This window comes from Melopsittacus undulatus, chromosome 1 (assembly GCF_012275295.1).
Source record: "Melopsittacus undulatus isolate bMelUnd1 chromosome 1, bMelUnd1.mat.Z, whole genome shotgun sequence".
Taxonomy (NCBI): domain Eukaryota; kingdom Metazoa; phylum Chordata; class Aves; order Psittaciformes; family Psittaculidae; genus Melopsittacus; species Melopsittacus undulatus.
In genome coordinates this window covers 34,085,948-34,364,406 of record NC_047527.1, presented here as the reverse complement: position 1 = coordinate 34,364,406, position 278,459 = coordinate 34,085,948, and the positions used below count along the sequence as shown (strand labels likewise).

Sequence of the window (278,459 nt, the reverse complement as noted above, 5' to 3'; positions counted from 1 at the left end):
GTAATCTTGACAAGGCCTGGTCTTACCACTTGCATGTAAGGAGGGGATGAGAGCTCTCACTAGGGTTTCTGAATGACAGCATTCTTGTGACACATCTGGAGCAGACAGCCCAAGAGGGGAGCTGTCAGATGCAACACAACAGTGTCATGTGCTGGAGATAACTTCTGAAGGTCCAACAGTCTGTCGTTCTGCCAGGAAAGCCCACACAGCTTATACACATTGCATGTACCAAGAGTTACAGTTTCCTGGGTTCATGCTGTTGTTATACAGCCATATAAAAACATTCGGTCTGTTGGTGAGAAAAAAACCCATGATCATTTGGCAGAGCTAGTAAGTTGTTCTCTATTTTTTTACTTTCTTAGGAGCAGGAGGCATAATAAAACTGCAGTGTCTTTCCATCTGTCAGTCCTTCAGCTTCTAATGATGTCTGAACTTCTTGGACAATTGTCCTCATAGACTGAGAGAGGTAAAGGACTCAAAGTTTTTATGTTGCTGCAGTTTGCACAGGAACAGCAGTGTGGCTAGAAGTAAAACATCCCAGCCAATGCTAATGCAGAGGAAAAATAGCGCCCAGCAACTCCTAACCAGGCAGAGCATGGACTCGGTGCAGCAGCAGTGTGGGAGTAGTGGAAGTAGAAAACCCATGTCTACTTTTACCTCCATTTGAAAGCAAACTTAATGGTATTTATAAAACTTTACTGTCTTTAGAGACACTGTCGTTTTTGCCTTTGACTAATGCAATTTATATATTTTCATTGTTTTCTTGCATTTTGCTTTCTTTATCCTGACATTCAGCACCTGAAATCTACTTTACTGTGTTTTACCTCCTAGTGCAATAAGCCTCTATTAAATTTACCAGAATCATGAAAGTTAAGTTTGCCCAGAATATCTCAACTCCATTTTTCTTACTATTTTGAGGCTGGTTAATGCCTATGTAACATTACTTTTCCTCAGATGGCTCAATGATTTTGAGTCAGGCAAAGCAAACATCATAAAAACCCAGTACCCTGCCCACAGTTTACTGGACTGCACAGGGTCTCAGTTGCAGTTTATTGCCATGAAATGTGTGTCAATAGAGAGCTTCTGTGACTCCCTCTTCTGTACACCATGATTTCTCTTTAAGGCTGTGTAGTGCCCACTTGAGGGCCCTGACAAAGCTTAAAGGAAAATTTCTTTGCACCTGATACACTATGGTCAGAATCTACATACAGGGGTGTAGCTGAAAGCAAAATGGTTCACTGATAACAGACAGTTATACTAATAATGTATTATTATAAATATATATTTATATGTACAATAATTTGTCACATCTTGTTATATTTTATTGTAACATTATATTTTGTTATGCTATATCTACTATATATTTAATTATACTATAAAATATTCAGGAAAAAAACATGCAAGAAAAAATAGAGTAAAATTCAAGTAGCTTTCTTCAGAGCTGAAGAATATTGCAACTTTAGCAATTATAGGATGAACTCTTCAAAGCAAATTAGGCAAAATCAATGAAACTTAAGTCCTTGCTTTTTTCCTTGTTTTTACCATTTTCTGCGTATGTACCAATAAAGATGTAAAATTGACAGTTTATCATGACATAATAGCCATGACAGCTAATAAATTATTTCACAGGTTAAAAAAAAATATAAGAGGCTCTGGTGTAGTGGTTTGTGGGAGCCAGGAAAGTGCTAATTCCAATCACAAAGAGCCATTGACCAATGTCTGCGGTCAGATCACTTGACCTTCTTGTTCTTCAGTCATCCTAGCAGGAAAGTGTATTAAATGCATTGCCCCTGGAAAATGACAGTGTGCGTTCATGCATTAATGTGTGTTTTACCGCATATAGGATATTGTACTTCTCCTTCCCCTTCAGTTTGTAGTTTCTGGTTTCCTAAAGTGTTATGCAGAATCCTGTGCAAGTGATGTTTTACATTTCCTAAACCTTTTACATACTTGAAGTCTGAGAAATTAGATAGTATTAGCTTTCCTCTCTTGAATTTCTAAAGACATTTCAGTCTCTTCTTTTATCTAAATCATTTTATGGCCCATTAACTGAATAGATAACGTTTCTTAGTGAAGTCTGAAGAGTCACTTAACATTTTCATAGTGACACAGAGTATTTTCAGCTGGTAGGATGAAAATTTTTACAGTTATAACAACCAACAAGTGAGCAAGCCTTTGGTATCCACTCTTCTTGATAAATGTAAATCTTTCCACTAAAATTTAAGCAGAAAAAATATATTTTTTTTGTTAAAATGGCATGAACTCTAATGAAAATTCTGAAAGGACAAGGAAGGCATGAATTACTGATTTTAATAAGACATAATAAAATCCCCCAAAGGCCTAGCTGCTAGCTCCCATGAAACTCAAAGAAAGTTTTCATATGTTTTCATATGCTAAGTAGTAAAAAATATGTTTTCAAGCAAAAATGTAGCTATAATGTACAGTTCAACTCAAAATCAGTTTTGTAAACCAGTTTAATCTCTGCTAAGGGGCTTTGTTAATCATCCAGTTGAAAGTGCTTCCCAAGGAATCACTGCCATTAGTGGTCTGTTGGCACAAACAGCCTTAATGCCTTATGTTAGGTAGGCTCATACTAAATCAAACAGATAAGTCAAATTTCTTATAATTATTGGTAGTATTCTAAACTTGTGCAGTATTCAAACCAGTCAACCTAAGTTATGTTGAGTCTACCGAGACATTATGTTGCACTACATGCCAAGACACACCAACCATAAAAGACCTTAAGTAACAAGTTACAGAAGGGCGATTCAGGTTATTGTAGCAAACAGCTACCTGAGCATGACATAGGACAGGTTCTTGATAAAAAATGCTCAATAGCCACCTGATTTTATGTATGATTTAATACCCAGTTGATAAAGAAACTCATCATCTGACACAAAGTAAGTTAGTGCCTACGACAGTCCTTTTGAAGATGAGATTTCAGCAATGTAATCATTGAGAGAACTGAAAAACTGGATATGTCTTAGCTTTTTTTGTAAGACTATCAAATGGTGCAGTTTTCTTTCTAAGAATTGCCTGAGCATCTTAACAACCACTGGGCAACAAATAACAAAGACTTCAGGTATAATATAACTTAATATAATATAAGAAGAAGTAACAATAGTATCACAGAGACTACACAAAGTGCTGCCTGAGTGGAAAGGCATAGCTTTCTGAACAAAGGCTCTGGCCAAATGGCAAACAGATATATACTTCCCAGGGGGGAACATAAAAAGTCAAAGAAAGGACTGTTACAGTGGGAGGTGGAGGGTAAAAAAAGAGCACTCACAAACTCCTGCACCCATTATACAAGCAGTAGAAAATGTGATGTATTTTCCCTTACATTGCATGATTTGGGGTAAAACTAAGATTCAGGTAGTAGAAGGAATCACAAAAGCAGCCAAAGTAGAAGTCTTTACAGGTGTGTGCATATTTCCACCTCTTTCTGCTCATTGGCTCTTTATTCTAATCCTATTTCTTTTACTCCCCCAAGCTACTCTAAGTAACAATGCTGTGGTATCACAGCTAACTATGCTGTCTCATGACTTCCTTTTCCTCTTTCTACACTTATCTCATCCATTTGCATTGAAAGGTCACTGAGACAAGGGACACTCAAATACTGTGTTTTCTTAGCACCTCTAGGCCAACTCTGGTTCCTGAACTGATTTATAAGGCCCTAATCCACTCACTGTAATAACCCACAGAGTATCTTGACCAATAGCACTTTTAAAATAGGTTATAGCCACTCACTGCTGAATTTGAGACCAAAATAACACAATATATCAACTTTTGGTGACATTTATAAGAATACTTGTAATGTATCTTCTAAATGCCAGAATAAAATAGGCTCTGATAATTTCTTATGTGTATGTCTTGATAGAATCCAAATCCTTTTTTACAGTGGGCACAGAGAACTGAAGCTCTTGCAGGGAAATATAGAATCATATAATACTTAGGGTTGGAAAGGACCTTAAGATCATCTAGTTCCAACTCCCCTGCCATGGGCAAGGACACCTCACACTAAACCATGTCACCCAAGGCTTCCTTCAGCCTGGCCTTGAACACTACCAGGGATGGAGCATTTACAACTTCCCTGGGCAACCCATTCCAGTGCCTCACCACCCTTATAGTAAAGAGTTTCTTCCTTAGATCCAATCTAAACTTCCCCTGTTTAAGGTTTAACTCATTGCCCCTTGTCCTGTCACTACAATCCCTAATGAAGAGTCTCTCATCAGCATCCCTGTAGGCCCCCTTCAGATACTGAAAGGCTGCTATGAGGTCTCCATGCAGCCTTCTCTTCTCCAGGCTGAACAGCCCCAACTTTCCCAGCCTGTCTTCATACGGGAGGTGCTCCAGTCCCCTGATCATCCTCGTGGCCCTCCTCTGGACTTGTTCTAACAGTTCCAGTTCCATGTCCTTTTTATATTAAGGACACCAGAACTGCACACAATACTCCAAGTGAGGTCTCACAAGAGCAGAGTAGAGGGGCAGGATCACCTCCTTTGACCTGCTGGTCACGCTGCTTTTGATGCAGCCCAGGATACAGTTGGCTTTCTGGGCTGTGAGCACACACTGAAGACAGCTCATGTTCATTTTCTCATCAACCAACACCCCCAAGTCCTTCTCTGCAGGCCTGCTCTGAATCTCTTCTCTGCCCAACCTGTAGCTGTGCCTGGGATTGCTCTGACACAGGTGTAGGACCTTGCACTTGTCATGGTTTAACTTCATGAGGTTGGCATCAGCCCCCCTCACAAGCGTGTCAAGGTCCCTCTGGATGGCATTCCTTCCCTCCAGCGTATCAACTGAACCACACAGCTTGGTGTCATCGGCAAACTTGCTGAGGGCGCACTCAATCCCACTGTCCATGTCACCAACAAAAACTGGTACCAACACTGATCCCTGAGGGACACCACTCGTTACTGGTCCCCAGGCAGACATTGAGCCATTGACCACAACTCTTTGCATGTGGCCATCCAGCCAGTTCTTTATCCACCGACCTGTTGTGAAATGAAACTCCTCTCTGTTTTCCTCAGGCATGTTAGTAATGTGTCCATGTGTCCTTTCTCAAACATTAAACAGATTGATGATTCGTTGGTAGTGGGGTCAAGGCTTGCAACTGAAAAGCTATGAGCTTCTGCTCTGGGTAGAGCTACTGTAAGTAAGTAAATTAAAATAGACACGAACAGCAGATAAAATAGATGAGAGAGACTCAATTCAGATTGATGGTTAAAGAAGAAAACACATCCCATTAAGACTGTGAAATAAAATGTAGGGGCTCAAATACACCTTATTTTCTAAGGATAAATCTATGTTGCAGTCAGAATTGTGACTACAGCATGCATGGAGCTTTACCTTTAAACTAGCCAATACAGATGTTGATATCCATGGAGTCCAGTAAGAGCCATCAAATACCCAGAACACTGAGTGAACACCACTCATTCATTACACAGTGGCCTAAGGTAAACACAACAGTGAGTTCTCCATTCATTTGTTACACCAGACATCAATGTTAACTCAGTTATCTATAGCCAAGAGATTTAACAAACTTTGATAATTAGAAGATCATCATTAGAGATTTTTCAGGTTATTCCATACTGCAACTTCTGCCCCTGAAGGCAGAAGACGACAGTGGAGAAGGAATGGATGGGGAGAGCATTGCATAATTCATATGAAAATTAATGCAATCATACTACCATGTTCTCTGGGGCAAAAGGTCTTGGGAAGTTCCTAATTCTCATTTTTTCACCCCTCTTGCCTTCATGCAATTTGCTTCCCGTGATGAAGTTAGAGCCCACCATGCTGTGCTCATGCAACTATGTGGGGCAGTGCTGCAAACAAAATCACCATGAGTAAGAATTCCAAAATCACACAAGAAAGGAACTTCCCAAACTGGCTTTGCTAGCAGAGAAAGCAGAGTACCTCTACTGTATCATAACTTCTACTAGCAGAATTGTTGCATTTGTATAAATGGGACTTAAAATAGATCAGCTTTTCTGTTACTGTGGGAGCCAAGGTATGAAATCTTCATCCCAAAGTTAGACCACTGCTGTAGATGAACTTCTATAGTCTTATTTGTGCTTATCTTAACCAAACTAGCAAGCTCAGGCTTGCCTGTCTTATTTTCTCCAATCTGTGAATGTTTACAGAAACATCAGTGTATTAGGAGAAATCAATGGAGACTTTGTGAAATGTTGTGTATTAGTACAGAGGCAGAATTCTCTACTAGGATTTTGCATCTTTTGGTTCATCAGAAAAATGTTAAATAAACAAGACCTCTGTACACACTCACACCCTTTACACATACATTCTTGTTATTTTTAATTGCATTTCTGTATTGTTAGACCATATCTTCTAACTCCTAAAAGCTAGACTTGCATAAGCCTGTGTAACCAAAAATTTGTCTCACTGATATTTATATAGCTTTGATAATAAAGATTTTTTTAAGGCATGTAAATAAGTATATTGTGTAAAGCTAGGCCATACACCAGCTTTATGATGAAATCACTTGTGTTGTGTCCTTATCTGAATTTCCATATTTACTTAACAAAAGGTTTCCCTGGGGTTTTTCAGTCCATATTTACATAGATCCATCAAAGATGGCATAGTTAGACCCAGGATGTAGCTGAAACCAGACAATAGCACAGCATGGTTAAGGTATTGGGCTGCAGCTAGAGTGTTTTGTTAGGAAGATCTGATAAGTGCTTAGACTTTTTGCTAAAATAAAGACCCTAACAACAGTGGGAATTCAACAAGGTAATCACACTTAATGCAGACTGTTTAGAGCAATTAGAGGTGATTGGCAGTGTCTTAAAGCCCTTAAACAGAAACAACATATAAAAAGAGCTGACCTCAATTGGATTTCAGCGTCGTTGCCTATTTCAGACTAATGCATTATATCAACTGGTTTAATGCACATAAGAGTATTTTTTTATTGCTGTTGTGGCTGTAAAGCATTGTTACTGAGACTTAGTCTGTTATAGAAATATTAAAATGCGACACGCAGCCCTATCAGTAGACAGTGTAAATAAAGAGTTCACACTTGCCAAGGGATAAATCTCTCTTCCATGTAGTCCATGAGGTGTTTGTTTATCAGTGGATCAGGAATGCCGCGGGGAAGGCAGGGAGACAGTGACAGATGATCCAGTAGTAGAATGGACTGCAGAGTGTGTTTTTAACACAAAAGCAAAGTTTGTGCAGGCTTATTTTCGAGCAACTCTGAATTTGTGCCTATAAATAACACACAGAGAGATATTTAAACTACAATGGATGCAATACTCTGATTTAAATCAATGCAGGCCAGCCGAAGTCACTGAAATACAGATGCCTTTTCCTTTCCCAAGGATTAAGCTCATAGCTCTAAGTGGAACTAGCTAATGTAATGAGTCACCAGGGCAGTTACACACACTTTAGGAGCCTGGGCAGGGTACATTTCTTAGAGAGTGTCCTTTGGGCCCAAATTAGCTGAGGCATAATAACCACTGACCTTCCAAAATGCTGAGCAGTAGTCTGTCCTGGGTAAAAGAGCTTTTTGAAATTATGAAATTGTGCTTATCCAGTTAGAGATAGGGTATGGCCAGAAAGACAAACCATCTACATAGAACAGTTTAAATTATGGCGGTCCAGGTCAAAATTGCCATGCTCCCAGATGCAAGGCTAGAGTAGCTGTGTGCTCCTATGTCATTGCAGTGCAGAACTTGGGTGGTTTAAAAGTTAAAAACCTGCATTTAGGAAGCAATAAATAATGAAATCATGCTGTCCTGGTGACTTTTGAATCTCCAATACTACCCAAATTTTGTATGCATTTTTTATATTTCAATTTCAACCTGTTTATATTTTTTATTTAATTTTTTGAGGTTTTTTTTTATTTTTATATATTAATATTTAGGTTTAGGTTTATATTCTTCATAGCTACACAATGCTTTTGTGTTGGTATAAAGATGTCTTGCGTTGGTCTGACTTCGTTCTCAAAAGATCTGTGTTAGTATGTTACCACCATTGTAGCAGTATATCTCTTAACTATGGGAGTTGGAGCAGTTGTGAAGAGATGTAGGAAGGGAACCAGTCGACCATGACAGTCACCCCAGCCAGTGTTTCTTGGGCTCTAGGGGGAGGGGGAAATGCTGAAATGCACAGCTGGATACACTCCTTTGGCAGCAGAATTTACACAAAGTAGCTAATGTATATCTACAGGTTCAAAATAATGACCAAAGGGAATAATAATCCTCTGCCAGTTGGAATTCACAGTGGGATGAATATATGTCAAGAAGCTTTCTCTGGATAAAATCTACATGCTGTGTAACATGTAGAGGAAGTCCAGTTGAGTGGGTCAGACCAGAAGTTTATCTGTTGGCAGCTGAACAGAGGCAATTCCCACCCTTGTGTAGATGGGATTATGCTTGCTACACAAGCAACTTCACTCTAAATTTCATTTGCATCTTTAAAGCATTAACTAGAGGCAGAGGTTTATAGCTACTTAAAATGTTAGTTAATTAAAAAAAGTTAAATTAACGTCCTTTCCTTGCCACAGGGAGCAAACAGCCAGAGGATAATGTGTTTTATTAACTCTCATAATGTCAGTGTTGACCGCATCCAAATATTGGATCCATTATTTGTCAGTCCCCAAAGAACCACCTTGAAAACCAAATGGGTCAAGGATTAATTGGTTGGTGCAAGGTTCTCTCTGCCAGTCATGGTTTTGCTACTGTGCCATTTATTTGTGTATTTGCAAGATAGGAGAATCAATGTGCTTCAAGACTAGGCTGTTTTTACACAGCACCTACCAGCATATCACCCTTCTTTTTACTGGCTTCTGTACAGTCAGGGGGGTTGGAACTAGATGATCTTAAGGTCCTTTCCAGTCCTAACTATTCTATGATTCTATGATTACTGCAACCTTTCAGCAGTTGGGAAATGCTGTTACAAAAAGCACTGGTCTCCACTGGGAACCACTGAGGAATTTTGTAACAAAAGTTTTGGATTTTTCTTTTTTGTTTTTGAGGTTTGTTTTTTTTTAGTCTCATGCTAATTCGTAGAGATGGAGACATTACCTGAGAATGTACACCCCTCCAGGAAATTCCTACCAGGAAAGGACTCTCTAGCACAGGAATTTGGAGAGACATCTCCACCCCAGACTAAGGAATTAGGATTAGGACACTTGGCTGGGATGTTGAAGACCTATTCTTCCTCTGCCCCAGTTTTGCAGTAGCCCTGGGCTACTCCTAGAGGAAGAGAATTTTCCTCAATCTCCTCCAAGAGCTTTCACCACAGATAAATACACCATTGCTTTCTGGGTGACAAAGCTGCGTTATTTTGTAATACAGACAAATTTATCAAACATCTGTTTGCTATTCCTATAGCTCCTAGGAAGAATTTTCACAAATTTTCTCCTGTCTGCAACGTCAATGACATTTTTCTGTCTTATGTTTATGGGGGAGACAGAAAGAATAATAAATCGACAAAAAAAGGAGGAAACATTTCTGCTCCATCAATTGCTTCTTTGTGGAGGACTCATGAAGCATCAGTATTAGCACAAAGGATGCAAAGCACAGTCAGGAATGAAGAAGCAAAATTGCTGTGTTTAGTTGCAGGTAGCCAATAGTTCACATGCATTAAGTGATCAAGTCACAGCTTCACATCTCTCCCACCCTTGTTAGCCTCTTTTTTGAGGGGAAGGGAATTGGATTATGATTTCTTTATTCTTTTAAAAATACTTGTTTCCACCTCATTGAGGAATAGAAGGCTTGGGAAGAAACATCACGTAGCAATTTTCCAGACAGGAGATTTTGGGGGATTTTATCCAGCTTTTATTGCAAACAGCCCTGAGCTGGAAATTAAAGTGGCAAATCCCCGTGAAGATCCCATTGGTTTGGTGTCAGACATATTTTCTGACCTATAAAGAGCAGGTAACCCCTTCAAATTCTAAAAACACCATAGGTTTAGAGGAAGTAGATAAAAGCAATTGCTTCCACTGTGCAGTTCTGTCAGATGTGAGTAAATTTTCAGGGATTTGCCTAATTCCTCACATTAGGCCCAATCGTCCTGTTGTATACATGTTGACTCATCTTTAATTCTTACCATGTGCTTCACTAGCCAGCTCTGCAGCCAGGGCATTCAGTCTCAAGGAGGGACTCTCAGGTTTCTGAAATTAAACAGAAATGCAGTTTTTCCTACCCCTTAAACTGTCTGTAAAATGCATTATAGTTTTATTTTAGCTCCTTTTCAAGGGAAAGTTGAGAAGCAGAACAGGTTGAAGGTGAAAAAAAAATCATATGGTATTTTTCGATTACAAGCTCACTTACAAGTCAGCATTTCCTAGCTCTTTAACAGAAAATTGTAAATATGATGTTGAAGCAGTTCAACATTTTAGATATGAAGAACTGAAATGCTCAGTTTCAGAATACATCATTATACTAAAAATGAGAAGTGAAATGTGAGTGCAAAAATATTTTTTAAGCTATGCACAAAATCCTTCTGAATAAACTAAATAGGAGAAGCACTATAGATTATAGCACTTTGCACTGTGTTCCAACAAAGTTTAAGTCTCATCTGCAAAACTCTAGCAACAGATATAAATACAGGTTTTCAATAAATACATTTTAATTGTACATCTTCCCATGTTACTAAGAGCTGAACAATGTGATTATAAAATTACTGAAGTATCTTAAGTGCAAACCTTTTAGGAGCTCATTTCCAGATGTCTTTTTGCTATTTCCATAACTATAGTTTAACACTGGCAATGTGAATGAAACATGCTTTGTGCCAGATTTGAAATCCAGTTTATTTAGTTTATACAGCTGATAAAGAAAATCCCCAACAGCAATGGTGAACTGTGACCCAGCAATGATCAGCACAAGCGTTCATGTTTCCACATCACTGAAAGGTAGGTGATATGCCAAGCCAGTATAATATCCCCTTTTTGTCCATTCATTCCAATTCTTTCTCAATGGTATGCTGCTCCCTTAGCTGATCTAATGCAGCTGCTCATGGGCACATCCTCTGCAACACACTGGAAAATTTACTCTAGCAAATTAAAAATGCTTTAAAAAAATAATCAAAAAAGTGGACTCAAACCAGCACCACGACTTATATCAGCAACAGAACACTATAAAAAGCAAGACAAAGGTGTTTTACGCAGCCAGTGTAACAAACTTTGATCTTGCTTATTCTTAAAAGGCTCAGCAAAGCTTCTACTTAATACAGCGAGCCAGCCTCTCCTTAAAATAGTTGATGTTACTGGATATTAACACTCACAGCAATCTGCAACTTGGAAAGCTGCATGTACTTTAGATGAGCCAAATCCTCCAGGGTGGCCTTGTTTTGTTAAAATGGATAGAGAAGCAGGTTAAAGGATCTGAAGATAAATAATAAATGAGTGACAGCTCAAGACCACAATTAGGGCAAGTTAATAAGCATCAATTTCAAAGGATAAGGAATTCATCTGTAGAAGTAACCACCACATGATAAATGCCCTACTACAGCCTTAATGGATAAACTCACTTGGTATTACAGTTGATTACAAAACAGAAAAAAGATTCTACATAGTAAAAGCATAAGTAAAAGTCAGATGACTAGCATAACCTTTCATAAAGTCATGCAGCAGTGTTTATTTACCTTCTTCACTGTATACTGTTCCAGTACACCCAGAGAATGCTACAAGCAATTACAAGGCACATCTGCAAATAGTTTCTCCCTTCCTTTTTCCCTTGTACTGCCTCAGCAATAGCATTATAGTCACGAACCTCTGGGAAAAAACATAGCAGAACATGTGTCTGTCCTCCTGTCACACAACCCGAATCTTCAAGAAGGGATCTTTCAGGCATAACTAGCTTTGGTCTGTGTACCACTGTCGTCCCATTCTCAACTGAGAGGTGAAACCCTTCTGTGGCAATTTAAAATTTGCTAATTAATAACAAATATACTAAATTCTGTTCCAGCTAGACTGGTAGGTCTTCTCAAGGCAGCTGGAGAAATCTGTAAGAAAAACAACATTTCCAAAGCAAAAATGGTGAGTTAAATTAGATCTTTTAGCTTGTTTCTTTCCTTCTTTCCCTTCCCCTCTTCTATTCTTACTGTTTATTTGATCAAAATACACTGAATGACAAAATATCCTTCTGATACGTCTGGCTCCTGCTGAGCATACTACCTTATCTGTCTCTTAATCCCATCTTTTACAAAACTGAATGCTGTGACAAATCACAGCATTTCATACCTTTTTAAGTTCCTCATCTCTAAATGACTTACTGTTATTCTACCTTTGTTAAAGGATGCAAGTCTTAGAGAAAAGATAAAGTATTCCATGAGATCAAAATTATGAGAAATTGTGACTGGTAAGAAACAGAACTTTAATACATTATTATAAAACAATGACAACAAAATGTCAGAAGAGACTTTCAGAAATTAAGATGTATATCACACAATTAGTCAGGACTGACTTTATGCCTACAGCAGTGCTTTAGAACACTTCAACCAAATGCAGGTTTTCATCATGCTGACTCCAAAAATGCTAATTCCATGGTCCTACCATAACCATGGTTTATTGAAACTCAGCAGAATTATCCTTCAAACTTACTCTCTGGGCCTAGCAGGTATTTTTTTTATACATGAAGCATTAGAGTTGGGAAGAATGGCCCATAAGGTACAACACAGCATATATGGGAACTTAACAGCTCAACCATCTTTTTTTAATGATGGAACATAACACTGCTTAAGTAACACAGATATTCTTCTACCTATCAGGTAGCCAGGAAGAGAGTTGGTCTCTAGCCATGAAGGTATCTTTGCCTGAAACATTTAGAATAAAGAGAATAAATAAGAGACTATATCATTGTTCTCTTAAGGAAAAGTAATGCTAGGAGTGATACGTACATGCAATCAGGCACTTTAACAGAATGATACCCTCCAGTTATCAAGAACTTAAGAGGCAAACATTTTTCTTATTAAAAATAATTACTTCATGAAACTGCAAGATCTATATCAGCCCCGGAGTATAATATTAACACTAATGCTGATACTAATAACAACAACAACTACTATCCAAGAGGTCACTCTACCAGCCACTGTTATTGCAGTCATAGTTTGTGTTGCTGAAGCAATGAAAAAGGTAGTGGATGAGGTAATACACCTCTTTCTGAGTGAAAATAGTCTTGTTAAGGACCTGGCACAATGCTGTTTATCTACTGGCACCTCCAGAGAAATACTAGGTGGTATCAGCTCAGGTAACCAACATATCTGAGCTGGGTGATTAAATGGATTATAGCCTCATTTCACAAACATTTACCCAACACTCAGAGACTGTTAGCAGCCCAGTGATTCTAAAATATAAATTAATACTGGAAATAATAGATCTATTTTCTTACATATTTAAATGGAAAAGTCTTTACAATGCAATAAATAATTACAGCATTTGCAACTGCTCTTTTAAAATTTGGTACAATCTCTCAAGTATCACTTAAATGACAGTTTGTGCTGGGAACTGAAAGGAAGAAGCAGATATCATCACTAAACTAAGCATGAATAGAGAAAAAAAAACATGAACCCCATGCTATGAGCACTGGATATTTCCAAAGCAACAGAGATAGTGGTAACTGGTTATAAGTTTGAAAGGCTCTCAGACAGAGAGTGAATGGCAGTGAATGATTGACATGGTCCGTTAAAAGCCTGCTTGATGTCAGACAAACAAGTCTGCTTTACACTGTTGTTATAGGTTTCCCATTTTCCCAGCTCACAACACTGCCCTGTCTGCCTGAGATAGAAGACTGTGGTAATCACTGGTGATTACCGTGGTAAACTCAGCGTTAATGATATACAATGGTGTCAGCCCTTATGCTCGTTTATCACCTACCTGTAGACCTGCACACTCCCAACAATAGTGATTATGTTAATGATTGATACATTTACTTTGTGTCCTTTCAGATCAATCTAAAAGGCAAACACCTATTGGTCATCTTTATTATAAATCTGGCTGACAAAAATCTTGTTCATGCTATTAAAGCTTATATTTCCTCATTTTTATTTTTTTATCCGAATCTTTGAAAATTGGTTTTGCATTAGGCCATATAGCCTACCTACCAGGAAGAATTAATGTATGTATGGGCAGTACTTCCTCTATATACTAGTAGCAGCCTGAAATTCAAGATTCTTTCACTCAGTCTCCATCCAGTTTGTACACTATTGAAATTCTCATTAAATCAGTTAGAGTTTTGCCTCAACGAGGACATGACAGTTCCTGCAAGGATTATTTAGCCCCACTTGGAAGGTCATTTGGATGATCATTGTGTACATAAGAGTTACTCACCAATGGGTGAAATAACTAGATAGATCAGGGACCATTAATAATGTTTTGTTCTGGATTACTGCTGCCTAGAATATGACCCATGGTACCATCAGGTGACACCTGGTCACAGATAGTGACCCATGAAAAATGAGCTGGTAGTACATGTCAAGTACTTAGGGATCAGACATCCAAGCAGGAGAGTGGCAATGGTAGTAAACCCATCAGGGTCCAGCTGAGTGAACAGTAAGCATGAACTCCCAAAGTGCTCACTTCATGAGGCCAGGAGGGCCCTGGCACACTGCAAATGAATTGCTCTACTTGCAAGTATAACTTTCATTTTCCATATTGGTGGAAACCTGTGCTGTTAATGAAGCTCTTATTTATGGCTGATGAAACTGCTTCTTTGCTGCTGTGGAGACATTCTACCCCTTTGTCATATGCAACCTGGTAAAGTAAAGCCAGATACATAAACCATGGGATTACCTCCCTGTAGCATATGTGACCTGAAGTAGATTCTTCTGTTTCTGTTAAAATTAATATTATTAGGTTTAAAAAGTAGTGACAAGAAGAACCCTTCCAGCAGGGTACAATTACACTCCTTGACATGGGTTTTTTGGAGGGATGACAGCAGTAAAAGTTGTTTCAAAAACAACTTGATAAACTCACAGCAAAAATGTTACTCCAGGGATTGTGTCAGCAAAAGGAGTGGAATGCAAACACAGCTCATGAAATTCCTAAAATGCAGGTGGCAGGAAACTTAAGAGTATATGAGGAGTAGTTGTTTTCTATACTTGTCTTCTTTTTGTATTTTCACTAAAAATGGAGCAATAACCACTCAGAGAAATAATTTCTTTAACCTCAGACCTGAACAAGTACTTATATTCTTATATCACCTCCCAAGAAAGACAAAAATGGTCTTATGTCCTCTTTCTGCTTATGTGTAAAGGAGATTTAAAATATTTCTGGACATTACATTTTTTTTGAACTTTGAGATCTTATAAAAATATAGACTTTTTTCTTTCCTTTCCCCCTTTAACTTTCAAGGGTATCAGGGATGATTTATGAAAGATGTAGCATTTCACAGGAAAAAGATATTAATATATTTCCTACATTTCCTCCAAAATGTTAGCCAGTAGACTTGATGTATTTATTATGTTTTTTTTTTCCAAATAACAGAGCTGATGTATTTTCTATGGACTTTCTCCAAACTGTTATCCTGAAGAGATACCTGTTAGCAAACATAAGCAAATATATGTAAAGATGTCTTCATATTTAGTCTTATTTTTCAGTATCTAGCTCTTTGAAGACACTACTACTCTCTGGTTCATGCTGTGGTTTTCCTGGACAATTAAGATCTGCAATGTAGATGAGTGTACATGTGAGGGACAGAAAGGGAAATTTTAAGGACAGTAACTTTATAGACAGACAGTAAAGACCATTGTGTTTTCCTATTTGATTTGCATAACATTTTATTCTTAATTCAGTGTTTGTGGCTTAATAGGCTCATTTTCACCTTACAAGTATTATTTAAACATATTTATTTAATCCCCTACTACAGAACTAGGTAAGGTCTGATTATGCTTATCTCCAAAACTGAAAAAAAAAAAAAATAGACAAAAAAAGCCCCAGGAAAACTATCTCAATCCCATATTCAGGCCCTGGCTATAGCTATTCTATGGATATATGTGTATACAGACTATATATATATATATATATATATATATATATGTATATATAAATTCATACAAACACACACACATATATGTATGATCAGAATTTAATTTCTCACACTGTACTATTCCAAAAATATATTTAAATATATATGGTTGATGTATGATTATTGATGTATGGTTAACCCGTACTTATTTTCTAGCTAATTAATCTTTCTTATTTTTTGTTGTTATAAATGTTTTACTACATTGTTTGGGTTGTTCAGGGTTTTTTTTGCTAGACACTTGGGAAATCAAAATCCCCTCAGGTAAAGGCACTGCATGAGAATATCAGGTCAAGAAAATTCAAATGCTTCACCTCCTCTTTTACTGCACTTAATTCGTCAGTGTCAGTTCCTTCAAATACTTACCTGAATTTTCCTCCAAAAGATTATTTTTTTTTTATAATAAAAAGATTAAAATGTGAGGATTTTAGTTTTGAAATGAATCAAGCATAAACTGCAGACATTTTTCTCCTCAATTTACCAATAAAACAATACATAGTTGGACACCAGATATTAGTAAGCTTCTACTTCAGTTCACTGCAAATAGTTGCCATCAAATGTTAGATCCATCAGCGACTACAAATGTGGAAGACACATATTACATGATATTTTTAGGCCATTAGTGGTTATTTCTTGTATGCTCTGCTGAAAAAACTCGCCTGTGTATTTGTTAATCTGACAGCAGTGAGCTACAAAATATAACCAGAAAGGCTATAAAACCTGCTTATTAATGAAACCATTTTTTTTGTGTTACTGAGATTAGTTTCAGCAAAGCAGTTGAGTAAATAAAGTTTGACATTAGGCTTTTTACAATAGACACTCAGTAGGCCACAAAACAATGCTTTCACATTAATCAATTTTGCCTTAACAAACATATTTGGTTTTTAAATTGGGTTTGTAAACCGCGTTGCTTCATTCCATATCCTTAGGATAACAGCCCAAGGCAGTAAGAGAATGTGCTGTAGGCCCTGATGTTGCAAAAAACCCCAACCTCTCCGAGTAAACATAGATTTCTTGGCAATTAGACTTGGTGGACTGAATTCCTCTCTGACATGATTTACAAATTTATCCAACTTAATTTGCTGATAGGAAGCTGAGCACTGTACCTTGGTCATTTGGTCTGATTTATATCAGAAAAGTGTACAAAAGAAAATGGAGCTTCTCTATCTTGCTCTTGGTCCTCTCCCAGATTCCTGTTACTATATAACATGCATCCTTTTCCTTTAATTACTTTCTTCACGGCTTGAGAGTTTTGATGACTTGATTAAGCCTTGCAGTGCAGTTCCAGTCCCTACCCATCTGATTAATTAGCCCAAACCTTATTAACTTCCTAATTCCAATCAATAATGCACTGATGCTGAACTGTGCAAGGACAAACTAAGGATAGCAATTTTATCTGAAGACACAGAGCCACGTGTGCTTTGTTCTTTTACCTGCAATTCTTCACAGCTGCCAAATTAGAACTACTCAAGAATATAAGCAAGAATATATCTGTACAGAAATGCATCTTGTCACACCTGTCCCACATTAACCACATCTGCAATAAAACTTATAGTGACAGATGCATATTGGTGGCACCTATGTGCTGAGATGCCTTTTCCGTATGTCTAACTGTTGCTGATGAGGAATGGCACCCAGTGTGTAGGAGTTGTAGTAGTCTTCTGTCGAAAATGCTGATGGCACCAGGAAGGCATGACAGACCCCTGTGCTCCTCTACACACCCTCCCTTAGCATATCTGGAGGCAGGGAGAACCAGATGGTGTATTTTACTTCATTTTAATGATGCCCAGTGGAGATATTTCAATACTGAGGGGTTATTTCGGCAACTGCCAGCACAGCTAACACAGCACCCAGCTAAGTAAATCAAATTTAACAGTAGGTGGCTAAAATGGGGCTGGGAGGTGGTGGCACTTCTTTTGTGGCCCTCAGCTCCTCTATGCTGTCACTGCACTGGTGATAGAGGCCTAAACACTACCCAAGTCTTGGCAAAAGGAAATCAGCTGGGTTTTTTTGCTTCCCAGCATGAATGTGCTGTCAGAGAATTCAGCACAGCTGGAGCAGCTGTGAAATGGGTCAGGCAATACTGTTTTTCAGACTGCCACTTTCCCAGTCAATGACTGACCATTGCCAATATTTCATATGTTTTCATCAAAAGCATTTGTTAGACCTAAACCCTGGTTGGTTTTGTTTGTTTTAATTTTCCCACAGCAGCGTTTACAGTGAACATGGCATTCAGAGGTCTCCAAAATTCAGCAGATTACATATTAAAGTAGCGGTACCTGTTGTTATGAAAAGCATTGCTCTTCATTCAGTTCACTTCAGTTAGTCTAGCTTTCTTCAGCTACAAGGAGGGGAGAATAAAAAGAATTCTTTACATTTTTTTCCACATGTAATACATAGTCCTGGCAATAGCCAAGACAATAATACAGCTTACAGCACACCTCTCAGCAATGTAAACCAGACATGGTTTGCATCCTTGGAATTTAGGATAAGAGTTGGTGCCTAAGCCTAGTGCTTGCTGCTAACTATCCACCGTTTACTGTCCAAATGGAAACACACAACTTCCAGACTAAAAGCATCTGAATAGAAGACCCTGAAAGCACTGCATTGTGCTCAGAATGTCTGCAAGAGGAGAGCTGCACAGGTAGGATAGCCAGTGGCAGAAGACCAGGGATTCTAATTAAATGCTATTGTTATTTTCACTGGGTTTTCATTTTATGATCACAAGAACAGCTTTTTTTCTTCTCATTAAGGTCTGCCTTTTCAAACAATCTATAATACCAAGTACCTCCATTATGCTTTCCACAGGCCACTAACAAACCACAACTCTGTACAATACAATGTCTTGGAGGTAGTGGGGATCAAAGACTCTTAATAGTGCTATGGTGAGGATCAATTGTTCAGCTGTATAGTGCAGGAGTGTCTCCTGAGCCTTTCAGTGCCTGCTTTGCTTGCGTTGGTGTACAGTATCACTGATGGGGGGTTACACTGCTTTCTTAGGGAACCTTCCATTAGAGAGGCTGCTTCCAGGCAAATCCCATGGTGGAGTGTTTGGAAAACAAAGCATGGGAAGAAGTGGGCTTTTATCACATTGGGTCATGTGATTGATAAGGAATCAGACACTTTTCCTGGTACTCAGTAGAAACTCTACAAAAGTATTTTCTTTCCTGAAGTATTACTGTTTCTCTGAAATTTTAAATATAAATACCTGGCATCTCCCTCCCAGGGTAAGTTTCCTAATACAGAATTTAAGAAAAATTCCAAAAATTCCTTTGTGTCTCTGCATTTGCTAGAAGTTTTACATTAGCAACTGGTATTTGGATATCAATGGCTTCAAGCTACCTCCTAGAGCTTTCTAAAGGTGTGAAATGTCTGTGCTGAGATTTAGACAGTAGGCAGAGTTAGGCCAGGGTAATAATTGTGTAGGGCTTATCTTGAAACAAAGCTGTAGATGAAGTTTCAGCCCCATGAAAAGTGTATCTATGCTGCAGGCAGATCTGGTTTTGAGCAACTCCTATTTGTACCTATGTATTCTCACCCTTGTCAGTTTTGAGTCCAGCATCATGCTAGAGGTGTGAAGTAAAATTTCATCTTTACTGATGATGGTCTTTTACTGAACAAGCAGAATGTGGGCTTTTTTTCTTGCATTAACACAGCCCTCCAAAGCCATCCCACAGATCCTTGGCTCCTAACCTCCCTTGGAATATTAGGAGAAATGAAGCTGTAGCTGAGTGACAGCAATGGATGTGTGAGACACAGGACTGCTCACTGGTTAGTATTTTGAGTCACATTGCCCTGGAAGGAATTTATGAGAAGCTTATCACAATCTTTGTGGCTAAGCACCAGGAGATAGGAGGAAGCATCCATATAAAAGGCCATTCAGCCTCACTGTGCCTCAGCTTCCCATCTACAAGCTGGAAAGGATGTACTGATAAACCTGTGCTGACTATGAACTCCAAGAAGGATGTGAGCAGCATAACTTGGCTTCGCTGGCATAGCTAGACATAGCTTCACATAGCTAGAGAAGATATGAGGAAATTATATTGTTTCAGAGTTAAGGTGCAAGTGGAATTCCAGGTTATCCAGATTGCGAACACTTTCTCTGTCCTGCTAAGGTTCACAAACAAGTGTCCCCAAGCAAGAAGAATTTAAGCCAGTTTTGCTACTGACACCTGAGCTTTGTAGGGGAGTATCATGCCCTGCTACTGCCAGCACAGGACCCTGAGGGTGTACCAAGAAGCACTGTATGACCTGGCTGTTCTCCTAAGGACTGCGCAGCGCAAAGAGGTGTGCTTCACTGATTGAGATGAGCATTTAAGCAGCTTATAATAATCCTTTCATTCATTAAACCACAGTTCTGGCCTCCGAAACATGCTGTTCACCTTGTCCCTTCCTTCTTTCTCTCCTCCTGCCATTTTTTCTGTTTCCTCCCCACCCTCCATCACTCCCTTGACTCTGATAAGATGCCTAAAAAACCCAGCTTCATTTTCACAGATATTCAGGTAGCAACTGATGCCTTCTACCTGTCCTTTTTCGTCCATTGCCTGTTCTTCCCCCTTTCCCACTACCCCCCACTCCACCCAGAAACATGTAACCCAGATAACCATCACAGGACATAGACAGCAATCCTACCAGCAGACAGCACTGAAAGAGCAACCAGCTCCCACTGCCAAGAACTCACATATGCCGTAAAGAGTTGTGGAGCTGAGCACAAGTGGCTACAGCATGAAGAGAGGACAACAGGCATACAGAGACTGCCATTCCTTTTCCAGGGTCACTTGGTGAGAGCCTGTTTCTTCATCTCCTTCCCTCTGTGCAGACACCAATTTGCAGGGCTGCCCTCTTCGTCCTGATACTGCCACTGAGGTGGTGGTCACCACTTCAGACATTGGGCCATACTGCTTCCTGTGGGAGCCATGTCCTCAGGAAGCCATGCCCTCAAGGACTATATGGTGAGGTTCTTTCCAATCACTGACTGGGAATATGCTCCTTACACCATGAATGTCATTATCTGATCTGGTATGCATTTCTCTGTGATGTGACCAGACCTGCCAGCATCAAGTGATCATAGAAAGGTTGTTATGTTAGGTCCTGTGAAAGATTTCTGTAGCTCTTCAGGAAAACTTGATATTACTCTATTACATTTGTTTTTTCAATACTATTCTAAAAACCTGTGTATCCCATTCCAACCCATGTTATCCTGTTTCAACAATAGCTGCTGAAATTCCTTCACCATGTTCCTCAGGACTGCAACAACAGGCTAGTTAAAACCTGCCTGGACCTCTAATACTAAAGGTCCTCCTCAAATTATACATTCTCTTACCAGGTGGTTAGTTACCTGACAAAGCATTCATAGCTTAAACAGGGTGAACTTGCTTATCAAGTATGGTAGCTCCATCACATGTTAAAATCTCTTTAATTCCTCAGGTGTGTCGGGGTGGGAGGGGAGGAAAGCTAGCACAACTAAATCCAGAAAAGTAGGAAAACAGCTTGTTATATATAAAAGAAATAGGAAAAAAAAATCCTCAAACCTTTTCTGCTCATTTTCCCTGTATTCCTTCCTTCAAGTCTGTGGAAATGTTGTTCTGAAGTACTTATAGGGGATGAGAATTAACTAAAAAATTGCTACAAGAGGGAAAGATCTGGTGAGTGTGGATGTTATTACCCTACAAACAAGTGACATATTTCAGGTTAGGACCCATCTCACTCAGCATTTATTTTAACAAGTGGATTTCAGTGTATAAAGGACAGTGTTCCTGATATCCCAGGGGCCTGAGCTATAGCTTTCATTCTAGGACATTAATGGAAGATTCCTAACCAGGCTGAGTTTACTAAAGCAAATACAGCTCAAGGTCACACTTCTCAGGATGAGATACGTTCAATAGAATCACTGAAAAGGGCACATATGTTCCATGCAGATGTACTTACAGATGTCAATCATATACATTCTTACTTTTTGAAACCTGAAGTGTAATGAGAGTATATTTATGTTAAAAGGCACTAAAAAAATCAAGAAATCAATTTCTGGTAAGAAGCTTTCATATAGGGAAGAGCAAATGTTCTTTCCAGCTCTTTGGGTCCCTTTTATTTCTTTCTTTTTTTTTTTTCTTTCACTTGGAGACATTGTGGAGAAGTACAGCAGGAGCTTTCTAACAGTTTATTGATGAGAAACAGCCAAGGACATCTGTGGTCTTGAAAACCCACCACCAAAGATAATAAAAACCAACCTGAAAACCATGAAGTGAATTTTAGAAGAGACCACAAAAAACTTGAGTTCACCCCTCCTAGGATCTCCCTTGTGAATTCTTCAGAAAGTTGCTCCTTATTTTCTGCTGGGATTTCCTGTATCAGTAAGAAACTTGGGGTTTCTGATGCCCTGGGGTGCAGAAGAATTCAGCATGTTCCTTAAAGTAAAACATGCCATGAGTGGAGGAAGCAAAGGTAAGTGCTGTGCCTGGACCACTATATGTTTTCATAAAAAGAGTAAATATTTTCAGATATGGAAATTCTGGTCTCTCATTTCAGTGCTGATCTGTGAAATTCCCAAGACAAACTTCACAGACATTGGGTAAGTCCGGTCTGGAGAGCCAGTTCTAGGATTTACCCTTCATAGTTGTGCTTTTCTCCAAAAAAAAAGCCTGCACAGTCCAATCAGTGATGGACAGAGAGAGAGTTTTCTTGACTCACTGGTAGAAAAAAATCAGAAACTGAAATGATCAATCAAAATGATGAGGATTAAGAGAGGTCAGAATGGCAGCCGAACCTCTGGTTACCGGCCAGAGAATAATGGACTTTGATCACCAACACTAGCAAAACAGTGTCAAAAAATATGATTAAAATTGTATGTGTATACAGTCATACACACACACCGCCCCTCCAATCTTGTAACTGCAGACTCTATAATGGTGTCACAACAGCTTGCAAAGGCACTGGTATCACAGTTCTATTAAACTCCCTTTGTTTTCTACTTCATTAGAAATATAAAATTGCTGAAAGTTAATATGTTGTCATTATCTTTAATTAATTAACATGTATCAAAATATTCATTAAAACTATTCATGTGCCTATTTAATGAATAAAATTCTGTGTACTGCAAAATATGACGTGTGATGTCCATTTTGCTGCAGGTTTCACTTCAGACTTCAGTCATGTGGTTTGTTATGCTGTTTCTGCAAGTTCAGGTTTTTAAATCAGGTAAAAAAAAAAAAAGGTATTTTTTTCAGCCCTGGTGAACTTCGAACCTGGAAATATATAACATTCCCACTGTAGTTTATACATTTTTACTGTCCCTACCACAACATGCCTTTCTAAACACACACATACACGTTTACACACTAGAGAATTAAGAATCAAAATGGTCAGGAACAAAGAAGAAAATTTTAGAGCTTAGCTGTTAGTGTGACAAGTATTTAATACAGGAATAAAGCAATGACATAATGAAGTGTTCCTCTTTTAAGGAATGTTATCTATGTACCTTACACCACTGCTCTCAGGTGGCAGAGGAGTACTGACAAGGTTGCTGTCTCCCATTGTGCCATCCCTGGGTATCATACATAAAATAAGGCTAAAACTTTGATGGTTCATTGGAATTAGAAAAGTTTGTTTAATCCCTTTGGATTCTTACAGCACATCCACAGTGATACTCTCTGAGCATCCTCTAATACACACTAGCACACTCAAAACACTCAAGATGAAAACCTTTCTTACCTTGGACTGAGCCAAGGAAGACACTTTAAACAGTGGTTACAAATGTGTTCATCTGCTGCTTACAACACTGAGATTTAGAATAGCTGTCTTGTTCCTTTATTGTTCTCCTCCCCCACCCCACCCCCTGCCATGTGCTACAAGGAGCTATGTATTGTAGAGCACATAAAGCAAAAGAGGGCCCCAAGCAGCCTATAGAAATGACAATTGCTGCAGCTCCCTTCCGACCCATGTGCTGAGGCTCTTTCCCTTGGAGAATGTGCCATAATTGGAAGAGAGAAAGCTGTCTGTGGGAAGTACATGTTTATATCTCACTTCTGTACAATACTTTTTTTAGGCCCATTAACATGCATTTGAGCTATACTTTTGGCATCAGTCTCTACAGTACAAGGAAAATAATTTAGCTGATCTATGGCTCTTTTTTTCCCATTTGGAAAAATAAGTATTGCTATCTTCATCTGTCTTTACAAAAGTCTCTAAGGACAAAAAGTGTTAATTGTTATTCACATTGATACATTAAAATGCACCTATTGTAGCTTTCCCAGGTTTCTGATGGTGTCCATCAGCCCTGCTCCCACTTTTGGTGCTTTGAGATGACAATCTTTCAGCAGAGGAATGACTGAGTAACAGATTACCAACATAGCACCAACATCTCCCTCTGTTGCAGGTTTCTGCCTTGTCTTGGCTGCTGTAACAGGGCTTTAGAGAAGGTGGCAGTCAGAAGTCAGTAAGAAAGAGGTTTGGAAGAGACCAACCTACACAAGAGCCTGCCCTGCACAGCTGGGAGCCAGAGGTGCTGCCAAGACCAGCCTAGTCTCATCAGAAATTCCAGGACTGGGGTCATTGTGCTGCAAAGAAGCCACTGTAGTGAAATCAATAGGGACGTTTAAAAATACCTTTACATGTCAATTCTGGTGTTAGAACAGAGCAGGTCAAAGAGGGTTGACCCTCATAGCAGGTTAAACTCCAGAGGGTGGAGATAATCTCACAGCAGGAAGGGAGGAAAGTGCTGTGCTTGCCTGAGCCAAGATACTTTCACACCCCCCATTGCCAGCTTTAGGCTACAGAGCCGGCCATTATCAGAGTCATTGTCACTATTATCTTAAAATCTGCTGCCTCACATTCAGTCATCTATCAGGATAAGACCCAAGACCCTATTAGTGCAGGCCCCCAGAAGGAGGGGAGGAAACTCGTTCATAGACAACATTCCTGCTGTTACATCAGCTTTGTTAATTCTGATGTGACATTTAATTGTAAATCAGACTTTACACCCTTTCCCATCAGTCAGTCAGGTAAGTCTCTTACCAGAGTTTGTTTGGTTTTTATTGTCACACACACTGATCTGCCAGGCACAAACACCTGGGAAGCTGAGCATTAAGCCTGTCCTGCATGAAAACTGTATGCCCAAAAGGCACAACCGCCAATGTGTCCTGGATGGGTCTGTGATATCTGTCTTCCTGCTCTGAAGCTGCATTTCAGGAAGCCAGCACCTTCACAATAAACTATGAATCATGTGGAATCATGTGAAAGAATGTCACTCCCTACCCAAATGATGCTTCCAAAGAACAGGATGCCTAAAGAATAGAGAAATCCTTTACCTGGAGAAGTGTCCATTGCAAATGGACATTAGAGATTTGAAAACAGTGTTCAGAACAGTCTGTGTACCTTACTGATATAAAAGGCATTTTAGAAAAGCAGTAAGTGTTCATTCCTCACCTCAACAAGTCAAGCCCCACTGGGAATCAAATTCCACAGGATTTTTGCCCTGCTCTAGACAGATGGTCACAGAAGACAGGTTGTCATTTTCAACTTTAAGTTAATTGAATATTTTTCCAGCAACTGCATAAAATACAAAAAGAAGTAATAAATAGAATTTGCCCTCTGCCACCTATTCTTTTTGAGAAAGGAAATATTTGATCTTGATAGAATCTTTGAGTTAATATATAGCAAAAGGAATGTCTCGGTGGTCAAATATACCCCAAAGGACAAGAACATTCGGAGACTTACAAATTGTTTGAATCCTTATTCAAGACTCATACTAAAAACCTGTGACAGTCAAAAACCCACCTGCATCATCACTGGGTATAAAAACCAGTTAGCTTCTTGATGTATTGCTATCCAAGTGAATAGAAACAGGTGGATGCTCTCAATTGCCCTATAGCTGTTTAGAAAAAAAAAATATCTCTAAATCAGATGCAGGATTAAGTAAAATAATCTAAATTTATGAAAATTAGTGTGAAAAGCATGGTCTTTAAGGTGATGAATAGTACTAAAAGAAGTCTTTACCCCTCTGAAGTCAACTGAGCTCACTGTCTCAAGTTTTGACAGCTTAAAATGTCATGTTTAGGAAGGGAAAGATGGATTGAATTTTAAAAATCTTTGTCCTTTTTTTTTTTTCCAGCCATACATTAATCCACTGAACCGTGTAATTCTTTAGTTTTCTTTCATTCCACACTCTGCATGTGATGACAAAAAGAAGGCAGGGAAGAGGTTGACACTGAAGTAAAGTAAGTTTAATGCTGTCCCCTAGCAGGTGCTAAGGTGGGCAGGGAGCTTCTGGCCACCGGCCTCTCATCAGAATAGTTAAAATAGCAGGGTAAAAGCTCTTTCTTACAGCCCTCCGGGGACTGGTATGTATGCAGCAACATATAATGCCACTGAATCCCACTGAGATGCTGCTGAGAAAAGCCCAAAAAGCATGAGAGACTAACAACAACATCATGTTAGACTGTGCATGCAGTAGGGTTGAGGAGAGGCAGAGTAATCGGCCTGGTCTCATCAGTGGCCATGCTGACCCCACCATGGGGCCACCCAGCCATGGTGGGACTCGACCAGGCTGTAACTATGGCACCTCAGATTAGATTCCAACAGGTTAAATTCCTGACAAGTTTCTAATGACTGTAAAAACTCCTCTCTGGCCTTGGGTGTTATAACTATTTATGAGGTTGACCTTTAATTACTCTCACATATAGAAATCTTTGATAATATGTCTTTGAGAGCTTGACAAATACGGGCTACACAGCACAAATCAATACCAATAGAGTAACACTACAAAACAGAGCAGCTTCCACAAAAGTAGATGCTAAAATATATTACCAGCTTCAGAGGACTTACCCTTTCAGCTGAGCACTGTCAACTCTGTCATATTACAGAAGGGTCTAGGGAATGTAAAAAAACCCACGTAAATGCAAGTGATGCCAAACAACAGCGCACCATGAATACATGAAATGGTATAAACCTCTATACCACTGGGGCCCAAGGGAACCATGGCTGTCATCAGTAGTAGAACAAGAAGTGTGGCTGCCATCTGCCATTGCTGTAAAGTCTTCTGCTCATCCTTCATTCTGATGGGGCTAGGAAATAAAATGGTGGCATTGAGTACCTAGTTTGAAAGTCATGACTTCTGGAAAAGAAGCTTTAGCAAATTCATTATCCTTTGCAACATTAATACCATCCACATTAATGAATTATGAAACTGAGAGTGAGTGAATAGTTATTGGTTCTATATTCAGTTTACTGGAATATTTACTATTGCTTGGTTTTTCGAAAGGACATTTTTAATAGACATTACACATTTGCATGGGCTTACCTCCATATACACAAAAAACGTATAAGTGCATATACATACACACAAACACAAAAAAAAAGTCAGTGAGATTCTGTTAAGAATGGAGAATACTCTTGGAAAATACCTACACAGTGCAGAGTACAACCATATGGTTATACAAACCAGAAGCAAATAGGAATCTTATAATCCAGAATACCTAATTTTTATTTTAACCCACCTAAGTATTAATAAGTAAGTTTAATACCTTGTGTCATATGCATTATGGAAATAGGTGGGGATTTTTCGTATGGCAATGATTAAATGCACAAACCTGCATAAACACAATATGCATCATCTTTAGCCATCACTCTACCTTATATACAACTGCCATTTGTTCCAACCTAGTGAAATTCTGTTGCAAGGAGGGTGAGTTCCAAAGAGATTGTTTGGGGGAAAAAAGAAAAAAAAAAGTGAAGATATAATTTAAAGGATTTTCTAATAATTTTGATTTCCTTATTGCTGCTAGAAAAATAAGTGATCTATCTACCAGACAAACAGAATCAAAGAAAAGTGTCATGGACCTTTGATCTTTGGATCCTGGGGAATGTTTTAAATTGTACCAGTCACTTTAGGTTACCTTATCTTCTGAATTTCCCCCCAGTTAAATTATTTTCTCTAATTCAGAAGAACAACTCTCCCTTAGCCCTCCCATAGAACCTTTTATCATAACATGCTGGCCAAAATAGCTCCCATGAGACAGAATCAAAGCCATAAAAGAAGAACATTTTTCTCATGCCAGGCTCTACTGCTCATGCCTTACAGTTACAAAAGCAAGAGCAAACTAAACCAAGTTAGACAGGTCATCTGACTGGATCTGGCCAGTTACTCCAAAAGCAACATACTTTTGAATATTATACAATTAAAAAACACCCCAACATACAGAAACAAGCTATGTTAACATGGTGATAACAGTGTCACAATGGGATGGAAACACAGAAGTAGTTGAAAAGCCCTAAATCCAGGCACCTTCCCCACACAGAGTTAAGCTCGAAGTGCTTTTCTCTGAGGCTGCCTCCCTGTCTGCAGACCTGGCACCTGAGCTCTCTCCCGGACAGAAAGAAACTCAAAAAAATAAACTACCTGAAGGCTCCCTCCTCATCCCTCCTTTCTCAGCCCTCCAAAATATCAGGCTGAGTGCACCCTTGGGAAGGAGTTGGGGGAGGAGGACAGGTAAAGAACCCAGATGCCTGGGAAAACAACCAGATGTCTCTCTTTTTCGGGCACTTTCCTTTTGCTGACATGCTTGTTTATGGTGAATTTTGTTTTGTGTGCACTAGAGTAACTGTGCATGGGGTCTCTCTAGCTCTGGAACTAAGGCTTAGAAGAGGCATGTGTTAAATAGAAGTCTATTGTGATAGAAAGAGAAGTATAGTAATATCCATACAAAGTTTCACACTGCTCTTGACCAAAGGTTGATCAATGTCAGAAGAAAAATTCATTCTGACTAGCAAAGGTTTGGATCAGCCTTGTTGTACTGTGAAGCAAAGACACCCAGCAGAGGCCTCTCTCAGCTCCCCTGCCTTCAGAGCCAATGTATGAAGTCTTATTTTACTGCCAGCATGGGGAAGGAAGGAAGCCTTAGAGAAGGCAGTTCTACACACACCAGGAAATGAAGATCCAAGCACTGTTGCTTTCCAGGGCAGAACTGTCTCTCTTTCATCACTGCACATGGTTTATGGAGGGGAAGGTACCCAACCCCATTTAGTGTCCTTCAGCACTGCTATCTCCAGCACTCCTATCTCCAGCACCCACTGTTCCTGTCTTACCCATCTCCAGTAGTATCAAGAACATGATGCTGCCAGCCTGCATTCCCATTTGCTGATGGGTACATCAGTGGGAAACTGCCACATATCAGGCAGGGGGAGGTTCAAGAAAGTGAATGGATTCCTCTTTGGTTATTTCCTTGGGGTTTTCACATCCCCGTAAAAAAAAGAAAGAAAAAAAATCCACTTTTCATTAAAAGAGTCATTTCAGTCTGTTGGTGAAACTGATACCACAGAAATACATATTCCCGTGTGCTGCCTTCCTGATCCATAATGGCTCTTGCATTAGGGATGTGGGGTGGGGGAGCTGCTGTCCATTTACTTGAGCAAAGATTGTTATTGAATGAAACCTTTAATGGGGTGTTTATGCTCCCATTCAGCTAAGAGCTCTACTTGTGGCAGAGTAGTGTTTCCCTCCACCTTGACAGCTATTAGAGAATCGATACAGGTAATCCCTTGGCTGGCTGTCAGCACCCTCCAGCTGTGGGACTACCCTGGCTACTGCCATGGGCTCACTTGTGGGAAAGCAAAACTCTGGAGAACATCCTGCCACCAAATCCCCACCACTGGCATGCAAGGCCAAGAGGGAATGCTACCGATTTTGCCTGGATTAAGAAAAGGATGGACATAACCATTTCTCCCTAAGAAGAAGGGGCTCCACAGATTGATTTCACTTCAGGGATTACCTGTGAATTGCATTTTTGGCCAGTAGAACCCAAGAATTCATCCTTTTCCCCTTCCTTGATAGACAAAGGACATTTTCTCTGCTACTGCATTTCTGTTAGTGACCAAGGTGTCTCCTACTGGCATTCTCACACTAAGGCATCCAGTAGTGCTCTCTACTAAATTGCTGGGCTAACCAGAAATCAGTCCTGTGAATTTAAGCCTTGTTTGTCATTGCTGCAATGCAGCTAAGCAGTGATCTCCAGAACAATCCCTACAGCAAGAGCTGCTGCAGAATGAGAGACTGGGGATGGAGATGGAGTAGAGTTGCTGGGGTTCTGCTGTAGAACAGGCAGAGATGCTGTGATACTCTCTTCTGCTGCTCCCACATACCCCCCAGCTGCCAACACCCCACCCCTTGGTGGGACTGGCTTTTCAGAAAAAGAGTCATTCACTGGTGGACATTAAGCCTTTTTAAAACTTGAGTTAAACATCATAAAAACACATCCAGATCCTGGTCTCACTGAAGATCTGGATGTATTTTACATGAGGTCAGAAAAGAAGGAAAGCAGAGAGCAAAAACCACATACCCTGATACCCTTCATGTGCCCAAGGCCCTTTCACTATGTGCGTTAGGGAAAGCCAGAAGGGAGAAGGTGTGATGGGATATGTGCGTGAGGAAAGAAAGGGAAATTAATGTGAATGTGTCCATAGGGGTGAAACAAACAGCAGAGCTTGCTGCAGAGGCATGTAGGAGACTGGGGACCCTGAGAAATGGCTTTCTGAAAGAAGGGACAGCCAGTCATGGCTTCCCTGGTGAATGATCTCTCTTGTTTAATGGACAGTTGGGCACTAATCAATAGCTGTGTTTGTGGCATTATCTTCAACTCACTAAGCTCCTTGCTTTCCCCTTCCCTCAGTGGTTAACCACCTCCCTCTTTCTCAAATCCCCCGGGAGTGCAGCAGGAACAGGGGCTGGAGTGGCAGAGGGCTGGAGACCAGGTGTTTGAAGAGCAGGGAGATGCAGGAGATGCAGAGAGATGCCAGAGGCAGCAGATGTCAGTGGCCAGGCCTTTTGTTCCCTCCAACTCCCAGCCTGAGCTCTGGGACCACCCTTTTGTTTTTGTCTTGCCATTGTCATTCACCAAGGAGGGGGCTTTTCAGGAGTTAGCTTCACAGAGGCTCATCTCTCTCCCCAGCACTGAAATCAAACATCGACTGCCCTCATCCTCTGGTTTCTATTTAGATCACTTTTCACTTCACATTTAAAAAACCCTGACACAGTTAATGAAAAGCATTTAAAAGTCAGCTATTGTCTTACAGGACTTATTTCTCCTAGCTGACTTGACTTGCTGCTCCCCTCGGCAGCACCTTTTTTAATCCTAGTTAGGGGAAAGAAGAGCCAGGGTGCACAGCCATGTAGTTTCTATAATCCTTTGCCTTGGGAAATTCAGTGAGAATTGAGCCCTCAACCAGGGAAGCCAAGCTACAACAGTTTAAGCTAAACTGAGTGAGTAATATGGGTACCTATTGCACTTAGTTTGTTACTACAGTCAGTGTCATGGAAAATAAACGGCCCATAGCTGATGATACTAAGAAATGCAAAACGTGGCTCTAGTACAGCATGCGGAAAGCTGCAGGGATAGCCTGCTTTCTGCATCCTCAGCTCAGAAATGACCAGCAGGACCATTACTATCATGGTGTCTGCTCAGGGGGAACCTACAGCTGGGGCTTCCCAGCAAAAGGACTGTGCCCTTACAGTTGACTTGGTCACGAGTATTCTCCCTTTAGTGGAACTTGCAGTGCTGGCTCCTTAATCCACATAGCTTGCTGTGCTGTGCAGTCATCCTGGGAACATGACTGATGGAAAAGTGCAGTGTGCACGCACACCCCCTCCCTCTCCTCTCTTTTCTGTTTGTGAGTAAATACCCGAAACCCTGCTCCTGGCTGAGCCGCTCATTCATGAGGCTGCTGTCAGCAGGGCCACAGAAGTGCAAGCAAATGTGCAAATCCCCAGAAGAAAACTTCAGTTTATGTGCACACCTCAGGGCTCGTGCATGCCACAGGAGCATTCCTTAATCTAAATCTAAACTCTCCCAAACCCTGCCCAGCAAGGGCAGCAATATGTTTTCACTGACAAACGATGCCTTTTCCTCGCAGGAGCTAGAATCTGCTGCAGGCTGGCAGGAGAGCTCAGTCTGCCCTCCCTCCTTCTCCCTGCTGCTAAGTTTCTCCCCACCCCGCTGTGAAGTGTGCTGCTGGCCAAGTACCACCCCCAGGGCCCCCCCAGCACAGCTGGGACTCGCTATTCACAAGGGAGAGGACGGTGCTATAGGGTAGTTAAATGCTACAGGGTAGTTAAATGCCTTTTTTAGTGCTCAATACGGATCCATCATCTTCCTTGCAAGTGGGAGTGAACTCAATCCAGAGCTGAATGGCTTCAGCTTCCATGAACTATTGGGACACTTAAGGCCCAATCCATCAAGACACTGGGTGCCTTTGACTTCTAATGCAGTCAGCTGCTACACAGCGGGACAAGGGCTAGAATTCCCACTAAGAGACAGTTTGACTCTGTAATGACTTACAAATGACGCATAAAACACCCTTCATCTGTTTGCTACTACCTCAAATACACAACTGCAATACATCTGGCAGGAAGCAACCTGTAGCCCACTGATGTATGCTGTAGCTTCCAATAATTTATTTTCAATTTTTGCATAAATGTAATTGTAATAATCTTACTTAGCATCAAAATTTATATATACAGGTTTAATGTGCAAGATAACCAGTACCTTCAATCACACATATAAGCGAAACCACATAATCTTTTTTTACAGACAACTCATCAAATACTGAAGAAGGGTATTAATATTCTAGTACAAGATTTTCAGTTCTTCAAGCAGAAGTAAATGCACTGCTGAAGATACACCTCTTAAATAACCCTTATTCGCAAGAAACAAGGAAATTACCTGCTTGGGAAGCTAACACTGCATTTGATAGCACCTTGAAGCCATTCCTTGTCCTCAACATTTTACTTACAAGTAAGTAGTTCTGGAAATATTTTAATATTTTTACTATTAAAATAATGAGGACAGAGAAACTTCAGGTACGATAAAAACTGCATAAAACTGAGTGCAAATCAATATATTTATAGACACATTATCTACACAGTACAATTAAATGTGCAGGTAACTTTTTTTCCTAGTTCTATGCTGTATTCAGAGGTTGTTAAGGTTGGCACAAAATAAATTTTCCCTCTTATGTGCAAAGTCCTTGTTAATCCTAGCAGATATTGAAAGGATATTGAAAGGGAATCTCATTTTAGTACCATCAGTAACATCAAACTACTTGTGTTAATCAACCAGCTCCAGAGCAAGGGCTTCCATTATCCCTTCTGGATGACACAAAAAGTCCCACTGACACTGGGAGCTCCTCATGAATGTGCAGCCCCCTGCCAATCATGCTGGCCACTCAGTGATAAAATAGACTTCGGCACTAATTACAGCATTCTCTATACTCAGTGATGCTTCCAGCTTTTTGCTAAGCCTCCATCAAGTTGATATTTCACATTGCCAGGGAATGCCATTTTGTTAAAGATTTTTAACAAAGGCACACCTGGGCCCAGAATGCAGCACATCTATGAGGCCACTTGACTGCTTGTGACCCACCTGAGCACTCACTGGTGGTTGGGATTATCTTCACATTTGGTCCTCTCGGCTGTGAGAAGGCAAAGCCAACCTGCACTGTCTCTGCTAACTGCCAGTTACTCATCACACCCTGCTCCTTTCCCTCAAGGCCAATCAGCATCCTCTATAAGAGATGGTCTCAGTGCCCTGGAGCTCCCAGTGTCCAGGCAGCTGAATGAAGGAATTAAATACCCCTAATGTTGGTGCAGTAGTAAGTATCTTTGAAGCAGTTCACATTTAAATAGAGCAACATTAAAAGACTTGAAGGTTAAGGTGAAGTGGACCCCATACTTGGTCATGCATCCTAACAAAACAAAGAGGTTAAATTGGCTTTGGGAAATGCACTTGTTAAAATCATCCCTCACACAAATTTTGGTATGCACTGCACCAGGCAGTCCACAGACGTGGTACATTAGAGACATGGAAACACTCTTCACAGTGGTATTTGTGCACAAAAGGTTCATGGTAGGTGAAATTCCTCCTATCTGTGTTTCTCTGTTGAGAAAACTAGTGTATGGGAGGAGAAAAGGGGAAAGGTGGGGTAACACTTCTTGGACTCTACCCCAGTCCAGAATGGCATCAGTGTACCCACGGTGAGAAACTATGCCCAGGGTCCAGAGGACTGGATGTACCCAAAGAGTCACTGTGAGGGTAAATGTCACCTCCTGCAATGTGCACAAAACTATCAACAAACACATGCACATAGACAGATACACACATAAGCTGGCCCAAGACATGTCCACAGGGTTCTTGACTAATAAGCATCATGCATCTTCAGGTGGACTTGGTAATGATCCTGCTCCAGGAAGTGCTCACCGCACACAGGACAAGTGCACTCCTTGCTGTGCATGCGCCTCACATGGCTGTCGTGGGCTGCATGTGAGGCAAAGACTTTGCCGCAGTACTTGCACTTGAAGGGCTTCTCCCCTGAGTGCTGGCGGATGTGAGTGCGCAGGATGCTGGATGCCGTGAACGCCTGAAAAGGTAAGGAGTTGAAAGTAATCCATTTTCACATATGTATTTCCCAGGTTCAGCTAATCCAGGCCCATCATAAGTGCTGTACTCTGAAACTAAGTCCTCAAATAACATTCTCAGATAACTTAAGGGAAAAAAACCCAACCTCACAGCAACAAGGAACCAGAAGCCAACAGCTATCGATCGCTATATAAATGTGGCTGAGTCCATGGAATTAGATGAATCTCAAAGAAAGATTTCTAACCAGACACACCAGTAAGTATCTTCTACATGACAAGCGGTAAGAAGTCAATACTGTCCTAATTAGCTTTGCAGCTCCTTTATGTTTGGGGAACATAATGCAGCTTTTCCTTTCAGTTTTTATTTTCAAAGTCAGATCCGTATTCACGTACTCCAGGACCTGGGGATTCAGGTGCCAGAATTCATTCATGCAATTCAGCATCCATCTTTTGAGGCTTCATTTTCCCCACTCCATCATACTCTGCTCTTCCTTCACTCAGACCTTCCAGCCTGCTTCCCCACACACACCTGAGGAGCAAAGCGTGCACAACCACACTCTGTTCCCCTTGTAAAGGCTTGTTCTCTATTTGGGGAGAAAACCCTCTCACCAAGACTGGAGCAGGAATGCTGCAAAGTTTTGAATGCTTCCCCCTTTTTTTCCCCCCAAGAGAGACACTTTCAAGCCCTTCACTATTTGCAGACCACACAAAATAAATCCTCTTTAGTACCATTATAACGCTGAACCATAACAAGTTTTCACAGCGTAGAGCAATACATGTCAGATACCGTTTCACTAAAAACCTTAGAGCTCAAAAAGATCTGTGATTCCTGTATAAAAGTCCCTGGAGGTGTATATTGAGAGGGCCAAAGTGTGCTTAAGGGCCAGAATGGTGATATTTGCCTCAGACTTCTGCTTTAATCGTGATGTCACCCAAATAATGAGTCCAGGAAAGCAAAGTGGTGCTGGAGTACAGCCACTGTTAGAGGTAAAAGAGGCAAAGAGAAATCATGACTGCATAGGAGGCACAGATAAGGATACTTTAAAATAGTGTCTGGCTTCCCAGTCACAGAAATGATGGCTATGTTCCAGGATAGCTGCAGCATCCTGCAGCTGTAGGGCTAAAGGTTTAACCTGATCCAATCTGCAGCAACAGTCCTACCAAAATGGCTGTGTGCTGGTCAAGGGTCCCATGTGTCTTAAGGGATCTGTTCAGAGAGCAATCTGTAAAGCTTTGCCACCTCTCCCTGTGATTAGAAGATTAAAAGATGACATTTCATCTTAAACTCTGCCTACAAGTGCTTAGAGTGTCTGGGAGAGAAAGAAATGCAATAGCCAAAAGGATCCAGCCAGTCATTAACAAACCTTCTCTTTCTCCAAAATCAGGAGGACCTTGCTACATAATAACAATTCTTCTGCATTGCATGGAGGCTCCTATAGCACCTGAAACCCTATCAGTTTTCACCCAGCAGCAGCATGCATGTTCATCCACCTTCTGTCTGCTGGGAAAGCTGTCACTTCTCTCACTGGAAGAGCACATCTGAATCATCCCTGCCATGAGCATCACAGCTAGGCACATTTTTGACCAGTGCTGTATGACTTTACTCATGTTCTTTTTTAGATGAAACCTCCATGTCCAGTTGCACATCAATGGCCCTGTTACTTCAAGCATGCGGAGAGTTGTATCATGTAGGTTCAGCTTATGGGCCAAATCTATTCACTGCACTCCAGGAACAATGCCAGTCATATAAAAAAATACCTATCTGATGAAAAAGGGGAATATTGTATCTATCTGTATGCCTTGGATGGCAATTGAAATGCTCTCAAGCTTTCCTATATCCTTTCCCACAGCAATTCTCTCAGCTAGAATGAAACACATATTCCACAACAGAAGGAGACCAGAACCTGTTTCTTCAGTTTGAGCCAGCCCTGTCACTTCAACTCACAACTGTGCCCAGAATATAGTCAACTTATCTGGTTATTGATTTAAATAGAAGACATTTTCTTGAAAGAAAATAAAAAATAAGCAGAAAAAAAATGTAAAAAATTAAATTGAGCATGGAAAGAGTCACCTCCCTGCAGGTCCAGTGTGATGTTAAGCATGGCAGAGGACAGAGGGATGTAGCAGAGCACAGATGGGGCTTTGCCTTACCTTGTTGCAGTACACACATTTGTAGGGGCGCTCCCCAGAGTGAACCCTCATGTGTTTGCTCAGGCTGGATGACTGAGAAAAGCACTTTCCACACTCTGAGCACTGGGAAAGAAAAAATAAGGTTAAAAGGAAACACAAAACAGACAGGTATATAGAGTATGTATTTTCCTATGTATTTTTATATATATTTATCTATATACATATATCCATGTATTTGTATATATACACACATTAGTAATTTAAGAAGTAACAATTTCAGTCAGAATTTTTATCTGGTTTTAAGAACTTTTTTATTTAAAAAAAAAGAAAAATCATGAAAAATGTCAAAGATTTTTTGTGTTGTTAAAATGGTTTCATTTCAAATCATGCTTCAGAACACAAACAATACTGACTTTCAGTAATCAAAATTGAACATTTCTGTAAAATCACTTTCTTCAGAATGTAAATCAAACTCCAGCTGTTACTTTTAATTTTAAACTAAAAATATTAAAATAAACTTATAAATCTTAAAATTAAAAATAAATCTTAAAACAATAACCATTTATTTTCAGAAATGGGGAGTCAGTCACACACTTAAGCCTACAGCTTGAACTGTCAGAAGTGCCTCTTGACAGGAGTGACACAAGTAGCATCCTCAAGCTGCTGCCAGGCAGCCAGCAGGACAAAACCAATTCACAAGAGTCACTTGAGAGACTTGCACTGATTCAGTGCAATTTATAAGAGCCCCAAACCAATTTCTCCCTAGAATAATTTGAAATAAATTATCTTTCAGAAGTTCAAAATAAACTAAGCTAAGACTGATCTTGAAAGAAGGTGTTTATTTTCTACTGACACATTTTCCATCTTTGCTTTTTGAGTTGATCGGTCTCATATAAATGTGATATATTCAGAGTAAGTTTTATCTTACTGCTGTTCTAAAGTATTTCTTTCATATGTATTTCAAAACAAATACTCTATGAAATTAAATTAATAAGAATTAGATGGTATTCAATGCCTCATATTTAATAGAACATATTTCACCTGTAACTAAATCAATCTGATGTTCTGACATTGCAATATTGTTGGTTTAATTGAAAAAGTTTTCCTTGAAAATTTTACATTATTGCAGGATTATCTATAAAGATAGGTATTTTGAGGATTTTTTCCAGGCCCAATATAAGTGTGCCATTTCAAGCATTGGAACTTTATGTTCCCAAGCCTTCAGGAAGTCTGGTTTTCCACCCTCAGTGAACATAGAGAAAACTGATACTATAGAGAGGTGTTTGGTGCAGATGAGGAAAGTATCCCAGCAATTATTTGTTTCCATCAATTGAAAATCTGCTCCATTGACTGCAAACCTTTTAGCTCCTGTTTTGTTTAACAGACACAGATGTCTGTCGGTTCTCAGACTGAAGGGAGGGAATGAGGGGTAAGAAACATTACCTCCTCAGATCCAGGACAAGTGGAGTACCTTCAAACACAAGTTAGCACCACACTGTGCCAGAAAAGTAGCAAAATCCACAGGCTCAGAAGAAATTGTTTCTTTTCAAGGTCTCGCTGAGACTGTGGGGTTTATTTTTTCAACGTAAATCCATTACATTTCTTTAACTAAGCTCTGCTTCACAAGACAAACTCCTCCTGTACAGGCAAAGTCCTGTACAGGCAAAGTGGTCCTTCCAGAGAACTGCCAGGGCAACTGGAGGGAGAACACCATCAGCATCCTACCTCAGCCAAAAAAGACTCCCTAATTAGCCCCCCCCCCGAAGAGCCAGTACCTGCGGAGTGATCCAGGGGCAGGCTCACCTTGTGAGGTCGGTGTTTTTCATGAACGTGGAGAACATGGATCCTCAGCCTGTCTCTTTTTTCAAAGGATCTGTTGCAGAGGTTACAAGGAAATTTGCGGTCCCCCTTGTCCACACAGCGGGTGTACTTGAGGTGCTTGTCCCGGTAGTACTTGTAGGCAAAAACCTTGCCACAGCGGTCGCACTTAAAGCTTTCCCCGGCTTCTGTAGGGGAGAGGGGAAAAGGCCACCTCTCTGTTAACATCGCAGCACCAGAGGCTCCTTTCAAACCTATTACATTTCCAGAGCTGGTACCGAGTTGGGAATTATAAGTCTCAACTAAAATTCCCAACTTATTGGGAGAACATTAAGGGTAAATGGATTCTGGTAAAATCATTAACAAAATGGTTAATCCATCGGTTCTCACTGCTTCACTTGCCTATTACCTTTCTAACGGGGGGGGGGGGGGGGGGTGGGGGGGGTGGGGAGTAAACTGCAGCCTGGTAAAATCACTGGGTTTAGTTACCGACTACAGCAAGGACAGGGGTTCATCCTTGGTTCTCCCTAAACAGGGAGAGAATGTGAAAAACCATCTCAAAGTCGCATGCAAAAGCATCTCCCCATACAGAAACACTGCTAGGTATCTCATACTAACATTGTCCGTAAATATTAGGTCCTGTCCCCAAAAGAAAAATAAACTTACACGGGTTTTCTAGATAGTTTTAAAAATGCTGTCAGACAAACCCAAATTTATTTGTTTTTCTTTTGTATTTAACACTGTTCTTAACCACTGAATTTGGAACATCATTGACAGGATATTTTTCAAACGCTTATGCATCCTTTTCTGCCTTTAACAAAAGCAACCTTGGCTTAAGCCTTAAAATGAAACGAACGATTTACCCGAACCAGGCACCTGAAGACAACATTGCCAAATTCCCGTGCCAATCTGGTTCTCTGTCTCACTGTGGCACCTCTCCCGCTACAGCCTGCCCTGCGCTGGCATACACCCGTTTTCCCTGTACATAAGCTTTACTTATAAGAAGGGTATTTATTTTCTGCACATTATAAGCAGAGGTATTCCGGGAATAAGAGTGTTTGACATGTGATCTACAAGCCATACCGGCATTATTGGATCTCAACGACTTCTGCTTGCCACATTTACTGAGCATTAATTTCACGAAAAACATAATAAAAGCAGGCATGTGCGATCGTAAGATAAAACAGGACCAAAACCGAAATGCAGCTCAAAAGTTCCTCTCGTCTCAAAACGCGTGCCCCCTCCCCTTATGCGGAGCCGAGGGGAGCCCAGCTCCGCATCACCAGATGTTTTACAGCCGTCGAACGAACAACTTCAGCTCCCCCAGAAAAAGCGAACGAGGAGACTCGCACCGAGTTGGCAGAAGCCCTCAGTGCGGTCCCAGGTGCCGAGGGAAGCTGCTTCTCCGGGATACTGGGGCTGCAGGGAAGGGAAGGGACAGGCAGGGCCGGACACCCTGCCGCTGGCTCACTGCAACAACTGGGGGGGTTCGAAGTAAAACATAGATAGAAAAAGGTGGTGCCCGAACTTCTTTACCTCCCTTCATGCAAGCCTAACCCCGGCCAGACTCAGGACCATGGACATGAGGGGCTGGTAGGCTCACCTTCGGAGTCCTCCGGGTGCTTCTTCCCCTCCTCCCCGTCTTTCAGGCTGATCGGGATGCCCAGGAACTGCACGTAGCAATCTCCGTACCACACCAGCAGCTCCTGCTGCGGCAAGATTTCCTTGCAGCTCTCGTAGAATATTTGCCCCTCGCACTGGATAGCTGTCAAGTTCTGCTCCTCGGGGTACCTGGCACAGTTCACCAGAGACATCCAGTTGCCAGAGGAGCCTTTTCCGTCTATGAAGTGGCTCAGGCGATCGCATTCAAAGATCTGGAGAGCAGGGAGAGCCCGATCAAGTCGGACCGATCCTTTCTTCCCGCACATGTCCCGCTCGCACCGATCCACCCCCCTCCCCGGGCCGAACCCCTCTCGCAGGCTAAGGGAGTGGGGCGGCCGAGCCCAGCGGTGCCTCCACTACCTCCCACATCAGCGAGTTGTCGTCGTAAATCTTGATCTCGCTGATGCTGACCACTTTGCCTTGGAAAGGGCCGAAGCGGACTCCTTTGGGGATAGGGTCCGTGCAGAAGACTCCGACCTGGGACAAGTCCCCGTATTCCACCTGCAGCACCGAGAGGCCTGCGGGGAATAGGGAGCGCTGAGCGCGGCATGGCCGCGGCTGGGCGCAGAGCGGGGCGCTGGCAGCGCCGGGCCCCTACCTTCGGGCAGCTGCAGGGAGTCCCTGTAGAGCGGCGGGGCATAGGAGGACTGCGCAGCACCTGCAGAGAAGGAGTGAGCAGCACCTGCAGAAGAAGGACCCCTTCTTCAGCCAGCAGTGCAGGTGCAGCGGGGCAGGGGGAGCGGGTCCTGCTGGGCCCGACGGCAGCCGAATCACTCCCGGTTTTTCCCTGCCTGGGCTCGTAATACAAGAAAACTACGGGGAGAAGGAAGCTCGGTGATGCCCGGTGGGCATGGCTTCCGCAGGACAACCCGGACCCCACTTTGGGGACTGTCCCCAGACCCCACCGTACACCCGGCTGCAAGGAACGACCTTCCGCCCCGGTGCTCCTTGGTGCCCCTCCTGCCGGAGGCAGCCCCTTGCGCACAAGCCGGAGACCCCCTTACCCGTGCTAACGGAGGGCAGCCGGGGCCCCGAGATGGCGTGGATGCTCCCGGCCAGCTGATTGCTCCGGAACACCCCGTACAGCACCGCGTTGAGCTCCTCCTCGGTGAAGTGGTACCTGTGGCTCTCTCCCTCCGGCGCTCCGGCCTCCGGGCTGTGGGCAGCTATGTGCGGGGGGTTCAAGTAGAGAGGTGGCGGCGAGCCAGGGGCCCATGCCACGGCGAGAGAGTCTTCCCTGGGAGAGATGGGGTCCTCCGGCTTGGCGTAGTGGGGCAAAGGGAGGCCGGGAAAGGGCTCAGCGGGCAGGGGGGGCGGCTGGCTCAGGAAAGTGGGGGCCGTGCTGAAGCTGTACTGGGGCAGAGGCGGGGAGGTGGGGAGCATCTCGCCCAGGGATTTTAGGGGCTGGAAGAAGCCGGGGGCCGCTTCGAAGTACTGGGCGGGAGGGTGGAAAGAGGGGTAGTAGGCAGTCCCGAGCGCGTCTCTGCAGTCTCCGGGGACGGACTCGCCGGCCAGGTACAGAGCCATGTCGGGGAGGGCTGGGAAGTGAAGAAGAGAGGGAGCGAGCTGTCGGGAAGCGGAGGAGCAGACACCCGGGGGTGTCTAGGGGTCCCGCTGCGAGGTGGGATAGAGGCGCTAGAGCCTGCGCTCTCTACTGTCCGCCGCCCGGCGCCGTCGGGGCCAGCGGGCGGCCGCCGACTGCCCCCGCGGCTATATCCGCCGGGGATGGGAGGGAGGATAAGGGGGGGGCAGGCGGGGACGGCCCGCCCCGGGGGTCGCGCAGCCCTGGGAGTGGGCGAGGGGGCTGCCCCGACAGGAGGCCCCCACTTCTGGGCGGAGTCGCGGCTTTTGCCGGGGCTGCCTGGCCTCCCTCTTCATGTCGAGGCCAGCGGTGTCGGAGGGACTGGGGGGGATACTCAACCTCCTGGACCCCCCTCCCCTGCTGCCGGCTCTGCCCCCTGCCTCTCCAGGCCCAACCACTGGGGCCGGCCGAAGCGCCGGTGGCTCTGCTGCTCCCCACAGCAGAAGGCCGGATTGCCGGAGACGGATAAGCATCTACTGGCGTGGGTCAGCACCATGGCCGGAGGCCGTCGTGCTCTTCAGCCGGACCCACGGCTCCCGCTCAATGTCTCGGGGGTTCCAGGCGTAGGGTTTGGATACAGAGAATCAAAACTCATCTCCAAAATTCCAGTGACACAGCAGCACACTCTCAGCCACTGTAGGTTTCACAGGCATTGCTGAGGTGATTTTAGTTTACCCTGGGGCTGCCTGTTGAGTGCCTGACAGGACATTGAGCTGTTGCTGGGGTTTCCCTGGCTGCACGACCAGGCCTATGCCAGGACATACTCAGAATGGGACCAGAGGAAGACATCTGGCCCTTGCCCCCTGCAGGGGTGGGGGGTGATCCCCTTCTGCAGGGTTTCATCCTAGGTTTTGTGGTGTTTCTCCTTCTAATCTCCCCTTCCTCCCACATGGCTACATGCTACAATTGCTGTAACAAGGGGACCTGAAAGGGGCTGCAGGATTCCAGGGGCCCAGGTGTGCACCTTGTCATTGGAGGATGTAATTCCTGCTGGTGCAGGAAGATGGAGAAACCTTCAGTCCAGGGCAAAACCCCATGGAGGGTGGATTATTGCAGAGCTCCTGCCTGGGTGACACTGAACATGCAGGCACGGAGAAAAGGGGCAGGATGGGTTGTGCTGCAGTGTAGAGTGCTTGTGGACTTGCACCCATGGGTCCCTCTTGGAGCAAAGCAATGTAGGACTTCCTGGGGCACAGCACAGCACAAGACAGACTGCACCAGACACAGCTGGAAAGGGGAACAAACAGCCAGACCCAACTCCTGGAGGTTTATATGCCATTTGAGTGGTTATGGTTTAACCTTAGCCAGCAGCTGAGCCCACACAACCACTCACTCATTGCCCGTGCATTGAGATGAGGGAGAAAATTGAAGAGTAAAAGTGAGATTGAGATAAACACCATTTAATAGGTAAAGCAAAAGCTGTGTGTGCAAGCAAAGAAAGAATTCACTCACCGCTTTCCATCAAGGCATGTGTTCAGCCATCTCCAGGAAAGCAGGACTCCATCACATGTAATGGTTACTTGGGAAGACAAAAGCCATCACTCTGAATGTTCCCCTTATTCTTCCCCCAGTTTTATAAACGTCCCCCCTTTTACTTCTTCCCTCGGCTTTACATGCTTTGCACAACATCATCTGTCATGGAATATCCTTGTAGCCAGCTGGGGTCAGCTGTCCCAGCTGTGTCCCCTCCCAACTCCTTGTGCACCCCAAGCCTACTCACTGGTGGGGTGGTGTGAGGAGCAGAAAAGGCCTCGACTCTGTGCAAGCACTGAATTATCAACACTGTTTTCAGCACAAATGCAAACCCTAGCCCCAGACCAGTTACCTAACTCTACCTCAGCCAAAAGCAGCACAGGTGTGCTATAAAGATTCATTCACGTAGCTCCATGTGATCCTCTGTAAGACATTGCCTTCATCCCAAAGAAGGGGTGTATTAGGAGTCACTCGAAGTACCCTCAGACAAGAGACTGTGGCTCCAGACACAGTCACCGACTGCACTTACCAGAGGTGAAGCTTTCCCGCAGTCCTTATTTCTTATTTGGCCTGAGTGAAGTGCTCTGAAACAAAGTTTGAGAAAGAGTCTCTGGCTGCCCTCATGGCATGAGGGTGTTCAGAGCACAGGACCTCAAGCACTGTAATTCCTCCTACCAAAAGCTTTGACTTGGAACATCCCCTTATTTTTTTTTAATCAGGACACAAACACTGAGGCAGCAACACAAACACTACTGAGGGGGATACAGAACTCATTCAGTCTCTCCTAGCTCCAAAGACCCCTTCTACAGTCAGCCTAGGACAGCTGTGTCCCCAAACTTTTGTACATTTGTGTACTTTGCATTAACTGTACTGATCTAATTCTCCTACCTACAGACTCCATCCTAGCCCCAGACAAAAGTACAGACTACACCAGGAACAGCCAATACACACACAAGGCTCGGTGAGAAGGTAGGAATACAGCCTTCTGAAACTTGCTTGAGGTAGTGTTTTGGCTTCATTTTTTGTTACCTGTTTAAATTTTTCACTTTCTCTGTGTTGTTCCAAACCTGTTACTTGCAAGACAGAATTGATGCTCTATTGGTTTAGTAAACAGTTTCAGTAAGGCAGTTTGGTATGGCTTTAGTGGTGCAGCATCAGTAGCATAAAAGTAGTACCAGCATTAACCAGATTTACAGGAATAAGCCTTTGAGCTCTGATTGCACAGCAAAGTTTGAATTACCCTTAGAAATTAAGTTTTGACAGATAATCTGGAATCCTTTGGCTACCCCATGTCCAGATAGCACAGCACAAGATGAGGAAAAGCAGCTTGTGAAGGAAACATGCTTGTGCTGATTCAAAAAAATCACTCCACAGTACATACTGTAAAGTAAAGCACAAACTGTTACTGGTGCTGGGAGCACATGGGGGTTCAAACCTCTGTACACAGGTCCAAAGAACAGTAAATCTTAGGGGTTCTTTTATATCTACTTTTTATCTTGATATAATTTTATCTAAAGCCTACATTCGTACAATTTGGTAAGTTACATAACTTGTGATTTTCTTATCCTATTGTGCACTTGGTTATGGCTAAAATGATAGTCTATCGATTCATATGAATCAGGGTTCTTACAGCTGTTGACCTTTTAGTTTAGTGTTATTGATTAACTGCAAATACCTGTGAGATACATGCTTGGTTCTTCATTCAAATTATTATTATATTTTGCCATTAAGGATATCCCTGCTTATAAGCAGATGCAAGCAGATGAAAGGCTGCCTATGTACCTGAGTTCTAACTTATTGTATATCGTGCCCTAGCAGGAGGGCAGCTCCTTACTTGCAGATGGGTTTCTATTAAGCATGTGTAGCAATGTTCTTAATGCTGAGTCGGACTCACACTAAATAGCAAAGTTATGTCAACTAAGGCCTAATGACGGTCTTCATTGGAGATTCAGAAGAGATTAAGCCAAACAAATACAAAGTGAGATTTTTTAATTCTCCTCATGAGTTAAGTTGAAGACATTACCAAAAATTAAAACACTCTTTTTTGTAGAAGCCTGATGACACATAGTCCAGGATAAGAGAAGGGCTTCAGGCACTGTTGTCACTGTACTACAGATAATCTTTAGAGGCTTTCATCCCCTAAGAGGTTAAAGGCATTTATTGCACTAAAAAGTCTCATCCTCTGGGAGAGATGTGGGATGGGATGAGCAGAACAGCTGTGCAGAGCCACCCCCAGCAGACAGGCCAGCTCCAGCCACCGGGATGCTCCTGCTTTTTCTTGTGAATGACTGGGAATTCATCTGCCAAAACAAGCCAGGGGCTGGTTTTGCTGCATGTGACAGGGGAGCAGCTCTAGAAAAATAAAATCAGCTCAGAGGTGCTAGCCCTCATGTGTTTTCAGCCTGGCCAGGAAGATCCTGCCTCTTCTGCCTGTGGATAAAAGGGGCAAGTGGAAATGCAGATTCACTTTGAGGAGAAATCTGGCTCACACACACTCTACTTGATCTATTTGTCCCCCCTCCCTGGGAGTCTCTCAGACTTCTGGTTTGAGATTCTGTTTTTCTTTTGTGGCCTCCTCACACCAATCAGGAAATGCATCCCACTAAAATCAGAGCACATTAGGTCCTTTCCGCGGCATGTCTGTGTCACGTGCATTGGCCCCTGTCAACAAAGCTTGATCCAGAAAGGCAGCACTTTTCTTTCATTCAGTAATCTCGGGGTTCATCATTAACTCATCATATTTAGAATGATGCCAGGACTTTTAGCTAAAACTATTGTAAAGAATTTTAATTTCTTTCCAACATGAATAAATTATAAAGGGATAATTGTGCCTAAAGGTAATGTTCCAATAGGAAACATTTTTCATCTTAGTACAAAGACGCTTTCTCTACTTGTTTCTGACCTCACATTGGGAAGAAACCTCTTCCTTCCTTGCTTTCCTTAACGTGGAAGTATTTTCCTCCTGTCCAAGGATCACCATAATTTTGCCAAAGTCAAAAGAATTGTAGGATAAAGAATCACAGCATCATAGAATCATTAGGGTTGGAAGTGACTTTAAGATCATCAAGTTCCAACCCCCCTGCCATGGGCAGGGGACACCTCACACTAAAGCATGCCAACCCAAGGCTCTGTTCAATCTGGCCTTGAACACTGCCAGGGATGGAGCATTCACAACTTCCCAGTGCCTCATCACCTTTATGGGAAAGAACTTCTTCCTTATATCCAATCTAAACTTCCCCTGGTTAAGTTTTCACCTGTTACCCCTTGTCCTATCACTACAGTCCCTAATGAAGAGTCCTTCACCAGCATCCTTATAGGCCCCCTTCAGATACTGGAAGGCTGCTATGAGGTCTCCACGCAGCCTTCTCTTCTCCAGGCTGAACAGCCCCAACTTTCTCAGCTTGTCTTCATATGGGAGGTGCTCCAGTCCCCTGATCATCCTCGTGACCCTCCTCTGGACTTGTTCTAACAGTTCCATGTCCTTCTTATGTTGAGGGCACCAGAACTGCACACAATACTCCAAGTGAGGTCGCACAAGAGCAGAGTAGAGGGGGCAGGATCACCTCCTTCGACCTGCTGGTCATGCTCCTCTTGATGCAGCCCAGGATACAGTTGGCTTTCTGGGCTGTGAGTGCACACTGAAGTCAGCTCATGTTCATTTTCTCATCAACCAACACCCCCAAGTCCTTCTCCACAGGGCTGCACTGAATCTCTTCTCTGCTCAACCTGTAGCTGTGCCTGGGATTGCTCTGACACAGGTATAGGACCTTGCACTTGGCATGGTTAAGCCTTGTTTTGGTAGCAATAGTGAACAGTGAAAGGTTAACAGTAGTTGGAGGTCTTCAAAATAACTCTGTCTTCTAAAATTTGTAATATGAATAGCTTTTCTCCCTCATCCATTTCCCAGAGAGAGCAGAAGATCGTTCTGATAAACAAGCATTCTTGTAGCAGCTTTTAATTTCTTTTTTTTTTAAATTGACCAATCAAACATTCCCAACTATTTTAAATTAACCATTTGGCATAGCAAGGGGAACCAGCCCTTAACTCCACTCAGTCCTTCTTCACACCACCTGATGTTTGCCTCTGTTGAAACCGTCAAGAGAGACACCCATTTCGTCCTACAATATAAAAAAGTACTCTTAATAAACTGTTAACCTATGTGACAAACACTATATATTTAGCTCTATAAGACAAAAGGACTTGAGAGTAACAACTAGTTGGAATATATAAAAGGCCTCAACACAGAAATCCCGTTGGCTTTTTAAACCCTGCCTATTCATTTACCCTCTAGTGCTTTAGTAGTAAATCTTAGACCCTTCTAGGAATAAAAGAAGACACAACAGAAACACGTTGAAATCTCTAAAGCCATGTAAAACCCGAAGGCATTAAAATTTATTAAATGATGCAATAACAACAGAATTCTTTATTTACAATAGCATTATTTAACATCAAATAAGCAAATAGCATCAGCAAAGCAATATTAACTTGCATAAATGTATTTAAAATTTCTCTGAATATATCTACCTTTGCATAAACTGCTCACACTAGAAATACAAACATCAATGCAGGTGAACAAAGTGATGTTCAGAGTCAACTCCGTTTTGAAAATAAATCACAACCTGAAACACTGTAAGCTTTCTCCTGAAGAACCATAGTTTATATATTGCTTAATTTTACCCTTGTATAATCTTTTCATATACACACATCTCAGATGCAACTTCATGATGAACTGTACAAATAAAACCCACAAATGACATAAAGGGAAAAAAAATTAAATGACAGTAAATGTTTGAAGAAATGTGTCCATCATCTCTATTGAACAACATAAAGATTAAGTGATGATGCACTTATTCCAAAATTGTACACAATTCACTATACAAATATAATACATCAGACAGCTATGTAGGAATATACAAGACTTAAAAACAGATCTAAGGCATTATGCTAGATTTTAGCATTTTGAGGTTCTTGCACATAGCTTTTACCTGTAGTAAGAAACTGAAAAGATTTTGTTTTAGTCTACAAAGAAACACCAGGGAGAAAATTCTAATTAAAATCAAAGCCACTACAGTAAATTTTCTTTTGTGCAGAGAATGCTTTTGCTCTTAGGCAGCATACTACCATACAAATACTAGAAAACTTTTAAATTCACACCAACAATTAATGGCTTAAGTTGCATTTCAAAACTGATTGTGTATCTTTGGGTTCTGCAAGTGGAGCTGTGCCACCCATTTCATCTGTTAAGCCCATATGAATTCCGCTTTTAAACAAAGATTAAAAAATGTATTGTATAAACTGCAAAAACATTGCTTTTAATTAATACAGGCCCAAAAGGATACCGGTGTGGGACAATATTTTAAGATTGAGTACAAATTAATTCATTGTAGCAAAACAGCTCACTTCACTTTTTAAACTTACCACATTACATGAACAGTTAAACAGGTCATATGACCGTGTATATATGCTTATTTTTCACATTATGCGCCTTTCACATTTAGTAATGTAAGTAGAACACTGATTAATTGTTCTGTTAAACAAAATCCAAGTACTTTCTCCGACAAGTTTACTGTATACAGGATGAAAAATACTGATAATGAAGGGACTTGATTTGGCTTTTTTGTTTCTATAGTGATCAATATGATCAGAAGATTCCTTCACTCACTTTTCTCTTTCATTAGTTAGAAGATGACTAAAGTCACGATGAACCCAAACGGAGCCAAAGTGATAGGTACAATCTCCTTTCTTTCAAAATGGCAATGGATGATGAAGTATCATAATTACTACAGATGATAAGGGTTTGCAGGTCTGTTGTGAAATGGGACAAATTCTAACTATTTTGTCCACTGTGAAAAAGAATAATCTATCTGCAGAGGTTACAGTTAAGAACTGAAACAGAATGGAGTAAACCAAAATTATTTTAAAACTCATTTATACTTTGTGGTGCATAAAGTTAATTCCTTCAAATTTATAAATTTCTTATATAAATATTTTTCTGTCAGATATGTAATGCAAGTTGAACACAGATGTCATTGTAGCAATGAGGCTATGGAGCTCAGAACTGACAGTTATTTTGGGTTCCCATCAGCAGGTAAAAGGATGGCTCAGCTGACTAAATATTCTGCTGAGGTTTGGTAACAGAATGGTGGCAGCTGAAAAATGTTGTTTCTCCAGAGCGGTGGCACTGCCTTCCTTAGGGACAAACCCAACTGTACATTTCCTGGGCTTTCACCAAAAGCCTTCTGCAGAAGCAGCCTATTTCAAACCACTTTTATCGTGTTTTCCTCAGCCTTAATAAGAGGAGAGCTGCTATTTAATTTGAACTACCATCTCAAAACCACAACAAATTAAATGGCAACAGAACAAACCTTTCAGTTCCCAAAGGCATGGCTGAGGAGATATTATAAAATGCACTGCATTTTACCTGACATCAAAAAAACTGAGTTCAGGTTAGAAAGTCTGTAGAGTAGGGGTCAGTGGAAAAAAAAAAACAGACGTCAAAAACATCAATTTCTTAATATTTCAAGTCCTCAGAAACTGATATTGGTTTAGTAAAAGATTATTCCAACCACAGTGGGCAAGAAAAAAACCCACCCCCTAACAGTGGCCTGCTTAGTAACAGTTAAGTTTTACTAAGATTTGTTACGAAAGGATATAAACATACAAAAATCAAGAATTGGTTCCTACAGTGGCTGCATATAATATAGGTTAGTTAAATGACATTATGAGCAGAATCACAAGGTTTAGAAAATGAGAAGTCTCAAGCCTACAAATTAGGTCTAATCAAGGCATTGTGATCCTTTACAAAACACTTTTCCAGGAGACACACACGGCTAAGAAGATATCTAATTTAATACTGAAGTACCTCATTTGGAATCAACTTCACAACATGTATATCTCACAAAAATTATACAAGTAAAACACTTAAGTTTTCAACTTAAATTATTGCTTGTTTACATATAAACTGGATTTTATGTACCTTACAAAACATCCTCGTAGTCCACACTGCTTTAAAATAATCAGAAACACACGATAGTGGTGAAGTCTGTAGTGATATATGCTATAGGTATTACAGGAATTGAATTGTTATTTTCCCAGTTAAGGGAATGGGAACCAGAAATTATCATGCTTTAAAGCAGGTATCTTGAGCTCTTTGATATTATGCACCAATTCTGCCACTACCATAATCAGGACATGCATTACCATTGAACTTTGCTGTTCAGCATCCAGTAACTGGCTGTCCAGATTGCTGGAAACACACCTTGGGAAATAAAGGAATAACCTGTTCTTTTACTCTATTAGGAAGAAAAGGAAGATGAGAGAGGTCAGCAGAGTCAGGTAAAAAAAAATAAATCAGGATTTGCTGATTGTTAGGAATTTAATTAAATAAGAAAGTAACCAACTTGTATTTTTGGATTCATGACTTGCATTATAAACATTACCATAAAACCCAACCGAAACGCCCCTTATAAACAGCCCTCTCACAGGGTAATTTTCATCTGTTTTACAACTTTAACCCCATTCAAAATTGGTCTGTATAGTTTTCTGCATCGGTTCATCTTCTCTGACTTGTCAGTGGAACCTGCTCATTGGAGATCTCTGTATGTACCAGACGTTGCCTCTACACCTGCCTCCATGCCTCCTCTCCTCCCCAAAATGCAGGCCTTAGTCTAAAACACCAGTTTTCAGATGGAACTGAATCCTTTGCACCAGACTGAGTAAGCCAGGGAAAACAAAGCAAAAAAACCCCAAGGTCTAGAACTAAACAGAAACAGAACAAGAGCATGGTTGGTTTTCCTTAAATACATACATTTAAATACATTCAATCTGACATGGTTTATGAAAATTGCCTGTCAACATTTACTTCGCAGGAGAGATCTAAGTTGCACTAAGGTGAATGCAGTGAACAGACTGAGCAACTGTCTGTACGCTAGCTTCAGACTGTCAAAGAGGCTGCTCTTCGGCAACAACCGCCCCGGCTCCCCTTGGGAAGGTAGGGCTGAGTCCTGTTGGCAGCAGGCAGCTGCCACTGGCGCTGGCAGCCCAGTTGGGTCATGACAAACAGATGCAGCTCTTCAAACCGGTAAGGATTTGGGGCCGTAAGCCCAGTCAGCTGAAGAAAGGAGCAACCAAACCACCCTCAGGGTCAGCAATATTTCTACAAAAAAAAAAAAAAAGAGAAATTGGAGAAAGACAAATTAATTTTTCCTTCTGGGATAGTGAAGCTGGATAGGTCAATGAGAGCTGGACGCTGGATTGCAGCAGCCACCATCAACCATACATTGGTGTATTACTTTAAGCCTGAAATTTCATTGGAATTTATAAAGCTAGATCATTCTTTCTGTACACTGTTACAACCGACCTACAATTTTATTCCACTGGTATCAGTGTGAGGTTAATTTTGCTGCATCCTTAGGTCCTTAATTCATTCCAATTGTCATAGATAACACCTTGGGCTCATCTACTTTTGGAGACTCCAGCTAAAGCCACAGCAATATGGTTTAGGATTAATCTCAATCTTTGAGTATATGCAAAAGTGCTCTGTGTTACTGCTGTATCACCCTTATGGGAAACAACTACCTTGGTTCACTTTCACCTCCAAGAATCATAATAAAAAATGGAATAAAGAAGTAAGAAAAGCTGCAGCTCCTGATCCCTAGAGATGTTCTTTACATCATACTTAATTATGTATACATACCCTACTACCTACCTACTAGTAGTGTCTTCACAGACAGTACAAACTATTTTCAGACAAGTTGATTATCTTGTACTTTCTTATTTAAAAACAACCCCTCAGGATGTGGTTTTCACAGTTGTTTTAAGACTGTCTCTTCCAGTGACTACAATCTGTGTCTCTTTGCCTTCCTCCCCTTGCGAAGTCTTGCTCTCATGGGGTGCTGTGGTCAGTCAGGTCAGAGAGCCAATCCAGCCAAACCTCATTTTTTTCCTCCCCTGGGGCTGCTTTCCCCTGGTAATCTGTGGCTTCAGCAGTGTAGCAGCTCTTTGCTCTCAGCCTCCTGCTGTGCATGAGGAAGGCCCCATTTGCTCTGGGACAGCACAACACTAGGCATCTTTCTCACTATTCCACAACAGTAGCTACTTGGCTGCCTTCTGGAAGCTGTCTACATCACACTTCCTTCTGCAGCCACACAAGGCCCAGGAATCTATCTTTATTGATAAAAAAATTCAGTGTCAGGAACCATGCCATGATTCAGGAAAGCAAGGTCTTATATGTTGTATATCAGCTGCTCCCAACCCAGCTGGTACAGGTGGAGGTTTTGGGGGCAGCCACAAGCATGGTCCAGAGGCCAACCCAGTGAATCCTGCTCCTGCTCCCTCTTGCTTCATCACAGCACAGAGACACCATGCTTGCATCCTTCATGCCCTGACTCATATGGACATATGGCTCCTCTTCCTAACACATTGAGAAGCAGTTCAAGGACCCTGCTAGTGTTTTCTGATCATAAAGTGTAGAACAGAAGTGAAAGTCCAAAGATGTCCTTATTTTCAGAGTGAACCCTTAGCAAACAGTATCTCTATAGAGAGGCTAAATAAATGCTTCTATCAATGACCTGAACCCATTTTTAGTCAGTTATAACCAAAGCAAACAGGACTTTAAAGAATGTGTCAAATGATTATTTAGAGGATGATAACAAATATGGGAAAAATTGCTCAGAATAACTTCCATGACTCATGTATGCATCGTCAGAGCAGAAAAAGGATCTGAAAACCCCAAAGATCATTGACTGTAAGATTACTGCTATAATGTATGAAGTGGGATGCCCCATAAAAGCCTCAGCTAATAAACAGTACTCTTCAGATATTTACTTTTAAACAGGAGCAGGATCAAAATTGTCTTTTGACATGTGAAATTAGTTAATATAAATTTGTTCAAACGATGGCAAAATCATACATTAAACTGTTCTAGTTGCAATTATTTTTAGCTCTATAAGTGAAGGGCACTTTGTGCTTTGAAAGAGACAGAAAATCCTCTGTCTTCTGCTTACTTTTAAAACAGCTTCTGTTAAACATTGGTATCATCCTTGTAAGCCTTAAGCTGTAGAAGTTTTACCCTTAACATGTTAAACAAAGTGAAACAGTACTAAGTAAACAAAACTTAAATGTAGAGATCTCACATCCATAGTTGTACTGGTTTCAACAACAGCATGTTATTTCCAGGTTACTCAACTCTGAAGAGAACCAATCCCTTTCAGTGATACAGTTGTTGAGATCAACTTTATAAAACACTGAAAAAACCCTCAAACTTGTCATAGAATCACAGAATAGTTAGGGTTGGAAAAGACCTTAAGATCATCTAGATCCAACACCCCTGCCATGAGCAGGGACACCTCACACTAAAACCTGTCACCCAAGACTCTGCCCAACCTGGCCTTGAACACTACCAGGGATGGAGCATTCACAGCTTCCCTGGGCAACCCATTACAGTGCCTCACCACCCGTACAGTAAAGAACTTCTTTCTTGTATCCAATCTAAACTTCCCCTGTTTAAGTTTGCACCTATTACCATTTGTCCTATCACTACAGTCCCTAATGAATAGTCCCTCACCAGCATCCTCATAGGCCCCTTTCAAATACTGGAAGGCTGCTATGAGGTCTCCATGCAGCCTTCTCTTCTGCAGGCTGAACAGCCCCAACTTTCTCAGCCTGTCTTCATACGGGAGGTGCTCCAGTCCCCTTATCATCCTTGTGGCCCTCCTCTGGACTTGTTCCAACAGTTCCATGTCCTTTTTATGTTGAGGACACCAGAACTGCACACAATACTCCAAGTGAGGTCTCACAAGATCAGAGTAGAGGGGCAGGATCACCTCCTTCGACCTGCTGGTCACGCTGCTTTTGATGCAGCCCAGGATACAGTTGGCTTTCTGGGCTGCGATGTCAGATGAGCCTTTCAGTGTCTACATTTTCCTTGAGTCAGTGCTATGTTAGTAGAATAAGAGTAAAATCAGAGTGCAGTCCAGTGTGTCCTTACAAAATAATTAAAGGGGTTTGAAGATATTACTTTTCTCTAGGTGAGACAAAACTCACCAGTGGCTATCATGCATGGCCACTGTCTATCTTGCAGTCATGGCAGTGACTCCACTATTTCAATATCAAACCTCACAGATTCCCTGTCCAAAGTCCTGCTGCTCATTTGCTTTCACCTGCTTCCTGTTCCCTGGTTTCTCCTCACCCTCTCTCATACCTCTTCGGTCATATCCACTCTCTTTTCCTTCTCTCTTCAACCAGTCTTTAAAATCTACCTCTTCCTTATTCTTCTCTAGTCTCCCTCAACAGCCTTATGTCCTTTCTTTCCTCAGTGGTACCTGGTATTTTCTTTTCCAACAGCCCAGCATCCCTTAGCATATGAAATTTAACTGGTTAGGGAATGCACTAAGTAGGAAGATAAAGCCTTGGTATTTGACAGCTCCTGGTAAAGCAGAACAAACATACTGCATCTTCTTATTCATCATCAAAGTGACCATGCAAAGGTTGCAGAAGAGACACACATATCATAAAATGGTTTGGATTGGAAGGATACTTAAAGACCATTTAGTTCCAATCTCCCTGAAATGGGCAGGGACACCTTTCACTTGACCAGCTTGCTCCAAGCCCCATCCAGCTTGGCCTTGAACACTGCCAGGGATGGGGCAGCCACAGCTTCTGGGCAACCTGTGCCAGTGTCTCACCACCCTCACAGTGAAGAATTTCTTCATAACATCTAATCCTGCCTTCTTTTAGTTTACCCCTTTTTCTATCACTACATTGTCTTTGTAAAAAGATTCTCCACTCACTGAGACAAGCACTTGTATTCTAATGTGAACCATGAAGGTGTAAAAAGAACTACCTCCACAAAGTTTTAAACACACAGGTGTGCAAAAGTAAAGAGGGGTACAATAAAATAAATGTATGGTTATTTTTTTCCTCTGTACTTCTGCATTCATTTTCTTGACTAAGCAGGAAAAATGTATCATTAATCTTGATACATTTTCAGTAAAATTTTCTTAATTTTCCTTGATATTACTTTTTTCTTTTCTGTAACAGTAGAAAACTTTAAATTTCACTATGGAATTCAGTGTTATGAAGAGAATTTGTTTAGCTCCATCTTTCCAATTTCAACACCACATACAAGGAGCCAACAGGAAACAGCGATGCAAGGGGCGGACAGAGGGCAGCTTACAAAACGTGTGTTCCTGTAGGCACAACGGGGCACAGCTGCCCGGTCTGATTACCGCAAAGACCTCGGGAAAGCGCCTGCCTGAATCCTTCTCACCATGAAACCGGGAAGGAGAGAGAGAGGCTGCGGCCGCTAGATGGCGCTTCGCCCCTGCCGCTCACGCACCCCTCCCGGTAGCTGCTCTGTAAAAAGCGGATGAAACTGTACCATGTTCCCTGGAAGCGCTCAAAAACCGCGTACAAGAGCTCTCAGTGATATGGTTTAGTGGTGGACTTAGAAGTCCTGGGGTAATGGTTGGACTTGATGATCTTACAGGTCTTTTCCAACCTCGTTGATTCTATGGTTCTATACATAAGTCTGCTGAACGGGACTGTTAATTCAGTAATGTGATGTATTCTGTATTACTAGCTTCAGCAGTGCTAGTGGGATCTGAGCAAGGAACTTAATATAGATGTCACCAAAAGCAGAATTAAGAAAATTAATAGCAACAAACTTAATTACTATTAGCCTGGGTACTTGTAAAGTAACTAAACTTTGTAAGTAAAAAGATATTGTATCCATTCTGGATCACAGCGTATTCACTGTTCTGTTGTCTCTGTATGCCTCTGTATGCAATTTCTTACCCGTGCTGCATCTCCGTCCTGCTTTATCATATCCATTCCAGGCAGCTGGTTTGGAAAAAGATTGCCTCCCCTCATAGCAGGATCATTAACCTATTGATAACAAGATATTAAAGGGGAATGAATTAAAAAGTACATTGGGAAGAGGGCTGAGAATGAAAAAGCAGCATTATAAACCACTTTGCTACTTGCATATACACCAGCATTTACTTTTGAGATGATGTTCAATCAGGGAAGTGCCTATACAGCTGAGTACCCTTTTTACGCAGCATGCGTTTGACTCATGTTATTCTGCTTCACAGACAACAAAGATTTCATTCCTGATACTATGACCCTTGTGCACATTTTACAAAGCAGGCTCCATAAATTAGGTCAGTATTATCAGAAGAGGACATGTCTACTGTGAAAGTCCTGAAGGCAGAAACACTTCACTACTTTCCTAACTTCAACACATACAGCTTTTCTGCTTGCAAACCACGACACAGTCTTTTCAAACCCTGATGAGATAACATGCAAGCTGAATTGCACCAACTATTGACTTAGTTTTAATGACACTTATTTTTCTGCTTGTAAGCAATGGGAGAAAGATAGCATTAAATGGGAAAACGTGCAGCAGCATGCTTTCCTAAAAGTATGATCTCAACAATTTTCTGAATGCAGCCACAGGAAAGTATTGAAGCTGTGTATTTCTGCACAACCAAAGGCTCTGTCATGCTTAGTTATGTGGAAAGTGTGATTTGCCAAATTTACAGCATTGCTTTCTTAATCAAAGGATTAATCTCACCATGTAGGAACTGGTACAAAATACAAAACACAGCCCTGCAGCAAGGTTCTGAAATACTAGAGAATCCAGCTTTCCTTAGCAGTTATACAGGGAAAGAAACCTCTTCCTAGGGAGTCTTTGTTGGCTCGGTTCTCTCTGTTACTTCTCTCAGACTAGATGGATACTAATAGCAAAGATGTGCCCCTCCAGATTTTGTTGGAAGAAAAAAAGGTGTTTTCTGTGTCACCTGCGCTTTATGAGACTTATGTTGTAAATAAGAGGAGATTCTGCCACTGCACTACCTTGCTTCAGCTACAACAACCTGCTGCAGCAAGGTGGGGAGATAGTCTTGAATTTATCACACCGAAGTCTTCTCCTTTCAGGTCTTCCTGACTGTTGTTTCTATTGATATTCACCAATTTTGCAAAATGTCATAAAGCTAAACACAATCGCATGCAGCCACCTAAAGACCTGGTTTCAAACACTGCCAGAGACAAGACTGCAGTCCAATAGGAAAGGTTCAAAAGTTCAGATATTTTTGCCATGGGAACTTTCAACTCTGAAAAAATTGATCAAATTCTGCAAGACTGAGTGATGCTTTCTGCTTCTTAATAAAAATGGGCAGATTTTTAAACCTAAATGTGAAAATTCAAATCAGAAAGGAAGAGAACCACACTAATTTGCTCAGAAAGAAAGCAAGCAGACAGCTTTGCAGCTTTATTACATGCATTTGACTAAGCAACAGAATCCATGTTTGGAAAGTGTTTTCTGCTATTATTCAGCATTCATCAGAATGCACAGGCACAAATACCTTTTCTATTTGCTCAGTAGGCAAAGGAAGATAAAAATAAAAAGCATAAATAAAGACTGCATACTGAGTCATCAGCAGTTTTGGAACAAAAAGATGACTGCATGATTTGCATTGTGGCAGTTAGGACAGGTATGGGTAAAGAAGATGGTTCCAGGATGCGTGCCACAAAAACAGCAAAGGCATCAGTGACGTTCCTATCACAGGATCTCTTTACCAGTAACAATGCAATAATCCTGACTGGCATGGTATCAGATGCAAAAAAAAAAAATCTACTGTTTTGTTATATTCCATTTACCTCAGAACTCCTCGAAACAAAACACCCCACATTCACACATCAACTGTTCTGACTGCAATATCAATGCAATTAGAAAAGTATGGAAAAAAAAACCAGAGAAATTGAAGGGGTTTTATAATTTTCTGAAGACAAGTCAAGTGGTGTTATCAGATATGAAATCTGACTAAAACAAGACAGTAGTTGTTTTCCAATTCCTGTGCAATTAACATATCAATACACTTTCCCGATAATAAAGTAAAAGTATATACAAGGTGTCTAATAAGAAAAGTTTGTTGCCACACCAGGGGTCCTCTCATCCATGCTGAATAAAATCAAATTTCAAGCTAACTCTTTGTAGATGCCTGGGAAGTACTACTCTGTGCAAAATAATAAACATCTGCTTGGAGTGGACATCTAGATAGGGGTTTATTTCACACACTGAAAAGCCTCTTGCATGGGTTTCAACCTTTTTCTTGGATAGTTCAGTAAACAACACAGATCCATGACGCAAAATAAACAACAGGAACAAACATGGCAACAGTCCCTTTTGCGAACAAGAAAATGAGGATAAGGAGACAGTAAGTTGTGTGAATGGTGTAACACCAGGAAGGTTTAAACTTCCTCAATGCCTGGGGAAGCTGTTTTGGAAAGAGGGGACCTGCTGACCTGACAGGGTTCCTGGTAACAGCTTCCTAGAAGACACACTAGTAAGAGCAGCCTGAAGAACTTTTGTACCATTATAGGGAAGAAGATGATGATGAGACAAGGTCTGATCCCTGTAGCACATAAAAGAGTCTGTTAGCATCATAAATAGCAAGTCAATTTTGGGCATAACCTTAATTTTTCACTTAGTGATGCTGGGAACTGAGGTAGTAAACAAGGTATGTTGGAGATACACAAGTATGAGCAGATAAACAAAAACAGTATTTCTGAACTCTGGGTATATCTGTGTGATGCAGTATAGTGTCACAAAGAGATGGAAGACAAAGACAAACCAACTTGTTTGGTACTAAAAGTGATATACCTGTTTCTTACTAGGTAAATAAACCCAGGCATAGCTCTTTACTAACAGGTAATACATATGGCTTCCAAAACCATCCAATAACACGTGAAGTGTTGAATTGTTTTCAAAAGCTAGTACACATTTTTTGTGTACCATTGTTATTTACTGGTTAGAAAGAGATGAGCATGTGAAGTTAAAATTATGTATTATGGAACAAAAATTGGCATTGAATAAGTAGGTAAAAGTGTAGGTGACTGTGTAAAAAAACCCTAGAGAATGAATGAAATGGGAACAGTCAGCAGAATTAAAGAAAATGTAGTAATTTTTAAAATCATGTTACAAGAAAAAGTGTGGCAAGCCTAAGTTAATTGCTAAATAAATGTGCCAAATTGCAAAACACTGTGCCCTGAAAACATAAAAATATTATAGATTTTAATATTTAGATATACATTCTTTTTACTCAGCTCTCTCAGAAAGGAGAATGTAAAGCAGCACAGCAAACATTCCTAAGGACTAAAAAGTATTGTCTTGTGGCCCAGAAATGGCCCCTCAGCTGTCAGTTGGCCACCTCTGACCTAGATGGAGCATGAAACATTTGCTTGCAGGGTTTGCAGATGATGCAGTGCTGTGGTGGTAAATCAGGAAGAGAACAGGTTACTGATACAGAAAGAGCCAGGGCACTTTGATTAAACAGACTCAATCTAGAGAAATTCAATTTGATGTAGACAAAAGGAAGGCAATACATTTGGAAACAAAGAATGCAGGTTTCATCTATGTTGAATGTGCTGAGGATTTAGGGATCATTATAAGAGTTTCAGTATGTGCTCCCCAGTGCAACTTTGTTACCAACAGACCCAAGGCATCCCATGTATTGAAGTAGAAATCACAAGCAGAACTTGACTGTGCACAGCACTCAAATCACTGTCTCTGGTTACTCTGTTCATACTCCTAGAAGAGGTTACAGGAGTGGAGTTTAAAGTAGATCTACAAAAGGGACGGACAGCCTGAAAAACACATGTTGAGATGGATGTAGAACCTCAGCCTATTCACTTGCTGGAAGTCAGATAAACGCTGTCTTGAAACAAGATCTTGTACCTAACAGGAAGGAAAAGCAGTGTGACAGCTGTGCCAGTGGAAACAGTAGTCTGCATGGACATCTTTGAAATAAAACCAGATCTCTTTCTATAATGTATGTTTCTCCATTTGGGTTCATGGGAAAAATTATGTAGCATGGGCATGCTGAGAAGTCAGACTGGGCTGTTACCTTCAAATCCCCACTCTTTTCTTATTTTGGTTTTACTACTGTTTTACTACATTAAATGTGTGCAATAGTATGCACTTGAGAATAATAATAATAATAAAGTCAGCTATAATTGGGCTTAGCAACTGGGAATATCGGAGAAGGTGACAGATCTGGGAGTATCAAAATTACTTCAGGTCACCAGTATGTGGCAGCTGTAAAAGACAAATGTGATCTGGGGCTATATCTGTCTAGAGTATTCCAAGAGAAATGGGGAAGAACTAGTGTTACACACATGGCTCTCTGCACTTAGGAAATACTGATTCAAACTGCAACAGGTGCAGAAAAGGAAAGGGAATCTGAAGTCTACAAGAAGAAACTGAAACACTGTGGCTTCTTTAACTTACAAGAAAAACTTCAAGAAACCCAAAACAAAACAATCCAACAATCTCAAACCACAACAAAATCATTTTGATTAAATGGCTCTTTTTAAAATACAAGAAAAGAACTATTTAAGCTAAAGGACAATATTGGAAAAGCAAATACTCTTATCTAATTTGGGCTAGAAAAAGGAAACACATTAACAAGCTAATAATATAATCATCTTTAAACTGGAATGTTATGGTCTCAGAAAAAAGGTTTACAGTATTGTCCACCACAGCAGCAGAGGCTGTCTGAAGACACAAGAGGTACTTTCCTACCAACATTTCTAAGAAAAGTCCATAATTTCAAGCCTGTGTTTCGAACAAATGGAAATTCAGCTCTGAAACAAACATGAACCTGTTAATTAAGAGGACTTGTTTGTCATACACTCGTTAATGCACTGTGTGAGTTTAATTGCAGGTCAACAAATGGAAATGCTATTTTCCTTATTTCCTATACCCTAAGCAGCAATCTCAAACAAAACAGAGTATGTAAATCTCTCAGCAGAAAAGAACAGGTTACTTACCTATTGATTCAACAACCTATTCTACATGCACCACACTACAAAAAGTGTGGATCTTGTTCTCCTGCCAGTGTGATAGTTCTTGAAGTTGACTGCCTATTGTCTGGTACTACACACACAGCGGCTATAGAAACATCTTTCACACACTGGAAGCATCATTCACTCTTACCTCTGGGAAACAGCTGCCTGCCATTCTGTCCTAGCCTATTCTGCTGAGAAAATTAGCGAGGCCACTGGTGACCTACAGCTGTACTATGGAAACTTACCTACTGAGGATAGGAGCTAGATCAACACACACTTTCCATGGAAGTCCAGGAGCAACTACACGTGCTATCTACAGTGGTATTAGGTCAAAATAGGAGATTTAGATGTAAAAGTGCTCTCTATCTCATTGGTCACATTGGTTATCTGAGTGCAGAGCTAAAACCAAAGCTTTTTTATCAGCATCATTTCTCAAGAAAGCTAGTATAAGAAATGTAATGGCTTACAGCAGTTACAGCCCAACACAGCAGACCTGAAAAACTATCAAAGTCAAAGCAAATCCTCTGTCTGTCATCTCACATCCTTAAATTCTCACCTGCTCAGGACCCATGGAGGACAACCCTGATGTAGGCACAGAGGTCGCTGAGGTCATGCTGATCTGCCCTGTCATCTGGTTCATGTTGTTCATACCACTTGTGTTGGTTGCCATGGATACACTGATGTTCATGTTATTGTTGTACATGCTGGTGCTTGCTTGCTGCCCAAAATGTGGTGGGGACTGTTGTGAAAACATGCTACAGCAAGGAATGGAAAAAGCAGTGTGTCAGACTTAGAATGCTGAAGCTACTAAGAAACTATTTTCTTTTTAATATATCTTGAGCTAGAACTGATATGTACTGTCATTTATTCCAACTTCAAAGGAAAAATTAGATTTTAGCTACATTAATGTCTACTAGATTTTCAAAATTTAAGGTTCCATGTCTGTGCACAAAAATGCATGCCCTTGTGTGTGAAACTATGGCAGAGTACAAATCTGTTATGCACGTGCAATAACAGCCAATTAGCTGTCTAAATGGGCTGTGTATATATTCTAAATATGTTTGGGAAAGTAATTTTTTGAGAGAAAGGGAACACCTTTTGATCCCCTCAGGGTCACACAGCACAGGACTGTTGAGCTGAAATTGGACCTGGCCTGATAACTGTCTTTTTGCAAAAGAGGTGTTTGCACATACAAATATCAGATTTGTACACACAATTATGGGAAGTGGGCTCACAAATAGAGACATGCAATTGTGCATAAATCTATTTACAATATCTTAGCATCAGGTTTTGAAAATGTGACACTGTAAGAAACAACATAAAGTCTAAGTTAATTACCCTCTGTGTTACTTTAAGGCCATTTCAGAACAACTTAAGGAGGAGTAACTGTGGAAGAACTCATCCCAGGTTTTATTCAAAGTCAAGTGCTTTCTGGATAGTATCATCCTTGTTGTTATGTCAGAAGTCATATGAGAGATTGTTACATTTCCTAAAACAATCTTCACTGTTTATATATCAGTCTTTTCTACTCTTTGAGCATAATTCAACAGTCAGTGAAGGAATTATTACTGACAATCTATCAGCTTAGAGGATCTGTGTTAGACTGAAATATTGTGGAAGGGATGTGTGTCAGATGGCATGCAATAACCACCTCTGTATCAATGTCTGACTTTTACTTCCCTGTGAAGCACTTCTTCCACAGCTCAGGAAATCTTTCAGGGTTAACACTCAGCCTTGCACTTGGGTAGTCCATTAGGTTATTGCTGTGCACTGTGAGACTTGGTGGAGTGCAGTGGCATTCTGGGCACAGGACCAAACTTGGAGAATCCCACCATTCTCTTCCTTCCAATTCCATCTCTTTTCAGGCCACCTAACCCCATTTTCAAGTTGTTATCTGGATGGCTGAAACAGTACACTACAGATCATTGTGAATACTCAGTGGCTTGTGTAAACGCATCTGACATGTCTCCACAGTAAAGCTGCAGTTCAGCAAGCCAGCCTTTAGTCTTACCGAGCTGCCCTGCTGCCACTTCAGCAGAAGCCATGACTGTGGGAGCTATGTCTCCTGCAGATGCTTCAGGAAGACAATGAGGAAGAGGTATGGACAAGGATGATGATAAGAGATAAAACAGTTGCTTTAAGGGGAACTTCATTTGGATCAGCCTCATCACTGAAGCACTGGTACTTTGGGTTTATTAAATCTATATCAACCAGCAGGAAAAATATTTGTTGCTGGGCTAGGAGAGTAAGAGCAGCCTGAGAACTTCAGGATGACAAAAGCACTATGCTAGAGACCACTGTGTGCACCTCAGTGTCAAGCGATAGAGGTTGTACACCAACCTGATAACTCCTCCTGTCTTCCACTGAAAAGTGCAGATCATTGCCATCTGGAACCTTGTTGCTGCCTACTGATAGTGTTCAACATCCAACCCATTTAATGTGGAGAGTCTGATTATTAAAGCTATACCAACTGGGGCATGGGCCTCAACTGAAAAGGTGATTGCATCTGTCAGGCATGCTATGATGCTCTCAGAGAATGACAGTTATATGCTGACCCCCCCAGTATGTGCAAGCACTAATGGACTGAACCTGGTTGCACTCCAGCACTTAAAGTGGGAGGTGATAATCCAATCACCCCAATTCCGGAGCAGTAGGGAATGTATAGGCTCTGGCTCGGCTGATCCAGCCATGTGGAAAGCAGTGTGGGAGCATAACATGAAAGTCATTTGCAGAAGAATTGCATCCACACAAATGTTAGGGACTAGAGTTCACTGTGCAGCAGAGGTGCTTCGCAAGGACACAGTGTTTTACCAGTTATCACAGACAAAGCAATGCACTGTGTGGATGCAAGTCTTTAGGTATGCACTTACTCTGCCTTGTATGAAGACAGAATTTAAACCAATTCAACAAGCCAAATTGAAAAGAAATCTCTTTTAGGATAGCCAGTTAAAACTGAACAACCAACCAAGCAAACAATTACATAAAACATAGGTTTGAACTAGATGTACCTGCTTCCACCCATATTCCCTTGTGCCCACCCGTTCATCTCCGTAGAGGACTGATAGGCAGGATTAGCCTGAGACTGCTGAATCATGGGGCTTTGAGTATGAGCCAGTCTTGGGGACATCAGTGGACTCTGAGGAGTGGTGGCCCCTGTGAAGCCTGGATCGGGCTGCTGACTAATACCTGAAAAAATACAATGAAAAATTTAGCCATTGTCTGTTCAAAGTTAAAACAAGCCAAGAGCTCATACCTGCAGACATGTCTTTACACAGTCCTACTTATGTCATCTGGAACCTATAACCTTGTGTCTTAATCTGGCAATTAGATTACAAGCAAGACATAATCAACTAATACTGTATGTATAACCTTAAAACCATAATTTTGCATAAGTATGTTGGAGACCCATGTGCTCTAATCAATCCCACAAGTGGTCTGTCACCTCTACAGACCAAAAGAAAAATGCTGGCGCCTTTTTTCAGTTTAGTCTGTTTTAAGTTCATCACAAACAGCATACTCAAGAGAAACAAGTCGCTCTTAATGCTGGAGTAAGAATCAGGTGGTATGAAGGCTATCCTTATTTTCACTGTCTGTGTGACTTAACTTCCCTGTATCTCTGTCTTTATCATAAAATGATAACATAATTCATTTTCATAAAGTAACTACAAATACATGGAGGGAAAAATTATCATGATTTAGAAACTGGTGTAAAGGATACAAGATCAGTAAGAGTAGATAGAAAATTTAGAACTGGATGGACATGATTTGCTATAACAGCAGAACCTGCACATAACTTTTATTTAACTGTAATACTGCTTATACAACACTTATAAATAAAGACGCTGTATAACAGTAACTGTGTGGAGGTAAGTGCCACATGCATCCGCAGAACAAAGTGGTGTGCAGCTTTGTAAAACGTACAAACAAAATGGCATTTACTACTGTATTATACACAGGTATAGGGACATGAAAAAGAATGCTTTATCTGAAATAGAATTTTTAATATTGAAATTCAGTAGTTGTTAATTTTACATTATAATGTACATGAAGAATTATATTTCTTGGGGAAGAATCTGATATTTAAGCAATATCTCATTACAAAAATTAAAAAGATTAGGTACAGCTTTGCTTCTGGTCACTTTATGCTTCCATCCAACAACTGGTATCTTTATCCTCATTTGCACTTTTGTCATATAAACTGGCTTAATTCAGTCTAAATTCAGAGTCCCCCAAACACATACACGTGTGTTGATGTGTGCATACACACTTTTATCTGCATATAACTAAAACCGAACACACGCATCACACTTCTGCCATTGCTCAAAAAAGAGTGGTGCTTGGAGAATATGTGGTACTAGAGCTAGGAGAAGTGGAAAGGCACTATACTGCACCCCAAGGGGTCCAACCCTCCATGTTTCCCATCATTCCCAAGGAACCAGACAAGAGGATGTGTGATGGTAGCTTGGACCCAGAGCTAGGTAGGACATGGAGGAGCGAGGACTGCTGACATGCCCTTTGGGGGTGGAACCAGTACCGTAGTTTGGAGGAAACGGAAACTGCTGTGTGTTTGCCTGCGGGATCCGTGGATTGCTCATGGTTGCTGGTATGCCACCGGTGGCCACCATGCTGGGTGTCATGCTCAAGCCCTGCCCTCGCATCATCAGTGTCCGCTGCTGCTGCACCTGCTGCTGCTGCATCTGCCGCTGCCGCAGGTGCTGGCTCAGGATCTCCCGCTGCCTCTGCGCCAGCATCTGCGCGTTGATAGGGCCCTAGAGGGAGAACCATCAACAGCTATCAATAACCCCTCCTAAGGCCAGCTGACCAGTGGAGGCATCTCCACTAGAGCAATCTGGAAGATTCCAGCTCTTTACCCCCACCACACAAGTAACAATAATATAGAATGGGAGAAAATAATCCTATTAATACTTCTCCTGGGAAAGACTTCCAACAGTGCAAGAGTCAAGAAGTGAAAAAATACCAGTGTTTAATGTTGCAGTGATTTGTAATTGCAAATTTAATAGCTCGTTTAAAAAACCCACATCTTTAGGAAATGAGAAGCTTGGTTAAAAATGCAGTTATATCTCTAGTAAATAACTAGCCATGCCATGTAAATATAGGAAAGATTCTTGGAAATAAAAGAGTAAAATACTTCTTATCATACAGACTGCATTATTTGTATTAAAGCTTTAGAACTGGTTGTCATGGATTTAGTACATAGCATTATTACTGTATTTAACTGGGGTGAGAAAGAAGAAAACAAAATAATTCTTTTAAAGTACTGTTTCTTTTACCTGTGTTGGCACTCCAGGTCTCAAAGACAGATTCATATTGGAGACACTGCTGATCTGATTTATCAGTGGCTGCCGATTCTAAAGGAAGAAAACAACCCAACACCAAATCCCCAAAGTTTTTAGAAGGAAAACCAAAAAAGGGAAATTTTATATACAGAAGTATATGCATTTATTTTCCCATCAGCTGGTTTAAGTACTTAGTTTCACATATTTAAGCTAGGTGTAGTTTTCCTGCTCAAATCATATTATTATTCATAGAATCCTGTTTCTTAAGGAGATAATACACTATACAAGTAACAACATGGGCACTAAGCTGTTTACCAAACATGTTACCTTTACAGTTCCCATTCCTTTTGAGTTTGGACTGGACTGTTGAGGTTTACTCTGAATTAGACCCTATCCTGATGTTTGAAGGTAGAAATGATCTTTCTTCCTCTACTAGAAAAGCACTGATATCTTATTTACAGCACTATAAACCTATTTATATAAAAATGAAATAAGAAACAACAACTTAAAATGATCCCCAAAAGTAGATCAAGGCCAAGTGAAAAAGAAAAGATGTAGGTAACAGGTAGCAATAAAAGCATTTAGATTGCTGGAAGAGCCAAGATATAACAAACAGAAAGAGTTGTATAACAAAAAGCATAACTGTAGCCTTGCTCAAACAATTAGTGAGACTAGGTTTAACTACTAGGCACATTTTTTGCACAGTATTATAGAAAAAATAATAGAAAGATGCAAAAAAAGATCAAAAAAGAGAATGTGCAAGGTACCACCTCAGCAAAACTCATGATGGCTAATGTTCAGAAGTGGAATTAGGCTGTCACTAAAGAGGATACACACTTAAGACCTGGTCTATGTGTAGCAAGCTGACAGCAGGTGCCACTCAGGAGAGGCACCTGTGCTGGTGTGGAACCAGGCATGGTAGGGGCTTTACCTGCTGTGCCTGGAGCCTGTGCTGCAGCTGGAGGCGCAGCTGGTTTGGCTGGTTCTGCACGATGCTGGCGGGCCGCAGGCCGGGCCGAGGCTGCATACGCAGGGCTGCATACCCCGGGCGCTGCCCCATGGCGTGGAAGCTCGGGTCCTGCATGGGTGCATAGCTGCCCTGTGCCATTTGCGCCTGCGCCGCATACTGCTGGGAGAACACTGGAGCCTTCTGCTCCATCAGCATGCTCGACTCCTGGCTGGAGAAGGTCTCAGGGTCAACAGCTTGGCTCTGCAGAAATACATGAACAATAGAAACAGTTGGTAGGATATGGCTTTTCACTAGATTTTTTGAGACTAATATAGCCCCCCTGCAAAATCAACCTTTTAGGATGTGAATGTTTTGAAGCAGAAAATTACATAAATTATCTTTACCTAAATATAAAACTTAAAAATAAATAGCATTGTATTTTTGAGTGCCAAAATGTATTCATGTGGACAAATTCCTTCTCTCCTTTTATTTTTCCTTTATTTTTTTTAACAAAGACTCATAATCTTTGTCATGTTCTTAACATAGCCTTTGTATCATTCTGCTAACAAATGAAAACCTGGAATGAGAAACGCTATATCAAAATCTGTAAATGAAATGATGGCAGCATATTCTGTCACTGATTCTGAGATAAATTCAAAGACGTTACAAATGAACAAGTAAATTTTTATCAGTATCTTTAAACAAAATAATGGCTTCAAATAAAGATGCCTGAAACTATTACAGAAGCTAATCTGAACAGAATGCCTAATTCTTTCAGGGTACTTTAGCACAAACTGATTATCCATTAACATAAAAAGGCTAACATAATTCTAAACTCCATTCTAGATAATCCCCTAATATTTGCTCTAGCCAGAATAATTTCATAGCTTATTCCATGCTGACCTTGGAAATCAAGTTACTCTAAATTTCAGCACTCTTATGAAAGAAAGACTATAAGCTCCTACAAAATGTTTTATGGCTATTTTAAAAAACATGTTCTAAAATGTGACAGTTCTCTTATTTGCAAAATTCTTTAACTGTTTCCACTGAGATTCTAATTAAATAGAAATATATTTACATCTTAGTTTGAAATAAAGCAGTATTCATATTTTTTTGTGGTGATGTTTCAAAAGCTATGTAATATTGCATGAAAGTTTCACACTGCAATTGAAGTTCACCAATGAATTGTATCTCCATCTTAACACCTCTCTGAGTTCTGTGTTGTACCAAATAGGCTTGGAGATAGCTCTCTCATGTTTAAGGCAGGACTTCATTGGTCCTATTTCATATCTAAAATGCAGAACTAGTTCAGAAGTTACGCTCAGGGTGCTGATGAGTGCTGGGAAATGAAATGGGTATTCTAAGCTCTGAGAATATTAAATCATTATCATGTACAGCTGGTTTTGGAAACAAAATTTTGATGCCAGAAACATCAAAACCCAACTTTTCCCTAAAATCTTTTTTACTACACTTTTTTTTGCACCATTGAGAACTGAAATGGACAAGAACAGGGTGGAAGCCAACAAAAATAGCTATAAGGAGAAATGAAAGGATGAAAAAGAATAGAACAATTTCATGCTGGGAAGTTTAGGAAGCATGTTCGTTATTAAAAAGAAATTCAGTGTTAAGTGTTTAAGCTTCATCCCTTAACATATATTAATTAACTAAGGGAAAAAACTGTGGGTGAAATGACATGTTACAGGCTTGCTCATCGAAAAGCTGGTTGCCCCCATTGCACACAGGTCTTGATCTCGCTTCTCTGCTCCTAGGTCTTCATATTCCTTGTTTTTCACCTTTCCTATACCTTGTTGCTGACTGCAGTCTTGCCTTTCTCCCACACGGCTGTTCCTCTGACCACCATATAAGTAGAAACCTGTTAGGTTTTTTGGTTTTGGTCAGGTTAGTTGCATGAAGCCTAGTGGCTCAGCACAAGTCAGGAGGAAAGCTAGGTGAGAGTGGCAGGGGAAAGACTAAACCTGGGGCTGAAGGAAGCTTTTCAGGTTACATATGCCATTAGACGGAGTCCCACCAAAATATGTAACTCCATACTAGCCTGCAAGAAGAGTTTTTTATTCCCCTTCTTCAACACACGTTATACCTCCACCTTGACAACAACATATTGTTTAAACACAACAACCTAACACATGCAATGCAATGCCCAATATACCTGGCTGACTAGTTCTGGTATTCCTAGAGCCCTGTCGATTTCTTCTAAACCATCAAAATTCCTTAATGCCATGTAAAGCTGATCCAGGAGAGCACCCTCATCACTTGGTGACTCTGATGAAGGATGATTACACAAGAGATCATCTGGTGAGCTGCCAAATGGTTGCCTGTGAAAACATGAACACAGCATTGGTAAACAGCTGCTGAAACTCATGAAATAGTATCAGCGGATTAGTACTCAAACTGAACTAACAAGTGCAGACAGAAATTGTTTTAATCTCTGCCAATTTTGTTTAGCAAATTGTTCTGGATGAAAGTTATGTTACCCAAAGAAATTACTAAATTCCATGGTTAATGCCTGTCAAGATCCTACAAGCATGGTGTATCCAACAAGTAAGCAAGCACACCAAAGGTACAGTCAAGTGGCTTTTTTATATTACAGGGTCAGCAGAGGAACAAAGTCAGTATATAGTCACTGAACATCGAAGATTAAGGAATTTTTAACTAATTGTAACTTTAAATTTCAGATGTCACAAGTAGAAAAATTAATTTCCCCAACACTTTTCTTAACTGGTTTTCTAGCAGACTAAGCAGGGCAAAGAGATCACAGAAAGATCCCAAGGACTGAGCTTACAAAAACCAAACATCTGGAAGAGCTAGCCAGAAGCATGAGGGAGCAGGGAGAAAAGGACATTCCCCTTTTTGTTTGCAGCAAAACACTGCATCAGCTCAACCAATCTTATGGAATTGCACACTTGGGTACCAGTTTATGCACTTGGATATGTGCCTCAGAAGGGTGTCAGCAAGAATTTGGATACTGTCTGGCAAAGTATGTTGGCTCTATAAATCCTGCTTACCTCACCCCTGAATTTGTATGCAATGCACACTCTCACTTACAAAGGCAGAACAGAGGTTTATCCTGAACCTAAAGGACAAAACTTACCGAGAAGAAAACTAAATCTGAAACACCTTATCTGCAGCCAAGTGACATGTTTTTGCTTTGCAGTTCACATGAGCTCTACTTCATGCACAAGACTACAGGAGAAAATATAAATAGCAAAGCATTTTGCAAGCAAGAGCAGCTACTATATGCATATCATGGAAGAATCTCATCCCAGATAATTACTGAGAGACAACAAAAGCTGTTACACATGAAGGGAGGAAACAGCACTATATGTGAACCCTTTTTACATGTCTATTTGGAAAAACAAAGAAACATGTTTGTGTATTTAGTTTCCATAATGAGATATATGGTTGCCATGGAAGTCTAATCTCTATGCCAAAGCTAAGCAGAAGGAAAAAGCTGCATCGTCAGGCTATATGCTTAAAAAAACCAAAGGATGGCAGGGAACAAAACAAAAACATGTTATTTTTAATTAGATCCTGGACTGTAAAAAATAAAAATAAGGATATATATGATGCACCTTTAAAACATCACAAAGTATGAATCAATCTCATGTATCTATCAGGTTCTATAAATCTCACAGATGGATTTATAAATCAGTAAATCACAGGATCACAGAAAAGTAAACCAGTAAAAGGGAAGAACAACAAAAAAAAAACCTTCGAATAAAATTGTTTTCAAACTTTAAAGATGTCTTATATGATGGGATCTATGATCTGGAAAAATCATTGATGAGGCTAGCCAAAAAAACTTCCTCGAATCGTATACGGACATGAGTACATGTAATAAGAAAAGTTTAAAATGTTTGCCAAATTTCTGTATGTTACATAATGACAATTGCTTTGGTTTTTTCCTCTATTTACAATTGCTTTGGTTTCTTCCTCTATTTCTTTTGTATAGACAATGATAATGTCTAATATTTCTCTAAAAGAATTATTTTTACTCATGATTTAATTTTATCAAACTTAATACTCATAACTATAATAAGATTATAAAAATATAAATCCCAGAGATTACTAAAACTGGAAATGGCAGCACTGATCAATTTGTCGTCTCTGGGTGTAAATGATCAAAATATGGTTACTTTCAGATGCAACACAATGGGAATTCTTTTCACCACCTTCAGCTACAAGGAAATACTGAGAAATGCAAAGTGACAAATGCAGAGATATGCATTTGGAAGAATTGTTTGCCTATTATTTGATGATCAAATATGGCCCTGTATTTCATTTTATGGTGTAACTTTTTAAGTGGATAATTAAGTTATGCAAACAGTGCTTTTGTCATATGGACATCCTAACTAGGGGAGAATTAGCACCAGGAAACATCTTGAAAAGCATGAAAAGTAGCAGAGAAAATGACACACAAACTTACAGATAGTAGTTTTGGACATCCTTTCATAATGAAAAATAAGCAAATTTAGTCACAAGATTAACCTTTCTTCAAACACTTTTTTTCCAGCTGCTTCCTTTTAATTTTCTTTTCAATGCTCGCCCCATTTACTACTGAAAAATATCCAAACTTCACTGTGATAGAACTTCCAACTCTTCCATCACATTACATGGCAAAGAGAGCATTTATATATAAGTATTACCAGAACATGTATACATTTCCTGAGCATAATGCAGGCCTGTATTTAATGCCTGCAGGCATTAAAATGGTATGTAGAATTTTGTTTCCCTGAGATGTATAAATTATAGGCCTGGGAAATCTTTCCATGTTTTAATGTGACACTAAGACTCACCTGTTCTGATTACCAAAAGTTGCCTGATCTATAGGCAAGATGCTGTCTGGCCATGGTGCAGTCTGATTTGGAGGTGCCTGTTGTTGGCTATACTGAGGTCCTCCTATATTCATCTCTAATTCGGATGGCCCTAATCAAGGAAAAATAACCATATAAGAATCTACTTTCATGCTAATGCTTTCCATTAAATTATCTATGTTACAGTAAAAGCAAACAAAACCACCAAGACATCAGTAACATCACTATTAAAAGCATTACAAATTTTTGTGAAAAACTGCTCTTAAAATTTGAGAAAATAGCATGAGAGAGCTGAAAGTGGTTGAAAACCATAAAATAGCAGATACAACACCATAGATGCAAAAATTAGTAAGATAAGCAGGAAAAAAAGACAGCATATAAAGTCAGTATCATAATGTACTTGCTTTATGATATCCTCTTTCTTTGGCCACACCACTGTGGAGCTACAGAGTAGCAGAAATTGTTCATATCAATACATGTATTAAAAGTCAGTGTTACATACCTTCCTCCCCACTTCCACAGGAAACTTTTACTGTGGAGTACAGTTCGCATCAAATCTATAATCGAATGATTTTAGTTTGATTTTTCTTTTTTCTGTTTTCTGCTTCTGACAATCCAGCCCATGCCAAAAAAAACCAACTACAACTTACCCATATTCATGACCTGAGATGGAAGCATCTGTCTTGGGCCAGGCTGGTTGCTGGGTCTCAAGGGGATGCTGGCCGTGGGGTTGCGGATCATGCCTGCTTGCACTGGCCTGTTCATGGCATTAGCTGTGGGTGCACAGGTCACCCTCACAGCAGGAGCCTGGCTTCCCCAATCTCCAGATGTCATGGCAGGTCGAGGGGCATTGCCACTGATCATTCCTGCACAAAAGACAAACAAACTTGGGTGCCAGCACATGGTTCAGAACACCGTAGCATAGTACTGTAGCATTACCACTGCCTGATGAGCTGCATCTTTAGCAACAAAAATGTAGCAGTTTCACTCAAAGCACATTATACTACCACTGCCCGTCCAGATGTGCAACACTATAGAATGATGCCTTATGCTGCTTAGTCAAGGGATGCTGCTTAGTCAAGGGACTGGAGATTATTATACATTTTACAAGAGGAAGATCCTTTTATCATTTCCGAAACGCTGTTCAGAGTAAGTGTTCCCACATGCAGTCTGCAACAGGTGCTGAGGGTGTGTGGATAGGCCTAACTTCCTTCCTCAGGAAATGAATCACGTTTGCTGATGTGTCTGTCAATGCTTTACTTTCCAAGCGCTAAGTGAGAATGAAGAATTGAGTAACAACATGTTATCGCTACACACACTTACAAATTAGGAGGATTGAATTTAAAGTCGCATTCTGCAAACATCTTTTGGTGAGTCCTTTCATTCAGGACCTATAGGCTTCTTAGTTTTAAGGCTCACCCAGAGAATCTTGAACCAATATACAATGCAGGGAAATTACTCACAGGAACTTTCCGATAGATGCTAAAGTTCATTACCGTTATTTTAGGGGAAGTCCTCCTACATCTACTGTAAACAGCTGATATGCTTTATTTACACTTGGAATATATAGAGTACTATACTCTGACAGTAGCCAAAAAAACCCAACCAAACCCTAACACAAAAAAAACCAAAACTATGAATGCAAGTCAAAAAGACTTACATTCATAGTATTTAAACATTTCAATTTTATAGAGTCAAGACAGCAGATAAAACACTGATTTCAGATTGGACTACTGATCTCCTCAGTTGCATTTTGCAACATCCTTAAATGAATACTAAAAACCACACAACAATTATTACTTATCAGTTCAATTATTTGGTGACAAATAAGGAGAAAAAACTCTCTGAAGAGGGTAATTGTTTCAGCTGCTATACAAAATTTGCTTTAGTGTTACATCCTCAGGTTGTTCTATTTGTGTACATACTCTATCAGATGAAATATGTGGTGTGCTACAGCAAATGGCAGGAACACAGATAATACTCTAACTTGTATACATAAGATGAATAACATCCTCTAATATGTATACAAAACATGAAAGTAATAGGTCAATTGAAAGACGACAAATTGACCTCTAAACTGCTTAAATAAGGTATTTCAGTGTCTGCCAGCATGTCTTTTTTAAGACTGATGCAAGCTAAACATAAAATGTTCACAGTGAACAGCCATCTGAAAGGACTTAAAACACCCATTTATTCACTCATCTCTTTGCAGTTGCTGCACACTTGGACAGACTCAGATTATGCAGTAGCTGAAGTAAGTCAATCAGTCAGACTTCTTTTGTGAAATCCCCTGTGGTATCTCTGTACAATATTAGGGTAACATGAAGAAATCAATGCACCACAGATAAGGCATACTCCATGACAAGTGGTAATACCACTGCAACATCTGATGGTTCCCAAAAAGTTTATGTTTCAAAAAATGATGAAAATATTAACATTTCTTTAATTTAAAATGAGAACTAAGGCTAATAAAGGATAACTCAGGACAAAACCAAGGCCTGTAGAGATACACATCATAAGAGCAACTGTATTGCACATCATTTTGTTTTCAAAGAACTACCTCTAGAGACAAGTGGTTCTTTTATTTGCTTTTCTGAGGCAGAAAGATTGGATTTTTAGTTACGTAAGCCGCAGATGAATCTGGAACATTGATGGGAACCAACTATAATTGCCAATACTCTGTTTCATCTAGAAGATTTCAGGTAGGTGGAAAGCAGTGCATAAAGAGCAGGACCAAAAATATGCAGAAACAGAAATTCAAAATAATATGCCAGTACATAACAGCCCATAATTTTTCCCCAGACTTTTTGGAAAGTACTTAGAATAACCTGCACATGTAATAACCCCAATTTATAACATTATATAACCCCAATATATAACATTAAGTTAAGCATGCTATATTCTGTTACTCAAGTATATTTGAAAAAAAATGGAAAGTCATCTTACCTGTGCTGCTGTTGCCTAAAGTTCCTTGATTCCCTATCATTCCTTCATTCCTGCCCATCAGTCCTGGCTGAGGTATCACTGAATAGGGGCTGCTCGTTCTTATGGGTGGGAAAGTTCCTGCACCTGTTGGGTTCTGCAGTGTGATGTCAAGTGGTAAGTTTTGGTTTGGTAATAACCTGCCCAGTTGCCCTGCTCGTGGGTTATTAAAAGCTAGACAGGAGGAGCAAAGAAAAAAAGCAAAGTTACAAGAATGGAAACTTGCTAAAGAAAAAAAGAACCCAAACATACTTGAAGCTCCTAGGTTGAGCTATTTAGTGCTGGATGATTTACCCACTCTATATCTGTCTGAGAAACATCCCTTGACATTTTTATGTAAATTTCAAAATGGAACATTCTGACACTAAAACAGATATAATATAGATTCTTAAAACTTTAAATGGTGCAATTTAACTGATGGAAGAGCCACTACAGCAAAATATACCATTATATGATATGCATACTATAGTACTAGTTAATCTTCTACCTAGTAGGACTGTACCTGCATGCAGATGTCATCCTGCAGCAGGTTGTTAGGAAATATCTCTATTTTGAAGTTTTCCAGCATAAGCTATACCCCTGAAGAAGTTATCAAATTTAAGGACAGACTGAGTCTATGTTGGATGCTGTAACCCTATTTCTATATCTCCCTCTCTTTTTTTTTTAATATATTTTTTAAAAAATAAATACTTCCATGATTCAGCAATCACAAGTAAGTGGTATGGAATTAGAGCTGTGCCACCATAATATTCTGGTAAACAGAACCATACATGATGGGTACTGTCACCTTTATATAGCTATTTTCTTATCTTGAAGTGTTTCATGCTCTTAAAATCAGCCTCCACAAATAAAACTGCACAGTGCCTCAGAACAGTGAGCTTCAGACTGTGAGTGGCAAGCATCTCTCTCTGCAATGTTCCAATGTATGAAAGCATCCCCTATGTGCACAATTAGTTCTCAAACATGAATCAAACCCTGACCTTGTACCTATGATTCCATTTCCAAATCGTACCAACAAGATACATAAAAGTAAATTAAGAACTTTTGTGAAATTATTATTTGCAATACTTCGGATAGCTTTGCCTAGGAGAGTGTCTGATATAATAGCATCCTTTTCATATGCACCACATTACAAAGAAGTTAAAAGAAATTCTGTCTTATTTTAGATCAAAGTTCCGATACTTTCAAAACTGATAACTTAGATGAGGTTTACTAAGCTTGTTAAAAAGTACAGAAACAACTTGTAACAAACATCTCTGACTTTTCTTCTTATTTTATAAAACCAGACTACAAGAACTCACTGTATTTATTTATTTATTTTTAATGTAAGTTCTCTGCCTGGAGAATTTGCTTATATGTATGTATAGGAAATATATCTCATCACATACACCTAACCATAAAATTAAGATTTTGTCTTGGATGTCTGTTGAAACAAGCAAAAAAAATAAACCTTAGGAGACAAAAAATTACTTTCCCAAGCTGAAGGGCATAATAAAGTCTAAGGATTGAACCAAAACTGAGCTTCAGTGACAGTTTCAGAACAATTTGTCCCAGAAGCTTAAAAAAAAATCACATAGATGGGTAAATTATCATATGGGTATCTTTTTGCCAGTACCCACTGATACTACAAAAAGGAAAGCTGGAAATGCAGCACAAAAACAAACATCAACACAACTGATGAGATGTGTTGGGCTTCTTTTGGTCAGGATGGGACACGTGAAAATACTTCTATATATTAACAGGTAAAAATATTTTAAGCATTTTTCATGTAAAACCTATAAAATGAAATCTGGTTATTTCTTCAGAAAAAAAAATAAACTCCCTAAACCTTTTTTGGAATTACGTCTGATGTGACATTCATTTTACATCGCTTTTTTGTGAGCATGTGAAAAGCCGCTCACGATTTCTGTATGCTCTTCTACTGAAAACAAGGCAGAACTTCCCAAGGGGCATTAGGCACAGACACAAGACTAAGCTTTGGGAAAAAAGTTTTAGTGTTTTAATTTACATGGGCAATGGGATACTGCTTTTACAGAACTGCTGCTAACCACACCAAGACAACTCTCATTTATGATCATACTGTTACTGTACTGCCAGTAGCTTTGAAAGCATGTTTAAAGCTGGCTTAACTCTGGAAAGCCAAAAGGCTACAGTGGAAGAAACCAGCAGATACTTCTTTAGAAAGAATATGCCAAAGATTTCAAATGTACAGATTTCCTTCTGACCTATGTGCTGCTGCTGCTAGAGCCCCCATACTCACAAAAATTAGTACATTAAATCACAGCATCTCTCTCTGAGCAACACTGATAACAAATGATAATTTAAGGATCTGTAGTGGTTTAAATATGAATTTAAAACACTGATATTTGTTATTAATAGTAATACTAATATTTATTTAAACATTGCTAAATAATAATTTGAGTTCATTTGAAAGTGGCATGGTGTTATTTTAATATCAACAGAATTGTTAAACATATTATCTAAACCTTATGTTTTATTAGAAAAACACCAGCATACATTTAAGAAAGTAAATACCTGCTGTCATCCTAGTCAACAGGAGAAAAAAAATGAAGCAGTGGCTTTTTATGCTTCAGCGTTCATAGCTGATAAGACTACTGTTTTGCTTGCTTTCCATTATTCTATGGTGGCAGACAAATATGTCAATGCTGATTTGTAAGTTAATTCATAAAGTTAACGAACACTGTCAGTCTGAAGTGACTCAAAGGCCACATTTTCAAATTAAACTTGGGCATTCCTGTTAATCATATGCTTTTCCATTAATCTTGTGGGGTTAGATGACTCGCCTTCACACTTAGAAAGGCCTCTCTTCTCCCTTTTACTGAAAGAGCTGCTGGAAATGAGAGATCTCTAAATGCACATGTTCTCCATGCCAATGTCCTCGCAACAGCAGCACCACCTATAACCACAGCAGGGGACATTTCATTTAGTTTGAGGGTACCCCTTAATATTCCTCAGAGGGCTCGTAGGGTGCTGCTGTGTCAATTAGACATAAACCTCCCCGTGTGTTACGAAATGGGATGACCGCAGATGGCGCTATGCCATCACGCAAGACCAGACCAGGACAAGGAGCTGCCCCACTTCCTGCCCAGGCAACCCATGGGCATCCCGAACGCTGCTCTGGGGGTTCACAAGCTTGGTGACACATGCGAGGAAGCTGGACTCACTGCTCTGTGAAATCCTCATTGCTGGTTTCTGAGTGGCCACAGCCGCACCGGGGCTGCTGTCACTGGTGAGCTGCATGAGGTCATTGATGATGGCTTGCTTGTCGACTGAGCCTGCTGGAGCGCCTGGGCGGCTGTCTGGGAAAAGCTGCGGTAACTGGCTGTTCTGCAGGTCATCCAGAATCTCCTCCAAGTTATCCAGTTCACTGCCTTGCTGCAATTAAAAAAACACAGACCCATAGTACATGTCACCGCTCGCCTGCTGCTGGTGTCCTGCTTGTGCTGAGCCAGGCAGCCCCCAACCATTACAACTGCACTGGCTTCGGAGGCTTCCTGAAAGAAGCCTGATGGTGAGGCAGCTCATATAGTTGTTGAAAAGGGACTGTGTAGGCTCCCCAGGGCGCATCTGCCTTGCATTAGGGAAGTGCAGTGTGGCACTGGCACCCCTTTCCTGACACCCTAGCATCAGGTTATACAAATCCATATGATCTGTATCCTTTGGGCAAAGGGGAGATGACCCTATGCACTCTGTGATCAGTGCAGACAGCAGGGCTAAGCTGGTCAGGACAGAGATCCAACAGTGATGAAATGGGGGTTTATGTAGGTATAGCCAATATTCCTTTCAGCACCGTTGTATTTCTAGTCTCTTTATGACTTGATTAAAAGCATATGATGTAAAAGTTGCTCCATGGCTAAAACAATTCTCCATACACATTTTCTTTGTTATATTCAAAGCCTTAACACTGAATAACTCTATATAAGTTAACTGGCAAGAAATAGACATTTAAATTAAATTCTATAAATGACAACCTGTCAACTAGTAACTAGATTTAGGAATTTATTTTGCTTATGACTTCCAAATCATTGAAAAGAACTTCTCTATTGTAAGAAAAAAGAAATAAAGAGAAATCTAGTTATATTCATTTCAGTAGAAGACTATCATGAAGTAAAGATAAGGAGACAATTAAGTTCATCCTACACTAAACACTGACCTGAATGTTTTCCTTAAAAATGTGGATTTTCACATCCTTTTCTTTTTTTGTCAGATTGTTTTTCTATAAGCCCTCAGAACCTTTTTCTGACTGAAATCTGGAAATTTCACAAATATATTCTCCAATCCTAAATCTTTAATGGGATAAAACTCTTTTGGGTAATAATTACCAACAGGGAGTGTCCAGTCTTAGTTACCACCAGGTTACACAGGAAACATTTCATGACAGTATTTATAGTAAAAACTCCACTCAAAATCAATGTCTGCATTAGGAAATGTGCAATGATGTAAGAGAGGCAGAGAATGAGCAGGCAGTCATAAAGGATGGGAAACTGAGGACACCACAAACATGCACACAACTGAAATACAATTCTTCCTGTGTTTTTCTGTCCTTGTTACTTATTTGAGAGCAAATTACATCACAGATCACAGGATAACGTAGAGATACCTGAGATGGCTTTAACCTACCTACTGAGGCTCTCTCAGACTTGCTAGGAAGCACTGCACGTTAGTCTGTACTAAACTCCTGCTGCCACAGGTAACCTGCTCCTGGAGACACCCAGTTATTTTATTCAAAGGTAGCCAAAATGCCTCAAGGTTACATCTCTACATACCTTTTTTGGATGACTGACTGCAGACAAACACACTATTACTCTTTACTCCTTCCATATCACCTAGTCTTAAAGATCAGAACACACAGTGCAAAAGAGGAAGGAGTTTACTCTGTTAAAAGGCAGCATGTGGCCTATCTGGAGGCTGGTGTTATTGGCAAAATGGTAGAAAATCACAGAATCAGAGGGCTGGAAGAAATTTAAAGCCTCGAGGCAAAAATCAGTGTATGCCATTGCCTACAGAAGTTCATATAGCTGCTTGTTAAAGACATCCAGTTACAGAAAATCCACAGCTTCCCCAGGGGATTGCTTTCAGCCCTCTGCCATCCCCATTATTCAAGTGGTTTTTTTTCATTTATGTCAATGCAAAAACTCCCTCATTGAAATTTAGGCCCTTCCTCCCAGTTGCATTTTGAATTTGGAGAACAAATTGTGTTCCCCTTTCTTTTTCTAACCATTTCTGTATTTAAAATACATGCCTTTTTGGGTTTTAAGCTGAAGTTAATAAGCAGTCTCAACTTCTTGAAATCTCTTCAGCATATAACCTGTTTTCTAAACCTCTCATTACTCTTGTTGCTCCTGTGGACTGTCTTCAGTTGACCCACACTTCTGCTGAAGTGCTGTGTCCATAACAGGACTTAAGATAAAGGCTTACAACTGCTAAGTGGAATATTTACACATAGTACACTCGGATGATGTAATTGCAGTACACCGTGATTTTTTTTAATTACATGACATTACTGACTCTCACTCATCTTGTGCTCACTATGATCCCTAGACACAGCTCTGAAAAAGTCCTATCCATTTGGAGACATTCAAGTATTGCATGCAGCTTTACAGAGCATACGCTCTATTCTCCCATCAGGTCATTCAGGTTGACTAGAATACTGAGCAGCTGTAGATCACAGAATTATAGAATAGTTTGGGTTGGAAGGGACCTTCAAAGACTATCTAGTCCAAACCCTCTGAAATGGGCAGACACATCTTCAACTAGATCAGGTTGCCAAGAACTACATCCAGCCTGCAGTAGGTCCTGCAGCACCTCCATTATGACAATGAATCCTTCAATAACTATCCTTCAATAACTATGACGATTTCCAAAGTTTCCTAACTGCTCACAACAGTTTAATCTTAACCAACATTTCTAACCTGCTTACAAGAATGCCATGTGTAAGAGGGTCATAGAGCAAGAGGGCTAAAGAGACTTACTCAAAACAAGACACATGGCATACGCTGCTTCTCTTACTACAAAAATTCTGCTACCCTCTTGCAAAAGGAAAATGGTTGGTCCAACATTACCTGCTCTTGACAAATCTCCCTGCTGACTTGCTGCCTTCAGGCACTTACATGCAGTTGGATGAACACAGCACACCAACAGAAAAGGTAGAACCATCAAATGTGATTATAAGAAGCCTAAATTATTGTGTGGACAGGTGATAAGCAGATTCAAGAAAGACACTCTGAGAGACAGTAATGAGCAATTTTTATAGGAGCCACATTTTCAGCACTGGGAGATCTGGTACAGGAACACTGCAGAAGCCAGGAGTGGAGACTGATGTAGAGTATCAAAAATTATAGACTGATGATTCTGTACTGTTTGGGGGAATTAAGACGTGATTAAACATACTTGAGACAACAGCAGACAGAAGCATTATATGTTGCAGGGTTATTTTTGTTTGGTTTGCTGCAGGACTTTGTGTCTTTTATTCCCCCCACCCCCTTTTTTTTTAACATTCTGGTTACTGCAATTCTTTGTTTAAACATTAGATGCAAAAAAAAAAAAAACCCAACCAAAACACAAACCCAAAATAAAACCAGAGAAGAATATATTGATCCAAATGTGTCAGAAGACTGCACTCCCTAAGATGCTTTTAATTCTCCTCAGGAAGTGGCAAAGAAAGGCCAAATACAACAGATGTATTATAACACAGTACATAACCTTCCCTCTTTTTGCTTAACATAATCAATATCAAGTATTTCTTCTTTATTATATGATGACTGTTCTCAAGTGCTGCAAAGCTCAAAGATGGATTTAAAATTAACACCAAGCTATGATGTTAGCCTAAGTCTTTCCAGACTCACCCCAAAATGGCACCATATGCAGAAACTAGCATTAAAATATTTACTTGGTTACTTTAATGGCGTATTTCTTTTCTTTATATTCTGTATTTATTTTGTTAATGGTCTAAATTGAACTTTTTGTAAACAGAAGGCACACCTTAACCTCCCTGTAAAACAATTATTTGCCATGGATTATAAAAATAAAATATGCCTGATAAAGTGCCAGTCATCACAAGAAAGTTCTCATGCACATATTTTCACTATCTCTGAGCAATGCAATTACAACAATCTCCACAGAACTTGGACACCAAGTGCCAGAAAACATAAGACAAATTATGCTTAGTAATATTTTTGCATTTGAAAAGTACCTACTTTCAAAGTACTTATTTGTCATGTAGAGTAAGGCAGATTAAAGTGTTAATTGCTTACAGAGTTTTTTCAGCGCTACTGAAAACCAGTTACACCCCAACATGAGGTTTGGTTTACAAAAGTTGCTATGTTAAAGTCTAGCTTCTATGGATTGTAAAGGACTGGATAAGATCCTAAACTCTCTGGAGATCTCTTCCAACACAGGCAATGCCCATGGCTTGCACTAAAACCCTGTGTTCCAAACTTCATACATGTATACATTTCCCTTAAAACTATGTGTAACAGCAGCACCTGGGACTTCTTCCTTACAACAGGATGTCTTCTGGTGGGGGCAAAACTTGAAACTATACTTAGCCTTATATAAACTCCAAGTTTATTACTTACCTCTCTAATATGGCCAAAGCATTTGACCATAAAACATAATCAAATCCCTGCTCCAAACTGTCAATAAATTAAAGGATTATAAGGAGAAGAACGTAAATCAGAGGGGGCATTCATAAAGTCTTTTTGTCCCTGGTAACTGCAATGAACAAGAAATTGGCTAGAAATCGGCTAGAAATCCTGTAATATTATCAGGCTAATCTACTATTAACTTTTGGAAACAGAATTCTAATTGGAAGAGATTTAGAAAATTGAATCCCCATTTTAAGTTTTTGATAGAATTTCAAGAAGAAACTTATGGCCTTCATGAATTTAATAGAGTTTGAACATCAGGAAATAGGTTTTTGGAAGATGAGTGGTGCGTGTAAAGAGAGTATGTTAGTATAGGGAAGATACTGGTTTCCACATAAAGCAAGAGGATACCAGAATTGATAAAGTGTGTGAGGAATACTCAAACAATTTCTGAGCTTTAAGATGAGAAGATACAGGCTTAAGAGGACTTCTGGAGAAGCACTAGTAGAGATTGTGGCATTGCAAAGCCCCTGTCAAACAGGCTGTCTATATTGTCCACTGGTTGAAAAAGAGGAGAGCACACTTAGAAGGATTTTATTTCACACTATGCCAAGTGCTTTCATAGAAAATAATCTACTTCATATTTCTACATCTTGGTTTCTTCATCTGTAATATGAATATAATATTCCTTACCCAATTTTACAGAAGAAGAGTTTTGCAGTGCAAAACAATGACTAAACAAAATATTTCTTTAGCAAGGTAATACCTGACACTGTTCAGTGCATGATATTTCTCTGACATCCTCCTACACTTTCACTCTCCTTCCCCTGAGCTGTTAGCTGGTCCTTGTCATATTTGGCTATCTGCTGACTACTACATGGGCAGCTCCCAACCAGCATCATCAGGAGGTGGCTGCAGCCAGAAGCACAATAGGGGTTTTTGAGGGGCAGCAGAAGCAGCAGTGCACAGGAAAGAGAGAGACCTGGACAGGCTGGAGAGTTGGGCAGGGAGAAACTTGATGAAATTCAACAAGAGCAAGTGTAGAGTCTTGCATCTGGGGAAGAACAACCCCATGTACCAGTACAGGCTGGGGGTTGACCTGCTGGAAAGGAGTGAAGGGGAAAGGGACCTGGGGGTCCTGGTGAACAGGAGGATGACCATGAGCCAGCAATGTGCCCTTGTGGCCAAGAAGGCAAATGGCATCCTAGGGTGCATTAGAAAGGGTATGGTTAGTAGGGCAGGAGAGGTTCTCCTCCCCCTCTACTCTGCCTTGGTGAGGCCGCATCTGGAATATTGCATCCAGTTCTGGGCCCCTCAGTTCAAGAAGGACACGGAATTGCTTGAAAGAGTCCAGCGCAGAGCCACAAAGATGATTAAGGGAGTGGAACACCTCCCTTATGAGGAGAGGCTGAGGGAGCTGGGTCTCTTTAGCTTGGAGAAGAGGAGACTGAGGGGTGACCTCATCAGTGTTTACAAATATGTAAAGGATGGGTGTCAGGCTGATGGAGCTAGGCTTTTTTCAGTGATATCCAGTGGTAGGACAAGGGACAATGGGTGTAAACTGGAGCATAGGAGGTTCCACGTTAACATCAGGAAGAACTTCTTTATTGTAAAAGTGACAGAGCACTGGAACAGGTTGCCCAGGGAGGTTGTGGAGTCTCCTACGTTGGAGATATTCAAGGCCCGCCTGGACAAGTTCCTGTGTGATGTACTCTAAGTTACCCTGCTCTTGCAGGGGGGTTGGACTAGGTGATCTTTCGAGGTTCCTTCCAACCCTTGGGGTTCTGTGATTCTGTGAAAGGAAGATGCAGGATGAATTCCCACCATGCAGCCCTGCAGTAGTTGGTGGGCTGGCAGGGAGAGTGGGAGAAGGCAAGCCTTACTGATGAGGGAACACCTTACAAAACAGATCTGTAGCAAATCAGGACTCATGCTCCCACTGTCTTCCCTTTTAATAGTGGAGAATAATATGAGCACTTGTGGTGCTTGATAGCAACAGTCCTACTACTGTTGGTGCTATAGGAAGATCTCCACTGAGCCTCCCGAGCAGATCTCTCTTTCATCCTCTCCCCCACAGCTGCCTTAACAGGAATAGCAATCAGCCCAACAAAGCTTGATAACTATCGTCCCACCAAGGAAGGGAAAAAGGTATGGTGGTGCTGGAAATATTCTCTGCCATTTGAGAAAGGCTTCCTGTCAGTTGCTGCTCTCTGCAGAAGTATATGTTTAAACACACTACCTAGAAGAAGGCTATTTTTAGTACAGTGGCGCACTTCAAAGCATTTCCTGCTCAGAAAGTCAGACCAAAAGTAAAAGGACAAAACGTAATGGCTCTGCCACCTCCCAACACCCTGATCCCCCTTTGCAGAGGCCATCCCACTGCCACTCCACTGCAGTTTCCAGAGAAACTGCACACTTCAGTGACTAATTACTTAAAAATACAACATTCCTCAGGGAAAAGAAGTTTTAAATAAACCTGCAAAATAGGTAACAAGCACATGGCTAATTTTTACATACGGAAGAAGGAGGGGGGAAGGACGCAGGAGGATGGAAGAATTTAGCACAAGAATCTGTGTTCTAGTCTCGTACTAAATAGTTCCAGCTTTGATCTAAATTTAGGCAATGAGCACTTCCTGTGGGAGACCATCTTCCAAAGCTGAAGAGTTTTTGATGCTAAATATTTTTACTGATTTTATAATTGAGGTAAAGTGGTTATTTGTTTAAAGGCCTGGCCTTCAGCTAGATAAATGCTTACATTATTTTATATTCCCCACCATTTCCTCTCTTACTCCACGCTGGACTTCTGTTTACTCAGCTCCAGGTTTCACTGCATTTTAAGTAGGTTTTAAAACTATTTACACCAACAGGAGCAACAAAAGTGCTTCTGTCATTATCCAGCAGCCTTCTGTTACAGCTGTGGGGCTGTCTTCTCCTTAACTCAGTGCTGAGGAAGCCTAAGCACTTCAGCCCTTACCACTTCATCATAACTCCTACACTACTTTGTGGTTTTCTGAACAGCCTCAACTCCTGGACCTTCCCGCATCTCTCGTTTCCTCTTTCCTGGGAGATAATCTCCTCCTTCAAATTGTAAGAAAAGGCAATACATCCACAGTCCATACTCCAACCCACTCAAATCCCTCCCCTGACCTCAGAAACATGAAGCCTAAAAATAAAAAGTGAATAGACTATTCACTTTACAACGTTCATAATACCGGGGGCCTGCTTTTTTAATGCTTGAGGTTGGCAATGCTTGGAGACACTGAAGTCTTTCTTTAAAGTTAGTCTTATAGTTACATGTTTACACTTAGGGTGAGACACAACTTGCCTATCTTTAGTCATGAAAAAGTAAGGCAGCTAGTTTAAACTAGGACCTAGGCTACAGCTAGTCAATGGGAACACCTTCCTCTCCCTATTTTAGACACACATGAGGATAAGAAAAAAACAACCCTGAAGTATTTTTCTATTTTTCCATCAATGATAAAAGGAGTTCTTAGGACTCCCTTGGACTAGAGAACTAACTTGTAGAAGGGACAAAACCTCTTTGCAAATGGGTCCACAAGCTAAGTGACTGTTTATTCCACAGAGATCATGACAGAGGAAATTTCAATTCTTTTAGAAATTTAACTCTTGGGTAATAAACCATCTGAAGGCCATAATTTTGGTCTACTTAGATGGACATAATTGTTTTGGCAATTACCAAAACTGAAGACTGAAAGACCCCTGCCTTCAACCCAGTATTGACTTCTATGCGTGTAGGATCTGAACTAGGAACTGAAATCTATTAGATATTTTTATAATAGCTTACTCTTGCCAGTTTAGCTGTGGATTTCTCGATAGCTGTGTTTTCCTAGCCTAACAACCCGTGAGTCCTCCCTCTACAGGCACTATTAAATAGCAGCTGCATTCAGAACTAAACTAACATCCACAGTTGAGGATAAATCCCTGTAGAAATTAGTGTAATTTGGCTCGGTTTCCCCCTAAAGCATGGGAAGGATTGAAAACCACAATTGCTCCTACATAATGGCAATAGCTGTCAAATTCTGTTGAAACAGAAGTAGTGAAGTAACCTTAGAAGACGCCTGGATAACTGAGATTTTAACAATGCTGCATCCACAGTGTAGTGGCATGTTTGGCTTCTATGTTTTGTGGTTGTAACCACTGTTGAAAGAACTGTCTACTGGTTAGAGACTGCTGAAAGGGCAAAGAAAAAAAAATCCAGTGCTGTGACTAGGGCTAAGGAAATGTTATTCATCCCTCCTCAGTCTCAAAATACAAAATAGAAAATATAAGAAACGATGTATTTACACATACACAGTAATAGACACTCAACAGATTCACAGAAATAAACAAGTTTAAACCCAGTCCACACATTAAAAATACACAATATTTTAAAAGTGAAGGATATGCCTGTGAATGAGGGAGTCACGAACATTTGTAGTGTAAGATCTGATTATGATTTACAAACTAAGGCTTCATGCACAAGACACTGTCTAGGGATTAATGACCAGCTGGGAGAGTTGATAGTGTAGGACAAAGCTAAGGATCATTAACTCCAGCTAGTTATAAACTCCCTTAGAAAAGAAAATGCCTTAAACTAAAATTGATATTGTAATTACCCATTTTATAAATAAAATAAACAGTAACATTGCAGTAGCAAATTGCTTTTGCTGCGTCCCTTTTTCTTGCAAAGATCTGAAAACTGGAGCATTCTGAGTGATGTGAACCTGCTTTTAGAAAGTAAATTTTGTATGAAAGCCAGTGAAAGAACACTTTTTAGCATAGGTCCTGACAACATACAGCTTATTAGTAAGCTGGGCAGCAGAGCAACGAGAAGTCACACAGAACACAAAGAAATTCTGAATGTAAAATTCCATGTAAATAACCTTGCACAGGGAGAAATGATCTCTGCACTTAACAATTAATCATCCATGGGAACTTGAGGTTGAATATAAAATGCTTTTAGGTAAAAAGAAAAAAATAACAACAAACCCCCCTAATTGGCACAAAACCTATGAGAATTTATTTGCCTTAATTTTAATTTGCAGATCAAGCACAGCGCAAAGATCAGTAACACAAAGCTGGTATCGATTCTTTGAAACAACTCCCTTCCTTGAGCATGGACCTGACTTATATTGGAGAAGTGTAGTTGTTATGCTAGGCTAGGTCAGGAGCCCATCTAGCCCACAGCAATACAACAACAGCCTATAGGAAAAGCTGTCAGTAAGAGAGCATTAATCAAAGTATTTTCTCCTCTGACTACCATCTGGGAAAGGTTCCCCAGTGTTCAGTCTCTGTGTAATCCATCTCCTTCCAGGAAGGTTCTGTTCTTCTAGACAGAGTGATTATCACAACTTAGTAACACCAACTGGGAAACTGAGTGAAGACTGGATTTCAAAAGACAGGTAACAGCCTACTGGAGTGTCAAGAAATTACTCTCACAGGATGTCAGATGGCAGGAATGCAGGTTTAGAACATCTCACTCACACGTAATATAAAGATTTGCTTACCTGTTCATTAGGCTCAAAGCTTATCTCTTCCTTTTCCGTTCTCATAGGTATTAACTTTGTGCTACCGGAAGTGTCTGTCTTACTGTCCAACCGCTCCAGTTTTGGGGGTATGTCTGGTAAACCAATATCTTTAGTATCATCTTTATCTAGCAAGTAGCGAAGTAGTGCATTATTATTCTTCTTAGGACTCGCTGGCTCCTGTTTAACAGTCAGCTCTGAACCAGGAGCTGTGCTACTGGACTCCTGGCTCAGTTCTTTGCCTGTGGCCTCTGCTGTGAGCTTGGCCAAATCTACAGGAGAGCTACTGTCCTGCAATAGTCTGTGCAAAATTTTATGCTTCTCCTTGAGTGAGGTTCCATGTGCCGAACTAGACCCAGGCAACCCTCCCGTGGAGTCCTTGCTAACATCTCCCATGGTACTGGACAAAGGTGAAGGCTCCATCTGATCCGATTTGGTGGTCAGCAATTGCAAGAGCTTTGTCTGGCTTTTTCCATCATGCAGTTTATTCTGTCCATCAGGTCTCTCGCCACTGGCAACCGGTGGCATGTTGCTATCGCTATTATCTTTCTGTTCTCCTGAATGGCAGCTGCTCTCTGTTTGTCCAGTTGTACCTTCTGATTGCTCCCCATATAGTCCAAAGCAGTCTTTAGAGTCCAGGCTTCCCATCTTGCTTAGCTGGGGAGGATTCATATTCACAGGGGAATTTTGTAAATTTCCCATTTTTAGGTCAGGTGAAGCCAACGACGATCCCAGAGAAACGCCATGGCCCTCGCTGAGGGCCTGAAGTGCGTTCAGGGAACTGTTGGTGTAGTTATGGCTATTTCCTGTGCTGCTGCAGACTCCCACGGGTGAATGTAAGCTCCCTGCAGGGGAGAACTGACTGGGTGGGATGCGAGGACTTCCTGCCACTCCAGGGCTCACACGATGCCTTGGGGAAAGCATAGAGTTTGGCTGCCCTGGGTTCATGCCAGGGCTACTTTGTGAGGGGCTATTCATTTTTAGTGCATAGTTACTACCCTGAGGAGTGGATGCTTGTATGCTCGACACATGGTTCATTCCTCCTGAACCACCAAACCTGCCTGCTGGCATGCCCATTTGTTCCTTCGGGCCATTTATGGCAAAATTTATATTGCTACTGATGGTCATATCCTGACCTGGGTTCCCACTGCACATGGCCTGATGGGCAGGGCTGCTGGAGCTAATTGGGTTCAATATCTTCCCCATTCCTTGTCCAGTCAAATCCTGATTCATTCCACAGACATTCTGCTCTCTATGTGGCAAGGGGAAGAAAAACAACCCATTAGCTAAAATGACAGTGGCCAACTTGCAATTACCTTACAGAAAAAGAAGCAAAACCCCAAACCTCGCTTTAAAATAACACAACAAACCTACAATTAAAAACAAATCAACAATTTGACAAAAGTGATACGCAATGCTCAACATGGCTGCACATTAACAGAATGGCTTTTCAGTGGTTCATTAACAGATCAGTGGAAGAGTGGGAAAACAAAATTATACCTCATTTAAATGACAGTCATTAGAAATGCAGGTAGGCTACAATTTCAGACTTCCTCCCTTTAATGTGTATCTCTTCTCTACAATTCAGCAAGAGCTAACTTCTAGAACTGACAGAAATCTCATTTGAAGCATATGACCCAAACAAATCCATGTTTTACAAGACAGCTGTGGACAGCTGTTTGCTGGAGTTTTGAATTTCTATGAGTTAGCCCCACCACAAGGCTGGAGTGGGCTATTTGCCCACCAAGTTCATAGTGAAAAGAAAGTTGAAAAAGTCACATTTCTACACTGCCAGAGTACTTCAATACTGCTCCAAAACAGCATGTGAGCCAAGAGAACTACTGGATATTGCTTCAGAATGGGAACAGTCTGTTAGCAATCCAGTCCGGCACAGGAATTTAGGAAAAGAGGAGAAGAAACAGAAAACCCACATATTTTAGAGATGGAGACTGTAAGACGGAGGAAATAGAGGAGACACACACACAGAAAAAGCTCTTGTGAAGACACTTGATGGTCACTTCTCTTTTCCTCAGTAGATTTCAATTAGGTTATGGGAGGATGCGATATGCTTTCTACTTCTGTGCTAAAACTTAAATCAGGAAAATCAGACATATTCCCAAATGTCAAAAGCTACAAAAGAGACAGAGTCAAGTAAATTAGGAGGAAAAAACACTGACATTTTGAGAAAAATTAAATAAACTCTGGACTTCCAAAACCAAATACGAAGAATAAACATTCTTCATATGTACTTTTGATGAGACAAAACCCATTCTGATTTGCACACGATAAGTTCAGACAAACCTTTGAATTTTTCTAAGGCATGAAAAGAGGAAGAACTGAAGCACACAGGGTAGTGGAGCTTGTTACTCTAAATTTGTTACCTTAGGTGTAAAGGCAAAGGCAAACAACACTAACTATAAAGAGAGAGGTGGATTTTAAGAACATTATTACAAATGCAATAGTACCAGTGTTCTGCTGAAAAAACAACAACCCAAGTATATTGGCAAATACCATTTTTACATTAGTGGTGCTTTTTTAAAATTAAAAATCTAGTACTTTGTGAAATATCAAGTATATTCAGCAATCCAACGAAAATAAATTTCAGACAGTTTTTACTCAGTCATTTTCTAAATCTACCATCTCTGTAAAATAGTTTCAGTTTTAATTACTTTTACAGCTGTTTTTCTCCTTACAAAAAAGTGATATTGTGGATACAGGGAAACAGCATTTTCAGTATAATCAGCAAATAAATCCTGAAACAAAAAATCTATTACAAATACACCAGGACATGCAATGATTAATTCAAATTTTATTGAAGTTCTGAAGTCAGTGATTACTTGTCCTTGACTTCAAATATGTTATTGTCTGTGCTTTCTTAAAGAAAAGTTAATAGTGGTGGCATTTCTCAGGATTGGACATATGAAAGCCGCTATTCCAGCCACCAGAAAAGACAAGGAATGGAGACAGACAAGGAGTTAAAATATGCATCTGCCTAAACTGCAGTTCTAGTAATCATAACTTCTTTTTAAAGAAGACCCAGGCCCAACATATGACTGACTGTGAACTACAGGAATTTAATCCTTCAAAGTTTTTTAGATTTAATTACACTTAGAAAATTTCTTGTGTCTACTATGTAAAATACAGGAAATTAAAATACCCAAATTAAGAACATAAGATTAAAGGAAATTTTGTATGTTTAATTGAACATCTTGATGTGAAAATCCAGCATGCCATTTTTAAGTCCTGAAATGACCTTATAGCCTTTTCTTGCTGTAAGCATTGATTTAAAAAAATTACTTTGTTTTCATGCTGTCAGTTCCAAGACAACTCTTGGGGCCTTTCGGGATGCTGAGGAGGGACTCTTCATTAGCGACTGTAGTGACAGGACAAGTGGTAACGGGTTAAAACTTAAACAGGGGAGGTTTAGATTGGCTATAAGGAAGAAATTTCTTACTGTTAGGGTGGTGAGGTACTGGAATGGGTTGCCCAGGGAGGTTGTGAATGCTTCATCCCTGGTGGCATTCAAGGTCAGGCTGGACAGAGCCTTGGGTAGCATGGCTTATTGTGAGGTGTCCCTGCCCATGGCAGGGGGTTGGAACTAGATGATCATAAGGTCCTTTCCAACCCTAACTATTCTATGAATCTAACTGAACACCTACCAGCCTTAAACAATCTATTTGATTTGGCAGCTTTGTACTTTCCCTGTCCCTTTGCAGTGTGTGGATGTAATAAACTGGTCAGGATTACCTGTGAAGCATATGCAAGGAGATTACGAGCTGAGGTTCACTGGTCGTCTGAGAACGGATGAGCTTGCTTTTTGTTTGGGCAGAAACGATAGTGCCATCAGACAAGGAAAACCGGTAAACAGGACTAAACGCTAGTCCCTGCCTCAGCACTGCAAACAAGCAAAAGAACAGGATTAAGCTAAGGAGAAACTACACAGGTAGCTTGGCTGCTCAACATCTGATGTTCTAAATCTGTCAGCACTGGTACCACAGACACTGTGTTAATTTAAAGAGCAAAACAAAACCAACCCAAAAGAATAAATAAATAGATGGAATGCATATAAAATGAAAGATCCCACTTACCATAGGGTGATAAAAAAAAAAAAAACAACTCATAAGGCGTGACAACAGCAACAGAGACTACAAAATACAGAGTAATTCAGGAGCGGACCAAGAAGTTGTTGATGCCCCTTTTACTTTTCATCAAACATGTGTCTAGCTCCTTTTGTTCCTCATATATTTTTTTTTCATCTGTATCATCTATATCACAGTGATTAATATAAATGCCTTTAGTTTCTACACTATTTCCATTAGCCTGTATCTTTCCTTCCTTACTGCCTGCTGAAATTCTGTTGTAACAGTAACTCTTATTAATTAAAAAAATACATAAATCTCTTACATGGGAAAGATCAGAAATAGGAAGAACTGGAATACGAAATCATTACTTTTTAAAGAACAAATACAACAATATACAACTCAAGCAAATGATAAATTCAATTACTTAAACCAAAAATGGGGCTGTGCTATCCTTCCCCAGTGTTGATATGTCTGCACCTCAGGTTTGGTGTTTACTTCACTGAACGTATTCTGCAGCCGTTTTTAGTGTAAATCTGAACTTGAATAAATTCAGTTCTCTAACCTCTGAAGACCTCTATGACATTTCTTTAATTAGAAATTAAAATCATGTTACAGAAATGCAAATCTCCAAACATTTATTCTACCATTCATTCTTTGTCACCAGTGAAACAAGTCCGAACATTTTCAATTCCTAGTACAAAAGCTATCACATTAGGATTGCAGGTATGGCAGGAGGGAAATACTTATCTTCAGAACTTTCATATAATGGTTTAGGGAAAAAATAGGAATGAAGCACTACAAATACTTTTTCATTTCCTGTTTTTCCGTATATACACATTTTCTGTGGTTTTGGTTTTCTTTCCTTCCCCCCAGTTAATAGTATCATCTGATCTGCATTTTATTGCTCATTTTTTAATATTTCCTCTTGCAATGAAATGACATGTTTTTCCAAGTGTGGTGTTATTAAATAGTCTCCTCTACAGAGCTACCAGATTTTCAGCCTTGCAGAACTGGTGAGGATTGCTTTCCTTCCGTGTCCCCCCACTGTTATATATTGTTCTGCAAGGTTTTAAAGTATTATTTAGGCAGTGAGAAAACAGGAAGCACAATTTAAACAACCAGAAGGGGTTTTTCAGAATAAAAATGTAAAGAAAAACAAAAAGCTACAACTGTGAAACAATACAAAGCAAAATTTCACTGTTAGGTGTGTCATTGTTTCAGTTTAACCTTTGGGCACCAGAAGGTCCGAAGCTCTTAACTTTAGCATATACCACATCAGGAAATTCCAGGACTCAATGCCAACAGGATACAAGTGAAATCTCTACTTAAATCATTTTCCAAACTAATTCTTTAAGCAAACAAGAATGTTTCCGTATTCCTTTTCAGGAAATGCTATTTTTCTGACTGTGGCCAATAAAAACTTACCATATATTTTGTACTTTATACTGAGAGTTAACTTGAAAGTTGTGTGGGTTTTGTTGTTTATCAAGCTAATGCTGGGGTTCGGTTTGGTTATTTTTCCAGACTGGAACTCTGAATTACATGTAGAAGACCATTACTTTCTTTGCTGCTATTGTCAAACATAATGACTTAAAAAATGCAAGGGGCTCCTCAGTCAAGTACAACGATGCTAAGACCCAAGATATGCCTTGTTTTTCTTCACCATGCTGCAGGGCAGGGGAAGGAAACGTTTCAGCCATTACTCCTCTCTAGTGCTGGATCCTTTGCCACAAAGCAATTCCAGAGGTTTTTCCTCCTCCTCTTATCACTCACTCTCTTCACTTCCACAAGAAGTAAAGAGCCCCCTCATTTACACTAATTCTACAGTTTACATGATGATCCTAAGCCTCCCCTGCAAAATGATATAGTGTAAACTCCACATATATTTTTATCACTTCACAGATAGCTTAGAGAGGACCCACTCAAACTTCAGCACTGGATGTAGGAGCTGCTAATTTGGCAGTGAATCATTTGAAGAGGTCTGAAGTAACAAGTGGCTGGATGCCATAAGAGAAACTCCTAAATTACCTTTGGCACAGACAAGTCTTACCTGAAAATGCTCTCTAAACCCCTACTGTAGCTTTAATTTCATTCCACCTTCTTCAGTTCTGTCTGAAATCACAGCATAAGGCTGTGAACTTTCAGCACTCCCACTGTACATAACACAGAAACTGTTATCACAGAATTTCTGTGCCCCCACATTCCCAAAATGAAACCTGAAGGTTTCATGAAAGCAGAACATATTAAAGAATATTTAACTAATGCTGCATGACTAAAGCTTTTTTGTATGTGTGTGTACTTGGTGGAATAATTAGAGATTCCAGTTACAATTTAGTTTCCAACCCACCATACGTGTTGACTAATGACCCTGGCAACTGTTTGCTAGAGGTGAGCTGTAAACCCTGTTCTACAAACATGAACCCAAAGCATGATGCTCCTGCACTGGAAATGTTCAGTTATTCCCAATTGGTTTTGAAAGGACTTTTCTGTGGACTGTAAAGGGTTATTTGGTTTTAGTAATTTTGATCTGTGTTACTAGAATTAGCAGTATCAGGCTTTTATGAGAAGAAAAATTCCCACAAAGTCACTACCACAGAAATCTTATGGGGCGCCTTTCACAGTGCAGGTACTCTCCTACATCTTACCTACCACAATCTTGACTAGTAGATGTGCTTGTTGTGTATCCTATAACACTTATTTCTGTTTCAGCTAGATACAGTACAACAATGTATGTTTCCAGATAGTATGAATGCTGCATCACATAGTACACGTGCCCCAACACACAGAAACACAGTGTGTTTCTCACAGGAAATATGGCAGCAGAAGTCCATTTTTGTAGAGAAAATAAATACAGGTCAATGAGCTGCCATGTGTGAGCTGAGGTTGTGAAGAATAACAAATATTTAATGTTTTGATAAGGAACATGTAAAGGTCTTTCTTTCTAAAACTACTGCAAAAATTTTAACATTTAAAGTATCCTCCAATATGGCACAGTTATAAGAAGCAGGCTAAAACAAACAGGTACAAAACTGCTCTAGAGAGAGCCATCAGCCTGTCAGGCAAATCAGAGTGAAAAAAATACTGTCGGTAGCCCTTGATTGTTCCATGTAAACATAACAAAGCGAACACAACAAAAAGATACAAATGAAAAACAGTTTAAATATAGAAAGTGCTAAAAATATGAATCCTAACCTTCCTGGTGATGCCTCTTGGCAAAAGATATTTCTCCCTCGTGCTGTGAATGGAACCTCTGAATACATCTTCTCACCAAATCCTCCCAGCCAGGTTTCATAGCTGCTCGCATGGTACTTGTGTCCAGTGAAGTTATTTTGCCTGATATAAAATAAAACATTTGTTACAGCAATTTCCCCTTTGAGATTAAAAAACCCAAACCACAATGAAGATCTCCTATTTCACAATACCTTGTAGATCCTGGCGAGTAGTAAAGCTCTCTGATGAAGGAAGAAGTGGTCTTTCCTTCATTGGAGCTCTTCTTGCAACACAAATCAAGCAAGACTGCAAATCTTAAAGAAAAATGTTACTTCAGTAATTTGCACACAAGAGGAAGATTCTGTTTTCAAAACGAATTAAGAAATATTAAAAAAAAGTACTTAAAATCTTTTTGGACCAAAAAATTAGATTTTGTGCCAATAAAAGGATAGACAGAACTAAATGGTTTTACATCCTCATTGTTTCACACAAAATTAAACAACACAGGAGATGTGGATTTGTTTTCTTTTTTAGAAGACAAATTATCAAGAATTCCACCACAGCCCATAATTATTGGCACGTGTTTATGCATATACCTCTACAGCAACCACTCAGAAAATAAGTAAAAAGAAGAATATACAGCATGCACAGAGAGCACATTTCTTAAACACTCACCATTTCATACCTTCTAAGCCACATTTCTTAAACATGCCCCAAATGCTTGCTGTCCCTTGAGAAAGCAGCTTCATAATAAACCATTTTTACTTATCTGAATAGTTAAAATACAATCTGAGGAAATTTACCTGCTGAAGTAGTAAATGGTAAAGGAAATGGTAAACCACAATTGTCTTCAAATTCTAAGAACTTGAAAAATTGCCCATTGAAACTTTCCTCCCAGTCAGCTACATGCTTCTTACAATTGCAATGGTACAAAACTAGGACATTCCCTTAAGGTAAATGCAGTTTCTCCCAAATTCAGTTGTATTGTTTTAACAAATAGGTGCATGCAATTGTATACACTCATAATCCAAGATGAAAGCACACTTCTACACTTAAATGAAAAAGGAAAATTCCTAAAAACTCTTCAAATTTCAGGATTTAGAAGCCACTTTAAAAACTCTACCTCACTTTATCAACTGAACCAAAACTGCTGACCCACAACAGCACAGAAAGAGAAAATACTAAGACAAATTGAATACAGTAATTACCTTCACCGTCCTCCTTGAATGAATTTGGTTGAGAAACAGCAAAGCACTGCATAGTTTCATATTTTTGATGTGCTTCCTGGTTATCATGGCCTTCTTCAGCATCAGCAAGAGGTTTTACCAGCATTCGACAATTAAAGGTATGGCTATTACGCCTAGGAGTGTCACCAGACCAAGATCCCCCGTTCACTAAGCAAAGCAAAGATCATATAGTGAGATAAAACCTGGTAGCAAGCATTTCTGATGCTTATCCACAGGAAATTAATCAAGGTGTTTTGCAGACTGGTTGGGAAACAAGTTAATTTAACAACAACAATAACCTATTATTAATATTAGAGCCCAGAACAGCACATAACAAGGTCATTTATAAAGCTAACAAATGTTAAGAACACTGTTAATTTGTTCATGTATCATGTTTTTTTTTCAAGTGACTTTATAACACAGTAGAAAAGCAGGATAAAAGTCTAGATATTGGTGTGTGCGTAAGTTATACAGTACAGTGAAAAGCCTACTGAATGAAGTTTATTTTTGTTCCTGGAAGAAATAAGGTGAGACGTAGGATCTGCCCAGTGAATTTAAAAGTGCTTAATACAAAAGAAATGGCAGCATTGCTTAAAAATCTGTGCCCAGATTTGAAATAGAAATTAAAACTAATATGCATTTATAAACCCAGGAAGCAATACAACCAGGAATATATTAAAATATAGTCTCAGCTACAACAGGAAAGACTGAAGGGATCAGAATGACCTGGGTGCAGAGATGGATAGAACTGAAGCCTGACACAGTGCTTAAGGCAAGTAAAAAAGGAAACAAAATCCTGAGATGCACAAATATAGGTACTGGACATCAGAGTGAATTAATGTAACACCACATAAGGAAATAGCAGGGGTCATATTTAAAATACCCTTCACTTGCCTTCTTCAATCATAACATGCAATAGAGGCAGTAATTTATGGGGTTTGGTTTTTTGATTTTTGATTCTTCAGGGTTTAGAAGTAAAGTCATAAATGCTAAAGTGAAATGCATAATACTTTTTAAACTCCTGTAACTGAGGCACCCAGTATTGACTTTCTCTTTTTTTTTACCTCCTTCAAAAACCAATAACCTTAAACCCAATACTAATATGAATATAAAAATGGTTGCAATTAACAAAAACATATTTGAAAGTCAAGGGTAAATACTGGTTAGACTAAAAACATTAAAAAAATTCTAGCATAAGGAGTTTTCTAATTTTTCTTTTATATTCCCACTATCTTGGACCATTCTTAGCATAACCAGCCTAGACAGAGAACTATCAGAGTTCACATAGCTAAATGCTGCCTTTCAATGATTCACTCTGGAGATCCATTAAAAATATCAGCTAACATAAGTTACTGAGAGTGATTTTAACAAATAAGAATCTGAAGAGAGCAGAGGATGCTTTTGAGAATAATATTAATCATTCATATGGCCTATATATACATTAAAAATAAATAGTGTATATGATGAAACTGTAAGTAGTGAAAGGACATTAACTTAGGTTACTGAAATGCTGAATTATGAAACCAAAGTTAAACAAGTAATGGTATGATATGAGGAAAAGATATATACCTAAAGATTTTGGCAGCAGGATTTTGACGAATTCATTGTGGTCCCCTACATGCAGGATGCTATATATGCTTGTGTTCATTAGCTCTTCTTGGTTGTACCTCAGGTACTGTGTCACATTCTCAGAAACAAACACAACATTACCTTCTGGGTTCACTACAAAGAAGAACCCATCTAGGGCCTAAAGAAAAAAAAAGGCACATAGGGAGAGAAAGAGAATGAGGGAGAGAAACACGATTAATAACATATTAATAACAAAATAAACAGAAAGTAAATATTCCCTTCTGATGACATAGCTTAATCTTTCTGCATCCATCCCAGTTCTTATAGTCTTGTCTGTAATAGCAAAAGACACGTTTCAGACTGAGCATCTAATCTTACTTATATCAAACCAGTGTAAAAGCACTGAAAGGTGCACACCTTGCAAAATCATGAAATTGGCATATGAAAACAAACCAAATCTCCCACCCCAAACAAACAAGCAAGCAAAAATAATGGAAGAAGTTGCTATCTATCTGCCTGACTATGAAGTAAGAGACCTGGTCCAGAAGCTGGTTCTGCTAAACCTAGAGCCTGTTTGCTCCTCTGTGCAGCATAAGGAGACTGATTCCAAGAAAACACATGGCAAAATGGACATGCACAAGGCAAGAAAAACTGGGAGGAAAAAAAGAGAGAGGCTCTTTCCCCACACCCAGCAGTGCATCTTCAGAGAAGTGATGCCCATGCAGCCAGGAACCCAAGGGATTAAATGGAGAGTAACAGAAGCTGAGAGGAGGCAATGAGCAGTGAAGCAGCTTTAGTCTACTCCCAAAACGGCTTTCATTTTTTTGTGTGACACCAGTTTAGTTCAGTCCACACATGATCCAGGGAACAGGAACCAGACTTTTACCTCTTCAACTCAGCTCCATGGTATTCCAAAGGACTTTAAAGTTTCTCTGAGGAAGTGCCTAAATGAATCAGTTCTGCTGACTGGTTTCCCTCCCCCCCTTATCTCTTGTGACAGTGACAACCCAGCTGCAGCATTCTTTCCAAGATATCTGCTGTATGTTATCTGAAGCCTAAGCCAAATACTACAGTACTGCTACCTGATGAGGATAAGCAAAAATTTCAGTATCAGTAAGAACTTCTCTTGCAAACTTCCTTAAGATGCAAGCATGACTGTGGATTGTAGAAGTACTTCAGAATACATCCCTCTTAGCTTTATGTTATGTGAGCAAATAAAGGAGGATACATTTAAACATGCAGCACCAAAGCTTTTGGTCTGAGCATTCAATTAACAGTTAACCCATATGGGCTTTGACAGCTTTGCTTGATTTATTCACCTCGTGATGGATTGGTGAGAAATCCCTAGAACAACTGTTTACTATTGCATCTCCAGGGACAGAAACAAGTCAGAAAAACAGGCAACCCATGATCCACTATGTCTTAATTAAAACTGAGTGGATCCATACTAAATCTGAACTCAACTCACCGCAAAACAGTCTAACAAGGAGGAGCTGCCATGAGAAGTGTCTACAGGCATACGGCATTTTTGATAGATAATCAGACCTTGGCTGGACTGGGACCTAAGCCACTTGCTCTAGTCAGAACTGCTTTCAGAGGGAGGTAGGACTACATAAGCTCCAGAGGTCCTTCCCTGGAGCTTGCATTCATGTTTTTGCTAAAGGGGAGAGATGGTGAAAGCACAATAAGCAGAGTGGCTGAGCCAATGGTTGCCAAATGCTTTGTTTGTTCTATTTTTAAATTACAGAATAATAAACCTCACAAATAAATATGCAAGTATATACCATTCCTGATTGCCTCTAGGATAAACTAGGTCTTCTTTTTAACTCTGTTAATTGTCACAAATTTTAATCTCTAACTTCTTTTTTTTTTTGTTGCTGCCTTCTTGTTTCTGATCATTCTTGGTTCCTTCTCTAAATTCACTTTCTTTGGAGAGCTCCCTGCTTTCCACATACCTTCATAGTATGCACAACATTTTCCTGCTGGCTAGTAATTAGTTTAACCAGCAATGATTTAAAAGATTTAATTAATTGAGGCTCTAATACAATTTTCTATCACCATCTCTGCAATGGATTAGTGTCTGAGACTGCTCAAAGCCAAAGAAAGCATGACCTCTTTGGTTAAGTCCTTTCTACATTGTGACAGCTCCCTGTACCGTCTGAGGATATAAAGAGCTGGACCAGAGTGAACTGAGTTGGCTGAAAACTAATGCAAGAAAAAAAAGAGCAATGAAAAAAAAAATATGCTAGCCACATCAGTCCCTGAGCTGGCCCATTGTGAAACCACATTGCGTTTAGAGCTGGCAGAAGGGTATGGGTTTGGCTGAACCACTCTGTTTGGCAGCAGTCAGCACTTACAATGGTTCAAAGGGATGGCAAAACCAAATCTATTGCAGATGTTTATTGCAGTCCTAAGGAGAAAACTTTCAAAGGCGGGGATGGCAAGAGATTATGACAGTTACTCGTATCCCACAATAGCCTTCAGTTTTCCTTATTTCCTACTATGGCAACGTATTTGGCAAGGAGATGCTCTATACTGCTACCTTACAGATGTTTCTTGGTTTGACCACAAAAGTGGTCATCTAAGCCTAGAGTAACACAGGGCCTTGTATGCTAATCTCCCATTTCTTTCTGTTCTGTTAATAAAATAACCTTGTAGGTAAGCAGCTGCAGGCTTTTGAGCAAGTTAATGCACCAAGCCACTTAAATCTTTTAGAAGCTTCCAGTTATGCAATAATTTCTTAATTCTGCCCCAGATTTATGCCACCACAATAAGCAACTTATCTTCAGAGCTACTGGGACAATGGGGAAACAATTAATGGACAACAAGCTGGAAGAGAAAACAACATTATTTTAGATGATATACTGAAATAGGAAATAGATTTGTGCTCTTTGAGATGTTGTCAGCTCTCTCTTGACTGTTTTTTAATCCTTTCTTCTTATCTACTTTATGCTTTAACCAAGAAATATGTTAAAAATTTCTCAGGTGCAGCAGCTGCATGATGAATTTTACTCACTTTCTTCAGCTGGAAACAGTATTTTGAGGATTCTTCAGTTTTACTCTTTAATAAAACCAGACAATTATATTTTTATACCAAATCAACTAATACACTGTTCATCAGGTTTTTGAAGAGGTTCTATAAAGGGGCTCTGTAAAGATGAAATAACTTAATTGCATTTCCTTAATAAGATAAAGACACAAAGAAAGTATCTCATCTTTTCACAGCAAACATATAGCAACTTTCAGTCCTTTTAAGTTTCTTGGTGCAAAAGGACTCTGGTTTATTAATTTAGTTCCACAATCTTTCATTGTTAATATGCAATGGTTTAACTGCAAAGGAAAACTAAATTAAATGGAATAACGGAACAGACGGGTGATTTTACATGTCATGTTTGCTGCAATAGCCAATCATGCGAGATAAGCTGGGGAAAAAAAACCCACCTTATCCTTATTTTCCCTCTGAGTAAAATAGGTCCTTACAAATAAATTAATAGAAAATTAAAGATAAATTTTAACATAGCAATGTAAGAGATTAATGTTTAACTTTGTTTAATAGCAAAACCAACAACATTTGATTCAGTGAGCATGTATAATAATTATTAAATAAATTAATTTCTTACCCCTACTTTTCAAAGAAGAATGTTTTCACTCCAACCTGTCTACTAATCTGCTTAGTACTGTAATTTTGGAGCCTTTATTTTGCACACAGCACGGAAAACAAGGCTTTAATCTCACAAATCATGAAAAATAATGCAAATACTTAAAAATGTTGTAACTTGCATTTTGTTCCTGCAACATTCAGAAATAATGGAATAATTCTGCTTCTGCCAAAGTTGGTTCCTTTAGTCCAATTCAGAGTTTGTGTTTTATCTAAAGTAACATTTATTCTTCCTTACAGATGAAGTCCAGTCAGAACAGGACTAAACAGTTTGAGCTTAAGCAGATAAAGCAGTAGTGCCAAAGGACAGTAGCATATGACATTAGGATCCCAGGTAACATACCTACCCAGCATTACTAGTAGTACATTTAGAAGCTAGGTTTTAACCATGCAGCCTTTTGGGATATCAAAATAACAGCTAAAATCAGGCAGAAAGCTTAACCGAATAAACTAAAATGCATGTCTTGAAGAGCCTTCCTAAGTTACTTTCATATTCTAGAGGAAAAGAGACATGCCGTAAATGCTGAAATTATAAAACTTTAACACAGTATAGCAATGATATGCAATTTTAGAGGAAGGATTATTCATGTCTATACTACTGTATATACAGATCAATGTTTAGGTAAAATACGTCTTCCAAATCTGTGGCTTAGAACAAATAAAATACGCACATGCAGACACTCAAGACTTGTACAGTTGAAGCCCCCCACATCTTCTGCATTACAAAGAAGCAGAATTACCTCTTTCTTTGCCTCTCCCCACCCCAAGTTATGGAAAGTTTCATCACTGAATCCAATAGAAATATGCTACCTGCTCTAAATGACATAAGCTTAAGTAGCCAGGATGGCTTGTTTCCCTTCAACATTCCTTTACAATGACCTCTGACTGCACTTTTCCATTTTATTACACTGCTCTTCATCCTAGGGGGAGCAGAACTGGTGGAAATATAGGAATTTTGTGCTCTTCACCTCAAGCATCATTGGTCCAAGTGCATCCTTGTCGATGACACTCTGACCCGTAGATGATACATCTGCTTTTTGCACTTCATCTTCATTAGCTGCTGCTGCTTTTTCTGCAATAAAGAAAACTACGTGTTAAATGACAGAAAACTGCTAAGTGATACAAAAGAGCCCACAGAGCATTGAGGATAGCTATGAAATGGTTACAGTGGATCAGTTCTGAAAATGAGATTAAATAGTGTCCCATAATGACTAAACAGAAGTATAACTAGTATATTTGCCTCTCAGTTTTGCAGTTTTATGACACAAATAATTTCTGCTGTTTCTATGCTAGACATTTTACTAAACTACAAAACATATCACTGGGCAAAGACAAGGGCTCCTTATGAAGGTGTGATGAGTAAAAGCCAGGATCAAGGTGTATTAAAAGGCCGATCTACAAGAGCATGCAAAGCTCACAGCTGAACAACTTTTCCACGATTGCTATATATAGAAGGTAAAACATAAGTCTGCAATCTACTGTTCCAGTACTGAGAAACAGCAGCCTCCTTTCTGTTCCCATGCCTCCACCCACATTTTTACTATCACATAATTTTCATACTGCCTTATTTACAATATGTTATTAAAACTACATACAATTTCAAGTGCTGTATTTGAAAATTACAGGCAAGAAAATAATGATTTAAGGTTTCTGGAACATAATGCCACATACTGCAATATGTTATATACGGAGAAACACATCATACCCCACTCCAAATGTAACCAATAGTCATATACACTGGAACTTTCAAATCAAAAGAATTTATAGTTCCTATAAAGTAATGGACTGTATTAATTTTTCTATTTCAAGTATGATATTGGTTTTAAGAGAGAAATAATAAAAATAACAAATCACTACACAAAATACATATTCTACACTTAATATTGCTAGTTCTATACTTAAAAGTCTTTTTTCAAGAAATTAAGTAAGAGCTAGTGCTATATTACAATCTAGGATATTACAAATAATTAAAGATGTCTTATTTTTAATATTATGAATTAGATTATTTTAATAAACATGAAAGCACACTGAAATTATGGTAACAGGAATTTCTGCCTTCTACAACAATAAACCAGAAGATTCACTGTACGAATTACTGAAAGTACCATGCATAGATGGAGCAAAGGACCTTTGGAAAATAACCCTTAGTGAAAATTAAAGCATCAGTCATACAAATTGAAATGTATCCAAATGTACAGCATTTTCCACTATCTGTAGATCTGCAATACTGCAGCCAAAGTTCCTCTGAACAATTTCCTTGGCAGAGGTTATAAGGTCAGTGTGAATATATGCTGCTTAGACATACAATAAAGGAACTGCTTCTGAGAACCCCTGGGTGTTCTTCCATCAGTGCTCACCTGCTGGCAATAAGGCTTTGGTCATCTGGGCTGTCTGATCCCAGATTTCTACCGTTTCTCACTTTCACGAATAAAGATCCACTAAAATCTTACCTGTCTTCTTAGGGTATGTTCATACACATTATAACACCATTGTGAATAATGATAAAACAAAATTGTTCTGGAGATGGACTGCTGCAACTAATGGAAAGATATTAAATCACTTTGATTAGCATAATCTGATAGACATAAATACACTAGAAATAATTCTTAACCTTTCCTCTGCCACTTCAGCTCACCAGGATACAAAATTAATATTTTTGGGTTTGATTGACGACTGCAGTGGGAATATTTTTAATTCCCCACCCCCGCCCTTGTGTTTTTCTTCTCTTTTATTTCTTCTTCTTCTGGCAAAAAGCAGAGATTAGGTGTGACAGACAAAAAGTGAACAATCCTTCCCATACTACAATATAGCAGAAGTGGCACCATATGATGATGCGATTCTGAAAACATGTTCTAAAAATTGTGAAAGAATTCTAAAAGATGCTAAAAATAGGGCTGAGCTTTTAATAAAGTCAGTGATGATATTGTTTCCCATCTGTTCTTGGTAGCATAAAATGATCACTGGTTTCACACTGCAAAATATTATAATGGATACAGATACCAGTTTTCTGCTTTCATCCCTTCACTGCTTCAGCCATTGATACCATCTTGAGTATCAGAGAACATGTGATTATTCTCTATGTGCTAGAAATAGAGGGGCAGCAGATATTGTCCAGCAATGGTATACAAGCACATTCATTGCCGTGTTCCTTCATTTCTCAAAGACTACTTTTACTGACTATTTTTCACTATATTTCACTATTTTTCTAACACAAAACTTTTGCTGAAGATTTTTTTTACTCTTGAAACCAGGAATTCATGCAAACTACTCATAACATATCTATCAGAACAACTGTTCTCTTTCATGCACACACTTGAGGTTTTATACAGAGAAAAAGAAAGTTTTCAATCACTACGATGGCAATCAGCACAGGAGCTGCCATAGTGAGTAAGACCAAGGACATCTCAAGCCTCAAGTCTCACATACAGTCCCTGACAGCAGCATGGAAATGGCTCCCTGTTTCTCTATTTAAACACTTTGATCTCCAACTGCTCCTGTTCCATTATCACAACCATTCAACCTCTCCATTTTCTTTTCCTTTAGACATGCCTTTCCACAGAGGGCCCAACACCTTTCTGGCATCAATAAACACTACTTGCTCAAGAAAAGAGTGTTATGAATGGAGAAAATATGAAAATACTATTTGGACACAAATGTTGTTTACCCACCTCTCCCGGTGATGGTGACAATGTACACTACACTACTTGTGATGTCTGGCTAGGCATTTTGAAATACTTATAAATCACTAGTGCTTCAAAATGATGGACTTCATAATGAGATCTGTAACTTAATTGTGTAAGAAGTTAAGTGGCTGGAGAGATTAGAAGAGGCTACACATTCAGGCCACAGGTCCCAATACATTTATTTTAGTGGCTCTGTGTAGGAAACAAATGGCCTCAGACAACCTCCGAGTAGGACCATCAGTAGCTTCTGTTGATGTTGTAAACTGTAGCTACTGATAATGTTCAACTACAGAATAAATTATCCATTTTTGACAGAGCCACAAAGCCGCTTGTGAAGACTCTATCAGCACATACGGGAAAAGTAAGTGCAAACCCTGTCAGCAGTGTCATCCTGACAGCCAGCCATGGGGAGCGTCTTGAAATGCAAATCTTTTCTTCAGCAATGCAGCACGTGGGACTAATTGAGGACAAAAATTTGCTGCAGGAACTTTGGAAAAGAAAAAACTGATACACGAATTTCTCGTGCCGACAACACACATTTCTCACAAGTCAGTATTTTCTGTTTTTCTTAACAGTTCCAGCTTCTGGTGTTAAGAACTGGTGCAAAAACGTAAAGTTTACTTTTCCTTTTTTTACTTCTATCTTTTTTAGGTTCACTGGGGGCCCTACAAACAAATCAAAAGCACAGAGAGTTTATTATTTCTACACTAGAGTAATGATTTTTGAATGCTAGGGGTTAGGAAAATAACTGCAGAGGCCCAATCTTGCAAAGCCTCTCAGAAGCCTTTTTTCCAGCCCCATGGGAATTGCTGGTATTACCCTGTGACTAACCACAGCCGCTAGATTTTTCCACTGCAGCCACTAACAGGAGAGGGGGAGCCGGTTCCCTGATCTCACCTTTCAGTGATGCTGCCTCTTAGAACAGCAATGCCCCTGTTCAAATGTAAAGCACTGGGAAATTGTTACCAGGCATCCTACAGGCACAGAGGCTAGAGCAGAGCAGAGGTTTAGCATGGAAAAAGAAATACAGCCTTGTGCCAGCAGAGGAAGTGAGCACGGTGGAAAGGGGCTTCCCGTGGCTTCACCTCCACACAGGGAATTCTCTGCTGAAGAAGGAGCGTTATACTAGAAACTGGTCCCATCCTTATGAATATGGCTACCAGGGATTAAGTGTATTTTATCTAAATTACAGCAGAACAAACTTCACACACATGAAATAATTATTAGCTCTGCTCAATTAAGAGTTTAGCCTAGAGAAAAAAAAAATTCAAATAGAATAGAAGCACTCCTGAGAGACACACTACAAAGAATATATACATCCAATTATGTAGTATTTTAGTGATGTATGTAATTTAAACTGTGGATATGTTTATAACAGCATAAGAAGTAATATACTAAAATACTTCTTAATATTTTCAATTGAGCATCTTCTTAGTGTTCATAAACGGTATTTACTTTTCTATATTAATACACAGAAGAAAGAAGGGAAAAAAAGCCCTCACAAATATTTTCTGACGAATTTATCAGTAGGAAAGCCTTGAGCTTTATTTGCAGCTCATTCCAGCTTCTGAAAGCAAACCTTTGTGAAATCATATTAGTTTAACAGAAATCCGTAAGTCAGAGAAGAGAAGCCAAAAGCAATAGTTTGAAGTCTCCTGCTACATTTTAACTTAGGAGGCCTTCTTGGTTTTCCATCCTCCCAACTCAAGCTATGTCAGTTCTCTGGATTTCTGACAGCACACTCAGAAAGTGCTACTGATGGGCATCGCCTTCTCTTGGTTGTGTTTCAAATCCTCCCTTCCTACAGGTGGGAAGGCAGGACCAGTTGAACCACCCCAAAAGCTTTCTTTGTATTCAAGCTCTACTCCAACTTCCTTAAGGAAACCAGCTACAATATTATTTCCCCCTTGATGCTCTCTGTAAAACCAACATGTATTTTCAAAGTAAAGAATGAAACTGTAGCCTCTGTCGGGATTGCAAAAAGATGAGGCATAATCTAAAAGAGAAAATTTACATCAACACACATTTAGTTTAGCTCTTCACAGAAAAAGAGGAGCAAAAAGTAGATGCTTGCAAAACCCTGGACAGGGCTCTACAAATTGCTGAGGAAAGAGGTCAAAAGAAGAAAAAAACCCAACTGTAACAGGCAGAATTAAATTTATGATCCAATACTGTTTAAAACAGGTTTTCTCAGGTGCCACATATAATTCTTGTTCTTCATAAATTTCTGAAATTGCTACCGAAATGCCACATCCATCTCAAGTCATATACCCTCATTCATATAATAATAGGTAAAAAATATAAGTTTTATTATAAAACTCAACTCTGCACATTAGAAAAATCACATGTATCAAGAAAAATCCATATAACAGTAGCAGTAATATCACTTGGAGGTGATTGTAAATGCTGCATGTTTAAACATGCAATGAAATTTTACACTGCAACTGCCTTGAAAACAACTTATCTTCTTCATTTTTTGCATGCATTAACCAACTACTTTTGTCTTGCCTCATTCATATTTGTAATTTTACCCTGTGCCATACTTTTGATCTCTCCTGAATTGCCATGCAAAAATAAAATCCAAACAAACAGCTAAGGAAGCAGTAAAAGCATGTAACTGGCCAAAGATAAGGGTACAGTATAAAAAACTAATGTTAACATATAATAGAAAGTATACTTAGCAAGCTGCTAAATTTTAGTTGCCATTACAGTTTTACATACTAGATGCAATAGCATTTGAAATATTAGATTTAATAACATTTGTGTACCACTATTGCTAATAATATTGACTAATGATATTGCTAAGTCATGATATTTCAAGGCCAAGTTGGAAGAGGCTTTGAGTAACCTGGTCTCTTGGAAGGTATCCCTGCCCATGCCAAGGGCTTGAAACTAGATGATGTTTAGGGTCTCTTCCAACAGAAACCATTGTGGTAACATACAGGAGACTTCTAACAGGAGTAAGGCTATACAAGAAGTACTTTCAGTTGTATCAAATTGAATAAAACTACCCCTAATCCCCTGCAATTCCCCCTAGCCCCCCCCCCAAAAAAAGCTTGTGTTTGGTAACGTGAGTAGTTTTGGATCACTACACATGATGAAGTAAAGCAGTGAAGAACGTGTGAGTTATTTTGATGCTGGTCAACCACAGGCAGGGAAAGCAGCTCTGCCTTGGAGCTGTGCAATTCCAAGCACTATGATCCATGGCTCATATGGAACGTGATACCCACATTCACATTCCTTACCCAGTTCCCATTGACTTGACACAAGTTCTTTTCATTCCCTGAAAGCAAGTAATTTTTCAAAAAACCAGTGCCTAAGAAACAGTAACTATTTCAGCAATCAATTTTAAGACCAGATTATCCTATCCCTGTGAGTAAAGTTAGCTACTATTTTAGGGAAGTGATTATGTAGTGAGGTTGCTCTTTCATCATACAGCATGCATCTGTCCAGAGCAAAGAAGCTATTAGACTCTTGAATACATTTTTTTCCCCCAGAAACTACAGATCAAGTCTTACAGGAAGAACTATGCAACATCTCAGGAAGGTTTTAGGAGGTAAAACAAGGGAGAATTATGCATCTGCACAGAACTAAAATTAGAAAAGCTGCCATATGGCTCTGTGAAGCCAGCAGCACGTTCTTATTCATTAGGAAGCATTCTGCTAACATAAAAACACAAGGCCTTCCTGTGCTCTCCAAATGTGTTTATCTTTTCAACATTAATGCACGATATATCATCAGGCTGCTGAAATCTCCTGCAGTGCATATTAAAAAAGCACAGCTGCACTTTTTCTCAGCACGTTTATTCACTGTGAGCAATCTAAGAGGATGGCTTTGCCCACCTCCCTGACACACAGCCCTCTTGTTAGCACAACTTGGATCACCTTCATCTGGAAAGGACCCCATGCCCACCCGCCTGCTCTCCCACCCAGCCCAGCAGTGCCCCATGTCTTCATTCATCACACCCACATGGTTCAGCTTTACATCTACTACTGCTGGTGGAATCACACTTAAATGGTAAATGACCTCAGGGCTTAAGCTAAAAGCCCTTGGAAAGCTGTAATCTCAATTACTTGCTCAGGAGTAGTAGCACTTAAACTGCCGAGAATCCTTCCTTGTGATTCCTTCCTTACGGTGTTTTCAACTTTTAATTGGAACAGCTGCTTTCCCGTCCCACCTTCCCACTGTAAAGAAGCATCAGTAAGAAATGAGCTCCACAAAAAGCTTTGCATTCTCTCAAAACCACCAAATACAAGCAGCAAACTTCCAGTGAAGCTTTTCAAACTTTGAGTGATGTCTGCTCTTAGAAACTTCAGTAACAATATCCAGTGTATAAAATTTTCATGGACACTGGAAGTAAAACAAGCACTGGAAAACCATGATGGATTCAGGAATATCAGCAAATGGAAGTAATAATACATAAAATTAAAACTAGTTTCATTTCTCTTAATAATTTTTACATGTCTCCTCATTCTTTTTTTCTACAAGTCAGCATTTCTGTCACCCAATGCAACTTCTATAAGAAGTACTGTCTGAGAAATATTTGCCCCCAGCTCACTTAAACTGGAACAAGGACAAAACAAATGAAATTCAACTCGCCAAGAATAATATTTAACTGCTGGACAGAAAGAAGTCTAGTATCTCTGTATGTATTTTTTACTAAATACTTTAATAGGCATGCTACTACCTTTTCCTTGGGTTCTTCTCTTTCCCATTCTCATTTTGCCTGTCTTTTCTGTCACCACATGTACAATCCTATTTTTTCTCACATTATTACAGAACTCAATGGTCTGCGTCTTGGAAGTGAGGAAGAGGACATGCAACAGCAATGGAAATGTCCCCTCCCTCCTCTCCTCACCCCAGGAGCCAGTTGGCTCCAAGCCCTGGGAGCTGGAGGATTTCAGGCCCCCTCTCCTGGCACATGGTTCCATTCAGAGCACTGAGGGCGAGTCTCACCCTTTATAAACGCACTTAAATGTCTTCTCTGGAGATTTCTATCTCCTGATTTTAACAGTGGCAACTAGAAGTGACAATGTTATTTACAAAAATAGCATTATCTGCAGAAATATGTACTTACTGTTCCCAGATTTGTCTATCAAATGCACTGGCAGAGATTATTCACATCTGAAATTACTTCAGAAGGTCACCAGTTTCTGGTAAATTAAGGACTGGGGAACTGAAATAAAACCCAGAATTACAACACACTTGCTGCTACTTAACTGAAGCATAAAGTGTCCTATCTGGGACCTCAATGGCGTGATCCATCCCCAGCACACAATAAGAATACAAAACACCACAGCAAGTAAAATAATTTTCCTGCTGAGATTACTGATAAATAAAAACACTAGAAATAAAGGCACAAAAGGATAACTGTCATCCTACCATTTCAGTGGAATCTAAAGTGAATTTCAAAGAAGCCCTGGATCCAAAAAGTGTTTCTCACGCCATGTCTCATTATAAACTGTAAGGATATGTCAAAGTACCACATTGTGAGTGGAAAGTTATTTTTCATCTCCTGAATGTAGAATTAAGCTTCCATTGCAAACATGAACTGCTGGACATGCTGTAACATAGACCTTTTCCACGAAGGTTTTTAAAAAAGTGGAAAAGAATCTAACTGGGTGTCGTTTTCCTCCTGTAGAATTTTTAGACAGGTCTTAACTTATTAAAATATTTGAGTACATTCAACGTACACTTTTATATAAAACTAACGGGTGTGCTTAACCTGCAAGCTGACAAATTGAATGTGTGTGTATATATTGATGTTTTTAAGCTATATTCTTTCCCTTTTCTCCAAAAAGAAAACTATCTTTCCAGGTATACTGACTGACTAGAGAAAGAGCATAAATAAATTAATCATCAAATGTGCTACCTGCCCAGGAGACTTCCTTAGCAAAAGGCTAAAATAGAGGATGGTGCTGAGAATTTTAAATTTTCATTGGTTTAAAATGCTTTTTAAATGTGGGGGGGTGGGGTGGGGTGTGTGTTGGTTTTGTTTGGTTGGTTTTTGTTTTGTTAGCTTCTTGGTTTTTTGGTTTTGTTTCTGCACTTACATTTCCTAGGAATGTGTATTAACCAGTATAATCTCCAACCTCTGACTGGTTGTGGTGTAATTTAGACTATTTTATAGCTGCCTAAAATACAGTACTTACACAACAAAGGAATACACATGTTGGAATAAACACATTGCCTATCCTTATTGGTGCCTTACTCCAAAATACCCTCAATTTTATCAGTCACTTATTAGTCTATTCTGAAACCAGATAAGCAAATTCAAACATATGTATCTGTAGCTGTATACACAAACATACATCCGCGAAATAGTTTTACCTCTGTTGGTATTTAGATGACTTTAAAACACTCATGTAAACTACTCAGCTGTACCTGATAACAAACACCATGCATCCATCAGCACTGACTTAAAATGTGGTACATTAATATGGCAGAATTTCTAATAAAAGAAACAAGCTAACTGACCTCTGCACTGAAATATTAGACACAAATATTTGGCATCACTCAGTTTAAAAAAGTAATTATTTTCTTTGGTATGTACTGAATTAGGACAGAAAATTTTACTGTGTTTTTTGGCATTTACATTTTTATAAGTGTTAGATATTTACTCAGTGAGTAACCTCATCTTGTTTTGATAATTCATCTCTAAAAACATTATTAATGTTTTCAAAGACAAGAAATACAGCAGGATCTGATAAGTTTTTTCAAAGCAGGGCTCCATCGTTATCTTAGAAACAATATATTGCTTTCATGAAAGTTAAGAGCTCTCCAGTTGCTTCTTTGACGCGCAAAAAAACAGGCAAGATTTTGAAAATAAAGATACAAGGGTTAACACTCTTTAGACTAGAATCTGTGGATGCAATTGCCAAGCTAATTAAACTTATAGGTTTCCAAAACTTAGGCCAAAATAACATACTGGGAAGGAATATTAATCTAGACAGACTGTTTCTTGAAGCCTTACTCTTACATACTCAACCAACTGTTAAAAGGAAACAGATGACTCCCTTTCTTCGAATGCCACATCGTTGTGATTACAAAATCTCTTATTTACTTTAGGATGCTGAAGATAAATCTCTATGACACACCAACAGGCAAAGATCTTTTTGCTTTTATAAGCTGCCATCAATGACTGCAAAAATTTTCAAGAGACCTAATATGTCACACCAGCAAGAAATATGATGGATCATGGGCTCCCCATGAGCCCACAAAAGAAAGTTTCCATAATAAAGCGTAGGCCAAATTGGAGCACAGATAATTGAAGACAGCTAAGGAAGAACAGAACAAGTTTAATTTAATGTGTCCATGCTAACATGTACAACGGCTCCTACAGCTTCTAATATTCCAGATTGTAGCAGATCTTCTACAAAAAAGCTCTAAATCATTAAGGACAAGTAAAGTTTTCTGCCTATAATAACCCAGTGTTCAGAAATAGAAGCTGAGCCTCTCTTCTTGTCTAACCCACCATCACAGGCCACAGCCAAACATTTAAGTCAATTTAGAAACAGAAATGTTCCTATTACTGCAAAGAAAGCTAAAGGAAAAGCAAAAGCTTCCTAAAAGAATCTGTTTCTTACTTTCCAACACTAACTATTCTATGATTCTATAATTCCTACTTAAAGGAATGCTTTAATCCGAATCCTTTGTGAAATAGTGTTTCAGATTCATTTCATATATTTCAACAGTGGCTACCTTGTTTCAGGTACATTGCTCTTGGAAGGATGGTGGTGACTGTTAACACCTATATTTAAGATATTCTCTAAAATTAAAAGATCTTTTTTTATTACCCCAGAAAAGCTAGGCTTATCTTGCTGCTAAGATTTACATCCAGACAAAGTCACTTACCTCAATTACATTAATTTGTTCTGTCACATCTTAAAATGCCTACTAATAGAACTGATAGGTACAAATAGGCTCCCTTCAACAGACTAAACCATACTTAAAACATAATGATTTGTTACCATTTCTTGTTCTCTATTTCAGAGTCATGAAGTTGGGATCAGCACTTAAGTCTTAAATAAGTCAGTATAATTCATAAACAGAAAAATAACTAAACCCAAACAGTACTGCTTTCTCTATTTTCTCAGTTCTCCTGAGAAGAAAATTTGACCTGCCTTAAAAACAGCTCCCTTAACCATGGATGACAAGCAGCTCACTGGAAAGGATGCTCCATGTCCCCTTAGCACAAAAGCTGGTAATGTAGGTCTGCAGCCAAGCCCATTCATCAGATCAGATCAAAAATGATAATTCATAACTTTCTCCCCAAGTCTGCAAATTACTTATTTTCTTGCAAAAAAGGAACATGGATGCCTGCTTCTCACTTCATCCATTAAAGCACTAACAGATGAGACATTTCAAATAACAGTTATTTCCATAGGATTATGGGTCCACTTGAGCCTAAACATTTAAAGATACAGGGGTTTGAGCTAAGGATCTAAATTCTATGTCATTTGTTGATCTGGGCCAAAGCTCTTATTTAAAAAACAAACAAACAAACAAAACAACAAAAAAAAAAACCAAACAAAAAACCCCTAACAGCCCCCCTCCCCCCCCAAAAAAAAACCAAGAGCAACTACCCTTCACCCCAGAAGCAAACAAAAATACAGGAGAAGAAACTACCCCCCACCTTTGGAAAGGATTTGAGCTGTTGACGTAAAGAATATATACCCCTTGTCTGAGCTTCTAAAACAAATGACAACTCCCAGGATCATTACAGAGCTTGGGGAAAGGAAGAGGATTCTTGCACCATAACTCACAATGACCCTGAGAAAACCAATATCCTCCCTCCGTTATATTTAATAAAGGCTTTATGGACTGGCTTCTCTGCCTGTATCACTGCCACAAAAAAAGCAAATAAACAAAAAAGCTTACTGAGCATATTTACATTTTAGATTGCCAATTGCAAACACATAATTATAATTTGAACATTAAGTACAATGGCCTGACAAGCTGTATTATAATGTTCAGTTAAAATCAGCATCTCTAGCAGTTACACAGATGGAGCCTCAACTTTCAAGCTTAACAGTAATCACAATAAACCTTGATATCAATCAGTGTAACACTCAACGACTCATTAGTAAGTTTTGTCACATACCCTAAAACTATTTAATGATTTCTTACTGCAGCACTAAGAGGAATAACAATATCAGAAAGAGAGCAGATGGAATAAAACTGTCACAGGTATGGTGGTGCTGGTCCCAGAATTATGGCTAAAGCACACTCAAGGCAAGAGAGAGCATAACCAGGAAAGAAGTGAAAAACAAAATGCAGGACAATTCTTAAAAAGGAGAGAAAACAGAAAGGGCTGGAAAATAAAGCCCTTCAAGAGAAGAAGAAATAGGTGAAAGCAAAGAAAATTCATTCTACATAAAATACCATTTTTGACAGCTAGAGGCAGTCAGAAAAGTCAAGAGGGATACTAAGAAATAACTAAAGATAGAAAAATAAACATTCAACTATTTCCTCCTAGCTAGAGGGGAAAGGTTTTGTACAAAAGAAGGAAGACAGGAAGAATTTTATGTTATTGGCACAAAATACCTCAACATTTTTCCACTAAAAACCAAAGCAAACAAACCAAGAAAAATCTAAATGAGGATCCTCTGAGTTTTCTGATCTATGTTTAGAACTTACAACCTTGGTATCTCTTCCTCCTCTTCTTTTTTTTTTTTTTTTATTTCCAGATGAATCAATTGTTATATTAAAGCACACTTCCTCTTCTATGTTGAACATAGGCCCAGACCTAATTTGACATAGAATAACCTGTCTCTGGAAGACATCTCCTTCGGAAGGATCATGGGAATTGCAGGTTGTTCCAAGTCTTTCTAGGAAATTGTGCCTCAGAAGGAAAAGTACCAGTAAAAAGCTACTGCTCTTCATGCTCACAAAGCTTAAGCTGATAAAGGACTGTCTACACAGATCTCTATAACACATCCAAAGAAGTTTCACCAAGTGACTCCTGCATGATGCCAAGAACCTTCTCTGAGTTACAATATATATTTTGAAGGACATTCAGATCTGTTTGGGAGGGCTGATAAAAACTACCAATGCCTTCATTAAGTTGCTTCAAATTTCAGTTAACTTTCCACTAAGAATCTATACCTTACATATGAGTTGGCTTTGGCCACAGATTCCAGCTGTTAGACTGCATCCTCCCATTGTGCACTAAGGAGTCTCCTGTAGTGGGCATACTGCATAGCTCCATTTTGCTTTGCATCAGTAAGCAAAGCAAGGTTTGCAGGGACATGCCCTTCTGCTTCAAGATGAATAGAGCCTCAGCGAGTAGAGGTACTGCACTGCTGTTTCTTCTAAAGGGACACATGGATATTATTTCAAATAACATGGCAATACCTGGAGCATCTCCAGTTACAGAGTATCTACTTTGAAAGTTTTCTGCTTTAGCAGAACTTAAATTTATGTACTTATCTTCTGACATTTGCTCTGATCTTGTGTGAGCTAAAGAATGGCTTGCTTTTAAAGGGAAGAGGGAGAGCATGTGTGTCTTTAAGAGTGTGGCACACACACTAGAAGTACCCATTGTCTTACAAAACACATACACATGTGCCAAACACACTCCCAAGGATGAAAGGGAGCAGAAGGCATATATGTCTTGGCTTTCTAACCATCTGTTTGAGGACATTCAACAGTGTACAAGCAGAGCAAGTAACTGATCACTTGCCACATCACCCTTCAAACTTCAGTATATGTTTTTTTTTCCAGTTGTACACTGTGGGCTTTCATAAAAGAAACCAAAACATGAACAGTAATTGTTTTTTATAACCTCAGTTATTTTATATTCAAGGACCCCTATATTTCTAACTAACTGTCCATATGCAGTATCTCTGACAGAAATAACAAAATGCATGACCAATTATCTTGCTTCTAGTTTGAACACAGAGGAGCCTTTGATCAATACCTCTTTTAATGTGCTGTGAATCCACAGGTTTTCAGAATTGAAACATGGTATGAAAGGCATTGCACCCTATTGTGAGTAAATATTATATTATCACTTTTCAGGCTGAAGTCTTTAAAAAGAAAAGATAAAAGCTTTGTAACAAAAGCTAGGTTTCTTATAATAAATGATGTTATTTTGACTGAAGTATCATCACTACTCCCAGCAAATTAATTTGCTATTCCATAAATTGAGCTCCACAGAGACAGTTAACATAACATGAAGTCTCCTTCCTCATTTACTTGCTTTACATACTGCTGAGATTAGTACATTGTATTCACTAATCTGAAGTGCACAGCAAGCACTAGTGTACTATAGTCAGCACCTTTTACACTGCATACCTTCTAACAATAAGTGGCTACAAACACAAAAACTAAGACCCAGATCAGAAGCTCCCAATTCTTCCTTAGCACCTAAAATCAGCATTTGCTATTGATCAGACACCTCTGAAGACAGAGCAGCTGGTGAGAAACACTAGGCTTGAGAGCTTAGTTCATACTGTGGAGGACTAGATGTCAGCCCATATTTCTGTATTTTATTTTTTCCCCAAATTTAGAATTTTAAATGCATTTATAATGTTTATAGCTTACATGATAAACTGCAGGAGAAAAATGTTAAAGTGTGCAGTAACAGTTTTAAGTGCAACCTGAGACTAGTGCACTATCTGCCAGGAGGTAGTCTCCAAAATCCTAAATTGCAAGAAGAGATGTCTCCATCTTTCCTATACATTTTTACTAAACTCCCACAAGTATACAGACCATTCTATGATCATTAAATTTTAAAATAACAAAACCAAAATTTCAATGAAAATATTTCTGCAAAGGACAAAGAGGGAATGCTTGAGATATATCCCCCAAACTATGTTAAATACAGGAGAAAATTCCCAATCAGTTATGGCTTTCCCCAACATTGGTATTACAGACCTCTTAGACTGCAACCATCCTTGCAGCAACAGAACATAAACAACCAAGCTCCACTCCCTTACATTATTTTCTTTTTTGATCATTTAGAAGTTATGAAAGAAAACAAAGATCAAAGAAAAGCAAAATACAGGTGAGATGCGAAACAAACAAGAAACTTTTCCTGTAACAGCTGCCCATAATTACTATTTCTGCTTGAAAAACACCACTACCTTAACACTTAGTTTCTTTTCAACTTTGAGCCAAAACTTGGAGTCAAAGCTTAGCTTTCTGGTCTAAAACTTCAAGCAAATTATCTCTAGAATTGTCAATCATCATGACTAGAGTCAATCATCACTGACAAAGCTGAAACCCACAGACAAGAGACACATTAAGTGACAGTCACTGCCATGCCCAACAGTACCAAGACAGCTGTGGTCAATAGCCCATGGCTCAGTCATTGCTGGCACACTTGGACCCATGTTGGAAGGGGCCCCAAGGACCTTTGTGGAGGCTGATATTCTCCTCCCAGTCAAATAAAAGAACCTGCTGGGGCTCACACTCAAATTCACAAATGCTCCTGTCAGGGTAAGGAAGGGAATGGAAACTCATGTCCAGGAGGAGGCAGGGATGGTCAAACTATGGATGTTCAACAGCTGCCTCATTTCCTGCAGGTTAGTCTGCAGCCTGCACATCAACATCTTTAGGACCACTCTATTACTGCTTTTAGTCAAAACAAATAGTAACAAAATTGACCTAAATCTCCTAATCAGATGATGAGTAAACAGTCTCATTAACTTTGTGGAACAAGGCTACATTTATTCTAAAATAGCAGATAGGATGTAAACCATGATTAGGAAGCAAAAATTACAACAATCCACTAAATCCTATCAAGTGCTGGCCTCACAATTTTGATTATCAGTTTGATGATTATTTTTGTCTGTTTTCTTGAAGCAGGGAAATCACAGGATCACAGAATGGTTTGGGTTGGAAGGGACCTTTAAAGATTCATTTAGTCCACTCCCCCTGCCATGTGCAGGGATATCTTCCACTAGACCAGGTTGCTCAAAGCCTCATCCAACCTGGCCTTGAACGCGTCCAGTGATGAGGCATCCACAGCTTCTCTGGAAAACCTCTTTGATTGCCTCACCACTCTCACAGTAAAAAATTTCTTCCAATGTCCAATCAAAATTTACTCTCTTTCATCTTAAAACCATTGCCCCTTGTCCTGTCACTACAGGCCTCAGTAAAAAGTCTCTCTTGGTCTTTTATATAAGACCCTTTTGCATACTGAAAGACAAAAATAAGGTCTCTGCAGAGCCTTCTCCTCTCCAGGCTCTCTCAATAGTTTGAGCCCAGTGTGGACACAGTTTCATGTCATGAAGGCATCCTCAGCTACTCCTCTCATAACTCATATTAATTAGATTATAACATTGCTTCAAAAAAAAATATTGGTATAGCTAAAACACCATAACTTACATGTAGATAAGGCCTAAGTCTTGTCCTGCATGTTACACCACTCTGGTAGAATAAACAAACCCTGGGAAGTTCCACCTTGGTGGGTCTTACTGGCTAATTATCACTTTTTGTCAGAGCCAAAAAAGAAACGGATGGTCTGCATTACCTAAAACCAGTTTAAACTGTTCAGTGAATCAGTAGCTCTCTGGAGGCATGCAAGTAGTAAAGTCAACACAACTGGATATTTAGCCAAGATGCTTTACAATATACAGAGGAAGATCAAAGCCATTTTCAATGCATCAAATTCAGCTGTAGGTAGAGGAGACACCACTGCAAAATCAGTAATAGATTTTTTTTTTGGTAAATGTTCTGTATAAATTGACTTCACAGCACAATTTCCTCTGACACTTAATTCAGTCTTTAAATCTTATCAGGCTGAAAGTACAGCAGACAGAAATAATAATGGGCATGCAGAACTCCTTCAAAAATAAGATTCAAAAATTGGCATCAATTTTAAATCTCTTGCCATCTCAAATATGATTAATATAAAAAAATAATTATGGTAAAATTGACCAACTAGAATGTTTGCAACACCAAAACAAACAAACAAAGCCCAAGTCTACATATGCTCTCCTGTCTTAATATCCCAATTTGCTAAGATATTTATGCACATAACTTTAAACCTTTAAGTAGTTCCACTGATTTAACAGGGATTACTCATCTGCTGAAAGTTACGCAGTTGCTTAAATACTTCGTGAAATATGAATCTAAATTAAGTTCTGATAAATTCAAAGTAGCAGCAGCCAAAGTAACACCTCATTACAGCTTTAAGACCATGCTGTTTTCCTTTAGCAAGCAATTTTACTTGCAGACTGGTGCTGGAGGCAACAATAGACTATCTGCTGGAGTGACCATGTGATTACAAAGTAGTACTGCTACAGGGAAGCAAAACCTGCTTTTGCTATCAAATGTGAAACCAGAAAAAGATGATATATATAATTAACAACAAGCCTTTTAAAATTCATTTAGGTTCCATAGTTCTTGCATGTCTCTCTTCACTAAGTACTTCTCCCTCTGTTTAGCTTTCACATGGTGATTCGTTCTGTCCAAGGTCTCACTTGTAAGGCTGTTCTGAAAACAAGATGTGACAAATCAAAGGTGCACTTTAGCAGCTACACTGATAATCACCACCCTGATATCCCTTCCCTGTACTACTGAAAACTGATCTACAGGACACAAAACCTCTTCAGAAACTTGTGACACATGAAAGCTGGACGCTACAGGAAAATTGAACCAAGAGTGGATAGTGGAGATGCTGAATTCCAGCAGGTTGCAGACATTCAGGTAAATTTCCACCAGTACTGAGCATGGCTTTTCTACTCTTCTGAGCTGAGGCTGATGTTGAGAGAATGTCCTTAGCTTTCAGGTGTTCCTCCTGCTTCCCATGTGACAGAAATGCATAAAGGGGTACTGCGTACTATCCAGTCATTTCAAAGCATTTGCAGAATGTGGATCATGTTTTCCTATCCTTCTTCCCCAAAAATCTCTTTTAATGTTAAAGGGAAGTGTCCCTTAAAACCCAGTTGCCTCCCCTGATAATGTTTCTTTTGTGAAGAAGTAACAGTGATGCTATGAGTAAGTGCTCCTACCTAAAGAAGATGAGTTTGAGAGACAGATGTAACTCTCTTCCTGTTTAGTGGTGGTATCATCATGTTTGACTGAATGTGGCCTGGACTGGAAGTTGAAGTCAATGATCCTTATGGGCCCCTTTCAACTTGACATATTCTATGATTTGGGGATCCTTTGGCACAGTAGGTTATATCCCACAGTATGTAAATCTAAATAATACCATTGAATGCCATCCTAAAAAAGGGCTACAGGAAACAGAAAGGCATGGAGAGTAGGAGGACAGAAATAAAAGAGATGCAGACCTGGAGTTTAATAAAAGGTATTCAGGGGACTGGAGGGGTTAAAAAAAAAAGATAAATAAAAAAGTCTTTTACTTGATGTCAGGACACATTCTTCAGCATTCATACTGAAGGGGTCAGAGGAGACTGTTTAGCTAGAGAAACTGCTGAAGAAGCTTAAGGTGATCTTCAGTATCCTCTGTATCCACTGCATTGCTGATATCCAGAGAAGAGGGTAAAAGCACAATGAAATAATGAAGGAGGTTTCAAAGCCTGAACCAATAGATGTTCAAGCAGTGAAATGTAATAAATTATCTCTGCTTTAAAATGTGAGCTATTTACCTGCATGAGGTTAGCATGATGGATAAAGAGCTTTAAACTAAGGGTAAAGGTTTAATTTGTATATCCTGCTTAATACATAGAAGTAAAAAATATCAGCTAAAGGGGGACACAGCAATCAAAACCAATAATAAGAAACAAAGCCACTGACATAATAAGGAGTCAGGTTGATGACAAGATTCAAAGCAAAGGACCACCTTAGTTATGAAATCAAATGAGACTGATGTGAGACAGTTGAAATGACTGCAAACAAAGGAAGAAAATAGTCCAGATTCCTTTTATTTATTCTCAAAATTTTGTTGTCTTCAGAGATGAGGAAACTTTTTCATCAGTAATTGCACAACTGAAATGAATCTATCTTAAGTGCTGGAGTGTTTTCATAAAAATAAGGTAGGATCCTAAAATCAGACACTATCTTTACTAAATACATTTCTGAAATACAACCAAATGGCTTTATAGCTTCTTGGCTGTCTGGCATATAAAGGAACATTTATCCCCAGTGGTCTTTACACTAGTCTAAAACTAGCTTCTTTTTAATTAAACATTTGCAAATCAGAACTTATTGTGCTTGTACACATCTGTGTACATTATGAACACATCTGCAACATGTATGACTAACAACCATTCAAAGTAATTTAACATAGCTGCAAATGATAGGAAACCTTATACTTTCATGATCATGAAACACAACCATAAACCCATAATTTCATAACACTTTTGTGCTATAAATAAAAAAAATTGAGTGATTTTTTTCACAAATGCTTGAAATACAAGTCTCAAATCCCCAGCAGAAATGTCCACTTAAGAATTACACGAATACAATGTCTGTTTCATCTTCATGCTAAAATCGTGGATTTTCATCTCCTCTGGACATCCACATATCTCTATCCAATCAGTGTAAGATAATAAGGTAAAAGTCATCAATAGAAAATTCAGGTTTTGTAAAGAAGCTTGTCTTCAGTTTCCCCAAGGGCTGAAATAATTTCAAAACCCAGATTAAAACAACACATAATGTTTATGTCTTCCAAATATCTTTAATTCTTCTAATTAATTCAGTTCTATGCATATATTTATAACTTGTTTTCAAATTCTAATAAACCAAATCTCCAACATACCACAACTGAAGAATCTTTGAAGTATATACTATGAGAAATGATATAAAGATAACAGATATAGTATTGCAAATATATATTTGCATATGAAATAGATCAGGACAACATTATACTAAATTACGTAGTATTAATATGGCAAAAAAAGTCTTTATTTCTTTTTTCCAGCTACCAGCCCAAGAAGCTTTACATGGGAAATGAGTATTAATATGCATTTCTTCCTTCTTTGTTTTCACTCTTAGAACCTAGAATAAAGTCTCCCTGTCAAATCTCAGTAGCCACTATAACACTTGTTGCTCTCACTGGCTTTACAAGGTATTTATAACTGACTGCTCTTCTGCAAGTAATTAGACCTTGATGTGCAATTTTATTTATAGATGAAAAAGAAAAATTGTGAAGAATTTTTAATATTTATTTCAAAAAAATCCAGCCTCCTTACTAAAACTAAATAACAAAACTGTAAAATCAGCTTTCACTGATTTAATCCAGTTTTGAAGAAAAGCAAAGCAGATCCATTACACAAAAACTGAGCCATCTTAATTTGTCTGTGTTAATGTAGAATCACTCAGGAATTTCAGGACTTTCATTAATTTTCTTCTACAGATATCTAGTGTTACACTAAAAATCAACAACACAACTAAGAAAATGCAATTTTAACCTGAGTCTCATGGCACTGTATGCAAGTATAGTATTATTTTAATGATTTTGTTTTAGAAAAAATACTGTTAAGATAATGCAAGTGTTTTGCCATTATAAAGATCTTTTAACATGACTTGGCAGTGGAAAAGCCATCATAAAGATTTGGAACAACCTGCACATATAAATGTATATGTGTAAAATTCCCAATGTGAGGTGATAAACTACCTAAAAACCGTGAGACACCAATAGTCACACTAGGTCTTCAATCTGTTTGCCTTGCTTAGGTCAGGGTTTTTGTGGCACTCGACAGAAGTATAGGTGTACTGTACTGGTTGTGCAGTTTGAATGTTTACTATATATGAGACCTATTTCTTAATGAAATGCCTGTTCCAAAAAAATGCTGCACTTGAATTTTTCTTAAAAGGAAAACCTTTTAAATTTGCCATTACAAAACCAGGTGTAGCCTCTATGCAGAAATCAGTATCAAAGTTTTAATTAGTTTAAAGGAATAACTTCAAGTATCCTAATCTTTGTTTCTAGATACTGAGATGCTATTAATGTCCACCTTGAGGGTCTCAGCGTATTGCAATGTCCACCTTGAGGGTCTCAGCGTATTGCAATGGCCCTTAGAGAGACTTAAAGTCTAGTCTGTACCAGCTATGAGTTTTATACAAAGACCCAAGCAGTTGTCAGACAATCTAATTGTTCTCAGCTGAAGAACCTTGTGCAACAAATCAACATCATAAAGAGTGATTTAGTATCTCCATTGCTCAAGGGTTGCAAACTACTTCTACTTGTTGAAACAAACAGTATTCATAACACTTCAGTCTCTCTTCAAAATTACATTTTTGGCTGTCTTTGCAATAAAACTTTATGAGGCTAGAAAACTAAGTGCACATTCAGCTTTGGTACAATTCTGGCCCATTATGACTTAAATAATTTACATGTAACCTGGTCTGATGAGTGAGAACATTTTATAACAATATGAGAAATGTTTTTATGATATTGGTCCTGAATAACAAAACCCTGGATGTGCCAAAGTTGCCATTAGTTAGAGCCAGATTTTCAGACTGGCTTTTCTCAAGCTGTTGAGAGAATTGTCAAATGGACTAACAGACTTTTCTCTGTGCACCTACTTCCTAGGAAAACATTTTTTTTTTTGGTCCTTATTCCTTCTCAGGTAATGGTAAGGAAAATGTGTCTTCTGGTGACAGCAAAACAAAAATCCAAAACCGAAAGTAAGAAAAGGAAGAAGCACCAAACATTAACAAACAAAAATAAAATCTCAAAACAACAAGAAATGACGATGGGTACTGTGCAGCATTAAGAGGTATACTTCCAATATGGGTCACAGCAACTTCACTAGACTATCCGTGTAAAAAAATTATTGCAACCTAATAGCAATAAGAAGACAATAAGCTGAAAAACACTAACATTCCCAAAAATGAATCAATTGAAGCCACTCTGGAGGCAGTTAATACTATTTGACACTGCCCACTTTACATTTAGCTTTGATTAGGCTGATGCCTGAAACGGCAGATCTACTTTTTTTTAGAAATAAACCTGTATCTAAATTATACAACATGTAATCGCCACTTCTGTAATTTCACACATACAGTATGGAAAAGGAAGCATTATTTTCCACAGAAATCACAGAATACTGAAAAAGTGAAAAATGTTACCATGTTCAAAAAGCCAGGGAATCTCTCTAAACAGCCTATAAAGAGATTGAAATCTTTCACATTAAAAGAAAAATGATACACACCTACTTTAAGAATTTGAATCTGTCCCAAACACCTGCACTGTTGCTCATGCCTGCCCAGACAGACCTGTGCCACAAAACCCACTTCCAAAAATTTCAAGTTACTAAACGATTTAATTTTTTTCTTTAAATAGGACGTATATGTAAAGAAAAGAAATACAAAACGAATCTTCTAGACAAAGAACAGGAAGAAAACTGTCACGTTCCCTGGTTTACATTTATAACAAGACCCTATCTAGAGATTAGAATAGTTTCAAATCTATTGTAGTTGAGGATATGATGTCATCATTTAAAGGACGCAGATAATTTAGTCCACAATATCTATTCATACCAACAAAAGAAAGCAAAAGGGGGAATGAAGAATACTTTCATACCCCCTCTCCTGGATCATTCCTATTTTGCATGGATTCATCCTCCATGTAAGAACGTGCAAGTACTCTTTTTTTCCCCGCCAACACCATCAGCTAGTTAACTTTTGTAAAAGCACAAGTCATCTTGGTTCCACAAGATGCATGCATTGGACTGACCGATTTTCTCTCTCTCTGCAAGTTCTGAATTTTCTGTGAGACTTATTCTTAAAATAGTGAGTAAGATACTTACCACACTCTGTTCACATGAATTACAGCACTTTTCATTACTGATTAATGAAAAACCTGGGAATTTGCTAAAGAAAAGCTGAAGAGACCATCAGGTTTGCCAAAAATAAAGCAATAATCAACAGAGAAAATAGGCAAAGTCAATTAATTAGTCTTCTTACCTTGTTCTTTTATCTGACGAATTTGCTTCACAGTTTCTTTCAAGATTGCACATTTGTCAGGTTTAAAGTTAAAGTTGTCAATATCATTAAAATTTGCAAAAATCAGCTCTGCAAGTTCTTCTATGTATTTATTCTCTTGCTCACGATTGCGTTTCTCAGTGCTTCTTTTAGGGCTGGAAAAGGATTTTATTTAGTGTCACTTTGCCTGCCTTCTGCCCAGCTCAAAGATGATTTCAAATGGTTTGAGAGCAGTTTAACAAAACCAGAGACAACTGCCCCCTCTCACTTCAAAAGTCTAACTTATAAGTTTCTCAAGCAGAGAAGGAAAGGAGCATTAAAAGACACTACTTCCCCCCTGCTCCACTCCCAGCAGTTACATTTTTGTTTCAAAAGAGGTTCGAGATTTGAAATGCAAAACCAAAGGTTAACTGGGGGAATGGGATTTGAACATTTAACAAGCATCCCTCCACATGGTGTTGAGAATCCAGCGAGTACTATATAGTGACAGTGTAAGAGAAAATAAAACAGCTTCAGAACTTAAATCAAACAACTCATACTCTCTGCCTCCTTGCGAAATTATGACAGACAGTTGCAAGAAGAAATGCTAAATGAGTGGATGTGCTTTAAAATCTATTTGTGTTGGCAATGTAACTGCAATAAAACTGAAAAATATTTTTCAAGTCCCTGATTATGATGAACAAGAATTGCCGGAATGAGTGACTGAAGACACCTTGCAATGATTACCCAAAAAAGATTTTTACATAGCTCCTAAATTGTCACCTAAATTTTGTATTTGGGCACTACACTGGATTCAAACCAACCAACCAAATAAGACTAAAAGACGTAAGCCCCCACCCCAAAGCCACAACAATACAAAATTGCTGCATCAGAGTAGTTTGGTATTGACTTCTCTTAGCAAGAATGTAAGTTTGTCATTCTCTAACTGAAAAATGTGTGCACATGTAACAATTTAAGTGTTGCTTTTTCAGTGTCTTCAGAAATAAATGGTCTAACCTGGGTCCAAGCTGATCGGGATCCTTGCGCTTTCTTGACTCTGCTCTGGTTGGGTCAGAGGTATTTTCTCCCATCCCACTCATCTTGAACACATATCAGCAACTGAAAAGAAGAAAAGGCAAGATTACGGTGGAAGAATCATGAGCTCTCTGTTCTCAAGTCTCTCATTCCATGCTCAACTCAGTTTTTACTTGGCAAATCTATCATTTGAAATAGAGTTTTTTTGAAAGGTATTTATAAAAACTCTGTGTTTTATGACACCACAAAATGCTACACAAAACTCCTTCAGAAGGAAATTCATGGTGATCAAGCAAAGTGTTCTCATCTCTTTGACTGCTACCAGATAAGTACGTTTTGTGCCTGGGTTGCTGAATTTTCATGGTAATTTTACAAGGTTGAATGAGGAAAGACAAAGCCATAGTGCCACACAGCAAGAAAAACACAACAGAATTGAAATACATTAAATGAAATGTGTTTCCAAGCTACATTAAAAGGTAGCACATGCAGCTTTAGTTAAAAATCAGAATACCTGCACAAGAACATGTGCAATACTGTAGAAACAGAACACCCATAGATCACTGAGGAGCTGATAAATATTTTGTATGTATAACCTACCTCATAAGGAAAATAACTTGTCAAGCTACCATGTGTTAAAAAAACACAAGCTTATCAAAATGTGCAATAAACAGCCCATGGAAATCCTGCCCTGCTCCTGGCTGCCTGTTGTCCTGTGCACCACAGGAATACACAAAACTCGCCTGCCTCAGGTTACATACTCCTTAATAAATACCAGTATTCTGGAGGCAGAAATCACTATTACAAAGGGCATAGGGAAGTGATTCATACCGTGCTAAAATAAGAGCCGGAGCCCGTAATTCTATGATCACTTCACACCAGCATAAAATGGAAATCAGGTATCAAAACAAGGAGGTTTACCGGCTTCTTCAAGCGCTTCACTTCTGTCCCACCAGTTCTCTTCCCTCTACTGGCCCAGCCAGGATGCACTGAGTTTAATGAGGGAACTGTTGTGGGTAAAACTGCAGAGCTCTTTTGCTTTTCCTTTTTGACACCTTATAAAATCTAGCAGCTGTGGATGTTCACAGGTAATAGGTGTGCTTGTAACAGGGTGTTCTGGAAATCTAGGTTTTCCCAATGAACTGGCTGAATGAAGATATTAGCAGAAACAACCTGGAGACTATGATCCAAGCAGTTCTGCAGGGATGCTGAGAAAGGCTATTTACTGAAACTTGAACAGGCAAACAAAGACTCCAAGCCATCTCAGATTCAGAATTTAACACCAGCTGATTTTTTCTAAACTAAATGGGGGTTTTGTTGTTGTTTTGTTTTGTGGGTTTTTTTTTCTAAATACTGCTCAGGTTTCATGGAAAAGACTGGGTCATGCCTGAAACACAGCTCCCAGCTGGTCTTTGAATGGATGCCGTCAGATTCTATTTGAAAATACCTGTTCTCTATTGAGTTTACCCATAGAATGGTTTGTGTTGGAAAAGACCTTAAAGACTGTAGTTCCAAATCCCCTGCCACTGGCAGGGAGACTTTTCACTAGACCAGGTTGCTTGAAGCACACCCAATCTGGCCATGTATCTCCATATGCATATACACATATACACATACATATGTGAATTCTCCATCCCTGGCAGTGTTCAAGGCCAGGCTGGATGAGGCCTTGGGTGGCAGGATTTCGTGTGTGGTGTCCCTGCCCATGGCAGGGGGATTGGACGTAGATGATCTTACGGTCCTTTCCAACCCTAATTATTCTATGATACTATGAATCCGCACACTGCCAACCTTTTGAGAACAGCCCACTGCAAGAAGAAGGAAGCACTGATTCCACAGTGAAGCAGAGCTGAGGTCTCAAACGGAAGACATGCCATTGCAAATTCCATCATTGTGTACTTGCTGGAGAAGTCTGCAATTCTCCAGTGATGCAGTCAGGGCATTCACAGTGCCACACCAACATCAACCTTATTGCAGAGCATGAAACATCTACTGCAGCCTCCAGTGTGGCCTGTGAAACTGGTTGTTCCTCAAATCAGTATCTCCACTTATTTCTAGCCCCAGCAATCATTTACATGTCTATTCAAATACAAAAGTAGAAATATACATCCATCTGATGTGTTTCACTTTCGTGAAAATACACAGTACCACAAGTACAACAAGTAGAGCTCCAAGGAAGGAGCAAGATACTATTAAGAAAACTGTCAGTAATTAAGAGAAGTTGTTAGGAGACAATAGTTCCACATCTCTGTCAGTGGAAACCTGGAAGTGTCCTTAAGGGTCTGTTCAATGACTGAATTTTTTACTGACCAGGGTGAGAAAAATTCAGCATAAAGAAGCTGTACATTCCTGAGATCATCTGACCTCTGAGAAAGACTCAGATGGTGGCCTAAAGGCTGGGGAATCTCTTAATTTCTTACGTTTCCCAAGTAATACCTGGGAAATGTAAACCAATTCACTATTTTTCTTGAGAAAAGCAAGCACGAGAATTCATGAAAATCTGTCGAACTTTCAACTTCCATCTGCTTCCCCTGAATAGTAAGAGATAAAGCCAGAGAAAAGCATTTAGGGGGAACAACCCCTTCACACCTTGTTCCTCCACAAGAAAGCAAATAGGAAAAGTCATTGACAGTTTTTCCAACTACTCTGTCAGGGTTACTGCAAGGGAAAGTGCATTTTTACAGTAACCAAAGTTTCACGGGTAGCTCCACCATAGAATCATAGAATGGTTTGGGTTGGAAGAGATTTTAAAGCTCATGTAGTTCCATCCAACCCCTCTACCACAGGCAGGGACACTTTCCACTAGATGAGGTTGATCAAAGCCTCATCCAGCCTGACCTTGAACACTTCCAGGGATGGGGCATTCACAGTTTCTAGAGGCAACCTTTTCCAGTGACTCACCACCATCACAGTAAACAGCATTTTCCTAGTATCTAATCTAAATCTATCTTCTTTCTGTTTAAAGCAATTCTCCCTAGTCCTATCATTACATGTCTTTGTAAGAAGTCCCTCTCCAGCATATGCCACTAATGCATGTATCAATTCTTTTCATTCACGCTGATGCTATTCTGTAGGAATTCCACTAGATCTGCAGTGTCTGCCTTCAGAAGACATATTAAAAGTATCCTCCCACCACAAACATCTTCAGCCTTTTGTATTTAAGGGAACAAAAGTATAATTATTATGAAACTAGTACCATCTCTCCTTATTAAACATAGTAAATGGTTCTAGACAAATAAATTATTTATTTTGTTTGCACTTACAGGCCATTACGTCTTTTTCTCCGCAGCCTTATCAGCTTGTTCTTAGAATGAGTTACGCGTTTCTTTTTACTCATCATAAATTTTTCTGGAAATCTACCACCTACAACCATCTTTGCTTTCTGCTCTCCCCTATGTCTTCATGAGAAACTACGTTCTGTATCTCAAAGATCTGTGCAGGCTCTGCAGCTCCTATGTTGTCCATGACCTGGTGCTCCAGAGCAGATGTAAAATCCAGCGTTAGGAGCTAGACAGACAATACTAATGCAATCTAAAAAAAAATCTCACAGGCTGAAAGTCACTAAGCAGTATCTAGTACACAGTACTAAAATCAAGAGGATGCACCCACAAACTCTATCTCACTAGGGTTTATGCGACTGACTAGGACAGGTTAGGTTCTGCTATTCTTTGGGGATTAAGAAACTAAAATCTCCTGAGCTAGAAGAAATGAGAGGAAATCAACTATTATAAGCTATGCATAGATAATCTCCTGCTCTGCTCCTCATAATGCTACATACAAAATACAATAGCCAGAAACTGGGCAATGGATCCAGTTCTTTCTTCACAGAAGGATTTCAAGCCTGATTTTTCACCAGGCAGGACAGCCTCCTAGGTGGTAGGCTATCTGCTTGTGAAACCTGGATGTTCATGAAGTTAAGAGGGCATGGTTAACTCTTGTAGTGCAGTAGGAATCTTTAGGTCTGTAGACCATACTACTAAATTCACAGCTAAGTACTTCAAACACTGTCTTAAGAGAAGAGTAGCTTCTGCTGAGAAGGGTAGCAAACATGTACTTCCCATTTCTCAGCACTGACTCCTAAAAAGTAGAGTCAAAGAGAAAAGCACCCTCCAGCTTCTTCATGTCTCTTAAAAAGAAAGAAGCCTTTTTTTTGAAGCAATGTGGGGTGTTTTTTTTGTATAAGCTAATTCACATTCAAGATCTGTGAATACCAATAGATGAAGATGTCTGGAGGATTTAGGTACCTCCACAAATTTAATGTGGCATAAGCAAGGAACTAAAACCACATTTTTCAGAAGAAAGTACCTCTGAGCACATGTAGTACTTAAAAGCAGGCACCTAGGAAACAATTTAGATTGAACTGATAGATGAATTGTAGACATACATACAAACATCTGTGGGTCAGGAGCAGCCACACTGCATATTTTTAGGTTCTGCCCTAAGTCCCTCCATAGATATTAATTTATCAGCCCCAAAATGTCTTGGTTATTCATTATTACTAAGAGTTTCATAATATAAAAAAATCCATATCATTAAATAAATTAATATTTTAACAAAACAATCTAGGGACTTTTGAAGTTGTTCCAGAACCACACAGCTTCTCACACCACAAAATACAGCTCCTAAACTTGAAGTGTGAATTTTTCCAGGAAACATGACAATTCAAAACTGATGCCACTATGAGTAGAATGACAAGTCAGAGGCTCAAAGTTTTACTTCAATAAACCTCCCCTATAGGGAACTACCTTAGATTAGAAAGCAGCATTCATCCTGCTCCTCTGATCTTTTTATACATCTCTGCAGGAATTCCCAGAAAAAAACAAAGATAAAGAAATTGCACAGTTCGGTTCACTCAGTGTTTTAGAAGAAATGGAAATGTAGTATCAGCTCTACCATATGTCTTCTGAAACAAGTTGGCAAGGCTTATTAGCATGGTAAAGAATAAGAAAAGGATTAACCAAATTGGGAATTAGTAAAAAACAAAACGAGGAGTAATCACTGCATTGAGGAGAGACAAACAGAGACATATGTTTGTTAATGAAAAAAATAGCGTCATGATATGTCAGATGCTGAACTAAACCAATTTTTATTTGAAAGAAAATGTCTTACAAAGCTGAATTTGAATGCATGTCTTGCAGAATGAAGTGTCATGCAAGTCCAGGCACTCCCTTTTTCATTGTGAGTTGTCCGGGAGCTGTACTACACTCCAAAATACAAATGTAATATACCAATGTGGGATTAGTATTTTTCTTCTCAATATATATTTAGTTTTTGTTCCATTTGTCCTACAAAGAAAACCCCTACGAAAATAACTAAGAGCCAAATTTCTAATGTCGATTCAGATGACCCTCAAACTTCAATTCTACTGGGCGTCAATGAGAAACAATGGACCAACAGAAAGATAAATACATCCACCATAGGGTTTTCACATAAGGAGGTAGATAATTACAGAAGCAGAATTACTATTACTAAAAATACCCAGAGAACTAATTTTAGGCTCCAATAGATTACCTGTACCAAGAGGACATCCCAGGTAAGTAAACACTTTCTTTGTATTTACATTTAACACTGTAAATGCATTATATCACTTTCTCCATTTAGCTACCAGAGGTCTAATCATCCAAAATACTTGTAGACAAAGTCTCTATTTTTTTCCAATAATTAAATGTAGATCGCAAACACTGAAATATTAAATCAGTGAACCCTTTGACACTATATGATTGCAATTACAGTAATTGAGACCTAACCAGTTTTTACCAGATGCTGGGATATTGAAACAATCAAGCCTGAAGGAGGCTTAAATTCATTTTTTCTTGTTATCAGTAATAAAACAATAGTTTCTGCTCTTGTTGTGACAGCACATCCTCCTTCACATCCTCTACCAGCAACCTCTCAGAGTTAGAGTACACAGACTTAACCTAATTATACAGCAATAGTAAGCATTCTTCTTTCAAAGGGAAAAAAATGAAACAGTGAAAACCAAAATTGAAAAACATGGGAGAAAAAAAAAAGAAAAACAGAGTCCCCATGAAGAAGGAGAAAGAAAAAAATCTAGCATAAATCCGTTACATGAATTTATAACATCTCCTCCATTCCTCAAATGCCACACAGGAACATGGTCATGCAGAGTAAACGTTCCAGCACTGATCCTCAGCATCAGTGAAAGCAGCTAATCATCCAGAGTCAATGCAGAAGAAGATAATGTGCATTTTATCTCTTATCGGGGCAGGCCATCTTCCAAACAAGGCCTGTTAAACTGTTAGATTTATTATAAGCCTAACAAATGCAGTTAAAGAATAAATGAGGATTACACCTTCAAAGCTGCTATTTCAACCTTAAAAGCAGCAAACAAAAGGTAAAATACCATATAGAGGCAATCAGGTAGCAATACTATACTATCAACCTTCCAGCACACCAATACCTGCATTTGGTGTAGCCTCAGCTGATAAATATAGAAGTGATTTATTAAAGTCACTGTTTTATGGAGTAGCAAACAGTAAAAAAGCTGTTTACTGACCAAAAATATTGTAAGTCAATGAAAAGTTTGGCAAAAAAATTTTCTCCAATAGCCCAATTAAAAAATATAAACAGCTCATATTCCTTTGGTAATTATACACTAAACATGCAGCCATTATAATTCATAGTCTTTTCCTATGAAGTTCTCATGACTAGAAGCTTTCAGTCTTGGTTTCAAAATTACTGATGTACATCAATATAGCATTTATTCTGGTAGAAGCCAGAGGAAAGCTGGAAGTCACATGAAACTTCTGATTCTTCACATTTTTTCCTGCTCATGAACTCTTTTTTTTTCACTGGCTCCACTTCTGAACTGGAAAATATTTAATATTGATATACAACGCAGTCTTTAATCCTTTTGAAGAAGGCAATATTTGCTAGCCACTTTCCCAGGCCTCAGAAGGAAATCGCTGTCAGAGGCGAGATAAGATGCTAGATCAGAGGCTGGAGCCACTGGAGCCTAGGGCCAACCTTTCATTGTTCAGCCACAGCAGTTCAGGAGGAAGGGTTGCTTTGTCTCACAGCACTTTTTGTTGTAGACCTGTCAGACTCCCAATCAGTTAATTAAGCCCATCCACCCAACACATCACACTGCTATCAAAAAAGCTCATCATCGTCATGTGCAAGCTTTCTCTTGCATGAGTATTTCAACAAATACAGAGAGAAATGGATAAAGGTTTGGAAAGGAGCAATAAAATAGAGGTGAAGAGGAAGGGAAATGAAAGGAGAAGGAAAAAAAGACTTTGTGTCTGGTAAAATTAAATCAAAGCAAGAATCCACTGCAAAAAAGTCTGTCAGGAAAGAAAGTTAAAGATATAGTAAACCATCCTCCTGCATCCTTTGCATACATAAGCTACATGTTCTACAACTGATTTACTTATACCCATTCTTCACCGAATGCCTGGAACTGGGAGATACCACAAACTACCAGTCTGCCAAAATAACAAGATGCCCAATACCTTTGTTGATGATGGCAACCTCAAATTACAAATATAAATTAACTTCTTCAATGATATGCTTTATTCCTGAAACAGCACAAACACTTTCACTACAGATGAAACTGCCTCAAATCCTTGCCACCCTACAACAGTAATTTAGTATAAAGCAAACAGAAAACAGGGTTTCTATGAGGAAGGTAGCAGCAAGCTGAAAAACTAGTCAGCTTTACAGGACTTACACCAAAATCTGACATGCACCTGTAGCCTTTTCTATCTGAAAATAACACTTGTTACTTAGAAGATACAATTTTGTTTGAAAGAGAGTCTATTATAGGTAGCGTTAAAATAAGATTCATGGTAATATTTACTAAATTCTATTTTATTCTTGAAATCCAGAAACTAGAACTAAGAAGAATATTTAGTACCAGATGCCATTGAGCCCATGTATAAAAGAAAACTGGCTCCAACATCTACTCCTCACATTTTTGCTCAGTCTACAAAGCTATAACAGACTATAAACAAATGTTTAAGCCAAAGCCTTCTTCCTCAACAATATCTTTTCCCTTACTCCTGTGTAATGGCTTTAGAGTGGTGTATTAGGCAGTAAGAAGATGACATATTCCATTTTGCAGCTTGAAAGCCAATAATGCTCATGAATTTTTTACCTGAAAGACACTTCAAGATGACACCAGGAAGACTGTCCAATAAACAATTAGGCTGCAAATGGGCAGCAGCAGCTCTTTTAACACATGCTGTAACAATCAAATAAATGGCTAACATTAATGTTCAGTGTTACAGAGTGGCATTTAATAGGATTTTCTTTAATATCTACCTAAATCTTGAAGGAGAAAAAGGTTTTTCTCAACTGCTCAAAACCACAAATCTGAGAAACCCCTGGTCCTGCTTGAGACTTTTCAAAACACCCTCCAGGCTGATCCAGCACTGTAAGATGGTTCCTTACCTTCTGTATTCCCATAAGCAAAGGCTCTTAACATAGCCACTCAGCTGCTTACAGATTAGGCTACGTCAGCCACCTCTAATATGCCCAGGAATAGCAAGATTAGGCTTTAAGAAGAAAACAGAGAAAAAATAACAGAGGAAGAAAGTAGCTTTTTTGTTTGTTTGTTTTTTTACATAACATATAACAGGTATGCTCAATTCCTACTTTTAAAGAGGAAAAAGTCTGTTTTCATCAAAACACTGTCAAAGAGGAGGCAGGCTGTACCAACCACAGAAAATTGTTCAAGACTTTATCATATTTTCAGGTTTGGGATTCTACTGCTCTAGTGTTATTGAGATTCTTAATACTCAAAGACAAGACAACTGCAGCTTAATACCACTAAAGCTCCCCTTAAAACACCAGACTAAAACACCAGGATACAATGCCAAAACATTATCTGTAAATATGCCAGTCATTATCGTGTCATTTTGTTTGTGGTGCATAGATAAATTAGAAAACAATAAAAAACAGAGAAACAAAGGTAATTCTAAACCCATTTAACTTTCTAGGTTACATTTGATAAGTATCAGATTATGGTGGCAAAACTATTAAGCCTGCAAGTATTTTCACTGGAAAAGGAAGAGCCCAAATTCTCCCCCCAAAATGTTTACTTAATCTAGAATATTTGTTACAGTTCACAATTACTAACAACTTTAATTTATGAGAACTTATGAGACTGATTTAGAAGCCTAGCATTTCAAATCTAGTGTGATTTAAAATAAAACTTTGTTAAAATCATAGCTGACGAAGCAAATCTAACAACACAGAAAAGGGTAATACTATAGGAAAATTTGTACTTAAATAGCTTTTATTTCCAGTTGATGATACTTCTGGAACAGTGAGGTAAGCATATTTTAACTTCTACTGAATCCTCTGTGCCAATATCAGTTTCAAAACTTATTTGTTCACTAAAATTCCCACTAATTTTCCCCTCTAGACATCACCAAAGAGCATGGGGAAAAACAGATCAGTGAGAGGGGAAGACAGAAACTGCTCTCACAAGCGTAAGGCATCATGGAGAAACTCAAACCCAGGAATATTTTCTAATCTCATAAACATAACTGATACAATTGCATAGATTACCAAGAATACCAGTAATCTTATATAGTTCAGTGTGATTTTCAAGATGTCTATTTTAGCAGTGGGGAAAATCATGACCAATCACAATAGATAAAGGCATTTACATATCACATCTCTGTTGCATGGGCATGCCTACGTTAGGATTTAATACCAATTAACTGCCAGTCAAATACCAGTCTGCTTACTTTAGGTAAAATATATTCCATCAATAAAAATATCATGAAACTGCAATCAATAAGGCTAAAAAGTAAAAAGCAGAGAGCGAGTCAGAAAGAATAGCATCATGTTTCTGCATCAGTTGTATTCTGTAACACAGTTATCAAACCTATGCACGCAGATGTCAAACCTATCGTATTTAAATTGCCTTCCATCACTTATCAATTTTGATTTCAACGACTTCACACACCTAGAGAGGTGTCTGTCTTCCTGGTTATGAAGATCAACTTAGCATCTCTACATGCATAGGTGTAATATGATGTGTAATCAAGCCTCCACTAGAACCTCAGCAAGAGATGTTTATGTTGCATGCCACCTTTCATAGCTCTAACCCGGTCATCAAAATAAAGTTCCTTCAATTCTGGAGTAGATGCTGTTACTGAAAATATTTACCAAATTTACTAAAATTTTTTACGCCGTTCAGAAAACACAGCTCTGTGTATCTTCTCCGGTGCCTAATTAAAAACTGAACCCATGTTTCTGACTTTCACATAGCTGCAGCACTAACAGGGTTTATTTTTCTCTTTGACCCAACCACCTATTACTAGGAAGTATGTCGAAACTTCAAGCCATTTTTTTGAATGTCAAGCACTGAATTAGAACTCTGACTTACAGGAAGTGCACCTAAACATTATCTAAAGCATTTCTACATATTTTGACATTGTTACTGTGGCAAATGGGTAGCCTACTCCACACATACCTGGAAGATACACTTATATACTCCACACTTCATTCTAAAATACTGAGATACTCTCATAAGCCTGCATTTTGTTCAACTGTGTCTAACAATAAATTTTCTGTTTTAAGAATCAAGAATTCAAGCTTCTTTGTTCCAAAAGGTTGCAAGTTAACAATAGAACAAACATATACAAGTTACATAAATGATATCACTCAGTTTCACAAATGACCACATTCATAGTAAAGGAAAAATTCAGCTTCATGTTGATATCTTCTGTCAGTCAGGGATGTGGCTGGTGCCTACATGAGGTTCAGAACCCTGCGCCGCTTCTTGAAATTGTACACACAAATCCCCCTCTTCAGCACAGTGACTGGCTTACCCATCCACTCTGCTTCTGAGATGCATTTAGAGCATCTCCCACAGAAAATTCAATGCTCTCCTTAGCCTAAGATGGTTTGCCTCAGCCTTGCTCCTTGCTCCTAGTGAGAAGGACATGGTCCTGTCTGTTGTGGGAGAGACTAGATGAGGTTTGGCTCCTATTCCTATTCTGTTTTTGCATGAGCAAGTACTTTCCCCCAGCAGGTGCTTCCTGCTGATTCTGGTACCCTTGCCAGTATCATCCATTTTATGTTGGAGCAGCAGCATAAGAGTTGGGAAATGAAAAAAAATTGTATTCTTTTTTCTTATTAAAGTTTGCAGAGCAATCAGTCTAACACATGCTTTTTGAGCAAACATAGCTATATGCATAAATTACTATACTTGTATCATCTCCCAACATGCAGAATTACAGTTTTGTACTTAATATAGGTATATGTTACATGTATGTTAAACTCTTGGCAAAGCCATGAGAGTACTAAGTCTGTACATTGTTACTAAGTACAAAAATCAAAACTAATAGAATAAATTATGTCAGAGACCACACAAGTGTCTTGCAAGCACTCATGAAGTACCATTAACTTCATAAAAATTAAATGTCCACGTAGCCTGTACACCCTAATCAAATACATTCTTAATACATCCATGAGATTAAAAACTGATCTGTGAACATAAACACCAATTACTTCACATTTCATGTCAGTCTTCATTCTATTTGCTGAAACCACCAGTAAGAAAAGAAGATGAAAGTTTAATTGTATTTTTAACACATCTTAAAGCAAAACAACTGCCAAGGAATAAAACCTTGTGGACACAAGCTTTGCATTCAAGAGTGTGTGTGTATACACATACATATATAAATATAGACTATTACCAAATAAAACATATATAGGAGTGGCTATATGAGTCAAATGAAAGAGACAGTGACTAATCTGTCATTAAAGCTAACAGCAGATGTCTCAGGAAAAAAAGTACAAGGCAGATGCAGAATGATCCTTCTCCCTGGTATCTCCTTTCTCTATCTCTGACAATCAGTGGTTCAAGCTTAGCTGTGGTGTTACTGTCCCTTCTCTTTCCTATGAACCTATCTTCAGTTGTGCCTAATTCCTTCTTAAATCCATATATACCTTTGGCCTCCACAATGCTTACAAGTAACACCCTACAGGCTTTACCACAGCTCCTTTACCAGCAGAAAGGACATTCTGGAAAAAATTGAGGAGTTCTAAGGGGCAGTCAGGACTCAACTGAAATAAATCAGAATTCTGTCACTGACTTCACGAAAGCTTCAGGTTTTTTTTTTCTTCCAAGACTAGAAGATGTCAAACTGTTACTTCTCTCTTTTCCAGGACATAAACCATTCCATGAGCCTGACACACCTATGCCTGTATCCTGCAGCCCAACGAAAACAAAGTTACTCTACTATTAAAGCTGAATATTCTTTATCAGCCACTTTATATTCTTTGTAAAAATAAACTGAAAATAATGTGTTAATGATAAAAACATTTATGGCAAAGAAGACTCACAAGTGCTAAGAAGGAATTGCATATATTCCAAGTATTTTTAATTTTGAAATATAATTACTAAAGAGGGGATGAAACAGCCACTCCATTCATAGAAGTTGACCAGAAACCTGCAGTACACTACCCCAATGTCAAAAATGCCACACATTTAAACTAGTTGGACTGAATACCTGGAAAAACTTCAGGAAAAGCAACAAAAATAATTTTATTGCCACACAGTTCTAACAGAAGCGTCTTCATGAGCATCTTGTGTTAGACGGTTGCTCAATCACAACAGTCTATCCTATTAGGAATGGAAAATCAGAGCATTACAGTATCCTGATGAATCACAGAATCCCAAGGGTTGGAAGGGACCTCGAAAGATCATCTAGTCCAACTCCCCTGCAAGAGCAGGGTAACCTAGAGTACATCACACAGGAACTTGTCCAGGCAGGCCTTGAATATATGAAGTTTCTTTGGGGACAGCATGCATGGAAGAAAAGGAAATGAGAACAAAAAAAAAAAAAGCAAAGAGGAGACTCAGGTACAACACACACTGCAAATTAAGTGCATTTATCATAAACTTTTGGCTTGATTCTTTATTTAGGATTTTTATCAAGTTCCTGTGATCTTCCTTACGTTCTGTATCCTCATATCCCAACCAGCCCTTCCCTATCCATTACTGTACAACTCCAGCTACCACTGAAATTACCCACAGGGTCAGCCACAGACTCCTGCATACTGAGAGCTGCCTACTTCTGAAAGACAGGTTTTCAAATCAAACCTTCAGAGACTAAAGTTTTACCTGCTCATTATAAATAAATAATAATTTTTAGTCCAATTCAGACATCCTTCTAGGCCTGCAATAGGTGAATGTAAGGAAAGCTAAGGAGGAATACAGGCAGTAAAACAACTCCAACAGGATTTCCTCTCAGGTACAGCGATTATCAACTTAGTCTTTTCATTTAGTCATCTCAGCTTGGCTTGTAGACCTGCTCCTTAGCCCCTCTTACTACAATTATGGGGCAATTCTATAGTATTTGTTTCATTTATTAATGAAGTAGATTCTGAGAATTAAGGTTGTTTCCACACCTTTCCTCAGTTTTTTCCCTGTTACTAGTCTAAGTAAATAAATAAAATGTCACTAAACGAAATGCAACCAGCCAGTTGACTTCCTAATGACATTTGTTATTAAATATCATACTAAGAACTCTGGAGTGAAATGAAACACTTCAAAGTACTTCTCTAGCTCAGACTTTCCAAGACGGGTTTTTTTCTTACACCATGGTATATTTTGCAATGCAGTCATGTCTTTCCTCCTTGCATGAACAATTCACCTTACTGAAGTAATAAAAAAACTTTATATAAAAAAATGGAAAAAAGACACAACTTTTGAACATTACCAGTGTCAGTTGTTGACTACAGGAGCATACAGGATTTAGAAGAGTAGGCAAACAATATGACTCTGGTCAAAGACAGTGCTTGAAGTTTTATACTTGCTATATACACTGTACTTTTGTAAGAAAATATTTATGAAAGAAAACACCTCAGTTGGAGTATTGTGAGCACACAGAGCCACCTGAAGAACATAGGCTGTACAAAATGTTGATTTTGTTCAAATCTCCCCCCTTAATGCATCCCAAAAGGCACCAGGCAAACCATGACCTTACAAGCAGCAAAAACCTATTTTTTTACAAACATAGGTGCCAGCATTGGAGCAAGCACTACTCAGCCTCCACTATCTTGTTAGATCTTCTGTAACGAAATAAAGGAAGAAAACACAAGAAGCAAAGAGGAAGTTTCATTGTTCTTGAGACTTCGACATTTGGTGCCGCAAATATGACAGGCTCTCAAGCTTCTACTCAACGGCACCGCCTGCCCCAGGCCTCTGTATCAAAATGTAGGTATTTTGCAATTAAAATAATCAAACCTAGACAAAAGAGGACAAGCAAATAAATAGCGCTAACTTGTTTACGGTTCTGGCTCTGCCCTCACAGTATGAAATAAAGCCTCTTCAAACACATACTACATTAATTTGAAAAACAATAATATTTTCCTTCCCCCCTCATATCTCAAAGTAGCACAAGTTTTTCAAAGTCCTAGATAAAATAAGCTACGGCATTTCCTGTATGTATTTAGTTGATTCTTGAATGGATTCTAAGCATGATAGTCACCACTACTATTTCAATCTGAATCCGGGAAAACATACTTTATGCAAACTGACAATGCACTGCAATAATGATCCAGTTTATGCATCTTCTCAATCCTGCCCTTAAGTTTGGAGGCAAAATTCTAACAAAGTGACAATGAGCACTCCTATGAAAAACCAAACACTTCATTTTATCTTTTTATTTTGATGGCCTGGAATTAGTATTATTGCTGTGAGGTGAAGAGTAATGCTGGGCTTAATGCTGTGTACAACAGGCAAATAAAGCCAACAAGCCTGCAACAACTTCCTGAGCAGGGGAGACAGCACACTATCTTCACTGACTAAAAGTAACTATCTATACCTTTTTTCAGGGAATATTATCATTAAATTAATCTGCAATACTAAATGTTGCCCTCCCAAGGTGAAAGGAAAGGTAAACATGCCAAGATACTTAATGACATCAGCATGAATAACTATGAGATAAATACAAGGTCTGAAGATTAATTGAATGTCATTCTGTTTATGGGATCACATACCTGTAAAGGAAATTATTAAGACCAGGGGATAGAGAAAGTTATATAATGACTACAAATGTTTCAGTGTGTTTTGTCTACTTAAGCTCTTGGTCAGAAAGAGAAACCTTTATTGCAAAAATGTCTCAGTTTGACTTACTCTGTACTTTTTCATATGCATAGAAATTACTGAATATTTAACAGTAATTACTGCAATGAAAAAACACTCTCAGGCTCCACCTCCTCTTAACAATGGGAAAATATAGATGGGTTTGTGTGTTATTCTGGATGCCAGAAAACTTGCTTACAAAAATATTTCCTGTGCACTGACTCAGATATATTTAGCCTCATAAACCCATAAAACTGTCACAGGCAACCACAAGTACACCTGTAGCCATAAAAAAGGGGGAAACTGCAGAAACCAGAGAATCCAATTTACATTATTTCTTTGTTGTTTAGAAACATTATCTTTAAACTCTCTTGCTCAAAAGAAATTAGCTCTTCTTCCCACTCCTCCAAACCAACAACCCCTCCTTGCCCATCCCCTCCCTGCCCCCCCCATCCACACACCTATGATGCACACACAGAAGCACACGCAAAAAGAGAGCACTAACAATGAAGCCACGGCACTTCAGAAACACACCTTGTCGTCTTCCAGCCTTTGCAGTTGAAGGCAGATCTCACTAGTTTTTCTGTGTCTTCAGATCAAGATGTAGATAAATTCCCCATCCATCACACTGGCTTTTTATTAAAAGCAGGAGGGGTGGGGAGTGGGGGGGAAGGAAAAATAAAAGAAAAAGAAAAAAAAAAGATACAATTACCAGTAAATTTACAGTCTTAAAAATATCAGCTCTCCATTATCCCAAACCAGTGTTATGTCTTGATGTAAACCAAAGCACATGCTGAGTGAGGACGTGCGCACCAGCAGCTTATCATCTCTGTCATCTGCTTCTAATGACAGCTGACAAACTGGCCACGTTAATCCTTCCCTAACTGCTGATCAGAAAGATCCCCCTTTGACAATCCAGCATGGTGGAGTACTCGAAAATTCCTCCTGCTTCTGTTCTGTTGCTGCTCTAAAAAGCAGTTTCCTTTTCATTGAGATAATAGCCTTTTCTGCAGTCACGTGGTGCCCGAGCTACATTAGCAGAGCTTGATGATAATAGACAGAGTACCTCCCCTCCCTCCCTTCTGCTGATTTTAAGGGTACGACTCCAGGAGAAACCCAAATCCGGCACATTTGAAATCATTTTGCATGTTCCTCTATCGAGAAGCAAACTCTGCAGCTGATGAAGAAGAGGAATACATGTGCTCTCGTTACTTCTTGCACCAAAACTAATTAACAAATACATTTTTAGGCAGTGCCTTCATTGAGGCACACACACTGATCATAAATATGTCATGTGAGACTAAACTGAATATTAAGCATGCTCCGTACAGAATAGCTGGTGTTCTAGCATTACTCTTTTTTCCCCATAGGTACTTTCTGTTTTTATTTTTGCCTGTAATTTTAGTTCTGCTGTAATAGATACTCTTCTCTCAGCAGCATCCTATAGTTCAGCCCTTCCCAGCACCCAACTCTCCTGCAAATACAGAAAAACACAAATAACAAATTACCTGCACCAGAACCTCCAGTGAGACTGCTTTTTTGAAGTAATATAATTTATCTTGCTTGAACTCAGTATCCTGACAAACACCTCAAGCATTTTTTAAATACACTCCCTATTGGGGAAACCTACCTAAGCTTCAGCTTCAGAGTTCCCATCTCTCCTGAGTGCCAAGCCCTTTTCAGGTTTCCTGCTTCTAAAAGGCAAAGTATACAGACAAACATTTTGCTCTGTCCTTCCTTCACTGAAGTATTCCACAGACTTGAAAGCAGAACAAACCTTTCTCCTTCTGGGCTGGCATGCCATTTCCCTGTTACCTTGGCCCACAGTGCAGCCTTCTACCTGACATTTCAGCACTGGGCTTTGCAAACTGTTTAAGCAAGCTGCAGATGAAGTATTTTAAAGTCATTTTCAAGCCCACAAAACCAACTTTGTACCTACTCTTTTCCAATCTGAGAAAGAAAACCAATTATTTTCCTCTACTTCCACCTTTTCCCAGTACACCAGGCTATTCTGCTTAAAAACAATGTTGATTATAAACTCACAGTTTATCCAGACACTGAAAAAGTTAGTGTTAGAGACCATGGGTTTACTTATAGGAAGATAAAGTGGAAATTATGAGGGAACCGTGGCTGTCCCGTACACACCATCTTTGTCAATGCTGCCCCATCACCATCTCTGTTTACTCCTCTTCCTAGGGACGGCTTTACTCTGGAAAGTGGCCCTGTCCAAGGCTTCGGGGGAACCCCTGTGCCAAGGCCACAATCAAAGTTGAGGAACAATCTTTCTGCTGCAGGGAAGCTGGAATGGAACAGGAATGGGGCTCCTTCTGCAGCACCATGAATCCTCTTTTCCACTTCTCCCTTTTCCATGCTTTAGAGAGAATCTGTGAGAAAGATCCTCAGTCCAGGAGGAAGTAATATGGTTCCATAAGGACACCACTGTAATACACTATATTCAGTAGTAAAACATACAAACATTCACGCTACTCTTTTTTTCTACCAGTCCCAAGTATGTCCTTCCATTTCAAAGCACCACGCTATAGAGCAAAATGAATGTTATTGAGGGATACACATAACTTTAAGCTCAGTAGCACATGAACTGCTTTGTTATCTTTTTATTAAAACACATTGTCAATTCCATTTTCCATATTAATTCCTTAGCTGAAGGAAGGTACATCAAGTGTACTATTTAAATTGGAAAATTACATAAATGTGGGAAAACCTGTGAAGATTACAGAGAGCATCTTTGATATTCAAAAATATATTAATAGACAAACACCAGAAGGAAAATGAGCTTTTACAAGAACACACACACACACAAACTACATCGCTTGTGAAGTACAAATCTAAGGAAAACATAAAAAAATGGGAACATACAAGTCAGATACCATAGCTAGAGCTGTACAGCTGATATTTACAGGAATCATAAGACAAGAAATGAAAAGACAACACAATATGGTGAACATAAATACAGTAATTACAGTGTTAGAAAGGAATTATGTGTAAGTAAAAAGGAGGTAACAGAAAAGGGTCCTTGTATGTGAACTGAAATATGAACTGAAGACTGAAAGCAGTGAAAGTATACAGATGTTGTTAAGTTGATTGCTGAGTGAAGAACAGAGTACAGATAAAGCAAATGGAGAAGAGGGAAGATACTACTGCAGTGCACAGACTAATCCTACACAAAAAAAAAATAGGAAAGAAGAAATGAGTGGAAAAAATATTCCTGGTAGAAATCACTAGTCTGAATATAAATAAGGAAATCTGCAACTGCAAAGGAGGAAAGACTGTTTGCTTTTATGAGGGAGAGGATACAGGCTTCCAATGGTAATGACAGAATCGTTTTTTTCTAAATAATTTTCACAGGAATTGTACACAGAATTTGGGGATGAGCAGGTGACCTTTAAAACTAAATCTGACAATACAGATTTTTTCCTATTATAAACATCTTACACAACAGACAAGGTTCATCTAAGTTTTCTCTCAGAAATATATTTCATTGATGCTTCCTATTGTTTACCCAGCCACAGGTGGCTTTGCAGTAGGCAAAAGGGAAGCTGTACCATCACTTTCCATCTGGAAAGATGGAAGTACCATCTTCCATCACTACAACATTCACAATCTGTATTTTAACCATGATCAAATAACTGAAATTGATAAAGCAGAAAACTGCTTTCACTGCATGCATTTCACAGTTCTCTGGAGCCTGTGTTTTATTCTTCTTTATTTTTTCTTAGGAAAGAGTGAATGGGCCAGAGGTGAGGACATACCACACACACTATTGCATTGCTTGCCCTTCTTCTAACGTACCTGCACCTGAGGCAAAGACTAGTAGAGAAATCCCAACATGTCTTTTCAGTATTGTTAATACCAAAGCATGATTTTTCAGTCCCTTCCCTCACCCTTTATACCATATCCATGATGATTAAATTCTACCTTCATAATCCTTCAGTCCTCTCAGTTTGGAGTATTCAAAGGGGTACCATAATTGCCAGCTATAGTGCTCACCCTTGTTTACACTGCAGAAAAGTAAGACACTTCAAGATGTATTTGAAAGATTACAAAGCTGACTCACTAGGCTTTATTCAAGGGAAGAGGCCACTGACTTTTAGGAAAGCTGACTAGGCAACCTTAAGTACTGCTTGTGAGAAAGACTGGAAAGGCAAAGCCCCACACCGGCACAGAGAACAACAAGCAGAAACTACTAGGACTGACTGCCAAGAAGCACAATAAGGATATTGCCGCTCAGGTCAGGAACAAAGACAGTACACTTATTTTTCATGTGTTACATTTAAATAATGTAGAAGCAAGCATATAATTTTCAAATACTATGTCAATTTTTAAAAATTCCTCTATCTGAACACTAACAAAACTGTTTGGGTTTTCACATCAAAACTGGAAACCTGTTGACTTTTCACCAGTTCAGGAACTCCTAATTGACCATTACTTGAAAACCAAGCAGATTATTCTTTTTATGTTGCCAGTTGAGGAAAAATAAATACAGTAGATAGGTAAGTATATAGAAGTAGATAATTCTTGGTTTTCTGACCTTTGCATCTTCTCTTGAGGGATACAAGAATCATACCAAATGTACTTTCACTGGAATTTGAAGGACTGGGCATTTCTTACAATCAGTCTCTGTCTTAACAATACATATACTTACAGTACTAAGTACCTTGTGATTTCTGTCCGTTGAGGGCAATGAAAACATTCCCCCTCCTTTCCTAATCTCTCAAGACTTTACAGCTAACTTCTCCTTGTAGTATGGAAACGTCCATGCTTCTTGAACACAGTTTACAAAGGCTCTCGTAACTTCATAAGCATGCACCTAGCCACCCACTTGAAGTATTCTGTATGCAAGTTTCTGCAATATCTGACTAGAGAATTCAATACTGCGGTTTGCGCTATATATAGCAATTAAGTTCTGTGTGGGCATGTCCACTGACAATTGAGCTCTTTTTTTCTTTCTTTTTTTTTTCATACAGGTTTGATGACTATGGTTAACAGAGATTTTTGAGTACAGGTTGATTGTGATTCCTTCTTTTTCTTTTTCTTTTTTTAAATATCTACTGCTTCACTCCCTTACCTTTAATGAAGAAGGCATATGAGAAAAGAAAAAGGAGTTCTTTCAGTGCAATCAATTCAACTATTTTTCCTCTTGCAAACTAAAAATGTGTCAGATCCTCTGCTCAGAGTCTCTGCCTCGGGTTGCTTGGTAGTGCTCTCTACAGGTTATATGCAGCAAGGTGCTTTCTGGGGGAGATGGGCCTCAGCCCACAGAAAGACAAGTTCAAGACAGTTCATTGCTTCCATCTGCACTGATAGCACATGAGAGGAACCCAACACAGGAAGTTGAGCAATCAGAGAAAACCAGAATGGAAATACTACACCATAGAAATAAATGCTGTATTAACAAAACACATTACATAAATGTAGTAACAACTAGTTCTACCATCCATTTTTAACAGAATGTAGCTAAATTATGAAAAGTGCAAGTTTTGGTGTTTTGGTCTTGTTTTGGCTTTTTGTTTGTTTTTTTTTTTCCACAAGAAATTGCTTTCAGCTCTACAGAACGTGCTTTTCAGTGAATATATTTTTAAAATCAGCCCGAACTCATTATTTCACCTCATTCCAGCACACAAAAACTTACATGGGAAAAGGCTTCTGACAATAAAAGGTTCCCAAAACCTGCAGACCAACAGCTGGCAAGATTTGATTGCTGAGAAATAAATTAGACAGGAGTTCAGACTAGAAAATATTTGTTATTAACAGCAAAACCAAATCATACTAATTCATTCAAGGATAAGGTAGGTTTTCTCTCATGTAGTCTCAGCTAGTAACAAATATATTTCTAAATGACAGCATATGACTCAGTCAAGGTAGAGGATTAAGGCAGAAATCATTGAGTGAAATTTCATGGTCTCTGGTAACCAGGGAGGGCAGCACAGTGTAACACTCCATCCAGCCATAACAGCAATGCTGTGTGAACTCAGCAAGATTTGATAAGTTGCCTGTGGTTTTCCTTGAAACAGAAAGTTGCTGTTGTGTTTAATGCAAGTAGGACCTCTACCTTCAGTTCAGGATACAGCAAATTACCATACCTGATGACAAATATGTGGGTCTCTTCTCCTACACCTCTCTGAAGAGAAAGTTAACATTTCCAATAAGTCAGAAAAATCTTATGTCTCATTTATGTTCAGTGGTTTTCTTCTAACTGCCAGTGGCTTGCAGACATTGCTGTGCATTTGAAAAGCCAGTTTGCATGAGGAAACAGAGACTGTATCTTGCAGACTCTGAAATTCTGGGTTTTCACATGCCTTCAAGAGACCTCACTGAAGAAGGAAGATGCTACCCATTGCAACTAGCTTCAGAGGGACAGCTGCTCTTTACAAATTTGAGAATAAATAATAAGCTAATTTAATGCTGCATCATCCACTCTAGCTAAATCTTACTAACATGTCAAACAGCAGTAAGTCAGTGGAAATTCTGAACAGCAAACAGTGATGAGGGTAAACACTGATGAACAGTAAACACAGGGGACTGACCTCTTGCTTTAACCATTTGGAATTTAGTACACAGTAAAGCAGGGTCATGCTCCAGATTTTAGTATTATTAAACATCTATAATATCAGTGGATACGAGGTACAGAAGAGAAACTAAAGAAAGCTTTTCTACTAAGAGTTTTAAAGTGTTCTAGTGATAATTTTTATCAGTATCAGGCAGAGCTATGAAAAAATCCCTGTTTAACTGAGCCAAAGCACAAATATTCCTGGAAAACCACAAGGGCTGTCAAGAGATAACACTATTTGACAAGGCAGAGACTGCAGCCTACCAAGTAAAACAAAAGTGAAAGAAGAAGCAGCAGCAGCTGAAATTAATTTGATTTACAATAAAATTATTAAATACACTGATATGAAATAAACATCAACTTCAGGACAACTGGTGTGTGTTCCTTTTTATAATGAGGTTGATGCAACAAAAGTGAGATTAAACTGAAGCATTGTGAAAATCAAAGAACTTAAAATTTCACTTGGTAAGGGTAAAAGATAAAAAAAAAACCCTTGTACTAATGCAATGGCAATCACTGAATGTAGGGTATTAAGGAATATTTAAACCAATGACAGTTATTTGTTCAACATAAACCTGACCTGTTCACTTCTCATCCAACTAAAGTGCATGTTTGCTACTAGGGCCAGTAATAACAAATGACAGCTCTAAAACATGGAAGGCAATGAAAATTCATCAGAATAGAGGAAAAGCAACATTTAGGTATACAGGTAATTTGCAGCAGAAGCAATGTAATATTCTAACAGAAATGTAATTCTGAGCAGAAATGCTACACTATCTCAAATAGCCCCCAATGTGGTTAGTACTGAATATTAAAGTCTGTGATAAAAGAGGAAACATGTCAGGACTTGGGTCTATTGCTAACTCTTAAGAGAAAAGTTCAACACACTGAATTCCAAAACAGAAACCTATTTTTCAACTTCTACTTGTTATAGGTTTTCCCTAAAATGAACTGCAAAGTAGGTGCAGATATACAACTGAAGGGAAAGGCTCAGAAAGAGCATACAGCTCAATCATCTTAATCTGAAAATTTTAGCACATATAGCAAATCCTGATGCATCCCAAGAACTCCTACACACACACACATATTAATGTTATATTGTACATCAATATGAAAAGTTAAAGTCAGACTCAATCTTTGTAAATAGATGTCAGACGCTTTGCAATTGCTACCAACTGAAAGGTCTTTCCACAGCATAAAATTAGTGGCCTGTATCATGTTTAAACATTTTGAATTTTCCACAAAAGCAATCTCAAAAACATTAACTCAATCTAACAAAAATATCAACAATATGGACTTCAGCGTGTTGTACTGAAGCACAAGATGATACAAGGTCACTTACATGGGGAGAAAAGTCAAGTTTAGAAGGACACATTGCTATGCTTTGCTTTTGGCAAGGAGACTCCCATCTTCATCTTTCAAACACATGGTTGTCATGACTCTCTCATCTTGAACTGCAGTACTTCACAGTTCACAGGAGTATTCCTTAAAACCTTTAGCAAATCATCCTTAATATGTGATTTATGAGTTATTTAGATTTTTACAAATCGCCTGTCCTAGGTTCTTAAGAACCCACATTTTCTAAGCTGCAAGTTAATAACGTAATAATACTAATATTGTATAAGCCATTTACCTTGAGTGAAGAGGGTATCCTTCTGAGAAGAGATCAGCCAAGTCCTGGAATTAACTGTCCTTTCTGCTGTGCAATTAGTTTCTCAAAACTACAGAGAAAATAAGCAGGGCATGCCACACGTCAAGACAAAAAAGACCTCATAGAGAGTATACAACAGCAGCATAGCAAAAGAAGAGAGAGATGATCTGTAAAATAATCTGGTCATAAAGTCTTATATAGCTTTCAAAATCAGAAAGCCAACCACAAGCCAACAGACACCCAAAGCAACAGGGAGAGAACTGAAGTTTGAAGGCTCTGTGCCTCCAAACTGCACCTCCCTCTGAGAAGCAGGACGTCCCACAGGGCCACCTTCAGGACCAAGTGCACGGCCTATATCATTGTCCAAGTGGATTCCAGCCAGTCTTAATTGGTGAGCAACATTTCAAGACCATCTTGCGGTTTTGTTCTAGGACATGCATTTTTATCAGCTGATTTAGATATGACACTGACTCTGCTAAGGCTGTCTATGGCCCTGGACATTGAAGGTTGATTTTCTCTTTAATGCATGTGCTGGGAGTTGTGGGTTTGGAATGCTGTTGTTTTGGAACATCTACCCAGACATTCTGATAGCTACTCAGATTTTGGAAATTCCTTCTAACTTAGCTCAGCAGAGACAAGGTTCAGGGACAGCCACTTATTCTCCCAGACAACAGCTTACCAGGGGAGGATACAATAAAATTTAAGTGAACAAAAGCCATTAATTAATATTAAAAGGAGTTTTGTTCTCAAACTGGAGTTTAGAAGGATGTTTGACACTGCAAATGTTTACTGATGTTACTGTTCAAACAAAATTAAGGTATTAGGGGGCTGCAGAATGATGCTTTTCTTCTTGAAAGGCCTTTGGAAAAAAAAGCCCACCTTTTTCATTCTTTTAATCTTACATGGGTGTGGGTGCAACATGCAGTGATGACCATCCAGAAATGTGAGCCCTTCCAGATCAGTAGGTAGATATAGCTAACGTAAAAGAAATTTTAAAAAGCACAGAAAGAAGCCAATAAAGGATGGCAAATATATGTCCCTATTAGCAAAGAGAGATGCAATTTCTTAAATTACCTGCTGCCTGGAGACTCTGGATTTAACACTGCTCTGAATATGCTAGCTGTCCATACTATATATAGGCATATACTAATTGGCACTGAGGAGGGATATACAGGAGAACACTTTCTGAGAGAAGCAACAGAGGAGAGCCACCAGTGGAAGTCATGACTGATACATTGGGGACTAGGTAAGAGGATCACTTAAAATGCCTCAACTTTAGAAAACCAGGCCATACAAGAGAAATTACAGCTCCTGGCTGCAGTGTTGTTCTTCTCTATTAAAGCAGGGCTTGAAAAAAATTTCTCTGATGGCAATATTGTTTTATGAGTTCAAATATTTACTAATAAAAGAGGGAAAAACAGCAAAGGGAATATAGAGACTGTTATACCCCTACATAACACTGACACTAATAATTGTATTTACAATGGAGATTACTGAGAAGGATAAGGAGAAAGAAGAGGAAGTGATAAAGTATTTATTTAGGTTTTAAGTACTTAGGAAGCCTCCATGATACAGGGTCCCTGCAATTTTTAATATGTCTCACTCACTTAATATCTATGCTACATGTAAGTTCGCATAGATGAATTATCTTTATTAATGTTTAGCCTGCAGTACCTTGGCCACTGTCAGAATGGGAGCATTGGGCAGATAAGAAAAATCAGAGCAGCAAGGTCCTTAGACTTTAGACTTCACAGCTGTGAATAGTGCTAGATGAAAGTATCAAATAAATGTACAGAACAAGCAAAATGATGCCTAAAGAATAATGGAAGAGAACCAAGATGGAAGGCAACATGAAGGGAAATATTTCCAAGCAGATGGCTCCTTTTAATGAGACAATTTACTAGGGCCTTAAAGTACAATCCTCTAAACCAACTGTATTAAGACAGGTAGAAGTAATTTTCCTTCTATCTATTTTCTCAAAAATCTCTTACTTGGGCATAGCACTGCTTCAATTTTCCATCACAATTTCCTTTCCAGCAACATCTCCCCAGTCTTTCCAACCAGATGTGACTTCAGTTGTAAAACTGCACTTCATCCAATAGTGCAGTAGAGAATCAAAGTTATCCAGGAGTCTGTTACCCCCCAAGGGAGTTTTAAAACCTGCGCAAGAACCCTCTTGCCTCTACTGTCAGTATTATGAGGTCTGGGCCCATCCCAAATAGTTAAAAGCTTTTTTTGATTTAGATTAATATAATTCTGACCTAATATTTGGACTTGGATTAAAAGCCAAGCACTTCAATTTTATGCTAATGTCATGGATTTTGGATTTCAACGCCTCTGCTGAAGACCATCCCTTAAACTCTTTCAGAGGCCAAAACTGATACTGAGAAACCCAATTACTGAAGTAGCATATCTCAGCTTGTATACCAGTTCTCCAAAATCTGTGCTGGTTGCATACTGATTTCAAAGTATAGTTGAAGATGTTCACATTGAAGTATAAAGTCCTAACTATCTTGCATCATGGCTATTCTTGCTTTCCATAATTTTGTTTCTACCTATATGTGTGTGTATATATATGTGTGTGCATATATATATATCATCATGAATAATACACATCTAAATTAGTAAAATAAATACTAGAAATAGTAAGCAGGGAACAGGGTTTTTTTTTGCTTTACATACTTGGATGACAAATAGGGCCTACAATAAACCCTAGGAAACATACTAAAAGAAAAAATCCATTTCTTTTAAAGCATATGGCTGGCATTTCAAACATCAGTAAATGGATAATAGCGAGTATTAGTAATTACCTGGAAGTTAAGTGATCTGTTACCCCGTAGTAACCCTACAACAATTTTGATGCTATGAAATTCTAATTCCCTAAGCCAGTATTCCCCCCACCTCTGATTATTCTTTGTAATCTTCTCATATTCATTCTTTATTTAAAAAATGTCTATTACTTTTAAAACTGTATTTGCACTTGTCAGAGGAAGCTGGGTATTAACACTTGAAACCAGTTCCTTGGAGATACCAAAGTTTCAATACTATCACACACTCATACACATAAAGGTTATATCAGATTTCATACAACAAATACTTCTTCTCTAAGGAGAGCTCTGAAGGTATGACTTCTATTCTCAGGGGGAAAAGGAACAGACAGGATTTCTATAACCCTACGGTCTGCATGCTGTGCATGTCATGTAGCAATAAATAATTCATATTTTGACCTTATGGGACACCTTTTACTCATGGATTTCAAAGAGCTTTTGGAAAGGTGGATATATGTTTTATTATCAGCAGTTTAAAGATCTCAGGTTGAACAGAGACATAAAATGACCTATTCAAGGTCATTCAGTAAGCCAGGTGTATATAAGTGGGTAATACCAGGCATGCTACCTTTTTAACTCAGGTTGCAATTTACAGTCAGATACTGCCTTGAACTTCAAGACATGAGAAAGCACAATGGATGTTAGCTCTTTTTCAAATCCAAAGTCTAAACATATTAATGGGGAGAAAGAAAAAATTACTAACTCTAGCAATGTGGTACCAGAACAGTACAGAAATGCTCCATAATCAACTTGTGCAAACATCCTCGAAAGGGTACTGGCTCCATGGGCAGAGCTGTCACAATATGCTAAATAGGGATCAAATCTGTCCTCTTTCACACTGAGAATTTCCTGGAGACCATATCACATACCAGATTGAGCCTGAAGAAAGTAGTAGCAGTTGTAGTGTACTACTACACAAATTGCACAGAGAGGTACTTCAGCAGATTATTTTCTGATATTGATTTTATGGCACCTTGTAGACACTTCAACAAGAAAATTATTCATTTTAGAAAGAGTGATTCTACTTACAGCAACTTTACCAGAAGAAGATACACTATTAAGACTAAATCTATATGAACCAGAACTGAGCCACATCAAAAATTCTAGGCAATCTCAGACACCCTTTCATAATTCCACGAGCTAAGAAGTTGCTGAAAAATAATAAAACACATATGTGCAAAAAGTTTTGTATGAAAAACTGTTTAATTGCAACCCAAAACTGATACATAAATGTGACAGTATTTATGAGAATGCACCACAGTGGGAAGACAGTTTGCTAGTTAACACCACAGTAATAATGCTTTGGATTAAAGAGTTAATCCTGCAGTTCTCTGAACTGTCTTACCTAATGTTAAATCCAAGTTTCCATTCACGTCCTTAACTATAAAGATTATATGTAAAAGCTTTCTTGGAGTAAGATCAGAATGTTCTTTACTTTTCAGATGGAGTCTTTATGTTGTCTCAGAATGCTGAGAATTTAGAAGCATACAGCACATAAAATAATCTGTTCAACTGCCCTGTGAAGTGCAGCAGTAGTAGGAACCAAGGTCCTTCTGTGTTAGCCAAGAAAGATAACAAAGAAATAAGCCTTGGGTTGCTTCTTTGCTTTGCTTGTATTTGTTTCTTTTTCCTTTTCCCCAAAGAAAGAACATACTATAATCTGCCACAGAGGGAGCTTACTGTGTTCAAATAACATGATGTTTAAACAAACCAAAGATTTATATTTTAAAGGGGAAAAAAATTATCACTACTGTTATCACCACTGGCTTATAATAATTGGTAGTAAAACATTATTTCATGAAAGGTCAGCACTTCAAAGCTAGATTTAACTAATACCACCATTGGAATGTTTCCTTTGCAAAAAAATAAGCTTTTAATAACAAAAAATAAAAAATAAAAAATTCAGAAGCCACACACACTCCTTATTGTGCATGTACTAAAATGAGATAAACCCAAAACCTGGCTATTGACAAACCAAAGTATCACTGTGGAAAAAAGACCCAACACCAAACCAGATTTTTTGTCTATGCTATCGGAATGAAATGGAATTAAAAGACATACAGCAATGCACTGGGAAGACAGATTTGCCAGAATTTTCCTGGGATAAATTAGAAGGGAATAATTTTAAAACCTTTTCTTCTTCCAAGCCTCTCCAAGCTGAATTTATGCCATTTAGGTAACAAACGCAAAGTAGGCAGGGAGATGTGCTATTTTCCAATCAAGTCATCCACAGTAAAGCAGTCTAGTTTAGAGAAGAGAATTTTTTAAGGTTTCAAAACTAAAAAAACTTATTTGGAAGACCAAATTGAATCTATTCTTCTGCACAAATGGTGTCCTTCAGCCAGTAAAATGAAATGTGCATATGTCATCAAAAAATTCCTACACAGGATTTACAAGAAGCTGTTGAGTCTTGATATTTATGCCATACTGCAAGAATATTTTAATGTAATGGAGAGATAAGTAATGTTTCTTGGTTGAGTTAAGTCTCTGATTCCCCTACAGCTGATGTGTAAACAGGAATATCGGCAGCAAGGGCTGGGATGAACAAAACTCCCCCCTTGCAGAAGGAGCTGGACAATCACAATTACAACACACAGCACATGTTTCACTGTAATTTGCTCCATACCTTCCCTGTATTTAAGCTCCTTACTCAATTTTTTTTTGCTACTACTACTTTCACCACCTGTGCTTAAGCAGAAATTATTATAAGCTTATTAGCTGTAAGTGGTCACGTCTACAAACACGGGAAGGGCTGGTGCTTGGTGCCAATCAGCTTTCACTAATCTGCACCCTATCAGTGCTCCCGCTGCTCCTTGGATTGACTGTCAGGAGGTCAAAACCTCCTCTGCATCAACGGGGGGCACAAAAATCACGTTCCTGCCTCCCTCTCTTCAGCTTAAAGTAGATATCAATCCAATTCCTGTGTCTACAGAAAATGAATGTGTCTGGTTGCTGTCCCCTCCCCACCCCACCCCAAGGTATTTGTTATGTCATGTACATTGTGCAAAGCCAGTGATCTCCATGGCTTAGCTGGGTACACGTTTGAAGAGAAAATCTCTCTCAGAAGATCACACACCTCGGGAACAGTGATCTTCGTAAGATCCTAACTCCTACAGAGTTCCCAGCTCTTTTGCAAAGGAAGAAAGCCAGATTCAACACTTTCTTGTAACAAATATTTCACCTTAGTTTTGGTACTCTGTGGTGTAAATCTGCACCTTGTCGACTCTTCTAAGTGGCAACTTAAATATCAGGAAAAACTCTTATTTTAGCTAGATCTGTATGAGGAAATTATTACTTTTATTGTCCAGTTACACAGCCAGCACTTAGTTTGCTGAGCAACATGCTAATAACTGCATTATACTATATCTCTAATCTATGTATTAATTTATTTGTAATGATTATGCAGTGGTTTAATGACAAGTTAAGAACTTCTCAACATCCAGAACATTCCTGTGGCAATAATTCATTTGTAGCAAGCTGAATATTACTGGTATAGAGGTGATGGTTCCCTCTTGCCACACTAACCTCAAACTCAAGTTAGACCAGATAAGTACTGTCACAGGTGAGCAGTGATTTCATATAAGATAAGGAAAGTTTCCAGCAGGCATTGAAAGTTGTCTTCTGGGAGCAGAAAAAGCACATAATGCTTTACTTAAGTCTGTATGTGAAATGCAGTCTAAGAAATGATAGCTTCTGTCAGTTACTCTTTCAGAGCACATACATAGGAAAACTAATTAGGTATTTAGATAACACTGAAAGGAAACTAAGCTTACACATATTGCACACAGGCATTTCACCTACTTACCAGAGAGTAGATAAGAACTTTTTGTGCAACTTGTAATGGAAACCTTCATACTTAGTTTTGAATGATACTAGAACAGTCATTTTAACTGTTTTATTTCCAGCAATGATTAGGAAACACGACAGTCTCTGCTATACTGTGAAAAGAAATAATGATCAGAATTAAAAGATTATGCAGGGACTATAAGGCATGTGTCACTGGTTAAAGTTTTAATGTATCTCTCAGTTTGGTTGATGTGTTAAAATGCTTTATGTTTTAAAGAAGCATAGAGGGTATTTATTGAGCAGCTATAACTGTTGGAGGCATTTCAGTTACTGACATACAAAACTAGTTAGTTTACTATTTACAAAAGAGCTGTGAGAAGTACATGTCCCACAATTAGATTTCTATTTTAATCAGTGAAACTATGAGAATAATCCCATAATATTTCAATAACGTTTCACTAATATTTCAGTAATAACATTCCAATACCTTTTGTACTTCGGTAAGAATTTGGAAGAACATAAAACTGCTGTGTTTCTAAAGTATGAAACCAATCTCTTCAATTCCTTTTCCTTTCTACTCCATATATTAAGAACTTTTTTTCTCTACAGAGTTATTTTTGCTTTTGTATCTCCCATCTACAACAAATGCAGAATACCTCTATGGAGTTGATTACTATCAGGCAGAAAGCTGGCAATAACTGCCCCTACTTCCAGGTGGAGTAGTTGTCATGCAAACCGCCCTAATTCATACAAATCATTAACACAACAGACAACCACCTCACGTTAAAGAACTACACTATTACCTTTAGATTAAGATTACTCAATTATGTTTTATCAAGATCTGCCGGGTAACTGCCAACCCACTTTCTCTGGAAGAGGCTGGCTGTAATGCCTGCAACCCAGCTTCAGCAGGGAGCACAGGGCAGCACCAGGACTCATGAGCTTCCTCTGAAGAGCTGGGGCTTCAACAGGTCCAGGCAAATTTTAAGTGTGGCTCAAACCTGGATATCTGCAGGCTGATCATCAGCAAAAAGAGGGGGCTGCACAGGTTGTATTTTAAAATAACTTGAAGTTTGTGTTTTTTTTTATTTTATGTAAGGGGGATTGGAAAACTGTAGAAGGAATTACTCTAGAACAGGGTGTGCTGTTTGGCATCTGAGAGAGTAGTTTTCATTTCACTGTATTTTAACAACCAGGAAGGTTTCAAAATCTTGTGTGACCGGATTAAACTCCTGTGGAAGCAGCCACTGAGCTGTTTTAAGTGCCTTTAAGCTTTCATCAGCAGCTCTTTGCTGCAGGTATGGGCATGGCTAAAATGAACACAATTTGTCTCCAAAAAGAAATGGAATTAAACCCAGCAGACTATGTACAGTGCAAGCTTCAGCATGATTTAGAGAGAAAAAATCCAACCAACCACACTTTATTTTATCAGTATTTGAAAATGCTCTCTGCCTCCAAAAAGCATTTTTCAGTATCTTATTTAGCTTATTACCATATGCTTGCAATTTCTACTCTCGGTAGAAGCCATTCTGGAAAACCAAAGGAAAATTTTTGTGAACCACAGATATAATAAAATAACCCCCTCCATGAAATGGTCTAAAAGCTTGGATTGCTTCTGCTCCACCTCCCCACATCTGGCACGCGCATCAGATTACAGGCCAGAAGGCAAAGCGAAGAGACGGAAAGGGAGATAGTGGCTGGATCACAGCTAGAAGGAAGCATGCCTTCTATAATTCAGGCTTTTTTCTCCAACTGCCAATACGTCAAAGTGTGATAAATAAAACTCAACATGGGAGAAGTCCACATGCATGCACAGCCACACAAACACCCGAAAGGCAGTGAATTACATGAAATGTGCTTGGATGACTTCGTAACTATCACTCTGTGCCAAAAATGCAACTGGGCTTCTGATTTTGTTAACTGACAAAGTTCACAGGAAAAGAGCAATCATTCATCTTTTATTCACAAGACTCTCACTTTTTCTAACTTGTCAAGTATTTCACAGGTACAAACAAAACTGTAAGCCCCTGAATTGTCTAAATGCCACAATATTATCAAATAGATAGTTTATTGATTGATCTTCTTGCAATTAAATTTTGCAAACTAAGTTTTGCAAACTCAGAACTCAACCAGAAAAATGCATGCACCTACACAAGAATGTAAGGAGCTTGTTGGAAACACCGTTTCCCAGACCTCTCTCTGAAGCCATATTCTCCTCATCCCTTCAGTACCACATCAGCAGCACAACAACATAAAACTGCTACCAAATCTTTCAAGCTTAGCAATAAATCTTCTGCAGTCTGAATTATGAAACTTATTCAGACCATTTAAATGATTTTCTTTTGTTCTAAATGGACTTGGCACACTGGTCAGGAACTCAACAAGTCAAACATGAGCAACAAAAGTGGAATTCTTCTTGCTAAGCTAATTGAAGTTCCTACAAAAACGAAACAGGCAACTGCATATTCAGAACTTTCAAAGACATGCTGTATTACTGTTATGGAGCTCCTTCCCCTCTGTGCCTGGTGTAATATGATCATAATTGCTGTGAAAGGGCGAGAGACCGACTATATGTTAAATCCTGCCATCTGTAGGTGCTTTACACAGTTCCATTTGCTGCTGTCGGGTCAAAAGTTTACCCTATTTTTGCCTGTTCATAACCAATCACACAAGTCTCTGCTATGTGTAATCTTTGACCCACTCTCAAAGCAATTTTTCTATTACATAGTCATATGATGACATTGAAAAATCCCCCACACATTTTATTAAGAATACTGTTCTTGTTGGTTAGCTTATAATTATTATTATTTCCATATTCAGCAGGCATACTGAACCGACCTTATTCTTCCCAGTTAACTCCCTTGGAACACAACTGTATGCCATGAATTCTCACCACAAAATGCTCCATCATTTCTAGCTAGTTGCAATCCAGAACCACAAAAACAGGTCTGGAAAGCATTCACTGTACCTGTCATTTTAAAAGTAGGGAGAAGCAACTGCTCAGTTTGTCCTGATAGCAAGAGAAGATGTTCTGTAAACATTTAAATTAATGTTCACAGTGAAAACAAAAGTTGCCTCTGAAAATTAGAATTGTAATAAGAATATTCCTACATATTTACTTTTAAAATATGCAAAAATATATTACATGGAAACATTTATGCTACTGATATTACGATTATTAAAATATCGAAGGAACAAGTAGTCCCATGAACAACAGAATTAATTAAGACTCATCTCCCACAGACTTATACCCTCTGGTTGGTTGACTTTGGTGCTTAGAAAGGTGAAAGCTTTGAACAAAGCTTTTCCCACAGTTGGAACATTTGTTTAAAGTATTTCTTTTCCCATCACTAGGATTCCCAGGCAACTAGTAAGATTATTTTATGCTGTAACCTTTTCCTCTGTCAGGGCACCTTTAGGTGCTTTCACCTCATACACTCATGCACTCATGGACTCAAGCTACTTATTTTCACAAAACTTGTGTGATCTGAATTATGAGACCTCCACTGTGCCAAAAAACATGATCAAAACCACCAATATGTTCAAAAGCTACTAAGAGGAGATGAAGGGACATATGTGCATGTGCACAAGTGCATGATCCAACCTCATGAGCTTTGCTTCCATAGGAAATGAGGCTAACAATAAAGGAGACTATTTGACCTTATTATAATTTCAGAGAAGGCTAATTTACATGGACCAACATAACCAGCTGACTAAACTAACAGATCACCTGAAAGTATTATCCATCTCATAGATTTTGCTAGACAGTTTTCAAAGGAAAGCAGACACACAGGCCCTGCAGCATCTGTAAAGAAAGAGGCTAAACACACACACACACACAAACACACACACACACACTGCTTTCACAACTAGTTCCACTTTATTCGCTCAAGTACAGTAATATATAGCATACAGATACAGGTCTGAGTCATGAAGCCAAACGGCAACTACATCATTCCCAGTGACTGTTTTCAGTCACTGTAAATTCCATTCTATAAAGAATCACTCCCCAGGCTGCTTCCCAGCCCGACCTTGCACCCAAACACTCCCTGGCTTACTCAAGACCCAGGTGCACTATCAGCAATTATTATTCTTCTTCTTTAATTATCCTCATAGCGGGAACAGGACGGCTTGCAGTTCCCACAGGCCCCATTTATCTTCTAATAGGAGATATACAGAGATACTTTTCTATAGACACATATTTTACTGTAATCAATGAATTGTGATATTATTTTTTTAATCTAGCATTTATGCAAGTGTGTTCTGTCTCCAACAATATAAACACAAGTCATCACTCACATGAAAAGTTGCTCCATTTCATGTTTGACTCTTAGATGGTAAACCCTTTATAAATGTAACAGAGAACAAAAGCAAGCTCATGCCACTGAGAACAGTTAAGTAATATATATACCACAGAATAATCAAATAGCATTTATAAACAGGTAATAAAATTTGTTCACATACAAAATTCAAACAATTACAAAATCAAATTATTTACTAAAAGACAGAATAAAAACTATGCCAAGGAAAGAAATCAAAATATATCTTCAAAGGCCAAAATTGTCCATATCATCTCACCTCTTGTACAACAAAGAGCATATGATTTTACTTATAAGCTCCTAATGCAAGTCTGATACTCTGGCATCCACCAGCAAAGTTTTATGAACTGCTACCCACTCCACTCAGGTTATCAGCAACAAAATGGGTGAAGAACAATGAAAAGAAGAAACAGAGAAAACAAGACAACAGAACTGACCCTCAAGAACACAAACAGGAGGGCTGAAGGTACACAAAGGTACCTACATGTCTGAACACAGAGAAATTTTTCACCTTGGCAGAAAAGTTTCATCAGGAACAGACCTCAAACAACTGCAAGAGACAGTAAGACTGAAGGAGTGAAGTTGAGAACTCAGGAAACCTGACTCAAATACCAAGGTGATCCAGTAGCATGGAAATGCTATAAGGGCATTTGCTATTTTGCCTAAGTTTGTGCAAGAAATCTGGAAAGGGACTTTTTACAAGGGCATGTAGTGACAGGACAAGGGGGAATGGCTTTAAACTGAAAGAAGGTAGATTTAGATTAGATATAAGGAAAATTTCTTTACTATGAGGGTGAAAACATGGGAAGAGGTTGCCTCAAGAAGCTGTGGCAGCCCCATCCCTGGAAGTGTTCAATGCCAGTGTTGTGGTTTAAGCTGGTAACTCAGATTCAGGCAGCCTCTTGCTCACTCCCCCCTCTTTTTCCCTCCCTAGCCCCCAGACAGATGGGGAGGAGAATCAAAACAATGTAAATCCCACAGGTTGAGATAAGAACAGTCCAACTAAGGTACAATACAAAACTACTACTGCTACCACCAATAATAATAATAATGATAATAATAACAATTAATAATAATAATGGAAATAACAAGGGAAGAGAATATAAAACTAAATGGGGAAAGGGAAAAAAAAGCCACCAATAAACACAAATGATGCACAATACAATTGCTCACCACACGCTGACCAAACTTGACCGACTGAGTGATCTGCCCTTCCGGGTAACTCCCCCCAGTTTATATACTGGACATGACGTGCTATGGTATGAAATACCCCTTTGGCTAGTTTGGGTCAGGTGTCCTGTCTCTGCTTCCTCACAGCTTCTTGTGCCCCTCCTCACTGGTAGAACATGAGACTGAAAAGTCCTTGATCAGGGTAAGTGCCACTGAGCAACAACTAAAAACATTGGTATGTTATCAACATTGTTCCCAGACTAAAGCTGAAAACAAAGCACTGCAGCAGCTACTAAGAAGGAGATAAATAACTGCTATTGCTGAACCCAGGACAGCCAGGTTGGATGGGGCTTTCAGCAACCTGTTCTAGTGGAAAGGGTCTCTGCCAGCGACAGGGGGGTTGGAACCAGATGGTTTTTAAGGTCCCTTCCAACCTAAACCACTCTTATTCTCTGATCTCTTCACATTTTTCCCAGTAAAAAGAAATTATTTTAGAAAGTTTGCAAATGATCATAAATTTATACTATTCTTTATATTAATGTGGTGATTTGGAGAGTTCAACACTGATCTTTGCAACTGGTTAGCTGACTCATGTGGGCCCCACTCCTGATAAAGAGAAACAATCCGTTCTTAGCAAACAGATCCTTTATGCTAGAGCCAGAAACCTTACAGGATATTCAATGAGGCTCAAGGGAATTTGCAAGTACCTTGATCTCATGTAGGTTCACAGAGAAATTATATGAGGGAATTGCAATGCAGGAGAATTGATTTCATTCAGTTTTAAGAACAATTCTGCTGTACATGCTAGAGGCCAGGCTAATTGCAGTAACTCTTTGCATCAATGCATACATTCCTCTATTCAACTGTATTTGAATTAAGTTATCCAGATTATTTGTATAAATACACATACATAAAAGTAATAAGATTTTCCTATCACCAGCTGAAAGAGAAATACAGTAAATCGAGATCTTAAAGCTAGAACCCTTTTCATGCACAATTTTTCTATTATTTCATTTTCACCCAAACCTTTCATTATCACAGGAGCTTAATGGTTTCCTAAAATTCTTAAAAACAGTGAAACTGAAAAAACACAAAAGCTAAAAATCATAAATCATCCAAAAATTTACATCTTTAGTATTTAACTTTATGATGATAAAAATACACAACCAAGTGTGGAGATAATTGTTAGAGGCACTTGTTTTGGATGACCTGTATAGATAAAAAGGTATTCAGTGCTCTCATGTAATGAGTATGCATATTAACTCACATAATAAAAACTTTATAGACTATCATTGCAAGCCAATGAAGAGTACATGCACATTTTTATTTTTCCATTATCTTTTTTGGTATACATACATAATATATATAGAGAGAGAAAGAGACACACACACATGCAAAGACACAGACAGCTTTCCATGCTTTTTTCAGGTTTAATAGTTACAGTCTCAAACTAATTTCAAAATTCTTCTAAAAGGCAATATAAAACTATAATATCAAAATCCACTCAAAAATTAGTATTTGACTTCTCAAATGGTGATTAGAAATTTGAATCTGTATTACTTCATATGCAAATAAGACGCTTTTTATATGGCATGGTAGCTTGCAATTTATAAGAGCATTTTTAATGAACTGTTTTAAAGGATGTGGTTTTCTGGTAAAAGAGGTCACTTACTACAAGGGGTTTGCAATCATATTTGTGTGGTTCGATGCAGAACCTCCCACCAGCAAATTCTCACAGGCTCACTTCCTAGTCTTCAGGATAGTCACCAACCTGACCAGACTGCACATGCCACAAGTAGCTATCCTAGAAATACTGTCAAGAAGTCATCATGGAAGTAAGACTGGACTACGAGACAAGGGCTGCTTTTTTACCTAGCCCTTTCTGCTTCACCTTCTTCCACTACCCTGGAGGCAGCCCCCTAAATTGGATTGTGGCATGCCTCTAATACAGCCCAGTTGCTGGGTAGCATTGGCTGCTGCAAAGCTGCTCTCCTCCTTTTCATAAAATGCAGAGCAGATGGAAATTTCCTGTAGGCTGGTCTTGGCCCACAGACCACTGTTTGGACCATACTCCTCCATGAATAAGAGCAATCTATTCATTACATCGAGCTGACTGGCCCTACTGTCCTCTTTTACAACACAACCCCATCCAATCCCTTAACTCAGTGATAAAACAGTGCAATGTGAGCACATTTCATCGCCTGTGCTTGGACTAGGAACTAAGCCATGAAGGAAAATATGGCCATGTCACGCTAAGCAAAGAAACACATGAGTAACTCTGGCAAGCACCTAAGATAAGTCTTTTCTGAATGACTGAATGCAATGTTATATTGATGTTTTAATAAATTATTATCCACACACACAGAGTATGCAGAAGCAGCAGCAGAAGCTGTGCAACCATCCTTTTCAGAGTGGAAGCTCTATGTTCTCTTAAAACACTTGAAGACATGGATAGTAAAGAATCCTTCACACAATTAAAAATGTTACAAACTTTGCTGTGTCCAAAAGTTCCCAAATTTTATTTAGGGTGAATCTCCTCAGTATATCGAACCACCATTGTTTTTTTACAGGACACAAAAGAGTTCTCACTTCCACTGGTCTTCCTTTGTCTCCCCTGCTAAATTACAGCTAAAAACACTAGGGAGCTTGAAGCAGATCTCTATCCTGATTTCTGTTCCATTCATAATCACTGTCAGATGTATCTTGTTTTTTCTAGAGCAGCTAAGACTGCTTTTGCTTTTAAAACTCAGAAAGCTGAGTCAAGGTTCTGGTCATCTGTGTAGCTCTTCTGGTTGTTCCAGTGACAACAAAGCAGGCTAGCCAGCTTTTCCTGAAGACAGAAAAACTTTGGTCAACACAGGATGAAATAGTTCCTTTAGATTGGATATAAGGAGGAAATTCTTTACTGTAAGGGTGGTGAGGCACTGGAATGGGTTGCCCAAGGCCAGGTTGGATGAAGCCTTGCATGGCATGCTTAGTGTGAGGTGTCCCTGCCCATGGCAGAGTGGTTGGAACTTGATGATCTGAAGGTCCTTTCCAACCCTCACTATTCTATGATTCTATGATTAAGGTTTATTAACTTTATTGCATAAAGTCAAAAGATGGTAACTAGGAATGTATGATATTTCATAACATCTTAAGTAAGTATTCTCCACTATTTATTTTTTAGTTTAAAAGGAAAGCTAGGAAAGTGAAGGGAAATGTTTCATATTATGTATAGGACAGAATAATGTTTGTTGAGCTCTGCCTAAAGGTTTCTCACAGGTCTTTGCAAAATGCTGTGCTACCTCTCACATGAAAAAAAGCCTCTCTCCAAGGATCTGACACAAAGAAGAAAACACCCACCGTCAATAACCATATGCAGCAGGTGCTGCAGCTTCAGTAAATCAGCAGAGCTTCCCTGGAGAAACTCCCCTGGGAGACCTCCCTTTCTATGGAAAAGCTCCTCACCAGCTCTTCGCAGCAAGCAGAGTATGTGGGGAATATTCAGTAGGTATTCAAAGCCAGGCTGGACAGGGCCTTGAGCAACTTATTCTAGTGGGAGGAGTGGTTGGAACTAGATGATCTTAAGATGCTTTCCAACCCAGCCCACTTTATGATTCTGTTATTCTATGATCTGCTGCTCAAGTGCCTGCTATCAGCAGAGACAGAGGAGTGATGAGAGGCTTTTTGTGGATGAAACATATACATCTCTCCTCAAAGGCCCCAAGCAGCCTAAAACACATTTGAACCAACCTAAGAATGTACAGGAGCAGAAGAGGAACTCTTTCTTACCCTTTGTACTGATGCTTTTCTGCCACAGTAAGTGCATGAGGAGACTCAGAGGCAGGATGGGTAAATCAACTTGGAAAAATAGCTGTCCAAAAAAGCTGAGCAATCAGTCCTCAAAAAATTAATGATAAAAGACTTTGAATAAAACCAATTTGCAATGGAATGTAAGAAGGGAAGTCCCTAAAGAGAAGAACTGTCTACCAGCTCTGCAGCAGGTTTTGCTGCCCCATGCAGTTTACCATGGCAAGGAGCCAACTTGGCAAGGCTTGCTCTTCTCCAAGGAGCCTGGCAGTGCGCCAGCCACACTCACAGGTCTCATTGCTGCTGCCAAGCTCGAGGGGCAATCAAAGATCCTGTTTTGTGAATCTGCAGATCTGGTTATGACCCAGAATATGTGTGTTTTAAAATGTTCTTAAGCAAGTCAAGTTCCCTCTGTTTATACGGTGACTGAACAGGCGAAACAGAATACTTAACCCAGCTAGAGAAAATGAGCCACAGATTGTTAATTATATGGCTATTTGCACTTTGACTGGAAGAGGAAGTAAGCTGGTTATAACTACTTTGGGCTTCACTCCTGCGACTGCATTGAAACCACATTTATGACAGCTGAAACTATGCAATTTTATATAAATGTGGGCACTTCCTGTTTTTGAAACAAGTCCTCGGCTGCTTGCCCTTACTTCATGGTAACATTGCTGGAACCAGAATACATTAAATGTGCTCAGTTTTGAAGACCAGTCCTAAGATCTTATTTTGCTATTTTTAAACATATAGATAAACTGCATATATTGGACTGCTGCTGTCAAGTACCTCTATTTCTAGGACCTAACCATACTCCTTAGGCGTTAGGAAACACATATGTTTACCATGTGTGAGACTGAAATGCCCAGCTGTCACCCAGGGCATGCTCAGTCCCTGGTGACATGGTCATGGTCACGCTCGGACAGGGTGGCAGGCGCATCGCATTCCCCCGAGCAGGAATTACACACATCGGCAGATCTGTCTTTTTCCACTCAATATGCAGCATTTCAAGTAATTTGTAATTGCAGGTTTGTTATTTTGCACAGTACGGTATTAATTCTTCATTGTGGTAAGGATATGTTCAATTTCAAGCTAACCTTGTTCAAAATGTGTTCAATTCGAGACACTGAATACAGGGAGTAACACAGTCCTCCTGGCATAAATTGAAGAAAAATGTTATTTAACGAGAAATAATTTTGAAAATACCATTTAACAACCCTAATAAGCAGCAGTAAGTTTCCTGCGCCTTTTCTCTTACTTTGCTACTTATGTTAATTGGATCTTGCACACCAAACTTCTGCAATGAGTACAGTTACATAAATCAGCCCTGTGTTTTTCCATTGACAGGCATTTTCCTAAAAGGTTACAGCACAAAGACTGATCATATTGTTCAACTGAAAAGCAAATGCATATCCAGTAATTCCTAATGATAAAAATGTGATAATTCTTACTTACCAAAAAAACCCAATCACATTTAATTTACAATGTATTCCTCCAGATTTAGTTCATTACACACTGCTTGACAGTCAAGTAATCCCTATAAATGTAGGATATTTACAATCAAGATCACCAAAACCACAGACAAATGACAGCATTTCTGCTACCTTTGTTTTGCTCTCCAAGACCACAACCTCTTATTTCTGACCATTAGATCCCGCCCTTTAACTATAAGAACTTGCCAGCTTTGCAGTGCTATCAGGAAGTGAACAATTACAAACCTCTTAGTCTCAAATTAGAAGAACATAAAATACAGATTCAGTTTAAAAGTCTTTATGCAAAAACCTCCAACTAAAAGAAATGCTAAAGCTAAAATTTCAAATTCAATTACATGTGATTTGATTTCTTTCACTTAAATTTCAGAGTAACCCAGGACACATTCTAAGTCGTGCCCTTCTTAAAAAGCTTCCCTTGGTTGCCTTCTTCCTGCCTCAAGTCAAGGCACTGTTTTGAAGTGGCAGACAAGCTGATTTGCAACTAGAAGAGGGTGTCCCTCTTCTAGGTCATCTTCAGCACAGACATTTGTCCAATTCTGCAGTTAGCAAATTCAAAGAGTTAAAAGCCAGCTAAGTAACCCAAACAAAAATGCAGTTAGCTGACCCCTGGTTTGGCTTCTTGAGCCAACTCATCCCAGAGTCACGGCTGTAGTGGCACTGGCACCAGGGAGAGGGGGCAATACCTCAGCAGGGAGGCTGCAAGCCATTAGACCAAGGTTAGCTGCAATGATGCCACATTTGTGAAAACCCCACAAAAACTGGCCCCATGTTCAGCCCCTGCCCTCCAAACAAGGGTGGGCACACTGAAATCAAGTTCATGGGGTGCAGTCTAAAGTTCCCCAAGAGCCTCACTGAGCTATAAAGATCAACTCCTCTTTTGACTTCTTTTTGTCTGAAGCCTTACTGTTTCTACATAGAAGCACTCAAGTTCAGATCTTTGCAAAGTTATTCCTAAAAGGAATGTGAGCATTTCTAATAAGGAGGGGGAAAAAACAAAATAGAAAAAAGACTTAATGAAAGCAACCCAGATTAGTTAAATGATACATCATAGTGGAACAATTCTGCTGTTAAAGATCATGCAGATGTTACGATGGAGGCAAAGAAAGCCTTTCTTTAGCTACAGCACAGCTGCTGCATATGACTTCAAAAAGACTTGGCACAGAACTTCAGCCACAAAACTTCCCCCTCACTTCATTTCATGCACGTCATCTGAAACTTCAGCAAGCTACACCAAGGACAAAGCTGACATAAGGGGAGTTTGGAACATCTTATCAGCAGTGGGGCAGCTCCTTGTGCTGCCAGTATTCACATGCACCTTCACAAAACTCGACTATACATCTCCATTCCTCCTCAACCCAGCAATCCCTCAAAAGCAATGATATTCCACACCACTGTCCCCCTTATTTATTCTTGCATTACCTTCTACTTAAAAGAAGACAGCTGAATTACCACATAGTTAACATATATTAAAGCTTCAAAAAGAGCCATAATAAGAAGTAATATATCTGTTAAGGTAACACCAGAAAGTATTATCAGCTTCTGTTTACATCCTTCATACACTGAGCTACTCTAAACAGACAACACTGAACAAGAAGCTGAAAATGCCATAGCTTGTAATAACATTAAATGTGCATCTTTAATGCCAGTCTTGTATTTGCTACATTATTTATGCACTATAAAGAAAATATATATTATCTGTCTAAATTAAACATTTAGCTTTCCCCTTTAAATGTCCCTTCAAATGTATTACAGCTCGGTACAGAAGAACATGCATTGATTTTACATGTTTAACAGTGAAGCACACAGAACTTAATTTGATTTGCATATTAACATTATACTTGTGACTTCCTTTCAGTGATGATATTGATAGGAGATGTACCTGAGAAACCTGAACTGCTTTAAGATGCATGTATATGTATGAGATTAAATTAAGGCATTCCTGACGCATGAGAACAGAATCTTAGAAACTGTTTTTAATTTCTCCCTTTTTCTTCTATTAATTCATATGACATCATCTCGTTGACTCTTATGACATTCTTAGTTTCTACCATGTGAAGCCATAAACCAATTTGTCACCTACAATATTCTTCCCACAACTGTGAAGTTATAGCCAAACAATATTAGTCCAAATGAGAAAACAGCAGGAAGAACAAATCAAATTCTATTAACATTCAAACTTTGTAAGTAGAACAGAGTAGAAAAAACTGCAGAAACATGGAAATACACACAGAAATGCACCAAAAGAGGTGGTTTGCTTTTTTTTCTTTTAATTATTCAGTCACTTCATTACTAAGAACTTGGTAAAAGGCTGGAAACCCGGGACTTTAAAGAATATTAATAATGTTGATTAAAAGCAGTGAAGAAAACTCATTAAAATGAAAGTAAAGCTTGAAATACCAGAAATATTAACCACAGTATTACTGTATTCATGAAAACGTAACACTTCAAAATGACCTACTTTAATAATAGTAAAAAAAAAAGAAAATAAATATGGGCACTAACCCCCCAGCTCTACTGGTTTTTTAAAACACCATCTACTTCTCAGAATTAGTAACAGACTCATGAAACTGAACCAATTTGTTCAACAGATGTTTCAGTTAATGCACAGGAATTTTACTTTTCTATTGTAGAAATAGAGCATGCTGAATAAAATTCCACTATTATTAGCAGCTTTCCGAACGTATTAGCTCAAAATTAGCTTCCATTTCCATTCTTTCCTTCTTTCACATAACAGAAAACATTTTCCATACCACATTAGATGTGCTACTGAACTTAAGTAGGTGCATTGATAAAACAAGTTGTCCTCCTCCCCCTGGCCCCCCGTTTTATGGGATATGCAGGAAGGGCAGAGTTTGTATTTTTCTTGGCTTTCCTCTCTCTGCATTAGCTGATAATATTCCCAGCGTAGCTTTGCCAGTGCGCTGCCCTGCAGGCCCACGACACCCTGCTGTTCCAGTCCCGTGATCTTCTCCAGAGGGCTCTGCGAATTGTGCCATCCTTTCCTAATGCGTGCTATTGCATCAGTCTAATGGCAACATAATTTTCAATGCTCTAGGTAAAGCAAATAATTCAATTTTGAATTTCTGCTTGTAGAATACAGATTCTTTCCCCCGTGCCCCCTCCTGCCTTTTTTGTTTATGTTGAAAGATTTAAAGCACGATTCACACTGCACAGCAGTAGTCAAACAAAAATACCTCTAGTTTTCTTAGAAAGCAGCACTCAAAAATACTGCTTGGCTCCTCAAGCATTACTGCAGCCTTTCACAGAGCCATATGTAGTAGATCCCCTACAAGCAGGCTGGAAGGGGAACATGCATTCTTACTCTGTGTATTTAATATAATATTTAGCCATTATCAAAGCTTCATAGCTTTTACTGTCTCTCTCTCTCTCCTGCAATGGAGTGTAACAGCTTATCTGGCAAACACGCTCACCATGTTTCTAGGCACCAAAGACATGCTCTTGGTTAATTCATAAAATCTGATCTAATGTGAGATATTTTGCACTCAGGTTAGCTAAGTTAAAACAATATTTAGCTTAACCGTGCCTTGGCCAAAAAATTCTCGGTTATCTACTGATTACAACAGCATTGTAGCTAGCTGCGGACATCACACTGGGAAAATACAAATCCTGAGCCTGAAAAACTGCAGATGAAATTCTGACCTCAAGCCATTCTGATAGTGGGCATTACAAACACTGTCTACTTTGTATCTGTTACAGTAACCAGGCACAAGAGTCATGTGCCTGCAATGAATGATGAATTTACATGTTATTTGGTTTTATGTACATATATTATCTGAGCTCACAGCATCAAAAAATGCTGTGCTTCGTGCACCCCCAATCAGATTACGTGATACAAACATCTACACTAAAGTCAATTTGCAGGGGCAAGCATTCACAGGAGGAAATATCAGAATTACATTTTAGAGAAACCTAAACTTTGCCTTTGTTTGCTTCTTTGGCATGGTATAGCTGCAGTTATGTCATACCATTTCCACAGCACCTCTGCTTCATTCAGCATACAGAATTACCACTAATCAAAACAGCAATCTGTTTTACTTTTGGTATTTGGCGTATGGTCCAATACCTTACTTACTGCAAGCTACTCAAATTTTCTTTGAAAGATGGAACAAGTAGTTTCTTTGTGAATTCAATGGTGTAGCTGAGTCCTTCATCAACATAATGGTTAGTCCTACTGTTAGTCTGTTAGTTCTTAGAATAACTATTCCTGTTATTCCTGAATTCTTAAGGAAGGCAGTGACAGCTTTAAGGTCAAAATGATTCTCCTGTTCTGAAGACAACTTTGTCTCCAGTTTGGCGTAACTCAGACCTAATTTTTTCACAGCACTTAGTATCGCATTGTGCTTTATATAGCACTTTCAAATCTCAACCCCCACTGCCTCACTCGCAGTTATCAGTGCTCAGCACTTTTCTAAATCAGATCCAAAGATCTCAAGTCATCCGCAAGAAAGCAAGACACATCCAGTTAGCAAAGACATGAGAAAAGCCAGTATTGAGCAACTTACCTAGCATCACCTAGGAAGTCTGCAGCACAGCCAGGAAGAGAATCCTGTTTGCCAGGGCAGCATGCAGCTGCACAGAGCACCAGAGCGGCTTCTGCCTCCTGCAATCCCCTGCCTCGCCTGCCACACGTGTCCCGACTTCTGCTGGAAGTGAGGCAGGGGTACTACAGAGAACAGCTCTCTCCACCGCATCAACCAGATTCATTCCCAGAGCAAGTCCATCCTGTGCAGGGAGCAAGGCAGGGGTCCTGTGGGGAAAAAAAAGCCAGCACGTCAGCGGGAGATAGATACTATTAAATTGTAAGGCTTCCTCATGAGGGTCCAAAGAAAATTGCTCTGCAAGGACAATCTGTGTTGACATTCTGTGACTTGGACACTGGCACACTACAAAAAGTTTGCATTCACCACTTATAGAAAAGAAAATTCACACCTCACACCTTGTATGATGCAGTCACAGACACCTACAAGTAACAGCAGTGGGACTGAAATCTTTAGATATACCATGCGGCTCTTGTGGCAAAGGAGTAAACCAGTTGCAAATGCAAAACAGTTTTCTGCATGAGGACTAGCCATAGGTGATGGTTAAAAACATATTTTAAAGGATCTTCTACTGAAATCAAAGAGTATTTATTTATATTCTAAGATCTCTATAAAATATTACCTTCCAGAACAAACTCATCTGCCCATTTTCCTCAAGCCATATTCTCCAGCCCATGTTGATTCAAGCCCTAGTAATTCTTCATTCCTACTTTCAGCACCCATGCCAAGTCTCTCCTCACCCCCATCCCAAGGGTTTTCATCTCCCCTGGCTCTGTCTATTCCAGGCTTAGCTGGCAGTGCCACAGTTTCCCCTTGACTCTCATTTCTTCTTCTCTCCTTTGTTCCTAAGCGCACCATCATATTAACTCTGACTCTCACTCCATGTCCATCTCCCCTGTTCACAGTCTATAGTATTTTGGGACTGGGGACCATGTCAGGGACCTGTGCATGCCAGTGCCCTACCAGTCTTCTTCTGGTTCTCAGGTGCTGTGGTACAAGGCATCAGTTTCATACCTCAGCTCAGCCTTCCCTTCCTCTTCCAGCTCATACAGTGCTCACACGCTCAAGACAGCATGAGACAAAGGTGCTTTCTTTAAAAGGTTACAGTTTGGTTAGATCTGAGATTTTCACAGTGCTGACAAAGGCAAAGCCATGACTCATAAGTCACTCTTCTTCCTCAGTGCCTATCTCCAGTGCTTCCCACACTGCCATCAAACTCCTAGGCTCTGTTTCAAAGGAAGGGACACAGAGCATTTCCAAAAAAGGTTCTTTAAAGGAAGAGAAATAACTTTTTCTACATATTCTTACAGATAGCTAAATAATTTTGGCAGGGAAACAAATTAAACTCCACGCAACTGCCTAGCCCCAGAGGCTTTGCGAAGTTATAAAAACCTCCAACCAACATCCTATACTGGGAAGCATTAGGCATCCTTCCCTACTGTAATTTCTGGCACTTGTCTTTCAGCCCATAATAGGCTAAGTCACTCAGCATACTGAAATGAGAACTGTGCATATATTAACACCTGAGACCAGTGGTCAAACTGAGGAGCAGCAGCTGCAGATGGACAGTGCCAGAGTGAACGCCATGGAAGCTGTCTTTGTCTTCACCAACAGTTTTATTGCATGCCTACAAGCAATGTCCAAACGGCATAAAATCATAGAATGGTTTGGGTCAGAAGGGACCTTAAAGTTCAACTAGTTCCAACCCTGTGTCGTGGGCAGGGACGCCTTCCATTTGCTCAAAGCTCCATCCAACCTGGCCTTGAACACTACCAGGGATGGGGCATCCACAGCTTCTCTGGGCAATCTGTGCCAGTGCCTCACCACCCTCACAGTAAAGAATTTCTTCCTAATATCTAACCTACCCTCTGTCATTTTAAAGCCATTTCCCATTGTCTTGTCACAAAACTGGAAAGGCCATTATAAAAACGTCCCTCTCCAGATTTCTTATAGCTCCCCTTTAGGTACTGGAAGACTGTTATAACGTCTTCCAGAGCCTCCTCCAGGCTGAACAAACCCAACTCTTTCAGCCTGTCTTCATAGGAGAGGTGCTCAAGCCCTCTGATCACCTTTGTGGCCTCCTCTGGACTTTTTCTAACATTAGGTGACAGCACACAGTCCAGCTATCATTCCTTCAGATGCCACCATTTTAATCCTAGAGGTACTAATGCTTGCCTGAAACTCTACAGCTGCTCAGGAAATGCTTCTAGGTCATGAAAACCTGAAGTAAAATAGGTTAGCTTCATTCCCGATGAAGGTCACACACAGCTAACAGAGCTAATTTAAGCAAATCCATTTTACTTCCCATTTCCACTAAATGAGGAGCAGTCATGTATCAGTTACAAAGAAGAAGGGTAACTTCTTACAAGACTACTGCTTGTGGATCTCATCTGCCCCTGCCCAGAGAGGAAAAAAAAATCTTCTTGTATGAAACCCTGGGAAAATTTTTCTTTCATTTTCTCCATTTAGTTACTTACCTCAGCATGAAAAACACACTGTCAGGTGATATATAAAAAAAAGAAAACCTCTCAAAACAAACATTGTTTTAGAACAAAATCCAATGTACAGGGTTTTTTACTGAGCTCTTAATAGCAAATGACAACTTCCCAAAGGCTATTATAAATACTTCTGTACAGACATGGTCCAGAAGAGGAGACCAAGAAAAGAGAAAAACAGTATCACATGCTCATGGATGGATCCAAATTATTATTATTACTGGATTAAATGCACCGTGACGTTTATTTTTCAATAAGAAATAATTATTTCCAAGGAATGGCTAACTATTCCCGTGAGATCATATTTTGTCTAGAGACATCTGATGTACCTAATTTTCAAAAAGCAGTTATTAACTATGGCAAAAGATGTGTGTGACCCACATACTAACTCCTAGAACATCCATGTTTATTTTTACAAAACTAAATTGAGAAGCCTCAAAACTAGTGTGTAAAAAGAAGCATTAAACATGCATTTCCTATTTCAAAAATTACTAGGAAATAATTTTATCATACCTTGAATTAAATTTAGGTAGACTGGCTATCAAGCATCTATAATAGCTAAATTATTTTCCTTAAGGTCAGAATAATTTCTGATCACTAATTACAGTAAAGATGAAAAATATAATTAGGTTGAATGAAACTTCAGTACTTTAATGTTCAATCATGGAAACCACATGAAACTTCTTCCTTAAAAGAGAAAGCAGAATTTCACGCACTATTTCACTTGGCAGAGTATAACATATTTGCTGTCAGCAAAGGACTTTTTTCAATGAAGAAAAAGGAAAAGGAACTATTTCCATTCATACAGCATTGCCCAACTGATCAGAAGTATCAGACACTGGCAGCTGACTTCTGACTGTAAGCAAGTGTGATAGATTCAGTTCCTAAAGACTGCTATATAGTGTTCCTAAAAACTCATCTGAAAAACAGAAGATTTCCAAAAATTATATGTTTGTTTCACATTACTTAATCTGATTATTTTGTCATCAAAATTAATACTTATGGCATAAAACTACATCAGGTAGGAAAGCTTTAATGTAAAGCAAATCATAAAATACTGATAATGGGAATGCTTGAAAAGGCTCTAGGACTGCATGTATTTATATAAGATTTGTGAATATATAAGCACCCTGTTATATACATCAAGAAAAAGGTGAGGCTCAGTGCAGCGAACTAATCATCAAAAAGACTAATCATCCTCAGTACAAGTGTATTCTCACAGGGACTAAAGCCAGCTGGCTGAAATATATTGAACATCTTACCCAACAGCAAAGATTCATCCAAGACCATTAATTCATTGATTCATTATAAGGTAAGATTCCTTTTCTTTCTTTTTTCCTAAGTTGTATTTTTCAAGTAATAATTATACTCTGAATACCTTCAGCAGATTTTTATTTCTAATACAGCTATCACAAAAGCCACACCAAAGAGTGTACATGCTATGATCAGCGTACTGGCATCATCTGATGGGGGATTCTTCTCTACATAGTAAAATTGTGTTATTAAGTTTGTTTAGGGAAGCTGTTCTTTAAATCATCACAAGGAACATAATTTCCTACAATACTAGAACTTTCAATCATCAAAAATCTCCAAATCATAGAATAGTTAGGGTTGGAAAAGACCTTAAGATCATCTAGCTCCAACACCCCTGCCATGGGCAGAATACCTCACACTAAACCATGTCACCCAAGGCTTTGTCTAACCTGGCCTTGAACACCACCAGGGATGGAGCATTCACAGCTTCCCTGGGCAACCCATTCCAGTACCTCACCACCCTTACAGTAAAGAACTTCCTCCTTATATCCAATCTAAACTTCCTCTGTTTAAGTTTGAACCCTTTACCCCTTGTCCTGAAACTACAGTCCCTAATGAAGAGTCCCTCACCAGCAACCTTATAGGCCTCCTCTTCAGATACTGGAAGGATGCTATGAGGTCTCCATGCAGCCTTCTCTTCTCCAGGCTGAAGAGCCCCAACTTTCTCAGCCTGTCTATATGAAGACGTAAGAGGTGCTCCAATCCCCTGATCATCCTCGTGGCCCTCCTCTGGACTTGTTCCAACAGTTCCATGTCCTTTTTATGTTAAGGACACCAGAACTGTACACAATACTCCAAGGGAGGTCTCATGAGAGCAGAGGGGCAGGATCACCTCCTTCAACATGCTGGTCAGGCTCCTTTTCATGCAGCCCAGGATACAGTTGGCTTTCTGGGCTGTGAGCGCACACTGAAGCCAGCTCATGTTCATTTTCTCATCCACCAACACCCCCAAGTCCTTCTCCACAGGCCTGCTCTGAATCTCTTCTCTGCCCAACCTGTAGCTGTGCCTGGGATTGCTCCGACTCAAGTCTAGGACCTTGCACTTGGCATGCTTACACTTCATCAGGTTGGCATCTGCCCACCTTATAAGTATGTCGAGCTCCCTCTGGATGGCATTCCTTCCTTCCAGCGTATCAACCAAACCACACAGCTTGGTGTCATCGGCAAACTTGCTGAGGGTGCACTCAATCCCACTGTCCATGTCACCAACAAAGACATTGAACAAGACCAGTCCCAACACCGATCCCTGAGGGACACCACTCGTTGCTGGTCTCCAGCTGGATATTGAGCCATTGACCACAACTCTTTGTGTGCAGCCATCCAGCCAGTTCTTTATCCACTGAGTGGTTCATCCATCAAATTTATGTCTTTCCAATTTAGAGACAAGGATGTCGTGTGGGACAATGTCAAACACTTTGCACAAGTCCAGGTAGATGACATCAACTGTTCTGCCCTTGTCCATCAGTTCCATAGCCCCATCATAGAAGGCCACCAAATTGGTCAGGCAGGATTTGCCCTTAGTGAAGCCATGCTGGCTGTCACCAACCACCTTGTTGTTTTTCATGTGCCTTAGCATGCCTTCCAGAAGAATCTGCTCCAAGATTCTGCTTGGCACAGAGGTGAGACTGACTGGTCTGTAATTCCCTGGGTCATCCATTTTCCCCTTCTTGAAAATGGGGGTTATATTTCCCTTTTTCCAATCATCAGGAACTTCACCTGTCTGCCATGATTTTTCAAATACGACAGACAGAGGCTTAGCAACTTCGTCTGCCAGCTCCTTCAGGACCTGTGGATGGATTTCATCAGGTCCCATGGACTTGTGTACATTCAGGTTCTTAAGATGGTCTCGAACCAGATCCTCTTCTACAGTGGGCCCAAGGTCCAGGTTTTCACAGTCCCTGCGTCCGCCCTCCAAGACTTGGGTGCTATGTTCAGAGCATTTGCCAGTGAAGACCAAGGCAAAGAAGTCTTTCAGAACCTCAGCCTTCTCTAAATCCAGGGTAGCCAGTTCTCACAATAGCTTCCGGAGGGGGCCTACATTTTCCCTAGTCTGTCTTTTATTCGCTATGCACCTATAGAATCCCTTCCTGTTATTCTTAACATCCCTACCCAAGTTTAATTCTAACTGGGCCTTAGCTTTCCTAATCTGGTCCCTAGCTTCCCAGACAACATCCCTGTATTCTTCCCAAGCCACCTATCTTTGCTTCCACCTTTTATAAGCCTCTTTTTTTCCTTCATAGTTTCCTCAGCAGCTCCTTATCCATCCAAGGAGGTTTCCTGGCCCTCCCGCTGCACTTCTTTCTAGTTGGGATGCAACACTCCTGAGCTTGCAGTAGGTGATCCTTGAATATCAACCAACATTCTTGGGCCCCTCTGCCCTCTAGGGCTATATCCCATGGAACCTTGCTAAGCAGGTTCCTGAAGAGGCCAAAGTCTGCTCTCTTGAAGTCCAGGGCAGTGAGCTTGCTGCACTGTCCTGAGGACCTCAAATTCAACCATCTCATGATCGCTGCAACCAAGGCTGCCCTGGAGTATCCTATTTCCAACGAGCCCTTTCTTATTGGTGAACACGAGGTCAGGCATGGTACCTCTCCTTGTTGGCTCCTCTATTACTTTCTCATTCTGATTTCAAGAAGTATCTCAAGGAATTGTAGTGTACAACTACTGCTACATTAGCATCAACACAAAAACTAGTTCAGGCACTGATCAACATGTATAGTATAGTTTACTCTTTTATTTCAATCTGCTCAAATAATATAATACAATGAGTTCAGTATAAAATATTATGGTTCTTATGCAAATAAACAGACCCCCAGACTCAGGATACTGCTCCACAATGCATTGAACACAGCTGCTCACAGCTTGTCCTCACATTGAAAAGTAGATTAAAATGGAATAAAAACCTTATACCTGCACCCCATTGATTTCATTGACTTGGGGCATAATATAAAAAAAATAAATTAAAAGAAATCTTAAGTTACCAATACTGACAACAGTACCTATAACTTGCCACTCCTGGGGCACAGCATCCTTAATTTTATGGCTCATCTTCATACAAAAGGAAGCCCGTGTTTTGTAAGCCAAGTCTGACACAATAAGCACCCACAACACCAACTCTCTACTGCTAACCTGTTCCTCATTGCAGGTCCACGGGAATTTAGCTTCAGTTAAATACTTTTAAGGTTGAAAGTATCTTCCATTCTTTACCAAGCGCTTAGGGAAACACTGAGTACAAAATGAGTCGAAGTATCACAGCTTTATGAGCATCAGCTACTGTGCCCCACTGACTTTCTTAGGTCAATTCCCAGCACCTTAAGCACTGTTCTGATTGACCTGAAGTTGGTCATTTCATAAGCACTTATTTTAGACCAGCATTTAAACTCCCCCCACTTCATGCACTTTGAGAATATTTATCTTAGTTTGTGAATGACAATGCCAAAAATAGCTACAAAGCTAGTAAAGGTTATACAGTAGTACGTTATCCATATGGTATCGACTAAAATAAATATAGTTATAGTCTGTTCAGTTTTCAAAACAATGCACTTGAGTCTCAGATTTGTGAAAAAATGAAGTTATATACTTATGTGTGGGTTTGTTGTTTGGAGTTTCTTTTAATTAAATCACAGAGTTATAAAACCAAAACTGAGTAACTGCACATGCATAAGGATATATTGCATAAAAGCTAACACAAAGTCCTTTGAATAAATGCAAATACACCTGTAGTATTTTCTGGCCACTGAACTAGCTCTTAGGACATATGTCAGAGTGAAGATGACTCCTGGCACACATTTGGCAGTACTTTACCGAAGCAAACCTTTTAAAGTTATCCCACTCTTATTATCATGGCCAGGAATATGCTGTGTCCATTTGTTTTTGTGAGCTAACCCCTTTTTTGCTGTAGGGTTTTATGACTGTTTTTAAATTATGCTGTAGTTTTCACATAGGTATCTTTCAGATATTCAAAAATACATGATGAGATTCATACATTTGCCAAAGACGTAAGACAGTTGTCCAGAGAACACGGGATTAAAAAAAAATTAAAACTGACAAATTCTATTGCTCCCAAACATACAAAACGCATGTGATGCATAGGTTCCTCAGTATAACAATTATCATTAAATTTTATTATAGTTTGTGCCTCATTTGTGAGTTTCTTTGAATAAAACATCCTCTTTTTTTTTTTTTTTACACCATCTTGCTACTCCAGCAGTGTGCTTAGCTTTAGAAATTGTAGGTTTTGAGCAAATAATCCGTGATGAGAAGGAGTAAAGCATATTTTCTGACAGATACTATGTGAGCAAATGAGGGTTTGGTGCCTCAGAGCTTGACAGCTCTGATCTAATATGCTGATTTCTCCTCTACTCCCTGGGCTACATTTGTAAAACTTCATAATCTGCTTTTTGAGATCTTGTGTTTGAACCCACAAATCTTTCCTCTCATGGAAATACCCCAAACACCACCATGTTATTCTGGACAGAAGTGTCTGAAGTGTGCTGTTACACCAGGGTGCTATGCCAACCCAACAACTAACAATTAAAAGGTTTTTGTGTTCTGATCCTTCCCTTGCATCCATCCTATCTTTTAGTAAACCTGTTCAGTTCACTAATTTGGCATAAAACCATTTACTTTTTTCCTAAGATTAATGAATTAAACCAGTTCATAAACGGCTGAGAAAAGTTTTACAGCCAGCAAGACGGAGTAACAACCTGGCCAACAACCTAGCCAAGACTGTGGACAAGATAACAAGAAAAAAGAATTTAATTTCCAGAAGTAACCAGTTTTTTTCCTCTACCAGATTAAGTCAATTTATGCTGCACACCAAACCTTCTCATTCAGCTGTTGATGTTTCTCCAATTTGAATAGATAGATCAACACTTGCTAGCTCAAAGACCAGAAATCAGCCATGTTTGCTGTCAGGTGAATACACCTGACTGAGGTAAACAGCCCTTCTAAAACAGATACCTCTACAGCCCAGCAACTATTGCCATCTCCTACTTACTTCCTACTGAGAGTGAAGAATCTCTGAATACCCCAACCAGGAGTTTCCAAACCATAATGCATGGTTGATAGCCATGGTAAGTGGCCTATAGCTAGTCTGGCAGAACTGTATCATACACATTTACACTGTAAATTCCTAAAAATTCACCAAGTTATAGCAGTAGCCAGAGAGAATGTTTGGTACAGGGGGCGGGGGGGGGAACACCCTCAGAAACTTATGGGTACACCTAGTGATAAAGTTTGCCTGGCCTGTGTCCTTGTGCGTGAACTGAAGAAAAACCCCAGTACAGCTGACAGCCAGCGCAATCCTCAGTCTATGGCATCAGTGGTACTGCTCTCATCTTCAAAGAGTGAGGCTGGTTGCCATGAACACCACACACTTAATACACTTCAAACTGGATAGTGCAGCAGTTATGGAAGGTTTTGTAAGTCTTTCAGCAAAGAGGAAAAAAACAACAGTAACTTCAGTATTTTGGTTCAAATTGGGCTGCCTGGTTTCTATTATTTTTGGATTTCTTGCCAAGCATCTTTTTTAATTCCTTTACGCCAACTCACCAGCAACTCACTGTGTAATTCATGAAGCAACAGCTTCTTTATCACATAATCTCTCCAAATGTGAAATGGTTTTAATACTTACCTTCAGTGGCAGTTACAACACAGAAACAAAGAATTATTATACATTAATCCCCTGAATTTCTGACTCAAAAAGAATGTACAGTATCTAAATGCAAGGTTAACATGAAATAATTCTACTCAATTTACTAAAAAATAATGTAGCACATACTATGTATATGTATTTGTATAGATATACACACATGCATATAGCATATATATATATATATATATGCATGCTATATAATTTCTACTTCTGGCTAAAAAAAAAAAAAAATCCCCAAAATTGCGACAGTGTTTCAAAAAATCAAGCCAGCTCTGACTTTATGACTAAATTTCATTACTCATTTTCTTCTTTGGTTCTAGGATCTTTCTGCAGACACCCTCAAAAATGAGGGAACTGCTTTTGTTTCTGCTGAACACAGATGGAATAAACTGCATCTCTCACAAGAGAGAGAATATTTCAATTGTTTCAAGTGCTCCTGAAGCACAAGTGGAAGCAAATACAAAAGCTACTGTATCTACAGCCTAGTGCAACTGCAGTCCCCAGCTTTCACCAAGTTAAAGTAATGCTCTCATGCAAGGTAAGGTGCAGAGAAACCATCGCACCCCTTCAGAGCACCCTGAACACCCCCATACCACATTTCCATCCTCCTCTATTTCCCAGACTCTTGACCCACCTCATCCACTCCTTGAGTCACATGAGCACTCCTCCTCCCTTCAGCCACTTTTTGGGAAGCTAAGGGCCTTTTACATGATTGCTACCAGACTGGTTTGTAACCAGGCAGGCCAGTTTTACTGCTGCCTTAATGACTGCAAATGAGATGACTGAATTTTCCAGTTTTCTGAGCGGCCACTCCACCAGGGGTTGCGTGGAAATGCAGATGCACATGCCTGGCTACAGCCCTGCAGGCTCCCAGCCCTTGCACCATGTCTGTGCAGTACTCTTGGCATGGTTGATGCCACAGCACACACAGAGAGCATCTGAGCATGCAACCAGCAATCTTCCGATGCGTTCTTCTCTTTAATAACTGGCCATTTGGCATGCCTAACTCTCTATTTTTCTCCTCTTGCAGGATGATCAGCCTCCCATTCCTACCAATAGCCTGTAAGAGGTTTTGTAAATCATCCTTTGGTAACACTAGGGCTTCTCACACCAAATTTCTTCTACGTCCTCTTTCATCCCACTTCCCATGCACCCCAAATCCTCATTCCAATATATCTTTCTTCTGTGCAGGAGGCAGGTCTTTCAGAGTGCCAACTTTTTGAGTTGCTCTAGAAAGATGGTAGAGAGGGAGCCGAGGATATTACCCTGGAAGGTGTTAACGGCCACCATCAAATGATTCTTTGATCTCCAAGCAATTACAGAGCTGGGCCTGCTAACCAGATGCAAGGGGCTCCCCTCTTTCCCCTATTCTTCCTTCTGCATCCCAGACGGACAGAAATGCCATCAACTCGAGAGAAGGCCCTATAAACCAATTAAAGGTTTATTTTGAGTTTAAAAAGAAGAAAAGGACTATTTTGCTTTCATAAGAGATGTCAGAAATGAATCTGCAAACTCTGAAAGAGACTTTGTTAACAACTCCTGTCTGCTTAAAAGCTGTCTGAATATATGCAATTTGACTGCAGAAGTTTAACAACCTTTAAGGTTCTTAGAAGTTCTTATCACAATCATATATAATAACAAAGAATTCTTTTAAAGCATATGAGATTGTTTTACAGCTTTCTACTAATTAGTACTGCTTTTATTATATAGGGCAAGAAAATGACAATTTTTTTCTAAACTGGCAGTAAGCTGCATTTCTGTTTTCTGTGACAGGGCAGTGGAAAAATCTTTCATTTATTAGGTCTATAGAGAACAAAGCTGGCCGGGTGTCAAACCTGCTTTGTAAAAGCGCAAATCCATTCAGCCATGTGTAGATTCCATAATTCTTTACAACCTGTTACCAGTATCAGCTTCACAAGAGATGAACCTTTGGTGTCTTCCAATGAGTGTTACTGCAACTCTTTTTAAAAGGGAGCAAAAACCTGAACTGACAGTTCAATACAGGGGAAAGAACAACCAAGCTGTGGCAGTGCCAAATTAAATTCTTAAAATCAAAGATATCTCCCCCACCTCCCCACCTCCAGATGAGCTTTGCGTAAAGATACAAAACAAGATCTCCTGCAATGGTGGATGAACAAGCTGGATAACTATTTAAATTTTAATAACTCTTCTCCAAGCCTTACTGCTGTGCACCCATGCTACTTAAAGTGCCAGTTTCACCACCTCACTCATGATTGCAGGGTAGCCAGAACTTGCTGTGGGGGAGACAGAGTAAGGCCTTAAGCTGAAAGGGTGCTGATGGCAACCTGATATAGAAGAATGATTTTTTTTTCTCCAGAAAGATAGGGCTTTCAGGAAGGAAAAAAAAACCTACCATGGTGAAGTGATTGACTTGCTTTTAACTACAACAAAGGTGGATTCCTAGATGGCTTTGATGAAATGACTAAAATGTTCTGCCTTGGTAAAAAGGTACTTTGCACATTAAATCAGGTGCACACTGTATTACAACCAGGGAAAAATATTAAACTTCAGTTTTCAGTAAACACACCCAACATCACATTCTTACATTTTCTAGAGCAGAATTTATGAATAAGAGCACCCACAACATTTCTTAATTTCAGACTTTAAAATTGAAAGAACTAATTAATAATTCTATTCAACTGAAATATTCCTGCTAAACTCATGGCCCTGTATCTGTCTGTACTGAGAGCATTTGCTTTAATTGTCCCATTTTTTTACCAATGGATTCCATTGCATTCTTTACAATAAAAACAACTGCAAACTAACTCACATATGTTTCCCACATCACTACGTGCTGTAAATAATTAATTACAAGTAATTCTTATGAAACATTCTGTACACTTCACATAAGCTAAAGGTCTAGTGTCCTCACTCGGTACTAAGTTTGCAATGCTGCAAAAGTGCATCTGACGCACACGTGAACATCAGCAGTCTTAACAACATCCTTCCATGCAAGTTACATATACTTATCAATTCAGATAAACATGCAAACATGCACATGATTTTCTTCAAAGTTTAATAAAATCTGCAGGGTCTTTAGGTCTCCTGAAAGTAGGTGTGATTTTTATCACCACCACATAAACAGTCCTCTTTAATACTCCTCTCCTCACCATGCAGTCTGCAGATCACACGTGCGCAGAGACCCTGAACTTAGTTTTATTTGCACAAAAGCACAGGGAACATTACACAGCACTGTTTCTCGTATGGAGGAGAGCAAATCTGTACTCCTCACACACATATTTGCCACAATTCAAACTTCAACCATAATTTGCAGATAGCTTGAGGGCCAGGATTAAACATTTAGAAGTAAACAAAGCCAGCATTTCTGAATACAACATAGAACTATTCTAGCACCATTTTAGGAGCACAGTGTACAAAACCTGCTCATCTGCCTTTTAGAAATCTGCTGCAAAACATTCAAACTCTCCTAATCTTTGTCCCCCACTTGAAGCAAAACAGCTTTGTGTTGCCTCTAAAAATAGGGAGGGAATAGTGGGGGATGGGAAGGGGAGAGAATAAGAGGATAAGTGGGAGTAGGAACTGATACACCACACTGGCACTGATTTACAAAAAGACCAGTGAATCGTATTCTTAGACTATGGCTTTCCTATCAAAGTCAAGCACATACACAATTATCAAATAAAAAGGTCATCCTGTACTTTTTATTTTGTACATGCACATGCAAAGGAAAAAAAGGAAAAGTTTTGTTTCATCTGTTACCAAAACCATCATTCTGCAGTCAACACTTTTAATGAAATACAGGCCAAAGGATTAGTCAGAACAGATTCATGGAAAAACAAAGGAAATCTGTATGCAAATACATGTCTACCACATAACTAAACCCAGGAATGAATCCTTCTTGATTGAGTACCTCTGAATACTGTCCTATAAGGGTCCCTGAAATGGCTCCTACTCATCCCAGCTCCAGAGCAACTAGCAGCAACTTTAGCAGCCACTGCCCTGGAGAAAAAAAATGATACTAATATCATCATTAAAGCAGTAACTTAAGTATTCTTATTAATAAATGTGTCAGAAATATAGTCCATGTGTGTTCAAAGTCTTAAGAAGATTATGTTCATATTTTTTTAGGGAAGAAGCAGACAGGGACCCAGCAGGGAAAGCTACAGGAGAGGTTATTGAGCTCAAGGAAAAGCTGCTGCAGAGATACTGTCCAGCTGGGAAAGACAAGTTATTTGAAAGCTATGGTGTAACAAACAAGCCAAGAGAGTCAGCCAGTCATGCTTGCCGTAGGAACATTCTGGTGTCATGATGAGCCAGAGACTGGCTAATGGACAGGCATGAGCACATAGCATCATCAATGCAGCATCGCAGGCCTCGCCCAGAGAGGCGGAAGCAGCAACCCCATGCTTTCCATGGCTTAACATTAGGCTAATCTCAGCTGGGTCTTTGCATGAGTAAATATGACTCTAGGAGTTTTTCTCAGAGGTTTATTTTTAAATACCTGACCATATGAGCTTCCTTGGAATGGGAAAAAAGGGGAGGCAAAACTAAATAGTCATTACATGTATGTTTAAATATAACATTAAAAAACCCACAAGACATTTAAAGTGACTAGAAATGTTCAGTTTCATTTTTAATTTAAAGCTGGCAATGGACCCAGACCCAGAAAAAGTTATATTCTGACTGAGATGCAGCAGCGTGGAGTTTCTAAACCAGTCTTTAAAACAGTTCAGAAGAGGGAGAAAAAAAATTTGCTCAAAATCTCTCAGAAAAGTAGCAATTTGGGTTTGAGTCCTTATTCAGAGATGTGCTAAAGTCACCCAGAGCTAGAAGAGAAAGCTCAAGTAGGAACGGCAACAATAGTAAGTGCACAAGAGAATGTGGCTGTACAGAGTTCAGTTAACAGCAGCAACATTAACAAATAAGGTCAGGGAGTTTGACCTTGAGTTTTCTCAATACTACTTTCCCTGCAAGAAGCATGTGCGCTAATACCAAAAAGTCACTTGTAAGTCTTTATCTATTTCTGCTTCAAAATACAGACGTAAACACATTCAGTTATAGACAAATCATTTCAAAAGAGGCAGTGAGATGCTCAGAGAACACCTGGTCACAAGCATCAAGGCTGAGATCCTGAATGAAAACACACCTAAAGAGACATTTTGGAAATACTGATCTAACAACTGTATTTTTCCTGCAGCAATTGTTAATTTAGAATTAAATTCTATAACACTACCTAAAATTACAAAGCAAGCAGCTGCTTGAAAACATGCTTTCAGTATATAAAGTATTTGTGTATCAATTAATCTCAAATCAGCTGTCCCTTACTATTTACTTGGGATTTTTTTGGCTGTCACTATCAATAATGCATGCAGAAATTTTCATAGTTCTTCCATCATGCTGATTAATTACCCATTTGCTGAAGCTGTTCTAAGCAAAATTAGTTCATTTATTAAACAAAATTGTCTTTTTAACAGAGTGTTTTGGCAATGGAACTGTAAAATTTGACAATGGAACAGCAAAGTTTAAATATTAGAGTTACATTATATGGTCTCTATATATGACAGTATTAGCCATTGAAAGCATAGCACTTCTTCCAGTGTTCATGGTCACTGTAATTGCTTACTCCCTCATCTTCACTTGGCTTTCCACCTTTGGACTTTTAGATCATCAGAACAAACTGATAATTTTGTTTCACGGAGAAAAACACCAGAAAGAGCCAACCCCAAGTGATACTGGTTAATACTTACATATTTACTATTTTTAATCTTTGGATATTCGATACATTTAATTTACTATGAGCACATCTAGATTTCTGGAACTGCAGAGCTTCCCTTCACATGGCAGAGCACAACAAAAAAACTGAGCTATCTGTCTTAGACTGGTTTCCTTTCTGCTACATACACACCATCTATTTGAGATGATCTGATAAATCACTTCTGGGTGTGCACAAGTACTGCAGCTAATGAAGTTTTTGGTGGTTTATTAAAGGGGGAAGGAAGAGGTACACAGTACATAGACTTCTAACCAAACTCTGTGCTGCCATGCAAATCTTTCCTACTATGGCCCTTCTTAAATGTTCATTTCAGTTCCAAAGCAGCAATTTTCTTTCTGAGATTGTAAGATTTTTCTCAAAGTACACAAACAAAATAAAATATAAAATAAAATATATAAATATAAAATAAAAATTCACAACCACCAACAAAACAAAAACCAGCCTGAGTACTTGAGAGATGTGTAAGTATGTACACTTAGCTACAGAGACCGAATGAACCTCTCTAAACCCACATTTTTGAGTATCTACAAGTTCTGAGCTTAGTTGTATTTGCAATACCACTACAGGTCCTCATCATGGCCAAGAATCCTTCTTCCCAGACAACGAATGTATTTTGGGTTCCATCACCCAAAAGAGCTGACAAAAGGCTGAAGGCAATGGACTGAGACTGAGAGGAGAATGAAATTAAACATTTAATATTTACAATTGAGGACTTGGGGTTCCAACCATTAATGAGCTTTCTTTGGAGTTGTTTTATCCCTTGGTATTTATAACCAGTTACAAGATAATAGTTAATTTGCCATGAGTGTAACAGAGCATCTGCAGGAGACTAATGCCATTAAAACCATCTGCAGACAGCAAGTGGAAGTCAGTGATCCTAGGGCTACAGCTTTCTGCTGTTAACTTTGTATCTTGAAAGAGACACTGCTTCCTTTCCAGCCATATAAAACTTTTCAGCATTCAACAAGAGTCCAGTTATAAAACCACAAGAAGAAAAAGCATGAAAAACCCTCACAAAATCCCTCAGCACCATCAAAAACAGATCTCATGTGATAATAAGGGTTATCATATTATTCACTTTGTTTCCATATGAGTATACTACCCCAAAAAAGGACACAAGAATAGAAAACCAAACTCTTTAGTTAGGACCTAACTTAACTTGCCTGATCACATCAAGTGTCCTCAGATGAATGAATTATAATGCATTTAACCACATACATGCCTTTTTTCAACTGTGTTACCCTTTGTGCTTCACTACAATATTCACTCTATTCAATGTTTTGTTTCATTTTCACTGCCCAGTGCATGACTTCACACACCATTTATTGCAGTATCAGAAATATTTGGTGTTGAGTATTACTTTCACAAGAGAACTTTCTATTAACCTCATCAGTAAGTTGACCTGCTTCACTTATAGCGTCATTTGCATTTAGGATGAGCATTATGCCTGCTTCCAGCATGAGCAACAGGCAGTATATAAATGTAGGTGGCTATTATGGAAACTTAGGCCCTTATTTTCCACAGTACTTAGGAAATGAAGTTATTTAAATATTCAAAGCACATCATCTCCTGACTCAAAGCACAGCTTCTCCTTGAGAAGACTGAGGGCTCAGCATATTTTCAAATCTGCCCAGAGCTGAGCACATGCAAGAAAGATGCATATTTAGTGCCGACCACCTAAAAAGCTGAGTGACATGCGAGCATCACATGGGAAGTGGGTGGTAGAGCGCAAGGGCAGAATTCAGCTCTTTACAGCTGCCTTGGTCAGGAAACTATTTTCTGACTGTGATCCTTGCCCTGTTCCATTCTCACCATCCATTTTCTCCTACCAGCAAGACAGCAATCCCAGCAGCACCTCTATGAAGAATCCATCATAAGAGTTAATTAAAAAAAGGGTCCAGTAGTAAAACTGTAGGCAGTTGCAAAGCTGAAGTCCATGGGATGATGCATACACAGCCAGGCAACCAAGCTACACTTGCCCAAATAACTTGAATGTTAGCGTTTCTAACTTCTGCACCATATCTTTTGCACCTGTAAGTACTCCTTCAGGGTTTTTTGGTATGCCATTTATTGTGTTTTGGAAAAAGCAACAGCAACAATAACAAATCATCGCTTGATATCATGACTGCACGCATGATGAAGACAGGGCAAGCAAACACTCTGCAGGCCCAGAACAGATCTGCAGCACCTTGAGCTCACAAGGCAAGCAAAACCAGTCAAGACAGCCACCTTCTAATATGGGTTCACTTCACAGATATTATGATGGGCTGAAAGGCAATTAGTCTCTAATCTTTGCTTTCATTCCTAAATAAGACTCTTTTTGGAAAAATATATGCCCCCCTGCCTCCTCTTAAGCACAGCATGCAGTACCTGATACCTACCACAAAAACTTGGTAAAGATGGAAGCAAATGAAAATCAGATTTCATATTCATATTGAGAACTGCTGGTATAAATTGTAAATGGTACCCTAACTGTTCATCTTTAAATATTACCTTCTTCTGTTCTTTCCCCTTTTATGTGGGTTGTCAGCTTTACAGGCCACAATTCTTATGCATTCAGACTTATATATATATATATATGTATGTGTATATATAAGTACATGTTTCTACATGCTTATCTTATATATAAATAGTTTTTTATGTTATATATACACATAAATATAAAAGGCTTTTGCCAAAATTTCATTAAAATATTACTAAATCAGACTTTGGGGAGGAGGGACAGGGAAGAAAATATTTTATAATTTATGTAAATGAAGTATCCATTGTGGATGCGTTGGAAAAGAATAAAGTATCCATTTTGGAAAAATGGGAATTTGATGAAAAACTTCTCAAGTAAATGTGAAATACATTAAAAAAATATACTGCAATGGCAATCTCTGATTCTTTGGCACCATATTTCTTGCTGAACTCATTTATGGACTACTAGCACAAGCTTCAATACAAATGGAATGTAATTAAACATCCCCAATTCAAGATGCCTGTGAACTAAAAATAATAAACTCATTCATTTCTCAAATGAAAAGCCAGACCTTACGAACTGGGGATTTCATACAATGATGCTTCCCACCTTCGCTTTTAGGTTCCCTTCATGCTATTAAGATGTGTAGTAAGCAAACACCTGATCACATTACAGAGGACAGATTAGTAAACCAGATCTACTGTGATCCAACAATCTTACTACAGGCAATAAAACTAAATGATTTTTAATTAATCTTTGAAGTAGTGCTTTTCTCCATAGAAAGACACCTGATCCTGATTGAAAGTTGCTATGAAATCAACTCCTGTGTACGGCAGTGTAATGTTCTGCTGTTGTTATCCTTCCTATAAAAACTTGCAGCTTTAGTTTTGAATTAAATTTATCTAACCTTCCTGCCCCCGGATCTGCTTATGGATTTGTTTGCTTAACCTATGGGCCTGCTATTGCAGAACCGTTCTTTGTGTAGGAGCACAGAGGCAGAAGAAGGTCATGTCTTCCAACTCTGGCCTTGTCTTTTTGAAGAGAAGCACACCCAGGTTTCTCAGCTCTTCTCTGATTTTTTTTAATCAGAAGATCTACTTGCAGCAGTTCCAATTTATGAACCCAACTTGTGGGTGCCAAACTAAACAATTACTGTAACTTAATACAGAAATCATACAACATCCTGACTGCTGCAATACATTTTTCCTCTGCTCTATGCTTCCTGTTTACAAAATCACATTTGTATTAGCTCTTTTCACCAGGAGTATTTGGGAACTCCTGGATACCAGAGCCACCCTTCGTTATTTTGTTTCTGGATGCAAGACTTCATATTTGACTGTATTCAAATGCACATTTTGTTAGCTTGCTACCACTTGTCAAGTGACCCATATTGCAGACTTTCTTCATACAAAGTTCAATTTCATATCACAAAACACCAAAGAGCATATGACGAAATAAGTAACTCTGTTCTATGTGAAACTGTTGCTCAGTAATTCCCCATTGAGAAGGCATTAATTAGCCAGTGTTAACATAGCACGTATGTATCACTTTGAGTTTGCCTTGTTCTGTATTTTTAAATTCTGTGCAAAACCAGCCCCAACTGTTGGTCCACGGGACCATCTAAAAACTTTTCCGGAATGAACAACCGTCATGGGTCCAATTACACCTTCAATACGACAGTACTCAAATCCTCATCATTTTCTCTCTCTGCATATACATTTCACTGTGCAGAAAGACCGGAAGAAACATGCACAAATTGTGACAGCAAACGTGTTTTTATTTAGACTATGGTTAGAGAGCTCTTTCAAGGAGAAGAAAGTCTCAATCGTTACCCTCTGTTCTCAAGTCTGTTTCTGTTTGGGTTTGGGGTTTTTTTTAATGGCTCTGGGTTAAAAGAACAAAACCAAAAAATACTCTTTAAAAAGATAAGATTGTTCTGTCCTTGCACAGCTACTTCTGGGGAGGAGGAGCTGGACAGCAACCTCTGCACTTAGTCACCCAAGGTTTATCTGACCTCTGTTGTGGAACATACTGTACCTTAGCATATTACATGAAAACTACTAATTGCTCCTCCAGATAAAATCGGAGATGATCATGTCAAATAAACTGTATTGGCTAGCATGAATCATATTGCACCTTTTTTAATTCCTGGTTAACCAAGTCCTTGGTCAGCCTTTTCAAGATTTTATCTAAGTTTAGAGTCAGGCTGTTAAGTCTAGAATAAACAGCTCATCCTGCCCAAGACAATATTAAACTTCTTCCAAGTATATCTGGATTTTCCACACGTGACAAGTTTGGGGATAGTGGTGGAATAACAGAAAAATCAACAGAACTCTGCAGAAAATACCATTAAATTTTAGACAGAATTTGGCAAACTAACCCCTTATGCTTAATGGCTCTGCTGTTTCATAGCCTGCTGAGCCAGGAAAGGCAAGTGGTTCAGCACCAGCTCAGGATATCAAAACACACTGAGTTGTTTTGGGGTTTTGTTTGGTTAAAAAGAAAAAAAGCAGCAAAATACATTCCTCATTTTCTGCATTGTTAATTGCTAAGTTAACTTTCTCCGTGGGTTGCTCTGATGCTTCTTTTCTTACAATCACAAGCTTTCAATTATAGATTTGTCTTTCCCCCCCTCCACTTTTGATTTGTTACACACCATTTCCAAACTGGCTTAATTTTTTCCATAATATTAAAAATTTTAAACTATCACTTTGTTCTGTGGGGTGTTGTTGTTGTGGGCTTTTTTTAAGCCATTCTTTTTCAAAACATGTAGCTAATCATTTGCATATTTCACACTTTCTGCAGTGTAAAATACATAAATATAAAGCTAGGTAAACATAAGTCTGTGTAGATAGAAAGGACGGGAAAAAAAGAGTACCTAACTGGTTCAGACTTGATCATGCCTTGAAACTTGTAGCACTTTTAGTTGTGTGTTTTATCTTTCCTTATTTCACACAGTGGGATGTAATGCCTTTTATTCAGAGCAGGACGCAAAATGTCTTCTGGAAGGAAGTTTCCATCTCTGTGTTTAGAACACTCAAAGTTACAGTACAACCAGAGGAAGACTTAGTATGTACTCCTCAGCTTGAAATCTCCCACAATATCCTCCTCTCCTCTTGCTCATCTCTTGGAGGGTCAATCATTCTCATCTGTAGTGTGACTTTCATCTTACACTCTGTCATAAACATTTAAAAGCATTCCCCTGAGGGTTATCTGAAAAAAATCACAGATAATTAATAACACCATTGCTGATAATGTCAGATGTCCTCAATACGCTTAGGTCTGTTTCAGTTTTCCAATCATAAATCTACATGTGAGGTGGAGGGATCTTTTGGTGGTGGTGGTGTTTGGGAGGGGTTGTGTTGGTTTGTCTGTTTGTCAAAGCTTACTTTATGGAAGCAAATGCTCCTCAGAGTAGATTTTGGGGTAAAACATTATTACGTTTTCACTCACATTTTTCACACAAAATATTCACTGAATTTGCAGTATTGCTTAGCACACTACCTACCAATTCCCTTACAGCAAAAGATGAATCTCAAAAGTCTCTTTTCACCAAGAAACTGAAAAGAATGGGACAAAAATCTATCATTTTTTTGTGGTTTTTTTTTTTAGTAACTCCTATAGATTCCTCACCTAAAACACTATCAGTCATTAAGTTTTTTAAAAAAATCTCATCAAGTGCTTTTTGATCTTTGGATTGTTTTGTGTTATACAAGTTGTTCACTTTTTTAGCACAGGAAAAAACCTAATCAGTGATTGTATACATAGTTGAGTTTTTTCCCTCCCTTCTTTGCTATATATTTATAACCTGGATCAGATGTCCACACTGGAAACAGCACTCTAAAAAGTCCACAGTGATTTCACAAGAGATGCCTTAACTTGATCCTTGGCTCATTTCCATCCAGCTGCCTTTTGGGGAAGAAAGTTCACTTCCTTCACCACCCTTCATTTTATTGGAATGGAAAGTGAACCAAAGGGAAACAGGAAGATTCCAACCACAACACAAAGGAAAAAGAAAAAAATCATCTCCAAATGAGAAGCAGAGAATGGCGAAACTGAGGACTACTTTAGGGGGTTTTCTGCAGCACAAGTTAATCACAGCTGTACTCAAATTAGTGCAAGTACAGAATTACCATCTGCATACCAACACGCAGGGCATGAGGACTTCATCACTGCTCAAAATTGAAGATGAGCATCGCTAAAGCCCTCCAAAATAATTTGACTTTGTTTTCAAAGAATCACCGAATCCCTAAATTTTGTCAGCATCTTCTGTGGAACGTGGTCATAATTCCATAAAAATGTGGATGGTTTGATTTGCTGATGGCATCAGTTAAGGACAAAAATGCTTTGGCTTGGAAATGGTTGGCACCCCGCATCCCTGCTCATCAACTCCAGTGTATCATACCCACCCCAGCCTGTTTCCATCATTACTCATGTACTAGAGAACTGCCATGCTTACAAAAAAAAAAAAAAAAAAGTGTTATTAAATTAGCATTCTAATCTGTAAAAAAAAAAAGCAAACAAAACCAAGCAAACCCCTCCCCCCCCCAAACCATTAAACTTTGTTTTCCTTATTAATAAAATGAATAAAACAGCAAAGCAGGACAATGGAATATCTGTCCAAGAGATATAAACAACAGAAGCCAGGCTGATCTCTTTTGTTAAGGAGAGAGGAGAAACAAGGAAAAATGAAGCTGTGCTCTCAAAGTAGAAAAAGACTATTTAAAGAAAGGTGTTTTATTATAGAAGTTGTAAGACATTTTATAAATTTTCAATTTTTTTGAGAATTTAACAAAACTTTAACTAAAAGCAACAAATATCAGATTATCGCATTTGCAATTTGACTGACGTAAGGAATGCTTTAAATGAAAACCTTTCCAAGGCAGTGACAATGTTAGAAACAGATATCAGATAGTTCTAAGATTTGCCAAAGAGGCTTCATCTCATCACACAACAAACAAGTTTCTGAGTTAACAGAAAATACAACATATTCGCAGGCAAAGAAAATTCCATTTCTTCCCAATTATCTAAACAAATAGATAACATTACAAATACGAAGCAGTAGTCCTATGGGAAAAAGCAAACAAACTCCTCATTAAAAAATGTCCTTTGCTAAGCACTTCTACATACACTGGAAAAGTTACCAGCCTACAGATGCTATTATGCAACCCTTATAAACATATATGCATGCTGATTTTCATATACAGTGGGGAGTGGTGAGACACAATCAATGATCTAATTAGTATCAAGACTCAAGTCTTATACAATTTCCCAGATGGAGAAAATCAAGACATTATATCACTCTACAAAACAAAAGGGATATGAAAGATTTAGATGAGCCTAGCTTCATACACCAACTCTGACTGTGACAGCAGACCGATGATTCCCAGAAAGCTGAAGCATCTTTGCCCTGCAATTGCACCTGACTCTTCTTTCCCCACTGCTGTGTATGGAAAGTAAACCTCTCTGGTCTGACACCTGGACACAAACTACTTGAAAAGTCTTATTAGCACAAAAAAATAAAAACATTTACATGTAGGATTACACCCAAATAAGGCACACCTACAGAACGCCTTCGAAAGAGCCTACAAAGTAACAAATGAATTTGCAAGCCTGTTCTGAATTCACTTTTGTTCTGAAGCAACTTTAGTCCATCATCTCAGGCTAGGCTTTGGCTTCACTAGCGACAATGTCACGAACCTCTGAAATCTAAATTTATCAGTTAATTCAACATGAAAACAACAAATTGCTGACTTCAAACAGCCACCTTATTTAATGCAGATTGCTAAAGGTAAAGCTAATTGTAAAATAGTATGTGCTTGCTAAACAGTCATTCAACAAACACTGTGACTAACAAATCTCACTTTCCTACGTGTGTAAAGCTCTTCCCATGCTCAAGACATTTATGAAATCACCCTAACTTACGCCAGCTCCTTCAAGTCTCACTTTTTCTTCTTCAGTTAAAGTACTAATAAAGTCTCTCTCCTTTACTTGACCTTCTGTTTTTATAAATGTCTTTGAGACATTTATTCCTCCTCCCTTCGAGATATTTGCCAATATATATTAAAAGGGCTAATAATTCAAAACTAACAAGAGATAAAGCCCTAAGACAGGCAGACAGCCTAATCATAATCATTCCTTTTAATGCAAAACAACTTTAATCATTGAACTCTTGAGTTTTATATGGTCATTATTAGATCCTTCCTAGGAGAAAGGTATCTTGGTACATAGGCAAAGCATGGCAACTTTCATCACATTTGTATGTACTACCTGCAACTCTCAAAAGCTGATTAGAACAGAGAAAATGCACTGGATCACAGAAAGCCTGAAATTCTGGAAGCACCCAGTTGAGGTTCTGCCTTGACTGGAAATTAAGAGTGATGTTGGAACTGTTACGTATTTTGACCTAATTAACTCCTTACTAAAACTCTAGTGAAGACAAAGCAATTGTTCTTCCAAAAGTGCTAAACCTCAGAAGTTAATGCTTAAGCTTCCCCCTAGGCTTTAACTTCATTAACTAGAGGTGTTAATTAGATCGAGCTAGGTAAATCAGTCAGGATCACACCTTTAAAGCCTGGATTAGACAAGGCCTAACCCTCATATATATTGAGCAGATAGATTTATTAGCATGCTTATTAGCATAACTGCCTAGAAAATATCCCACTAGGCTTGTAAGCATCAGCACCTGTAAGGTGCAAGAATATAAACAGATTAAAGGTTTATTGCAACAAAAAGAAGTGATGACACTTTCCTTGGGCTAAGTGAATACATACCAGTTAAACTCAACATACACTTTTCCTTTAACTGGACATAGGCTACCATCTTTCAGCGTTACTTAGACGATAAAGCTCTAGCTGTAATATCTCTAACTGACACCTTCAGCAAGGTATTCTCTGGTACTGGGTTTGGCTTCTGAACTCAATGATAATTTCAAACACAGTCCTGGTATACAGAATTACATCCATAGCGCTGTGCATTCGTTGCAATATCAGCCAGATTTTTACTGAGGGGTAATCTATTCTGTACACTTAACAAAAATAATGGCAAAGGGGAATACATTTAACAGGTTAAGAGTATGCACAGAAATCTGAGGTTTAACTGAAAAAAACTTGCTTGCACTCTACAAATACAATTTTCCTTACTCCAGACTAAATAAGACTCTAGAGATTCTAACTGAGAAGAAAGAGCAGCTCATTACTTCCTGAACATTTTAGTAACATGTGAGTGAGTAGCTCTGTGGTGGGGCAGAGTAGGGGCCAAGCAGGCAAAAACCTGCGTTTTCCTTGAACTACAGCTTCAGGTGCAAAAATCCCAGAACAGCAGCATTGAGAGCACAGACTATGTCAGAGATTATTACCAGAAGGATTTATCAATTTAGTATTTCTATTTTTTAAAAAAGATAGAACTCCGGATTACCTTCTGCACCAGGAGTTCTCCAGCTTTGTGAAGTTGAGCAGTTTTACTTGAGGTTATCACACAACTGGGAAATCTTGCTGCAAAAACTTTGAGCAGATTAAAATGCTGTGGTTTTTCTAGAGCTATCTTGCTGGAAACAGTCCTTACATTCATAGCCCTCTGAAGATGTTAAGCATGTGCCAAGACTCCTATTTTAGGCTCATCTTCCATCTATCTCCCTTATAAGGACAAAGTTTTCCAAGTTTGAATCAATCCAAAGCACTGATTGTATATGAAAAATATCATGCTGAAAGCCTAATTACTGAATAACGATTAAATTAGTTTTCCTTAACTTTTGCAAAATAATATAAATTATTAAAAATATAAAAGCAAAATGACAAGTTCAGTTTCTCTCAACCAGTACTACCTCCTTTCAGAGTCTGAACCCAGGACTGAGTGCAATAACCACTCTTCACAGAGCTTAAGAAGTGCATACTTTAATAGTTTTCTAATTTCTTCCCTTATCCAACAAGTAGTCCAAATACAGGTTTTATAGGAGATTTTTCAATGAACTGTGGTAAAATTACATTCTTATAGTTCTAAACTGATTGTTCTAAAATGTTGCATTTATAACTATTTTTTTTAAATCTGCTTCGCCTTAAACAGAAAAGACATAGCAGTGCTCTAGCCAAAAATGTAAAAGAGTATTTCTATAAACTGTCCTTCTCTTAGGTGAGTTAAGGCAAGACACCAATTGTACGCATGTAGCGCCTCACAAATGATGTAACCAGCAGCAGAATTCCAGTCTTATCAGAGATTTGAATGCTTTCCTGAAGACAATGTACTCAGTTTTTCTTCCTACTGAATCTTTCTTGCCTTGGCAAGTCATGAAACTTTGGCTCCAATATCATTAATTCTTAGATTTGATCTGATAATATTTGAAAATAGCTAGATTTTCTAACATTGGCTATAACTTCACCATTCCCATTCATGAAGCAAAATAAAACAGGATAAAAAGTGGAAAATAAAAACACTTAAAAGGTATTGCATTCACCACCTTGTTATATCTTTGCAGATTTAACATAATATTAGGGGGAAAAGAAAAAAAGAGAGATGCTAACTATGCATATCTCATTCAATTAGCAAGAGTTACTTATTTGTAACTAAATTATAATTTGAAGCCTGGCAGATTTTGGAGTAGGGGCAAGGTGATCTGATATTTTAGTTTGGTTTTTAATATATCAGTCTAGAAAGTAAAACACAAACCAAAAAACATCACCCTCTCACCACCCCCCCCCCCCCCCAAAAGAAGCAGATCAAACTCAAAACAAGATCCTAAAACAGTAACCATTTTCCATCCCTGCCTACAGCTGAAATATCCAACCCTTATAGCCTCCTCCTCTTCAATATGCAGAAATTGTGGTTGTAGCTAAAAAATGCTTTAGTCAACTGAAAACAAGAAAGCATTCCACTGTATTTTCAATTTGGCTGTATCTTTATGGCCAAACTTTGTTTGCAACCTTTACAAGTCAACTGTTTCAAGCAGATGGGAAATCAACATGGTATTCAATAGAAGGCCAAAAACCTGTTTTAAGGCAGTAACATGAAGAAAGTATTACTCTACTGAATCACAATTATGGTAGCAAGAACTTTCTAAAGATCATATCCAAGATAACCGAAAGACTTGAAACCTGAATAAACAATTACAGACTATAAAGACAGGCATCTTGCCATTCTGCAGAACAATTAGGAATATTAAATTTTCGAATCTACTACCAAAAATCCAACTGTTGTATTCTAACTCACCCACTTTTCTAGTTTTTATCTGTGATGAATTCACCCTTTCAACATTTGTAGCCTTCTCCACACATAATAACTCTACTAAACTATTTAATGTACTCTTTAATATGCAAAGTGTTGTTACATATTTTATAGAAGAAAAAATTTGAGTCCAGATGTTGGGGGCATCACTCCCTCTACAGGTGAATGTAACTGGGAGAGCTATAAATCCTAGGATTTTTTCATCACTCAGGAAAGATGGGGATACTAAAGTTCCAAAGTCTTTCTTATATTAAAAGTTTATTTGAAAGGTTATTTTACAACCACTACACCACTACATAATTCCTCAAACCTCACTGTTGTCTAGTAAATCTGCAGAAAACGGTGAAATTTTGCCATGTATGCCAAAAGTACACAAGTGCACATTTCTGGCCTATTCTCAGTTCTTTGCAGGATGATTCCCTATCTCGAGGAAGGCCAGAGGGGATAGGCATGTTACAAGGGGATGCCATTGCTTATCACTCCTCCTTAGTACATTCTCTTTTAATTTCAGTCTTCATGAAAACTAAAAGTCATGAGGCTTTTTCAATAAGTTAATTCTGCTACAACTAGATCAACTTTTCATGTGAAGAAATAAGAAACACACAAGAGGCCCCCCGTGAAATTGACTGTACACACACCATAACAACAACAATCTGTTCAGGCATGCTTGAAACCCTACAGGTTTTGATCTTTCTGTTTACATTTTTAAACCAAAGGACATGGCCTAGAACATGGAAGTGCATAACAACTACTTAAGAGTCAACATGCAGGCAGGAGTTAAACTGCAAGGTCTATCATGCAAACAACTACTGTGTCCTTGGATCAGATGAAACTCATTTCTGCAGAACTGAACTATCCATCTTGTCCTCTATGATCATGGTTGAGGACCTGGTCCTTAACAAAGCTAGATAAAACAGGTCAGTAGATAATAAAGTTTCCAAGGTATGTGACACTCGGTAGAGACAACAGAGGTTAAGGAGGAGACTAAATTATGCTCTCAACCCAAGCAGCAACCCAAAGAGATCCTTCCACAAGGCCTGTATTTCCACAGACAACTTTTCCTTTGGACAGAGAACGAGTAAACTTAGGACCTTCTGTAAATATCTAGCATACTACAGAGATATTTGATTTAGGAAGACGTGTCAACATCACTTCAGTAAAATAACCTTGCTTTTCAGTAAACACAGTCAAAATGAAATTTCTAAGACACACAAGGACTCTAATATTTCAGTCAATCACAAATCCAGAAACCTTTCTTGACTTCCCAAAGCAAATTTTGCCACACATATCACTGAAAACTTAGGAAAATGAGCCAAATTGGCAAGAAAGTCTCACAGCCTCTTCTTGCTCACAGTAAGAGCATCTGAGCTTGGCATACATCAACTGTACTTTATGGCAAGCATTCTATTGTGTAAACATTTATGAATAATTTCTTTGTATTTAAATTAAAAATTCAAATCTAAATACAAGGCTGCATACCACAAGGGTTGTTTTAATTAGTGTAATGAAATTAATTCATATTAAATGTCAGCCCATTTAACCCAACCAGAACCCGTGTGTCCAACAGATTTTGAATAAAAATGCCATCAGACCATATTAGTGACAGAAGCCATTCCAAGCACCTAGGAAATACAGAGAGGTCTTATTACGAAAAGATAGGTTTAGTTTTAGAAGCAGTATTTTGACATGGGTAGGAGTGAATTAGCATTATAGCAAGTGAATAAATTAATCTGAAAAACAAAAACTACAGCCATGTATTATTAGCAATGCTACATACCAAGTTGTTCCAGCAAGACCGCGCCACTTAAGACATAATCTTTTCATAATTCAGCCACACAGATCCCAGAGGCTCAACCCACATTTCCTGATTTCTATAACAAAGAGTGTCATTAGCTACCAACATCATCAGGAATGCAGTACTACAGTAACCATACTTAAAGAAACCTTTCATCTAGTTTGAGAAAAACAACAGCATGGTGAGACTGGTATGACAAGTTAATCAACTTTTAAGCTATTAACCATTAGCTTCAAACAAGACAGCTCAACTAGTAAGCACAATCATACATGTACAGAACCCTTGCTGAACTCAATTTAATTAAAGTATTAAATGTTCAGTTTAGTCTGCTTATTCAGATTCTTGACTTCAGTTTAGTCTGCTTATTCTAATTCTCTACTTCCTTTTGTTTTCATTTGATTCATATATCAAGTAATGCATAATTTTGTATGATTTAGCTGCTAAAGCAAAGTCTCGAATGAGGTTTTCCTTGCTACACAACTCTACCACTGGATTTTTACATAGACATGGATTCAAATTCATTTTACTAATAAACTGCTGCTCAAGCAAATCTATGCTGTTGGGTTGGGTTTTGACTTTTCTAGGTCTTATCTTGCTCTGCAAGTTGTGTTTAGCTGTTGATTTCACTAAAGCATTAAAATGTTCTTCTATACTTAGAGTCAGTTGAGTCTTACAACTCCTACTAATCTCCTTTAATTCCTTACATTCCTGTATGTAATTTTGCTATGCCACAGCAGTCTAGCTGCAATGGGAACCAAGAGCTCTGTATACGAACCCTCTAACTATGTCTCTTCTTGTTGCATCCTCTGCCATCTTAATATGTTCTATTAAAACAATATTTCTGCTTATTCTTTTACCTTAATTTGCCCTTACATCCCCTTTTTCATAAGGCAGATACCTAGAACAACATGCACGGCTGAGGAACACACTGATATAAACAAAGAGACCTTAAGCTCCTCATGTAAAACACACAAAAATTGTACAGTATTAAAAAGAAAAACAGGAAAAATTAAAAACACATACAGCTGCTGAAGAATATTGTTCCTTCTTCACCTGAGTGGATGCAATATAGGCTGGGAGATTCAAGAAATGGCTTTCAGCACCTCCACAGTTAATTTGCCTGGAACATAACCTCCACTTCCAATACCGCTCAGACAACTAACACTTCTCATTACGTACCCAAGCTGGCTTGTGGTACTACCATCGATTTCTTTGCAACACGTGTGCACTGAGTTTCTAGAGATCAAAGGTTAAATAACAGAGATAATTCTGTTGCAGTTATCTGTAATTTGTTCACATGTATGTTGATTATGTTGGCCAGGCTGGTGGAGTAAAACCACTTGCTATTCCACTGCATGACTGAGAAGCTCTGAGTACAGTTCAGCCAAATAAAAGTGTTGAAGGTAGTACTGCTGGCAAAGACCTTGATTTTCTTTACCTGCAATTCCTTCTCTATTTTGTTTACCAGCAGTGTTGATATGAATGGCTGCATCAGTAAAATCTGCAACCTTCTGGAAATTACCTTCTAAAACCTTTTTGTTTAAGTAGTTAAGATTGATTACATTTACCTCTGCTTGTTTAACTTCACAGAAATAGAAAGAAAATTACCTGGAAAACAATTTAAATATTATTTTCAGAAATCCTGATTATTTTTATTTTTAATATATTTTTAAATGAAAACTAGAAAGCTCCTCAGTCTTCAGTGGCACTCTTCTCATTACCTTGCCTTTTTTCCCCCCTTAACTGATTCTTCAGTCTCTGAACAGCAACTACGCTTAGTCACTGAAGTTGTCTACTCGAGGAGATTAAGACAGTTCCAGTCATACCCTGATTAAGTCTACACACACCAAACAAATCAACTTTAATTACAAAGTTATCAAATGTATTTGCCTTTACAATTTTAATAAACTTTTTGGGTTTCAATATGGATACCCAGGGAAGCAACACATGCAAAACTACAACATACCTGCCAGTTGCAAATTTTGACCCAACTGGCCTGTGTCCATCACGGCTGAAAAAGAGAGAATGTCATACGAGATATCTGAGAAATGAAAATCAGGAGCAGGCAACTAAGACATCCTAAAGCTCCCTCTTTCAATACACATCTCAATTGTTCTCGAAGACCCTGTTTAGAATTAAAGCCTCGCTGTTCTGAGAGCTGCACAAACATAAGGTGACAGCCTCTCTCTTGCAAGGTTTGCCAGGAAAGTTAATGGCACCCTGCAGGGGTTTCCTATTACTCTCAAGACTGCTGTTTGCAGGGTAATAAGAATCTGGTTAGAATTTCTGTAGGTTTGGAAAATACTATAATCTTCTAGTATACCTCACCATAATTCTTTGTCCAGCAGTTAAGTACATAATACACACACACACTAGAATGAAGACATCTAACTACCAACAAATGCATTATGCCTAAAAGCTTCAGAAACAGTGATATTTGAACCCTGTAATTTCAAGACTTGCTTTTAAAAGACTGAAGTTTCTAGCAACTTCAGGACATTTGTTTGCCAAAGTTGAATTTGGCCCAGTGAGAGCCAGGCCATTGAGATCAAAATGACAGGCATACCCAAAAACATCAAATCACAGTATCTTTTCAACACAGTCTCAATGTCAAACAGCAACAATGAAAAAAAAAGACATAATACAAAGCCCTATTGAGGTCAATGGGACATTTCAAATAACACTGCTATGTACTTTCTAATGAGACTTGTAGTAACCCTTATACTCAACTGCCTAACTCCTTTCATCATAAAGGATCTTGAAACCTTTTCAAGCAGAAGTGCTTACACCTCAGTGGTTTACAGTATACCTTTGATATTCAGCAGAGGAAATCCCCATGGGCTATATAACTGTTTTCATTTTGTCCCATGAAATTCCTTTCAGTTTTGGATGATGTATAAGCTGTTAAACTCCAAATTTTTCTCCTCTCTTGCATTCCTGCAAATTTTTTGGCAGCATACCATAGTCATAACCAGCGATTATAAAGCTGGGCTCACTTCACCACCAAAACAGCAATGGAATTACCAGAATAATTTTAATTGGTCAGTAGAAAACTCTTTCCTCCCGCATCTTCTCAATTTGCCTTCCAAAAGTCACTATGTAGGTCAGAAGATTCCTTACCTCCAACCATGACACAGTGATCCTAAATACCCAAGTACAATGCACAGCTACAGCAGCCAATGTTCCACAAGGTGGTAACAAAGAGAATAATTTCCTTAAGTCCTGAACAAGGCAAATGACTGCATGTCCAGTCATGACCAGAATTTTTCTTACCCATCCATCCTACCAAAGACTGATGTCAGACAGTTATGTAGTTCAGTTGAATACTCTAAGACATCAATGCTGCTGTTCAAAATTACAACCTTATTGTTTCCCAAAAATTAAGCCCAGGAATGTTCCTGCACAAGTTGTCAGAGAACGTAATTTAGGTTACACACGCAAGACTTTGAAACATGGGAAATGGTAGCTTGACAATCATCAGTGCTGCTTTGGATATTCTACAGTGTCATGCAAACACATTCTGATAGAGCTTTTTTTACTCATGTAATACTATTCTTTCATTATCATCTTTACCATGCAGAAAAACAATATACAAATGTCTGAAAAGGGCAAGTGAGTACAGCAAGCAAATACAAGCAGACCAGGACACTCCCATTATAACAACTTCCAGATGAAGAACATACTCTCATTCAAATACTCTCAATTCATTACCATAGGAAGATTTCTCCTGGTAATGTGTTGTTTTTTCTCAAGATGCCAAACACTTATTAGTATTAATGACAGAAAGCAGCTTTGCTCTGGGGAACCTTGAACTCTGAATTCCCTTTCCCCCTGCCCTCCTGCTTCAGAACAGAGAAGCATAGAACAAAGGTTTATGCTACAAGAGAACTCACAAGTGCCAGTACCACCAGGATACAAACTACATTCTTCTGCCTCAAAAGGAAGGACACAGATTGCTTCACCACACTTTGAATTAAGAATAAGATACAGCCCACATCCACAGCTGAAGATTTCAACTGATCCTACCTCAGGAAATCTCAGAGCTGCAGCTGCTATCCAAACTAGAAAGAGACTCTCAAAGGGGCAAATAGCCTGCAATTTTCTTGTTGCTTCAAATTGTGTGGAGTTATATCTGTCATCTAACCCTTATCCCCAAACTGGGGAAATTTACACTGCAATCATTGCAATACTACCGAGGAATCACAGAATGACTGAGGTTGGAAAGGACCTATGGAGGTCATCCAAGTCCAACCCCCTGCTCAAAACAGGTCAGCTAGAGTGGGCTGCACAAGATTATGTTCAAGTGGGTCTTGAATATTTCCAGGGATGGAGACTCCACGTCACCTGTTGCACTTTGGAACATGAAAGATTAATCCAACTTTAGAATTATACATTAGTCAAAGCCACTTGAAAGAAACCATCTTTCCTGAGCACAGTCACCAGACTCTTCAAGCAAGACTTCTTCCCAACTCTACTTATATTCATATAATCTATCTACAGGCTAGAGCTCAGTGGCTCTGTATGGTTTCATTAAAGCATTCAAATTGTTTACACTTTTAAAAGAAAAACTGGTAATTGCTATCTGTCCTATGCAATTCTAGAAGGGAGACAGACCTGATACAGTTCATAGTATACTCATTAATAAGAATAGCTGAACAAGACATGAATAGCTCACTTGCAGAATATCAAAGAAAATGAAGATCTTCCCGCATGATATCCATGGTATCTCAACAAGAACTTCCAGAAAGCTCGAGGAAGTCCTGGCTAAAGTAAATGAGCAAATGAGCAAAGTCCTTAGCAAATGAGATGCTGGAATCTTCATAGACCTCTCAAAGATAACTGATTTTGCTTCAGATGGAACTGACAAGAGGACAAGGAAAAAGACATTATTTGCAAGGCAGACCAATTCAGTCCTGTGCTCCATCAGAACTTCTTATAAGAATAAAAAAGGAAACCAGGAAGACTTCTCAAAGTAAATTAGCAAGGACATTTCTCCAAGGGATGCCTAAGTGAAGGAAGAAATCTGTCAAGATAAAAAAGTAGCGCTTTTCTATTATGACAGAGACTTGAGATACATGGAGAAAAAAACAACCTTGGTGGAAGACTCTAGCCCTGCATCAGACATCAAGCAGTCCTGGTAGAAGAAAACATCTTCATCAAGAAGTACCAGTATGTCAACACTAACACTGCAGGAACAGTCATACTTTGACTCACTCGAAGATGAAGGATTCAGTACTGACTCAAAGATATGTAAACCTCCAGCCTTAACCTCACAGAACTGATGTAACTTTAACACAAGAGGTGTGCCTGCTTAGAGAAACCCTCATGAAATCTCTTATCCCCCTGTTTAGCCAGCTCTGTGAAAGCAAATAGTGTTGGGCCACACCTGGGAATCTTTGATCTTTCCTGCTTCAGGGAGGAGTAACCACCAGCCCAGACAGACAGATGGATGAAGTGGGTCAGAGCATTTCTTCATGGCATGAAGTTTCTTTCAGTCAATAGACCTCCTGTCTTCTGGAGCTGGTTCTTGTAACCAGAACGTGTGACAGAGCCAACTTCAAAGTGGGAGTCTGCTACTGAGACAGTAACTACAAGTCCCAGCAGCTCTTCATGAACTTTTCGATTAAAAATCATCTTAGATAGGTATCACAGACTTCCCACAAAATCCCCATTGAGAGCTTAGAAAAGGGGAGCTGGGGGAGTGGAATGCTAGAAACCAGGCCCCCTGAATGACTGTCATACAGCAAAAGGCATTTCAAAGACCAAATGCTTTGTTTTCAACTACCCTGCTTCTTTAGGGTTTCCCCAAGGCCACCAACAAGACAGGACCTGCTCAGTCTGCTGATAATGAGATACAAAAATCAGGTGCAGCCAGAGAGCACCCTCCAGCACACACACAGCCTCAAGCACCTCAGAAGCACACAACTTCTTTGCACAGCAAGACGTACAGCTTGGGCAGCTTAAGAGACAGCAGCTGCTAGAAACAGGGAGTCTAAGGGGCAAAATGTACATATGGGTATTCTCAGGCTAAGCACCTACTGATTGCCAGCAAACACAGATGGTACCAAGAAACAAAACCAAACCCCAGTGCCTCACATCTTGGTAAAAAACAGAGCTTAGCTAGAACTTCCCTAGCAAAAGTAACTCCTAACTCCCTTCAGGTAAAAAGGAGAGCACAGCTGTGACAGGGACAGCTGATGCTGCTTCATCTGCTGTATCTTTGTTGAAAGGCAAAGCACTGACACTCTGGGCAGCTGCACACATCTGGTGTTCTGCATGTGCAGCTACCATGGGCAATCTGGGCACACACCCAGCGTGCAAGGTTTCAACTCAACAAGAACACAATGAAATAATTACATAACAAGAAACTGCCTTTAAAAATCAAAGCCAAATGCCACTAGATTCAATAGGTCTGCTAATGTCACAGAAACAGCACCACAGTTACAATGAAAAATCCCAGCTTTGATTCATTGCTGCTGTTTTCAAGTATTTATAGTCTTCTTGATGAAACACATGTAAGAAACTAACAACCAAAACCTGAAAGCTGTCAGTATAAAAGCAATTCAGAATTCTTTCAACCCCTTTTCAGCAGAAGACTTGGAACTAGATAATTTTTCAGTTCCATTCCAACACAAACCATTCTATGATTCCATAAATTTAACCATATTAACCTTTTTTTCAATTACTGTTTGCAGTTCTGCAATTGTACTTTGATAATATCCCAGTTGGTATGTCCATAATAGTTAAAAAAAGCTGGGCTTGCTCAGGTTCCTTAAAGACTGAATCAAGGAAAAAAAAATATAGCAACCTTAATTTCCAGGTTAGGATACAGCCCTATTCAACAAAGCGTAATGTACTCAGTTAAATGTTACGTAAATGTTTTCTTCAAAAAAAGAGCATATATTTAATCACTGTTCTCAAAATCAGGGCCACAAAAACTCCATATGTGGAAATTTATTTATTGTTATTTTCAAGTGATTCCACATGTACACTTACTCAAGTGTAAAAACTGAAGTTTTTCAATACAGCACATCAAACATGAAAAAAGCTGGGGAAAAAATGCAGTAATAGTGGAAGATTTATCGAAGAAGAAAATCATGACAGTCACTGTTAAGATTTTTACAGTACTAACACTATTAAAATACATGTTCATGTTGTGGCCAAAAGAATTATATTATAGGCCTACAAATAAATGTAAAAAAGCAACAGTTTCCCAAATGGTGGTCCAAAAGGCCATGGTTGGCACATGGTCCTATTTAGAATATTTTTCCTGTAAGTCTCTATTAGAAGTGCATGGTGGCCTTGAATATATTGACAGAGCAGAGCTTTTCCACTGTTAAAAAATTCTGGAAAAACCCAGCTCAGCTTAGGTTAAAAAAAGTACATTTAAGTCAAACAGTTAATCTTTCCTTTCATACCTATTTAATAGCCATTAGAGATTCAATAGGAATGGTACTTAAATCAAAACTAGTAATTATTTAATAGTGTTTTCAAACATATTGAAGTTATTCTGGCAAATTGGGGTATTTGGAGCCATGTTCCTTATTTATAGTGTGAAACGCAGAGGCTGCTCACACTAATCTATTATATAACCCTTTTTTACACCTGAAAAGCAAATATAAATTCTCCAGGTTTTTCAAGACCTGAAGGCTCTCTCATTAATTAGCCTTATAAGCCAATTAAAAGATGGTTTTTAAGCATCACTCAGACAACATTTTGCTTAAATAACTGTAAGGAAATACCACTCTATTCAATATTTAAATTTATAGTTTCAATGACTCATTGGAATTTTACAGCAGTATTTACTATCCTTGGCAAGCAAATCAGAAGCATCATTTTATTCCTTAAGTAGAGTTAAACTCTATACCAACGTGAGCATATAAAGCAAGATTTGTGAGAAACAGACCAGCTTTCATCTACCTAAAGTCAAATATGACACACAAGTGCAGGAACTAAGTGGGAAGTTATCATTCACTCTAGCTAAACCTGTGCACAGGAGCAGTTTCTGCCCACTGCAGAAATCGAGGAAACCTCAGCTCAAAATCTGTACAATAACAGGTATTTTTGCACTAAGCTGGCACAACAGCCTTTCAGGTTGACATAACACTCTTTTGAAAGTGGCATAGATCTATATATACTCCAGTGTGTACTGGACCACAATATTCATGGCTGACAAATAAACCCATGTTAAAGGGTCCATCTTCAGAAACAGCAAAACAAAAATACCTCAAATACAACATGCATCCCTAGTATTTCACATTTGGAACCTATCAATAGCTAAAGTTAACTCAAGGTACGCTTGTTACAAAGATACAGAACTGTAAGAAGAAAGGATGCTTTTTGTTCAGTCTCACCCACCTCCAGATGGGATTAAGGGACTTCAAATTGCTAAGAATCTTACTATTATTATTGTTATTAAACTTACTATGGCCTCATAATAACTATATCCTGGCAATAATAATACTGCTCCAGAACTGAGCTTCTCATCTTCCTGGTACCTACTAAGTTTACTTTTTACTTTGTCCACCTGATAAAAAGCCAACACACTTTGCCAAAACATACATATAAGATTGGCAGCAAGTAGGTATGTATGTTCCAGACTGTATTTTCTACAAAATAGTCAGATTTACACTGTACTGTAAAAAGTCTGATTTTTCTTCTTAACTCAGCTGTACTGTAACCTAACATTTTTTGCTGTTTATAGATTGATTGGCATTTATGTAGTTTTATGACATACAAAATGTTACTGCATACCATCAGGCACCAACCTTTGCACACATGCATAGTCTACCCAAAACTAAAGCCACAAAGTAGGAATAAAGCTGTATTTTTTCCTAACCAGTTTCAGAAATTATTTATTCAAGGTTAAAATATTATTTTTTCCTGTAATGGCAACTTTTTCTAAGTTGGTTAAAATGTTTGCTGTTATCATCTCTACAGGTTGCTAAACACTGTCAGGGTACAAAGTCACAAGTTCTGTGGAATGGTGCTCTGCGTACTCTGCCACTGCCAACACAACTTCCTTAGGTAACACATGCGCCATACAAACAGCTGTAACTGCAGTCACAGGTCTGTGCTTCTAAGTTTTGTTAACAGAACACACAGTAGGTTCCACTTTACCATGCAAAGCACCTTCTGGGTTTCCTACAACCACAGCGTGTGCTAAGTCAGTGCACCAATTCCATGCAGCCAAGAAGGTTTAAAACATAATCTGGGATGTCAAGAAATCACAGGATTTGTGAAGAATTTAATGGAAAAGAGAACAGTGTTTCTCTGCTCTGTGATACAGTGAAGAAGCATGTCAACAGTCCCTCAGTTTTAGTATTCAAGTCTTTATAAAAATTATAAAGAATTTTTTTCTTTTCCCCAAAAAATATTCTTCCAAGTAGTATTGTTCTACATGTACATTGTACTTCCATTGATTTATCCTATTAGCAAAAAAATATATATGATAGCATATTTATTTCTATTCCTTGGCACACACATGCAATAAATCAGTTCTTGAAACAAGTCACCTTTTTAAGTAGGATTTCAAATAATAGCTGGAAACATTCATGTTTGTCTCCTATGTTAAAAAGTTAATACAACCTATGTTAAAATGACAAGTACTGGCTGAGCATTCCTGCAAAACTCAAATTGTGCTTCATAACATTCAGAAAAGCCTCAAATGGGAGAATAAGCAGTCTCCTGACAAATGAGCCTTCTTTCAGGGCAACGTATCCCATGTCTGACAAAATCTGCAATGTACACAAGGGAAAATGGCAAAGATTGCTTAACACCCTAAAGATCAATACCTTTGCACAAGCAGCATGACCTAGGAAACTAAGCATGGAAATGGAAGCCAGCAACTCTTCAGTTTAATGCTGGTGCAGAAACAAACATGTATCTTCCTGCTTTCTTAAATGAAAAAGACTGATGCAGAGTTATAATTACAAGTGTTGCAAAGTTCTCTGAAGAAATATATACGTCCCAGTAAAGCATGGAATTTTCTCAAGTAATGCTGCCTCCAGTTTTAGGAATTTTAGCAGAATAAGGAAAAAAATATATTGGATACTGTATCTCTTTCAAAAAAGAAAGCATTTCTCTGGGGCTTCAATTAGCTCAGCAAAGAGAACACATCTCCAAAGGGACATTCTTCCAAGAAAAAAAAAAAAAGCATTAATGAATATGCCAAAGCAAATAAAAGCTCACACAAAATGACACTGAATGATAGGGGCATTAGAAACATGGACAACTAGAGCAACAGCTCCAACTGTCAAACTTACCATTCGTATTTAAAAGATGGCATGATTTTGCTTCCTTCTATAAAGCAACAATATAAAACATATACTGAAGTCCTCTAAAAAGCTAACTCCACAAAGCAAAATTTAAGTTACCAACCATGATCAGATTTTTTTTCTTCTGGCTTATCTTACAACAGCTAATGAGAGATTTTAGGAAACACCATGTGAAAACATGATGAGAGAAGAACTATACAAGAAGAACTATACAAACAAATTTTAAGAACATTCAGAACACAAAAAAACCCCACAGATAACTTCATATCTGGCCTAAAAATGTCTTGCATATGTACCAGAGGTGCCCTTGGAATTCATTAATTCTTCTAATTTCCTCATTAATTTTAAGAGGATTGAAAAAATCTTAATTGGCTGACAAGTTTAATTGTTTCCTAGTCATAGTACAGTATCTTAGTGTCACAAAAATCCTAACTTATGCTTTAAAAAATCCCCTCAATTATAACCTTATATCAGTAGGTGTGTTCAAATGGCACCAGAAACAAACATTATCACACCCACGATTTATAATTAAAGAAAATACTCTTCACATCTAGTTCACTGCTAGAAAGAATTGAACTGCTAGAACAGGCAGTTCTGCAGCAAAGCTGAGTACCATCCTGACCTCTCAACTTTAGAAGCCTCATTCACTAAGGTTTTCTACAGGAACATACAAAACCAATAGTAATTAAACAAAAAGGAGAAGTTAAAAAAATGAAAGAGCAAGTACCCAAGGCTGCAGCCTTAAACCTAGTTTTACTGTGAAAGCAAGTTAAAATAGTTCCGACTTCTGACAGTAAGCCCAAAATGTTAACCACACGATCAGTTGGAATATATACCTGGTTTGGCTGAGGTCTTTCCCTCTCAGTATTGTTGACTTCTGCCCAAGAGTTAATTAAAATAAGATGGCTGTATCAAAAGTACAAAAAATATGTAGCAACTATAGCTCAAGCTGAAGACAGGTAAATTTGTATTGATTTATAGAAGTAGGTCTTCAACCCTGCAAACAAATTAAATGTTCTAATCAGCAAGCAAAAGTAGATAATTTTCAAACCTGCATGTACCCAAACACACAAATGGAAAGAGAGGAGATGCAGTAAAGCCTGTTCCGACATGCTGTACATTAGAAATCTGACTCTCATATTTCATAGAAGCCAAACTAAAAGAAAGATGCAATGAAAAGCAGGTTAAGAACAAAGTAGAACAAAAACCATACAAAGCTTACACACACCATGGTAGTGAAGGAACACATTAAAACACATTTCTGTAGTTTACAAAGGTCAAAAGAAAATTCCCAGAGAATTATTCTTAATTCTGTCTTTGAAAACACACATGCACATACACACACACATACACACAAGCCCTTCACATGCATCCTTGGATTCTAAATTAACCATACCTTCCCTACAGATCATGAAATTGGCAGTATCAGAAACAAATGTTTGGCTAAAGCAAGATAACTAAACCAAACATCCATAATTTAGCAGAAAAGTTAAAATGTTAGAAAATAAATGGACTCATGAAGAGTAATAGTTTACCACAAGGATTTGAATTTTATATATGGCAGTCTTCTGAAATTACAGAGCTGAAGAGCGACAGCATAATGAAAAAATACAACAAAAAGTAATTTCGAATGCAACCAAATGCACAGAAAAACTGCTTGTCCTTTTGTGTACAGCCCATTCAAAGCTGGCTTTGCAATCGCAGCTATTTGTAGGATGACAGGTAATTATTTACGCACAAGTTTCAGGAGCAAAGATGGACATAATATACAGTTAAGGCTGGTGAATGAAAGGCAGCTGAAGCCTGTGCAGATCCTCTCCAAAGCATTCCCTATGCAGAAAGCTACTTTCACAAGAATTCCCACTAATTTACAACAGTGGAGGAATCATCCCCGACAGCTGGGCTGAGATTTTACTCTGCTGTTGGTTATATTACATTCCTAGCAACAAAACTTGTTGACATTAAGGTTGGATAGTAGAACTGGCACTAGAATAAAAACCATCCTGAATATCTTTCCAACATTTTTTCACTACTGACAGCACTTGAATGGCCCAAGAACTTTGTTTAGAAGTTTAAGTACAAGACAAATTTCATAAAATGTGATCAAGGAAAGAAGTCTTATACTCTGCCTTACAGAAAGCTGATGTTTTATTTGCTTTTCATTGGCATAAGCCAGTGGTACTTTGTCACTGCTTTTGAAGTTGTCCACCCATTTCTCCTTTACTTTCCAGTTCCTAGAAAATGTATAAACGCCAGGCCCAAATGTTTCAAGACTCATTTTACCCGAAGGCCATTCCTTAACGGGACGAGTTCACACATGTGGCTAACTGCTATATTAAGGAACAGGATTAGTATCTGAAAACCGATCAACATCTACATCACCATTGAATGGAATAACTGAAATTACTGCACCATCATTCATCGATAGGCCCACAATCAACTCCAAGAATCACTCACGTGGTACATGAGAACAAAAAATGAGGCTTTAAAAACTCAGTTGTTTTCCTAACAGGGTTGTCACTGTTGCAAGACGTGACCTGGAAAGCTTATGAGGTGCAACTGAGTACTTACTCAGCTGGAAGTAATAGAGTGATACTTTCACAAGAGCCTTTAAAAACCAAGTGTGCAAGTGATGTAACACCATAAGATAGAAAAAGGACAAGAAAACAATGTGTAAAGCAGAGGAATTAAACACATTTATGTAAAAAGTAAAACTATTAGTCTGAAGGTTTTTTCTCATTTCTCATTTTTTCATTTTCTCATTTTTTGCGTGGTAATAACAGTGCATATTTTAGTAACATCCATTTGTGTATTACACTTGGGAGACAGATAAACACTCATTTAATTTGTAGAACAGCACTAGATGCAATAGCCCTATTTTTCCACTTCTGCCAGAGTTTATGACACTTTATTTACTTGGTTATTTGAACCATGAGAGGCTGGACTTTTAACTTCTACTGACCAAAACTTGAGATATACAGAATATGTATAAACACTTACTTCACATAATTATGTTGAAACAAGGCCATACATGCCCATACTAAAACAAACACAGACATTCATGACTATTGAAATCACCATTTTAGCTCTCAACTTAGGAGATTTGGGAGCAGAAACCTCAGGATATACTTGCACATGAAAAATAAAGAGTATGTGTTAATGTAGATTTTTCCTGGCTATTACTGATGTAAACAGTGCAACACAAATTTATGTACTTTGAGATTGCAAAATGTTAACATAAAACATGCTCTTAAAGGATGGTTATAAAAATATCCATTATAGTATTTGTAGTCAAATATACAAATTAATATATTTACAACTGAGCTAACATGCCATAACCGTTTCTTTGCCAAAAACATTTGTCACTTGAGTAGAATAAACAAGTATCTTAAGTTTTTAAAGCTTTCTGCAGTTCAAATGTCTCGTTTTATTTCCCTTCCCCATCCACTTCCTTCTCTGCATTTATCTCCATGATTATGTTATATTAAAATGCACATAAGTTCTGCATTTGGTAAAATGGGAGATGAGAGATTTTTCATAAAACTAGAATTCTGAATGGTTTTCAAATTTATGCAGATAATATTACTGGTTTTGTAATGCTGGCATAAATTAGGTCCTATTCATTTTTATGGTTTCTGTTACCAAAGGGAAACAAAGAATGAAAGTGCTCCATTTGGTTTCTTTAATGCAGAAAAATGAAAAGTATCAGAAGTACTGAGGAAAAATATTTGCGAAAAAGAGAAGTGTTAACATTTCAAGCTATTATTTGAAAGCTCTTAAAGGAGAAGTTGGGAGAGGGAAGGACAGGATTACTGGGATGATGTTACAAACATAGTCTGATAAAGTATAGTGGAGCAAAACAAGTGCAAGTGAGGGGTAGAACATTATGTAAAAGGAAATATATAAATGAGTCAACAATTACATTTATTGTTTTAAAAATACCCATGAAAATTTGTTTCATCATCTAAAGCAGACTTTAGTGGATTCCTTCATCGTTTTATTGCTGTAACCACAGCTCTTTTTCCCTCCATTTTGTTTTCTCCAGAATTAAATCTCATTTGGAAGAAGATCGTAAACTTGACAGGGGAACAGCAATGGCTCCTGGTTTCTGTTCCTTTCCATGCATCTTGTCACCACAAGGAAGTGAGAAGGGGGCACCGCTGACATTGCAGACTGCTCAATATTGGACATACTGGACTAGCAGCACTCTGATTTTCTAAAAGACAGCATTCATCAAAAACCACTAACTTACCAAAAGCAGTTCCTTTGCAAGAACATTCCCATCGGAAGAGAGTCTTGTTGAGGAGCAGTCAGGATGAATCTGAGTGAGGGTGAGAGTATCACCCAAGACAACCCACTGAACACTCCCTAGTACTTACTAGAGATGTTTAAAACCCTAAGTTGAACTGGACAAGTTGGCAACTTTACAACTGGAGTCCCTGTCACCACAGGAAAAAGCGTAACACTGGCTATTTGTTATTTCAGAATCTCTTCCAAGCAGCCTGTGAAAAACTTCTGAAACCATAATCTCATCCTCCCATGTAACAAGTATATATCAAATGTCACACAATTTGTGAGAAAAGGAAAATAAAAAACTGGCTTAGCCCTGCTTAATTTCTGACACTTGTTAAAGTCTTAAAGCATGTTTCTTACCCTTCACTCCCATTTCCTAAGATACCCCCGTGAACAGGGGCTGACAGCTGGTGTGAGTGTACAGCAGGAGCTATGGGACCATCAAAGGACTCCATTTTTTAGTTCCTCCTTGGGAGACACTTCCCAGAAGCATTAGGAAACCAAGTGGCAGAAGGGCCAAACCCAAGAGACAACTCAAGCTTCAGGAGTACTTCAACTTGTTTGTCAAGGATTCAGAGACAGGCATAATGTAACATATATCATGAGAAACTACCTGAGTCAGTGCAAAAAACAAATTATACACTTGGTTATGGATAATAGGACTCCGTCTGCTCCTTAAAGCACCATTACAAGAGTTTCTCAAGAGCCATCATAATGCAATGAAAGAAAAATACAGTGTTAAGTTCCTCAGGTGGTCAAAAGCTTCTCTATTAGAGTAAGATGCTTTCAACTCCTTTCTATAAAGCCTAAAGATTGGTTGAACATTTTTAGGTCATGTTTTTGATAAGCTTTTACTTTCTCTACAGCAATTTAAATTACAAGTACATTTTGTGGTAAAATTTTAATCTACTGAAATATATATGTGCATAAAAGAAAGACAATTAAGCTTCATCTGCAAAAAAATATTAAAGCTGCTGATATAAAATGCACACATGAAAAATTAAGCCTATAAAAATATATAATGAAAGACATCTGGCACAAATGTCAGTTTTTGCATGCCTGTTTTGTCAGCTGTCAAATCATGGTAATACACGATGGTAAAAAGCACACTGACAGCAACATTCTGGTATTTTAGAGAACAATCATAAAATACATGCAGCTATAAGAAAATATCTGCATTGCTACCAAAGTAACTGAACAGGGCTGGTGGTCTTCGGAAAACATAGTAACACTTAATGCTTCTGACCCTCAAATGGGAGTCTGTGCAGGACAGGTCCCAAATAATTTCTTTCACACATAAAGTGAAAAGATACCTGGATTTCTGAGCAATTGCACATGCAATCCTTTATAGAATTATTGTAGCTCAATACTGTTCCAATAGAGCAAATTACATATCAAGAAATGCTATTCATTATTTGCTTACTCTTGTCAATAAAAAAAGTATTAAAATATATGTAAGAGGGGAAAAAAATTGTCCAATAATTTCCTGGTTGATTTCATCTAAAATAAGTCAATTATTTTGGTATGTTTTACTGATTTAAAAAGCCAGTGTTTTTCCTCCATGTAAAACACAAGTTCCACATACACTTAGCACTTCTACATATGAAGCACCAAAACTTGAAGCACTTCATGATGTGGTCCTGTTATTGACCTCCTATGATTCACCCAGACCAACAAGAAGGAGTTAGAAGGAAAAGTAAACCCTTATACTTATATAGGTTTTGAATTTAATAGATTTCTTTACCAAGCAGTAACTGAGCAGTAATACCATGAGACAAAAAAAAAGCTAATTGTCTGAGATGATGCTATGTACCTGAAGATTTTATATAGCATTATAGTCATCATCTCCTGGAAACCAAGGGAGCAGTAGTAATAAAAGTTAGTCATAAAGACTGCAACCTAGTTTCCTGTTAAATATATAATCATGCTGCAACAAAAACACATTACTTTTAAATAACCATTCCTTAAAAAGCATGCCTGAATTTTTTTCTGCTTTAGTCAGGAAGCTAAATCAGGCTCGCATTTATTCACATACCAGGCACACTGTGCCATTTTACTTTTAAAGTCGAGGAAAATGGATGAAGAAAGTTTTCACTGGAAAAAAAAAGTTTATTTCCCATTCAATTGGCATTTGTTGCCTTTTGTTTCTTCCTTTGTAAAGTTGATTTCTTCCTTGATGTTAAGAAGAAAAGTTTTAGCCTTTCTTATACTAACTCTGCAGTGAGAGAGAAGACAGATGAAACAAAAGGGATGAAACTAAGACTCCTGGCTAGCACAGACACTGCAGCAGCCACGGGACTTGGTAGGTCCCAGAGGTAGCTGGATAGGCTTTTATGGGGAAACCCCAGTATGAAAAAATTATTAGGTGTCATTTTTGCAAGATAAACTGAAGCAAAGCCATCCAACCATCACAGAGTTTAGAACTAAAGAAACCTAGGCTAAAGCTGGCTTACAGTCATGCTGAAGAACCTCTGGGACAAGTAAGAAGACATTGTGTTTTCCTGAAGTACAGCTGGCCTCACCTGAGGCATCAGATCAACCTCACCTGATCAACAGCATCTACCTCACAGAAATCTCTGATGAACACAAAGGTGGATAGTAACAACTTGAGTTTGTGACATTTCTCTTTATCATGTTACAATTCAGAGAACTTTTTCTTCAGCCCTTTTATTGAGTAACACTTAAAATAGACAACCTACATAAATATCACTGCTTTCACTCATCCAAATAGGAATGAAGCACATAAGAAAAAGTTCTCATAGTGGTTTATGTCTACAATCACTTGTGCCAAAAGATATATACATACATATATACCTCACTCTTTTCAGTGAGTTTTTGTTATCACCAAGACTATTAAAATGGAGCTTTCCACATGAGCAGTAGCTCAGTGAAATATCACTGCCATTTCAAATGCTTTCTGTATAATATCAAATACTGCCAAGATACTTAATCAGATTGATTATCTGAGGCTGAAACAAACAACTTGCAGCACTGACAGGCAAAAACATTATGCTAGACATGAGGAAGGATAAATGAAGGCCTGCAGTGCCCCACTGCCAGAGAACACTGTAGATTTTCTTACTGCCTCTAACTTGAAAATCAGTGGAGACTTATAAAAAAATAATGGATGTTAAGATATGGCATTATGACTAGCCCATAGATGAAAAAATAAGACTACAACTATCAGCAATAACTTTACTTCAGTACAATGAAAGGATCTGTAATCTGCATATTCAACCTAAGTTTCTCTATGTAAGGCTTTTCACACTTTAAAGGACTTCTAAATTTTAATTACTCGCATATCTCAGGATTATGCTAATATTGTACATTACTTCTATCAATACATTTTGAAGCATATAATGTCTTGATAAAATGTATCTAATGATTTTTAACATAAAAGTCTGAAGCCTCACAGTTTCTCTGCATCAAGCAGTGTTTCAATCTCCAGCTGACAAGCAGAAAGAGTAAGGCATGTGGAAATCCAGTTTGACAAACACGACAACACCTCTGCACTTGACCGACTTTGTGCCCTCAGTCATCCATAATTTTGCTCTCCCACAATGATTTTCCAATGCCAAGTCAGGGTTGTCAACAGGTAAGTTCCTTCTTTCACTAACAGTGAAAGAAGTCATCTACTTGACCATGTATTTTCTTGCAACCTGTAGACGAGCAATTTCTTTGGGGCAGTGGAAGGAAGCAGCAAACACACACACTACCCTGCAAATACCCATAGGATCATAATGTCTTGTCTCTGTTATGATCATGAGTTTCATTTCCCTTGGAAACCAGACTGAAAAAAAGGATGGTAGGCAATATGCTTAAATACACAGCTATAGGATTCATTTATTCTCACACCTTTTTGTCAATCCTACTCACTTCTCAGTAATTTTTGGTCAGCCTTCCCTGTTTCACTGTACCGACCATCAAATAAAAGCTCGGGAAACATTTTGGTATCCATGTAATTCTTGTAAAAACACTAGGAAGTATAATCCTCTCAAAGCAAGGATCCTAGGGAACTAGGGAAGCAGTATTTTGGCTTTTTACCAACCATTTTACAGCAAAGGTAATTAGTAAGTTACATACTATTGTAAGCACACTTGCACAAACCCAGCTTTCCTCACCACTTGCTCTCTTCTAATGATGCCAAGATCGTGACAGGCTTACTTAGCATGGTTATTGTTTCCAATTTCAAACCCTTATACTTAATTAAGTTTCAGCTCTAGATGATCTATCTTAAACAGCCAAACAAACCAAAAATACTCCAAACCCCATTACTTCACCCTTTTTTCCCCTTCACTATAGCAACAATGCACGAGAAACACTTCAGGAAGATTTTGTTTGTGTTGAATGGCTAAGATTTAGTTAAATGCATGTGATAAGCTACTTTTGAAATAAATTACACAGAATAACATACATTTCAGTAATAGAAAGTATTCAGATCCTAGTCAGTCTTTTCATATCAAAAGAGAATTACATGTATCAGGAGCAAAAGCCTGTGGCAGAAGTCATACAAAAAAATAAAAGATGACTAATCGGTTGTTTCATGCATATTAGGTTCAGTCTTCCATCACCTGACAAACTGGAAGATCTGCCTCTCTCACTTGTACAAAAACCTATTGCCTTTCTGTATCAAGAAGTATCTGACGTTTGCAACTGCTTTTAAAGTTTTATATAATAACACATGTCCCTCCCTCCCCCATGGAATTCCAAGATTTCCATTCAAAGGCAGAAAGAAGAGCTGAAAAGATTGGGACAGTGATCAGCATCTCAATCTCCTTTAAAAAACCAACAGGAAATGATAACTAATGAAAAATTCCAAATATTATTAATACAGGAAAATATGTCCAGCTTTGACAACCAACTCAGTCATGGAATAAACACTTCCATCTTCAGTAGCCGCTAAAACAAACACTCTTTTACAGGCTTTGACAGAGAACAGAATTCATTTCCCCTTTACAGCTGCGCTGCTTCAAAGTCAGTTAAACATCAATGTGACAGCCTTACTTGTGAGAGCTCAGACATTTACTATATTATCTTAGCCGGACATGAGCAGAAAGCAGAGGGAAAGAAGCAGGGGGGAGAGAGGGAAATCAAAATTGTTTTTCTTAAGCACCTTATGAAGTGTTCACCTTAGTTGTTGGCTGAGAGTTATTTTTTCTTGTTAATTTATTCTGTATTTAAAGACCCAGCTAACACAAACTGCATAGGTCTCAAGGCAAAAAGTTCACTAGGATAGAGCTTGTTTGCCCAGATACTGCATGGTTACCACCTTCTCACTCTGCAATACATTCTGCTTCAACCAATGAAACTCAGTTGACTGAGCTATTATTGATGCTTACAAATTAAACTACTTTATTTGCAGCTAGCCATCACCCTACTGATTTTCTTATTAATATCGAGAAGACATACAGCTAAGGTTCTTACCCTAATTTCTGCAAAGAACTTTCCTGTACAATCTCTACCTCAAGACCGTTGTGAAGCTAAATATATCTTAATTTCACACAGAGCAACAAGCACAGTAATAAGTACTTAATAGTAAGCAGGAAGGAATATTGGCCAGATGTCAAGCTGCCCTAACAATGAATGCAGGCCACTAAATTGAGTATCTTGAACAAAAAATAGTCACCAGATAACTGTAGCAGCCATTTGCAAGAAGTGGTCAAGAGTATTTCCTGATATTCTGTAGAAAGCTGGCTGCTCACATGATGATGGCTCTGCTTACTTCCAGATGTTTAATTGCATTAAAGAAAACTAAAAATACAGCAATCCATGCTTTTACTACTGGTTTCCCATGAAAGCAGTTGTTGCTGCCATTGGGGAAAATGACATGATCACAAAGACGTCTTTATGAATTACCTACCCAAACTGCTAATGGAGGATCTGCTTACTGCCAAGTTCTTTCATGGCAAATGATCCTCAAAATCACAGCTCAGAAAAAATTCCCTAAAATACTGAAGAAGTTTTCCATTAGGACTTTGAAAATGTTTATCACTTCTCTATGCATGGAAAAAACAAAAACCAAAAACAAGAAACACCACCAAAAAAAAAAAAGTCTGCATCTCTTCCTTTATTCTTAGTGGTACCTTGTACATAAATGGAGAAAAGAAAATATATTTAGAATACAGCCCAAACCAACAACTTACTATTAAAATATATATATATATAAAACAGTAGCTATAATAAAACGAGATATTGCCCCATGAAACAGCCTGCATAAATTAGGTTTTTAAGTGCTTATTTTATTTTATTTGAACCCAGCTTTGGGCAGGCCAAGTTAAAATTCTAGAGAAAGCCTGATGATTTCTGGACATATCATTTGGCAACACAGGTACATTTGTATTCAGGAAATCTCCAGATCCTGGCTAGTAAGAGTTTGAGCTACCTTTAACCTACTGAAGGTTCACCTGAGGGTTAAGGAAAAGACAAATCAAGACGCACTCCACCTACCAATAATAAAATCACCCTTCTTCACACCTGACAGCAGCCCTGATATAAAGATTTCTCTTGCACAGTCATATTATGTACCTAAGCTTTCTCTCTGGAAGTTGTCTGTGTGAACTCCCATACCCCATACTCCCCCAACTACTGCAGCTGGAGTCAGAAAAGACACTTCATTTTATATTCCCCTCTAGGAAAAAGAAGAGAAGCAATCAAGCATTCCCTATGAAAGCTTTTTTACCTCTGCATCTTGAATCCACCCTCTTTCCAAATAGCTCAAACAAATGACCTTCAGGGTATGCTACAGAAGCTACCCAGTCGGACTCAGGGGATGAGCTGGCCTACAAACTCTGCCAAGGTGGGGAGATGGTGTGTTTAGTTCAAGTGTTTACTTGTTAAAATCTTAGTGTTTAAGTGTTTACTTGTTAAAATCTAAGCGTTAGGAGGGTTGAGGAGGTTTGTTTGGTGCTATGCTGCTATACTCTCCCTTACTCCAGCACTACTATTTTTAGTAACCAGCAAACGGGTAGCTGTAAGACCTCTCCTATCACCAGAAAGCTATCCAGCTTGAAGTGGCAAAGCAGTCTAACTCATGCATGCTAGTAATTCTTCAGATAGAGGCTTGCGAGCCCAGCCCTGCTTGCTCCTGCTGCAACCAGCACTTTGTTATATGCACTTTAATGCAGTAAGCAGAAGGGTTTTTGTGCCTTTGTAAACAAACCTCTGATGGAAATCTTGTAAAATAAAATCTGAATATTTTCTTTATTTATAATCCTTATTGCACCATGTTATTTTCATCTCTGTCAGCTCCTAGAAACCACAGGAAAACTTCCATATCCTAAAAAATTTCCCTCCCACACATGCGTACAAAACTGGTGATTATGTTGTTTTACCCAGTATTTCATCCCAAAATCACAAGCCCTCAGAGCTGGTCAAGACTTACATTTCCATAGCTATTACCAGTTTCAAAAACATGACACAACATAGCGATATGCAAAAATTGAAATTTGATTACAAATTGGTATACATGGAACTGTAGAAGAATCAACATATTTGTGTTCTTAAAGAAAAAAATTCTCAGAAGCAACAGTGGGTCAATTCTGTTAAATATGCAATTTAAAAGATGTACAACCACAGTGATTCAAATCAGAAATCTTGGGTGAAATTTATGCACGTGGTACGTGACACACTGGCAGTGGAAAGTTCTGCAGGACAAGCTACGCTCAGAGCAGTGCTGGAGCTGGGCCCAAGGCTCATTTCAAAACTGATGTCAAAAAGTCTTGTGAGATTTCTCAGCATATGCAGTGCACACTGCATGGCTTGGCTCCATTTAATACTCCTGGAGAGAAAGTGCCATTAAAATGATGCATTATACTAAGTTTTTCATTACATTAATTTATACCCTATGACATCATAAACTGTAGATATTTAAAAATTCAATTTAATTTGTAAGATAGAGAAATATGTAATCTGCTAAAATATGCCTAGGTATGTTATATGGCTTTTAAAGGTGAAAAAATTATAACAGCAATATGCACAGAATATCCAATATAAAATAGAGTGAAAGTAACATGTTGGAGTGAATTCATTATTAACTGAAATCCTGCCTTTACACCACCCCACCCCCCCTTCAAGTTAATTAGTAACTGCCAAATACTCTCTTTATGTATGACACAGCATAAAACATTTCAGTATTTGTATTTCAATACTTTGCAAATTAATTTTAAAGGTTTTGGCAGGATAAACCTTACGTGCATAAACTTGCAAAATATTCAAGCTGCTGTTTTGTCTACTTATAAAAAGCAGAACTTCTCCCTTTGGTTCCACAGTCACATGAATGTCATTTAATAATCTATTATGAAAAAAATTGCCGTGGTTTAACCAGGGCAAAAATAAAGATTCTTCTTACTGGGGCACAAAGCATTTATGTAAATAAAATAAACACAAAAGAGAAACTTCTCCATGCATAAATAACACTGAAGACAAAACAGATACTAAAACCTTAACCCCATCCTGCCCCCTCAGGTAAAGCAGACATTTTCATCTTATCCCTCTATTATATTAATCTCCAATTATACAGACGATGGTAAATAAAAGAATGGAAAAAAAACGCACAACTTTTAACCTCAAGGCAGATCCTAAAAATAAGCCCCATTCATATAATCTCTTAGTCATCAGGTGACAATCCTAACTTAAAACAACAAATTCTCCATTATAAGGTGATAGCTAGCACCTCTAGTAATTTAAAGACATCCCATTTTGCTTGAGGTTAACCAGACAGCAAATCAAATAATCCCACAGAGGATTCAGAGCAGGCTTGACCCATTACTGAAGTGTTAAATTAGAATTTCAAAGAGTAACTCCATAGTCACCCTTCACAGAGATAATTTTTAATTCTTCCTCTGTGAAATGTGAAGTTAAGTCAATACTCAATGTTTTATCTCGTAATATAAGCAGACAAAAATACCGCTAACTCAAAACAATCTAGGTTGATTCTTGTTTAATCAAATAACAAAAGGCCATTTCTCCAACAGTTTAATGAGCGAGTTCTCTCTGGCATTTTCTACAATTTCAGTATTAATTCACAACTCAGATAAAAGCAGGTATTCTGTTTACATTTGATGAAGTTAAATACATGAATATGTTTTTATTTATTTTCCCTACACAATCCACAAACACCAGTGAATCTAAATTCTGCACATGGAGAAAGTAACGAGGGTTGACCCCATTTTACAGCTAAGAAAGTGAGGGACATACAGCTCAAATGACTTGTTTAGTACAGCTCTGGCAAACCCGGCACAGAAGAGTAAGTTCCTGATGCTCTAGCAGAAGGACTAGCTCCATCCCTGTCATTACCCATGTAAGATCATTCCTGCGGGTATAATTATAGGGAAATTCCTATCACATGCTGGGGCAAACACTGACAGTCCCCAAATTCTACAAATGCTTCCTGCCTCAGCTAAATTATCTGTTGATTAAACAAAAGTTGTCCAATATGTTTGATTTTCATAGCTGAACCTCAGCCAGCCTGAATAAATTTTTTCAACTGCCTGCTCCACTTAAGAACAGCAGAAGCTTGGCACAATAAGTGCCATAGAGCCCATCACTGGCATGGCATAAGAGTGGCTAATATTACCCAGTGCAAAGGAAAGGGACAGAACTAAAAACTGACAATAAAATCAGTACAAACTACAACATAGAAACAAACATATACACAGAGGAAAAAAAAAAAACAACAAAAACAACAAAAGCCTACACATTTTGTGCTATTAAAATATTAAATAAAAAATTGTTGTTGCAACGTAAATTATGTTGTATGCAACTCCACAGAAAACTCTGTATTAATTCATTCAACTCCTCATGACATTGCCTGTGTAAGAGAATACCAGTTCCTTTTTATTGACTTCCTTCCCTGCTAGTGATAAGCAAAATGAGTTAAAAGCCAGTAAACCAGTGTTGCCTTTACATTCAACTAACGCCAGCAAGGAATATTTTTAACTAGCAGAAAAAAGGTTGACCCAATATTGGATTTTATGTTTTCATCTTTCTTGTATTGCTAGATAGCTCAACCTTTCAGCAAGAAACCCTCCTATTTCCCTTCTCAGAATCTTGTCTCTCTAAAAATGTCCCTCCTCCCCTGAGGAAATACTAAGGGCAGGCTCACAGTCTTCCTTTCTCAGCTTCTGCAACACAACTTGAGTAAAAATGATTTACACAAGTGTAGCAGAACAGAGTACAGCTCATTATGAAAAAGTTACTGCCGTGCTCATACAACAGTATTTCCACACAATCAGAGCAGTAAGAACAGTCCTCAAATCATGTCAACAGCAAGAATTCATGACATATGGCCCTTTCCACCCTAGCAGAAAATAGCCACTAGTGAGTTTAAATTTTTAAAGGTTTTTTCTACCTTTGCCAGACATGTTAGATACAGTTTGCATTTTTACTTCTCATTTGCTCTGAGAGCTAATATGCCTCAATTTGATCATCTCAGGGTTTTGAGAATTCATCAGTTTTAAATGGTAAAATACTTCACACTCACCTTATCAAAGGATTTCGGAAAAAAGATGGCATATACAGTGGCAACCATGTGAAACTTTAATCTGTATTGTATCTCTGTAGTCAAATGTATCCATTTAATTATGGACAATGATACCTCTGATACAAGGAACAGAGCTGTGCCTATAATGGATTTTTCATTTCAGCCACTGAACAGGAAAAAAAAACATACATACTTTAAACTGTTTCAAGTTGTACAAATACTGAATTCACTGGGAAAAATGCCCTTGTTTCAGATAGCTCATTTCATGTCGAAGTAGGATAATCTACCTTAAAGCATTAAGAGCATCCACTAGGGGATTTATTTGCTAAATATATCTATGCTTTCTTTGCAGTCTGAGAAGACAAACTTATGTATAGGTAGCAGATAAATAAAATATATATATCTTAAAAGTGGGCAAGTGAATAACTACTGTCTTTCACTGTGGGGCACACACAACAGGGCAATCACAGCAGTGTATGGCAATCTGCCCTCCTGTAAGATGGGCATACCCCCATTTCCATATGGTGATGCCCATGTAGGTACAGGAAAGGGCTCCTCAGCCCTTGCAGTCATCCCAGGTGAAGTAGGTGACTTTGGGAGCCACTGTCCAACATAGCTGTAAAACAGTGGCAACCAGCCCTGTCCCCAGCTTGGTGCAATGGGAAGAGGCAGGGCTGCCCTGGACCTGGGAGCAGCAGGGTAAACTGCAGTTCACAGGGAGGAAAAACAGGCATCAGGATGCAGACAAGCTGTCCAACCCATCATGAGTTGTCCCTCTGCCTGGGGCAACTGCCCAGTGAGAGTCCTCACCTTGCACATTCGCAGCTACCCACTCTGAGCGGTACCCAATAGTCAGGCCATTTCCCTATGGTCGTTGCGTGTTTCTGTGGATCTAGCTTCAAAATCCAAAACTTTTTATTTCAGAATTTCCTAAGCGAGCTATTATAGCATTTCTAATTAGTAGGGAATTTCCCCCCCTTCCTCAAGAAAGCTCCTTACGAAATTCAAGCCATTCAACTCATTTATAGCTTCGAGCTAATCGAAAGTACATTTTCAGTATGTAATTCCCCCTCAAAACAAAAACACACAAATACGCCCAACTCATAAGAGTCTCACAACTATGGATCAAACTGTCCTGACCCAAAACATCCCCCCTCCTACATATGCTGCCTGAGGGCTGACTGATGGCAAAGGTGGAGGAGAATGGACTATCCCAAAGCTTTATCAGATTGTATCAGAAGACCACAACACACAAAACACTTCTCCTGGAAGCTGGGGGCGGAAGGAAATAGCTCAGAAATTGAGTGATGAAGCAAATAAGAGGAAGACGAAGTAGGAGGCCACTTAGATAGCTGTTACTGGAATCAAACTCATCAGCAGCAGGCTGCTACTTTTTTTGGTTTTTTCCCCTCTCTTTCGTTTAAGAAGTGCCCACAGTACCTAAAACAGGACCAGAGCATCATACGTACGGTTCCATGCCAACATTCAGAAATAAACACACACTATCGTGTACCAGATGTGCTATACACACAGTATATTTGATTAACCAACAAAAGTAGAAAATCAAAAGAACAAATCCATTTCACTGTTTAGGTTGTGGCACAAAGCCTGTGCTGTACAGTAGTGGTAATGCTGTGTTTGGGGTGTGACAGTGGTAGAATAGCATTTCATATAAAATGGCCCAATTTGAGGTGATTTGAGGGGTTTTTTGCTTCTGTACATTTGCCTTGAGAACATTTTAAGTCTGGAACCACAGTGCTATACAACAGACTTATAGGTATTGTTTCCTCAAATATTTCAGCATTGATTAACAGCTTAGAACTTGGACAATGACAGAAGAGTGAGCTCATGAGGAAGGGAAGACTAAAATCACTCAGGGACAAGGAATATTCTAAACATCAGTAGTCACACCATCCAGCTTCACATATCATCAGTTGCACATAAACCCTATTCCACTGCAGGATACATTCTGGAACTTACATACATACTGTAACTCCAGACAGAAGAAGTTTTGCATGAGTCTGTTCAGCAGGACTGAGCAATAAAAACACAGTTAACCAGGACTTGTGAAGAGAAGCCAAGCAAGAAACCACAACTGAAAACTGAAAGGCCATAAAAATTAACCCAAGTGAAATTTCATATGTGTTGGCCACCTACTTTTAGAGAAATATAGATGTTTTTATCCCATTTTAAAATACTACTGAACTGTGGCACCGCACAGTAATTTCAAGCTTAAACCCTGAAGAAATGTAAGAGACATCTCACTTTTATAGCAGTAAAACAGTTTCCTAGAGATTGAAGGACAAAGGAATTTAATGCAAAAAGGGATCTTCAATTCCACGTTACTTGCTAGGATGATGATTCAAAGTTTAAGTGAGAATATCCAAATATAAGGAAAACATGCTAAAAAAATATGAATGGAAACCTTTTAACTCCCTCTGACACAGCCGGTGTTTCCCCTCAAGGATAAACTGATTTGCAATACCTACTATAAGACTAATTCTTTTCTCAGTTCTAATTTCAGATATCCCTAGATTGCCTATTGTTGACATTTGAAATATAGAGTGTGGTGTATGCAGAATGTTGTAGTTTATTGAACTGGGATTGCTGGAGGAACAAAAGTACTGGTAATGAAAAAAGGGAAGAGCCTAGACCATAAAACCAGAGATGCTGCAACAGGAGAACAGAGCATATCCTTAATTTATCATGGCCAGAGTTGTAAATAGTTTTACCAACACATTTACACACTGTCAGATACTGTGTATGTAGTAGGAGTGTCAGAACCCTTTTTTGCTTGCAGCAAGATGACTAGAGAGGACTTTGTAAAACATTTTGAACAGTTAAAGCTCTTCACAATGATACTATAAAACTCACCAATATTTCTAAATCATTTTAAAACTTTCATTACTTATCCAAGACCTTTCATGTAAATTTTTCAATACCCAAAGTTTGTTTAAAAGAAAACCTGCAGTTTCTTCCCAGCCCAGTTAATATAAAGGTAAATTAATCAGATGGAAACACACTGTGCCACACTTTATACTAATCAGCTACAAATTCACTTACTATTCTCGTCACATAAGTCTTCTGAGCCTAACATCCCAGCATTGTGACATTATAAAAATTCACCCACTTTAATGTACAGAAATATCTATGAACTTCAAATTATTGTACTATAATACTGTCAAATAAACAGACTATGAGAATTCGATTGCCAGAAAGCCAAGGCAAAATTTACTGGCCTTAATCTGAAATACCAGTGTCATTTTCAAGCCCTGTATTTAATTAATACTATTTACTGTCAAGAGCCAGGCTGGGTAAATATTTCACTCTTCCCAATTCAGGGGCTAAAGGCAGGCCCAGAGGAAAATCTGCCCAAGTAAATGCATCTCATCTTCTTTGATGATGCAAGTGCTCAGTTGTCCTGTTCTTGACCTCTCTAGAATTCCCAGGTTCCAATACTGATGGTACAATGTCATCAATCTATATTTAAAATATATATTGATTTTCCATGAACGATAATGACAGCTATTTCTCTGCAAATGTGTATATACTATACCTCTGATCATATAAAAAAAGGTTCCTATCAAGGTAAGAAATGAAAAAATCTTAAGAAAACCCATTACTAAGTCAAAACCAATATTTAAGAAGTGAATAAAATCAAGTTAGCAATCTTATTTCCTAAATATTTTTTCTCTCACTGAAAACAAAATGTTAAAAATCATCTTCCAGAATATAGCTACATACAAAAGGCAAGCTTCAATCAATTGAATGACAGTGTTTTCACCAGCTCTGGTTGCACATGAAGTTTGGTTCCATCAATTTAGTGAAAAAGTTCACTGACAGAGCACTCCATTTAAATCAATTCACAGTAATTAATGAGCTATACATATTTAAGAACGGTTTACTCCACATTTATAACAAAATTGAACATCATGACCTCAAAACTAAAGTACTTTAAAATTGTTTTCATTATTAGCAAATCTAGCTCTGCTAGCTGCAAACATGATGAGATTTCTCTTTATAATACTCTGAATTTTCATCAATATTAAAGTATGTGCAACATATTACCTTTGCGTAAATTTCACCTTTTCTCACAAATATAAACCAAAGATTTCCATAAGCTCCCTTTTCCAATTTTGGACACACACAAAATAATAAATAAATAAATAAATAAATAAAACCCAAAACCACCAACTGTGGGGTGTGATTGTATAAATCTTAATAGATGCTCATTTCTCAATACTTCTGTTCTCATTGTACCTCCCACACAGAACTTCACTCTCAGATTAAGAGTATCATTTTAACACTGATTGCATTAAATTCACTATAATCAAGCATCCACTTTTACAGGCATCTTTATAGGCAATTCATGTTAACTAGCGTTGCTACTGGAGTGACTGAAAACAGAAAAATCTTACCATATTTCATGCAAAACAACTCCCCAGTTTCAAGGTCTAGGAATGGGAACACATTCCCTTTATTTATCACAAACCACTTCAACATAAATTAAATATCTCTCTCAGATGCCTCTGCAAATGAGATGACCTGATTCAGTAAAGATTATCCATACCTGTGATCAGTTCCTGCATTTTATTTCAGGTATTTCAGAAACACAGCTCCTGTGGGAATTAAGGTGCACTGAAGTGACTCTCCAGAGATCTAGATAGGCAGCATCCCAGTTTGGCTTTGCATGCTGATAGAAGTGAGCTCTCTCTTGATATTTAGAACCTACCGTAGGTCTCACACTTGCATCCTTAAGCTAATACTGAAGGCTCTTAAAACTCGCTTCAGTAAGGCACTCTATTTTCAGTACTGCATTTTATTTTCTGACAGCATTCTTTTTACACACAAACGTATGAGGAGGACACAGTCAAAAAAGAGACATCTGTCAGAATTTTCTTTATCTACTACTGCTGTAAACAACAATAAGGAGCACTATAACTCAGAACAAAGAGACACACAAATATTTTCTATCATACTTGACACTAACTACAACACAAACGCCAATGAAATCACTACAAAGTTAGATTGAAACAGACTCTCCAGATCGAGAGTGACAGAAAACTGAGATTTCTCTAATCTACGCTGCTTTTTTTGCTGCAGTGTGTTCCTTACAAAGCAAGTCATTTCATGAAAAAAAGAAAAGGAGAAAGGGAGCGGGGGAATGTTTTCTGATTGAAAACTTCAGACTACGAACTAAAATCAGCATTTTTAACTGTTTGGGGGGTTGTTTTGGGTTTTTTAAGTCTAAACTTCTCACCATCCTAATTGCATGGATTTTTGGTAGCATACAGCAGCTACTTCCCACCACGTCAACTGATAACATTCCAAGGGAGCAGCCACATATTGTCATTTCTATTATTTCTTTTCAGTTCATGTACACATATTCTAAAGATATGCAACCAGTCCAAGAGTCACACTTTTATGTGTTACACCACACTGTTACACCATATAAAAATAGATACAGTATTAGGAGTGGTTTCACTCTCCAAAGAACGCCATACAGTTGTAGAACATGCACAATTTCAGTCACAGTGATAGTACAGTCTCACAAGACACAGTCAAACACAACATCTATTATCCTACAAGCAGCTCCGGTCAAAAGTCAAGGCCTTGATTTCTTAAATGAAACTCCAGACAGAAACATAATTTCACATGGGTGCACTGCTCAAATTATCTGATAACACATCTGATCTTGTGATGGAGGTGAACATCTGAGTATCTCCTCATACTCAACAGGACTGACATCCTGTACTGTACATTCTGAAAGCAATGGAAGAATTTCCAATGACTCAAAGGAACCAATATTTTAAACTATTCCTTGCCTTATGCAACCTACTTTTCCTGAACTAGCACATGAGCACATGGATAACTACGCACTTCAGAGCAAAAGGGTATTTCAAGTGGAGAGCTACCTCTCTACATCACCCTTGTCTTTCATGGGATCCATTTTTTACAGTGGTTTCTTCCTTACTGTCATCACCAAATACTTTATATATAAATATTTATTTCCTATTTGTTCTTATTAAAGGTTTTGAACTTACCAAAATAGCAACTATGTTTTTTAGACAGTAGCTATAAAGGCACTACATTACTTTTTGGCACAGTTACAATGAAATTTATAATTTTGGTGCAGAATGGGGCAAGACCAAGGAAAAGGGCTTTTTTACCCCCACGTAGATACATGTGTTAAATAAGGAGAAAAAAAAAAAAAAGGCAACTATATGCAAATTGCTTTTTATTTGAATACTTACCTTTTTCAATCTACCTAATGCATTTCTTTTTTTTAATGAAAAATTTCCATTGAGAGTTGAAAACAAATATGCTAGTAATGTGTCAACAAGATTTCCTGTTCTCTTTGGAGGATACTGGCAGTCACATTTGTGTCTGTCTGTATTACAGATACCTAGTCATTCTGAGTCCTATTCGCTAGAATAATTAAAAAAATAAATAAAAAATAGCAGATTCCACCTATTTCCTTTTTTTTTTTAAAGCAATTTCCTTCAATGATCTCAAAACCAGCTTATTATGGAGAAGACCTGCACATGCACATTATGATCATTATGCAGCCCAGATAAGCAATGTAAATAAATAATAAGTAATATAGTGTAAGTAATAAGTGTAAATAAGTAATAACATCTACATGGGTGAGCATTTTCAAGTTAATATAATACATAAACAAACTATTAACCAGCATTATAAACTCCACTGAACGCAATGAACTACGACGTGTTTTATCAGAACAGCCAAGGGAAAAAGCAGAAAAAAACAGAAAAGCACTAGAAAGCTTCCTAATCTGTTTTCATTCACTGATGCTAGAAAAATCAGTAAGCTTAAAGAAAAGCACTGTTAGCTTGCAAAAACTGCTCAACATAATTAACAAAAGAGGAAATGATACTTCATGTGGACCTAAATAATTTTTCCCATAAGCGGTTGGCATTTTGTAAACAGTTATCCCCCAAATAACTAAAAACCTTTTCAGCAGGCTCATATCCCACCTCTATATTTAGCATGCAAGCCTCAAAAATACATATTTCTGACCTTAATAAGTCACTCTGTGTGTTAAAAGACAACATTTATTCATGAAACCCTGAAAAGGTTCTCACATAAAACCTCAAAAGCCTATTTGTAAAAACTTTATGCCAAGTGAGTATGATGATATGTTAAACATACCTAAAATAAGACCATGGCATTTATAGTCTACTTTCTTTCACAGCACTACCAAACTATTATTAGTCTGCATTTAAACAATCCGCAGGGGTCCCTTTTTCTAATTCTCAGTGGTATTATCCCTTCTTGTGAGCAGAGTTAAACAGGCACAGCACTGCCTGATGGAGTCATCAGACAGTAATTCTTGAGCAACAAGCAGTTTAAGTCATCAGTGTCATTATACTGATTTCAACCCTCAATTTAAGTAATTTATTAGTGCAGATAGTTGGATGGAAAAGCTTGTATTATTTCATACTCAACCTTTGCCGTAAAACAGACCATAATCAGCACCTTTGAAAAATGTCAATTCCTTAGCTACAGCATTAAATATCAAACAAACGTAAGGTGAAAGAGCATTGCATGTTGATCCCTTCAGCCTTTCTCAGCAGAAAGTCCCATTCCTGGTTTTGGCACTAAAGCAAGGTCCCTGCTTCCATAACCAGTCTGGGCATTATTTTTTAAAATCTCTAAAATGCTGGTATTTAAACTCGTTATATAGTATCATACATTACTTAAAACCAGACTTGTTCTGCTGTACCCACACAACCAGTTTAAGACATCTCTCATAAAATTTCCCAGTGAAGAAGACAAAACTGTAACACAATCCAATTAAATGCAATAGGATACAGACAACTCACCAAGACTCAGCAAGGCAGGCAATGAATTCTAGGGGCTGTGCATGTGGGGGGCCTCACTGCTGAGATACATCTCAAGCATGCTAGGAACAAAATTGAAAGAAATATATTAGTCATTTTTTTAAGGAAGACACAGAAAAATAAAAATATGAGACTTAGCACATGGCATTTTAAGCATAACACAAGGAGGGAAACAAAATCTGCAGAGCATTATCTGCTTTTCCAGACATAACTGCAACCCCCTTCCAGTTGCACAATCACTCCAGGCACAAAACTTCCTCTCTACCTGCTGCCTACTGCAAATTTGCAGTGATATCAACTAAGATGTTTACATTAACTTACACAGTACGCAGCCTGTATTTTCACAAAAGAATCTGTGGGAACTCTCTGTGAAAGCGGCTGGTTCCTTTTTTTGGCTGACTGCTTGGCTGGTTGACTTTATAACACATCAGTTTCAAATCTCTAAAAAGGAGAAACTGGTGCTCTTATAAAATGTCTTTCAACCATTATTAAAAGTTGTACATACAGAAGCATGTTTCTTCTCTGAATCTGCACTTAACAACACTCCTGACCAAAGTGACAAGTATCAGAGGACAAATAAACAGAAAGCTTTTCATTAGTATAGAGCTGAAGAGTCCAGTAGAGCAGAACATATACATTGCACAGGAATACATACTTCTTCAGAAAGAGGAGCATGCCATTACCCACATAAATATTATACCTTCATTTTTGTTTGCAGGTCAAACAATATTTTATGTCAAATGTATCCAAGCAATATACCAAAGAGTTTTCTATCTTTTTATTCTGACAAGCAAAAAGGCAGATCATAAAGAAAACAGAAGATACACTACAAAAGTCATCAACAGGGAAAAAAGTACATTGATTATGCCTCTAAAGAAGTGGAATTTAGAAACAGCTTCATTATTTCTGTCATCCCTGCCATCTCACAGAACCTTCTTCAAACAAACTCTGCTTAAGTTCTTTCAGTCACAGACAGGTTACCAGTATAGTACCAGGCTATACCAGAGGTGCCACTAACAAAGAAATTTTCTTATATAACATAAATACAGAGCAGATATAACTACATTATTTCCTCAGGAATTCCCCAAAAGCACACATGCCCTACAGATCATGAACATGGAATTTCAACAGGGTCCTCCTTGACAGAAAACATCATCTCATATAAGAATAAAATCTAAAGTAAACCACTACTACATCTTCTGATGATTTAGCAAGATATACATCATCAGCCAGACACACCAAAGGGAAGCTGCTGCCTCACCAGCAGATGCAAGCTGAAGTCCCAGACCATACTAGGGAGACCTTTTCCACAGAGAAGCAATAGTGGTAAGGGTGCCTGTGGAGAGAGAAGCATTTCCCCTGCTGCATGCCAGTGAAAATGACTATTCTACTATTTTGTTTCTTGACAACTAGTGTGGCTGCTCACCACTATTTTCCTTCTGCTGATATTTTTTTGGGCCCCAGCTCCTGATCTACACGGCCTCCAATACTGTGGCTCTAAGGGTCTGCACACAAGTAATATGGCTCCTGACCATTATGCTGCAGCCCACAGAGTGCCATGTGGCAATGACTGAATGACAAGTTTTGCTGATTCTCATTTGTTCTATTCGTAAAGTTTAATAATAATACTGTCTGAAAACAAAGACCATATGTTTTCAGAGTAGAAGCACTGCCTTCAAAATAACTACTAATGAGATCTTTCTTTCCAAATAAAATTCTTGAATTATACAGCAGCTAGTGACAAGCTTATGTACCCAAATAGATGTACCACCTGATATATTCCAGATGTATTCCTCCAACTGAACTAGACTGTCAGAGAAAAGTGATGAACATGAAGTGATGGACAATGAAATTACCTATTATTTCTTTGCCTTCTCAAGCCCTTTCGGAAGCTTGAAATGAAGGAAAGCCAACTCTGCAGCAGCAGGCAATTCTGGTACCCATGCAAATTCCCACCCACTTCTGTAAGAATCAGGAGGCTCTTGGGATGCCCCTCAAAACTTAAAAAGAAGCCACTTTTGCATAAACAAAAACATCATTCTACACACTTGCTATTTTCCAGCACCACCATTCAATGTTTCATCACACAAGCACTAAAAGCAATTTTTAAATGTCAAATAATAACTGAAAGCAAATTATATAGCTCAGAGTAACAACCATCCTCTAACTTCAGACCACTTTACATCTTTATTTTCCATTCATGCACAGTCATTTCTTTCTTTTCAAGTGCAAAGGGACATCTGTATTCCAGGTACCAAAGATGTATTTTCTCTTTGTCCCACGAAAACTGTGAGTTTTGAACGAAACACAGTAACAACTTCACAAACTACACTTTAGCTAAAAGGGGGTGACCAGACATACTTGGAAGATATCATCTACAGTGTGCAAGCTTAGTGACCATATTTTTTCATCTATATGAAGTCTCCAGGTTCCCCCACTCTTATACTGAGAAAAGGTGCCACAAATAATCTCACCATTGCACAGCTAACACTAACTTCACACAGAACTGTAGCAAGAAAGTAGTTTGAGGCCTCATTAAAAATTCAGTATCTTTGTATCAAAGCAAGCCATGATTCTTAAGGAAAAAAAAAAGCTAACCAAGCAAAAGTATGTTTGCACTGCAAATGCCAACACAAATTGGCAAGTAATTTAAAAAGGAAAAAAAAAAAAAGCTTTAAGCTTTGCTATTAAAGCTATGTTTTGTAGCCAGTAAGGTATCAACAGGTCAACTTTTAAGATAAATCAGCAAGTATTCTGGACATATTGAAAAAAAAATATATTTGTAGTTGTAAATTTTTATTTTGAAAAAAAAAAAGATTTGAAGAAAAGCTTTTCTCCTTGAGAATATAATTTAAATCTGCTAAAATGAATCATGTATTTATCTATAAATGCTCATCTTCCTCCACTAAGTATCTACTTTAGGAAATTGACAGAACAGGAGGGCAACATTGCTCATGTCTCTGGAGACCAAGGTACAAATCTGTATAATGATAACAAGTGAAATTAGTTGACAATAATCACATTTACTCCTGAGAATAACATAAGGGATTGGTCAGCAGGTCCTGACATTAACTTTTAAACAGTAAAGAATAAAGACACAAGAGCTACGTTATGAACTCAAAGCATGGTGGAAGAAGTACGAAGAAGAGTTATCTCCACTGTAGACTGAATGATAGCTGAACTCTAAACTTGCCCAAGTATTATAACTTATGACCTTGGATTGGGTTGGTTTATTTTTTAAATTTGATTCCATCACACAGGCGTATGATGAATTTGTAAATTCACGAAAATACCTGGAATGAAAGTGTCAGTGTATACCATTAAATTTATTCATAGGCAGACTTTCCTTCATTCTCATAAAAGTTTTCTTTCTAAATGCAATTTAGTACCTCCTACATGATCTGCGAGATACAAATAGATGACATACTGCATTGTTTTTAATTTGAGTGATTTTCTTCAAAATCCATGGGGCAAGGCTCATTAGAGATCAATACTGACAGCAAGAGAAAACTAAATCTGTTCACACACAGATGAATTACACCATAGGCAGAGTAAGAGTGAAATTCCATAATAATTCTGACCTAACAAGTAAAATGTTATTTCACTTTCCATGCCCATTCTTCAATCCCAGAGTTTTCCACTGAGGCAGCCAATAAAGCAGCCAATTGTGATATGCTCACTATAAATCCTACCAAAGAGCAACAATATGTCTTACATAGCTCACTAAAAAAGCATCAAAATAGCAACTCTTAGTCATCACTACATCAGATATATGTTCTCACTATGTCCCAGTATCCCTCCACACAGAAGCTCACATGATCCATACTACCCAAGATTTATGGTTAAGTCAACACATTCAGTCAATATTTTAATTAATTTGTCACCTATACTTTCTGTCCTTTCATTAATACATTACTGGCTTCCATACAATGTGGACTCTATCAGCGAAACACAAGTTACCCTTTCCAAACAGCAGGTAACTTCTTGAAGCTTAAAAACAAACAGAAAAATGCAATTAGGCTTTACAGAGAGCCTTGCATCTTAGCTGCAAAAAGCAAATGCACATTACAAAGAGGCTTCTAAATATCTAATGCGAGCACACAGAGAGTGAGATTTACCATCAGTTATAACTGTTAAAATGACAGCAAAGCAAGAATAATATGTGCCAGTAACTGTATTAATGGGAGATTGTTATGGAAGCCATTTAAGGAAATGCAAGACTTAGAATGGTAGAATGATGCAGCTGCAGAAGAAAAAAATGTGCACATTGTTATGGGTTGTTGCATGGCTTCAGACATGTACATTAATGAACTAATTTCAAACTTCAAAATGCCAAGCACCCCAGTGACCATACAGCTTCCATAGGAATTGTGCCTATTTTATTTCCATAAAGCTCTTCAGTAAAATTTCCATGACTATTTAACTTGAATAACCTGCAATTTCCACAGAGCAAGATTGAAAAATCATAACCAGTAACAAAACGCAGTGCAGTAAATCCACCACATTCAAGACATATTTTTCAAACTATTCATCAACCCAAAGTAATTGTAGAAAATCAGCAGAAGTATTCCAAACACTCAGGAGAGGAAACGCTGTTCTAGGTAATAAGTAAATGCAGGACTGAATATAAGAAAATTCATTTCTTCCACTCAGTTTTTCCATCATGTAAATAGTATTTCTGAATACCCACAACACTGACAAAATAGCTTTAATTTAAAATCTGGGTTTAAAAATTCCCTGTCTGGGGGAAGGAGGAGGGGTCTGTTTGGTTGGGTTATTTTAATTTTGTATCCAAATTGATGAGACTTTACAAGCTGTCATTTTTCATGTCACATTTCCACTTGTTATGTTTTGAAAAGCTAAGACATTGAATCATTAAAAACAGGGAGTGTTTGCATAATGTAAATACTGCTGACAAACTAATAACCATAGAACTGGTAAGATGCCTCAGTAATACATAACCACTGTTGTATATTACGAATTATTCTTACTATTCAAAGTTGCCATTTCACCAGTATGTATGCCTGTGCAAGATGCTATTCCAACATAGAGCAGGAGTCCTGGCAACTGTATTTATTCCCTGAAATCTTAAAATATTATCAAAATATAATCTATAATAAGTATGTGAAATATACATTATCTCAGCTCAATTATCATGATCGGTAAAAGCCAAAGAATACTTCTGTAAGGCTTAAAATTCCCAGGAGAAGAAGAGCTCAGATCCTGTCTGCAAGCACACAATGGAATCACAGCTGACGATGCACATCTTTTTCTGGATGTCTCCATATGCTCAGGAGGGTATTTCCCCCCCCCCCTTCTTCTTCCTCCCTGTTTCTCCCTCTCCGCCTCCCTTGCTCCCTGCATTACATTGAAGAATTTGTCATTATCTGCTGCCAGGAGTACGAGAATGTTTTAACAACTAACAAAAATAAAGTAGTGCAGTGAACTTCACCTCATTTAAAAATAAAAATAAGCGATCCTGCCAGAGTAGCCATCTGTAACTAAGTTAAGCAAGAGTAGAAAATGGGTGGATGAATGGACGCTGTGATACCGCCTTCTACAAACTAAATATCAATGTTACTGTTCTTAGTTTAAAATGTGTCACACAACAGTATATACTGTAGCAACACACCTAACCTCTGACCTCCAAAGCCAAACACGGAAATAAATGAATACTGAGCATTTTAATGCCTGTAAGAATACAGAAGAAACGTGTGGAATTTGTTAAATACTTTATACCTATACTTGCATACAGGCTGTATTGTTTAGACAGGACAAGCAAACACACAGAAAAATGAACGCGGCAAGAACAGTTTTAGCTCAGTGTTCTTTCTCCAGCACAAATTAGCACACGGCAGACAAAGAGACTTATGTTTATACTTGAATTTGGTACCGGTCTTTAGTTCAGCTTTTTCTTTTCAATGAACTGACAGCATCCTCGAGGCTTAGAGCTCATAAGCCCCTGCAATTCTGGTGTCAGGTGCTAGAGAAACTCCAGCTGAGTGAAAAAGCCCAGATTTTGCCAGTGAGACAGTGACATCAGCAACAAAGGCAAGGAGCAGAAGACAGTGGGCATTGGAGCAGCAGCTGGCTTGCTTGCTGACTTTGTTCTTCCTACTGCAAAACCCGGAGTCCCTGCAGATGGGCTAGCTCTTACTGGTTTTTCTGAGGACAGAGGGAAAAGTTGGGAATGTCAGTGCTAAAGGCTGTTTAATGCCTCTTCTGACAGAGCCTTAGAATGAGCAAGTTACATCCTACAGGATCATAAAACATAAACATTTTTAAATAATTAATTTTAATTCAGAGCTTTAGTTTAGTGCAATACACTACACGTGAGTAAATCCCTTGCATTTTCTAATCTTTTCACCAGAAATAACCTTTATTTTCACTCTCTCTCACATAACAGTTCCAGCTTAAAAATGTAAACACAACTGACTTATTCCAACAGGATCATTCTTGATAGCAATAAAGTATTCCTTCCCCAAATGCCTCGAGTTTCAAATTTAGCACTGACAGCAGCAGGACACAAAACAAGGAACATAAGGAGATTTACAAGTTTAGTAAAGAAGTGCCTTCAGACATTGCAGAGATACTGAATAAGCCAGTCATATATGGATCCTCTCCCTAGTAAAGACCAAAAGCTTAAGAAAAGTTGAGAAATCTTCAGGGTTTATGTGCAATAAGAAGACTATGCTGGCTGAAAAAAAAAAAATAAAAAATGACTACAAGCACCTTTGTCAGGCATTCAGTGCATAGCACTCACCAAACCATGATACAAACATCTTAAAAAGTGCATGATTCTTCAAATATTTGCACCATGTTAAAAAGATCAGCTGTTCTTAAAGTTGTTTTCAATCTTCCTGAAGGTTGAGTCCCTAACAAAGTATTTTCTTCAAGACTGTAGATAATGAAGACTGGCTACGAACACCAAGCTTATCACAGCACTTCTCATCAATTTAGGGATTAACCATTTGGGGGAAATTTACATCATTCTTTACTTCATGTGACACAGCAGAGCTGATTTCTATGTTCCAATCCTCAAGTAGCCATATCATGAATGCAAAAGGAAGAGTCACAAATGTCAGTGTCCATACATGCCTGCATATATGTCTGTACATGCAGATATGCACAAGCCTGGTATATCCTATGTGTGCCACCACCGCTGACATAAATAAGGATATGTCCTAAAAAACACAAAGGAGGTACAGTGCCTACACTGAATGGGATGAAACAACCAGTTTCCATTCACAGCAGCCTTAAGCCACATGTAAGCAAACAAGAGCCCTACTTTGGGGAGTGAGAGTTTCGGTGTCACATTAACAACAGTGTGCAACACTGTCATTTCTCCAAGAGCATTTGACAAGCAGAGCAGCAGCTCTTTCCCTTTGGTCACCCCCAGAGGATTCCTGCGAGAGAGGAGCCCACCAGGTGGCCCAACGCTGCTCTCTGGTTGTAAAGAGCCAGGAAATTAACTGGCTGGAGTTGGTTTTATAGTTCAGTACATAAAACCCAAAGGGATAAAAAACAAATGACTGCGTTCAGCCACAATGGCAGCAAACTACGAACACTACCAACAAAAAATAATACTTTAAGTAAAAAGACTGGCAGTCTTAAACTACTTACTTATTTACAGCAGCAATAGAGCTCTGCTCTGTCATAGCCAGACACTATATGCTCAGCTCAAACTATACTTAAATGCCATAAAAATATTATTGGTTCAGTTCTAAAGCCTATTCACCTGCTTCCTACTACGCCGAAAGAAAAGAGGTGGAGGAAAAGATGAAGATAAATACAAAAATAATTTATTATTACAGCATGAGCAGGCTGTTCTCCTTTTACAAGGAGACTCTTTCCTGGTTAAATTACAAATGTATTTAGCCAGTGGGCCCCCACATATGCACACTTCAAACTAACACAAACTCAGGCTAATACAAACTTAAGATTCAGATATCGTTATTACCCAGCAACTACCAGAAATTTCCTTGCCCTTTCTATTTCTATTTTTATTATTATTTTATTATTCCTTTTTCTTTTCTTTCCTCTCCGTCCTCCCTCTTTCCCAACCCTTTTTTGCCAGGTTCTCGGGCAGGCTTCCTGCAGCCCAACTACGCGGCCTGAATGCCCCTCTCTGGAAGGAGAGGCATGTGATTCCCGGCCTGGGAAGAAACGCTCAGGCCCGAGCGGAGGCGAAGGAGCAAGGGAGAGCGAGGGGCAGCGAGGGAAGAGGGGACGAGGCGGCTCCGGTTACACCTCGCCCCGGGGCCACCGACGAGCGCAGCGGCGGCGGCAACGCGCACACACCGCCCCCCGCGGAGGCGGGAGGGGCTCAGCACCCGCCCTTCGAGGAGGCGGCGGACACAGACCCACCCCTCCCCCGCTCCCGCGGAGCTGCCCCATTGCGGCCGCCGCCGCCTCTGCGCGCAGCCCCGCGGCAGGAGAGCGGGAGCGAGCGGAGCGGCACCCGCCCAAGGACCCCGCGCCCAACCGGCTGCGATCCCCCCTTCGCCGCCTCCTCCTCCTCCCGGCGCTGCTCCCCGCCCCGCGCACACACACGCAGACACACGGCACTGCGGCGGCCGGGCCCCCACCCCTCCCCGGGCCGTGGGGAGGCGGCAGCCGGGCGCCCCGGGCTGCGCTCGCACGCAGCTGTGCCGCCGCGGCCTGCCCCCTCCCCACGACACAGCACTGCGCGGCCCGAGCCGGCGCTGCGCGCACACGCAGGCGCAGCCCCCGCGCAGAAAGTTAGAGAAGTTGCCCGCTTTGCCCCCTCCTCCCCACGCGGCTCCTGCGGGCGCACCGGCAAGGAAGGGGACGGGGCATCGGGCACCGCGGCCCCTGCCTGACGAGGGTAAAGGGACAGCCGCTTCGGCCCCGCGGAGGGAAAACTGAGCGGCCCGCACACTTGTGCACCGAGTCGTTGTCAGCCAGGGGAGAGGAGGGGATGAACACCGCCCTGCTCCGCAAGTAACCCCTTCTGTCACCGGGGGAGACCCTCCCTCAAGTTTCCCTGTTGGTGTATGCTCGGGAATGAGGAGGAAATGTCCTGAACAATCCCTAGAAAATTGCCCTCCGCGCACCCCAGCTGCCCCATCCTTCCCCAGCGCAGGCAGGGCAGCCCCTGCCCTCGGACCAGCCGCAGTACCCCGCGCCTCCCCGGCTCCTCGCACTTTCGCCCCGCCGCCCTCAGCCAGGGACGCGGAGAGGCGGCACCCGACCTCCGCCTGGCCTGAGAGCAGGAAAACGGCCCCTCGGCCCGGCAGGGTGGGGTGCCCTACCGCACCAACCCCAATCCCCCGCTCCATCGAAACGGAGGACGTCCCGGGGAAGTAAACCCCCGCACACCCCCACCCCCCCCTTTCTCTAAGCCCGGGGGTGCGAGCACGATGCCCCGGCAAGGGGCGGCCCCGCGGTCACTTGCCCCCGGCTCCCCCCTCCGAGGGGCCGCAGCCCCCGTCCTGCTCCCCCCCGGGGAAGCCTCCTCGCCGCGGCCGCGGTGCCGCCCGCCAACGCCGCCCTTCCGCGCACCGGCGCGGCCCCGGGAGTCCCCCCGGCATTACACAAGGCGGCCGGGGAGGCGCGGGGGGCTCAGGCACACCCCCCGCCGCGCCGAGGCCGAGGGGGCGTGCGGGAGCCGTTACCGGGGTCAGTGCCGTCTCCCGCCGCTGCTGCCGCGGCTGCCGCCGGCGCTGACCTTCGCTTTGTAAGATGAAGCTGAAGCTGGGGCTGCGGCCGCCATGTTCCCGTTTTAATAACTGCCTGCTTGTTTATTTCAATGGAGACCCTCCCACCACTCGCCCTCCTCCTCCTCCCCTTCTACCCAGAGGAGGGCTGGACGGGGAGGAGGCGGGGGGAGGCACAAGTCACTCCCCCCTGCCCCTGGGCACGGCGGCAGTGGCCGGGCCCCGGGCTGGGGTAGACCGGGCCGGACCGGGCGGGCTGCGGCTGGCGGACCGGAGCTACGCCGTCCCTCGCTGATGCCGGCGGCCGGAGCGTGGGGTGCTCCGCTCCCCTCCCTCTCCTCCGCTCCCCTCCCCGCCGGCGGGGACAATGGCAGCCGCCCCGCTGCTTGCAGCCGTGCGCGGCGCCCCGGGAGCCTCCTCCGCGGCGCCCGAACGGGAGAGAAAAGGGAAGGGAAAGGAAAAAAAAGTCCTTCGCCCTCGGAGGGCGAGACTTTAAATGTGGCCCTTTGCGGTCCGCCCTCGGAGGAACCTCGCAGTGAAGTGGGACTGGGGCAATCGGCCCTGGTACTGCTTCCAGTGGCCCGTATTTACAAAAACAGGGAGGGGGGGGGGCGGGGACGACACGGGACGGGGACAATCCTATTTCCTTTCTTTGCCCCCTAAAAAATATTTACATGAATAAATAAACATACACATGATGAAAATCGTGTCACAAATACACAGCATCAGCCGTATGTCCCTCACAGGAACGGGGGGGATGAAGATGCAGGCTTTTCCTAGGCTAGAGGAGTGAATACGTGAGTTAAAAATTATTAAGGGCTGTGGGGCTATTGTTAAACATTGCCCTTTAGTTCAAGAAGCAGTCCACGGTGCAGAAATCCTGTCTCAAAGGAAAAGCTTTACATTTGTACACGTGTCTATAATGGCGAGCTATGCTCCGCAAGCCCTAACAATAGTTATTTTTGATGTTTTCTCACAGGGGTATGCAGCTCCAAGTTTTTCTGCAGCTCTCCACAGATTATGTACATTGTTATGGGTGGTGTGGCTAACTGCTTGCAATTAAGCTTGTCCAGTACTGTTTTGATCATAACCTTTGTTTCTCAGATGGTTGCATTTTGCTCTACTGTGCAGCATAAAATTTCTCATACTTGTGTCTGACTCAAATATTCTTTTAACTTTTCTCTTTCACTAGGCAAAAATAGTTCAATTGTTTCTCCAAACAAATTAAAGGAAAACTGTCTTTCCCACTCTCCTCCCCCCCCCCCCCCCCCCCCCCCCCCCATATTAAAAGAAACTCTTTGCAATCAAGTCACTAAAAACTTGTAATATTTTCCTCTTCTAGAGAAAGATCTCAGGTATGGAGGGATGGCCATCAGAAATCTATTTACATACAATCCCGTTAGGAAATGGGGGTGGAGGGATAGTAGTTTGTATACGCTCAATTAATACTTTGCTGGTAAAGTAACCCGAGATCTTACCTACATTAAATGCCACTGGTTTAGGGGGAGTACTTTTGGCATCCTCTCCAGGAGACAAGTGTGCGTGCTCCAGCACTGGGCTGCAGCAGCTGGAAAAGACAACCTTTCTGAGGTTGTCCCCATCAGTCCTACTCAGCAGAGAGATTACTTAATCTTCATGAAGCTCTTCCACCCTGCCTGTACACCAGCAGGCAGCAAAGAGATTAAAGGTTAATTCTGTCTGGAAAGCAGAGAAATCACAGAGAATTACCTTGAAATCAGATGGCAAATGAGAGTAGTTTGTATGCAAAGAAAAAAAAAAACAATCTGGGGCAGAGTTGTGGAGAGACAGCTTTTCCTCCAGCCTCATTTGTTATATCTGTGCAAAACTCTGTAGCAAATAAACTAACAGTTATAGGGGCAATAATCTCATTTACCTCACAGTTGTGATTCATTCGCTCTCCTACACTAAGTGAAACAGTGGCCTGCTGGCAATATATATATCTCTATATATATCTTTAATTTTACTACCATAAGCACTTGAGTTTAGAATTGCACAGGTAATTTTAATTCCAGCATTTATTTATGACAGCTTGATTTTTTTTCAAACTTCACATTCCTTTAAAGTAACCAACAGTCTTTATTAAACTAGCATGTAAATACACCAGGGAAGGCAAGGAAGACCTTTTAACTTGCTGCAGTACCATGCCCATGCAACACAAAGTTTATGTTCTCAACAGTGACAGAACTCCCTGACTCTGATGGGGCCGAGTGTCCTCCTCAAACCGGGTGAGGGAGAGGATTCAGCTACATACCTAAACTCAGATCCACTGAAATTTGTTACAAACTTCTAATTCATGAGCAAACACATTTTGTCATCTAAGCCCAAAACCCTTTTTACAAATATCACAGTGTGCAAAGACCAGTAATTATGTTATTCCTAACTGCTATTCTTTAAAGGGAAAGCACCATTTTCCAGGTAGGAAATAGATTTGATAAACACACTTCAGTGTTGGATTTTATTCAGCATTACAGCTCTTTGAACCTTCTCCAGTGTCACCATTGCTGCATTATGCTGACTAGAGCTGGGCTTAGTTCTTAAGCAGAAGATTCTCTGGTTCTAAACAAGAGTAATGTAAACTTTCTGTCATCCTCTCATTTTCATCCTCCTCCCATTTATACTTCTGCTGGCTGTTTTGCTCACAGCATCACTTTATCCGTTCACTTAATTATTCACTGTGATCTGCAGATCTTTCCTGGTGTGAAATTTAACACAGAGAAGGTTTTAATTATTTGAATGTCAGTGGAGTTTGCTTAAATTTCCTCTAATAACTTATTTTTTCCCCTAAATCAACAGGAAAAAATCAAAATCTGAATGCAACCATGTTTTCCTGATCAGTATAGACGTATATTGTCAATGTTCCTTCTTCTTACTTCAATTTTCTTACATAACATATTCATTTAAAAAATGGTACATAGGGTACTGTGAGTAAAACTAGCATTTGCAGGTGTGTTTCTAATGATTTTCAAAAAAGTTAACGCTATCTTTCCATAAGGTGAAAGGTTATGAACAAACTGTTGACTGCTTATGAACTTGGTGAGCCACTCAGGTACAGTTGCTGGCTCATAAAGCTCTATCTGCAGCATTAATGCATAAGGAAGAAGGGTTTATGCACACCTGCTGACACCAGGGCTATATGGAATGCAGCTGTTGCTGCACAAAGCCTTTTTCATAAGCAGTTGCATTTACCCTGTAGAATCACCCTGACCATCTTTATGGGGAACTGAGTCCCCACTTACCCAGTAACCATTCCAAACAGATTTAAATATGGTTGATATGAAATCACTGAGGTTTTTGTTGACAGAGTATACACCTAACTCAAACCCATAAAGAAAACAAAATTAAATTTAAAACTATTTAAATCTACTATGCCATCTTCACCCTCTTTGGCATGGGGGGGGGACGGGACAGACTTGTCAAGGTCTTCTGCTTGCACCCGCAGTTCCATGTATGGGCAGTTTTCAAGTTATACCAGGTATTCCAGTGTCATATCCAGCTTTTTACTGTCTCCAAGGATGAGGAGTCCACACCCTTTGTAGATGACCCATTTCAATGTTTGACCACTATTGTGGATTTTCCTTCTCCCCTGGTACCTAACAGGTCTGTTCTCACTTGTGCCTGTTTCCTCTCACAGTAAAAAAATCACTGTGGCCCTCAAAGAAGGTTCCATGTTCTCTATACCTGCCCACTGGATGGCTAAAAAGAACAGTAAAATTCGCACCAGCCTTCTCAAGACTAGTGGCCTGAACTCAGCATCTTCTTGTACATCAAGTACTCCAGCACCCTCACCACGCTGGTGACCTTCCTCTGGATTTGCTTTTTAATGTCCATGTCTTTCATGTACTGGGGAGCTCAAAACTGCGCACAGTAATCCAGATGCGAACTCACATGTATACTGTGGATGGGAATAACCACTTCACCTGCTGGATATTCTTTTGCTATTGTGGCCCAGGATGCTGTTGACCTTCTTTGTTGCAAGGTCACTGCTGACTTATTGTTGCTCACCAGGACTCCCAGATTCTTCTTTGCAAAGCTCTTTTCTATCCCTCAGGTCACAAAGTGGATGGCTGATCTGTCCCTGATGCCAGATTCTGCACCACCACTTATGGAACTTCATGTGAGATTCCTGCCAGCCCATTTCTCCAGCCTGCTGAAGTTCCCCCATTGCAATGCCCTAATTACTCCTTCACAAAGTGGGGTCATCTGCCCTTCCTTTCAATACTGAAGTCACTGACAAAGGTGTTACACAGTAGCAGCCCCAGTATCCACCATTGGAACACACTGGCTACCAGCCAGACCTGCTACTGCTGGCCGCAGCCCTTCAACCCAATGGTCCAGCCAATTTCCCACGTAATTTACCTTCTACTTAACCTAGCTCATAGCTCTCCAGTGTGGTTAAAGGAGGTCCCTGGATGATTTTGTCAAAAGCTTTGCTGAAGTCAAGATAAATTACATCCACTGCTCTCCCCTTCTCCACTGACTCAGTTATCTTGTGAAAAGCAGTCATGTTGGTCAAGTAGTCCCTTTGTAAACCCTTATTACCTGTCCCCAGTCACCGTCTTGTCTTTCAAACACCTAGACATGGCATTCAGGAGGATTTAATACTCAATCTTCCCACAGACTGAGGTCAGGCTGGCTGGCCTGGAGTTCCCTGGGTCTCCCTTCTTGAAGATGGAAGGAACATTTATCCTTTTCCAGCCACCACCACCATCCCACAACACACACACACCTGTCATGGTACACATACCCTACCATTACACTTATTGTGCCCCTCCGACCTCACATTACATCTCCAAACTATTGCCAGTTATCCTCCTTCCATTAGGCCTTTACCATGTTCTGCTCACCCAAACTAACAGATTGACTTGTGTAGCACTATGTTCTTTTGAATCTTCTAATATCTGGCTCAGCTTCTTCTGTGGCACTTTGGATTTACTGCTATTGATACAGTGTTACACTGGCCTCATTAAGAGATTGCAGTGAAGAGAATATCCTAGGAGTGCAGTGCTTATGCACTAAAATTAAAAAATCTTTTTTTTTTTTTTGTCCTGGGCAAACTTTAAACACACAAAAAATGGACTTTTTACACCTCAAATAGCAAACTTATAAATTAAAAACTGGCTAAACAAACATCTCATTGCATGTTGATGTCTTCTTAATTTTATAAATTGCTCACATTCATTTTTCTTTAAATCAGATAACCTTGAAAAGCTCCACACTTTTTAAATACAAGAAATCGATCACAATCAACTTCACCTTACAAAGTGTTTTGAAGAAAGTTATAAAAGTGTAAAGTAAGAATTAGAATTTTAATCAATATTTGTGCAAATGTTTTTCTGCTAGAATAAATGTTCTGTTTTACTCATGCTACTTTGCTAGCAGTTCATGGTAAGGCAAAATAATGTTCAGCTGAGGTAAATATACCTGTAGAGCTAAAGCACAGCTGCTGTACAAGTTCCAAAAGGGTATATATTTTTCTTACATGGTAGAATCATCCCAAAACCTTTGCATTTTTACATTGCTGGACCTACACCTTCATTTCCCCAGATCACTTACTTCTGCCACTTTCCTTTAGCTATCTATACCTATATAGAGTGATAGAATAGTTAGCGTTGGAAAGGACCTTAACATCATCTAGTTCCAACCGCCCTGCCATGGGCAAGAACACCTCACACTAAACCATGTCACCCAAGGCTTCATCCAACCTGGTCTTGAACACCACCAGGGATGGAGCATTCACAACCTCCCTGGGCAACCCATTCCAGTACCTCACCACCCTAACAGTAAAGAATTTCGTCCTTATACCCAGTTTAAACCTCCCTTGTTTAAGTTTGAACCCATTACTCCTTGTCCTATCACTACAGTCCCTAATGAAGAGTCCCTCACCAGCATCTCTATAGGCCCCCTTCAGATACTGGAGGGCTGCTATGAGGTCTCCATGCAGCCTTCTCTTCTCCAGGCTGAACAGCCCCAACTTTCTCAGCCTGTCTTCATATGGGAGGTGCTCCAGTCCCCTGATCATCCTCGTGGCCCTCCTCTGGACTTGTTCTAACAGTTCCATGTCCTTTTTATGTTGAGGACACCAGAATTGCACACAATACTCCAAGTGAGGTCTCACAAGAGCAGAGTTCTTCTCACACACTGTGATGGGGCTGCTGAGCAGGGGGCACCAAATTCTAATGAAGAGGAAAGGAGCAGTGCTTGTTGGGCACTCCTGGGCAGCATGCTGGATATGATCCTGCTCAAGCAGGGGTTGGACCAGATTACCTCCATAGGTCCCTTCCAGACTCAGGAATTCTGTGGCTCTGTGATACTTTTTGTGTAAAACAGATTTCTGCTGCTCTGCTTTATTTCACACTGCTCTTCCAATGTCTCCAATAGTTCTCTTTAACCATTTGTTTCCTTTTGTCCTTCTTTTCCTTTTTTTTTTTTTTTGCTAGTCTTATTCTGAGTCTCTTCCATACTCTTACCCTGCAGCAGCACATACTCAACAATAGCTATCCTAGGACATATTCTGTGTATTCATGCAGTCTATTTAAAAGAATTGCCATTCCTCCTACTGAGGGTAAAAAAAAAACCCAGCTCACCCCTCTACTCCAACTTTAAACAAAAATGTAAATTGCCCTCAAGCATTTTAAGGGGTATAAGTGAGATAAGTGAGATACATATAAAAAATAGAGCTGGAAGTGTTTCATTATGTTTTTGCTGTTTAAAGAGCAATGTTGTCTTCCCTTTGTAATTACACTGTTGAATATGTTAACTTACCTGTTGTTTAGAATTGTGTAACACTGTCTTCTTCCCTTGATTTCCTGCACTTGAATACACAAATCTTTGTACCTTCATTAGACTTTGATAATAAAAAGCATTGCCAAGGAAAGGCAGAATTAAAAGCCAGCCCACCACTAGCAAGCAGAGATGTATACTTTACAGGCCCTCTAGACACACCTTTGTGCTGCTCTTTTGGGGATGTCCTCTGAAAAATTATTATAAGGCAGCTTTATTAATTTGTATTTAATAATTACTTCTCATCATTGACCACATTAGAATGCTCTGCTCCTAAAACATAATTGTGCAACCCCCAGCCTATGTGGCACTTCAATGTTGAATGTACTTCCCAAATTTACTGTTAAGCTGATCACACCTTGAGGATGACCAATCTATGTTCTCCATTGGCCACTTACTATGCAAATCTAGAGTTATGTACTTCTAACTCATGTAATTAGAGCACAGAAGATATAAAAAAATCAGAGTGGTGGTGAAGCATTGTTTTTAACTGTCAAAAACTCAGCATGTCTGTACAAGTAGAACATTTCATGCAGCAGACTTAAGATCTGCCTCTCTGCTGCAGTTCTTAATGCCATTATGAAAGAGATTAAAACAAGATGGAAGTATGACAGTGATTTAGTCACAGAACCAGTTAAATGGCTTTCCAAACTTGAGGTCACAGATAGCTTTTCAGTTTACAGATAGCACAGAAGCTTGATTGAAGTAAATAAATTGCAGAAAATACGAAAAAAGGAAATACAAGGAGTCTGGCTTCACTTTAGGATAAAATTGAGAGTTTTAAGTTCAAGTTCTGGAAATTCTGACATTTAGCTGCTTGCTGACTTTTTATATGTACTTTTTTAAAATTATATTTTAATTTAATTTAGTTTTATTATTAAACCAGTTGCATTTTCATTAAGAAAATAGAGTTTCTTAAGCTCATGTTTCTCATTTGACTTCTAACCCTGAGCTCCAGAATAACCAAATTTTTTGTATGGAATTATTTTAATCTAACAAATTATAGAAAAATTTATTGTCCCTGAGCTTTTTGGACTGTGCAGCAGGGCAGAAGTTTTCCATCTCTGGAAATATGAGATGGCAAACCTATTTCACCCTAGTGGCATGCCTTCTGAAAGCTCCTTAGCGTCACCTTCATCTGACTCACCAGGCAAAGGCAGCAGGGATGGGGAGCAGTCATTCTTGAGGACTGAGTTAGAGAATGCAGAGCAACCATGAGAATGGAAGAACTTCACCTGATCAGTTTTGGACATTTGTTGTTTGCTCCCCCATATCACTTCTTGGATTTGCAGGCAGTCTCCATGAACTGGCTTCACCCCCTTTTAGACTTTGGGAGCAGCTACTCTTACTATATGAACTACATGAAGGATCAAGATGACATGTTGTTCACAATACAGCAAGAAACTTTATGGGTTTCTTTCTCCTATCTTGTATCAGGTAGGAAAGGTAACAGTGTTGCCTTTTAAATAGTGGGCATCAGAATTAGTACCTCTCCAAAATGACTCTTCAGTGTCCTTGCATACTCAAGGAGACAGCTCTGTACCAGCAAAAGGTAGTTCACATTTATGAAGTTGTGATCCCACCATAGTACACTCTCACATCTCTGGTTTTTGTAGACAGAGATTTTGCTTTTTCTACATATGCTTGTTACATAGCTGTAAAATATGGCTCATTAGGATAAGGCAAGGTTAGCAAAGCTGGGACTGAAAGAGAAAGAGACTACAATTGTTTTGAATGTTGGTATTTTTTTTCTGATGCTATCTCATTCCAGCCATTTCACTTTTAAGTTCTCAAATACATTTGTAATAATTATCATAATGTTTGAAAAGAAAAATAACCAGAAATCTGTTTCATAAAAACAAAAATTTATAAAGAGGGAAGTGGCTAAAAGCTTAGGGCTTGTATTTGCAGTAAGATAATACATACTTGAATTGGTGCTTGAAAGATGATGCAAATGCACAGAATGGTTTGGAAAAGCACAATTTGTAACCATGTGTGTAGTTAAACATAACTTAACCAACTCAACCTTACCATTGTGTGATGAGTCCAGCCTGACAGCTAAGGTAATGGGCTCTGTCAATAGTTCTGCTTGCACAGTTTAAATCAACAAGTGTTTTGCAAGAGCCGCTGCAGTCCTAACGTTTGGAAGCAAGTGATATAAAGCTATCCCTCCCCCAACACTTCTGCAGTCCTTTACATGCTGTCCCTCTCAGAAGACAAGTTGCAGCCTAAGCTTCCCCCTCCCATTTTGACTCTCACAATTAAGAAAGATCCTGCATTTTACAATTCAGTGATGAGATAGTTGCAGATACTCTGCTAGCCTTCCAAACCCAATTGTCCTTTGTATACTTTGCAAATTGTCCTTTGTATATAAAGGTGTCCATTTTTTTACATCAGAGTGCCAAAATACCAGGAGGAATTTAGTTCGTATATAGAAAACTATCACATTCCCTCTTAGTTTAAATACAGCTGGGTTGGCTAAATATATATCCTGAATCCAGAAAAAAACCCACAAGATCATGACATTGAAAGAGGTCAGGAGGCCATCTGTGTCCACCCCCTCCTTTAATGCGGGATGATCAACACCCATCTCACTCCTACAGCATTGGTCTAACCTGTTCTTAATGACCTGTGATGAAGCCATCTCAGCCTTCCAGACTACTGAATTGCTGTACAGTTTTCACCATCAGTTTTTCTGATGCTGAAACATGGTTTCTTTTGCTGTATTTTAGGCCTTTATCTTCCCAAATCTACTTTAGAAAAGGAGATTCCTCCCACCCTCCCCTTTTTTTATCAGTTCTCACCGTTAAGCAGAGCTGCTACAGGGTTTCTCCTCAGTCTTTTTCTAACTTGAGCAGCCCCAATTCCTTCAAGCTCTTGGTTTAGGGCACATTGTGCCAGTCCTTACTCATTCAGACTGTTACGGACTTTCTCCAGTTGGTGCAGAGAAGAGGATGTATTTTTGGTACTGAGCATACTGCTTAGTTTGGGACCTTAGTGATGCTGGAAGCATTACTTCATTTGTCACATAAGCTGTGTTTCTTTTCCATATCTCAATAAACACTTTATTCCTTCCCCACACCCCTAAAAATATGGCAGTGATCACTACTGGTCAGAGATCAGAACTACCCTCCTAACTCTCAAATTTAGAAATGCAGTTTAATGTTATTACAGACTTTATATTGATGCAAAGACTTAGACAACTTCAGCTGAAGGCCTCACCAAGTCGTTTAAAAAAGTGTATTAAAGAAAGAAACCCAAGAGGTGTTTAGAACGTTAATGTTTGTACATATTTTTTTCAGAATTGAAACTCTAAATCAAAGCATAATAAACAAAGAATGCTGCTACTAATTGTGTGTAGATCTGCCTGATCTTTTAAAAGATAATGCAACATATGTTGTTTTCTGTACTTCGTTGTATTGCTACAAATCAGGATCAGGACTATCAAAGAAGCACTATTTTAACTACAGAAAAGGTGATAATACCTCATTACAGTCCTAAGCCAAACTGTCTGGTTTGCAGGAAAAAAACCTCCAATAATGGAGAAAGTTCCTATTTATGAAACTGAGATGGTCACATTTGCTCAGGTGTTCTATTTATACCTATGCATTTTTTGAAATAGGTCACGTAAGTAAAGGTTCAAACAGGGAACTACACTTCTGCTGTTGCAGTGGTTAGTTGTTGAACAGGATCCCATTTTGCTAAGGACTGTACAAGTTTATTGCAGAAAGATTTTCCTTGGCCAAACTTTACAAGCTAAATACCAGATAAGGATTGGGCAGATTGAAACCCCAGCAAACTAAACCCCAACCCACAACTCCCATCCCCACCCTGCAACTAGAGACTCGAGTCAAAAGGAACAATGAAAAACTGGCCAAGTGCAGGACTTGGTATGATAGAGAGGTGTCCTAACTGGAGCGGCTGCTTAACTGTTGTTGAGTCACTTGGTAGAAACTAGAGCAGGGTAAACAATGCAACAATTCAAAAAATTCAGGAGACACCCTTAGGTAAGTGATTTGGCAAATATATTTAGCTTTGCTGGGGATACTCACTGAGACTACTTACATGCCTGAGTACCTTGCTAATCAGGAGGCTATTTAAGCTATTTGGAGTCAGAAATTGAAATGTGTTTGTTTGTGTGAAGCTGGCCTGGTTTTAGCTGGTTCTTGCAAGACAGAATCATGCACAATAGGATATACCTTCCAAACATGCCTTTAGTTGAGTTTATTTGCTTCATATGTATTTTTAAAAGGTATTTTTTCATACTCATAGACCCATGTGTTCCTTTTTCCCATTAAAATTAAATCAATGAATGAAATGAATCAATCTGACACTTCAGTATTCATAAAACATCGTTTTGAAGCAAAGCATGTTTGCAAACAAAAAAAAAAGCTTTTTTAGCAATTACTTAAATTTCATCCTCTACTGCTTTGATAAAATCTTTCATTTTCTTTTAATGACAATGATAAAGAAGGAACCCTGGATTGTGGCATGTAAAATGAGTGCTATCCAAGAAAAGCAATGTATAATTGTGTATAACTTGTGTATAATTTTGAATTTGTCAATATTCATTAATATAATATATTTTGTTTTGCTATATAACAAAACATATGGTTCAGCTTTCCATACTGACTGTCCTACATGCAATTTTATGACAAAATGCGTTTCAGTTTCTAATCTATCCATAAGAACTAAATAAATGTTACATATTACTATTAAGTGAATTATATTCCTTTTCTCTGGAGGAATTGCTAATGATATTATCCAAGAATTCTATTAGATTCATTACTTTAAAGTGTGTTAAATTCCTCAGTGACTGTTTCTTAGCATCCTCTTTGCTGACACATTGTTTGTGAGTACTTGTAAATTCTGGTAGAGTAAGAAAATATGCTGTTTCAAGAAGTCATGTATTGTATTTCTATTTAACCATCAGATGACCTAAGCAACTATGTAATAATAAATTGCAATCTACTCACTGTGTGAGCTTATTTCCCAAGTACTTTCCCACTATTCTGCCAGAAACTAGAAAAGTAAACTATAACCACTGATACCAGGGAGAGCATGAGCAAGGAGTAAGTGGTAGGCTTGCCTACATCAAGTAAGCCTTCTTAATTCACATGACTCAAACAAGAAAATCAAGTGAGCTGGCAAACCCGAAGCAATGGAATGAAGAAGTAATGCAAGAGTAATTCCTAATTAATGTTATTTATTCTGTAGAAGCAGAGTATTTAAACATTTGAAATTTCATCTTAGCACCACCATTCAGGATATGTTGCTTTTAAAATGCTTATTTTTAATTTGTAATATAATGCACTGTATCTCAAAATATGCCTATAGACACATTATAGGCATAAAATGGCATCTTTAAAATCACCAGCTGTAATTATTCAAAGCAAAGAGACAAAGTAATAAAAGCTAAAAGAGGAAAAGGTAAAACTATGCTTATTTCTGGGGAGGTGAAGTTCCAATAAACAAGAATACTTCCAAGAGATAATTTCTCCTCTTTACATGCAAAATGCCTGTTTAGTGACTGGAGTAAGAAATTCTGGATATTAAATGCAAATTAGGGTGAAACTGAAAACCAAGTTGTTCCTTAAACAAGGAAATGTACATGCATATTAGATATCACATAATCCATAACCAAATCATAACTGAATTACTACTTCAGAGCAAGTGAAAGGTTTATTGCAAAAAAATAAATTAAGTTGCTGAATAGTCAAGCTATGGAAATATCTCTGTATTTGTACCTGCAGCAATCCCAAGCTTCATTTGTTCTTTTACCTACCTATAATCCAGATAGGAAAATCATGAGAAAATACTGTACAGATTGCAATAAGGATAGGATCTACATTGAAATGTAACATGATTTTATTGAAAAAAGGCTGCCAAGAGAGACAACGTGCAGATTCAACCCTGTACTGCGTTCTGTAAATGCACATATTATTCTAAATACAAGCAGAAAAGAACCTCGCCCTACCTCAAATCATAGTGCCTGCAACTGCCACTTACTGGAAAAAAAAGGAGCACTTTGTAGTTCTTGTGTAACTGGTTCACACATAGGTAGGTAGAAATCTCCATCAAACCCCTGTGTCAGCTCTTTTTTATATGAATGCCGTGCGTTACTCTTACCTTGCCTCATGCATTGGGATGGAACTGCAGCACTGACATCACTTGCAGAAAGCTAAATTAGTTGTACAGCGTTAAAACCAGACCACAGGCAACCTTTTTCTGGCTACACCCTGTGCTTTTCTCCAGGTAGTAACAAGCCTCTCTCCACATTGCAAGCTCTTCCTATTGATACTGCTCCTTATTGCCTGGTTTAAGCGGAAATAATACTATAGACAAAAACACTCCTACAAGGAGGGCAATAAAAACCAAACACCTCACTGTGCATATGCTCCAAACTGAAGGCTAAAATTCCCTAAACATACTAGTTTTTAAACTCTATTAAAAAGCATGTTATATATGTACTATTTCACAATCGATTGCATAGTGTGTTTTATGCATCTGAAATTAAACCCTACCCTCACCCCCTGTGTGTTTGGGGGTTCCAGATGCAGGAGATGCTCAAGCAAATCCTTAGGTGCAGAAAAATGTACTTGGAAAACTTATTAATAAAACCACAGTGGAAACCAACAAAGTTGATGTAGAGTATCAATCCCAGCATGGTTTTAATTGTGAAAAAAGCAATGTAAGCATTTGACCTTTCGAAGTAAATCAACTACTTTGGACTTCTCAGGAGAATAATGAGAGGTTTTGGAGGGGAAGGCTGTGCTGCCAGGGGTGGCTGGGACTGGGCGCTTGTGCCTTGCTGGGTACTGGCGAGTGCAAAATGGTCCCCCAGTCATGGTCCAAAGCCAGTGCTTGACCTCAACAGTCCCTCACAGGCACCAGAAAAAAAGCCCAAATCATTCCACTACTGGCAGTTTGAAGCAATATTTGGGTTAAGAAACAATACAAAAATAATAAAAATTCTGAGGTTTACTTGTTTCCTCCTTTAAAAAAAAACAACAAAACCCAGATGTTGCCTTTCTGTGAAACTTCTTTTCTTGAAACTTGGGCATCAGGGAGATGCAGGGAAAATAAAATAATATAAAATAATATAAACTAAAGTAAATAAAATAAAATCTCTACATGAATGTAACAAAAGAACAACACCTCCCCCCCCCCCCCCCCCCCCCCCGCTTCTCATAGGCAGGGCATCTCATCAGAAGCCACGCATCTTCAGCCCCAAGAGTTAGTACCACCATGTCCCTGCTTTGATCTTCCATAGAGAAAGAGAATAGGCCCAAAATGAGTATAAGGCAAACAAGCTTGATGCTGACAGGCCTGAGGCACAGGTCTGGGACTCGTAGCAGCAAAGCCCATTTTGTAATTTCCTTGTATCTCCACAGAATAGCTTCCATAAGCACTTAATTCACACACAAAATAATTAGAAGAGGTTCAGTGCCTTTAAAACTTGGGCCATCATTGTTCCAAAAAAAAAAAAAGAGAAAATATTTATTCTGTTTGTAGAAGTGAATTTCTCATAAAGTTGTAACTGTTTTCTCTGGGCTTCAATTCCTTAGCTAATTTGATTGTATGAATTAAAGCCTAGAAGGTTCACCACGAATATAGTTGGTTGAAGTCTCCATTTTTTTTAAGGGATACAAAACTTTGTGTTTATGTAGCTTTGCCTGGGAACTTAGCATTTACTAAGATAAATGGTAAGGTAATTATATTCAATGTTACTGAAAGAAAATGACAGATAACCTTATGTAATCGATCTATTTCTGCAAATCCACATTTCTTTTAGCTGCTAGTCTGCAATTTGTATTTTACCCAGTAATATCCCAATTTCCTCCCTAAGACAAGCTGCAAATTGAGTTTATAGTTTATTTTAATATTTCCTGCCATCAAATTATATGGATAAGAAATCCTGTATGCTTGTGCCATAATCCCATTTCTGACAAAGAAAAGAATATACAGGCCTGTAGTATAATATTGTCATGCAAAGGGATTTGTGTCTCCCTATCTTAGCTTGCCCAGACTTTGTAATCTTTTAAAGTAAACATATTTTTCTTAGGTTAGCTGGAGAATGAACATAGAAACTTCACATGGAAAACTGAGATATCATCTTTCAAAATGAACAAAATAATGGATAGTTAAAAAATCCCTATGTAACATGGGCTTGCTTACAGCTCCCTTAAGAAATGAAGAACAGTTCTCCAAGCCCTTCACTGAAATACAACAATATAACTTGTGACACAAACCAGATGTTTGTTTTTTACTAAGCACAAGTTTTGTGACATGCATGTTTAATTTCATTAGATGATGAGGATAAAAGTCAAAGAAAGAATTATACCTGCATTAAATTTCTAAAGCAAAAACACCCCACAATCAAAGCCAAACCCCAAACAGTCACTGTGCTGAAAGCATAGCACAGTACAGGACAGCAAGGTATCTTTTGTGAAATTACTTTGATTTCCTAAGAAAAACAAAGTTAATATGAACAAGTAAAGGTAAGGAAAAACATGGTGGAATCATCATAACTCCAGTTTCTCCATGGGAATACCAAGCAAACTATAAAAAAAGTAAAAAATACTCAAATACTCAATTATATCATAAATAGGCAAGGTAAAATCAATGGAAGGAGGGATTTAAAATTGGCAATTATACATTTTTAACACGGAATCCCATGGAATTGGGATCAGAAATCCAGTAAGCACAGGAACTATATACATCCATTGAAATTCCTTAAGTTAGATGATTTTTAAGCAAATATATAGCAAGACAAAATATTTCTTATTTTTATGCTAGATGATATGCAAAGTACAGAGTACAGTCTGGAGAAATGAGTGCAGTAATAGCCAAGATTATAACAGTTGGTAATTTCAGGGTACTTGAAACTTTAACATGTTCTGTTCTCCTGTCCTCAATGTTTTCTGAAAATCAGGTCCCCTCTGATGTTTCCACGAAAACTGGGGCACACAGTGTAACTAGCAATTTGTTAGAACTGTGGCCTGAAAGTACCTTCAGGAGATAGGTAACCTCTCAAAGTTTGATGAATATTCTCACTGACTCCTGTGAATATTCTGGGCAAACACAGAATACAGTGGAACGTCCAACACTGAGTATCAACACAGAAGTCACACCTCCTCAGAAGAGAAACTAAAATGCATCATCCTATCTAGTGAAGTTATGAAGAAAAAAATCCAATGAGAAGGAGAAGAAACAATCTCCCCAGTGCATCAGCTGACAGAGTAACCACTAACAAGCAAAGCAATATCAGATGTATTAAATGTTTTGGGACAGTACCAGACTAAAAGCCAGGAATGTCCAATACCTCTCAGTCTGACCTAACTTCACCACTGTGTGATGCTGAGGAAGTTCTCTCTTACCACATTACCACAATAAGTTGGTGCAATTAATAGTAATAGCACAGGGTGCAGTGGCGCTTCAATTTCTGCAGAGCACTATAAAGCTATCAAGTGCTACATATGATATTTTTATGACTACTCTTACAATGTTCTTTAGTTTTTCAGCCAGAAAACTACAGGTAAGCCTTTAAGAAGGTTTTAACACAGCTGAGTGTTTGGATATCCACAATAAGAAAGTTTAAGCATGCTGATACAACAAAAAATACTAATGCATTTCAAGACTGTTGTCCAGAAAAAGTTAGATACAATTATTCAAAGGTATTTGAATATGTACTGGAGAAAGTTAAGATCAGACAAAAATACATAGAGCCCTATATCTGGGTCTACTTAAAATCTTCCATTTTCCTCATCCTTGTATCAAGCAGACTTTGCAGCCTGCAGTCTGGACCTGTCATCACATGGATGCCTACTTTCTAAATTGGAAGTCAGGAATTACTGAAGTGTATTCTGGAGAACATTCACCCCTCAGCGTATCTTTTCAATACTCGCCACAAACAACCTCAGAAAAGAAATGCTCGAGTGCTTTGATTTTTATTGCAAGGCAACAGATCAGAAGAGAAAACACTTGTTCTGTGTAAGGTACAGCAAGAAGCCTAATACATCTGAGAGAAATGTCAATTGCTTAAAGAAAACTGATGATACAGTCTTACTTAAAATGCTTTAAATATGGAAGTAACACCTGTAGTCCCCAGCTAGGTTGTCCTCATGACATATCAGGGCCTGTTTCACTGGTTTGCATGAAGGTTAGTGATGTGTCTTGTTAATCTTCCATAAAGACTGGGTTCAGTCTCGCTTATACGGCTTGAAAGCCATTTAAATCCATCTTTAAAAACCAGAGAGGTAAACAGTGAGTATTTGACTTTATTTAGCTCTCTATGAGTTTAAGGAGGTTATAAATTGGTTTCATCTCATTTAGCATATTCATTAATAAAATGGCAGAGCATATTGTAAACAACATGCTAATCACATCACAAAATGCTAAAATAAGAGGGTCTGATGGCATTAGTGAGAATAGAGATAATACAAAAAAAAAAACCCAGATCAAAACACTGTAAGAAAATACAATAATAAGCTTTGCAAATTATTACAGGGATAGCATGTTCAAAGTCTATGAAGGGAAGGAAGGCTGAGATGCTGAAAGCAGGCATGCCAGAGCAGCCCTGCAGGTGACACTAGACAGCAATTTGGAGGAGATTTCACAACATGATGTAGTAGCACAAAAAGCAACACATTCAGGCTGCTACGTTGGCGTTTCTCTTCTAATAGAGCAGAGAAAGCCACCCTCGCTATCTAAATCTGGTTCAGCTTTCATTCCCAGGAGATAGGCGGATAGGCAGCATGCTCACTAGATTGGAATGAACTGAAACGAAGGGTAGAAAGAGAGAAAAGGTCTTAGAGATTGCAAGGAAAACATTAAACTATTAAGAGGTTTTGAATTTTTTCCCTTCACAAATGTTATGGAAAGTTTGGAAACATTAAATAAAACATGATGGAAGAAAATGAAGGAGGGGGCTGGCAATGGGTATGTTTTTTGATTGAGTCAATTGATTCCAGCCAGAAACCATTCAAAGTCTCTTGCAGAAGAGTAGTAGCAAATTAGAAATGAGTTGTAGTTCGCTCCACTAGTCTGAGGAGAAGGGCTTCATTTTGCCAAGGCCTCTTGCCAAATGGTATCTCCATCAGTCACAACAAAAGAACCAATGTCTGAAAGGAGAAGCCAGGCAGCTTCCTTTCAGATGTGCTTTCAATAATCATTGTGAGGACCTGGGGCTTATTATCTGCATTTCTCACAAGAACTCTGACCAATGTCTTACAAATGTGTCAGTCTGAAAGCTGACACTCAAATCATATTAAATCATCTGAAGGGAAAAACCACAGCCTTCATTGCTTAGCAGAGAGCACCACTACCTTTAGACTTCGGTACTTCCTCATCCCACCAAAGCTCCCTTGCGATGTGTTGTCTCTGTATTTCAAGGCTTTCCAGCTCTTCTCTCTCCACCAGTGCTTAAGGTAATGTTTCCTAATTACAACACTGACAATTTCTGGCCTCATTTCTAATAAATACAACAGCAGCTACTGTAGCCCCAGTGGGGTCTGTGTGCACTTTTTCCTCATTGCTGCTGTTATTCCCTGAAATTTGGAGTCAAATTGTAATACGAACCACTCTTGCTTTACACAGAGGGAGAGATATAAAACTTCATTAATAACTGGCTTTTTTTCCTTTCGGAAGTGCTGCAACCAAAATAACACGCTTCTCATCCTTAATTTTATGCTTTCAGATTTGAAAATGGTGAAGAACAAGAATAAAAAGTTATTCAATTCTGTCTTGAGCAGAGACAGAAAGCCTGGTAAGCTCCATAAATCTTGGAATTTAACTAGAAAACAAAGTAAAAGCGTGATTTGGCAATCTCAACCCAGTCAGCACACAAAAAGTATCACAGAAGGTTCATCATCCCATACCCAGGATCCCCAACTCCTTAAAGCCTGTTCCTCTGGCAGTTACCTGTGATATTTAAAGTAAGTACAGGTACTTGGCTCATCCCTTCTTTGCAACCAGGCTGCCTCCTGCATGGCACCTCCAGCCACTGCTCACCACTGAGTAACAGCTCCAAGACTCCATCTTGCCAGGTTGTAGCCCGCAGGGTTTCTTCTGTGTTCTGTTTTTGGACTGTATCTAATACGTACAGGAGGAAAAAGAGAGCTCTGGCATTACGGGCAACAGCATGGTCCAATGAGTCTGAAAGATCACAAAAGTAATGAGCCATCCCACCTTCAACTGACTTAGAATCACAGAATCACAGAATGGTTTGGGTTGGAAAGGACCTTAAGATCATCTAGTTCCAACACCCCTGCCATGGGCAGGAATACCTCACACTAAACTGTGTCACCCAAGGCTCTGTCCAGCCTGGCCTTGAACACCGCTAGGGATGAAGCATTCACAGCTTCCCTGGGCAACCCATTCCGGTACCTCACCACCCTCACTGACTTCTGATATCCGAGCATGCATCTGCACTGGCACATACCTGCATGGGTGCACACAACAGTATAGTAGCCCTTCAAAGCCACAAAAAAGGTGACTGATGGGTGTTTTGGATTCTGACCACTTTTCTCTCAAAAAAGGACCATTCTGTGCACTGTTTTATGTACTACATCAACAGAATCAATGGTAAGCTTCTTCCTGCTTATAAATCAAAACAAGATTGTTTTCCTAATTACATTTACATTACTTTGTTTTTTAAGTTTTAATCACAAACAGGGCACATATTCTGGAATGACATCAAGGACTCCCTGATGACACAGAAAATAGGCAGATATCTTTGCAACAATATTGAGTTTTGTTGCTGCTGCCCAATTAAAAAAAGCTTTTTCTCATCAGCACTCTGAACACAGAAGATTCCAAAACACCACAAAAAGAAATAAATTGTTTATGAACTATAATTACATATTCATAATCAGAAAAAAGGCGGAAAAGTAAATTAAAACAGTTTTTAAATTAATGACCTTTACTTCTAAGCTTTTCTGATGCTGGCTCAGCCTCTCCCACTCTGCCTCTTCTTGCACTGAATGCTGCCTGATCGTACGGCCACAAGTCAACATGAGATCAAATGACGTAGAAAACTAAAATTGAACTTTAACCCCACCTCCTCCCCCCCCCCCCCCAGCTATTCCCCCCTTGCGCTGGTAGGAAAAAAAAAGAAGAAAAAAAAACATCTAAATATGAAGCAGAAGTCGTTTCCCCATCAATGCTGAAGCCAAACAAAAACCAACCATGCAAAAAGTACGTTTAATTCAACACAAAGACTTTTCTTTTTGCAGAGTCCTGCCAGGCAGTTATCTGCAACTAGAAGTAGAGCATTTAGAATGAAGAGCAGAAATAGAAATGTAGGGGCGGGGACTGTTCGCTCAGAAGAGCCTTTTGTCTGGCGATACTGTGACTAAAGATAATCTTTGTTTATCTTGTATGTTTAACTTGTGTCTTGTATATCCAAAGTGTTGGAAAAAAATGTGGAATTACAAGTGAGTAACTGAACAAACCCATAACACAGGGTATAATTTCTAGGCATAGCGAAGGCAGGAAAAACAAACTTGGCAGCTATTATACCATTGGTTTTTTTCTCTTTATAATATCTCCCAGACTGTGGTGCAATAATATTACAATTAAAGTACACTTTGACTAACAATTTCACAGCAGAATGAAAGGGAATTATGTCACATTCTTAATACAGAAAAGTGGAGCTGTGATGCACCCTGGCTATGCGAGCACCATTTAAAGATAAAACTTTACAGAGGAGAAGGAGTAAGCTCAAAGCTGACGAAAACCGAACGGGATTTAAGTATTTAGTGTCACCCAATCAGTGAAATATGATTAATGAGTCTGGAAGAGTACACTGCTTTTTGGTCTCCAAAGCAAGGCGGGCAAGAGGGGAAAGGTATTTGAGCTCTTCAGCGATAAAAGCTGTAGCAAAAGTCTGCACAGCTAAACTACACGTTCAATTGCAGCTGCTGATTTCTCCTCTGTGTGATTAGAGCCTCCCATTTCCCTCATTACAGGCTTGATATTATTGAAGCAAAGCCAACAGCAAGTTAGCAAGCCAGCAGGGGAGCAAATTGATTATACAGTTAGCTGTAGAAAAACTGAAATTCTTTATTAAGGGGAAATGAAATACAGCTAATTTATGCTTCAGCTGAACCCCTCCCACACTACACTTACCCTGCTGCTACTCTGAATTTTCTCTGAAGCGACAAGACAGCCAAGACATTACAGAAGCTTTATTGATATAAAAATAAGTCAGGCTTTCAGTATTTTTCAAAAAGGATTTCTATTACTAATTACCGTAACTCACTCACTATTTAGGACAACATGGCACTAAAGCTGAAAAGAAAGACAGAAAGGTGGAAAGCATTTGGGTTTATGTAGACTAGAAGACTTTGCTATCTGTCTTTAACTGGTGTTATGGAGGCAGTCCACAAATAAATGTAAACAGCAACTTCTCTGTAAAGCAGCAACTCAATTTTGGTGGTATTTCAGCTATAAATCTCTTTCCCAAAATGAAGAAAATAATCCTTTGGGACCAGAAGCAATTTGTGGAAAATAATAGCAGTTATTCTGTTAGTAACAGAATCAAATAAAAAAAGTAAATAAAAATTTAACTCAAGTAACCTGTTACTTTATTTCTGAGGGGAACAGAGTGTGAGATAGTTTGTTTCTAAAGCAAGACCTCGCAGAAGAGCTGCTTGAAATCACACTTGCCTTGTCCCAAGCGATTATATACGAGCAGTTCAGAGGTGAAATACACTGAGTGCAGGAAGTACCTCCTGCCCTGCAGCCGTTTGCCCTTCAGCCCCAAACACTTGCCCTTGGCAAAGCCTTGATAAAGAGAGCTCTAGATTGGACCCCACTGAGGAATGTCCCCTCTCCAGATTGCTGACACCTCCCATTGCTCTCAGCAGGCCACAGGCCACAAGCTGCCTTTCCAAAGACAGTCACTGCTGCTTTTAATCTATTTTCCACTGTCCTTTTCCGTCCCCTTGCAGGACAAGGGATACATCCTCTTCAGAGGGCACCTTGGCTTCTATCCCGTGAGGCACAAAGGATGAGGTAACTTGTGGAAGATTAGCATCTTAACATGAGAAAGCTCACACAAGAGTCCCGTGGAGGGAAGTGCTTAATGAGACTTCTCCACAGGAAGGGAAAATACTTTACAATGTGTCTTTAATAAAAAGTGTGACTTAGTCAGGATTCACAACCTTAATCAAACTGAAAGGAGGAGCAGCCCTCTAATTGCTGGTGTGCCTCAGGTAGAACTTCCTGTGTTTCATTAGCCTGTCTTCTGCCTCCTCTGCATTCCTGATGCACAATGTTCACAGGCAACATCCCTGTCATGTACATTTTTTCTCCCAGTTACTGATGGGTGCTTTGAGATTTCTTCCTCATTTTCAAACAAAACTTCTACCAATTTTCTATACCTGTCAATGTCTTTTTGGATGAAAATTCTCTGCTGGTTTTGGCAGAGGTAGAGTTAATTTTCTTCATAGTAGCTGGTGTGGGGCTGGGTTTGTGCTGAAAACTGCTAATAATTCAGGAATATTTTAGTTCTTGCTGAGCAGTACTTACGTAGAGCCAAAGCTTTTTCTGCTCCTCACACTACCCTACCAGCAAGCAGGCTATGGGGTGCACAAAGAATTTGGAAGGGACACAGGTGGGACAGCTGACCCCAACCGATCACAGGGATATGCCATACCAGATGAATGTTGTGCTCAACATATACAGCTGGGGGAAGAAGGTGGAAGTGAGGGATGTTTCTAGTGTTGCTGCGTGTCTTCCCAAGTAACCATTATGCACCACAGAGCCCTGCTTTCCTGGGGATGCTGAATGTGATGGGAAGTAGTGAATTAAATCCTTATTCCACTTTGTTTGTGCATGCGGCTTTTGCTTTACTTATTTAACTGTCTCTATTTCAACCCTTGAGTTTTCTCACTTTTACTCTTCAATTCTCTCTCTCATCCGAACATGGGGGAACAGAGTGAGCAGCTGCGTGGGGCTTAGTGGCTGCCTGGGGTTAAACCACAACAAACATTCAATGGTCTTATTAGAATAAAATCAATCAAGCTTGATTTGCACTACTTGCTATAGCAATATTAATACTAAAAGAGAAGTAAAAATACATGTTCTGCTTTTATTTCCTGCTACCCTTCTCCCCCAAGAACTGGAGAAAATAAGTGTCATCTTTTTCACCTGCTGTTATAATACCAATTGACCAGTCCAAGGAAGTGCTAATAATGCAAGTGAAAGTTTGCACACAACTTAAAATGCAGAAGAGCCTATTTCACTGAAGACTGGATGTTTACCAGGAAACAAGATGGGCTCAAATTGCCTTTGTGACCGCTTGAGACATATACTCATTAAAGATACCATTGAAGTAATACAGAGGAGGAAATAAATTGCTTGAATGGACAGTGCCAAGACTGGCAAATCTAAATTTTACTACACAGTCATACAGCAGCTATTTTGGGAGCCACAATCACCTCTTGGAAAAATAAACACATTTCCACAAAACAGCAGTTCCATGTGTTGCACTTGGCCATCTTGACTAAAGCCAACAGGGTAATGACTTTTACAAGTGGCAAAAACCAGTCCCTTGGCAACAGTGATCCCTAACCTCATGAAATATGGTACTGTTTTCTTAAAAGAAAAACAGAATGGAAATGTTTTTTATCTAAATCTGTACCTAAACATCTCTATATATAGTTGGTGCTTATGAGAAAATTTCTACTAAGAGAAAGACAGTAAGTCTACAGTACACAAACTCTGACATAAACAATTATTGACATAAAAATGCTGCTTTTGTGCTGACAGGAGGTTTTCGAAAAGAAACCAAACCTAAGTAAGTGCTTCACACAAAATTAAGTGAGACAGATTCCCAAGAAATTCTCAGTGTATTCTGAGAAAATACTTTCCTGATTCATAGCAGCTATCTATTTTAGACAGCATTATTCATATACAATGCAAAAGCACCATGAAGAAACAAACCACCTAAGCACAGGAAGCCATTATGTGTATGTGTACACACATATATACCTACACATATATACACACAGAGCATCTTTTGACAGGCTTTTGTCCTACGTTTTCTCCAAGCACAAATGCAGGCTGGTTGGGGAATGGATTGAGAGCAGCCCTGCAGAGAAAGACTTGGGGGTGTTGGCTGATGTGAAACTGGACACAAGCCTGTTTGTGTGTGCTTGAAGCCCAGAAAGCCAACTGTATCCTGGGCTGCATCAAAACGAGAGTGACCAGTGGGTCGAAGGAGGTGATCCTGCCCCTCTGCTCTTGTGAGACACCACCTCCAGTGCTGCATCCAGCTCTGGTGCCCCCAGTGAAAGAGGGACATGGACCTGCTCGAGCAAGTCCAGAGGAAGGCCATGAAGATGATTGGAGAGCTGGAGCACCTCTTCTGTGGAGACAGGCTGAGAGGCTTGGGCCTGTTCAGCCTGGAGAAGAGAATGCTCTGAAGAGACCTTATATCAGCCTTCCAGTACTTAAAGGGGTCTATAGGAAATCTGGAGAGGGACTTTTTGCAAGGACATATAGGGATACGGTGAGGGAAAGGGATTTAAACAGAAAAAGGGTAGATTTAGATTAGATGTAAGAGAGAAATTCTTCACTGGGAGGGTGGTGAGACACTGGAACAGGTTGCTCAGAGAATCTACAGCTGCCCCATCCTTGGCAGTGCTCAAGGCTAGGCTGGATGGGGCTTTGATCAGCCTGAGAGCAGGCAAGGGGGTTGGAACTAAGTGATCTTTAAAGTGCCTTCCAACCCAAACCATTCTATGATTCTATGATTTTGTCAGGTTTTTTCTTTTTGCTTTTCATTTCTTATGTGGTGCTTTAAAAAAATATTTATATATGTAAACCAAACCTAAAATCTTTTACATTTTACAAAGGGAGCACAGCAAAAGACTGCAGAAGAGCTATGGCTCTTCTCAGTAACCTAAGGTAAGGGTCGTAGAAAATTCCTATTTTGAAATAGCCCTTACATAGCTATTTTTTTAGCGAAGTGGTGCCATCTTAATGAGAGGGGTTGGTGGATTCTAGAGCCCCAGTACCAATTTGGAAAGCCCCCATGGTTTGCAGTAGCACTGTGTTATTAAATGGATCTATCTAGTTGCAACAAATGTGACACTGTACTCCCTGTGAACAGTGTGAATCTTCATCTTTGTCATGATGAAGACAACCTAATCCACTCGTGGTTTATGTACCATTTAAACACATGGGGCCTTAGATGCTGTTGGACTATGGTCAAGAATGTGGAGGTCCAACCAAGTTATCTGAATTCCTTTGGGTGATCCTGTTATTGGTTTTAAATATGAAATTAACTCTGATTCTTACACCTTGAAGGTGGAGAAATCTATTTTGTAAAGTAGGTAACAAAGAAAAGTGTCTGACAGCATATACCAAGTGAATGGCACAGCTAGAGCTTCTGTCCTAACAAAATGCTTTGTGTTATGCAATTTTGTTTCTAATACTTTCACAGTTGCTTCTAATGCTTTTCTGCTAATGAGCTCCAAATACTTTCCAAAGATTCAGACATTTAAAAAAATTGTTACTGGTTTTGAGTGTATTTTTCTATGAACCAAAGCTGAAATCCTAAAAGAAGCATTTAAGAGGTTGGCCTGGCAGTTACTGCAACAGACAGGCATCCCAAAGGCATCAAGAGCCAAAAAATGAAGGCATTTGAAAGTCCTCAGTGAGTTCCAGAAATGCCTGTGAGTCCTGTTTCCTGCACCTTTAAGACATGATATGTCATCATTCTGCATCAGAGATATCTGACTGCAGCTGGGAGCAACAGGCATCACTGATACCAGCCACTGCTTTGCAAGGTGTATGAACACAAAGCTAAATGATTTTATCTCTAGGTCATTCTTTAAGTCAGTCGCAGTGCAGCTGATGCTTATGTCTAGGCCCTCAACAGATGCAAAGCCCTCATCTTTCTCTTGCTACCAAAAGTGAAAACACCCCTTGGCATGGAATTTCCTTGTGTGACAAAACTGAACTCTTGGGTTTTTTCTGCTTTACCACAGTTTGAAAGGTCGTTTCAGTCTACTTTAATGAATATTCTTAAAATAATCTACAACATAAATTGATACTCAATTTAAAAGAGCTCTGAAATAAAATAGAGCTGGAGAATAATGCTTTACCATTATAAAAATGTTTTATTAACATCACCTCTTGAGTGTGGCTGATGCACTGCACAGGAATCTGGGCTGTTTCACTTTAAGTGGAAAGTTACCTAAGCAGGGTGTCCCTGCAGAGACGAAGGTTGCAGCAAAGCAGTGGAGAGTTAAAGAGTCAGATCTGGTTCTCAGAAAGCATACAGCAACATAGGAACACATATAGGAATTTGGAAACCTTCTTCTAGCTTCACATTAAGGGCTTTTAGCTACTATTTTTTTTTACCCTGTATGGAATCATCTCTCTTAAGCATTTAGAGCATTAGAAGACCTGGGAAACGTTAGACAACTGGAACGCTAAAAAAACCAAACTCCAAAACAAACCAAAACCCAAACAAACAGAAAATACCCCCTCCCTCCCCCCCCCAAACCAAACCTCAAACCATTTGAAGCAGTATAGCTATGCTGATTCACCCAGAATCCTATGTAATACATCCCACCAAATCTAAAATCTTTTATGGGGACCCAAATTGGGACCCAATAGGGAAGCAAAGAAAGGTAAAAGGAAAAACAAGGGAAAGAAGGAAGTTTAATCTAGCAATAAAACAAAGGTCTTTGTTACATTCCCAGATCTTCACTGGGCAAGTTGTATTTTGAGGTACTTTCTGTGTGGAAGAGGTGTGATGGGGACATTATGAAGCTTAAGAGCAGCTGTTTGTTCCATTAGCGTAAATGCCCAAAGTTGTATATTTGGAAACATGGAAAATTGGAACAAGAAAAGAACAGACAAAGCTATCTAACATTCATACACTTTCTATTAGTTTTTGCTCACCTAGGACTAGAGCAGAGGTCACCTCTGTTCAGTGTGCTTCTGAAGAGCAACTGGAGATCAGCTAGGACAGTCACAGTATTAAAGCAGATAAATAATGAAGTGGGCAGTGCATCCAGCTGACACTTGAGCAACACGTCTAAAATGAGTATATCCAGAAGTACTGAGTGGCTGGAGGAAAGAAAAAATTCCTTGCTTTTGCATTGCAAGTCATATTTTTAGATCACTGGTACTTTAAGAAGGTTTTCAAAAAGAGTGTCTCTTAACAAACAGTCTGGATTTACAAAACAAGACCAAAACGTGAAGTGCTGGATGACTTTGGGTGAAGGGAAAGGCTTTGGCACAGGCATCTCAGCAAGACAGCCTAGCTCAGACCCCTGGCCAGGTTCCAGCTTTGGAAGCTGTCTTCAGCCTCCTCCGAGAGGACTATTGGCTCCTCTTCCTGCTCGAAGCTGTTGAGCAATAAAGCTCTGAGTTGTCAGACTGATACTGCTCTTTCAAGCAGAAGTGGCTGTGATTCAGTCATTGGTGAAATAACCCTCCTGATACTAGAACTCCCTGAGCAATTACAAACACAAAGAATTTGTTTTGCTAAGCTTTTTGTGAATGTTTGTTACTATCTTTATGCTTGTGATGTCTCATTAGTAACAACTGACCACACACTACTGGAAGTCTTTCACTACAAACAGGAAAAAGGTTGTGCACTTCTCTGCTGCATTTTAGTAGCATGAGCAGTATTATGAAATATGGTTTTATTCCTTCATCCTGTCACCTCGCTAGAACAAGAGAAAAGAGGATGTGCAAGCACAACAGAAGCACTTGAAGTCATGGGACTGGCAAAGCTGAACTTGAAAGATCCCTCCTCCCCTGCGGAAGCACTGCTCTGATCATGCTAATATTTCTTAAGCATCCCTATAAGTGAACCAGAATTTGAGTACTGAAACTCATTCTCTCACTTGTCAACCACTGGTTTGTTTTCATTGTAAGAAATTTGTTTGTTTTCCAGAGGGACCAAATGTTGCACCTATAATGTTTTATTTTCCAAATAAGATTCAAGCTTCTGGTCACTAGTGCCTGTTCCTCAGAACTGATTTCTTCTGTCTGTCTCTTTTGACTAATCTACTAGAAAGCGTTTGCCCTCAACAACATTTCCTAAATCACTAAAACAATCCTAAACCAGCATTACTCCTTTCCAGATTCTCCAAGTAATGCTGTCATGAACTTTCTAGTGGTGTGTTTGTGAATCAAAGCTAGTATTTTATAGAGAAAAACAGTAAAGGTCTAGCTTGCCTCTATCTTTTTAGAAGATAGCATAGTCATACAACAAACACGCTGTAACAGATGTGCTCCTACTCTCTTTTTCTCCTCACCACTGCCTTTACTATGAGAATGAAAGCCACACTATGATGCCTTCAATACTAAAGTGACTGAGGACAGAGCTCCCCTGGTCCAGTGGTGCTGGAGGGGATCTGTGTTTTCAGAAGAATCTCTAAGGTGTACAAACTACCGTGATAATTTAGCTTCCTACAAATGGATCGTAAAAGAGAGAATGGCAACTGAACTAACCATGTATTATTACTGAAACAAACACAGATCCCTTCAGCAACCAAGCTTCTATGATAAATGAGGGGAAAATGCTTAATCAGCAAACCAGCTAAAAAGAGATACAAAAAATTGCTTTCATACAAAGGATTTTCTGACTGAGGCCATTTCTCTCCTATGTCAAGAAAAGCAGATGAAAACTGCTAGTCCTGATCTAAACCATATTTCTGGTTGTATTACAAAAAAGCCTTCTTCAGGATACACCCATAGGGAAGTTCCAACATTTTTGGTCATGTTGGCTGTCAAGTATGCACATAGAGCTTTGTTCATCAGACGGACCGTTTTCTGTTTCCAGGCTCAGGCTCTTATTATAGCTTAGATCAAACTCTGCAATAAAACCCTCTAACAGCCGCCAATTCTATCATATGCAAATACTTAAACTTCTACTGAATCCCCTAACCTAATCGGCCATCTACAGCCTTGTTTACCCCAAGAACATTGCCAAAGGTGCATTTGTTCCTCATCATTTCATATTCTAGGCACAGCCAAAGTGTAAAATTCAGTTGTTGTGTTCATCTTATATAGCAGGAAAAGAACTGCCTTAACAAAAAGAACTGCCTTAACAACACAAGCTCCCAAGCAACAAATTCAGACATGCTATTTTATTGTCTGGATACTGGGTTTTAAACAAACAGACCCTCATTGTTTTGTCAGACAGCACTTGTGAAATCTTGTAAAGAGCATGGGGTACCACTGAGTGCACTTGTAAGAACCCAGAAAACAGCCCCCAGACCAAGCTCCCTGTGGCCCTTCCCTTTATCCACCCAAAGAAGACACAAACTCCTCTGGAGGAAGAGGATGCTACTGGGTGCCTAGTGGCTGCACCAGGCTAGCAGGGGCTGCTGCAGCTATGCTGCTGCAAATACATGTCATTTCTCATTTTTGCTAGAGGACAACCCACGAACAGTGACAAGGCTGCTAGTAAGAGAGCAATGTCTAAGTATTACAGACAAGCTCTCTAGCCTGCAATCAACAGGAAGATATGTAAAAATACCCAAAGCAAAACATGCAAGAGTCATCACATGAAAACAAAATGCAAAATGACATGCAAAGAAAATGAAACACATGAATGACAGTATCTTTCATTTGTAACACCACCTTTAAACTTTGTTTAAGCTTTATTCATTCAGTAAGGCAATGAAGCACACATAAACCCTTTCAGTGGAGATGGGGTAAGTGCATAAAAACAGTGAGAGTTTTCTGCTAAACTGTATTGCTATCTGCTGCCATATGACTGAGATTTTTTTTAAGGGGCCAGATAAGGAGGCAGTAGCTCACCTAACCCACACCTTACCCACCACGTGGATACGTGCAGCAGCCACTTAGTCTTACCTATAAGATCTGAGGGTTTTCAGGACCAACTAGAGGCCATTTCCCAGGCTCAGGCCAACCAGCCCTTACACCTCTTCCAGATAGCCACTTCCTTCCCTGCAGCAGCTGAAGACAATAGCCCTCCCTGCCAGGTTCTCACAACAGGACCTTGATCTGAGCAGCAGCAGACTTCTTCTCATACCTTAGCAGTTCCCTGACCAGCTGCTGACCCTCCTTGCTCCTCACCCCTCCTTTCCACACTGCTCTGCTTTTTCTCTTTCAAGCTTTTTTAACACCAAAAATGTCCCCACAGCAACCAGACGCTTTCTACCTGCTGCTCCCATTTTGCTTTATGACTGCTATTGCACAACTGGGTCTATGTTCATTAGCCTGAAGCTGGTGGAGATAACCAGACCCCTTTCTTTGCCCTGTTGGCTTCCCCCCCACAGGTGTTTGTACCCCAGCTCAGGAATCACCTAGTAAGATGGCCACTGTCCAGGACTTTAACTTTTTAATAGATTAACTAGAATATTTTAGGAGTAAAAAAGAAACCACGGAAAAAATGTACCAGCAGCCCACAGCAGCACTAGACAGTCATTTGCTTTCTGAACTCATTTGCTGCCGAGTAAATGATGAAATAGAATTATATTTCCAACTGCTGCCTCCAAGGGAGCAGAAGGGAATTGGTTGGAGAGAAAAGCACAGCTCTGGAGGATGAGGAGATGCAGCTACAGTCTTCAACCCTGCTAGAGAAATCCTCTGACATAAGCAAAATCTCGCCCAGGCTGTAGTTTGGCACTAATTAACCAGGGTACAGGGGACACACACTGCTGAAAGCCACTTTTCAATATTCAGGTGAAAGTTGATGCAGTTGGAGGTTCATAACCAAATATGTTGTGCTTTATCCTTTTTACTTATTATTCTCTTTCTACTTAATGTTCTCTTTAGCAAGCACTTTGCCAAGAGACGTTGAAAAACGAAGACAGAACAGTGATAAGAATGGAAAATAAAGACTTTTAACCTTGTAAATAAGTGCTGAGCCTTTCTAGTGACGGGAGTGCTTCCAGTGAAGGTAAAAATTGCTCCCTCTTGTGGCTAAAGCTAACTATTGCTAATTCGATCTCCGTGAAAATTCGTTGAGGAATGGATTACTCGCCTAAATTAGCATCTCAATGCACAATCACATACATGTTCACACATGCAAAAGTATGAGTATAATAATACACCATGCACAGAGTTCATATTGAATATGCAATTTTGCCTACTATCTATGTGTTAAAAGGCTACCAAAAAGAATTTTTGTCCAGCAAAAGGATGATAAAACCAGGAAAAAAAACAAAAAACCCCAAACAAAATTTACCAGGGATCTGATGAGCAGAAATCTACAATTCCATGCAAAAGAGGCTGTAAGCAGTCGAGTTTTTCATATACAAACACTGCCTGAACTGTTGCCCCCTAGATAATGAAGAGTTAAACTCACAGACTAGCTTGGAAATTAAAGACGTGAAACTACTGGATTCATTTCTTCACAGGATTAACACATCCCCTTAAATCTCTTCTCAGGGCATGCAGGCTCCTCGACAAGACTTTCTGTGAGCATTTCAAGACTTCAGTGGGTTCAGAGACCTCAACATCTCAGTTTTTAATTCACCTGAATGGACATTCTAGGTCCAACATGCAGTGTAATGACACAGTCCCTTACCATGTGTAAGAATATATGAGGTGGATTATTAGTGCTGTTTAATAGAGCTACACCAGTGCACTCTGATGGCTTGAAACTCTCTTCCTTGCCCTGATTCCCAAATTGACAGAGGGTGCCTTTCATTTTGCCTCAATGCAGTGGGCACCTGTTTAAGCAGATTTGCATAATAAACTGGAAGAAAGGGGTCCCAAAAAAATAAAATAGTACCACTTCCAGTCACTCTGCAATGTATTCAACAGAGCAATGAATTATTTTCTATGCTTTCATTGTTAACAAATCACAATTTGTCTAAAAAGCTCAGTACATTAGAATTTTTATATGAAATATTATTATACAATAAATTCCTTCCCAGAACCACTGCAGTGTGAAGATAGGAACTGAAGACTATGGAATTATTGAAAGTTGCATTCTCTTTCAACTCAATGGCAAGTTATTTGAACAAGAAAGCATTATTTCATTACAGAGTGTGAGTAATATGCTTATTCACAGGAGTAGCAGCTAACTTGGGTACTTCCAGCTGATATCAGGCAACATTCAAATTTATCTAAAATACATAGCTACTGTTATTTGTTGCAAAGAATGGTTGGAGACCAAGAACTAAACCACCTTGAACATAGGGCACACAATGTCATTTAATACCAGACAAAAAGGCAAATGTGCTTTCTGGGGTTTTTCCACCCCACCTTCCACAAATCTCTTTCACAACGTTTGTTGTATTCATGGTGCAAATGTCCTTGAAAGAGAAAAATAGAGCATGAAGGTGGTGCTTTAGAAGCAAACTGCAGCTATGTATGCCTGTGCTTTCCAGGAACTTGCAGCTGCTTTTTCTCCTCGTAGTGGCTGCAGCTGATCTTGTTCTTTTAAGAAAGCTAGACCCAACCATACAGGAGTTTCCCCTCAAACAGCCTCCCCACACTCCCCCATCATTAAGGAACCGTAATTCAAGCTTAAATACCTCGGAAAGAAATTCATTTTCCTGCAGCAAAGAAAGACTGATGCACAAACATTAGAGCAATCTAATTTTAGATCATTCAGACAATATGCTGGATCCTTAGCACATTTATTTAAGGCTATTTATAGTCCTCCAGACGCTGCTGGAATTATAGTCATCCATTGTGGAGCTACTCCGCTGTACTCCAGGTTGGGAGGGAGGGAGGCAGGGGAGGAAGGAGGGAGGAGGCAATCAAGAGTCTGATTGTTCTGGGGAACACAGGTACGGAGGTGTTAGATGAAATGTTCATTTGCAGACTGAACCCAGATCAAAAGGTTCAGCCGCTTAGCGACTCCGCTGCTGCCAAAAACCATAGGGGCACTGTAGAACTTGGAAGTCCCAAACCGCACCAAATTACAGGCCCAGATACAAAAGCTGCTCATAGCTGCAGGAATGGAAAAGAGACTGTGTGCCAGAGCTGGGGTGGGGGGGGGGGGGGGGGGGGGGAAGCCCTGAGAAGTTTTCAAACCTCTGGGGACACATGTATAAATGGTTGCACTGTACCTCAGAGCCCCAGGGTTGAAGTCAGCAGCAACCTCATAGGCATGTGACTTCCAAACAAAGTTCTTCTTTTTGTTGTAGGCACTTGCAAGCTCATCTAAAGGCTGGCTCTCCACAGTCTGTAGGGCTGGGTTATCAGAAGGCCTCTCAAACCTTTCTTCATTTCTTCATTTTAAGTTTTTTTTTTTTTTTGGGGGGGGGTTAGATATCGACATATTTTCTGGCTTCAGGTGAATTTTAACACCACATCTAAAGCAACATTTCCAATGCACACATCCAGTGGTTAAACTGCAATTCAACCCCAGGGTACCATAGAAGCTTTTGAACCATCAGCTCCAGTTCTGCTCAGTTCCAGCTCATCAGCTTCTGCTGTAAGGTGAGGACATAATGCTTCTCCAGTTCTCCTTGTCTGATACATGGATCATGTTTTCTCACATTTAAATGCGACTCCTGGTGCTGTTAGCTATCCCAGAGATGCTATTTTAACTTTCAGTGTCACTCAGATATCCAGGCCAAAGGACTCTTGAGTTGAAAGTACGGAAAATCCGAAGTGCTACAGCACAGCATCTTGTTTTCAGCACAGTGTGTCTTGAGTAGGAAAATCTGCTTTTGAAGTTACTGGTGATTTTTGACAACCTTTCCATGAAGCTGAACTTCCTGGCCACACAGAACCCAAGGCATTATCATTTTTCTTCAAAGCAGCAACTGCAAGGCACAGCAGATAAAACACATTTCTAGGTCATGGATTTTCAAATCAGTGTCCTAGTATCTATGTGAGCTAAATACGATCCACTATTTAGAGAGGAGCATATAGAAAGCTTAAAATGATCAGTCCAAAGTTCTCAAAAAGACTAATATAGATCCAGAAACAGAATTTAACTGGTGGTTTTCAATTAATGTCTTAACCATACTATGCAGCAACTGACTTTGCTATCAGATATAAGTCTGCCTTTGGAAGTATTAGAAGGCTGATGTCAGGTGATCAAGCCATATTGCTCTGAACTGCAAAAGATGGTTCCTCACTGGAAGAGATCAACTTCATATGTTAGGAAATTACCATGAACAAGGATAAGTAACTAATAAAACAGGAAAGGTCAAAATAAACTGGCATAACAAGTCATGAAGTAGCTCTACCTTGGAGATGTTTGTTTCTAAAAATTAAGTCTTGTGATCAGTTATGACCCTTTAAGAACTAGCTGATCTCTGGTGAAGGAAATCCAAGCTACTTCAGGCATCGAGGGTAGACCAGCAGCATTCCTGCCAAAAGGGGTTAATTTGTTACGCTGCCTTTTTTCAAGACCTCATGATCCCAGGCCTTTGAAACAGACAGTGTTTGCTATTGAAATATTGCAGAACTAATGTATCATGGCCAGTTTAGGCATCTGCGTACAGACGTTACCATTGAAAAGCATTTTTCTGAATCATTTGAAAGATATTTTAATAGCATCAGCAAGAACAACAAAAGAGAACCACTGCATGGGCACTACGCTATGAACCAACCCAACAGGCCACTGGAGAGTGAGCATGGCCAAGGAAGACCAGGCTGTGTTCTGGATAAAGCCTTTTGCTCCCCTGTTGGCAAGTTACTGTTTATTTTCCTTATGTGGAACTATTGCATCACCAATCAATGTCCTAAAGAGAGCAGGTCAACATTTCACTGTTCTAGGAATATAGTTATGCAACCCAACCAACACATAAAAGCATGCAGCAAGATCAGCTAAGACAATGCAAAACGCATATCAGAAAAATGTGGTTTAACATAAAAAAGTCAGGTGTAGAAGTGAATGAACTGATAGGAGCTGCTTCTCAATAAACTAAAAATAACATGTAAGCCTAAGTGTTTAGGTGAAGTAGAAAAGGCACATAAAAGATAGCACAGTTAATCAAATGTACAGCACAACTTCTGCACAAGAAAATACTAAATATACTGGGAACCCCCAGGCTTGAAACAGAGAAACCTATAAAATCATGTGTAGTATGAAAGAGACGAAGAGGGAATGATTATTCACTACTTGAGACTCACACAAGGAAGTCATCAGGTTTAAAATACAAGCCAAAGGAAATACTTTTCCCAAACAAGGCATAGTTAAATTGTGTAACTTATTGAGTGTTGTGGATGCCAAGTATTTAAATGGGTTCAAGAGGGATTACACAAATGTATGTAGAATACTTCTATTGGTGGCTATAAAAAAAAGCAATAAAAGTTTTGATGCAAGCAGATGCTTCAGAAGTCCCTCAGCTGATGACTGCCAGAAACTGGGTGGATGACACAGGATGACACTTCCCTCAGCCGCGTGTCCCTTCCCTACAGTGCCATGAAGGCAGGACACTGGAGCACGTGGTCTTCTGGGTTTGTCCAGGGTGGCAGCTCTTGCAGAGGAGCTGTGGAGACAAGAAGTCTGACAGGCTCCTCTGTAAGAGGAACCTCCAGGGTTAACTATGGTTTCTCTCAGCCGCCACTGGGCTCATTCTCATGGCTTTACTGACTTGTAGGGCAGAGAACAGGAAGAGGGGAGAGAGAAAGAGAGGAGGAACAGAGAGGGTCAAGAGAACTATGGCACCATTCATGCTGCATCTAGAAACTACACCAACATTTCCTTCACCTTCTAAAAATTTTCCTCTAGAAAGCTTCTGAGAGTTTTCTTGACAGCACAGACAGTTTACAATGTCTGAAAGGGTTTTTTTATGGCATGCTGTGAACAAAACTTAAACACCACTGCCAAGAATTAGA

General features: G+C 39.2%; 2 protein-coding genes across 2 annotated transcripts; both read right to left on the bottom strand.

Moving 5' to 3' along the window:
• Window positions 1-34,163: 34,163 nt before the first annotated feature.
• Window positions 34,164-41,520, bottom strand: PRDM14 (PR/SET domain 14). The gene is made up of 7 exons (XM_034062362.1): window positions 40,998-41,520; window positions 40,592-40,651; window positions 40,354-40,511; window positions 39,935-40,205; window positions 38,317-38,519; window positions 36,535-36,636; window positions 34,164-34,385 (listed from the first exon to the last, which is right to left on the bottom strand). Exons 1-7 carry the CDS (start codon window positions 41,518-41,520, stop codon window positions 34,164-34,166), a joined length of 1,539 nt encoding a protein of 512 aa, XP_033918253.1.
• A 9,346-nt stretch (window positions 41,521-50,866) lies between these two features.
• NCOA2 (nuclear receptor coactivator 2) lies at window positions 50,867-242,973 on the bottom strand. Its single transcript, XM_034065672.1, has 24 exons — window positions 242,859-242,973; window positions 233,203-233,282; window positions 171,578-171,822; window positions 126,360-126,461; window positions 125,346-125,518; window positions 102,804-102,907; window positions 98,178-98,355; window positions 96,591-96,776; window positions 95,595-95,696; window positions 95,365-95,505; window positions 91,838-91,985; window positions 88,073-89,342; window positions 78,144-78,354; window positions 74,923-75,132; window positions 72,627-72,842; window positions 71,959-72,088; window positions 69,312-69,477; window positions 67,127-67,405; window positions 66,190-66,267; window positions 65,433-65,667; window positions 63,907-64,084; window positions 61,455-61,653; window positions 55,844-55,933; window positions 50,867-51,203 (listed from the first exon to the last, which is right to left on the bottom strand). Exons 4-24 carry the CDS (start codon window positions 126,440-126,442, stop codon window positions 51,192-51,194), a joined length of 4,389 nt encoding a protein of 1,462 aa, XP_033921563.1. The 5' UTR covers window positions 126,443-126,461; window positions 171,578-171,822; window positions 233,203-233,282; window positions 242,859-242,973; the 3' UTR covers window positions 50,867-51,191.
• Between the last annotated feature and the right edge of the window lie 35,486 nt (window positions 242,974-278,459).

Excerpts from the sequence above, each read along its gene's own strand:
- PRDM14 (XM_034062362.1), bottom strand. The coding sequence starts at position 41,520 with ATGGCTCTGTACCTGGCCGGCGAGTCCGTCCCCGGAGACTGCAGAGAC. Across the intron at positions 40,206-40,353 it reads ACAACTCGCTGATGTGGGAG|ATCTTTGAATGCGATCGCCT; the intron begins GTAGTGGAGGCA and ends CCTGCTCTCCAG. Across the intron at positions 34,386-36,534 it reads AATGTGTGTACTGCAACAAG|GCGTTCACGGCATCCAGCAT; the intron begins GTAAGGCAAAGC and ends TTACCTTTTCAG.
- NCOA2 (XM_034065672.1), bottom strand. The coding sequence starts at position 126,442 with ATGAGTGGGATGGGAGAAAATACCTCTGACCCAACCAGAGCAGAGTCA. Across the intron at positions 102,908-125,345 it reads TCGTCAGATAAAAGAACAAG|AAAAAGCAGCAGCAGCTAAT; the intron begins GTAAGAAGACTA and ends TCTTTATTGCAG. Across the intron at positions 66,268-67,126 it reads ACAGGCTCCAGGCACAGCAG|AATCGGCAGCCACTGATAAA; the intron begins GTAAAGCCCCTA and ends TTCTTCCTTTAG.